General features: G+C 32.5%; 7 protein-coding genes and 2 long non-coding RNA genes across 13 annotated transcripts; 4 read left to right on the top strand and 5 right to left on the bottom strand.

The window, feature by feature from the left end:
• Positions 1 to 56,010: 56,010 nt before the first annotated feature.
• Positions 56,011 to 184,618, bottom strand: LOC123699904 (hemicentin-2-like). The gene is made up of 20 exons (XM_045646951.1): positions 184,319 to 184,618; positions 181,383 to 181,534; positions 147,517 to 147,592; positions 146,961 to 147,078; positions 81,895 to 82,027; positions 79,673 to 79,881; positions 77,403 to 77,513; positions 73,733 to 73,939; positions 72,444 to 72,589; positions 71,087 to 71,237; positions 69,740 to 69,870; positions 68,601 to 68,760; positions 63,593 to 63,754; positions 63,090 to 63,224; positions 61,714 to 61,920; positions 61,269 to 61,418; positions 59,953 to 60,070; positions 59,490 to 59,614; positions 57,883 to 57,971; positions 56,011 to 56,202 (listed from the first exon to the last, which is right to left on the bottom strand). Exons 1-20 carry the CDS (start codon positions 184,616 to 184,618, stop codon positions 56,092 to 56,094), a joined length of 2,991 nt encoding a protein of 996 aa, XP_045502907.1. The 3' UTR covers positions 56,011 to 56,091.
• A 1,324-nt stretch (positions 184,619 to 185,942) lies between these two features.
• On the bottom strand, positions 185,943 to 189,509 carry LOC123699903. Its single transcript, XM_045646950.1, has 6 exons — positions 189,042 to 189,509; positions 188,547 to 188,616; positions 187,752 to 188,049; positions 186,719 to 186,986; positions 186,354 to 186,423; positions 185,943 to 186,272 (listed from the first exon to the last, which is right to left on the bottom strand). The coding sequence occupies exons 1-6, from the start codon at positions 189,288 to 189,290 to the stop codon at positions 185,965 to 185,967; spliced, it is 1,263 nt and encodes a 420-aa protein (XP_045502906.1). The 5' UTR covers positions 189,291 to 189,509; the 3' UTR covers positions 185,943 to 185,964.
• Positions 189,510 to 192,988: 3,479 nt separating this feature from the next.
• Positions 192,989 to 193,646, top strand: LOC123699860. The gene has a single exon (XM_045646902.1). The coding sequence runs from the start codon at positions 193,060 to 193,062 to the stop codon at positions 193,501 to 193,503; it is 444 nt and encodes a 147-aa protein (XP_045502858.1). The 5' UTR covers positions 192,989 to 193,059; the 3' UTR covers positions 193,504 to 193,646.
• Positions 193,647 to 198,474: 4,828 nt separating this feature from the next.
• LOC123699668 lies at positions 198,475 to 200,372 on the bottom strand. The gene is made up of 4 exons (XM_045646671.1): positions 199,896 to 200,372; positions 199,690 to 199,814; positions 199,197 to 199,277; positions 198,475 to 198,675 (listed from the first exon to the last, which is right to left on the bottom strand). Exons 1-4 carry the CDS (start codon positions 200,185 to 200,187, stop codon positions 198,559 to 198,561), a joined length of 615 nt encoding a protein of 204 aa, XP_045502627.1. The 5' UTR covers positions 200,188 to 200,372; the 3' UTR covers positions 198,475 to 198,558.
• A 1,016-nt stretch (positions 200,373 to 201,388) lies between these two features.
• Positions 201,389 to 203,722, top strand: LOC123699719 (cilia- and flagella-associated protein 36). The gene is made up of 7 exons (XM_045646733.1): positions 201,389 to 201,739; positions 201,976 to 202,052; positions 202,128 to 202,331; positions 202,541 to 202,677; positions 202,749 to 202,953; positions 203,026 to 203,152; positions 203,475 to 203,722. The coding sequence occupies exons 1-7, from the start codon at positions 201,631 to 201,633 to the stop codon at positions 203,630 to 203,632; spliced, it is 1,017 nt and encodes a 338-aa protein (XP_045502689.1). The 5' UTR covers positions 201,389 to 201,630; the 3' UTR covers positions 203,633 to 203,722.
• Positions 203,723 to 207,062: 3,340 nt separating this feature from the next.
• On the bottom strand, positions 207,063 to 215,892 carry LOC123699651 (serine/threonine-protein phosphatase 4 regulatory subunit 3). 5 transcript variants are annotated; one of them, XM_045646651.1, is made up of 10 exons: positions 215,836 to 215,892; positions 215,028 to 215,442; positions 213,984 to 214,919; positions 213,444 to 213,636; positions 212,768 to 212,910; positions 212,178 to 212,353; positions 211,542 to 211,732; positions 210,223 to 210,405; positions 209,849 to 209,982; positions 207,063 to 208,441 (listed from the first exon to the last, which is right to left on the bottom strand). In XM_045646651.1, exons 2-10 carry the CDS (start codon positions 215,322 to 215,324, stop codon positions 208,322 to 208,324), a joined length of 2,373 nt encoding a protein of 790 aa, XP_045502607.1. In that variant the 5' UTR covers positions 215,325 to 215,442; positions 215,836 to 215,892; the 3' UTR covers positions 207,063 to 208,321. The 5 variants fall into 5 exon arrangements, with proteins under 5 accessions (XP_045502607.1, XP_045502609.1, XP_045502608.1 ...); XM_045646653.1 differs by having other exon boundaries at positions 215,767 to 215,866; XM_045646652.1 differs by lacking the exon at positions 215,836 to 215,892 and adding an exon at positions 215,518 to 215,829.
• On the top strand, positions 211,168 to 214,946 carry LOC123699652. The gene is made up of 2 exons (XR_006752547.1): positions 211,168 to 211,287; positions 214,751 to 214,946. It is a non-coding gene; the product is annotated as an uncharacterized LOC123699652 (long non-coding RNA).
• Positions 215,893 to 216,452: 560 nt separating the features above from the next.
• LOC123699731 lies at positions 216,453 to 228,026 on the top strand. Its single transcript, XM_045646744.1, has 12 exons — positions 216,453 to 216,563; positions 216,909 to 217,017; positions 217,093 to 217,841; positions 218,090 to 218,311; positions 219,956 to 220,122; positions 220,305 to 220,417; positions 220,798 to 221,047; positions 221,550 to 221,715; positions 223,458 to 223,559; positions 223,810 to 223,899; positions 225,938 to 226,056; positions 226,365 to 228,026. The coding sequence occupies exons 2-12, from the start codon at positions 216,986 to 216,988 to the stop codon at positions 226,410 to 226,412; spliced, it is 2,058 nt and encodes a 685-aa protein (XP_045502700.1). The 5' UTR covers positions 216,453 to 216,563; positions 216,909 to 216,985; the 3' UTR covers positions 226,413 to 228,026.
• A 5,437-nt stretch (positions 228,027 to 233,463) lies between these two features.
• Positions 233,464 to 278,599, bottom strand: LOC123699865. The gene is made up of 3 exons (XR_006752574.1): positions 278,373 to 278,599; positions 270,045 to 270,084; positions 233,464 to 233,575 (listed from the first exon to the last, which is right to left on the bottom strand). It is a non-coding gene; the product is annotated as an uncharacterized LOC123699865 (long non-coding RNA).
• Between the last annotated feature and the right edge of the window lie 9,759 nt (positions 278,600 to 288,358).

The following is a 288,358-nucleotide window of genomic DNA, read 5'->3' as shown; positions in this document are numbered from 1 at the left end:
GCCTTCGACAAGGTTTGGCACGAATCCCTTCTAAGCAAGCTCCCTTCCTACGGCTTACCTCCAGTCCTCACAGCTTGGATAGCCGACTTCTTGAGGGAACGATCTATTCGGGTAGTCATCGACGGCTGCTCGTCTAATCAATTGGCAATCAATGCCGGCGTACCTCAGGGGTCTGTTCTCTCCGCAACCCTCTTTCTGATACATATAAATGACCTTCTCCAATCAAACATCTTTGGGTATGCAGACGATTGTACGGTTGTGGAGAGATACTTGTCAAATGCTCGTGCAACAAATGTTACCATCCAGAACGAGAGAGAGGCCATGGTGCAGCGAATAAACCAGACTCTACAAAAAGTATCTCAATGGGGAGATGCCAACTTAGTGAAGTTTAATGCTGCCAAAACACAGGCGTGTCTTTTTTCTGCCAAAAGGAGTCCCCTCACCTTAACTCCCTCTTTCCGCGGTGTGTCGATAGAACTAGCCGATAACTTAGAAATGCTTGGAGTTTCACTATCGCCAACCCTCAACTTTGGCCAGTTTATTACGTCCAAAGCTCAACTCGCAGCCAAAAAACTTGGCATACTAGCTAAGGTGCGGCAGTATTTCACATCTGAACAGCTTTTAACTCTTTATCAAGCTCAAGTTCGATCTTGTGTGGAATACTGCTGCCACCTCTGGGCAGGTACCGCCAAATGTCACCTCGATGTTCTGGAAGCTATGGAACGTCGCGCCAAGCGAATTATTGGAAACGACCGGCTATTCGAAAACCGGCTTCTGAGTCTTGGTCATCGCCGCAAAATCGCCAGTCTCTCAGTTTTTTATCGACTTCATTTCGGGGAATGTGCAACTGAATTACATGGCCTTATCCCGGCTTCCCCTTTTTTCCAAAGAACGTCCAGGCGCACGGCGGGATACCACCCTTATCTGGTAGAAATGCCGACTGCACGCACAGCACGCTTTGCGTCCTCCTTCTTAATGCGAGCTGCCAAAGAGTGGAATTCTCTGCCGGCGTCCGTCTTTCCAGAGAAGTATAACATGGGAATTTTCAAGAGACGAATTAACAGGCACTTTCTAGGCGGGCGTGACTTACCACCTTAGATCTCGTCACCACTTTCCATCAGGTGGGACTGGGGTCAAGCGTCCGCCTATCTATGTATAAAAAAAAAAAAAAAATTTTTAATTACACAGCCAATTGGCAGTGACATCGAGCGGATTGTTCCAATAGCTTAGTTTAATTTGAACTAAGGAAGCGTAGTTTCATTACTTGTTAGAAGATAGGAGCGTTTAATTACTGCAAGGCTCCGCTAATTTGACACTATAAGCTATCTCTATATATCGAGTTTGGGAGCAGCGGGCTGTATGCGTCTATTAGTTAAGGCTAAATTACAAGCATACTTCGTCTTATGTACTAAACAATTAATACTTTTTAGTTTGGTTGATAGTGACTGTCTTAAATTATAAATGTTTTTAGTCATATAAAGCTGCTCTACTAAATAAAAATTCCATAGTTGAGGTAATAATAATAATTTATAAGAGGAAACGTAGAAAAGAAATACAGGATAAGTTTTGGGCACTTTTGGCACTTGTTTTTTTATTATTACATGACATTTAAAAAAACACAAAATCTATAAAGAAAAAAAAAGCAGACTCATAAAATTTTTATACTTAGGTACATGTTTTCATTGTTGGATTGAGACTATAAAAAACGGTTCGAAAAAAATCAATGAAAAGTTAAACCTCGCTAAAGGTCAGTCAAAATTTACGACGCAAAATAAATTTTAAGGGTGTCACCGTCGTACAAATAAACGAAATTGACACGGCAAAGTTAATACTCTGTACGGCTCGTCAGTTTTCAATACATCAGAGTTAAACCCCAGGTTCCCTTGGATAGCCACTCTCATCATTTCCTACGGGCCATATTTATCCGATAGGAGGGTGGCAATAACCCTGGAGTGCGTACTTGAGAGGTATTGCATTTGTTACTCTCGATACAGCATATACTCCGATCCTCCGCGTTGCTATGCTCCAGGATATAAATTTAATTCCAATATCGTGTTACGGAGGAATGATGTATTTGTAACAAGTTTGAGTACAGTCGAATCGTACATGGTATGAGGTCGTGTTATATGCATGTGTAAGAATGTGAATATAGGTATTTACGAGCAATTTGGATAGGTATTATAACGTCATTCCGTTCCAGTTCCGTATATAGAGGTACTGTCAATAAAACTTAATTTAGAGATTATTATTTCTATTATGATTATTGCGATGTTTAAGACTTATTTTATATTCTATTTCTCTAAAAGGCACATTGATTTCAAATAATATGTCCAATACTTTTTGTTTTAACTTCCATTTTATAAAGGCTAGTTTTTAATTACTAGTGCAAATCTCAACTCAACCATAACTCTTATTTTTGCCGCCGCCCCAAAAGCACTGTCTACGAATACAGAAATAATGTCCTTAATTTCAATTAATTTAAATGAATTGATTGCGCGTACGAATCATTTAATAATTTCGATTGCTGCAGATAAATGAAGGTTTACATCGCATAAATCTCGGGGCTGCGTCCGTCCCGTGGCTGAAATAAAGAGAAAAAATGCCACCACGCTCGCCGACGTGTCGGAAATATTAACTCGGCCATTTGAATACTTTATGATCAGTAAAAAAGGAAGATTTGAATCGCAAATGTGTTCGCATTTTAATCAAACAAGTCGAATTTCTGCGCCTCCGAGCGTTATGTTGTAATGTTTTATGTGGCTATTGTCAGGCCGATTGTCGGCTTGTCAGCTTTTGCTGTGCGAGCTTTTGAGTTCTTTATAAATGTATGTTGTGTTTATAATAACAAAAACATTTCGTAACGAATGTTCGAACGTTGGGGGGTTAACACATCTGATGCGAGTTGGTTTATTTTGCGTTTCATTTCAATATATGACAATAACAAATTTATTAAAGACATTGGTTTGAATAAGGGAAATAAATAAATATTGAAGTGAATTTGTGTTAACGTAACGAAGAGCTTTAAAATTATTATAAAGAGGTAATCTTTTAACAATTAATTCGAATTCATATTTATATAATGCAGTGTAATTGTGAGACACATTTTTATTGTTGTTATTTTACACAATAGATTTTCTATAAAAATGAAAATAATCTAAATAGGTAGCAAAACAAACATCATCTAAATATAATTATTTATTCACTGCAAGTACTATAGAATATTACAGGCTTTATATCAAGTTCCTTCTGTCAAGAAAACAAGCTACACCAACAAGAATCTCGTAAGAAACACAATTTAACTTCCACGCGAAACAAAATGTTTCATTTGAAAACGTTTCCTAAAGACTGTAACAAATTGAATCTCACGCCCGCTCAATCCTTTATTTCATCGCCTTCCTTTAATGCGACGAAAAGATTATTAATCGAAAATTTCCCATCCAAGGGAATGCTTTATTCTTCACGATGAGAAATATTCGTGTTTTGATTTCTAAGTAAAACGAACCATTCTTCTATCGCTAAGCCCTTCCTGGTTTGACAGGAAGATACCAATAGCTTGACAAATTCCCTCTTATTTTGATAAAATACGACATAAACTAAGCTATAATTCGATTTACACATGACAAGGGAGCAATTCAAACCATTGTTAGTGTCTACAGAAATTATTCAGTTACATCTATAATATAAAAATGAATCGCAAAATGTGTTGGTAAGCGCAATATAACTCGAGAACAACTGAACTGATTTCGTTAATTCTTTTTTTATTACATTTCTTGAAGTACGAGGATGGTTCTTATGTAGAGAAAACGTAAATATGTACCACGGGTGAAGCCGGGGCGGACCGTTAGTTCTAAATATAATCTTTGAGTTAAGTATATGTAATTTTTTCTTTAGTGTACCGATTTATACGATATTCAATACATATGCTTACAACGTTTTTAATGTACAAAGACAACAAGGGAAATACAGGGCACTGAACCTTTAAGAAGTTTTTACACAACAAAGAAATCAATACCATAATCCTTTCACAATTGACGAAAAGATAAAGTAAGTAAATAAAATACTCCAAACATTGAGAAATTGTTCTATATTGAAGCCAGTTGCTAGGGTGAAATGTAGTTTTAAAATATCCGTAGGTAAATTATAATTATGGTTTTATGTAATTCAATTATAAATACTGAAGTTTATTTTTAACCCCGTCAAATTTTCGGTATTATATAATAAAATACGTGTATGAGTTAAACTCATTAAACTTTTAATTGCTCGAACATTTAATTTGCTCCCCAAATCAATTAATACCACTGCTTGAATATAGTATTGCGAAATTATGATGTACATTTACTCGAATAACAATTTCACCCAAACCACTTCCTTACAACATCTCAGAATTTCCGCGAGCAAATAACTGAATACCAGCACGCGTGTTATATTTCGCAATTCCCCACAACGGCTAAACTACGTAATAATATTGTGGCCGGGCTCACATTCGGGGTGGAATCATCGATAGTCGTTATCGGAAAAGCGGGTTTAAGAGCCGTCCCGGTCCCGACGGGACCTTTACGGAGGTCTCATCCCAGCGCGTTCGATAACTATGCTAATGTTATTTGCGTGGTGGGTTCGCTACGGCAGCATCTAAGTTGTATGCTCCTAGGAACGCAAGGCGGATCCCCAGAGGTACGCACTCGTGAACGAGTATGCCTTTGTTTATGACTTCTGGCCCCGTGAAAAAGGATTTGATGGTTACTCGATGCTTACGTAGAGGATTTGGGAATAAATCAGTTTAAATAGAACCTTTTCAAACACGGCGACCGTCAATTGGAAATCTGATTTTGTATAATGCATACTATGTAAAAGAGATATTGAGATGGTTGACGTACAAACATATTTTATATAAGGTAGTTATATTTATGATCTATCTGCTTTTGTTCAGGTATTTCTTCGAACATGGCTTTGAAACATTTGAAACCAGTTCAATTCTAAAGAATATAGAAACGAAAGATAATCAAAAGTAAGTCGATAAATTTCTTTAGTTTTAATTTTATCAGCTTTTTTCGTAATTGCTTTTAGGCCTCATGTGGCTAGACAAATGATTATTGTTTTACTATAACCTATCCTGTCAGTCTACCCTTCTCAACTACTACATACTTATTACTTAAGTAGCGATTGTTCCCAATGTATTGTAGGGATTATTTCTAGATGTTATTTCTTTACATTATTTGAAAGAGGCATTCTTTGCCTTCTAATGCCTTCTAACTTTCTATCTATATTAAAAAAAATATCGATATTATTACTTATTATTAGTTGTTCGTATGCCTTGGCGTTCGATAAAGTATAAGCACTGTGAATATATTTATGATAAACGAACAATGAAAAATAAAATGCACACAGTCTTTCAAAAAATTTTTCTTACAAATAAATTTTACTTTTTTCATGCTAATTTATACCTACTATTAATACGTACGTACTTAACCAATGTAATATTTAATGAACAAAGTAAAAAGAAAATTGTTGCCATTTTCTTATTGCGCGTGACACTGCGGGTAGAAAGCGAGTAAACGAAATAAACATTCCTTTATTGGCAGACTTGGAAAAATAGTTTTATCTTATCAACGGGCCAATTTGAAGACGTTGCGTGAAGATGAAACTATGAAACTGTTTAGCTCGTAGCATTGTGTGTGGAATTACAAAAGAGTCCCATCTGCCCGTTTATATGGCACGTAGAAAGCACTATTCAGTTGATCGAAAAACTTTTCCAATAGCACTGTGACGCTGATGATAGAAATAGTCGGTGAGTACCTGCGTATGGATTCTGCAATACCCCGCTTTAAGTTTCCCGATACTTACAAGTATATCAATCTTTTATTGGCTGAAATTGAAGTCTTGTGTTTCCAAGCCCGCGCTCGATGTGCTCGAATGGACCGCTGTGAAATTTAAAATCGGACTTGTTGCGATACTGAGCGTTCCGTCTGACTGAAATACTGTTAAATAATTTCAAGAATAGGTGATGAATTTAATGCCGATATATCTCGGTGATAATATATGTATAATCTTTAAAATGGATTACCGTAATTTAGGACTAGAAAATTGTTTTATTATATTTTTCATTATAAAAAGTAGCGACTATATCAAAGTATAAATATAAGCTATACGAAATGAAATTTATTGTAATACAAAGTAGATCATTAAGCTGCTTAATGAACACATGATTAATTTTGTAAACATGTTTATCCTTTATCTCGATATATTTGAAACCGTTTCTGTTTATTCCCCAATTATCTAAACATTGGTTGGTAAGATCGCTCGGTTGTTTGGAAAATTTAACATATTGAATTGAAACTGTGATGAACGGGTTTAAAATTAGATAGCTATGTGTATTGAAGGCTGGTAAGGCGTAAATTGCTATGAGCCTGTATATTACTGCCCACTAAGGATGTCAACCACATACGTTTAATAATATAGAAAGCTTAGGGATGCGAACTTTAATTTAATATCTATGAATTTAATATGAATAGTTAATAACGTTTACTGGGTATATTCATTCATTTAGTGTATATAGACAGATATCTGTATATTCAATGGGATACTCTGAACATTGATTGGATAATGGATATATTGAAATTGTTATATTATGTTTGAAACTAATTTTGATAGAAAGCGTTATTTAAATTTAACACACTTCTTGTTCAAAGCTGCAGATACTATAGTTATAAGACTGGTATAAATAATCTATAATATAAAATTGAATCCTAAAATGTGTTGGTAAGCCCATAACTCGAGAACGGCTGAACCGATTTCGATAATTCTTTTTTTATCATATTCCTTGAAGTACGAGGATGGTTCTTATGTAGAGAAATCGTTAATATGTACCACGGCCGAAGCCGGGGCGGACCGCTAGTGAACAATAAAGTTTATGGAACAGGTAAAATTTGTTCTTGTTTGTAAAAAGTATTGGGTATTTGTTATAGTTTGAATTTAAATGTAAAATGTCGTTGGCAGCCCTATAGTCGTCCATATGATCGTCACCGAAGCTAAAGGTAATAGACCGGATATGCTGATGGCTACAGCAAGGGATATTAATAAATATGTTTATTACTAGTAGGTAATCATTCCGTTTTCCTAGTTATTATAGTAAAACAAATGCTAGATAAGTATATCTTGCAGCATACACAACAACGGTGAATTACTGCGAGGATTGCGTTAATATTTGTTCATTTTCTTAATGACAGTAAATTATATAAAATGCATACATTTTTTTATAAATCGTTCACATGGTAATAAAAGCAAAATATAGTTCGATTTTGAATATTAGATTTCGGTTCGCACAGCGGTAACTTTCCGATAATTAAATAAAAAAGCACTCAGCGTTGCCTATTTTTAGTGAGAAAACAAACTGGAATATCTTCATAATTCCATTATGTGGAATCTTTTTAAAATCTCCATTTAACAACGATCGAATTAACAATTCACACATCTATTAACAGGTACAACAAACAATAAACTCTATGTTTTGTGTTATAAGCGGTCAAATTGAATAGCAGAATAAGTACATCGACAATTTAGATCGGCTTATTTGGATCCTCCTTGTTTACTAGGCGTCATGAATACAAAGGATTGAAAGGCCGAAGCAGAGGTTTTGTCGTATCCCTCGTATAGAGCCGTAAGATCTTATTCACTATTGATTGCATCTGCTGTGATATGTTTGATCGAGAATTAGAGCGAACAAGGCGTCTTGCATCTCTAATACGCTGTTTTCGAATATACGTTGTTATGGGGTATACATCGTATACCTTATACTATACTTATCATCATCATCATCATCATCATCAGCCCATATACGTTCCCACTGCTGGGACACGGGCCTCCTATGAGGGTACAGGCCATAATCCACCACGCTGGCCAAGTGGATACTTATAATATAATGTAAACCTTGGTATACACAGTAAGAATCTGGGATTGATAAAAGTTGTCATATCCAGGTTTAATCCAGCCTGTAATGTTCTGATGATTAAAGTTATTTTTTTATATTGGCCATTTTAAATCACAAATTGTTTACCAAAAAGCCAAAAGATTTATAGACACTAGATGTTGAATAATGTTATCCTAGATTGAAAGAGCGTGGTATTTAACAGTATTTAAATTGAAATTAGGTTAAAGAAAGAACAAAAACATCCTCTTATTACATCTGGCTATAACTCATATAAACATTTATCTTTCAACCCTAATTATGTGACAAAAATTTATTGTGCGGGTCAAAACTCAAGTTGCGAAAATGCTATTTATAACTTGCGAAGTAGTTTAAAATCTGTTTAATGGCTTCAGTTTACATTTTCCTGTTTCCAAACTTTGCACGGTTTAAACATAGTTAATACTTACAGGTTAAACCTTGGTATACGTGAAAAGCTTATTTAATTATACTCAATTATAAAATTAACCTCTATGACCGATAAGGAAGAATAAATTTACTTACATTCTACTTAGTTAAATTTGTCTAAAATAAACAATGGATTTCTCACATTATTATAAACATAGCACATGATTGATCTTTAAATTAAAAGAATTTTCTTCAAAACTATATTTTTATTTCAGTGTTTCAGAACGCAATTTTTCTATTACCCGGTTTTTGACTATACTTATAAATCTCTAAAACGACCAATTTTCCACTAGACAATTTTCGGTAGTTTAACCAACTGCAGGCGTAATATATTTCGCAACATAATAGCACTGTGACGTAAAGACAAAAAGCGTGGAATGAATACTCGTTGAATTTTGTTTGTAGTTGGAGCCTCGTAGAAAACAATAATTGTCTTTTAGGATACAGCTACTCGACCGGGGACAACAGACAAGGCTGATGTTACAGGTAAGGTACAACCTCGTTAAAAAGGTTTATAAATTCGTCAACGTATTAAAAGCCTGTATGATGTTTACACCAGAAAATTTGAAAATTATGAGCCCAAACCATGAAATGATACTTTTTAGTTTTTATTATATAGAGTCCTTACTCAATATCACACATACACCCTTGTGTATATAGTATTAAGATTGAATATTTTTAGAGTTCATTTGAAAGCAAGAAATGTAACTAAATGATAATTTTTAATTAAAAAGCAGCTACTAAATAGTAGGTAGCTTTTTATCCTATAAGTATATAATACGCAGTCCTTTTAAATGTTCTCCTAAAATCTTTTAACCGATCTCTGACGAAGCTATATTACAAAATACATTTGTTTGAAAAAATGTTTATTCAGGTCTTAATATGATACGAGTGAAAGGTTCATAGGCGTGGGCAAAAAGATATCATTAAAAACATTTAAGCAACGGGTTGCTTTATATACGACGAAATAAATTATTCGTGCGGAAAGTGAGCCAGCATTGCCATAATTAAATTTTTTAACTGTATTTTTATAGGCCGATACAAAAATACAATTGTGTTGATAAAACATCCTTTACCCATATGCGTTTAAATTTAATTGAAAATAATCAAGGAACGTTAAAACATTGCAATTACAAGCGAGCGAAGGTAAGAGCTGTGATTATTATAATTGTTTGTTCTGCAGTCCGTTATCTTTATTACTTCCATGAAAAATCTAATATAATGTTGAAATTAATAAAGCTTTTAGACATTTAACAATTTATATGGAACGTGTAGTTACTTTAAAGCTTTAAAATGATTATGCATTTCATTTTCAAATACAATTTTGCCAAAGAATATTCATAACGTGCAAAAAATCATCGACGACATGGTATGATCCGACACGATCAAGCTGTAACCTACACCACAAAATTAATAAATTGACAAATAAATTCGTTTACACATATTATAGCAAACAGCGTACAATACAAGTACCTATGATACGCCTGCGGTGTATGCAGCTGCATTTTAATAATAGATTAACCTCTGTCCAAACAGGGACGCGCATGTAATCTTTAGAGTACACACAAATTTAATTAATTCTGCTATGGCAACGACAAACATCACGTTTGACTCTCCTACTACACTTGCAGAAAGTTTAGTAACTAGCCGAGCTAACATTAGTTAGATGGAGTACATTTACACCAGTTATATCACTACGACTCTTACTTTGGTGTTGTGGTTGGTAATTTATCATTAGAAATACAGCTCGCTTAACTACATCCAAAGTTTACTTTAGGTTGTTATGAAGAGGCTTTGAAAAAACAATTTCTATTCGCAGCAATAATGAAAAGCTGTTTATTACATTACCATGAGCAGAATCGACTTATTAACTAATCAAATAGGTCGTCTTTATTTTTTTAATTGTATTCAATAAGTGTTTAATATATTCATGATTTCTTCTTAAAGTTATTACCTACATACAACCACCTTTTCATATTAAAAGCACACTATTTATTGCATCATAAAACACAATGTTCTGTTCAAACAATCTGATATTAACAGACGTCGAACACAATATAATAAGACGTGTATCGTTAACCAAACTTTGGAGAGTATGCTCACACAACAACCCTTTCACTCGCAGATCTTCAGGATCCAAAGTAAAATATAGTATAGATATTGCATCATGTACAAGCAAAAGTATAGCTCTCTAACGACCAAAGCTTGCCTCGAAGTTTTAATAGCGCTGCCACACTTTTACCTACCAGTTCGAAACGAGGTCGGGAACGCGTTAAAATAATACACATTTATTTTTATAATGCAGCTGATTTATTATATGAAAATGCATTTTAGTATGTGATGAATTCAAGAGAAAATTCAATAGAAAGCCAAATAGGATACTTATCAGGATAAAAATAATTAGAATGTAACGATAATGATTAATTTAAATAAAGATTTTCCACACCAGTCCCAAGATATTATTATCTATCCCAAGTTAAGAAATAATTTATTAGGTAACCAAAAATATTGGACTTAAGTATCAATAAACCTTGTTGTATTCAAAGCAAAACCAATATACATTACTAATAAAGCAAATTATTCGCTTAAATATTTGAATAGAGATTTTATCGATACCATGAAACCGTCAACTACAAAACCAGACGTCTCAGGCATTGCTCTATTGACTTCGCTTTAAACCCTTGTACTAATTAAGTCGTCGTAAGCCTCGTTACGATACCTAGTAAAAGCTGAAAAGCATCGAAAACTTTATAATTGCTTGTTCTGCAAACAACCACAAGGCGATCGTTTTTGTAAGGAGCTAGTTGGCGAACAACCAAAACGAAGCAGTCAGACGCTCTCAGAAGTCACCGCCGCGCGCCGTCTGATCCTGGTTTAATTAGACAATGCCTTGTGGCCAGTGCCAAATACGCGATACATTCTCTCTTAAATTTGTTCCAGTGTTACTTTTTTAGTAGGAATTCACAGCTTCACTTCACTCTTTTAAAGCATAATTATGATACTACTAGCTTAAAATTATTAAATATATTGTTTTTAAAGTACATTTTATGGCTATTTTGTAGACTCTATTTATTTTCTCGAACATGAACATTAAATTTAATTAATAAACGCAGTAAAAATATTATTGTTTTAATATTAACAATTAACACTAGTCTGTTTAGAATGTACAAAGAGTAACACAAATAAATTATGGTAATAAGTAGTAACATTATCAGATAATTTTGTACTTATAATTTTTTTAATAAAATTCTAAAACAAAAAGTAAAAAGTAATAACAGTGTTTGCTAAAAAAGTCTCTTACAGAGTTTTATTCGAAGCTTAAATCTCCTAAGGTCTAATACATTTATCATACTAACTGATGACCCTTTAAAGGTGATATATCACAATGTCAAATATAAATTCCTATGTCTTCTTGTTGCTTGGTGATAAATTGTTCTGATATAAAGAAATCCATTATTGTAGTGCACACTGCACGAGTGATTGAGTAATTATTTTGCAATATACAGGGTTACTTGTAAAACACCAGCAACCTCGCAGGACAAGGTAGCTAACATCATAAGTAACAACATCTGTTCTACGACTTTTGATAATTTGTTAGATTTTATTTTCATACAAAAATAAATATTAATTTAATTTTCCGTTTGATTATTATAAACTCTACGCGCATCCCAAAAATTACGTAAACAAGAAGCGAAGGAGAGGGGGAAGGGGGCGTCGCGTCGTCCTTTCGATAATGATTAGAACATAGACTTACAATTAATGTTAGGAGTGTACAATAAAGGCTTCAAAAATCATTTAAAAATAATTTATTGTGTTGTGCCAAAAGTCGTAGAACAAATGTTGTAGATGTTAGCTATCTTGTCCTGCGAGGTTGTTGGTGTTTTACAAGTAACCCTGTATAAAGGTATACGTGTACACCTGTAAATTGGTTTTCTTTTTAACACGCTTATTAGCATCACCTGTATGTTTGTAAATCCTTTAAACTCGATTTTGATCCACTTTAAACGGACGGATTCAAACCTTGTGGTGAAGGTTGCGATGAACTTGAAATAGACTGAATCAATGTTTGTTTTATCTATTGTAACAAGATGTAGGTAGAAAGACGTAAACTAAAATTAAATTGGTATTATATTAGGGACACATTTAAACATCACTAAAGCTACACCCACACGTAGAGACAATACAAGAGTGATATTATAATTATATAATAAGTAGTTTCTAAGAAAATTTATAAATATTCGTAATTTTTATTACTTGGAGAACTGTAATATAATGTTAAATAATATTAGTATAGATTAACGTAGAACTTTTTAAGCTTTTGTTAAAACTTTGTAAGAACGCATTATACTAATTCTTATGAATCCTATGGGAAATTGAAAATAGTAAATTATTTATCGAAAGTAATTATTCTTACAATGTTACCCGTGAAGTAATATTAACAATGTTTCTGGGTAATAAATCATAGCAAGTTGGGTCTCAAAATACAACAAATTAGCATAATTGAACTGAGAATTGAAATGTAAATTTGGAAATACAAACAGGGACTTCGTGAGTCATGATTGATTTGTGACGAGTTGCTTTAAAATTGTTTAGCAGAACATTCTTTACAAATTGATGTATAAAAAATACTTTTTTTGTGACTTGCTCTAAAATTACCTAAATTATATTGTAAGTTTAGTATTTAAGAGTACGACTTTATTTCCATTTATTTTATTATTCAGTTTAGTGTTTAATTTCAACTTTACTACGAATGATGTCACATCTTCAAGGAAAACAAAGAGCGTTTTATTTAATGACCTCTCCGTATTACGCCTGAAAACGGCCCAACTCGAGCTAATTAGCTTTGATAATAAATACTTCAAAGGGTTTTGTTAAGTTGGTGACAACGTCGCTTAAACGAAGTATGTGAGATTAGGTCTGCTTAAACATGTTTCATTCGGTTATTCTTTTTGGGACTCATGATTGGTGACTGCTTGTATCTTTACACTTGGTTTATTTCGGAGTAAGTATATCGTGTATAATTATTTTGTAACAAAAAGTTAAACCGCCTTCAAATGGACATATTTTAAATGGGACCAACCGGAAAGTTCTCCCAGTCAAAAGCTCTGAGGTATCAGGGAATAAACTAAAAAATAAAGTCGAATTGAGAACCACCTCCTATTTTAGAAGTGGGTTGAGAAAGCGCCGTACTGTAATCTAAATTTTGGCGTTTTACGAGTAGAGTTAAATTAAACCAAAAGTAAAACTTCCATTTCATTATTGAGTGAAAGCTTACAGTTAGTTAGATAACATTTATGACATTTCCATGTTCACGTATAACCACACTAGTAATCTATATGTATAGTTACTACGTAGGTATATAATCAACATATTATTATCTTTAAAAATTAAAAAAAAGACTTTGTGTGTCAGAAGTGAAACTTCTTTGACAAAATTCAAAGATACCAAAATTTAAAGTCTTACTCTATGCCGTGACGGTATTGCCGTACCTATTATTATTATTGTAATCGCGCATAAAGAAGTTTCACTTCAAAAAAGAAAAAAAATAGAACATTTTCCATCAACTAATAACCGGTAGGTAAACAGAGTCCTTCGAATATGTCATCCTGAGAGCTTACACATAAGCAAAATGCCTAAGGTCAACATCTCACTTCGACAAAACTTGTGCCTTCAAACAAACCCGACTTTATAGCTCAATATTGATGCGTGGCTTTGACGTTAGAGTGACCCTTTGGAAGTGGGTCTCTTATGAAGGTCTTATGTTACGTGCCAATTACTTAAGTTGTTACTACGGAAACTTTGTTTGTAAGTCGACTTAGGTAGCTGATGGAGTTTTGCCAGGATGCTAGATTTGATGATTTTTTAATTAATATAAACTTAAGTTAGCATTTGCTCAAGCATTGTGAAACAAAAACTTACCAACGGATCAGTCGCCTAGAATAATATATAATATAGTGTAAATTTTGATGTACAATATTATACATAATAATATAATTAGTATTTTCCTCATTAGTTTATAGTTATAATACAATACAATAATGACAAAGAAATAGTATTTCGTTATATGTTATGATAAACAAAATTAAATCGTTGGCGATTTAATTTAGTTAATTACAAGTAATTTAATTATCAATTAACATTGAAGATTTTACTTTTCAATGTATCTGCTATATACAATTATACAAATAGGTACCTAGTACATGCTTAGAACAGTTCAAATTGAATTACAGGTACGTTCCACAATTGACACGTCACAAATCACGATTCCCAGTGAAATTATTTGGCTGAAAACTCAATGTTCTCGATTGGGGTAATTGGAAGCTTAAAGGAATTTATTTTCAATTTCCTATGATATGAGGTTTCCCGCCTATGAGATATTGCGCCGGAGTGATATTAAATTTATAGCCTGCCACTTTTAATTATTTCACGAATATCGATGTTTCAGTATTTATTAATGAATCATGAACATGTTTTATTCACGTATGAAATTTCGCTTTTAACGAACAACTTTTATGGAACATGTTATTTTATTGTTCCAATGTCTTACACTATTAAAAACGGTACATCGTATCAAAGACATTTGACATGACTCATAAAATTGTTTTTTCATTGTTATCGTTGTTTTTCACTACTATTTATTAACAAACAGCGAATGACAACATTAAAAATTGACAAATAATATGTATACTCTAAATAACATAATATCATTTTGTATATTCAACTGATTACCACATATTAGGATTAAATACGAAAAAGTATGGTCGTTATTTTTTAAATTAATCTAATAAAATATTTGACCGAGTCTCTCATATACGATCACCACCCAAAAGGCTTCTTTAAAACCATTTCATACGTGTACTGTGTGTATTTAATCTTAAAACTGAAAATATTGCAAAACAAATAGTTACCCATTATAATTCTTTTCCAATATGCTAAAACACGATACATCTATATTGGAAACTAACTACACAAATCATTATAACCAACACGTAACGTATTATAGAATCATAATCCTAATTAACGAACGGATAAATAATAAGTCATATGCTATAAATAGCGGGAAAATAAAGCATCACAATGACTGGCATTAAGTGCCCCAGCTCGTTTTGTACACCCATATCACTATTTAATGACATGACAAACAAAGGACTAGGTTCTTGATGGAGCGGACCAAAATTGGGGAAACTATCACCAAAATTTGCCGCTATTTGTGGCTCGATCATGGTAATTTTTGAAACACATGGTTATATTGAAGTTTAATAAGAGATTGAACTTTTAATCTTATGATAGTTAAGTAAATTGGCACAGAAAAATCTCTTTTATAACGCTGTGTAATTCATAATTTATACATAGTGTAAGCCAGGAAAAATAATGTCATAATTAATTGCATTTTCCACACATCTCTGGATTGATCTTGCGCTGATGATTCTGAAAATTAAATTATTTAATCGTAATATTATAGTATAGCTGTCTATTTTTGAATCATTAAAGTTAAAAAGAAAATTACAGAGTAAATTTAAAACAAAGAATCGTATTATTTGGTGGCATTTTAAATAGTCGATTTCAAGAGGCAAGAAACAGTATTGGCGTAAAAATACAATGTACAAGGATTCATTCACAGAATATAAAACCTCTATGCAGTAAATCAGCACTAAATACTGGTTCTGTATTAGTTTTTACATCGCTAATCTCAATTTGTTGCTAAGGAGGGTATCAAAAAGTAACACTAGGTTTCCGATACGAAGTAACCAACTCGCTCTTACTCGCTCGTAACTCCATGAAGTTGGTGCAAACGAGCTTACTTCGTATTGGGCCTGAAGAGCTGTTTACGACGTGAACAGAGTACAGAATTGTTATTGTGTTTAATTATTAGACTGACATTTCAAAAGTATGTTGAACAAAAGGCTGTTATTAATTTTACAATGTATTTATGAATGACACAAAATTAATAATTTAGCAATGAATTTTGTATATTATAATTTAAATAATTAAGCTGTGAATATATCAAAAAGGTTCACGCAAAATAGACGAATGTGATTTGCGAAAACTTGCCCATATTATTGTTATATTAAAATGGTTAATATTTCCAAAATGTAATAATTGTTTTTCTCTGCGTCTTCGGAGTAAAACTATACCAACGAAGATGAAGAGATTTACATTGTAAATAAGTGATATTTTACTCTACTCCACTATGTAATAACTATACTCTACTCTATTCATATGACTGTTTGGGAATACAAAAAATGACGGCTACAAATAAAGAAAAAGCGTTATTTATCAACATTACACGTATTAGCAAAGTGGCCATACCATTCCAAGCATAAATCAATCGTGCTAAAACACTACTATACATTAAAAGTATTAGAAGCGTCCATCACTCAAGATAAAAGTTCAGTGGAGCGAAAATCGGAGGAACTTGCAGTCGTGAGATAAGTTGCCAGCTATCTGATGACACACGCGTTACAGGAGATAAATGTGTTCGCTCACGTCACGTCATCTCGCGAGTTAGACAAAGACTGATATTCTTACAATACTCGGTTTTTATTGAAATTTTTGTATACGGTTGCTTTTAATAGCAATAATTAATTGTACAACACATTAAACTTATCTAAAGTACTACATGTTAGTTCTATGTCTTCAGGTTAATCTTCCAAAAGTTCGGGTGTAATCCTTTTGAAGGTGTCTGGATATATCTGAAAATATAATAATAATATTATAAAATAACACACACTTTATTTAACTCTGCAACCGATAGAGTCACACAAAAATATAAAACCATTTAATTGAACTCTGCAACCGATACAGTCTTGACCTCTGCCACGAGTTAACTTTTCGATATGATACGTGTTCGAAAATCGGTTTACATATTAACAGAAAACTGGACTTCTATTTTCTTAAAAGTAGGTACTTTCTTAGATTGCATATTCTAATCTAATTATTATTGAATAAGAGTTTATGGATGTGATTGCGATGTATTTGTTTACATTGATAAGAATGAAGGCTTTGCTCGTTCATTTCGCTATAGACAGTATGATACTGTCGACAATATAATTGGTAAATGCCTACATTATGTATTATATGTATAAAAATACAAACGCAACAAAAACATTTAAGTACAATTCTCCCGTCAAACCAATAAGTGGATATATTACTAAAAATACTATTGATACAAATACCAAAGATTATTACACCGTCGCGATTCCAAGAAAGCAAAAATGAAGAAAATGTAGGGCCAGGTAGTAAGGAATGGTAAAAATACCTATACGATAACTACAAGTGGACTAATAAGGCACGTCGTATTTTCTCGTAAATGTGGGAATTCGGCACAGCTGTTTTGCTCCAGTGACGTCACGATAATGGCTCTAATCCGTGTCAAAATGTGAACAGTATTTATAGATTTCTCTGGATTTAACTGTTATGATTAACTTCAGTTTGTTTTCGGATAGTTGTACGAAATTATAATATTGTGATGTCCATCTATAGATACTCTATATTTTTAGTTACATATTATTTACTTTTAATGGGTTATTTGGAAAAATATCGCCATGCAAGGATAAAGAAACAGGCTCCGTGCTGTGAATTTTTAAAAAGGTCTACAAGTCTGAAATAAAAATGTAAATAAAGTAAAATAGGTCGTAGCGCCATCGCTTTTCCATACTGTACCTACTACCTATCATGAATCGCGATTCTCTGATCTGTATTTATCCCTATGTGATTGTGTATGAGCAATAAAGTTATTTTCATTCATTATTATAATCCATATAATATTGCCATTAAAATACGACGATGAAAGACATAGCAACGATGATAACTTATTATGTTCGGTCTAATTACGTCAACTGGATATAAGATAAACTACGAGATGATAAGCATAATCCCATTTAATGTCGGTATATTCATATAAATTGTCCTTAATTATATTTCTTATTCTTTTATTACGGGTTTTTATAGAGTTTTATATGTGACTCAAACGGAAAACAATTAAGATGTGTAAGAAATTGCGTTTTTGGTATAAATATAATACCTATACCACAGACTAATAATAATATACTACGTATACCTATACCAATACTTAGTAATAAAATATATCAAATAGAAAGCGAGGTCTATAAGTCAAACTTTCCAGAACTAAGGTAACTGGAATTGATGTTCATTATTGACATGGAATTAGTTCGGTGTTAAACATAGTCGGTTTTTTCCAAAGAAAAACCAAAGGTTGTTAGATTATTATAAGATAATGACAATCGATTGATATTGTATTTATAATTTATAAGAATAATTTAATCATTTCACCGATGGATTGAAAATTACCTTTGAGCAAAGGCTTTTTTCTATGTCTGAATCATTTTTTCTCTACCAAACATTGAAGCCAAAAGGCGAATAATATGTGAAAATGTGAGAAACGAGAGCATTGGTACAAGAATGTAGTATTATAGTATTGCCACCAGCTTGCTACGACGCAAGTGCCGAAATTATATGAAAGCCATATAAAACTTTTAACAATACAAACGTGCATAAAGCGTTATGTTTATTAGAATTAATAAATGCACTCGTTATTTACTTAGGAATTTATGGCTGGCGCGCACCTGTGACGTCATAAACTTTGTTATGTTTTCACGTTGCGCTTATTTTATGGACTTGCCAATACGTGCCGGTACATTTCAACTGGATTATCTCGATCGAGTCTAATGATAGCGTTATTAGATTTATTACGGTCTAATGAGGACACTTCGTTATAGATTATGTAAGTCAGCCTGATAAATGATGTCCAGTTTGCGATTGATTCTTGCGGATGTTCTTTTTATTTTTACGTGATACTAGTGATATGGTTATTGGTTATGTAAAATGCTAATTGTTGTTTTAATTATTATGCAGATTTTTTAATAACTTAGCCCATAGAGCGGAGTTTGAAAGAATTAGAGTTGGATATAATATTTGTCTCAGTAATATTTTCTTATTATCCAAAATACTTCACAAAGCACCTCGCGTGGTCAACTATAAGAAAGCTTGCTATTAAGAAAAACAATAAGCAAGAAGTTACTTTGTGTTCAAGAAACAAAAACCTTGTAATTTCAAAGTTGCGTTGGTAAACACTAGCCTTTTAGGCAAATGAGTTTAAATCAGCGCGGGTTCCTTCAAAGAAGTTCCCGGGAGTTGCCTCAGTGCAGGGTTAGGTGTGGACTTATTCCGAAGCAATTAAAACTTCGACTCTAGCTTAGGTTGTTAGCGAAATTCGAACCTTTTTGTATTGTTCCACTCACAATTGCAAAGCAAACAAAGAGTGCGAAGACAAAGGAACTTTACTTGAAAACAGTATTTAGTGCAGATTTTTATTGGACTTTGGAACTGCAAAATGTATCCGTTGCGAATAAAAACTAACTCAAGATGAAATTTATAGTTTTATTGAAAAGTTCGTCGACTTGCAATTCTCTTTCGTGAACTGTTGTTTGTTGCCAGGTTTCCCGAACGTTTTGAGAAAATAAAACTGCAGTCTCAGCGGAGTTTGTGGTTGACCAAACTTTCTGACAACAAACAGAAGCTACTTTTGAGAACTTTCAAATGACTTCTTTATGCATTATGGTAAGACCTGGGTTTATAGATACGTAAACAAGTTTTATTTTCATATTTTATTCTATAATAATAATAAATGTCCAACTCATCCGGATACTTGTTAAAATGGTGATTATATTATGAAGGGTAATAAAATAAATTTAATAATCTATATTAAATTTAGCGCTATCATGTACGATATTTTGCCAAGCGCTCTAATTCCTAAGTAGTGTGATACTTTTTTTTATTTACTTTTCTTTTGTTAAACCAATTTATTTACTGAGGATTACGTTAATTAACATGAAAAATATTTTTTTTAGATTAAACGGCGTGGTACTGCGTATCAACATCGGGTACTTTCAATCGGAACATCCAAGTCACAGCTGCTATTAAAATTGAATTCGATAATCCGGGATATTATGAACAGTATCGCATTTGTTCAATATTCAGTAAGCGACGCGTGATGAACTCTCGCTTGAGAGTTTATCATCGCCCTGTCACTCTACAGTTATTTATGGTCGAGTAAACTTGGAAATATATTTTCCTCGCTGCCGGCCGCGTCCATTTCAGGTTAAACCCCTTGGGTCCAGCTAGACGAGTCAAGTGTCATAAATTTGAAAACTGTTTCGTGAATGAGATAAAATGTACCAAATATTTGACCTTCGAGCTCAATCGATCGTTATGTATTATTGTATTTTTGTAGAGCGTGTGTGTCGGATTTCGCAAATGTTACAGTATGCCCAGTCAATGGGAGTGATTGTTACAGGTCTTTTACAGTATTATTTTGCAAATGTTTTAGCTATATTTGCAGTTCATAACACAATGATAATGAAAGACACCACGTAACATGTGTTTATATGTGCAAGGAGCAATGTTTCTCTTATTGCCTGAACTATGTTTTCATAGAGGATGAGAATACTTAAATCTCTTAAAACTATTCATTCATTCCACATACAACTTTTTATTACATATTACATATTTTATTACATATACAACCTTAATTTTCTTTTCTTTTTTTTTCCAAAACATTGGTTGCTCGGGTTGCTTGGAAGAAATTGCTTGAAGCAATAAAGCCGCCCTTTGCATCAAATGTCCTGTCTGTGTATGTGAAATTTGTATTTGTTTTGTATGCAATAAAGATTATAAATAAATAAACTTTTATACCAATGGGTATGAAGTGCAACATAAATTTATAGAACGCTAAATCTAAATACACTCTTTCAAGTCTCAGCAAACGCGGAGTAATTATGGAAGAGACTAAAACAAATATAAAGTCGGTAATGGCTTCCCACGGGTAGATATTGTTCCGAATGACGGCTAGTAAAATAGCTAATTTAATGACACTTTGATAACTTTTATCACAGGTTTTCGCTTCACTTGTTCCCTTCGAGCCATTAGTTTTATGTGGATAGCCACTGAGAAATTACCTATTTATTCCTCCTATCGTCTATAGATTTATTTAATGCTGTAATAATGATCAGCCAATGGTGTAAAGATATTATTATCGTTATAACTTTTCCTGATAATTTATGAATGTTTAGATAATTATAAAATCCTAAGAGATAAGATTCATATTCAAAACTCATATTATGAAGTTTGTTTCTAATTCACACATACATTACATATTTATAATTATTTTTATGTGACAAACACTTTTCTTAACCAGAACAAGACTAAGGTTACTAAGTTATAAGAAATCGTCTTTACAATAAGCCTTTATTGCAGGTTATTTTTACCAATGGATAGTTAAAAAGTAACAATATATTATTATAATAATTTGTTTTATGTATACGTATAGTGTGGGTTGAAGCTTTATTTTTAGCGCAAGCGTTTATTTTCATGTTTAATAATATTTGAACATATACGGTTATAGGTATCTACCTAATAATTCACATTTCGACAAAGACAACTATTTTCATCCTTATTTTAGCAAAAACTTCGAGAGTCAACTTGTTACTGTCAAAACTTCTAAATATCTGATCAAATTTGCATATTGGGACAGCCAGTGAGACTATCAAGATGTACATTGTACCTACACCTACATTATTGACTATTTTATTTTAGTGAAATTCTATATTCATGAAATCATTCATAATCTTTAGTTTATCATTAAACCTTTAAAACTTTAAGTTAAATAAATCCAACTGATATTAACTATAGAATTCAATATTTATATGTAACAGCCGTGTGTCTTGACTCCTGGTTGACCCGGGAAAAAAAATCATAAAATATAGTCTATATTCATCAGGGATATCTCTATTATATGTCTAATCTAATGGTAAAATATATTTTTTTAAATCGGTCCTGTAGTATCAGAGCCTATTCAATTCAAACAAACAAACAATCTAATCTTTCCTCTTTATATTATTATTAGTGTAAAAGCACTCTCCTAAGTTAGTCTGTCTATTTAAATAACTAAAAAACTGCAACTAAAACTATAAATAGGTTGCACAGCATTCGATAGAGTGCGAAAGATAAATATGATGAATGACTGTTTTGACGTGTTCGTTGCAAATATACGGGATAGTTTTTAAACAAAAATATAACGTTATCAAGATAGGTAGCAATTTCACGGCAATCCTTCAAAATGGATGCGAATTTTAGAGTATAGAAAGGCAATTTATCCGTTCAAAAAGTTTCGATAGCGTACTTCTGCTAAAGATTTAATATTATATATTGTGATAAAAACAATTGATTTAATCAGAGAAAAACATGTGAAGAAGAAGTTTTAAGAGTATTATTTCTTATTTAAATACAGAAATTGTTAATAATAATAAATAATAAAATTCTTTATTGACATAATTACACAGGTCAAAATAATGAATCCTTTGTCTTCCGAACTAGTTTTAAACTGTCTCAGGAGCCAGAGGCTTCTCCCAATATTGATCATAATATTATGTCTATAAACTAAACTAAAAGCTCTAAAATAACAAAATTAATGAAGAGGTAAGTTAAATTATTACGTAAGCGCATTTGTGTATCTAGATTCTAGATGAATGTGAGTGAGTGAGTGAGTGTGTGTGTGTGTGTGTGTGTGTGTGTGTGTCAGGGTGTGTGTGAGTGTGTGTGGGTGCGAGATATGTTATGCATTGCATGAACTTAGACAACCACCTACGCAGAAACTTTTCTAAATAGATAATAAAGCGTTTACAAGACTCTCTTTTTCTAAGACGTTATGAATTGCTTAAAAATCAAGAGTCTATAGTTAAAAGTTAAGTATAAAATAAAATAATAAATTATGTATTTTTTCTGATCACCAGCTTAAGCAATTTCGACATAAGCACAATAATAATATATGCACTAGCTGGATATTATTTGGAATGAAATTATTTTTGCAGCTAGTTGCTCTCACTAAAAAAGTTCATGTATTTTTCATATGACATGAAAAATATTTCATAAACTTTTGAAAGAACTAGGAATGTACTATGTTGGGTTGTTTGCTAAGTAAAACAGGTCAAATTGTACTTACGAAGGTATGTTTTCATGAAAATAGGTGTGCGTGATGCTAGATATATTACAATATTTTAATTACTATACCTAATGTTTGATGGTACCTTATACGATAACATAATAATTATCGTATAAATTTTGTTTATTTATATGCATATTTCTTTTCAATATGTCTCATTAGCTAATAAACAGTACTTGTAAAACTAGCACTCAATATATCTAAACGAGCGCCCATATAATAATCAGTGAACAAACCAAGAGTTACAGTAAGACGCTGCAGGTCGACCATAAACGTCGAATCAGCGTGATATAATGGCGACAAACGACTTCAGTAGTCGATTTACTAAGAACAAAGGCGCTCCTAGCCCACTTTTCTTTTGTCGCCGCTCGACAGTTCGCACTCTATTACTGATCCATTCATTTGCTCAATTGAACCGCTTAATTTTTGGCTTTCTTATTAAATTGTAATGCTCATTGATAGAATGAATATTCATTGTACAATTGTTTGGCGATTCAGTACTTCCGCAATATAATATAACGACGGTTTAAAGTGTTATTCGAAGTTATTTTGCTTTCGAATGAGAAGCTTGATGATTATTTTTGGATATTCAATATTATCATTTCTCGACATAAAAATTACGCTTATAATGAATTTAATTTAAAGCCCGGATGTTAGCTATGAGATAGAAACCTTATTAAACGATGACATGCAATATTCAATGCTGATAAATCATTAGAACCTAACGATATACTGGAATACATTTTGTTAAATAATATTCTCCTGTACATCGCAAATACTATATTATTATTCCCTGAATATAATTGTTGATATAATATAAAAGCAAATAACGAGCAGTCCGCCAACTATATCAAATTTTGCTGCAACAAATTTAGTGTAGGTATTGGTTGTTATTATCAACATACTCGTATTTCTGATAAAAATATATGCTTTAGTGATAAATTTTGAAAATCATGCTCTATTTAAACCCAGCATTACTTCAAACAAATTCACGTTTCAAGCTGAATTCAATTCGTTTCATATTTTAATTAAGAAAGAGGAAAACACGGAATCGTGTCAATTTTACTGAATGTTGTTGGAATTCATTTAATATTTTTTCCCATTACATAATGTGCTCATTCTATTTCATTCTCATTAATTTGAAAGATACGCGCGTTATAATTTTACGTGCACGGACTGATGTTAAAAATGACACGTGATTTTTCACAGCGTAAGTAGGTTATAGGATTTACTATATGTATTTCAATAGTGTCACAGAAGTTTAATATTATGTATTCTAATAATTACCAACTAATAATATTATCTATAGGTAAATATTCTGTCCATTTTATATATAACTAGCGGTCCGCCCCGGCTTCGCTTGTAGTACATATTTACGTTTTTTCTACATAAGAACCATCCTCGTACTTCAAGGAATAAAAGAATTATCGAAATCGGTCCACCCGTTCACACGTGATGCCTTGACAATGCGAAACGGGTTACATTTTTATATATAAATTATTTTCAATTACTCGTCAATATCAACAGCTCTATGAAGTAACTCTATTACCTTGATTAGAATATGTTTGATCAGGATTCATTTTCTATTTCATAATAGAAACGAAAGTTAAAATAATTATTCATTCAAACTGAAGTATACGTTTCTGTAGGAATTACTTCGCTACGTCACATCGCGACTTAATTAGATCAGCAGTATTTAATGTTCCTAATGAGTGTTTCCGTAAAAGCTTGAATTAAGTTTCCTAATTTATTCTAATCTTTTATGTAACTCATGGGAAAATATGTTTAGAAAAAAATATAAAAAATATATTTAATGCGTTAAAAAATTTTAACAGTTGTTAATGTAAAATGGGGCTAAAATAAGGCATATTATAAAGACGTTAAAGTTTAACGATTCTTAAATGTAGGTTATAGCTTGTATGACAGTAAAAGTACATAATAATATGTCCATAAAAAGAGCACGCAAATCGATATGGGTACTTAAGTAAGTACATTCGCTACAGTTTAATTTCCATCAAGTGAAAGAATGCTCTGTTATCCGAACTTTATGAGCGCGTTTTGAAGGATATTATTTATTGGAAAAGTTGCAAGTTCCCAGCGTATATCCCGACAAATAGCCGCGCTGTGTACAATTCGCTAACTATCGGCTGTTGGCTTTAGTTAAGAGACGGGACTTTGTTTCGTCGCTTTTAGCTACGGAGAAATTCGTGAACAGTTCCCCGATTGTTTAATGAAAACATTGTATGTTTATGTTCTTTTACAATCAGAAAATTAGTATGAAAGTAGCAGAATTTCGGGTAATCTACCTAAAATAAACGTTATCCAGCTTTAATAAAACACAACAGATTTTCATTAAACCACTCAAATGGAAACCTTTAAATAAAGACAGCTCTTTGAACCGCCGGAGATAGAATGCCACTAACAGACAGATACCTAAATTACCTACATATTATATTTTTTCCAGCGGCGGGATAGTGAAATTGATATTAATTTATAAATAGAATATTCAATTGATTAAAGACTTTATATAAGTTAACCTCGAGTCGTTCCAATCTTGAGAAAATGAAATAATTTTTTTATATTAATATTATGTTGGTAGTAAAATAATTGTGTAGGTAAACGATCCTTACTTCATATAATACTTAGTAAGTAGGTACCTATGTAGAAAATATTTCCAATACATGTATTAGACAAAAAGTAGCATTTGACTTATGTTAAATGTATTGTTTCTAATAAAGCTAAGTGGGATTCGTATAAACGCCGCTTAGACCTCTTTAAATAATAGCAAACAAAAATCATCCTTCAGCCAACGGTTCAGGATTTATCACACCCGCTCTACAAGATTACTCAATACGACATTGACAGATTGACTCACAGACTACGACTCTCTCTTTCTTATAATTTAGACCCTTTCCACACATTCCAGGAGTCGAATGGATGGACATAGGGGTCTTCTGTTGTCGTGATATGAGAGGATGACGATGTACAATGTACATTTATAAACGTAGTTCTACAGAAATAATATCTTTAACAGGTATTGATTGATTTCAGCGTGCTTCTTTTCTATTCTTTCTCATCATTCATTTTTATGACTCATCAATTATATTAACATTCAGTACTTCTATTACCATTGACACAAATTAGGTTATACTTATATTCTGAATTAATAATTGAACGCGTATAATAAGTCGGTATACTATGCATGCGTTACATCGTATGCATTAATTGCTCTTAGAAACCTCTGCCATCTCGAAAAAATTTTTCGATTACTGATAATTGAAAAGTTCACGGTGTAAAAATATGTAAGTTAGATTAGCTTACAACTATTTAGACATCCCACTTTCTGTTGATCATCATGATCGTTTTAACGGTTCGTGTGTAAAGGGTCTAAGTATAGCTCTTTCTTTCCCTCCCTCGGTAATTAGGTACCTGCATTTGGTCAGGTCGCTCGGGATCCAGGGTGACTGTATCTAGACGCGGTGCTAATGCGCGGAGATTGATGAGAATCTAAGTATAAGCTGACAAATGGCTAACCTATTACCACGCCTTTGTGAATGGTTTTAATTGATTAAGCTTTTAGTATTGATATCTTTTACGTATGGATAACTCATTGGCTTGTAGTTTAGACATTAATTATTATAATAAACAAGTTCATACTATACGTCAATACTATTTTGTATAATCTCTATATTTATCGGTGCTTTAAAATGAAATTCAGGATAATATGTCGTATACATTGACATAACATGCTATAGTGCCTTTATGAAAAATAGTGTTAGTATCAACAGGGTTCATGATGAGCTATTTGAACAAACATTTATATGAAATTTAACACAGACGTTGCACTTAAACATAATAACGTTGATAAATACCCACAATCAGCGTACGTGATGGACTGCCACGAACAGTTGTTGACTTGATTCATACAAAGCAGTGTGGCCCGTAAATTACAAATAGCAGTACTCAGTCAATGTTATTGAGATTACGCTGTCCGTTGTAAACATGGCCATTGCTAACAAAGAGCGGAGCCGCGGAGCCTACCCTAATCCTCTCAACACGTGTCTGCTTCAGAAGGATTTTAGACAGCGCATCAGCAACTGTTAATTAGTTAATTCGATTCGGAATTGATCACGCGTGAAAAGGTTTGGTTATAACAGTACCTTCAGGATAAAATGATATAATAATATAAATGATTTATTGTACTATCCGTTCGGACCACTTGAAAATAAATAAATAATGTTGGTCAGTCGCTATAGGCGAAAGTATTTTAAAAATTGTTTAAGTATTGAGTTTCATCAGTCGTCAGATCAGTAGATACAGAGTATAAAATGGTAGATATACAAGTAAAGTCGAAATAAAATAATTCAGTCGCATATTAAAAATATTTATAGCTCTTTTTTAACAGCGAGATTTAGTACATATTATTTAAGTAGAGATATTATGATATGTAAATATTATATTGTCTATTTCGCTTTATTCCACAAGCAGATGATCTTAAGTTTCTTTTACAGATAAAGTAGAAAATTCTTAATCAAATTACAAAACGCTGCGTAGATCAGATTGTCTTTCAAAGCTCTTCTTCTATAAAATAAAATAAAGAGCTGAACAATGGCTATAGTGAATAATTGATACGATTTCAATAAAAGGGTGTTTTGCTGTTTAATTATTCTATGGCTTATGCAAAGTTTAACAAGCATATAGTGTATTTGAGTGGAAACTAGGATGCAACAAAAAGCAGCCTGCGTTTCTTGCTTACTTGTTGAACTCCGGAGTGCATATTAACTTCCGCAATTTGTCAACAAACATAATAAACTTATTGGCAAAACCTGATGGAACATTTTGTCGCAATAATAAAATTAATAGAGCATAATCAAAAATTATCCGCGTGTAATTAAATTTAACGTTACAATTCAATGAACGCATATGACCTTAATTATGACGTTATTTTATATTCAATTAGAACAAAAGAAAATGCTTATAATTTACTAAAATATAAATCCCTAAACTGATTGGGTAAAAAAATGCTTCTCTCGTTATGTCATTTGCACTTTACACAAGATTGAAACGAAAAAGTTCAAACAATAGAATTTATTTAAATTGTCTCTAGACAAAAAAGAATCGAAAATAAAAAAATGCATTAAGATTAAATTCAAATTGATAAAATCTTATTTTCCTCTTTCCTCGTGTAACCTCCACTTTACATATGAACAAAGATATCCAGGAACCAATTATCATTTCCATAGATACATTTAAGCATTACATAACTGCATAGCTATTCCGTCCACGGCTACAGGCGAGATTAGATGGTGGTCGAGCGCAAACGTAAAAAGCAATCAATGACAGAAGGAGGTATCTGATACTCCCCGCTTGTGGATTGGAGTCACGTAACAAAGCCACGGCACGACGCACACATAAATAACTATAATGACACCGGACCGTCCGCTTTTTATAAAAAATATGTATTACATTGCTAATCTGCCTTTTAATTATACGGTCGGTAGTTGTTTGTAGTAAATTGATGTATACGTGACAACCGCCGTGTAATAACAGTGTTTCCGGAGTTATACGCTTTCTTTGCTTACAACGACAAATACTGGGAAATATATTATTCGTTAATGTATATTACATAATAATAGATATGGCACATATACATAGTATGAAATCAAGGCATTGGACGACTTACAAAAGCAATTAATTTACAACATCGTGTTTCTTTAACGTGGCAAAAAGATGACGAATTCCGAAATATTATTATCTTATATTATCATCTATGTATTCAAAATAAATAATAAACCATCTTCTATGTATGCTATTCTCTTCGTGGAAGCAAGTCCATACTCCATACGTTCGTCGAATTTCAGCTTTGAATAGAATAAAAGAATAAAATGACAAAGATGCTAGTTATCTTTACTGGTAACACTAGAGACGGCACATATTTCAAAGAACATGTATCCTGAAATACGCAACAATTTGATTTGATACAAGACAATTCTCTGTTTTATGTCATGAATATTATTTTTATATGGGTCATATTAATTGACCCAGCAACGTTTTTTTGCTAGGACATCCTTATCATCCTTTGTTTTGATCTACTCCATCTATAAAAATACCACATCAAGTGAATCTAAAATCAGTTTGATAGTTTTTAAGATCTAAGTATACATTCGGACATACATACAGGTAGCGGGAAGCGATTTTGTTTTATACTATCTAATATTGATAAGTATAATATGTATAGAATATGTACAATGTACAGGTACATGCCGTAAACGTCATATTAAAACAGTTAATGGCCAATAATAACATTTGTTGTATGAAATCAAAACTAAACTTGAACATAGTTCTACGAATTGTGGTAACCTTGAAGTTGTACATCATTAAGTAATAAATGTAGGCGTTATTATTAGTTAGTAAAGTTATTTTACATTCAAATTGTTTAGCCTCAGTTATTCCACTGGCCTGAATTTGAGTTCTTTGTTTTATAAAGAACTATTTCTTCATAATAAATGAAATTTTAAATGCTTACTTTATTGAAGTTACTCAAGCGGTTTCACGTTACTAAAATTATTTCTTAATTATTATTTAATTTCATGTTAATATTTGATCACTGTGTTCAATATCTCGATTGTTATATCAAATTTATTAATTCATTATTATTTTATTAATGCTCCGTGTTGTTACAATATTTTATGACTATTTTAATATGTACGTATAATATCTGAAATGTAACATCTAATCGCTGTGAGCTTTTAACTACGAGGATATAAAACCCACCGTGCTCAGTTTAATTTGATAGTTGCAAAATTAACAGATTACTTCAAAGATAACTGATTTCTGACTCGACAGAGTTAGAATCCCGATTATTTCAGTCACGTAGGGCCCAACACGGTTCAGAATTACACAAATACCTTCCGGCCTACCGCGACACGCATTCAGTTGAGATCTGACAGCTTATATTTTGTTGGATATTTGATTTCGGGATTCTAAGAAGAGAATTGGCAGCGTTGAGCACACCGGTCAAGTGTGCGCGTCAAAGGGTTCAATTTGTGTTTGAATTTGGTGTTTAGTTAAGTAGTTTGTTTTGTTATGATGGGAAGACTCTTACCAGTGCTCATAACTGTATAATGTATAAGAATGACATTGACTATTTATTGGGTATTCGTCGTAATTTGTCACTATCTGAATATCTATACTAATATTATATAGCTGAAGAGTTTGTTTGTTTGTTTGAACGCGCTAATCTCGGGAACTACTGGCGGGAACAAAACTTTATTAAGTTTTTCATAATATAATAGGTATGTTTGAAGATAAAACTCAAGGCTCGCCCTGAAATTTCATGTGAAATACGGCGTTAATTCTTTTGTGACATTTCAGCTAATAATCTTTTTAATTTCTCACCAAAATACACTTTTGAGTTAAAGTGTGAAATAAAGAAAAACTAAGATGAAGTGACTAAAGGCGAAGATGTTTTATCAATAAGTGATTCAGGGAACACGATCTATTCTCATATATTATAAACTCCACCATGCTTACATTATGAAGGCTTTTGCAGCCTTTATTGATACCTATCGTGTATTCTAAAATAGACCCTATACTGTTTGAAATAAACTGTTAATTTGAATTAACGCTCATGCAGACTGATTAGTGATTTGTACGATATTAAAGTACACAACATCCGTTGCTTTTGCTTAGTTAATCTCCATATAGTGTAAATATTTAATAGGACAAGGGTTTTCAAACTAAAACAAGATGACTGTTAAGGGTTAATATTTTGGTAGGTACTTATATAATTATTTTTGGCTAAGATTAGAAATCGAAGTAGTTGACTACATGGCAAATGTTATCGTAATACTTAGTCCATTTAATATCAAAAAAATATGTAATTAAAAGTTACTTGCCCATGTTGTGCTTTTCCTTTTAATGTCTTCAACATTAATGTAACACTATAAAATATATACTGCAATAATCCTAAAAATGTAGTTCTACAAATGTAACAAATGGCAGGCATGCATGTTTTATAGTAAAACTACGTAATCTCTTTGAAAGCTTGCTAAAACCTTAAAAAAAAATTACCTAAAATACATGTAGGTAGTCTACCTAAGAACTGTTGCAAATTAAAAAAGTATTGCAGGAATAATTATTTGGAAAGCTGGATTCTCCGAAAATGTCACCCATTTTCTGATTTAGTAGCTTTTTCAGACCAGGCGCTTCGTAATTTGTATTTTATATGTATAAATTAGTACAACCTTTAGATACATAACCATTACTTTAATCAATTCCTGAACTTCCATTGATCACAAAATAGCGAGCTATCAAAAAGTATTTCGGAAGATCAATACAAAGTCCATTTGATTTTTCAAAGTAGTGTATTATTTGATCTAGTTATAACATTCGAAATTCGAATTCGAAATTCGAACATTCGAAAATAGACCCAAAGAATTTAGCTAGAAGAAACCCCCACGATGTGGTCAATAACTTATATATTTTATCAACACGTAAACGGTCCACGTTGATAATGAACGGAATAATGAATAATTGGTACTTGTCAAGGGACATTAAGACCAGGCTCAGTGTAATTAATGATTTTATTGTATTGAACCGGATTGTTTTCCGCGTTAAATAATTTTATTCCAAACAAAATGATCGGTACGAACGGCTAGCGAATTCCGCTTTGTATAATTTATTTCATCGTATTCGTTAAGTGAAGGATGCTGATGTGATGCCGGAACAGCGTGATACAGCTCATCAATTATGGACGCGCGTCACGTGGGTTGCACAGCCCCCACAATTACGCTTGTACATGCTAAATTGTATTTATATCCGAATCGACCGTTACATGGCTACTGATTTTTGAACGCGGAATGTAGCATTCGCACAATGTTCCGATTTACTATGTAATCGCGTCGGGCTTATGTATTTCGAATTGAGATCGTGATTTTCTGATACGCTCCATTCAAGAGTTTACGACCTCCTATTCATTGTTGCAAATATCTTGCAATGATATTTGAGTCTGTCTGTCTTTACTTTCATAGCAATATTAAGAGTATAAATAGTAGTGAGGAGAAAAGATAGTGATCAAAGTACTAAGATCAAAAGAATATAAGCATGACGACAAAGGATCACTCTCAAACAAGTCAAGCATTGTGTCTTTTGTTCCCAAATTGTACGCTCTGTGAAATTTGCAATTATTAATAGGCTAGAACACATAATATAACTTATACAAAAATACAATGCATTTTTACGCATTCAGGGTAATTGTTGTTAAAGTACCATTAATCAAATCATCATTGTGCTCATTACCTATTCAAATAAGATATGGAAATAAAACATACACATAGTCAAAATAGACGTTATTTATTTCCGTACTGTAAAGGTTTCGTACGATATAAATGCACACATTAATATGGGCTGCATTTCATTGAAACGGTCTCGAATTTATAAGTTACCGCTGCAATTTTCCACCTGTATAAAATAGCTATTTCAAAACAGGAAGAGGAAGCTACACTTAACTATTTGTCACGAAATATGAAGCTACAAAAATTCATGAAATCGGAGTGGCTCGGAGAAATTTCATGCTATTTATACTTGAGAAGGAAGCCGGTGTGGAAGGAAGGCCAACCGCCAGCAATTTCGTCGCGTAAAATAAATTCAAGAACTCTCCACCGGCGATTTTTAATCTGGGATTTCTTTGAATTATGTTCGGTTCTTACAGTTGCAGCTAGATCTGAGATTGGGAGCGGTAGTAGAAAACGTGATGTAATAATGTCTACTACATTATATCTTTTTATTATAAAAGAATCCGGTACATTTGCTCTTGTAAGCTTAAACGGTGTTATACGATCGCTATTATGTAGAACGCAAGCTAAATTTTCCTGTGTTATAATTTTATTTAAAAACTAGTTCACTAGGCAAACGCTATTCCTTTGCTACTTACCACCTAAAGGTATATAAAAAATACTAGTCATCATATTGTGTTCTCTGTATTACTGAAAATACACAAAAAAAAACAAATTTACCTACTTAAGTGCTTAGTCTCCTAGGTCGGCCTTTTTAGTTTTAAAATAACAAAGTTTTATTAGAAAACTCAAATAATTTTTTTTAAGTTTTCATTTGATATCGAACTTGGAATATTTCTATGACGACCTAAATATAAAGAAATAGTGATAAATTAATAAATGAATGAAATGAAAATGAATAACTGACGGCTCTTTTATTCAAAAGTGAAATCTCTATTCTTTCAAATAGTAATTTTTCCTTTATTCACAGTAAAACTCTAGCGGAGAATGTATCTAAAACGAATCTCTTCATTTACCCTTTCTGTTTAAGGGTCTTAGCGGATTTAAATATTCGGGTCACCCACATTTTGGCTTGTCTTGGCTCCAAAGTCAACCCTCTAATCGGTGTTTCTCGGCCATTTGGGTAACAAGGCTTAGGATTAAGGTGACAGGAATATTCTAAAAATTGTGTACAAAAATTTGGTCTAACAATTAAATATAAGTAGGGTTATAAAGTAGGTACATAGTTGGGCAATCAATGTCAAAATTCTGTTATATATAGGTACCGAAAAAAATATTTCTAGGTAAATTACCTTTTTAATAATTTTAGTACCTACACTTGTAAAGGTTAAACGGTATAGAAATTATTTTCATCGTTAACGTTCAAAGAAAAAAATTATAGCATTAATTGACATACCTTTGGGTTCTAGTCTCTTAGAATTCGTATTAATGATCAATTCTCAGAATTCTTCTTAAGTATTTATAGTTATTTTATTATGACGCTAAAGTTTACATGACTTTGCTCTATAGATAGTCCGAAAATGTGTATTAACTATTCTAACTGTCGATATTAGGTTAGTAGTTAGTAGTAGTAATTTTTTCTATTTAAACTAGCTTACCGCCTGCGGCATCGCCTGCTTTGTCTAAAACCTAATAAATTATATACTAAAACCTTCCTCTTGAATCACTCTATCTATTAAAAAAAACCGCATCAAAATCCGTTGTGTAGTTTTAAAAATTTAAGCATACAAAGGGACATAGGGAAAGAGGATGCGACTTTGTTTTATACTATGTAGTGATAAATATTTAAAAAAAATCACGTAAGCCTCTGCATTTGTGGGAAGCAAGAATGAGAAGACATTTCAACCTTAGAAGCGGCAATAGATAAAACAGCATAGAAGCTTAAATTTTAGTATGTTTATTTCCCTCTATAAAACGTATTAAACTAGATTGCAAGTTTAAGCCTGGGCGTTGTGTAACATGTATTTATATCGCCATATCGCAAACAGCTGAGCTCATCGATTGTCCCTAACAATTAATTGGTCCAGTAGGTATTCCGTTGCACTTATTTGGCCTCTAGAATCTAGCTAACAAGTTAAGTTAAAGTTTTAATTGCTCTCGCCTGGCCCGATGTTTATCTTTTCGTGGTCCCCGCAACACAACTCGGTTCGCTATAAATTTAATTTGTGCAAGAAAAACAGTAATTAAAAATAGGTTGCCTATGAACGTCTTGATCTTATGAATGAAAACAATAAATTTTTTGTTTGGAAAAGTATATTTTTATCATATTCTAGTCTAGAAGCGCTTTATATGATTCCTTACTAGATTTCCGCCCGCGGCTTCGCCCGCGTTTGCAAAGGAAAACCCGCATAGTTCCCGTTCCCGTGGGATTTCGGGGATAAAAACTATATTGTGTTAATCCAAGTTACCCTCTATATGTGCGCTAAATTTCATTGTAATCGGTTCAGTATTTTTTACGTGAAAGAGTAACAAACATCCATACATCCATACATCCATACAAACTTTCGCATTTATAATATTTGTAGGATTCGTTATAGTTGTTTCGTCTAGTTATTTATCAGCAATAAACAACTTTAATATTAAGTGTATTCGCAAAGTATTCCATGATCAATAAGGAGAAATTTGTTGTTACATATTGATGATTCATGCTTGATTTGCCATCTATGTAATAGCAATTCAATCGAAGACCAATATCGTCAAAGGTAAGAAGATATGTACATCGTTACAATCAAAAGTCATTTGTTAGGAAGTCATAAAATGCTTTCATAGTGAATTATATTATGTTCGAAATACGTATTCTTATTTACGTGTGTCCTTTTACAAAGTGTTGTTGCGCTAATCTTAGCAGAAATCGTTTAAATCCAGCAAAGGTGTTAAAATAGGGAAATTTGTTTGATAATTTACGACCCCGACAATCTCATAAACAGCATCTTCCCATTTTATCACCGAGTCACGTACAAGGGTACCGGCTAATGAATTTCTTGTTTACAATACAAAATAGCTTTTATGAAACTCGTTCATTAAACAAATCTCAGCTTATGCGTGGCTTCGCTTAAGAACGTGACAATTTTTTACTTCCACGACGCGCGAATACATATTATTATCGGTAAAACGCTCCAAACCGTACATTTTGCATACACGATGAGAATGTTAAATTTAATATCGCCTTCAGATATCTTTTTTTAATTTCGTTTAACAGTTTACGCTTTAAGAGTGTATTTTAATCATGTTAACATCAGTTTTATCTACGGTGTGCATTACGGTGTCGTGCTGTTAAAAATACTTTTTTAATAGTGTGTTACACGCAGTAAGTTTTACAAAAAATAATATACCAAAATCATCTCAATAAAGTGCAAAACAAGCTTGTCAGAAACCAATTTTTGTTTTATAAAATGAAAAACATTTCTTCTTATATTAATAAACAGATGCCACAACATTCGATGAGCCTATCTTGAACCAAAATATGGAACCCTGAACAGAATCGACTTATTTACCAGTATAAATATAGCTAAAGTAGGCAATATTTGTCGTATTCGAACAACTCGCAAATTGAGTGCGGACACGGAGGGAACAGGGCCGGCGCAACCAGCCAATATTTTTCATTACTATGCTAATTTCATTGTACCAATAAACGGGAATGTCCTGCGCTCCCGCAAAGAGGTTAGCTGTTTCACGAACATTTTTACTATGTCCACTGAAAAATTTAAATTCGCTTTCCGAAAGGTCGACTCGGTTAATTTGGTACGAAGCTGGACATTTTTAGATTTTCCACCGACGCTTCGGCGTTTTGAATAGTATGTACGCATTAAATATTTATCAATGTAAAAGTAAAAATGATGAAATAAAAGCATGTTACGAATTCATGTAACGCAATCGAGCGATACATTATTTATAAATTGCAGCGGGAAACTATTTAAATTACAGCTCGCGATTCGAGAAAAAACGTTGAATTAATATTTGTAATGAATGCGTTTTGTTTGCGCTTTTAAAACGAACAAAACAATGGTACACATTAATCTCTCTCAGCACTGAAAGCCTGCATTGCAACACATGGTGCAAACTAATAGAACAATGGCATTACACGTGGTTCTGGAACGTTCTGCGAGGCGCCAGACAATCCTAACAAACGAGCGACCACTGCGAGATCATCCCGGCACAATCGTGTGAAATGATTCAATAGATCAATGTCGGAAGTACACGATTGTGGCCACGCTCCGCTTCTATTTGCTACCATAATCTCGATACACTTCAGTAATTTACATAGTATTTTGCTATTCTATACAAATAAGGAAGGCAATTTGTATTTCATACATATTTCATAAAAAAGTCTATCGATTGAAAATAAAACTTAAGTTACCTACACGTTGTATTGTGGAGCGAGGTGCAAATACTCACAACTGTTACACTGGCCAAATTACTTTGCGACTAAGTGGTTGATCAGCTTTACCATGCCAGGTTGTAAACATTTTCAACTGAAAGCTCGGATTACCTGTACAGAGGAATGGGAAGAATGGTTCTACACATAGTAAAACTAAAGAATACTGCTATTCCACTGTCTTTCCATAGCTATGTTACAAATACTTATTTAAACTTAAATTCTAATATATTTCATCGAAACGTCAAAACCAATAAACAATACAGCTAATTCTATACACGATAGCTACACCAGAATGTTAACAATGTACTAAATTATATCCACATAAGTATAGAGGTGTCGTATTTTTGCTTGAACTGAATAGCGACTGTATCGTATAGGAGTCACGTACACTCCCTCCGTGTAAGGCAGCTCTTGAGATGTTTACTTTATAAATCCACAACAATGACCACTGCATCAATATATATTTTATGGCGCAATCTCTGTTGAATCTCGATGCGAGATACGATGTCTAGTTAGCGTGTTTTGTATTCAAGTTATTTGTGAACAGACACATCAAGATGAAATTTGTGTTTTGTGCCTATTATATAAAACCTGCTGGCTGTTAGAATATTATAAACATCTTTTTCTAATATTTTTTTTTTGTAAAAAAAAAATATTCAAGCTGTTGTGAAAATAACATACCTAATGGCTTAGGATGTAGGTATGTTTGAAGATATTGATGTAGCGAAAAAGTGGACAAAATATGATTCCAATGTAGAATTATGAAATTTACATCTACAAATCAGTATTAACCATATAAGCTCTACATCCTTACTTATTATATATTACTTATTTGTTATATACTTGCAAAAACAAAACAAAGACGGTTTCCTTGAATGCATCAGCAAAACGTATCAGTCAGAAAACGGATAAGGGTTGATCCACGCTTGTCAGCACGGATTTACATTTCGGCTAATATCAGACTTGTACGGCACATGGCGCATGTCAACGCTCACACGATGACGTGATGCTTTAGGCTGGGAGTAAACGTCAGATTTTTTTATTGGATAGTCTGACACGATTTCTCATCAAACTATCTGGAGGCATTCTTGTCATTCTTTCGAATACTTAACATTACGTGCGATGCGATAATCGGATCGGACCTCGGAATCGGAAACAACGCTAGGGCGTTTACGATCTTAATACCAGTTTGATTGTCTGTAGGTGCGGTCTGTATATTTTAGCAATCGGGTCTGATTATAGGATGAAAAAATCTGTCGTTTATTCCCAGCCTTAGACTTGTTCAGCTTTCAGTTTCGATTGTTTGTATCGATCTGTTGCGTACAATATGGTTGAATGCATTTGGTCCATGAGGATACTTAACTGGAGTGTGATTTGTGTAGGGTATGCCGGTTAATACTGATAGAGTGACTGCTCAGGCATTTTGGCGGTTATCAAGTCAAGTTAATAATTGTTGCATGTCCAAAATTACATAAATATGCAAAATTTACTTAATGCGACTATGCAAGGAATTCAGTAGGGATACAATTGGAAAACTATAACTCTAAACATAAAATTTTACTACTAATATCACAATAATACCATCATGGATGTATTTATAAAATAATTGCATGTATAGAACAACACATATTTTTACAGTAGGTCAACACTTTTCGGCGCGAGCTGGGCCATCCATGCCACAGTGACTAACCTTACATTATTACCTTAAAATTAATGTCGGCATAACCATTTCCACTGCAGTAACTCCAGCCTAAATGTGAAATTCTTCATAGTTAATAGGTGTCATATAATATTCAAATTTGAGTTAGATGATAGGTTTGCAGATGATATTTCTGCGGTGCGAATGTACCATGCCTGAATTGGAGAAATTAACAATGATAATATTACGTTTATGTATAATATTCATCATCTAGCTGCATTGAATGCGTATTTTTACCATTTTATATGATAACTAGAGATTAACATAGTATACTGTAACTTAATTCTGCCATTAATGTCTCTAGAAAACTAGAGATGAGTTAAGTTTTTAATTACACTGTGCTGCAATTATTATCTGTGATACCGTAAAGGACTCATACGTTATAATTGACTGCGACAATTTAAATACTGACTCAATTATTACAGACACAGATTTTCGTTTGAAAACACGTCCTAAAGTACGAAGTGGCTGAAACAAAAGTCATACATTTCCACTAACAAGAGCCTCCCGTGATCGAGATTCAAGGCGTGTGCAAGGAGCTCTCATACGGGAACAAAATCACAACTTTGCTCTCAGTTAGTTATTTGATTACGAAGTTGTTGTGCACTGTAACTGCCGTAACACCTATAGTGCATCCTACTGAATGTTTAACGCATGGTGGCGCAAATATATTATTTAGCTGTCCTTGCGTCTCCGCGAAATGTTTATTAAGTGTTGGATATGATTTATTTAGTTTAATGCTGTTTTCGAAATATGCTGAAATGTAATCGTGCGCGCGAGAAAAATAGAAAAAATAGCTGTAATTAATTAGTTATAAATGCGGACGATTACTATATTCTAGATGGGCATTTAGGCAACTATTGCTTGTTATATTCAATCGAATAAGATAGTTTATTCAGAGGTTCAGCTCATATTTAATTTTCAGCAAAATCTGAGGTTTTCTCATCTCATAATCATGGATATTGGAAGTAAACCTTACTTACTGTTAACTGTATACGATAGTTTAAAGTCTGTAAATCTTACACACTGTCGTGTCGTTAAAAACGATTCAATAGCCTTTGTGATAATAGCCTCGCTCCTATATTGTTTGCATCTTGATTTATTGAAGCGAGTTAGATTAATTGTCTATTCAAGTCCCCTTTAAGACCTCCAACTGGGCTTATCGGTGACTACCAGTGGTAATTGGCTAGAGTTTAACGTGCCTTTTGTCTACGAAACGGTCAGACGTTACCTCAGCTCTTGCAAATTAGTGGTAGTTTGTTAAAGGATAAATAATTAACGGATCCATTCAGTACCTATCAGTATTGATCTTCGAATCCTCTCGATTGATGAACAATAGGTATTCCTTGTAACAGATTTATTACGTTGATAGAGATTATAAATAAATAGATAAGCCTTGTCAATCATTATAGTAGTGTATTACCAATTACGGGCTCACAACCAAAGAGAACAATCACATTGATTTGCTATCATTATCACAATAAAACCACAACATAATAGTCGTCCAAAGCAATAAATTACTTACAATTCAGTAATTTGATGACCATAACACACTGTTTTTAATATAAAACTGAAATAATAGAAACATCACAAAAGTTTCATTCGTCAGTTACGTGCCCTCAAAACAATTAAATTGATGCGCATTCTTGTTGATCAGAAGCGAATCTCCATAAAGAGCCAGAGGAATATTAGAAAAGTTTTTCGATCGCCTGAATAGTACTGGCTACGTGAGACACAAATATTGCAACGGAGGCAGGGATAATCTGCTGGCTCGGTGCCAGTTTACAATATGTAAGCGTAGTTTTCAATAGAGCAGTTTAGGTACAAGCAGCCCAATAGTCTAGCGACAATTAAGAGGTATGTGCTGTGATTATTGAGTATGAAACTAGTGTGGGCATGCGATGGCCATATAATACAACTTCTGCGAATACCTCTGCGCTATTGTGCGGAACTATCGCATTATCTTACATTCCACTCTACATTGTTCTATTGATACAAGTGAACGTATTCGACACGATAAAGTAATTTAACATCAAAGGTGGTGTTGTGATTATAAACATAGTTTGCGAACATTTTGAACTAAATGTGAATGATAATCGAGCTCGTCACTTCAAACGCTTAGAAAATAAACGAAGCGAACATGTATATTTATTATAATAATAGTTTCAGGTTAATCTTGTTTAAGTTATGAATAGTAAGGCAAAAAAAAAAGATAAAAGTAATGTTTATAGTCTCAACAGATTATATTATAGAATAGAGTTTTCAATTCCCCAGAATTATAATAAACATTTCATATCGCTATATCGTTGTTTTATTGTATTATTTGTTTTTTACTGTCGTTTTGTTTCAATTTAATGTAAAAATATAATGCACCGTCAAAATTATAAGTCAGCCCATGGTTTTCTCATATACGTACCTACATCAAGGGTCGAGGATACCCTTCGGCAAATTGTAAGCCTCGACCACAAAAGCATAAATTGCCGTACATGCTCTAAATACATAGTTATATAAAAACCGAGGGCTATATATTTCAACATAGTTTTGACAAAAATATATAATTTAATTATTTCCTAAAGACTTTATTGTTTAATTAATAAAGAAAAAGATTAATACTCTTTATGATATTACATGTTTTTGCTCGATGACTTTCCGAACCCAATTACCGACCATCGCATTAAATTACGATTAAAATATTCTCTAAGATTCGTCTGAATCCTATAGAAGATTTCCAGCTTGCTCACATTGTTTATAAACTCTAGACTTCTAAATAATCGTGCTCTACACTGTTACATAATCCCTTGTTCCAAGACAAGAACATTAATCCAGAGACTTTCAACGTCTCGGCAAGACGAGCAGGAAGGCATGAATCATCGCCAAACATTGTCGCTCCACCGCTACACCACATGGATACAGGAAGTGGAAAATGCTCCATCATTTAGCTAGCCTACTTCCTCCGGATATGAAGTGTGTATCGCCATGTCTCCACGTCACCTTAACGACCTGTTATTTTTACGATGAATGAGCGCTTTTGGGATTAGTTCAGAGTCGATAGGAATACAGATTTTTTGAAAAATGATAGTTTTGTTGTATATTGGAAATAAAATAAATATTTAGAAAACGGATGTTTTTTAATTATTCTCGATGCTAGAAACAGTATTTTTAAAGGATTTAAAAATGAGTACCTATCTAGTTTATACAAATTATTAAATATCCAATAAATTGTATGGTTGCAGGTTTTTGGGGACTGAAACGTCTTAAAAATACAATCATATTCTTCAAACTTAAATAAATATCTACGTATTGAAATCAATATTGAGACATAAAATACACAAATCGGTCACACTACCTACCCATTTCAAAAATAATCCCATGACCGATTTAATGGTAAGATTTTATCAGTGATATTTGGGAAATTCATACACCCGAAGATCTTGTAAAGCGGTTATAACCCCGACAGAAGCCAGTTATAAATAATTCTGTCGGAATTTATGATAAAATGTTGACATGGGTATAATCGGTGAGCCAAACATACAATAGTATCAAACGGTTCTCTGAGAAAACACTCGACCTTCGTAAATACAATGGAACATGTTTAATACTTAAGGACAGGAAGCTAAACTTTTCGATCTTTGGCATGTTTTGAAGTTTTATATTTATGGTATTGTATTGTTACGTTTTAAGATCATTCAAATGTAAATGTGGTTTTGTATTTCAAAAAAACTACTAAATGTTAATTTTTTTAGAAGAAAAGAATAAATAAATAATCGTTTATTTCCAACATTATTTGCTACATACATTTAATGATTGATTGATTGGTGACTAAAATGTATTAATTTTTAACATTTAGTCGCCACAACGTGAACATAATTTTCCGGACAGTCTTTAGTAAAAAAGATTGAATGAAGATAAAACGCTCAAATGCAATCCCTGGAACATGCTTCTTTGATAGTACCTACACTTTGTTCACTTATACTACGAAGTTATAGATGCAGTAAAATCACAGATCATTACGATGTTATATGGTCAAGATCATCACAAAGCCCGTAGCCGAGTGATATACGGGAACACGACTATAATTATCGCAAGGACACGTCTGATCTATTAGTCAGTGTCAATGTTATGCGCTACATCGGTCAGCGTATAATATCCGGTTGGGAATAAGGGCTTTGTTAGATAGAACGCGTTTTAGAGCGCTAACAAGCGTCGGCAATCTGTTTGATGGTGGGGGTTACCTATCTTAATCTTGAATTTTAATATTCCGAATATCATAATCCAGAAAACGTTTGGACATTTTTTCATAACCCCGAATTTCAAAATTTCGAAGTTTTGTTTGCCAAATAATCGTAACTCCGAATTTCATTTGCCCATTTCTTTATTTGTACGATGTTTTACAATCCAGACGAATGAGTTCCAGACATACGAAATCTAAATGCACAAAATCCAGATGACCGTAATCCATATGCACGAAAGCCAGATTTTTAAAACACAAATTTTTGAAATACAGTTAATTGATATCCAGACAAACAATGTCCAGATTTTTGAAATTCAAATAAACGATATCCAGCGAAACGAAATCCTTCCAGGGGGTCGCAGCACGAACCTAACCTAACCTAGATTTTAACACTTTAACCTTTCTGTAATGGGCAAGTAAAACAATAGCGAGTCGGTTCTGGCACTCGCCGGCCGCTGCCGCGGCACGCTCGCTTCGCTCGCTCGGCTCGTGCATGGGGGGTCACAGTTCAAACCTAACCTAACCTACTGAGTCGAATTTGACACTTAAACCTTTCTGTAATGGGCAAGTAAAACAATAGCGAGTCAGTTCTAGCGTGGGGGTCGTAGTTCAAACCTAACCTACTGAGTCGACTTTGACACTAAAACCGGTCTGTAATGGACAAGTAAAACAATAAACTTACTTACTGACAATGTTTATTTTCAGTCGATAGTAAAGGTATAATCACGATTGTATGGAAATCAAATAAAAAGATTATGAAAATCTGGCAATAGTTTATCTGTTATACGATTATATGGGAACCAAATAAAAAGATTATGAAAATTTGGCAATAGTTTATTTGGGAAATGGTACGATGGGAAACAAAAAAAAGTATTCGGAGAATCTGGTATAATGAGATCTGTATTACGAGAATACGAGAAACAAAAAAATACTTTTTAAAAATCTGGTTTTGGTGCATCTGGAAATCGATTCATCTGGGCAATTAAAAAAGGAATTTTAAAAATTTGTCATTCATTACATCTGTCTATTAAAAGTTCTAACAACCGTTTTCGGGGTTTTAAGATTCGGGTAAAAGAAATTCGAGTTTTTAATAGGTTACCGATGGTGGGGTATCACCGCGTAGTACAACACAATTTGGAGTAATAGAAAGTTCATTTTCACACGCAGTTCTCACCTTGCCAAAAATGTTGGTGATTATAACAGGTAGGTATGAATATGTTTTTCTTTTTGAAGCGATATATCTGTAACGTAGTAACTATTAAGTCAAGTATTAAGTCAGTTTAGCGCTTTGACGCACGTTAAGTACGCGTTCTATCTGGCAAAGGCATATGGGATGTTACAGTCTTCTGTCGCAGAGTACGTGCTTTTCGTGTGGAACTTTAGAACGTTCTGGACGTTTATAGCTGTGTATGAGTTTGAGACGCTGTATGTTGTGAAGTGCTAAGACTTTTAAATATTTAAAGATAAGGGTCAAGCAGTGATATTTTGTAGAAAATAGCATAGAAATAGCGTACTTGTATAATGTATTTTTACTATAAAAATGTTTTGGAAAATCAGACTAAATATATTAAATACTAGCTGTGCTCCGCCGTTTCACCCGCAGTGCTCGGCTCCTCTTGTTCTTAGCGAGATGAATGGTCTATCTAACACCGAAAGAATTTTTCAAATCGGACCAGTAGTTCCCGAGATTAGCGCGTTGAAACAAACAAAATCTTCATCTTTATAATCTATACTAATATTATAAAGCTGAAGAGTTTGTTTGTTTGAACGCGCTAATCTCGGGAACTACTGGTCCGACTTGAAAAATTCTTTCGGTGTTGGATAGCCCATTTATCGAGGAAGGCTATATTATATCATCACGCTACGAACAACAGGGGTGGAGCCACGGGGTTGAAACCGCGCGGAGCAGCAAGTATTAGTATAAATCTAAGTATATCTGCCTTAAATGGTTACTCAATCGCAAATACAAGCACAAAAAGTACCTAAGGTGCGTAATTGGAAATTTGATATATAATTAATAAAATAAAACTCATAATGTATCTATATAATATTTATTTTTATTGAAAAAGTAACTAACCATGTCATTGTATCGTCCGATTCATCGAAACTAGTTGGTGTCAATTATTCGCTGAATTTCATACACGCCAGCAGACCATTAGCAGACAATAAGTTGTTTGCTATAAACTTTTATAATCGAAATTCCTATACATTATATGTATTCTTCGAAATGAGGACATCCTCAACAATCAATATCAATATCACTACGAATATTATTTGTTTTTTTCGGGTTCCGAACCACGACGAAGGTAGAGGAACGACGAACACGTAGAGGTAGATATCAACCTGAAATTCATATATTAAGACTAACGTTCACTTTGAAGCTGAGAATGAATCAAACTTTTAAGCAAAAGCCACTTTTTTAAAATATATATTCGATATTCGAAAAGGAATCAAAACCTACACCTGCCTGTGAACTCAGAATATTGAAAAACATAAATATTTCGGAACATTTTATAATTATATATAGGATTGTACGGAACTTTTGGTACGCGAGTCCGACTCGCACTTGACCGGTTTTTCTTTATTTAAGCTTTGTATGGCAAATTTGTATTTGATCTAATATACAAGGATATTCTTAATTTTTGAAGCATGAAATATCTTAAGAGAAACATTATTTTCAAAGATCAAAGAGAAATAGTACATGGAGTAAATATGATACTGTTTGACATTGTTTAAGAATTCTAATTTTAATTTCTTCAATCGTAAAAACTGAAATATTCCATCAGATTAGAATTTTGTTATATTATATCCTTCCCACATTTATTAAATCACCTTTTCTTTAGAAAGATATTTAAAAAGGCTATTGATTATTCCAAAAAAAAAAAACACTGGTATTATCATACAAAAAACGGAAATAAACGTTGCCAAGGATCTCTAAGACCCACGAAAGCATGAAAGGAGGCCTTTTTACAAATCTATCATACACTCGTATATGTTACTAAGTCGCTTTTTATTACACTTCAAAGTACACTTGAAAGCAAAGACTGACTTATTCTTTATGAAAACAAGCACTATTGAACACGCCCCTGATTTTTTCATAAATTCAAAAGACATGTTCGTATCAAAACATGTTGGTAAATTAAGAAAAAATGCTACGGGAGCTTACAATAAGGAGAGCTTTAATATATTTTGATGAAAGCTTTAAGGGCTTTTGCACGAGGTCTTTCTCAATGCGTCTGACGCACAAAAAACGAAATAATGCGTTTTTTGTGAATGTTATAACAATCAGCAAATATACCAGTTAATCATAAGGTTTTAAGTATTTTCTTTTCAAGTTATAAGATCTGTAAAAATATAAACAAGTAATATATTTCTTATTTTTTGTTATTTCTGATTAAATTCTAAAATACCAAATATGTATTCTAATATTATGTGTATTGTATATTTAACAAATTCATTTATCTGAAAAATATTAAAATATTTTTGAAAAAAACTTTCACAATATTATTTAATCCTTACTTCACGATTGGTCCATTCAGAGATTGATAGGACGTGGAATAAAGCTGCTAGTTTTCAAGCATAATTAAAATAAATCATAAATGCTAGCATTCATCATAGAAAAATAAAACGCGCAGACGGAGAAAATAAATTTGCAGTAGTTGCTGTTGGTTCGAGGCGACCTCATTCAATAGGCAAATCTCATTAGCATAGAAATGGAAGTCATTAACGATCGATACAACCCTTTTTAGGGTTCCGAGCCCCTTTGACCTGGACGAAGACTAAGGTAAACTTCATAGGAATGTTATTCGTGACCCTAATGTACTACTTAAATTACCTTCGCAACTCACCTTATAACTTGGTGTTGTTCCGTATGGGAACGTATAGTTTCGAGTGAGGGTAATAATATAAATTCTGAGTTATGTGTTGGAGTTGATTATGATTAAGCAAATTCCAGACTACCCAGGGACCAATTTATGTGCACTTAATAATCTCGAACTTGAGTTTAGTTCAACTACTATTCTACGACTTGGGTTAGCTGGAACTTAATCTTTAACACGCATGGCTAACTAACGCAATTTCACATTGTTGGTTCGTGGCATACACGATAAAGTGATTTATTATATTGTTGTTTGGGATGACACGGAATTTAGTATATTTCATTTCCTTTCAGGTTGCTATTCTCTTTTCACAGTAAACGACGTATATACCTAAATAATAATAGAACAACTTAATTAATTCAGAAGACAGTTTTCTTTTAAAAATAAATAATTTTCAGAAAATGTCTACTATGACAGTGATCTCTTATTTGTGAAATTATAGAAGAAGCTTTATTTTTACTGCTGCTCAGAACGATTACTTAAGAGTAAGACATTTTTTTATACATTTCTAGAAACATTTTTTTTAAATATTTATTGAAAAGGAGATTGGAAGCCATATTTTATGAAATTGATATGAAACTGTTTCTTTGCTAGTTAAGCAACAATTATTTAACATATTATTATCATTGCTAATTCATCTTATCATTGCTTGTTTAAAATAAAGTTTTTCATTAACAAAAAGCTCCATATAAATGTACATTCGTTACTCACAAATACATTCGCTAATTCAATCACCGATTTACATTATAACTTCGCAGTAACAAAAGCTTTAATAAAATGTATTTGTTGTAATTACAAAGTGGATTATATCCACGCCAGTTGCGATAATCTGATTGATATCAATGTACGATTGTGGTTTCTGATGTTGATTTAATAGATTGTATGAGATACCGACTCGCTGTTTGCCGCTGAAATGAGTAAAATATTGTATCCTGATATTTACTTAAATTAATGTTTGCTATGTTCTACTGCGGTATAGTTTAATTATAGGGTACATATTCGGTACGGCCCGTGGCTTGAGCGGATTGTACGAACATTAATTAATTATGTTTAATTATAAAATGGTATGGTGTTAAATGTATTTATGAGGCCTGAGTACAGATTAATGAATAATCATTTTATTTCTCGCTGAATATTACTTGTACTGGAGAGCAAGTTGTGTTATCGGATATGATATTGGCTAGCCATGAAACAGTGAGACATGGAAATGAAATCAGATAATTTTTTCTTAGGTTTATAAAGTAATATGATGAATAGTAAAAGCAAGTTTGTAGAAGCAGAGGCTTCGAAAAAAATAATACACTCAAAGTTACAGCCATGTAGACAGTTCTTGCACTCGTAACTTTTGGTGTTGTGGCATCCACAATATTTTGATATTTGAGGAACTAACCAAGTAGTGAAGTGAAGTTACACAGGACAGGAATAGTTCTCTAATTAAAAGTTAAAAGAGTTGTGATAATGACGATGTGTGCTTGTTAGCGTATGCCGTACACGCCGAACCAAGACATGTCAACCGCACGCACGCCACGTATTCATCCTGTGTTCTCATTACAGCTAGAAAAAAGAATAGGCTTCATGAGTTGGCACGTATTTATGGTACCCAATTATTACATTGGCATTCATCCAATGCAATTTCGGAACTAAACACGACGTATTCGGTCGAAAATTCGAGTTCTTTTTCAAGCTCACCTTTATTCGCCTTTGAAGCGGCGAAACTCAATAAATTACAAATCGGCTGAACGTAACGATATAATAAATTATCGACGTAGCTCAAGTAACATAACAGTAAAACAGACTTGTAATCTTAATGACCGCATTTGGGAACATATAACAACTATTTTTATTGCTGAAATTGTGCGCGTACAAAGTAATTATATTTCGAGGTGCGATTAAATTTTATTGTAATTGACCTAGACTTTTATTATTTTGCTTTGCTAGATATTTTCGTTTTAATAGTCATTTTATTTATGTCCTTGAGAATTTATTTAATAATTTATACACATTATAGGGATACGTAATGGTAAAAAATTTTCATTATCATGAATTTATATTTTTATGACTCTACGTCAATAATATTTGCCAAAATCGAAGCAATTCCAAAAATAGTAGCGACGCAATTAGACCAATCTAATCTAACCTCTGAAGTTATATCAGAATTACGAGTAAAATCACGCAACTGATTCACTGTTTTCACAGTTATTTATTCATGGCATAACGTATAATGTAAAACTTTAATCAACGTTCGCAGTCGTCCTTCATAATTGAGCGAGTTACCAATAAACCGATAGCTCACGTGGCCGTGATGGTCATTGATATATAATTAGATGATTTATTTTCAATGCGAACGCCAATTTGTAGAGAATTAGTCTGAATGCACATTTATATTGCATAAAATATTCATTTTTCTACTCTTTTTATCCTGTTTGTTTAATGTTTTGTTAGTTGATTAAATATAGACCAAGAATGACAATAATGTATTATTTTGTGATATGTCTATAGTATCTGTTCATATATCAAATTTACCTTATGTATTTAAATTTACATCTAAGGTAATTTTACAGTTTGGAGACCAGTCTGATCTCTACAATAAGACGTGTTTCTAGTGTTATGATGCTGACCTACCTTAATAAATCGTAAGCCCAAAATTGTAAGTCACTCTGTGGAGTCAAAAAATGCTCTAACAATTATTATAACATTAAACCAATTGAAGCTTCTATGTCGCAGACATATTATACATATATACATTACTCGTACTTGTTTCGCATCTTGTACAATTAACTAATTTAGACGAATAGAGGTCTATCCGAATCCAATTATAGTGACATGTAAGGCCTAGACTATTCAGAATTGGTCTGGGCATACAATGCGTCTTGTAAGCCACAAACGAAATGAATTTTGTTAAAAAATTATTTAACGTTATATCGAAATGTATGTTAGTGGACATAATGAAGCATTTTCTTTAAGACTTATTGTATAATCATTTTTCAATTTACATTTCAATTTTTTAATAATTGTATACACACTTTGCTAACACTTAGTATACAAGGTACGTAGGTAGCTAACAATATGCACCGTTATTTTCTAATTATTTCTACCAAACTTTATTATACTTAATTAAGGAAATAATATACCCAAATTCTAAAGTAATGTGGAAAATGCAGCACCTGTTTTACCAAAACTTTTCATTGTGTTATTACAATGTTATTTCAATGTTTTGTTTGATGTTCATTAGTTATTAATTAATATATTTATTATACCTACATCAACATATCATATATTTAATGATGAACAAAGCATAATATGATATACCAAAACATTGATGTAATCGAGGGTTTATTTTCAGAAATCTTAATTCAGAATATATTTTAAAGTGAACCTGAATATTGGAAACATAGATTTTAATATTTCTCTTATTACTGTAATAATTCTGAATGAAATATTATTTCAGCTGTCGAAGGCTCTCAAAGTAGCGGATCTTAAATACATTATATATAGCGAAGGAGCGCCGTGAATTTCTTTCCCTTTTTCTAACACTAAAGCACTCGAATGGCACTTCAAAGGATCCATAATCTTGAATTATCGGAGGACCGTAAAATCAGGTATTGTGCCGTTAATACACGACTTGTCAAAAGGTCGCCGTTTTTAATTCTGTCCCTTCTTGCAACCTGTCCAATTTTGCTAAGAGAAAATGGATGTAGGTGACCACAGCGGAAATCCGAGCCAGTACGTAGGAGCGTAATGTCAGGCGCGGGTTAACTAATTGGGTGGGGCGGGTCGGATGTGCGAACAAGGCAAATGAAGATTTATCATCTCCCCGGTCCTTGGACACCGGCCACCGGTCACCGCTCGCCGCTACCTATAGTCTACACATCACAATATATTTCTTATTGTTACAGTGCTACCTGAATAGTTCCAAGTGCTTCTATAGTTTTAGGGTATTGTGTATATACATACTTACTTCTTCACACGGCTCCACCTTTTTGTGTATGTACCATTGTACGTATGGATGTACATTACTTTTGCACGCTCTGTTGCGTGAACGGCTTAATGGATTCATGCTCCAGAGGTGTTTTATTCGTTTTCATTGTTATAATGACATTGCATAAAATCATAAATAAACGGAAATATCTGAAGCCTAATTTTATCTTCCTTGTGACACAAAATATAAATAAACTAGATTTCCGCCCGCGGCTTCGCCCGCGTTTGCAAAGGAAAACCCGCATAGTTCCCGTTCCCGTGGGATTTCCGGGATAAAAACTATCCTATGTGTTAATCCAAGTTACCCTCTATATGTGTGCTAAATTTCATTGTAACCGGTTCAGTAGTTTTTACGTGAAAGAGTAACAAACATCCATACATCCATACAAACTTTCGCCTTTATAATATATATTAGACAATTATCTACATAGGCACTTTTTATATAAACTTTAAAATAAACCAGTCTTTTATTTAGTAATATTCAAGTTTTGTTAACTAGCACGTACATATAAGTAAATAGTAGTAGGGTACTGACATAAAGGTCAACCCAACTTACTAATTGTGCGTGGGCCTGTATCAGAGACTAGTATAACAAATAAATAATTGAACTATGAACTTTATTGACATTTTGGTCATATTGATATTTTGTGACGTTTTGTTTTAATTACACGTTTATTAATACTTTATTATGTATAAGATTATGTTGTTGGCCTGCAATATCCCTGAATACTTTTTGCCCCTAATAAGAACGAATACGATACGTTATTATTTTCTTAAATAGTCTTTTAGTGGAAGAGTAAGATCGATTTTGCTAATAATTCGTAATAAAATTACAACAAAATTAAATTCTATTTGAAGCCCATACTTCGAATAGTTAATATCGAAGTTAGTATTTTCTAGGGTTTGATTTTACGCGAGTATTATACATTTAGAAATTAAAGACTTTTTAACGGATTTTAAACGCGATTTAATCATTATATTATTTTCCCGACGTTTCGAACACTTTACAGCGAGCGTGGTCACGGGGAGACTGAAACGTCGGGAAAATAATATAATGATTAAATCGCGTTTAAAATCCGTTAAAAAGTCTTTAATTTCTAAATATCGAAGTTATCAATTCACATCCAAATACAAACACGCGTCAAAGGAATGCAACTCCACAAATTCACGATAGCACGTTCCATCGCTTATGATTTATACATGAAGTATCAGTTTAATTATAACGCAGACGCATCGATGCCAACAATTCGTGGGCTACAAATAGCAGCTGATTTTGTAGCAATTAACTTGAACGGGATTATTAGCCTGGCCAGATGATCAACTGCTGTAGGCGCTCGCTGCGAATTAACTCAATCACGAAACGCAGTTAAGTGAGGTAAAATATCACAAAAAGATTTATGGAGGCAACGCAACGCTTAATCGTAATATTTTAAAGGTTGTTTTATTAATGTTAAAATATTCTTTAGTAACTGAACGCTGTAAATTTTAATTAATTGGTTTAACGTTACTGACGTAAGTGTATATATCGTCAATCAACGTGTCGTCAACTTTAATGTTTTATCGTATTTTTATTTATATATAGGCACAATATAATATCAGGCTACGTGCGCTACATTATATCTCTCTTTGTTGAATATCATCATTCAATGATGTTAATTTTTCTCCAATAACCATTTCATTGTTAATGTTTCTTACACAAAAAATGACACAAATAAACATAGCGTTATCTTTAAAAATATTCTTGATAACATGTCGTTCCAAAAACTCGCCACGTTTCACTCGTTTCTCAAACGTAGGATATGCGCTACGTCTGCTACAGTAACAACGGTCACTACAACCAGCCCTTGCTGCGAGTGCTACGACTTTGGCTACGACACATTTCACAAACATCTACAACTTTTTCCAATATTGTATGATTTACGAATTCAAATGCGTGAACACACAATACACATATTTCTGTAATATCCCAGATATTCAGTAACTGGTATCAAACATGTACTTCGATAATAATAATCACTGAAAATAAAAATAATCCTCATTACATTTAAAATGAGAGCATAATATGAAAACGTCGAAATACCAGTTATTTAAAAGATCTGTTTTGGTCATTTTAAGCGAGCTAAATTATTTTATGCAAAACGATTAAATCTTTTCCATATAACATGAGTGGAATGGTTGCATAGATGAGTGAATAAACCCGCATATATAAGATTATTCTCCATCAAATTAAGCAGCGCTTTCCGAGCATATTATGAAAGTGGAACACATGATTTAGCCTCAAGAGCGGTGTAAAAAGTGTGGACCATTAAAATAATATATCTTAAAGCGTTTTAAGTGTGTCACCAGACTCGAACGTTTAGTAAGAAAATGACTGTGGAAGAGCATTTCACGGGCCACAAAATCTCCCGTGAAAACAATCGTAAAAATGCTTTTATTACTCAAACATTCACCATTGATTCACGGCCCAAAACAATAAAAATACTGACTCAATCAACCCACCAAATTTTACGGGCGTTTGTAGGTGAGTGAATTTATTGTAGGAATTCCAATAAAATAATGTTTCATTTACACCTTGCCTTAGTACGGGACTTAATGTTTTATAGCCACAAAGCGGCACAATAGAAACAATTTATGTTTCGCTCATATACTGACTTAATACATACGCGCTCTCTTTGCTCAATGTGATTTTATAATGAGTTTTCCTTAATAAACATTCCTTAAGCTCAGATTACATCAAATTATGTTTGACGAAACTTTTTAAATGAATAAGGAAAAGATGTTTCATGTACGAGTCACATGTGTTTGTATGTAAAAGCATAAACACTTAATTAAAGTCGGTTGTTTATTATAATACGTGTAATTAATTAAAACAATGTGTTCATATAAAACACTCGCGCAGATCTCATTTAATATTAGGCAGCTATCAACAAGCTCGCACAAACGGTTTGTTAACATGGATAAATTTGAGGCTCATGAATCTCAACGTCGCACGCATGTAGGGACTGTCCTTTTCCACTGTTGTTCATTTTTCTTCCCTTTTACCCGGAGCAAACGGTAAAGAGAAACTTAATTGGAGGCTTTCCCGCCGACTCTCAGGCTCAATGAAAAATTATGAGGTAAACGAGCACACGCTCGGGAATTTCATGCTCTTTCTAGACGCTTCGCAAAAGAAATGTTTACGCGTCTTCATAAGCATTCTTAAATAAATGGGCACATGTCGGTAATGAACGTCGTCGTGTCTTTGATTGCTCAGATATACGATGCAGCCGTGTCTAAAGTTAATATTTACACAAATTTGTTTTACGTTATAATATCTTTATTATATAAATAATACCAGAATGCAGGTATAAATTCTACAGATTATAGAGGGCATAAAACGTGTAACCATTTAAGTAGGTTTTAAAAGAGCTTTCATGCATTTCATTAACATTTAAAGTGGGCAATCTTGAATAATTCTAGAACAAGTAAACATTACACCTTCGTATTTAATAGAAAATGAGGTAGAAAGCGTTTCTAATTGGTTAACCAACTCGGTGGCGAATTACGTTAGCAGTTCATTGCGCTCCTGGGAGTCCCTGCGGCTACTCGTGAGCTCGTGTGTTGCTACAGATTATATCACCTGCGATATTGCAGCAAACCGCTCATTTGTCTATACATATATGTGTATGCTTACTGATGTAAAGATGTAAGGTAATTTTATTAAAATATATGAATATATGTATCTTAAAAATAAATAAATGTATCCTCGTATTTATGTGTTTTCATTCCCGTTTTAAATGCCAGCAACACATTTTTAGATGTGTTTGTAATTGCCTTATTGGTGAATTCGTGAACCACCAGGCAATTCACAAGCTTGTTTGCTCACTCTCATACAAAAATACAAGTAAAAGAAAATACCGAATCAACGTCATAATGAAGTAAAATAAAAAATCTGTGGAATAGCATTGAATCGAGATCTTAAATCGTTATCATTATTAATTATGAGTACCATTGAAAAGATTGGTATGACCTATAAGATAAATGTGTTATCAGAAAAACGTACGTTCTCTCAATTATGCGATACATACGAATAAATTTATCAAACACCTTATAAAAATTTTCACAAAAATTCGAATCAGACCAATCAGTGCTCCGAAAATATAATAGAGATAAGTTGAGCGAACTTGAAGTACTGCGTTCGTTACTAAAAAACTTTCAGGTTAAAATTTGCCATTTACTAATTGAAAATGTTGGTATTTTAAAAATTTTCACATAAAAATCTAGAGTTAACAAGGACAGGTATCAAGGGACGGTTGTCTTACTGACGTTTTAATTAAATAGTTGCTAAGGGAATTACAGACGAAACATTTCCAGTAATTACTTACCTAATTTTAACTTTATATTTTAACAAGGATGGAATTTTATAAAAATACACGAAAATCAAACAGTACAATGTTTTGTTAGTCATTGACATTTAAAATATTAATTATTGGCAGTTATTAGTCAAGATACTATAAGTAGGGTTTATATTTTATTCCCGCTTTTTAATCTTTCTTTCTTCCTAACTCAAACATTAATTATCTATATATAAGCTTAAGTTTATTTAAAGATGGGCATCATTAATGACGCATAAATTATGAAAGCGGCGAATCTACAAAAAACCGGTTCTTTACCACTTATGCGGCCATAGGAATGCACATGTTGCGAAAATTTCATGCGGTTTTATGGTTCATGTGCTTTTATGGTTCTAAGGGTATGGGCGGATAAAATGACAGTTACCAGAGAAGCTTTGAAACCTAAGATAAATGTACTGCACATTTATTTAATTGTGTGTCCACCTAGTATTATGATCGCCTCCTTGGTACAGTGGCTGACGCGTGAGCGTAGCACCGAGGGGTCCTGCAGGGTTCGATTCCCGGTGGAGACGAAGAAAAAACAATGTCTCGGTCTGGTAGGACACAGAACGCTGATCACCTACTTGTCCCTAAGGAAAATCGATCAGTGAAACAGATGTATAATGCATCTGCCCCTTACCCCACTAGGGGACATGGGACTTCACACCTAGTATAGTAAAAAAGTTACATCTACATTTAAATATATTACACTACTATTATATGCTTATAATATTACTGTTAAGACTTGAAAAGAAACAACAACAAATAGCATTATATATTTATTTCCACTTAAATTTAACATTTTATCACAATTTTCACAGTCAATACATACAATATTTATAAAAGTATCTACTATATACAATTATACAGTTTATACACAACTCTCCGGGCCCGGTATCTCTTCAGCTATGAGGTGTTCTCTTCGACTTAACGTCGTGTTGAATGTTGCTTTACTTGACGTGCTTTTTGGTGATGATAGTGACTGTAAGAAAGTTTATAATCATGTATTATATCTGGGTTGGTAATTCTGAAATCAGGTTAAAATATTGGGGCCTTGGTTAGAAACTTGAAGTCTATTATAACCTTTTAAATTAAAAGCTTACAGCAATGCAATACCTTTGCCTTAATAAAAGTATTCCATTGCAAGCCATTTTTATTTAACTACAACTATTATGAATAATCGACTAATTTATATTGTATAAATTACTATTTTATTTTTATCTATAATATAAAAATGAATCCCAAAATGTGTTGGTAAGCGCATAACTTGAGAACGGCTGAACCGATTTCGTTAATTCTTTTTTTATTATATTCCTTGAAGTACAAGGATGGTTCTTATGTAGAGAAAACGTAAATATGTACCACGGGCGAAGCCGGGGCGGACCGCTAGTTGTTAATAAAAAGTAAGTATCATGATCTCATTATTTCTTTTATTGTCCATCTTTAATCATTTTGTATTATAAAACATTTAACAATAGTTATAACGAGAACTATGAAATATATTTGTACAAAAATTATTCCACGATTCCCAGAATTCACTTGGAATAACACATGAAATAGAAATAAACAGCTCGCAATTCACATTATTTATTGCCTCTACAATGAAACAATATCAACGATCAAGGTCTTGGATAAAATAGCTTTATTAACCCAGCTTTCATTACAAAATTAACGTCAAAATAAACAACAATATGCAAATTCCAGTTTACTCCTCATTATATTATAATACTTGTAATTAATTCAGAGTCGATACGGCAAATAATATTTCATTTAGTTGTGAATCAAATTCGGAAAGTTGATTGTTACCGCATTTATTCAATAAATAAGCGAAATTTCAACGCCAATTATAAATGTGGGTTTGACGATTGATTTATCTATTATGTGCCTGAAGTTGAGAAGCTTTGCTAATGTAATATGTTTGAGTAAATCTCTCGTTATAATTGGAATACGAAATTGCGGGAAAATCGCTGATATTATATCAACGAATCATAGAGCGTAGGATCTCTCTTTATTCATATAATTTATAAAGAAATAGTATTTTCTTGGGTTTGCTGTTGTACAAGTATTATACAATTCGAATGAGGGCTTTAAAACGAATTAAAACTCGATTTAGTTTTAATATTATAAATCCCGACGCTGGAACACTTTACCGCTCGCCAAATCCTTTGTAAGTCTTTAATATCTAAATTATGAAGGAATAACAAGTAACAAGCAGTAACATTGTTTTAGTAAAGGTGTATTAAAACAATAGAAATGATAAAGTAACAAACAACCTTATCTACTAACGGTATTATAATATGTACTTAATCTACTAGGTTACATAATATTATATATACGGCATTTAATACAGAATTTGACACAATTCCTAAACATAACCGTATTGGTATTTGGTTAACTTGTGAACTTTACAAATTATATATAAAATTTGCTATTGTTACTAACATAGGTATAAAAATATTGTTACTAACAAGTGGACCAATGATATTTCAATGAATAAATGAATTAAATTTAATTAAACTTACAACTTTAAACAAGTTACTTCTTTGAATGTACTTTTAAAGTAAGTTCACACAAACATTAATCCTTAAAATGCATTTCCAAATACATACAAACACACAAACACAAAACAATAAAGGAATAAAGTCAATAAATAATAACTTACAGTTCGTTGTTCTTGTTCGCTCGGCCACTCGTCGCACTGGTGAAGAGCGCCATTTTTGACGGCCTCCATACTCGCGTGAGGGCTGCCGTCTAAAATGGTTTATTTTTGAGGACCCTTCTGCCATTTAGTTGCATTCGTTTCGTTATTTTATTTGTATGGTGAGTACTGTGAGTGATTATGGTGTGGATAGATTTGTCTACTTTGGTCTATTTTCAATTTTAGGTTGTTCTACGGATTGTTTTTTTGGACCAGTGATGATTGATAACTCATAAGATTATAGAGATCATTAAAGTAAGGGAGAATATGAAAATAAGACTTATTTATCAAATCGTTTTATTTATCTGAATAAAGAAAAATGTAACTAATAACATTAAATTGAACTAATAGGAAATGATTGAATTAATAGCACTTTATTATAGGAGTCATCAGCTATTGACATTGAGTTGCATGGTTTTTATGTACGAAAAAAATATGTAATTACTATAGAGTAATGTTTGCTGCACTATAAAATTGATGAATTTATATGTTTTACGAATGTTTTAAAACATTTTATGATTCAATTATCAAAAACTGTCCCATTTAGATATAACAGAGTAAACATAGCTAACGCATTTATGAGAAGTGTAAACCGGGTTGATTGCAAAATATCGACAGTTTTAAAACGATACAAATAATTTAAAAACATGCGACAATATTTCAATTGGATTAAGTTCCCAGCCATTTTGTGTATGTATCGATAATTTAATTTTTACAGCATTAAAAAAAATCGTGATTAAATATTTTGAAAATCGGTCGTCAGTATAACTATTATTATCCTTTACAGTCAAAATGATTTTTGCTGAACATTTTCCATTAAAAATTTATTCCAAATTTTACACTTTTTGAGTTGCTATTGCATTTAAATGTTACCTAGTCAATTAAGGTTTACATACAAATTAACTTTGTATAGAATTAAAATTTTCGATCAATAGCGAATCTTATATTATATCATTAATGACGTAAAAAGAGCATTCTCCGACAAATACGTTAGTTCCAAGTGCGCAGAAATAATTTCCACAACTGTAAAATATTTTATAATTCCCAACCAACTGTTCCGCTTGTCTACACTACAATTGACGAGGAAAATACGAAGTTTTTTGTTCGTGTTTTAGTGCATTTTATTGTAACGTCTAACACCGTCTCATGGGTACTTTAGTTTTATGTCCAATGTTTCGTAAACTCCCAGCGCGGAGGCGTAAACATTTTATATGCGTTTACGTACTTATTCACTTTACGTATTTCATAATGTTTGAATATAGGATCGTCGATATTTATACGAAATACGTATAAACAAAATGGCGACAGACTCTTGGGCTTGTGGGTTGCTAGTTGAGCGATGTGTCTATGAGAGTATTATGTGAGCAAGTATTTGGAAATCAGAAAAGAGAAAGTCACAAATAAATAAATACTAAGGCTATTTCTTGAAATTATTACTGAGCCGAGTTAAACTAGAAAATGTGACTGTAATTTTGAAGACTTTTATTGTATCAAGACTAGTAATTATATTGTAAAATAAAAATACACTAGCACAACAACACTTCAATTTATTATTCATATTATTATTTTACCTGGGGGTGGGTTTAATATATCAGGTTGTGCATGTTTTGCCGGCTTCAACGTGTACGCGACGATGTACTGACCGTCCCCTGAGTTTAGTTGTAGTTCGGGAGACTGTTGCTTGTTTGGTGGACTGCTTCTGAGAATGGGTCAAAATAAAAATTATTTATCTGTTTTGGTCTATATTAAACTTTAATGTTATGTATATTGGTTATATAAATAGATGAATAAATGAAAAAAAATTGCTATCAAAGCCAAGTTGTGCAAGGTTTATAATATATTTTTTTACTGCAAGGATGATTTTTGACACATTAAAAATATAGATCACTATTGATTTATTATAACACAACTAAAAGCAAACATACCTTAATAAAAATTTAACATTGGATGCAAAAAAAGCCCAACAATTTTTACAAACCTATAACTTTACAAATTCTATTAATAATCTAAACAAAAAAATAAAAGAATACTTACCTTCTTTTCCTCAAGAAATAGCCGCCAAATGCAGCTGCGCTCGCGCACAGCACCGCCGTGAAAATGATCGCCCACAGCGCGCCGCGAGACATACCGCCCACCGTGGTTTGACCACCATCTGGATTTTATATATTTTTTTACCCTCGATACAATTTTAATTTGTTTTTAGGGGTAAAACTAACAATTGGTTCGAAAGGATAAGTTACAAATAATGAAGTGTTAAAATAAAGTAATAATAATAAAACATTTTTTGTGTGGCGTGATTCTTTATCTTTACGAATTAAAAAAAAAGTGATTTTTTGTTCTTATTCAAAAGACTGCTTAATGCTTATATTTTATTTTACTATGTTTGTATGACGTATATGTGTATATATTGTCTACGTGTCTGACTGTGGCATTCAATCCAAAAGAGATTATAAATAATTTAAATTTCTACGGATAAATATATTTTAAATAACGAAAATTAAATCTTTTAAGAGACACGTCATGTTTTAATTGCTTTTCAATAATTATAATAACATAATTTATAACAATGAACGTCGCTGCACATCGCTTTAATTTGCATGAAAACCATCACGTTTATCAATAAAACACATGAAAACCAATACAATTAAATTTAACGAATTTTTGTAAAAGTTTTATTTGTCGAGTTGTTTTCAAATCGTAAACAAGTATCATGTTTCAACAATGGGTGAGTATTAGATAAAATATACAATTCGTGAGCGTCTTTACATAAGAAACGTTTCAAGCTGCGAACCGATAGCGTATTCGGCCTGTACCTACTACCCGCAGTCAGATACAGAGTGCATGCGTGCATTGGATACGCGTACAACTCTTGTACGGAATCATACGCTATGACATCGACATTTTCACTATATTTTAAACTTGCGTGTTCATAGTGTCTATTCATTATGCCATTCTATTAAGTCCAAATAGTGTACCGGGTGGTACCGGGGCGTATACGCCCCTTGCCACATAATCAAAAATCCACTACACGACAGTAGCCTGTAGCACTGCAAGCTGGCTCGCTTGATAAGCACTTCACAAGAATGTACGCGAAGTTGCAAGTATGGAAATGGCGTTCCAGGACACAGAGAACCTACTACGTGTACCAATGGTACACACTGTACGCACTGACTGTACGCAGCTGAACGATATGCTGTGGCAACGATTCGTTTGCTAACTCTTTGTGTAATGCATCCTTTCAATTTCGACACTTAGACTTCGTGTGCATTTTGATGGTTACTTTTACACTTTTCATAGCACCATGGCTGGTATTTATTTATTAATTTCTCTTTATTTCTACTACTTATTACCTGTACGTCTCTCCGGGTCGGTATACGCGAGTGCTGTGAGCACGATCCGTTCGGACGCGCCCTTATCGTTGCGCGAATGTACTGTGAACCGGAGTGAACTGCCGCTCGTCCATAGAACCATGGCTGGTATTTGGAATATTGCTACGCCATCTATTGGAAAATATAACAACAAATAGAAAAAATCGAGCAAATGATTTTTATAGCTCATTTTAACAGTTAATTTTCAAACAAAGGAATTAAAATATTGTATAATTACGTGAATGGTCTGTAAAAAAATACTTCACATGAGAAGTTGAGATAAAAGCAATTTCAAAAAACGAGAAAGAGTGGATTTTCTTTTACACAAAGTTTGATTTGCTTCAGTAGTTTCAAAATTGTTTAAAATAATTATAAGACACTGACAGTGGGGTTAATTTATTTGGAATAATAAAAAATTCACACTTACTAGTTTCATTAGTGGTCACATTAAACCTCGTTATTCCAGTAGTAGAATCCAGAGCTTCCAACACTAGCAACTGCGGCAGACCACCATCATACCCTGTGACGCATCTCACAGCAAGAGAGTCAGTCACTTCCTCTCGAGCCACGTCTTCTATCCAGGAAGAGTCATTGCCAGTAGAAATTGAGCAGTTACGGGGAGGAGCTGGACGGGCTGATAAAATAATATACTAGAACTATGACCTAAAAATCTTTTTATTTATATTTGCTAAATGATTGAGCTAACAACAATCACTTAGGTAGACAAAAACGGTAGACAACCATGATATTATAATTTGACGCATCTAATAGCAAGAGAGTCAGTCACTTCCTCTCAAGCCACGTCTTCTAACCAGGAAGAGTCATTGCCAGTTGAAATCGAGCAGTTCCGGGGTGTAGCTGGACATGCTGATAAAAGAATATACTACTGATATTTCCTAAAGCTTAAGATATGCTAAATTTATTATGCATAAGCTAACAATACGAGTAACTGAGATAGACCACAGTCAAATCCCGTGACGTATTAATTCTGAACAAAAAAAACAATCATTAACTTCCTCTTCCAGTGGAAATCGAGCAGTTAGCTGGGAGCGCTGGTAAAAATAATATATCAGAGACATTCTATTCTTTATAAATTTATGTTTCAGCTAATACGAGTAAATGAGACCATCGTCATACTTGTGACGCAACTCATATAAAGATTGTACTCAATCAATACATGTATCTATTTAATGAAAGTTCATTCTATCCATTTTTACTATGTAAAACCTATTTCCAGTTAATTATATTATTATTTTCAGAAGGAAAACTGTTTTTAAATAAATAATAAAATATACGAGAGGTTAATTTAATAAAATGGTTCGGGATGAAGTCATTGGTGAAAATACTAAATCATTTACAATGAAATGAAATTATTTGATTTTACCTCATCTTTAAAAAGATATATTATTTAATCTGAATTGCTTATTTTTGCCAAACCATTGAATAGAAATTACACAAATTTTATTTGAATGACTTATATTTTTTTCTATAGAATTTCGAGGATAACTCCGCGTAAATTACATCAAAATATTGTAAACTAAAAAATAGCTGAAACAGACTCTGGGAGTCTGTTTCAAAGAAATTGAAAATTGCTACTTTTTGTAAAAATTTTCATTGTAAAACCTTGAGCAATAGCAAGAATCTTTAGGTACTGCAATTAAACAATTTTAATTAAAACAAATTATTTATAAAATTCAATGTAATTTTTTATTTATTTTAGTCTATGAAAACATGAAACTGTTCTTCATAATATACATAATTCAAATAAAATTACATTATAAGAAATATTTAAAAATAACCTACCAGCTGGAACAATCTGGAACACACAAGGCTGCAACTGTCGTCCCACGCTGTTAGTTCCCCTGCACGTTAGAGCCCCGTAATCTCTTTCGCTCGCGGGCGTGTATTGAAGCTCGCTTGTACTGCCATTTAGTGTGCCTTGAAATTGTACTTATTTATACAAAAATATGAAGGAGTGCACGTATAAAGGATGTGAAACATGAAAATGATACAAAAAGTAATATGATTGTTTTCATTATTTATACTTTCGTCACAATTAGAAACCTACTTACAGTGGTGTTCTTATATTTCTCATTCCGATTAAATATTATTTATTCATTTTCCATAAAAACAGAATACAAATAATACCTTTCACACACACCAATAGTCCCATCCCAGAGCTTGGGGAAGCAAACACACACCGAGCCAAAGCACAGTCACGCACAAAGTCATATGAACCGACACGTACGCTCACACACAAAACACACTATTCTTCCCAGTCACACACAACCTCCTCCAATACTCACCATATCTCGCAGGTGACACGTTAAAGCTCTCGCCACTGTTATTGAACTGCCACAGGAACGTGACGTCAGCGGGGTCAGCCCGTACCGCGCATCGCACGCGCAGAGCCTCGTGTAGCGCTGCGCCAACCACACGGGGGGACGGCATGCCACATACTGGCGCATCTATTGTAAATATATTGTTTTTTTTTTTTTCATAGAATCCATATTTCCTTACATCCATGTTTCCTAAACTGTACTAATATTATAAATGTGTGTGTGTGTGTGTTTGTTTTTGTTAATCTGTCTTTCTTACACGTAGTGTTTCCGTTATGCGCAATGCGCATTGTATGATTTTTGTGTCTGGAAAGTTACCTAGACTACTTAACATCTCATTCTGATGGGAATATCTTTGTATAACAACTAGTATCCTTAGTATTTTCTAGTATTTGTTTTTCGTGAGTTTATAAAAATTACAGAATTAGTAGTGGATTGTAATTTGTAAATACAGTGATTTATTCACAATATTATTTATCCCCTTCCACACACCCTACAACGAAAACGGTCACGGAGAAAATACCAGTTAGTCTTTAATTTCCAAAAAGATTATAGTCGAACATTAATTAATTATACATTACTATAACTTTACCTTGTATAGTATAAAGAATAGTTACTAGAGTCTTTGAAAATGCTTGATAAAATAATACATTAATCTATCTCAATTTATAAAATAACTGGTATAATCAATTATCTTGTTAGTAGAAATCCAATAAAATTAGGGGCATTGTTGAAATTGAATAAATTGCTTTAACTTTTTCTAGACGTCTATAAAATACTTTCGAAATGTTTTATAATTAAATTATACATTCAATAAACCGCGTTTTGTAAAATGTTTAAATATTTTTTTTGTGAATTTTCAAATATTTTACATCCATTTTTATAATATCAGTGGGCCGTAATAGCTAAAAAAAGCATTCTGAGAAAAAGGGGCATAAAATGTGCTAGTTATTAGAAATACCTAGAGTGAATATTTTTATAGCAATCCACGATATCTAATTACTGATTATGCTTTGCGAATATGTACCGAAAATAAATTATGAAGCGAAGGAATAGTACCACTTTAGAGCTACATGCAGGAAGGACTTATTTTTGCTACAAATGAATACAAAATAAATACTGAGCATGTATTCTCAAGATGTGGGACGAGGTGAAGTAATAAAGCAGTAACCACAAACTGGAATAGACTGGAATGCGTACTCTAGATCTTTTGTTGAGAGCTAATGGTGACATAAAATGTATATTTATGTAGCGGATTGGAAATATAGTACTAGGTGTGCTCTGCGATTTCACCCGCATTGCTCCGCTCTTGTTGGTCTTAGCGTGATGATATATAGTCTATAGCCTTCCTCGATACATGGGCTATCTAACAGACTAACACCGATAACCTATAACGACCGAAGAATTTTTCAAATCAGACCAGTAGTTCCTGAGATTAGCGCGTTCAAAAAAGCAAACAAAAGCTGGAGAGAGCTTTATAATATTAGTATAGATTTAATATTATAGATTATTTATTGCTGAAATTAGAATAGTATCTGAGATAATATAGAAGGCGGATTGCAATTAGAATCTCTATCAGGATGTATTAATTTGACTGAACTACCTAATATTGCCAATAACTATGTTCTAATAACAGTATCCTACATTTGGATCATCCACGTGGAAATGCCGACATTTATATCAGATAGAATTAGTTTAAAATACATATTAAATAGTATATTTTAATTCTAAGAATTTGAAATTTATTTTTCTGTACCCAATCATTTATGCATACTAATTATACTGCTTCCATCAAACTGTAATAATATCAATATTCAACAAAGTTAGTTACTAAAATGCGGTTTTTGTTTAAATATTGAATCAGTGGTTAAGCTTCAATTGTGGTTTGGTAAACCAAATGTGATTTCTAATTTATTGAAAATTGGCTCTGCCCTACAAGCCGTAAAGTATAACAGGTAAGGCTTCATTTCCATATAAATGACTCCATATTATGAACTTCCATATCTATCAATCTATTTCTCTATCTAACAATAAGCAAATATTATTTCAACACTCTTTATTCAAAAAATTCTCATTAATCAGCACCGATTAATCAGCTCTAATCCTATAGGTAAAAGAAGGAAAGATAAAGTATTCTCTCAGCCCAAAACAAGCACTAAACTTGCTCAACGTCAGCAAACATTTCTTGGACCTCTCATATACAATAGAATGGCCAAAGATATTGGAGCTCTGCCTTCGATGTCCATAAGAGATGCCAACAGTGCCATACGAAACTGGTTGATAGGGCATGATTATGAAGCAATAGAGCAAATGCTTAAAGTTATTGTCTGAACCATTTTACTTTCTCAATCTTGCCACAAATCACACGCACACACACACACACACACACACACACACACACACACACACACACACACACACACACACACGCACACGCACACACGCGAACACACACACACATTCACACATAGTTACACACTTATAAATAAAGGCGTTAATATAGGCGAAGATTTCATTTAGTATATAAATTAATAAATAAAAATAAAATATTGTAAATTTAATCTTAATAAAATCCGTTATGTATAAATAATTTAAAATTATATAATGAGTACGTACCTTTTGTAATATTTAGGAAGGGTTGCAGGCCTACAATACAAGCTGCCTTAGTGTAGGCCTGCAGTTCATATTATCTTTGTTAATCATCTGGTACAATGCATATCTATGTCCTTGTATTTTGAATGTTTAATAATTAATTAAGATAATGATACTATGTATTTAATTTTGTATTTTATGGTGAATAAATGATTATGATTATGATTATGATTATGATTATGATTATGATTATGATTATTTCAATAACATTATTATAATCAATGATATTATATATACAATTTAATATTAACAAAAAATAAAACTGAGCTAACCATTTTGGATGAGAATTATTTTAAAAGATTCAAGTGTTAGTTTTGTCCTTAAGGTCAATGTTATTATTTACAAATGATGTTACAAAAGTAAGGATAAATAATAAAGCAATTGTTGTTATGTAAATAAAATACCTACCAGTTTAAATTATTTTAAGTACATAAAACCGTGTAAAAATATATTGAAAACATTGTAAAAGTAGAACTAAACATCACGTAGGTAGTACCGAGTACGTAAAAGCCGATAGTAAAGTTAAAAGCCCAAAGCATTTTTATATTCCCCGTGTAGGTATTTAATATCCATTTAGCGCGGAAGCCCATACTAGAACATTAAACGCACATTACCTGCACCCGCAACATGACACAAAACGGGATTTGAAAGGAAATTTATTCCGGTCGAGCGAACTAAAACAAAGCTCTATGAATTAAAGTGTAGCCGCAAAACAACAGATTGCTAGTTCCCGGACAATCGTAGTAATATTAGGCAATAATTTCGATGATTTACTGCCGGCAACGCCTTCTAGGGCCAATTACTATGTCGGTCGGCAACGGAAGGAAACGGTACGTCGATCCGACCGCAATCATTTGAATACTCGCAGACACATCGGTATTTATTACGCCGTAATTCATATCCAGTGACGTTTTATTGTTATATGTCGCATCCGAAACTAGACGTTATGTAAATATGAGGTAATTTTCTAACGCGTCCTTGGATGATATTAGATATATTAGAAAGCGCTTTACAAGAATGAAAATATCTATAGGTACCTACAGTTATGTTTAAGGGTAGTTTCCGTAATAATTCCAGATTCAAAAGATGAATTAGTTTTTATCAATATTCTAAATGAAAGATTTCATTAAATTGCTTCGTCATAGTGTCGAATCTATTTTTGAAGAATTGCTAGACCACTCTCAACTCAAATTTGATGATTGCGCGAAATATTTCTCACGAAGCTGGTCTGATGATCAATAATTTTATAAGAACTTTCCCAAAATATTTTTTTACGAATTCTAGCTTATCTTCCCATTATTATAAGTATAAGTTATAAGTTAGATATAAGTTACATATTATGTAATATTGACATGATTTTAAAAGAGCAACTATGGAGTTTCTTGCCGATTCTTCTCCATAGATACTGCTTTCCGAATCGGTGGTAAATGTTAAAAAATACTTATGTAATGACGATTCGAAAGTGCTACTAAATAGTAGTCTAATTGAATAAATGAATGTTTGAGTTTGAGTTTGAATTAATATGAATGTGGTTTTATGAACGTTAAATTAGAATTGCAGTAACGTGATCAAAACATTTTTTATTGTGACGTAAAAAAAAAATTGTATGGTCTGTTCCGTCCGCTCAGTATAAAATGGAAATCGAGATAAGAGGGTAGAAAATCCACAGCTGTAATTTCATATGTAAAGAGGGTTAGTTTACAATCGCGATATGTTTATTAGGGATAGTGGAAACGCGAGCGTATAGGGTTAACCGACTTTAACTTACATCAGATTGCGGTGCTGTTGTAATTGTTTTTAGAGTAGCAACATCCATCTTGTGTAACCTTGGTTTAGTTATTGTGTAATGGTATTGGTATCATGTTCTGTAATTAGAGTAATTGTGTAGAGTTTAGTATTTTTTTGTTTGATAGATGTGCATTTAAAAAATATATATGACAAAATATTTTAATAGGTTGGTCCACACACAGCAGCCCCGCGAAGTAATTTCCACGCGAGTCTGTTCGGTCAGTGTGAACATTTCTCGAGCGAGGAGCGTAGCAACATAACTGCTTCTAGAGAGACTAGAGAAATGTCTACACTGACCAAGCTGTTTCGCGTAGCACTTTCGTCGCTAGGCTGCTCACTGTGTGGATCCGCCTTATGATAAATATTTGTAAAAAATATTTCTATAGACATCAAAATTGCATATACTCGTATTTTTTTCGCACAAGATAATAATTATCCATCAACAACAATGATCCAACAATACCTTTAGTAATCCAACTCTTAAAATAATTTTATTATTTAATATATTTTTTTCTCTTAATAATTATTTACTCACATTGCACCCTCAAGCTGACCGGTTCGCTAGCAGTTTCTCCTCTTGCATTGGTCGCTCTGCAGGAGTACTTGCCGGCTTCCTGTCTCGTCACCTTTTGCAGCACTAGCGACCGAGTGCTGACTATGATACCGGACGTCATGTTTTGTATTACAGGTCTGTCCTGCAAGAGAACTTTGAGTACAATGGTGCCAAGAAAATAGTATTAATAAGTGTACTTGATGATCTTGATATTTTAGTTTTATTGCATTCATTAAATTTTTGAAGAATATGAAGATTTCTATCATCCAGCCTCGTTAGAATTTTTTCGTTAAAAAATTATAAGCATATATAAAATTATTTTAATATGGCTGTTTTAAGGTTACTTTTTGAACAGTTTTCAAAACAGGTAATTGTTTCAAAGACACTTTATTTTTAGTATAGAAAAATGTTCTAAGTTTATTTGTATAGAATAACCAATTGGCTGGGGGTCCTCGCAGAGCGAGCAGCCTCGCGAAGCAATTGCTCTGCGAAACAGCTCGGTCTGTCTTACTGACCGAGCTGTTAGTGACGTGGCTTAGCCAAGGAAAATGATAGCACAAGTCATGACGCGAGGTTGCTCACTGTGTAAACCCGCTTAATAAACTTTGTTTTTTTATTGAAATTACAGTAGTCATACAAATTTAATACAAGACTGTTACTAGCACTATACAGGGTTACTTGTAAAACACCAGCAACCTCGCAGGACAAGATAGCTAACATCATAAGTAACAACATTTGTTCTACGACTTTTGATAATTTGTTAGATTTTATTTTCATACAAAAATAAATATTCATTTCATTTTCCGTTTGAATATTATAAACTCTACGCGCATTCCGAAACTTACGTAAACAAGAAGTGAACGAGAGGGGGAAGGGGGCGTCGCGTCGTCCTTTCGATAATAAATAGAACATAGACTTACAAATGTTAGAAGAGTACAATAAAAGTTTAAAAAATCATTTAAAAATAATTTATTGCGTTATGCCAAAAGTCGTAGAACAAATGTTGTTACTTATGATGTTAGCTATCTTGTCCTGCGATGTTGCCGGTGTTTTACAAATAGCCCTGTATAGTAAATAAAACAATAAGTAACATTATCAAAAATATAACAAAAATCACTTGCATCATGGTACCACGAGATGCGATACTCCCGCGGGTTGGCTCGCACGCCGCACTCGAAGTACACGTCGTCGCCCTCCTTGATGTCGCGCGGGTTGAGCGTGCTGCCCAGGCTTAGCGTTACTAGCGGACTGTCTGGATTACAATTATTTTGTATTATTTTCTTTTATACATTTAGAAAAGACCAAACACAAATGATAATAAATAAAACGTGATAAAAATCTGTTAAAGTCTTTAAACTCTTTTTGACGTGACAACGTCTTATAATTCGATAGAGCCGGCTGCACGCACGAAAAAACATGACTCATGCGGCGTTACCTCGCTTTGAGGCGTTCCATGTAGGGCTTGAAGTGCAAGCGAGAGCGCGGTACGAGCGAAAAAAAGCACAATCGTTGTCACGTTTCACTATCGTCAGTAAACCAACTTTGCAGACATCCAATTTTTTTTCTTTTTATTGATGGATTTTAGATCCATTTTTGGATTATTGGTAAGTAAGATGACCAATTCGCAAGTATTAACTTATTTCTAAAGCTACTTTAGAAATAAGGACTGAACCAAAATGTTTCAAATATCCGAACCCACATCCGAAAACAGATTTAACAGACTACATGCATACACCTGTAATTTTTTTATGAATGTTTTATTGATTACAGATTTATTATTTATCGAAAAAATATTAAATTTTTATTAATAACAGCATGTGGGCAGCACTGAAAATATTTGTTTTGGGTATATTTTGATTATTTCTTCTCAAGCAAAGTTAGAATACTGCCGATTTTCTCAATGAAATATTCTTGAAATGTTTCAAGTATTACAGGAAAATAACAATTTTTCTTAGACTTTTTCAACTGAATGTTATAACTAAGGGGATTCGTGAAATTGTGAAAATTGTGAATTTCAAAAATATGATTCGAACTTATTTTTTAATAATATTATGTCTTTGAACACGTTTTCGTGTTCAAAGTCTTTGAACACGTTTTCGTGTTTTAACACCTTTTTTTGAACACCTTTTTTTTATTCGTCAATAAGTTAAATTTAATCACATATAACTGAAATGATTACATATGCGAAACAGAGGCGAAACTGTTTATGTATTAGTGATTTTTTTTATTGAAAAAGGTTGTTTGAACGTATAATGCATTGAGGAAATTTCGAAGGTGAAAAGATTTTAGCGATAAATAAAATGGATATTTGTAACTGTCTAACATAAGTCTGAGTTTAAAGGCACAATTATTATTCATAGTATTTATTGATACATAAAGGACATTCTTCAAAGGTACATTCTATTCAATAATCACGCAAGTGAAACGGGCTCACCTAGTTGTTCAAAATAGTTATTATATATACTTACATACAACATTAAGTTGTAACTGATCGTCGATGGCTTTCGAAGGCAGTCTAGGGTTGGTCGCAACACACTTGACGAACACTCCATTGTCACTCGGTGTCGGGTGAAATACAAGGGTACTAACTGACCACGTTTCGTTCGCGCGTTCTGTGACCTAGTGGGAAGAAATTCATTATAATAGTCATTATAATCATTATCATTATTTTTGTCATCATCATCTTCACTATCATCAAAATCATCGATATCATCATCTTCATCATCGTCATCATCATCCTTATATTATATCTCTAAATTTGTTATGTATTCGATACAAGGACACAGGCCTGATTTGAGATTGAGTCATAATCCACCATAATTTTCAAAATTACTCGGGCAATTTATATTTATAAGGAATTTTGGTAATAAGCATAAATATAAAATAATTTAATAAATTAACAACAGACCAGAGACAGAGTGCCCAACCGAGATGGCTCTGGCCTTTTTAACACAAATTGAGGTTTACGATCAGAAAGAAAGCTCTTAGGCACGTTGTTACCAAGGGGAACCTTAAATTCACTTAGAAATTAAAATTTGACATTAAGGAATAAAATAAATGTACATGGATTTAAAAGACCATTTATTCCTTATGTTGTTTATATGTATAGTGACGTTTTCATTATATTGGTCAAAACATGAAGTGCTATATTTCATCGTGGACACATTGAAAAGCAGATAAATCTAAAAGAAAGCATTATTTTAAATCAACTAGCAGTTAATATTAATTATTCAACCCTATAAACTTTAACATATTTTACTAGGGCATCATAAACAAGTAATAAAAAGCCATATTATAATTAAATTAAAAAGTTAAAACGCTATAATTATTGTATTATAACTTTATTATCCACCAAGTATAATTACGTGCTGACACAATTCCATTGCACCAATATTTACATCTTACAATGTAACTTGTTCTACTATAGTGCATTATGGCCTGTAAAACTAGCGGCAAATTTCTTTAGCGGTGACCTAACTAACTAACTTAACCTATGCAGATTCGAATTGAAGTATCTGAATAATAATTATAATATTTTGGACGCGATAGTGTCGTTTCACTCAGCGCTAAAGTACGTGCTGCCTAAATTATCCTATAGGAGACCTGTGTAGTTCTGTATTTTCAATAGGAACATATCCGGGCTGATGATGATTGTAACTTGTAAGAATTCACACAATAGCCTGATGGAAAATTATGGTAACGCATAAAAATAGACATTACAGGTGCGAAAAATTCCAACTAATATCTTCATCATCATCCTGATTTATGACATAAATACTTTGTAATCCTCAAAATAGTATTTTTAATTTGTCTTGAAACCCTCACCCGTTCCTTCTCGAAGCTTCTATTGTCCTTGTACCAAGTGATGAGAGCTGGCGGTCGGCTGCCTTCAGACACGCATTGGAGGGTCGCGGCCGAACCCGCTATGAGCTGTTGTGGACGGTACAGGAGTGATACCGAAAGAGGGGGTACTGGAAATAATACTTGAATTGTAGTTATATTTGTGTTTACGTAAAACCCTGAAAAATAAATTAAATAATTTGCTTGATATGAAAAAATGGGATTTACTGTTAAATTCTGTCTCTATAGGTAGATATACCTTGTTCCCTAGGCTGGGTTGAGCCTGTCTAGGTTTCTTTTTGAAACAGAAGCGTCTATTTGTTGTCTATTTTCATAATAGTTTAAAAAGTATAATAGCTGTGTTTATAAGAAGCAATCTAATTCATGAGTAATACTTGCCAATTATTATGGAATGAAATATAACCAATCATCATAAAAAGTAAAAGCTTGTTTTTACTTTTTACATTTCGTTTATTTTGATCATAGTTTATCTGTGTTTATTATAAGCAATCGTAAAGTTAAAGGAGTAATAATTATCAATTGTTTAATGTAATAACTCTTCATCGTATAAAAGCTAACTAAATTGGGTATCTTGCTGGATAAATATTGCATCTACAAATTGCCCTAACGCCCAGATTAAAAATCAAAGGAGCGTTTAAATCAGTACACAGCAATCAACTAACTCAATTTTTTATACACGAGCGTACAAATAGTTTCAAAGTGAAGTAGTTTTCTTTATATCAAAGTGAAAAGGTAAATAAATTCGAACATTAGAGGTATGTGAATTGAACGATCATTTTCCTGGTTCGTTAACATGCCTCGATATCGGATAGGAGCGTCTCATTAGCTTCGTGAATTTTATGAAGCGGCAGCTTTCTGGACATTATCCTTTAGAAATTAGGTTTGTAGCACACGGTGTTGTATGCTTATATTTTATTGATGTGTAAGGTAGGGAAATATGCCTTTTGATTACTGGTAATTACATTTTATAGAAAGTTGTATAATTTTCTGAAATAATGGTCTAATACTGAATACAATGCATAATTTTGAATTATATGTTACAAACAAAAATAGTGTCATTCAATATTCGACAATAATTTAGCTAAGTCATAAATGCCCTCAAAAAAAAGTCATAGCAACAGCGAGTACCTATATAATATTATAATAGCAAAAAAATCCTTCACATTCTATAACATCAAACGCAAATAATAAATCTTAATAAGCTCCAGAAAGAAAATAAAGATTAAAAGTTCGTAACAAAATTGTTAACTCACAAGTCATTTCTAATCGCACAGATTTCTCCTGAGGCGGCACGAGATGAGTGTTCGTGGCTCGGCACTTGAACGTTGTATTGAGGTGCTCCCGGCTTAGATGTTGGACTTCTAACCGATTCACAATTACATGTGTATCGGTTTTCACTCCGATGTACTTTTGTACCGGTTTTCCGTCTACGAGCCACGTCACTACGGGCTCTGGGCGACCTGTGTTGAAGGTTTTAATGGTGGTTATAGTAAATAATATGTATGTAGATATATAATAATAGACAATGTAGATAGATAATGTAGACAGACAAGTATGTAACGATTTCGATAGTGACATTTGAATACTTTATATAAAGATATGTAATTTTCAATAGTTGCTAAATTTCATTGTAATCGGTTTAGTAGAATTTGCATGAAACACACACACATCCTCACAAACTTTCGCATTTATAATATTAGTAGGATAAGTAGGATAGGACATCTTATTTTTATATCGGGTCAACTCGTGCGGACCAGAAGTAAGTAGGTAGTTGAGCATATTCCTACAATATATTTTCCGATATACCTATCAAAGAGGTATACAGATCCATTTGGTAACAAAATATAATATTGATGTCATCAACTGAATTATTTCAATGATTTTCATAATATTGTGTACTTCACACAAACAACAATCCATTTGAGTGCGAAATAAATTTTATTTAATTTTAATATGTCAATATTGTAACATTTTGCTTTGCAGTTTTAAAACAAAATGATTATTAACGCAAACATTCACACATATGGACAGTTTTATACGATTGCAATATTTCAATCTACTCAAAGCGGCTATTATTTTATATTTAATAGAAATATGTTTGATGTTCATTATGGGTATCATTTAAGCTATCACCAATTTAATTAGTTTTGTGTTTCTTAAATAATATGGTTTGTCCTCAAAATAGTAGATCTGTCACCAAAACGTAGTCACCAAACAATGCAAAATCAGTTCCACAATAAATCACCTAAAATCCTGAGGTATAAGGTCTAGTACCAAATAAATGTTTTTGTATGTATTATAATAGGTGTGTCCTAATAAGTATTTAAGCAAACTAATTTAAAGAGATCACCAATAAATCATTTTATGTTACTAGAAAACAATTAAAGTTAAAATAATCAATATTTATTCTTAAAAATAATAACCACTGAATAATCAGCTATGGTTTATTAGCTGGCTTATGGCTAGCATAATAATTTGTAGATAAAACACTTAATTAAAGTTAAAATAATCAATATTTATTGTTAAAAAACAATAATCACTGAATAATCAGCGCTGGTTTGGATTTCGAAGGGTGCCCCCTTTTTCTTTTCTGGCCGATAAGCACATTTTTTGTTTCTGGTGGAGGGTTGGCCAGCTTTAAGCGTATGGCTAATCCAATAATATGTTTGCACATAAAAAGGAGTCGCAGTCAGGGATCGATAATCGATTTATTTGGTGACAGATCTACCATTCTGAGCACAGAGCTATTATTTAAGTAACAAAACTGTTATTATAAGAACGAAGTTTATATTCATGTAATGCAATATAATTTTATTGGTTATCGATCTCTTATTTTACACACATATATTATCATTAATTTGATAATTCATACCTGGGAACAATTTTTGTTTATCTGAGAACGAAAATATTTCGTGGTGATAGATCTATTTATTAGGTGATACAACTTGATGACAAATATAAATTTTGGTGATAGAAAATATAGTTCCCGTTCATTATAAGAGAAATCTTGTTTCGAAATCCATACTAATATTATAAATGCGAAAGTAACTCTGTCTGTCTGTCTGTTACTTAATCACGCCTAAACTACTGAACCAATTTTCATGAAATTTGGTATGGAGATATTTTGATATCCTAGAAAGGACATAGGCTACTTTTTATCCCAGGAAAAAGACGCAATCCCACGGGAACGGGAGCTATGCGGGTTTTTCTTAGACTGCGCGGGCGAAGCCGCGGGCGGAAACCTAGTTATTTTATATCTTAATAAAATAATGGAAATACGTTTGATGTTCATTAAAAGAGAAATCTTGTTTCGAAATATGAAATAAAACGTTTTGTAAAATCTGTTTGCGTGCGGCGAAATCCGATAAACAAATGATGTTCGAATTTTAAAACAGTGCTCGATAACGTAGGAAATTTTATAGGGTATGTGTTTGGCCCACTGCATCATTACAATTGGTGGGCACACGGGCAAAGATAATCTGTGCGGCGTAGTACTGGCGCTCCGCCAGCCTGCCATACTGCGGACTTTTCAATGAACTCATTGGAATGGAATATCTCTCCGAATGTTTCTATAAAAGGAGTCAAGTAATAGAAAAATCGAAGAGCAGATCCTAATTTCAGTTAGCTCACATTGTGATGCGCCAGATGCAGTCGAGCGTTGCCTATTGAAATTTAAAACGCCAGATCCCTCCAAGTATGGTAATTTCTTTTTGTGCTCTAGGACTGGAATAAAATTGTTTTTGGGACGTTATCCTTGCTGGTATTGTTATAATAGCTAAAGTTTTTCCTTGTTTGCCAGTAACTAATTCAGTATTGGCTAGGATATTGAATTAAGATTATGTTGTCTTCCAAAGACAACATAATTAATTTTTTCCTAGAGATATGATTAATAAGGTACTTTATATCATAATTTTTAAGGAATAACAATACGCGGGTTTAACATGTTTAATTACTTAATTAAGCTTTTTAATCAACAAAATGCGTAGGTAGCTTTACAAAGGATTACTGGATTATTCCATTTATAGACGGAATTATACACGGAAGTATTATTATAACGATAAAGAACACAAAAATGTTTTGATAAGATGTTATGAGTGCTTTATACATCCTCCAAAATAACAACAACATTAAAAAAGGCGAAATATACGAATCACAGCTGAAAACAATTGCAACTTCTTGCTGAACTAACTCTATTCCAATTCAATATTAGTTACTGCACTTGTAAAGCGACAATGACATGTTTATTAGATTGAAACAACATTAACGGTGTTATCACTCTAGCCCTCTCATGTTTTACTAATTTAAATGTACTTTGTGTACAACTACATAAACCCGAACAATGAATGTTCAAAAACAATTGCAGGATAGAAATATAGCCCTTATTCCATACGAGTAGGTATTAAAATAGAATGTGAAAGGGACTCGTTACTACCAATAACTATTATCGGATACATCGTTTGCACCGCATTCGTTGTGAAATGAAAACTGTGATTGATGATCTAATCGTTACCAACGCCAATACGATTCACAGCAGTTGAATTCAATGTGTATATATGGGCCAATCTACACGATTTATTGTGCTAATGCTAACTGGAAATGCCGGTATTAAATTTGTCAAAAACAATATTAAGCATCGTTGGAAAAAAAATTCATATTACCATGACATTCGTACTCGTACAGCGCGTATCTTGGATTTTAATACGATTGTCTAATCCTAGTTTAATACAAGAATGATGCTGAACGTAATTAAAAACGTTTATTATTTTAATTAAATGAAAAATATGGCTTTGTAAGACATAATCTTAATAAGTTTATTTAGTAAATTATTCAAGACATGTAGAAAATGAAGCTCGACTAATTAAAACAAATGATTTAATTGGTCTATACATTCAAGCAAAAAATTTATTATCTTATTACTCTTACCTCCGCGCACTTCACAAACTAAAACCAGCGCTGAACCTTCTTCAAGAGGACCAACAACCCCTGACACGTCGGCACCAGATTTGTCGTACAACAACATTTGATGTGGTGGTACTGGAACAAAAATTCTATTAAACTACCCTCAGACTTTTTTACACAATATTATAGTTATTATTCAAGTCCAATAGTATTTTGACCAGATTTTTATTACATAGAACTAGTCTAAAGCTATTTTAATAGTGTTAAAATTTGCTATAAAGATGTATACGAAAACTATTTCATAAATTCGGAATGCACTTGAAAAAGGTACAAAATATTAATGTAATAACAAGGCTAACTCCCATCTTGCGCCTTATGAAATTGAGCCGGAATGTTATTCGACGGCAGAAAGGAATGCCTTATTAGCTTAGAGAAAAAATACAAACATCTAATATGAATTACACTATTTAAATTTGCAAACGTGCCTCACTCATAATAAAATGTTATCATGAAAAAATATTGCATATTAAGAATCGATTCAGAGTTTTATGTGGTTTTGTAATCTAGTTTAGATATATTGGGATAATTATTTATTTAACAATTAAATGTTACAATAAAGCATATGCCTAAAACTTGTTTATATTACTCGGATACTTAATGAAAGAATCGTAAATATCCACACAGATATTTTTACGATTCCTTCATAAGGAATCCGTTATTCAGTAGAACTATTGCATTAATTCCCAACTACAATATGATCACACATTCATCGTGATTTTCGTTATAATGAATGATAAAGTATTACTTTAATTAATGCATCGGCTACCAAAATAAGCTGGTTTATTATGCACGTACGAGTAATTTCTGAAACGATGAGGACTTATGGCTGAATAAAGCTTAAAGCCGACATTAATAAGTAGATTTACAACGCCGTAAATTTATTGTTTAATGAGATTGTCTGTTTGGGATCTTTATCAGCCCAAATAGGTCAGTATCAACCTCATAAAAAAATTAATGGAAAATATATCGATGAATTATTTCTTTTTAGAATAAGTACCTATTAATTTATTTCTATAACCTCTTCGTAATTGAAATAATTATTCATCCTAAAGATTTTTATTAATATAGAGACCTCCGATTACATAACTGAGTGTTATTAATTTTATTAATACTTACCAATTTTGTACAATAAAAAGTACCTAATAAACTTCATAAGGAATATAAATGTTCGCCGCTAATAACCATCAATAAAGGTACACATTACAACAATATTCGATTTTATTACAAACGATTAATAGAAGCTCTGGAACAAATTATACTGAAATGAAAATTTTACGACGTTATAAACACACCTGATTACCAAGTTCCCTTTGTGAGGGCCGTTTCTTTACTAACAAAAGATCCTCGCAAATTACCTCTTGGTACAGGCCGCTTAATGGGTTTCAATGGAGTTGCATATATGGAATGTAGGCTTTTAAAATTCTTTGTTCTTAAGAAATTTACTTCCCCATCTCTTTGCGTCTTTCGTTTTGAATAGGGCAATTCTTTTGAAAGACCTGGCGCAGCTTGCCATTTCGCTGGCTATTTATCGTTCTGAGATATTCATAACCGTAATTAGAAATACGTTTAATTAATATACGAATATAATAATGTTATTAAAATATTTTTTTTTAATAATATTAAGAAAACTAATTTAAAACTTAACTGTTTTTGATAGCATTTAAAGAAATATCTAGTTAAATGATAAATTAACGAAAAACCCGAATTGCTATTGATAGCTAAGAAACATTTTTATCCATTCAAATCTAATTTCCTTTCAAATTCTGGCTGTCTCGCGCAAATTTCGTCTGCGTCATCGTTCCCAGGATCGTGGCGTTGTCTGAATAAGCCCGGAATCCCGAACGACAGTTCATAATTAAAATGTCTACGGGATGTTACCCACGATTCATCCATAATGACTAAATTGATTCCACTTCGCCACTTTGGAAAATTTTCATTTCGAACTTTTCCTAATTTTATTTATTGTGTCGCTTCGTTCAAATTTGTTTTTGCAATTAGGGAGCGTTTTTTGAATTGCCGCGGAATGGTTACGACATGGAATATTACTTGACCTTGATGAAAAGTTGATGTTCGGAATAAATGATCGGATTTCTGGAATGCATTTAATTTTGTGATGACCCTGAAGAAGGTGCAGGATTTCGTACGAATACAATAACGTCAAATTTTATAAACACACGTCTATTTTGTGTAAATAGAGTATGGAAAGAACTAATTTTAAACTTTAAATCACTTACCAATTACAGTTAGTCGAATTTGGAAGTTCCTAGTCGGCGAATTCTTGAAATCCACTCGACATCTATACACTCCTTCATCATCCAGCTGTACAGAACTTAGAGTGAGAGACACAGGCCGCGTCACGGTAGCGAAGTAAGCTCGCGGACCGAACGCAGCCGGGTCTGACCATTGTAAGGCTTTGTTGAAAGACCGCCCTCGAACGTCGAAACTGTTAACAAAATATTAACAGAATATGCATATCAATCATTAGGTTTCGTCATAATTAAGTGCAAAAAATTATAGAAGGTTTTGGACGTGTTTGTAAGTTTAGTCTAAGTCAACTTCCATACCTGTCGACTGAATACAAACTTTGTTAGATATAATCAGAAGCCAGAAGGGGTATATGAAATGCAGCGATCACACATTGGAACCGTTTAATTGCAACCATTTAAGTATATTTTATCTGTTATCCCTAAAAAAAAATATAAAGAAAATAACGCTTTCTCAACAAAGGTGCGTAAATGGTCAGATAATGCGTGATCAATTTATTTTCAGTCAGACACAAATACCTGTCCAATTCTAGGATAAAATAAGGAGACTGAAGTTTTTCAATTTCCGGACAGTGTACGTTTTCTCATTTTTCCAACCTTTACCTAATTTATACAGAAATGGGCTTTGCGAGATTATTTTTAGGTAAAAACAATAAAGATGACGCTTTTTATGGAGGCATTATCCTTGTAAAATGGGACATCATGTCTTAACCGAAAAATAAGGTTTCTCTTTGTTTGTTTGCTATATAATGTAGGTAATATACAAAAATGTGTTCTTATAATAATAAAACTAATGTTAGCATCGTTGCTTGTTCATTTTTGCTTATCATGAACGATTCAATCCATAAAATGACACCAAAAAGCCAACTACCTACTAAATATTATAATATATTGCATAGAAAATACTACGTATACCTATAATATTGTTATGTACTATTTATTATATATTCATAACAAAAAATAATCCTTCATTTTGAAATGCAGCACAATTAAAATTGTGTTCCTTCATTTTATAAGTAGATTATTTACAATGCAGATTGCATTATTAACAATATAAGCCTCGTAAACAATTGTCGTTGACAAACAATAAGTATAAGGTATATTTCTTGAATATTGGCAACGAATCAAAAATTAGATAGAAGGGATCATGTATTTGCAACTTTTAAATTGCTCCATACTAAATGTGGTAGTTTCATATATCGTTGAACATGAAAATGATTCTGACGCGATTTTTAAAACCAAACGCATATCCATAACAATAGATTTCATCCCAGTTTCATATAATGGGTGGTCGATAATGTTTTCACGATATAACTTACGCAGCCACTAGCATACCTTTAAAACTGTTGGTATTTTATTTTATAACAAGACCTTTTTCATAAAATTTTATATCAATGTATTGAATCAATAATATATGATATTAATTATCTATACTACAACAAAATATTATAGTCATTATATTTGTCAGCGTAATCCTTCTGGTATAATATTGTATTAGTGAGATAAAATACATTATTCTTCCTGAACACACGATGTAATAATCCTAATAAGAAGTCATTATATTCGTGTAGGTATAAAGGACGGTATACGCTTTTTTCCCTGCAGGTATACCTTATTTAAACGGTCCACATTTTCTCCACAAGATTAGAATTTAACAGGACAATGGGTAATGGATTTCCTAGGAGCTTTCAGGGGCTAATTCTCTGTTTACGATTGAGTGACGCTGCCCGTTCAGTCAGGGACAAAGGTGCTCTAATAAAGGATGGAAGTCCGTTCAAATCAAGTGTAATTTCATTGTAAAACATCTTAAGTGTGTTTCCTTGTTATTTTCTAAATGCTAATTGGATCGACTCTATTCGGCTTCCGTTCATCCACTTAAGGTGTTCGAACGGTTCATTAGCCCCGTCTTAATATTATTAATTAAATGTGTATTCAACATTCGCAATCGAGTTTCCTTAAAAATCGCGAAGTTTTTTTTTAATTATATTACAATTTATATAGGTACTAAAGAATAAATTTATTAGGAAAAATTCGAGTTTTTACCCAAGAAAGGCTTCTCAGTAATCTGAGACAAGAATTGAAATGTCTGAAAATATATTATATAGATCCTAACACCCAGACATGTTTAATAACCTTAAAACCTCATATCAGTCTATTATAAAATAATCACTATAACCAACATTTCAAAATACCTGTATATCGGTTTCCCGCCACTCTTACGAAACCATAGCACCATGTAGACTCTGTCCTCGTTGCCATCGGGTGTGACGTCACACGGCAGAGATGCAGTCCGACCAAGCACTGCGTCCACGTCCACTGTTGATACTGTAAGTGAGTAAAATATGAGTGTCGAGAATCAACTAGTGAAGTGTTAGTAGATACGGCAAAACTACCAAAGTGACACTTCGAACAAAAAATGTTTGGGAAGGGCTTCTTTTTCTCGTTTAGCTAACAATCTAACATATGTGCAAAAATTAATGTATTTGTATTTTTATTTAATTAAACTGATTGTATTTAAGTAGAAATAGGTAATTGTTATTTGTTAATACAAACCTTTATTTATTTCAAATAATAAAGACTTCGATTACCCATCGTTTAACTTTTTATGAACATTACTCACTCTCTTTTATTTAACGGGTGGAATTAAATATTAATAGTACGCCGTCCTCATTTCTACGCATAATCATTGGTGTGACACATTATTAAAATTAATAACCTTAAAGTACATACCAATTTTAATTTAAACACGTTTTATATTGAACACACAAAAAACTTTTATTTAATTTGACATCTTTATTAGTTTCCCGCGCACCGCACATTGTTTTTTTATTGACCACAGACTATAGAAAATTTTCATGACATTTTACAGATTATAATATTATTAGATATTATAATTAAAATAAATAACAATGTAAAAATTAAACTTTTTGTTTGATTAAAATATTATATAAATATAAGAATAATTTTTAAATATTATAGAATTTAACAAATGACATCGTTTTGATTTTTTCATTGCAGTAGGTTATACGATATAATGTCACATACTTCTTAATTTCAACAATAGATAATTCATTTTTAATGTTTGCCATAGAACCTTTTTATACAGAAATTGTTTGATTTAAGCAAGATTTAAGTATATAGTTATTAAAGATTCCTCTTTGTCATTTCTATTCATTATACGATTAGGGACACGATACTGAAGCCAGTTCATTTACATTTAAAATTAATTCATAAAGATAAACCGGGATAAAATTTATTACGCCCTAGATAAAAAATAACTTAAAGCATAAGACACTTTTCTACGGTTTATAATAAAATAAGGAAGGAAAAAAGTAAAGAAAGGAATCCCCCGTGTAATACATTTATTCATTACAAAAGTAATTTAATGAAACGAAGAAGGTAGCGGGTGATTCGAAATTGTGGTTCTGTATGTAAAACGATGACAGATTATATAAAAACGAGCGAGATGTTTTTTTTTTGTCGTGCTACCTACAAATATTGATCGTATTCATCGGTAAATGGTAAATCTTAGATATTGTGTTGATTGATTTTACGCTGTGAATTAGCTATTTATGTTTCTTTTCTCAGTTTTGAATAATTTAATAGCAGAATGTTACAAAATGGATACTTGTGAATATCTTCGTCAAAATATAGGTACCAATCAATAGGTTTGTAACCACACTCGCGGTAAGTATTCATTAATTCTTATTATTAGAATGTATTATATTATTTCATACAGATACTACTATCGATATACTATTTACTACTGTTACAAAATAAAATAAAAAATGATTTAAACATTCACGTTTAAAAGCAAAGCGGAATTCTAAAAAAATATAACGAAGTAAAACCACTGACTAAACTGGCTCCCGTTTAGTGCCAACATTTATCTCGGCTCAGTTAATTGGACTTCTCTGTTTGCTCTATACATAATTTATAAATGTTATCTGTGAAACGAATTAATATTTTATTAATTGCTCTTAAAGGCGTTTCAACGGGAGGAGATAGATGTACATTTTGGATACGTAAATAAAGCGAATGATCAGCGATGTTTATTTAAATATCTATTGTAACCTAGTTTTAGTTTGATTACCATTTTCAATAATATACGATGTATGAGTAAAAATGTAATTTGAAATTTTAAAATTTCAATAACAGCCATGACTCAGGAGGTTTGAAGAGAACGGAACATTTCGTTTTGCGCCTGATCTCTCCCTGGTCATATCGACCTATGGATTTGTTGAAATATAGGAAATACAGTAAATACAGTCAGGACTTATGCACAAATAATATTATTATGAACAATAGTTCATTATAATATTATTTGTACATAAGCTTTCTAGTCACCGCGTCCAAAATTCGGTCAGAAGGAACATGATCTAACTTCGCTCCGTCATTATGACCATAGTCGGATATAAAATAGTGTTAAGAAACCAACAAAAATGCTTTATCTAAACTCTTTGTTCAAAGCTACATCTTGTCAAAACAAGAAACGTAGATCTAAAAATTTAGAACACCGCAAGGCGCGAAGTATGTAAAGCGTGTACAACTTCAAAAAGACTAAACGAAACAGCAAAACTCAATCCGCAGCACAAAGCCTTAACATCAGTATTCAGTTATATGCTGTATGAATTCTATTGTGACGTGCTCATTTCCATCTCTGCCGAATGCATAACAAGTTCGATTGACAACATCCAATCACATTAGTTACTTTCAGAGCCGTCATCGTTGATTTTATACATCTTGTTATAATGAATACAGGTCAATGATTTGCGTAATTAAATCTACCTTTCAATGGCAGCATTCTTTTCCTGTTTTTATTTAATTTGGCTTTATTATTACTTCCATTTTTCAATTTCGTTCCAATTATAATTTTGAGGTTATTTATCGTAAAATTTCACCATGCAAATAACTCTTATCCGAAGTCTATAGCGAATACACTGGTTATTAATTAAAATAATTATGTGATCAAACCGACGGTTAGGTAATATAATTAACGAATTGTGTTTGAATACAGAATACAAACAGCGAGTTTATATTGTATTACTCTATGGTTTAAATTACCATTGAGTGAGCTTTAGGGTATAACGTCTTTTATATTCCTTTGAAAATGTATTCAGTAAATTGAGCCTCCATATTCCTTAATTTATACTCAAAATCACGGAAACGAGGCATGCATTATGATAATTTTTGACCTTATCCATTCAGCTGGAGCGCTTACCTAATGTGACCTAGTTAATGAATATAGGTGAATTTTTATTTAGAAAAAGCTGGACTTGATGGATGATGACTCATTTTATATGGAAAAAATCTGCTAATTCAATTATGAAAGATCCTACACATCTGGAATACAAATTAATTGATTACCTTAATCTTAATTTCAAATAAGTATGGCGAAAAGTAACTACCTGTAACATTATATTAAACTTTTCTTGATTATGTAAATTGTGTATATTGTATGTATTGTGTTGTATTGTATTGTATTGTCCAGTAGAGATTTATCACTAAATCAAATTTCAGCTTCATCAAAGGTAATATGACGCAGGTGACTAATTACCAAACCACGTTTTACAAAATGTTAATTCAAAACTCAGTAGAGACTATTAAGAAGCCGCGTGTCAAAAATTCCAATAAATGATGGATTGGTGGATGGAATTGGTGCTATGACACCGAAAATCGTGATTGATTTATAATTAGATTTAATTTTGATCATTAGAGGGCTTCTCGGTGTCAATCATAAGCATCATAGAGTTTTTTCTGTAAGGTGATATTAATATTAAAATATCTATTGATTAATGAATTGTTTCAAAATATTATCTTGTAGCAATTTACGTTAACGGTATTTCATTTATTTCAAATCTAAGACTATCAATAATCAAGGTCAATAAACTGGAAATTAATAACTTTTTATAAAGACAATTCGTTAGGAAAAATAGACTCGGGAAAAAAGGCTCTTGCTTAACAAGCAGCCTAATAAATAAATATACATTTATAGAATTTTCTATGTTTTTTACGTTGGTGGTTTAGAGATCGCAATTTATAAAAAGCATTTAACACTGCTTGTTCATGCGTGGGTCCGATACCTGTATTTAACTAACATAATGTGATTGGAACACAGATATTCTCGGAAAAAGATCTTTATTGAGTGCTAATTGTATTATAGACAAACATTATTGGCATATTGTACACGAGTACATATCCCACTGTTTCAAAGAAATCGTTTGCGCGTAGGTACTATTTAAACACTAGACAATGGACGTAGCAATTTATTCATAGTTATAACTATGAATCAATTGCTTATATATATATGCGCAAATAATTAAAACTTTTATGTTTTTATTATAATTGCGAGAATTTGTAAAACTGTACACGACTACAGTTACTGGTTTGATATTTTCACAGATTCCCCCAACAAACTCCGCCAAATTTTTAATTCACTTTTTAACGATTAGAATAGATAAGTGCATAATATATATTATAATTTTTTCATTGTTTAAGATACTTAATAGTTGATTCATTCATTGTACCTATACTTTTAAACTTACTTTACGCATGTTGTGCTTACCTATAAGTGTTTTTTTACATTGATCATATAGAATTGTATTTTAACTTTGATGTTTTATCTGTGATGTAAAGAAACTTTGGTAAACCAAATAAATAATAATACATCACTTTGGCCAAGTGCGGGTTGGCAGATGTCAACCTTATGATTTTTGGACATACCAGATTCATCGCGATATTTTTCTTCACTGAATTAAATTAAAAGCGTTATTTAATATTTGAGATATAAATTAATAACATAGTTCAACACAATGCATACTATTTCTATAAGAATGGAAGATAGATTCGAATCCCTGGAATATTGTGCTATTTGCGTACCTTTTACTTCCACAATATCAAGGAAATTCAAGGAAAAAATGCTTCGTTTCGAGCGTGCATTTACGATATCAAATTCACCCTTATGTGCGCTATATACGTACTTCGACTGCGTATAAGAGCAAGTATAAATAAAAATTGCATTTCTATTGAATGTTGCAATTGTATCCAGAATATCGCTGCATTGGGACATCATTGCGCTCAGACACTCAGATATTCAATTTGTATACGAAAATGTTGCCTAGATAACGATGCAATTGTGTTTTTGCTTATTTGCTATCTCGTTTTATTTCATTGTTATGGTAAATTATGCAAAGATTAAAAACATAAATTAAATACACGACATTGAAGTAATATAATGAAATTATGGGTTACTTGGTAACTCTCTCATCTCGGAATATTATTTAAGACATTTTGCATCTGCTAGATGTTGTTTACTTGTACACCCACCAGCATAACTTTAATAATTATTATACATGTTAGCATCGTCAAAATATATTAATTGAATCTTCTATACCCGCTGTTTGTTTAGTTTTAACCTTGAACTGTCTTATAAAATATCATTCGTAAGAGAATATTTACAAAAATGGTATAGCATTATCTATTTTTATTTTTTGAAAATATTTAATATAGTTAATAAATCAATATTACTTACAAGTGATGGAACATCACATAAAATACAATATTTTATCATACTTGGTTCAAATCTATCAAATTATTTTAGTTCTGTAGGAGATCGTGTATTAATATTATTAATATACATATAATGAATAATAAAATTGATAGATTGGAACCAAGTATCATAAAATATTGTATTTTATGTGATGTTCCATCGATTGTAAGTAATATTGATTCGTAAACTAAAGCTACCCGTACATTTTACTACTCATATTTAATCATACGTTACAAAAAGTTAAAATTCAACCGGCGTTTACGAACACGACCATTAGTAAACGAATCAAAACTGAAATTACGGAGGTGTCTCGAACGAAAAGCTAGTTATTACGTAGCTATAAAAAGCTCGCATACATAGTGTAGTTGCCGCATCGAGTAGGTTGCTTTAAACGAGTACGATCACGCGAACCGTTTGATTCACGTCCGAAAAACTGAGCGGAATAGTCGAAGAGAATGTTGCGGAAAATTGTATTGAATTTCAGTATTATAGGTGGAAAAGTTACTTTTGAAATAACGCAATCTAATAAGTGTATTCGGTACATGTATTATACCCAGATATTCAATATGAAGCAAATAATGAATATTCGTCCTTGTTATTGTTACTTCGATACTTGTTATTGTTACTACGATGTTACAAAATAGGCAGCCACAATAAAAAAAATAAAAGAAAATAATTTCATTTTATATTTTATTGCAGTTGATTGGAAATAATGTTCCAATATTATGTAATCGCTTTCAGCCTTAATGAGACACTTAACCCTATTAATATACATTGTATTATACAATATCTTGTAAATATTTTTAATTTATGTCAAGTTTCTACAGCTTATATTGCATCTGAGACTCGATCCCTGACCCCATTACAGTGTTGTTGTGAACACCCTCTGGATACCAACTTGTGCGTTTATTGTTGTCTTTGTTAAAAAGGTCAACAGGAAATCTCGTTCCATTGCTAGTCTTCTGAGCAGATTGCGTTCAGCTTTTAATCATTGCTTTATACTACAAGATAATGTACTTCCTATTCAATTTTCTGACTTACGACTACCTCGATTTTACTATGTGTTTCTTATTACATGGGTTATATTTTTTCATCGAGTAGGCATTATTCAGATGTTTGATAAAACACTTAAGAGTGTAAAATACTTCATTTCAGTTAAAGCAGTCGCAAACCTTAATTAAAATCATACTTAGTACCGTGAAAGTAAATTATAGTACTTCCTTAAGTACAGAGGTGGTAGACAATAGAGAAATTAGTTTTAATTTTTTTTCTATCTTCCTACGTGAGATTATAAACGTCAGTCTGGATAAAACAATTTGAGAAGGGATGTATTTTAAGTTGCCCTTTCATTCGTTGCCTTTCTGATAACTAATAGTTAATAAACTATTTGTTCGTATATTAAAGTTATAAGGCGTGTTTTATTATACTCGTTTTTTAGGATACACTTCAACCGCGTTATTTAATACATATTCGATAGACCCTATGGTCTATCGAATATGTATTAGTAGCTATAAAAGGATACATTTAACTCTCGCTGAATAAAATATTGCTCTTTTAATATTATTAAGTTCGCATTAAAGGACAAAACTTCGCTAACAATCAATCGAGCAGTATAATATTTAGTAGTCTCAGCAATATTTGTGTAACCATATTAAGATTCGAAACCGATCTGCGAATCATGTATTCAGTTCCCAGTCGCTATCCAACAAAGCTTTGAAATTAATTAATGTAAAACAATTTATTTATTATACTTACATGTATATTTCAATTGCCTTTAATTTCGACCACCAACAAAATAGGCAAAAGCTCTTGCACTCTATAGTTTTATTTACTCCACACCCTCCCACCAAACTGCCGGTCATAACTTGCGAGACTGTTCTAAAAGTAATCCATCTTCGCTTTTCGATAATACATTACCAAATTTGAAACGCTACAATATACTGCATGTATATTTAAAAAGGCTGACAATTAATGTAGGCTGAAAATGATGATATTTAAAAAGGTTTCTTGATGGTTTTGTTTTTCATTTTTCGATGTTTGATTTCTGATGAATATTTATCCATTCTTCAAAAGATAATTTACATGAATTGAATTAGGCCGCTAACATTATTGTTTCATCTTAAAAATGTATGCTTGAATCAACATGTCACTTTATATTTTGTACAAAATGTTTATGACCTATCGATTACAAGTTTTTATTTCACCCCGTTCAATTATTTCCGATAGATATCATAAAATCCACCTTTGTTCCCACGTTGAAAAATTGAAGCGATTTTAAACCTTTTTTGGTATCAAAGCTTGCATGTTCAATCATAACGTGGAACAGACGCCGACCAAAATAGATTATTCAATTCGAATCCATCTCACGTGAAGCCTCGAAATCGGTCAGAGAGTCAGCGAGGGAGCGCTCCCAGAGGCGAAGGCACGTGACTCGACTAGCCATCGGCCTTTATTATATCATCAGCTATTCTATAACGCAGTTTTTAAGCGTCGCTCATAATTGCTGGCTTCGGAAAGAGTCGAATACGGTAAACATGTAATTTCCACGAAACGTGCTTTACAAGTTTGTTTCAAAAATTAAAATAATTGACTGAAAATAGGGTGAAACGAGAATACAGAATAACAAACGCCAAACATAAATGTTATAGGATAATAAGATTATTACTAGATAGTAATTCAATTATTTCCATTGCTATTAATAAATGAAAATAGTAATTCCTAATTCTAAAAGGTTAATTTGTTTGAAGCACAATATTCTTCTTCGTGTATTAATCTGTTGTATAGTTAGTTCACTGTAAATTATAATTATATCAGAAAATAAGAAAATGCATTAGAACTATAAGATAAAGTGTAAATAAAGGAAAGTCTCTAAGTACTTTTCCGAGAAACATTCTTTTCGTAGCGCCGTATTTTTCACTTATATAACAAGAACTAATGAAGCGAAATTGGCTCACAAGTACAAATTATTATGTAATGGATTTTATAAATATGTTATAATTTGTAACAATATTAAATAGTATACTTGAATAAAATGTCAGATTTAAAATTAGTTTCACAATTTCTTTTACTTATCTCCCAGTTAAAATGATAAATAGAATGATTTAAAAATGCAACCAAATAACGATCAAGATTTATAGTAAAAATAATAAGAACAAAAACAAACCATTGCTATGTATAATATATAACAGAAGATGAGATTTGGCAGTCATTTTCATTCATTAGACTTTAAAAAGCTGGCATGAAAGCAATTTGCATTTAAGAGATTACTTAGTAAAATTTACGTGATTTAATTACAAGTAAATAACAACATCTGTAAAACAATTTTAGCATTAGAAAATCATTTTAATACGAAGAGACCATATTAGAGATAATATTATAATTTCTAATATAGAGATAATATTATTATTTCTCCCTGTTATGCAAAATAACCAATAACCAATTGAAAAGGGCTTGAACTATGATAAAATATAAATAAAATAAAAACAAATTCAAACATAATTTTAATTTACACCGTTTGGAAAGGTTATGTTTACATTAACCAGTTAAGTGGAACATGTTTTCGAAATCTAGTCCAATATTTTGATTGGAATTTTACTGAATACTTTTCACAGGCTCACAACTGAAACATAAAATACACAAGTATCTACGATTAGACGTGTTTGTGTATTTTGTATTCTTATCAGAGTGACAATGATTACGTACAGCTACTTGTAAAAGTTTGTATAATAATAAATCCATATTTCACTTGACTATGGTTTCACGCATAGAAATCTAAATAGTTTCACGCGTGAATAGTTGAATCAATTTTGCTGATCATTTTTTGTTGTGTTTGTTATTGTCACAAGGATGTTTTCACATAAAAATAATGCCAGTAAATTGCGAGCAGAAAGATATATGCATCATATTGTTTTTAGATTTATTACTTATTTGCTAAAATCAAACTAGGTAGCTTGCAAAAGAAAATCAGTTGTTTCAAAATATATTGTGTTACACATAAACTATTAGAATAAAGCGACTTCTCTCTATATTACAAAACGAATCCCTTGCACCGAGCTCAAATAGAATCGAACCTTAGCGTGACTCAAGAGTTTATTCATATGCGATATAAAAGTACACCTTCCACTTAACTGGCGAGTTTTATTGAAGTATATAGCTATTCGATATATGAATGTTTTCCCTTTTAGTGCTATTCAGCTGGTTTATTTCTTTTATTACTTACATTATGATACTTTATCGCTTTCGCTGTGCATTATGGGAAAATGGCTTATAGCACGCAGTAAATAATAATATTATAGTGCTGATGTATATTTTTTTAAATGTTTGAATGCGTTCTATGATAAGTTAAAAAAAATAAACAACGAAATGTATTTGTTTAATTTTAATAATATTTGAATTCTTATCTGAAATCCAATTTTTAATTGAATGAAAATCTTCTCAACTCAAGTTATAAATTAAACAATGATTTTTTTACATTTCTTTTATGGACTGCACTCGCCACATAGAACGGCATAGGTACAATTATATGTACGTACACGTGTACACGTACAGGCTGCAAGATTTGTGCTTACGTCATTTAACATATGAATTAATGGCAAGCAGGCGCTGTAAGCATGCAAGCGTAGTAAACGAAGCATTAAGAATGTGTGCCCACATTCTACACTGGGCTACGTAAGATGTAGCGACACGTCGTAGAGGTTCTAAAGGCATGATTCAGAAATGTTATATTGCTACGACACTAGACCTATGAGAATTGTTTGTCCTAAAATACGATGCGTACGTATTTTGAACTCCAAAATTATGGAAGGGTCCGGGCTGTACAAATCATTTTAGGTACAAACGGTATTATGAAATAGTAGAACGTATAGTGTAATCCAATTCAAAATATTTTCAGAGAAGTGTTAATATACATGATGTGGCTAACTTACACAACGATATACTTAAAAGAAATCTAACTCTAGATCTTGCATAAAATTATGTGTCAGCTTAAGAGCTCACACTTTTGTTTCCTAAAGATTGTAGTATCTAATGAGACAAAAAATGGTATGTTGTTTTTACATTGAGTTTATAAGAAACAAATGTACAAGACATTTTCCAACACGAGAAAAGTAACATATTCAAAATATCAAATAATAAGCAAATTATACGTAAGAATAAATATTGGCTTGCGCAATTCGTACGCCTAGTTTAATGTCATTACACCTAGCTTGTTAAGAGCTGACAAACTTAGGTGAAGGTACGGTTCGTTAGTGATGTGACGCGAATCGCTGCCTCACTAGCGTATCGATTTACCGAACTACTCCCGCATAAATCGTCTCAAACGTAAGTGAAACGAAAATTAAGGCATTTCAGAGCTGATGAAATCTACATTCACTTAAACATCACACAAATTTAATCTTGACAGCGCGTTCCAAAACAATTATAATAGTTCGTTTCAATTTATTCCACGCAACGCAAAACATTAACCCAAAATTAAATTCGAAACCGCAACACGTGCTAATGGTAAATTATAAAGGAGACAAGCGCCGTAACCTCATAAAGCGAGAAAACCCACATCAAAATTGAAACTCAAAAGCGATTCGCTTAATTAAGGGCAGTATAACGAATTGAGCATAAAATAATGAATTCATAAAAGCGTGCGAAAGCGTGCGTGACCGAAGTATGATTTAGCAACATGTTGAACCCATGTCTGTCACACGTAGGTGTCGCGCGATCCACGCCCTCTGTCGTCTGCCCTTAACAAATTGCGACTTAATCTCTTCATGCCTGTTTAACATGGATTACTAGATTATAAGGATAAATAAATTACGAGCTTTTCACATAATGGAATTTGAGTATATTTAATTTACAAATTGTAGAGTCATGTGGTTCCTCGTACTGTTTACTCACTATACCAACTCACATCTACGTGTTTTATATTTTATAGTGTAATGAATTTAAAGTTAATGATTTATCTTTTATGTCTTATTAAGGGGACAGAATGGTGACAGTTACTAATTTATATTTCGTTTCATTAAAATAAACCTGAAAAAAAACTACGTTCAATTTATTTTAGTATTTTGAGAAAGTCAAATGCTAAAATAAAATAAATGAATGTTTAGAGAATAAAAACGTTACCTACGCATGTTTATTTGTTATTATTATAATAATTGTCTTGACCAAAAAATGTTTAAAAAAAACTTATCCTGGGTACTCTAACGGCATTGTAATACCAGCTTCCCTTGCAAAGATTAGAATTACGCGGAAATTCTAACACAATTATATATATTTAATTAAAACCTAACAAATTTTTGACAGTTGTTAATTGTGCTCAGCGTAGAACCTTCGAAACGTTGTATAGCGAAATTATTTAATTTCTCTTGTCATTTACGCGTACAAACGGACGGCTGTATGTAGCAACCGAAATTTTGTCGGCAACTGTACTTAATTAATCCTTACTTTGAGAACGAGGTTCATTTTAATTATAATCACAACATCAGAATAGTTACAACGGTCTGTACCCAAACTATATGTTCTCTAATTAATTTAGGAGCTCTATACTGCAAATAGATTGCACAAAATGTAAATTTATACCACCTCTGAACTAAAATGTTTCGTGTGAATTTTAATAACCGTAGTTTTAAAATAGAATCGCGTTTCAAATTAAGTCATATCATAATGAATGAAAATTTTTATAATGATTGGTAGAGATGTTTCAAATGGGTGGACGTTGATATTATAAGAATTAAGATCATAAACACGTGATACTAATATAATAATGCACGTAGTGTTACGTATATTAAAATTATATTGGAAAAAAAATTGATCAATGAAATTAATCAATATTTGTAAAAGTTTCATATGCTTTTCATCATTTACGATAAATTAAATTAAGGTATTTTACAAAAAATAAAACAAAACAGTAATTACTTTCAACATTGATTCAAAAGTTTTCCAATCACGGGAGTAACTATCAGCAGTATACCTACATTATAATTTTTCATTCAATCTATTAGAAAATGGCTCATTAATATCCTAAGGTCCAATGTGACACAGGTCCAATTGGGACGTTAACCTGCGCTTGTACAAGTCAAATCAGAAAACCACAAATGGCTCGCAAAGTTTCCGGTCCCGAACCAATTAACCCCGGGGAGAAACTCTAGTTATTAAACAAAATTAACTTCATAATATTCCATTCATAAGCCGAATATGCGATTTAATTTGGGACCGTGCGATTGAGTCCAACAGCAAATTTCGGCGCCGCTGCATTTCTAATCCACTATCAATTTACAAAGTTTTTATAATGTATTCTATGTTAGTGGTTAGTTACACTATTAAGTTGCAATCTATGAATGTACGAAAGAGTATATTGACGTTACTAAAGAAATATTTTCATGTTTATCTATACACTAGCGGTCCGCCCCGGCTTCGCTAATTCGCAATAAAAGGTAGCCTATGTTCTTTCTCAGGGTCTAAAGATTGTCTGTGCCAAATTTCATCAAAATCGGTCCAGTAGTTTATGAGCCTATTCATTACAATCAAACAAACAAAGTTTTCCTCTTTATAATATTATTATCTATATCAAATTCAAATCAAACAACGGCAATTTTCGATACATTATCATAAAGAACACTGAAAGGTTTTTCATTTAATAGTCTCAAATAATAAGTCACTTTGAAACACTAAAAATAATTTTGATAGTTACTATAATATTTCACTTGTTTTACAAGTAACTCTTTTCAATGATTTTTCTGATTAAAGAAAAGCTGTTAATAGCATGTAACATAATTTGTTCTTTTCGGGTTTAAAACCGATCTGCTGAAACTTTATTTTCCATAGTTAAGAACTGATCCATTTTATTAAGCATACTTATCTTCGCCAAGTTCAGAATGAATTATAAAATTATTCATTATTGATTAGCTTTATTCTTTTAACATTAAAATATAATAATTAATTGAGGTCGTATCACTTGCTAATGAATCTTTTACTACTCAAGTGGATGTTAATACTTATATTTTTGGTGGTTTTCATCGTACTGTAATCCTGGTACTAATATTATAAATGCGTAAGTTTATATGTTTGTTTGTTACACAGCGATAATAACTTGTTTTAACACATAGAATAGTTTTTATCCCGAAAATCAGACGGGAACAGGAACTATGCGGGTTTTCCTTTGATACGCGTGGAACTGCAGGTGAAAAGCTACATAGTGTTTTTAGTAAATAAATATTGTGACAGTTAAATATTTAAGCAGAAATAAGTCCACAAAAAAGCTGTCGCGGACAAAATGAACACAATACAAAATGACAAACATATTAAATAACATAAGAACAAACCACCGAAACTGTGACAATAAAGCGCAAACTAAATAAACGAAATAAAACAAAAACTCCCAGTATCGCACTGTTTAAACAAACATAAGTAATTACGATGTCATTAAGGTTAATTTTTAATTTAACAAAGCGAGTTAAGCGCTTGTATTTCGTAATTGGATTTTTACTCCTATTGTATTAACAAGTTTGCCTGTATTCATGTAATGTTTGCACGGTATAGTATAAAACAAAGTCGCTTTCTCTGTCCCTATGTCCCTTTGTATGCTTTAATCTTTAAAAGTGCGCAACGGATTTTGATGCGGTTTTTTTTAATAGATAGAGTGATTCAAGAGGAAGGTTTTAGTATATAATTTATTATGTTTTAGATAAAGTGAGCGAAGCCGCGGGCGGTAAGCTAGTGAAAGATAATTTGTAGTAATAATTTTGAAACATTTGACGGAATTATTTTAAGGTATATAGTACACATTTTACAATTACCTAGTACCTACCCTTCGGCTCATGGATGTTCGTTTACATTTTTTATTGTAAGTAGCTTTCTGTAAAGCCGCTATTTTATATTACTTGCTGTCTCAGCAAACGTTGTTCTTTCCTAGTCTTATTACTGACTATAAAAATAGATATTGACCGATTCTCAAACCAACCCGATATGCTCACAAAATATCATGAAAATCGGTGCAGCTGTTTCGAAGGAGTATGGTAACTAACATTGAATTACGTTACGTTATTGTTAAGAAATTACAATTAAATTTAAAAAAGAGTTATAACTACAAGACTGCGTACAAAGATTGTTTAATAATATTTATATTATAAGCAAAACATGAAATGCTTCACTTCTAAATATATTCCAATTAAAACAAGATTAAAACAGTTGTTTTTGAAATTAAATTTAAATTATATTTTTCGTTATGAACAACAGTTTATTATTTTTAATCATAGGCGTGTTGAACATATTTCATGCACACGATTAAAATTTCATAATTAATCTTTCACTCCACTACAGACTTCATTTTTAGTTAATTTTCCATTTTGTTTTCTTTATTGTTTTACATCGATGTTAATGATCGGTGTTGCGGTTTGGGGTTTGGGGTTGATTTTAATTAATTCAGAACGAAAAACTTAATAAGGAATTATGTAAATAAAAAAATGTTGTGTGGTTTTATGAAACCACGGTAAAAGTGAAACTGTTCGAACGGCTCCGAACACTGCTTTGTGTAGCGCATGTCGCGTGCCGAGTAGGTATACCTACTCGGCAGCCGCGATACACGCGACATGCGCTACACAGACCAAAAAGTTTGAGACGATGTAATAAAAGTTTCACTTTAAAAACTTATTACACGTAGATGATACAACAGCATTTATCTACATAATAATAATATTTTTAAAGTACCATACCTACATAATATGTATTTATTTTCAATTACATGTTAGTTAGAAAAAATAAACATCTCTACGAGATGTAGCATGTATGTCTCGTAAACGTATAGCTGAAACTGGAATATTTGTTAATGTGTGTAAAATACACATGAGGAAAGTATTTAAATTAGCTTTTTGGTTACATCAAAGCTTAGCCCAGATCACTCAAACTTTTACTGATAATAATAACTGCGTTAAAAACAACCGACTTCAAACTTGCACTTGCAACATTTACAAATACAGACAAAAATGCTCATAAAATACTGGGCCTATCCGAATAAAATTTTTATGGGATCAATTCGACACCATCCCACATCGAACAAAAAAAGAATCACGTAAATCGGTTCAGAAACCTCGGAGTAATCGGTGTAGATACATAAAAAAAAAACATACCGGCCGAATTGATAACCTCCTCCTTTTTTTTGAAGTCGGTTAAAAATAATATGAAATGTAAGCCTTCTAAAAATAAAGTCATGTCCAATATTTTAGAGTATTAGGAAAAGTTATAAATAAACTTACGGAGGCGATAAAAGTAATGTGGCGATAAAAAAAGTTTGGTAAAATGATTCAGTTGATATTGCACGCGACATAGATTGATGTGTGACCGCTCTCTGGCGCTTTTTATATCATATAGCTGTAGTTTGAGACCTTCATAACTCATTTTATAAATTACATTGCATAGTTAGATCTAAATTACTTTTTTAAACATCTGTTTATATCTCAATTACAGTTACAAGTTTTATTAATATACGTTTTATTATTTAACAGTTTATCACAATGATATCATATATTTTAAAACGTTTATAAAACTCTTTTATACCAGACACATACTGACATACGGAGCGAAAATTTAATCATATCTTTCCATCGGTGTTAAATGCCGGTAGGTTTTGCATTAGATCTTTGACTCAATCGAGATTATTTTGTAATCACGCATACTGAAACTTCATTGATAATTACTACGAAGAAATTAATGCAATGATTTTTGTTATGCTAACACCGAATAGCAGGTATGTACAAGTGTATAACCATAATATTATATAAATAATAACATATCGGCTCCATCATTAAAACAAATATGTAGCAGGTGATACTATCTCGATCTGAACTTTAATCTCTCAACATCTCGGTTTTAATGGGGTGCAATTAAGAAGGATAGATGTTAAATTATTTCGCCCACACTATATATTATCTCTAATGACGTACAAAGAACAAGCGTGGATTACTAGAGTGCTCAATTTTATCCCAACTATCGAGCATATTTTTAACTAAAGAATGACAGCGATTTTCAATTAGAATACTTTTTATTTAGTAATTTCATTTCGGCACTCTAATTCAGATTTTGAATGGCTATTTAAAAATACCTACATTTAGTATACAAAAGATGTTATATTAATTGATTTTGTGTACATAATATAAAACACAGTAAATATAAAAAGTGTCATTGTTTCCAGAAAACTATTCCTGACTCCGCGTCCGTGACTACACCACTATTTGTAAGAAACAATACATTTTCTTGTTTACTTAATGTACAGGAAATCGTATAGACTCCCAATAACACCAAGTAAATCCAATATAATCAAATACAATAGTTTCCTTGGAATCCATCCTATTCTGAATCCAATTATACAGTACAACTGTGTAAATATTTATTCACAGAGCACGAAAATAAGAAAAAGTTCTAGAATTATATAAAACAACAGTATTTTCGTGTACAATTCAGCAAAATAATCCGGAACTTAAAAGCATTTTTTGCGTCGCGGTGACCGCAAAGTTTGCGCGGTAACCGGCACTAAATTCTATGGTTTATGGCAACAATCCCTGGTTAGTGATACCATACTTATGTCATGGCACCTGAGCCCCGAGTTATGCACTCGATATATTATAGGGGATGACACTTGGGATCGCCGCGTTTATTTTTAGAACACTTTATTATTGCTATCATAAAGCACCATAGACAAGCTATGAGGATAATGTTGTACAAATGTATACTTGTATAGTGTATACCCATGTTTGTGTAAAATATTTTTCTATAGTCAGTTTTATCAATAGCAATAAATAATTTTTTATGGTAGATAGGTATCTTGCACGCTGTTTGAGATATCTAATACCAATACAATGAGGGATAGACGTAAAACTACAATACGACACCACTTATTTAACATTTAACATAAGACTTCTTACTCACTGCATTTGAAATTGTATTCTAATTGCCCATAAATTATTTATTTGAATTCACAGCACACAATTGGAATTTACGGCAGCGCGGAGCAAACCCTTATTTACATAACTAGACCTTGTAGTTAATTTATTTAAAAACTGCTATTGTAATTATAATAATCGCCTCTTTTAACTTAGAAAGTTTACAATCTTCTGAGGAAGGACAATTTCAGTGATTTACGGCGCCGTACGTCCGAGTGCCGACGAAATTACAAACTTTTGTGTGAAAATTTCTAAAATTGTAGAATGTCTCGCTTTACCGTCGCTTGTTTTCGCTACCGTTGTATCTAAAACTGTGGAGTTTATGAAACGAGTTTAACTTTGTACGATCTTAAATATAAATTTCACAACTTTGCGTCTCAAGAATGAAGTTACAGTATTTCATCGTCGTTCAACAAGTTAACGTTACGGAGTTCATGTTTACATTATAAATAATGTTTTACGCATTACACAGGTGGCAATTGTCGTCTTGATCCTTGAAATTATTTTAAACTAGCTTCCGCCCGCGACTCCGTCCGCGCGGAAAATTTAAGAAAAATTAAGATTTTTTTTTTCTACGTATTTTTCCGGGATAAAAAAATATCCTATTTTATGCCCAGGATAATAAGGTATAATTATACCAAGTTTCATCGAAATCGAACCGTTAGTTTTCACGTGATGCCTGAACATACAGACAGACAGACAGACAGACAGACAAAAAATTTTTTAATCACATATTTGGGCTTGGTATCGATCCAGTAACACCCCCTGCTATTTATTTTTTCAATATTTTCAATGTATAGAATTGACCTTCTACAGATTTATTATATGTATAGATAATTTGTTAAACAATATTTTTCTATAGGTACAACTAAAAATTAAAACGGAAATTAATAAATTGTACCCAAGCCAATGTTCAGGTTAATAAGTTAAGCGACCTTATAATATAATAATAATAATCAAATCTCAATTTTCGATTAATAGTTTATGAACCATGATGACAATTAAGGTTCATTAGCGTTAGAAAATTATTAATGTTATTAACTCCATCCAAATCATAATTCAAGAAAGATAAATTAAAGACTGACGCGACTTTGTTTTATTAAAATTCGGGGAACTTTTATTAAACTATTTAAAATTCTGGAATAACTGAGAATTCCTTATTCAGTAAAGTTCTGGTTTTGATAAGTGCTCTTAAAAATGTGTATTTAATAAATCGATGTCATGATAATATAACAATAAATTAATTAAGACCCAAAATCTCCTTTATGGAATCAATACCGAAGTTCGAATTCCAACAATGTTACAAACGATATAATTGAAATGGATACCCCGATACTACTATTTTCCCAACAATAGGATCGGTTGGCCATAGATTGACCGAACCGTTCTTGAATTACATCAACAATTATTGCTCATAGTTCACTGGTTTCTCTTCATTGTTTCGTATTGTTGCATAGTTCCAACGTTTCGGAACTATGCGCACTTGTAAACCATTAAACTATCGGGTATTATGTCCCTGTTGCAAAAAATGCTATTGTTCACGGCGTAAGTAACAACTGAGAAGAGTTTTATTTGATGTCCACAAAAGCTAACCTAGTTTAGGTGAATGGACAATCAAATTGGGGTTGTAGCGTTGATGTCCATTAACACTTGCGTCGCGCAATCCGCACTCCCTTTGCCTTTTGATGTTAACATTCAGCGCGAAACTGCATCAATACAGTTTTTGGTCCATTTCCATACAGCATTGTCAAACAAACAATGAAACTAAATATCAAGCAATTATGCCACTGCAGTTCTCAAATGAAGATACCTGTAATTGTTACTGACGAAAGCATGTTAAAAGCGCAAAGAAATGTTGATACAATGCTTTGTAAAAACACTAAGCCTGTTTTTGCATAATATATTTAAACATCTGCAAACATTTGTATGGCGTGCATTAAATTTCAAAACTGAATAATTTTGAAACGCAAATTGGCCTAATTATTGCGTATTTGTATTTGATTGGATCATATTTCGGAACTTAATAATCTAATTAATAATTTAATATTCGCTCCACCAGTCATAGTAATACTATAACTAGAAGCTTTTAAAACAAAACAAAATAAATAAATGTTCAAAATAAGATTATGAAATAGATTTTAAAACGAATTCATTGAAATATAAATATTATTATCAGCAGTCTGAATACCATAATATAATGCTTTTTATTTAAAACTTTCATTCATAGAAATATGCTATCCTTGATGTAGGTTCAATCCCTTAACTCTGCAGACTTAACAAGTTAAAAGCTTTTAAAAACGATTCATTCATTATATTATATAAGACAGTCAACTCACACTGCCGAGAAAATACTCATTATACCAAAATGTAGATAAATGGGTAGATAAAGTTCACACATTAACACTTTTTGTATCACGTATCTATCTAGTGGGAATAAAACGCATTTAGAATCTGAAATGATGTAGGAATAAAGGAAGCGGCTTTTCTTCCTACATCATCACAAGAAAATGCATATTCCCTTTAACAAATACATCCACGCAATTTACACACGTGGGCAATTCACGAAAACTGAACTAAAAATGCAACTAAAAATTTCCCAAATATTAGTTTGGTCTCACAAATGGATTGGAATATACCACGTCGGCCGCCAACTAAGCTGGTTACCGGCTTAATGCAATTTTACTACGCCTGTCAGCCGAGATGACATGATATTCCGCCAAGTATTAGACCAATTATAGTAATAGCTTACAATTTGAGAAATTGTAAGGCTCCTTGAGTTTAGAGTATTGATTTTTGCTTAAACTGTGTGTTGTATTAAAGCTGCAATTGTGTGACGACGAATACATAAATCTAATTTAAACACTTATATATCCCCAATAATCATTAAACCTCTTTATCTGAAATCACTGGAACATAAGAATTATTGTGCTTTATTACCTTTCAGTTAAAACTATATAGTTTTAAACGTTTTGAGTATGTAGGTATCTTTACGAAAATAAGCATAACATTGCGTTTTACGATGCACATAATGTAAGAAACAATCTATATCTCTTTATGTGGCTAGACTTCTTAGCTCTATTAACATAGCGAAAAACAGAAGTACAAATGTTATTCCGACTACAAGTAAAGAGCCCATTTCGCTCCTACTATTTCTGCCTTACATATTCGTACTTCTGAGTTCTGAATCCATTATTAGATTGGCAATACATCTAAAACTAATTGTTGTGGATGGGTGGCGTCGTCGTCGGTGACGTGTTTTGCCTTCTCTACAATATACGTGACGTTAGAATTTACATTTGAAATTGTGGCTTCACCTCGTAATAGTGTCTATTGGGATAATATTAGATTATAAATTTTAAAGGCTTGAGATCCAATCACTGAGACCATCCTAGGAGCGTTTAATGATGAGATCCTTATGTCAAAAATAAAAGGTGGGTAAGTTTAAATATTTTTTTCATTTGGAATGAATCAAGATCATGCTAATGCCTGGTTTAAAAATATTAAACATGGTAGCGACGACTGCTATAACTATACTTAATGGAATTACAATTACGCAAGCAGATGTTAAACCTCTTAGTTTTGCATCAGGATTTATCACGTACACTATTTTTTTTCAAATGGAGCGAACTCCATGTAAAGTAAAAAAGTAAAGTAAAAAGTAAAAAATATTTATTCAAAAATCAAGCATACAATCTCGTTGAACTTATTACAATAAGGCTGTTTAAACAGTAAATATGTAGTATACTCTATACATCATTTGAACTAAGATGCCCACACTAGACTCGTGGCCTGTATTGTGAGCATCAATACAAAATATAAAGAAACAAACAAAACTAGACATGGATGTAAATGAAATGTCGATTTATTAATGTTTTAGGAATAAATTGCAATTCATATATTATTCTTTATGCTTTATTTTATTAGATAAATCTAAAATGAACAAAAAATAAATAAATATCAAAATAAAAATAGTATAAATAAATAGATAGATACTTTTAATATATGTGTGTGCTGAATAAGAAATGCATGGGGGTAAAACTTGTGAGTAAGAGCGTTAGATTACAGATCTAATCAAATTTTCCGTTTGTTGAAAAGACAAAGAAAGTAACCATTTTTTAATAATTTTCTTGGCCTTTGCGACCCCACTCTGCCTAATAGAATGCAATGCCTGGTTGACGCGGTTATATATAAGCGGGTGTAGGAATTGACTAAACCGTTTGGCAAAGGAGGTAGTAACCTGAGGTAAAGGAATTTTATAAATTCTATTGTTGAGTAAGTTAGCGTGATCACTTGAAGAGAGAATATTTTTATGGGTTAGTAATGCTACATTAAGAATAAATAATTTTCTGACGCTCAACATCCTTATAAAGTAAGTCAGTTGGGTAGCGGATAGGGAGATGCAGCTAATGTAACTTATTACATGTCTAAACATACCACATTTAATTGTATCTGAGCAGACTTTCCTTTCTCTTACAATGACCTAAGCTATTTATATCTAGATTCATGCACCTGACCCATAATTTATTTGAACTTTTTGCAAACTGTTTTACTTTCACATATTTTTAAGCCTAAGGTAAACTATAAGTATATAGTATTATTATTATCGACTTATTGGAGACAATTTCCCATCATTAAACGTTTAAGCTTATGTGAACTGTGTGCTTATAATTTTTTTTTTCTAAATCTATGTAGACTTGCTTATCTTTTGCAAAAAATCTGCTTCCTACAACTAGCTATAACATCTTCTTTCGTTAGAACATTATCCGTAAATTATGGAAATAAATAGATAAAATTATAGATTTTCTATCAAAAAATTTATACATTTTCGATGAAAGAAAACGATAATAAAATTATATAAATATTGCATAATGGTATTCGATTAAAACAGAAATTGTATCATTAATTATTAAGGTTATTGAACGAAGCTAAGCTTTTAAGCAAACGTGACTATTCAAGGTTGTGAGATTTATAACGCCTCAATATAATTGATCCAATACTACGAACTAGAATTAATATATTATGATGTTTTGGTAGAATGAGAAAATCATTTTGTACCTTTCGACAAAATGTATGGTATATAACAATTGAGTAGCATTAATTTTAGAGCCGTGTTTTTAAGTTATTATAGCTTTTTTAACTGTAAGTTCATTGTTGCCTGAAATTAATAAAATTATAACGTGTTTGCAATCAATCCCGACGTTTTTTTAAATTAGACATACTAACAGTTTGCACACAAAAGTATAATAAAAAGAGGGTAATAAAAAACCATCACATCAACTGTTATTTAATTCACTCATGCCTATAATATTCATGGCGCTGCCCTGCCGAAAAAGTAGTTTTCGTAGACAGCCCTTGAGCGAAGGGAAATCGTTTAAGAGCCTGCCCTTGGGTTCTGGCACCTGGGCCTAAGTACGGCAATTTTCCAACGCCATTATGTAAACTCCTGCAGTACCTTCCCACATATTACATGAACTGAAATACACTTAGATTTACCCGTCGAATGTTTGTATTAAACATTATTAAATCAACATGGTGTGACATTGAGGCTTGCCTTTTGTGAGGTATAAATCGAATTATGTAATCAGCTTGATTTAGATTATGTTATGTTTTGGTTGATTTGACTTATATATTATAACACCGTAATGAAAATAATTTTGAAATCTACTTAATATTGAATAATCCTGCATATCAAATCCTGTCACCTTTGCCAGCGTCATCTACCTAAATTTATAGCATATTTTTGTTATTACAAAGTAAACAAGGGTCTATCATCGATAGATTGTTTCCAAACCTACTCTGTAAAGCCATACATTGTTCGGTGGAATATTCTCACACAAAAATCGTTACACCAATATCACATATAGCCTGAGGTAATATTATATCATGTTATATTAATTACAGCGCACTACATCTTCGCTATAAACTAACCAAGTACTTAAACCAGGCTTTAACACATAACGACGTCACACATGTACATTTAGTACATGTGCTATGTATATTAATAGGGATAATAAACTAAAGGACAGAACATTAACGTACCTGATCTCATAAACTACTCGCGAAACTTGGCTAGGTGTACGATAAATTAACATTTTGCTCGCATTTCGGCTTAGAGAAAATAGATTTTTAACGACCATTCATATTTTATTGTACTTGATGCATGACATTCCTTGGATATCCATTTGTTATATTTGATAAGGTTCCTCGCAACTACATTAAGTATACCAATACTCTTAATCTTATGGTTTTAGATCACGAATTGTCAGAAAAAATATTGGTCTAGCCTGAAAGGTTCGACAAGAATAAATAATTTTAACTTGAGTTCCATAATACAATACGAAACTATTTCTATTGATTCTTAACAAACCGTGTTTGTGTTTGATGTCTACTTAGGATACGAAAATAGATGTGCCTTGTGGTGTCACATGCGTCTTTTAACACACAGAATCATTATTCAAATATAATAGGACAACTACGAATTAGTTATGAATTAGCTTTTTTCTATCTTATAATATTATGAGTATAAAGCACATGATTATTACGTAATCGATCATTTAAAAAAATACATAATAACCGTAAAGTTCGAAAAAATAATTCGACATATTATTTCCTCAGCTCGTTAAATAAATATAAAACCAATCCAAAAGCAATACATGTTTTCAAATAAAATCTCATATATTATTTCTTACTCAGTTGCAATTGCACGGTTTTTGCGGTGTTGGTTTTCTTTCACTTTGCTTTTCCTCGTCTTCTATAATTTGTCTTACTTGATTCGATTGTAAAGCTTCATTGGGAAATAGAAAAATATATCACTTACATCCATCCATACATGGATGATACAAAAACAATAAAACTTCTCTCCTTTATAGATTGCTTTCATTAATATCTTTTTAAAAATTCCTAACAACAAGCTCATTATGGAGTCTATTCTCAGAATACACGTTTTTCTTAATAAAAACGGTTAATTATCTAGTATGAGATTATCTTAAGGAAATTCCTATAATCTTCGCCTTACAATCTTGCTCAATGCTTACAAAATATGGAAATAATTTAATTGAACACATATTCATTCAGAACTTCTTATACTAAATGTTTATTATAAAATGATTCTGCTTTATTGCCAATTTATTAGTCTTATAAATATCTTGTTTCTACGGCCTTTATCGAAACCAAGTTTAACGTTGTCATTTGTAAATTGTAAATATAGAAAGTTATATATCACATACTAAATTATTGTACTTTTCAAGTATGCAATAACTCTAATTTATTATAACTTATTATATTCATCGATACACGTTTAATCTAGAATTAATTTTAAGCGGCGCTCACAGTCTAAGAGTTCGATTAATTCATCTAAAAAAGGACAGAAGGAAGTTATACGCAGTAACTTTTTTTTACTTACATCTTTAGCAAATGTTCATTACCTATATTTATTTATCGACGTCACAATTGACATAATTTTGAAACAATAGGTAATGTTATTTCTACCAAAAAAATTTCGGCAAAAAATATTTCTATATAAGTGAGAAAATACGCTGTCTATTTTTGGTAATAATCTTATAAGACGTTGTTGCGTCCTTTAAACCAAAATTGAGTATTCCACTAACCCAATGGTTGTAAAATTGATAGCTCAAATAAATAAATATATCATATTCCTTAAAATAGAGGTTTTCAACCATATATTTGTCCCTTTCAATTGGCATCTTCCTGGGCATTCACTACCGTTTCTAGGCCGGCATTCCTAACTACCTATTCAAAAGTATTGAGGTCACAGCTCTATGTTTTAATGGCAACTATTTTTCGTAATTATTAGCGATTGTTGAGTTTGCTTTTCTTTCTAACATATGTTGAGAAATTTGTGTAACCATTTTTGTTATGTAAATCGTTTTACTTTTCTCGTGACTAGTAATGAAAATAAAGCAAAAAGTCAGTTGCAATTACAAAAAATAGTTTATGCTTTATTTTATTTCAATAAAATTGATCTTTGGGATATAATATTCTTATTGAAAAATAAAATTAACGATAGGGAATTTCCCTCAATGAAATCCCCATTTTTACTGCATTCACTTACCATTGTATACATATTTAAACACAGCATGTCTCAAAAGCTTAGAAACAAGCAACTCAACAAACTGTACAGGCGGGGAGGCCTAATCTTTCTCTCTCTTTGAACTTTCGTTAATAAAACTCCCTCGCACTTATCTCTGGAGTGCGATAAAAAAATTCTGCCGAAAACAACATTTTTGCTGCTTGCAAGCGTCGCGATCCTCACATCCAAAGATCGTGGTGATGATAAAATGACACCCTTCACTGATACTTTATGATATATAGCTTAACGATTAAAATAAATCTTCGAAATTTGGCCTACGGTGACTCCAAACAAAATAAATTAATATTTTAATAAAACTTGTCACTTCTTATAAATTTCCTTATCCCCGTTTACAGTGCTTTAGCATTTGAATATAACTTTATTTCCAGTATTTGCTGCGAGACTCCAACTCCGTTTTTTGTATCTTTTTATTTTACACAGTTACAAACTCTACACTTTTTACCACTTTTAATTCTGTGCCTCCAGTGAATAAGGGAATAACTCAAAAACAGCACTTTTCAGGAGAGACAAAAAACTATATATCAACACTAAATCTTTATAACTTCAAATTTTTAAGCTTGTATGGGTAAGATATGATGTTAGACTTTAGTTTTACATATGAACAGATATTGTAACAACCCCATAAATATACTTTTTTCGTGTTTTTTTGTAGTTGTGGCCTTATGAACGAGTACTTCATGGAATAACTCAATGTATTCACATAATTTTTTTTTTGCTCTTTGCAATATAACGACTTATGCCCTAAAGCACTATGTTCATAGTCGCATAACACGACTTATATTATTGCCAGTTTTGGTTTTATAGAAATAATGCGACTTATCATGCTTGAAATTTGTGTACTTTATGACTCAATTGAAGCCTTTTAGTGGAACAACCATGCATGTAGCTTGAAAAACGAGTGAAATCAACGGATTTTTTTAACGTTATTAGATATAATAAAAACAAAACAACATTTAGGTGTTTATGCATTTAACCCTAGAAGTCCAATCTACGTAAATTTGATGTACACCGCGGCGAAATATCTTTGTCTTTTCTATATTTACCATCGAATCACTTCGAAATCCAGAAACAACTCATTAGCCGTCGAGACCTAGCAGTACATAGTTGGCTCTTCCCGGTAAATTCCGCCATTTTGTAGTAAAGAGGATGTTGTACGTCATTTTGACGTATAATTGGGCTTTTCGGAACTTTTACGATTGTTTAAAAAAAATTATTTTGTGATTTATGTGAATATTTTTTTTTCCAAGTCACGTTTTACATGATATAGTATTATATACTATATATTGAGTATAAAATAGGATCCAGAAAACTTTAACACTAGGACGAAAAACCTTCAATTTTAGTAAATGACTGTTGTCCTCCGCTGGATTTGGACTCCAAGAAAGAGGATTGGGTGGCTGAGATGTTGTCTGGTGGTTATAAACGAATATTTGTTATACATTGAGGATACAAGCACTATAAAGAGTTAAGAGAAGCTCGAAAACCATATTCCTGTATGTTCAGTTACCTTACAGGGAAAGTTATAGGTGGTCTGTGGCGATATTTTACGGCATGATATGAAATTTTAACAATTTCTATATCTTATAATATCAAAATAATATAGATAAATAAAGAAAAAACAATGAGCCGCAGAGATTTTATGAAAAAATTAAGCACAGATTTGAAGGTGCCTTGGATGCAAATACGACTTGAAGAGACTCTACAAGACTGGTTATAATTTTTTTTTCTATGCGTCTATAATTATAGTATTATTGGTTAGATTAAATTAAAAAAAAAGATTAAAAACTAGTTATTTTTTAGAAAACTTACCCAATTAAAAGAAGAAAATATAAGTTTAACATTTTTGTTGGCTTTTTTAGATAATTCAATTATCGTTCTGTATTTATATAAACAAAGAGTATAATATCATTAAATGCACTTAATGTGTTAATTTAAACTGTATTTTTATCTATTGCAAAAAATAGTTAATTTCCATAGAAATATTATTAGTATTCCAAGTTGATTGATAAATACCTTTTTTTTTAAATATAAAGATTTATTGTTGCATATTTATTGAAAAAACGATTGAAAAATATTATTAAGCAAAAAGAAATAGTGTCTGTTGTTTCTGTGCAGTATTCAAATAGACCAATTACAACACGGCATTAATGCGAAACTGTCTCATAACGTCACTTGAACCAATGACACTAAGAGTTGTTCCTTTATGCTCATGTTAGAAAAATGACACAAATGCGTTTATATACTAAAATAGTGTTAGCACGGATGGAACAAAATGAATTATGTCTTTATTCAAAAAGTATAACTACACATACGTCCTTGTGTTCGTGGGTTATTTTGACTCGAGACGAATAGTTCCTTTGCGATTGCCTAAAATGATGGATAAGGTAACTTATACCGTTAATCACACCCTACTTATACCGTTTGGGTCATTCGAAAAAATGGGTTAGGATGCAGCTAGAGATATGTCCTTTTGATATGTTGTGTATTTTGACGAGCTGAATCCAATGGTGCAATAAAAACCAAAGGGAATAACTCGTCTTACTCCCTTATTCACTGGAGGCACAGAATTTAAATACGAAACGGATTCCAGACAGAATTACCCTACGAAACTCCTTGGCTATTTTCATACATAATAAATCGTATAGTTTTAATTTCTTTTCTTTTACATTACGTTGAACTGAGGCGAATGCACTTCAATGTAAATCTCGTCTTGTCTCTTGTATTTTTTAATTAATGACACAAAACTTCAATTAACAAAGAAAGTTTCTTAAGAACACTGTCATCATTAATAATGGAAAATTGTTTGTTTAGATTAATATTAGAACGTCGGGAAAATAATATAATGAATATATCGCGTTTAAAATCCGTTAAAAAGTCTTTAATTTCTAGATTAATATTTTCATTAAAATTTTAATCTCTTACGACGTGCGTATTATCCACATAGTTCAATGAAAAACTTTTTACAAGTAGCACATGCATTATTGTTCTAAAACGAAGCCTACGCAATTAGTAGATATGTACATATTCTACGTTCATTCTATATTTCATACCATAAGCGTTCAAAACATGATCAAATAAGTCCAGTCTTAGCAACAGCAAAAACACTTGTATCCCTTCAAAGCATTTGAGACAAAACAATTGAAAAATAACATATCTCATCTCATTCTGCTAATTTGGACGTATTGCTAAAAGCATTTGCTCAAGTGTCACACGTCAAGGTCCCTATGAACAATTGCAAATCCAAAATATCTTTAGGCTACGTCCTTAGTTGCCACCTGTGACAGGAAGGGTCGAAAGAGCCCTTATAAAGGGTGGATCACGGTGACGGCTTGCCTATATTCCATTCAAAACTAACTATTACATGTCTTGGGTGACATTGAGAACGTTTGAATACAGTTTTAATTAAAGATGTCAGTGTACGTAGTTTTTAATGTGTGTCAACAAAAATAAAGGGTTTAGTCACATTGGATTATCTAATAGGTATATTGATTTCTTTTAAAAGAGTATTTTTCTTACGATTGGTACTTATATTAAATAAATTTAAAAAGCATATACCTAGTTAACACTAGAACTAAATTTTTTTATGTAACTCAATACGCTTACCGCAGACCACATTCATTAAATAGACTCATATTACATAATTTTATAAAACCATGTTACAAATTTATGCCTTGCGTATAATATAATAATTATTTATTTTTACTATAAAATCAATAATAATTATTTTTTGATAAAATGTGTATAATAAACATTTTCTTCAAATAACATTATATTATGTAGGTCAATCTTACGTGTAGAAGTTACCTATAGCATCACCTACTTCATACTTGAAAGCAAACTAAGCATCTAAGTAAAGTAATACTACTTTGCACGTAGCTTGAAGGGCTTCACAGAACTGGCTTAAGCGCTAACCATATAACTAAATGTCGTAAGACTATATAAGTTAAGAAAACTTACTAATCCAAGTACTGTTTTGTCACTATATTAAACACACAATGAATAAGAGTTATCTTAGTCTTTTTTAAGTCTCTGTGTTGTTTTACTCTGGAAAATTGTACAATGTTCAGTATTTTTGGACAATATGTTATATCCAGTATGTATAAAGGCAAATTCTTTATACATACTGTTCTTTATTCATACAACAAATTTCAATTTTCTTGTATCTATAAAAGTTTGAAGTTTCCATAGTGATTGTATTGTACTTTTATTGTTGTTGTATTGTTAAACATTGTGATTGATTGATTCCATCCAGAGGATTGAAATATCTTTGTTACAAACTTAAAATGATAGTACGGGCCGCTGACTCACTACGAGTTCAGGCGAGGATTTCCGATTATTGCCCTTTTTTAGATTAATTTTAAACAATGAAATATTCATTATTTTCCACTGGAAAAAATATATTTCACACACAAAGACCTATTTGAAGGCAGAGTGTCGTCGGTAACACGATATCAATTACTTTGTACGATCATCAGAACATAGACATTTTGAAAATGCATATTTAGGTAGGTATTACTATTACGGAGGGCATACTCACCGACTCCCGCCGCCGCGGCCGTGCATTTTTGTTAAAAAATTAAAAATAAATAAACGACAAAAGAGGGACAGGATAGATAATAACAGTAGAGCTACTCGTGTTTATACAAGGTTATTATTGGACGTCCCGCCATATTTGAATCAGTTGTTCAGACCATGAAACTGAACAACTTTTACAAAGAAACATGCATGAGTCGAAATGAGAAAAAATCCTCCCATAGAAAACTACTCATGTGGTCGGTTTTGTATTGGAAGTCTGATTGTTTTTTAACTTTTCAATGTTTCTTTGGAAAAGTTGTTCAGTTTCATGGTCTGATCTGAACAACTGATTTAAATTTGGCAGGAGGTCCTAAAACCACCCTGTGTATCAACTTGTGGAGTGAAATAATTATAAGGGAATATTTAATTCGTAGGTTGTCAGATGAGGGTAGAATTTAGAAAGTCTACACAGTGTGGACTTACTTCCAACCAGTCCAGGGTGGTCAAAATATCCAGCCGGTGCTGCGAACTCGACAACTAAATATTGAAGAATTTTAAAAGATGAACTTAGATATTATAACAATAACGTTCTATGATCATCGGCCAACATAAAGGATTTCCAATTAAAACCCAGCTACATTGCTATTATTTTCATAAGTGTTTATATACAATAAAATACACAAGAGTATTTTGCATGAAAAGGCATATAAATATAGAATAAAAAATTGCATAATTATTGCATTGGTTGCATTGCATTGCAGAATTATTTAACTGACACTCTGTTACTGACAACTAACATGTAAAGTAAACAATACTTAATTAATTTATGGTTTGACCAAACATGCCTAATTTAAGAATTTGTGTTTAATTTAAATATTTAATTTAACTTGCGTTGTTTTTGAAAAAGTGGCCAAGAGTATTAATTCCGTAGTCATTGCATATCACGGACCTGCGAACTGCACTAGGTTTGCTATTAATCTTTAGCTTAAAGAAATAATATCGTGTTTTAAAAACCCAAGTACCTGCGCCTTGTTAATTTATGATTAAAAAAATTAAAATTATAAAATTAAAATAACCCTTATTTCATTTTTGTATCTAAATCTATATAAATAATATTCGAATTTAATAAATATGAAAGCCACTGATATTACTGAAAATTTTATACTGTGGCGGGCGGCGGGGTCACGCAAGTTCATCTTAGACGCGCGCGCGCGAGATATATTTCGCGCGTTCTGGGAACAGCAAAAATGCTTAATACTCCGGAAAATCCTAGCCTTAAGATATAAATAAATAAATCATGATCATAGCACTACAGTTAGAAACAAATGACAGTCAAAATCAGTTCGTAGATTCGATACGTATTACCTTAGATTACAAAATAAAAGACAGATGGAGCGTTGCCGAACTAAACCGAATGATTTATCGTCATTTTCAATAAAGCTATGTGTGCTGTCATTTCGCCGCTGCACTGTACGTACACGGTGCTTCTGTGTGCGTGTAATGTTACCGGATATTGAAAAATTTCCCAAATTTTTCCCCGACTACGGAAAAAAGAGGGTTATGTTTTTCGAGTTTATGTATGTATGTATTTGTTTGTGTATGTATATGTATGTATTTCTTTGACACGCCCTGCAGTATAAACCGTTGGACCGATTTTGAGATGTGAGGTTTCATTGCAATCATCTGAATTATTATGTTAGTTGCGGTAGTGACGTAGGCTAAATACATAAATTAGCAGTCAAGTTTTAATTTTTATTTTAAAATAATTTCGGGTTTATGATATTTTTTTTTTATAATAATATTGTAAAAATTCTTTTATTATATAAAGTACCTGCCTACTAAAGTTATATATGGACAAAATAATTATATTCAATTTTAAATTATGTAAATAAATCACATAAAAAAGAGTTTCAATATTAACTATAATAATTATATTATTTTTTATTTTTCAAAATATGTATATGAATGCGAATAGCGGTAGTTTTTAGTCGAGAATACGGGAAATTTTATTTTCATCGTGGAGTTCACATAAATTAAATCGCTAGCGAAAACGACTATGACGTTTTTAAGCTTTATAAAAGTAACAAAATAATGTATTATGCTTATTAAAATAATCTAATAATGATCATGAACCTTTCGTGCACTATAAAAATAATCACATTCACGATCGAAAAATCCAACAGTATTACCCTGAAGATCTTATAACCAATTCACCGTTTTACCAATAAAAATGGCAAATTCATTTTCAAAATACTGGCAACATACGTTGAAGTTGTGTATTCCTTCATATCTGTAAAATTATTATTCGTATAAAGAAATAAATCAGCCAAATAATCTACAGAAAACCTGTGAAACGATGTTTCATCTTTTTTTTTTTTTGTTTTCGGGAACACATTTTACAGCGTTTTATTATCACAAGACAGCATTTTTTTACTAAAATTGCAAACCCTTTTTCACGTATTGCATGACACTATATGCGCTATAGCACTGGTGCAGCGACGTATTTGTTTTTGATTTCGTATTTTCTTTGACAAGGGCGACGGGCGGTTGTCATGCTCCATCTGTACTTTATTTTGTAATCTAAGCGTATTACATTAATTCGATCGAACAACAATGAACCTATTACTCTTTTATACAAGCCATTCGTAAACGTCTCATGCAATTTAAATTTTACATTTAAAAATAGCATCTAAATTGGCAATCTTACACTAGTTGGCTATAAAAAATTGGAATTGACGTAGACGCTGTGGAATAAGCAAACATTTCTGCAGTTCTTGAAAGAACTCTGGAAACAGGATCGGATTATGCTCACAAAAATCCTTTAAATTTGAGCATTTATAGTACCATCACGTTTGTGCCATAAAACCTAACGTGATGATGCCTGTTAAATCATTTTGTGATCATGGTAACTTCAAAGTCTAAATGCTTTATTTTTCTTATTACAATAATATGTATTTGTTTCTTATCAAGACCGCAATTTCAATATAATCTTATAATTTATTGTCTCGACACTGTGTATGATGAATTGTTTCTTTTTAAATCATGAATGAGGTATATTTAATTTATTCTATTTTAGTACCTACACGTAAAACATAATATTATCTATTGGATTTTGTCAAAGATAATGTAGAGACATAAAATATCACAAATATAATCTAAGTAAGCAATATAACAAAAATGGGGCCCCAGTATTTCCTTGCCTCATTGCGGTTTAATACATTTTACAAGTACGAACAAGAAATACTTAGTTTTTATTTTTTATCGTAGCGTTCCACGGCATAAGAAATGAGCGTAGAGCTGTGATATACAAGTTGGTAAACAAATCTACATGTAAAGCTAAGAGAGATGAACTAACTAACTTTTCTATGCTAAAAAGAAGCTGCTGCTATTTACTTTTAAAATTTCGTATTCATCACTAAAGTCGTTTGCAATTTCTATCGCGAAATACGAAACAAAAAAGATGTGAAAATCAATACATTAGGAAACAACATTCGTAAGTTATGAAATATTACATTGTATTTTGTTTTATAATAATAACAAATGTTGCGTGATATTATGTGAATGATTTGTGCTTACAATTTTATAACGTAACGAAATAAGTAATTAAGTATCAGCTTTCACAATACTGCATGGTAACAAATACATCATAATGTAATAATCATATGTCTTCCAAACAGTCCGAGGTTCAACTAAATAGAATGTGTCTCAAGCGATGGAGATAAATGACATATAGGTAAATTCCTATGTACCTACCTATCTATGTGGTAGGGAACATATTATGTATTATTGGTATAAAATCAAGTTTGCTCCCTCAGCCCCCGGAATCACAGACACAATAGAAAATCTATTGTGTCGTGGTCTCATCGGGCCGCTCGGTGGTCAATGGGTTTTTCGTTATAAAAGTTCGGCAAAGCATCTATAACGCCACCAGTGTTACTAGTAGGAGACCTAATAAAAATTACTATTTAGCACTGTTAAAACAAGTATCTATTTTATAACAATAAATTTTAAGCTTGAAGAGTAAAAGCCGACTTTTGACTGACAATAATAATCCGTAGCTAAGCTGCAGACTTCACCTGCTTTATTACCTTCATAGTAAAGAAAATACATATTAAAGCGATACTTTACCGAAATAAATTTATTTTTCGATGTACACATATTTATGCTTCACTAATATTATGTTCTATTTGGTTTATGCTTTAATGAATTTTCATTAATTATATTTAACATTATTTTGACAAAAAGCTACAGCGTGTATGTTTTAACATATTCCATGTATACCTATCACATGAACTGTTTGTTTGATTTATATTAAATGAACATTTTAATTTTAATTTTTTGTAATATGTGTGAGACTTGCTAAAACCAACTAAATAACATCAAAAGCAGTGGTTTCAGAATATGGTGTCTCAGTCACAATCAGTACAGCATATCGAAATCTTCTAAGTGGACAGAGCTATTCTTTCTCAGCCTTCTTCTAACAAATGGGAGCTTTTTTAAGGTTAAGTCTAAATAATTGGTAGGGTACAAAAAGTGATCCTTCAGTCTCTAAATCAATTAAGCGAGGCAGTGCGTTCCCTACGGTTTAATAAGAACTTACGACACAGCTCTGGGCCATAAAACGCTGTCCACCGACTGACCCAACAATGGACGACGGTAATGGAAAATTGTCTAAAGGGATTTTTTTATTATAACCACACTAGAGTCCACTTCGGCGTGACGAGAATTTATGGTCATTCCCTTTTATTGCGAGCGCTCTAACTTACGTCTAGTGATAATTGTAGTGAATGAAACTGGCTATAGATTATTGTTTCATATTATTTATACCACTCGACGTTCTTCTTACACGCTTTTTATCAAAAACGTACTCAAGTGGACTAAAACGGAAAATAAATAATGTCGTTTATTCACTCGCGTGTCGTTTGTTCGAACTTTTAAAGCTAATGTTAAACATTGATCAATACTGACACATGGGGTTTATTAATCAAAGGTAGGTACATAAAAACGACAAAGTTAACCACACAACAAAGCGTTATTTAAACGCAAAGAAAGCTAAAACCGGCGGAAGGAAAATGAATGATTACTGCAAAAAGGGCCATCAAAGCGAATGATAAACGAGCTTAATCTCAGTCCCATCCCTGTTTTATTACCATTGGGCGATTGTAAAAACATATTAGTGTGTGGCTTCTAAAACTCGACCATCTATGACATTAAGTAGCCCTTTTTACCTCAGGACCTTTGCTACGAGCCTAATTAGAGCTAATCAAAATCATGTAGTCAATGTAACATTATATTAGAATATTTAAGTGTAGCTAGGATTTCGTATAAAACTTCCTACGCTATTTTTGCCCGTAATTTTCTGTTATTAGTTTAAAACAATTGATTTATGACGAAAAATTCGCTGACGCGGACATTCTGTTACAAAATAAACTCCGTTTACGAAGTTAACGAGATCTCTTTAATTGAAATTAAAAATGAATAATTTATTTGGTTCTTTGTTGAAGTTAGGATACGATATAAATTTCTTTTGATTCCTTATTAATGCACACACTGAAAAATAAATCAACGGAGACTTTAACATAAGAATTTAATATACCTATTTCAGGACAATTTTCACACACGGCACGAACCGATCCCATACTAAGCTTTCGCTTGTGTTATGGAAACCAGATCGCTGATAAACATGTACATAAAATATAATTTTAAAATAAATAAATAATTTATATAGATAATTAACACCCGGACACAGAGCAAACATCTATGTTCATCACACAAATATTTGCCCTGGGTGGGAATCGAACCCACGACCTCTGGCTTGGAAGGCACGGTCACTAGGTACCCACCAAGCCAACCAGTCAGTCAAATTAAAAAAAATATATTAATTAAATATAAACCACTGTTTGAATTAGACATAATAATTGAGCACATAATATTTCATACATTACGTCACAGGTCAGCGGACCGAAATGCACTGTAAAATAAACAATAGTGAAATGAAAACTCTAAATCATTCGATGTACTTCTGTCCACATGCCACAGCATTTATACATAGCTGTGTGCTGTCCGGATCATAAAGCATCTGGGTTGTACTAGCGGTGTACGGGGAATTATGTCCGCATTTCCAAAATATTGGGTGACCAGCCGACTGGCGGTGATGGGATTGTTTGCGAATTACTGTTTTTACTATATTTTTATGGACTTATTTTTTGTAGTTTATTATTACGTTTGATTCTTAGCTAATCTAGTACCAAATACAAAGTTGAAAGAATTGTATCTATTGTATTAAAAATCATATTGAATTAACGTCTGAAATAGTAACACTATAATGGATGAAACTGCGATGTTGTTAATGAATCAAAATATAAGTACATTAATTGAATAAAATAATTTTAAAAATGTCAATAGCAACAATCATTAAAATTCAATGTTATTATTCAATGTCGTGAATGTATTTTCAAGCGTGTTGTAATTAATGTTAAAACCTTTTCAAATAAAGAAATTCGCAAACCAGTATTATATAAGGTTAATAACGTCCAACAAATGTAGGCGGTATTAATTTATTCGGGTTAAAATATTCGTCTCGGAAGCCATAAAGAAAATTTCACTTAATAAAGATAGAATTACGTGAATGAAATCGCAATTGTTTAGATCTTTAAAATCTTATTAAGGTGTAATTTAGGGCCTTCCTTAAATTTAACGGAAATTATGTTATAAATCGCTTTTAAGCTTTACATCGTGTTTTCTTATATACCTGGGATAATATAATTAAAGAGGTCATTGAGATTGTATAGCTAGATTCCAGTTTATTTCGACACGAATTGGATTAAGCTGAAGTTTTGGGTCACTCAAAAGAAAATGGAATATAAAGGCTAATTACAGTTTTCTGTTACATATTTTACGTATCTAATATATCCCTTATTACATATCTGTTTTATGTTCAGATTTATGTATTTACAAATTATTAATAATATGGTTTATTATAATATTAAACCAGATTATTATTTGAAATGCAAAAGACTTTAACATACGAATGTTTTTCGAAATAGATATCTTTCCACATACATTTTCTTTAAATCAAATTTGCTCCAAAACTGTAAACTAAAGCTTATATCCAAATTATTATTACAGTTTTACGACATATAATAACTTCATCGCCTACTAAACATCACATTTCATCCAACTTTTCGGTCATCAAATATCCATCAACATTTGAGAGCAAAAAATAGTACAATTAACGTGAATTCTAAAGAACGTATGGGGCTTACAAGATTATATGAGTATCATTGTATTATAGTATGTCGCTTTTTGTGTGCCCTTTGTCCTTTACGAGGTCGCTCACGTTCTGGCAGTTTTAATAAGGGCTCCACAAGAAACGTTAGCCAGTTTAACGAGCTCTCCACACTTAACCTTCTTCACCACATCTCTGAGACAATCGTTTTAAAATGCAACTACGACTATATACATACACTTTACGTGATGTGGACTTGAACAACAGTAATTAAACTTCAAAAATGAAAATTATTCTTCTAAATTATAACAATATATATGAAAATTTGCATATCTAAATGTTTCGTAGGTTCTTTGGAAATCAGCTAAACGGACTTTGTTATATTAATTTTCTTCCAAACATACCACAATCACACAGATATTGAATAACCATTCAACACAAATCAATTAAACCATCTCTAAAGCGCTACACAAAAAATCCATTAACAACACCAAAAAAAGTCACCCTGTATAATTACAGCACTGAAAACTATACGCTATATCTATTTAAAGCTCATTTGGGAACGCGAAGCAGTAAATGTGACCTTTACGTGCATGAGAGCAGTTACCGGCAGGACTGACCATATGGAAGTGGAAACACTGAACCTAATTACACGTTAACAGAATATTACGCTTGAACACACGGTATTCACAGGGTGTGCAATTTGAGAAAATAAAATACATGGGACAACGCTATTTGGACTTTGTATTGCTTTAGTCTGAGGTTTGTGTAGGCATGGTTTATTTGTGAAGTCGCATGTTAAACAATAAAATTACGGTGTGATTGTATGTATTTTTGTAAGTGCTTTGTGATTTTCCCTTGTATTTCAAGTTGTTATCTTGATGTTGCTTCTTACATTTTCAAAACAAATACTTAACACCACCGATTTATTACACTCGGTTTCGGAGTAAATGTTTAGTTCGATGATTTAAAATAGTGTTTGCATTCCTATAGTGAAGTCTACAGAAATACTTTTATACGAAATTTTATAGTTAAAACCTGACAGCATAACAGCTTATCCGTATATATTCGTTATGTTATTTTCAAAACAACAAACAACGTGCACAATTGAAGCCAAGAAAGCAGGTTATTTACGTATGTATAAACGCTAACATTATCATTGTTCCTAAATCATCGCCCCCTATCTACTTTAACGAGCGTATGCTATCTCTAAAAACAATCGTAGTTCCGTTGTTATTTTCTCAATCGCTTAATACAGAATAATATTTATTTTGCCTCTTAAATAAACAAGACTAGTTTAATAAAAGACGTATAAATATAAAACCATTTATGACCTTTAGCTTCTCATGAAATATGTTTATTTGTAAACTAGCTTTCCGCCTGCGGCTTCGCCCGCGTTTTCAAAGAAAAACCCTCATAGTTCCCGTTCCCGTGGGATTTCCGGGATAAAACCTAGCCTATAATACTCGTGGATAATGTAGCTTTCGAATGGTGAAAGAATTTTTTAAATCGGTCCAGTAGTTTATGAGCCTATTCATTACAATCAAACAAAGTTTTCCTCTTTATAATACATATGTGTAAATAGGATACTTGAAATACATTTAATGTAAATGTAAATATTCCCTTTGAACTCGTGCAAAGTTGACTGTTTTGTTGCTCATAAAAAGATAAAAATAACACAGTATACATAGAATAAATTATTAAATGCGTTACGAATATTTTTAATCATGTGATATTCATAAAAATAATTTATTCACTTAATATTCGAAAGCTTAAACAGTAACAACAAACCAACAGTTTCGGATAAACATTTGTATTTGTCTATTATATTTAGCACACATACTATAATACTATAGGTTATAGATAATCCCTTATCTATTCCCATGCGTCGCATTTTTCTGTTTGTTAGACATGAATTACAAAGGATATCTAGGTACTTAAACTTAAATTATTTGTGTTTATAATGTATACGTATTTTCTTACATTTCTACATCAATTGGGGATTCAATGGGATAAACTGGAAATCCTTAAAGCGTAGCATTCTGCGTAAACTTTGAGAGAAAATACCACTTATTTCATAATTTCCTAATGTCTTAGTTATTTTCCATCCCTACTGCTCCCTCAACAAATTTTTCGTTAATTATAAATACTAAAATTGCTATACATATTATGCACCAAATACACAAAAAAAAACTTATTTTAGAAAATTAAAAGGTGTACCATATGGCACCGCGGTCATATATTTTTTTTTATACTAGCGGACCCGGTAAACGTTGTTCTTATTTCAATGAAATACAATACTCATTGGGAGTGGAATACACAATAATTGTGGTTATATTATATTTTAGACAAAAGTAGCGTTTAGCTACTATTATGTATTCTGTGACAAAAGTAAAGTAATAAGCTCTACATTGATATAATATGGTCGACTGATTTACTGTATTTCATCTCTATTATATATCTATCTATCTACTGAATAACTGTATTTCACCTCTGTTATATAAATATATTATATATAACATATTTTTTATTAATATGCCACAGTAGAAAATGTATTTAGTGGTAAAGTTTTGAAGTATCATTCATTCGAGCTGACTCGAGCAATTTCGAAAATGATAGCATCATCGCGTCTCTTTCATAGTAATGCCTTCTCTTAAAATTTTATAATCATTTAAAACTTAGCAAGAATGATTGTTCATAAAATTCTCATCTGCAACATCGGCCTGTTCCCAGGAAGATAACCGGGATAACGCCGGGTTCTGTTCTCATTTGTAACCAGCCATTAATGGAACTTTTTCAGAGCCCTTTACTTTTTCTCTGTCAGTTTTTGCATCTTTTATTTTTAATTGTCTTCGCGCAGTAGGTAAATATTCGGCAACTCCGGTAATGGAGGGCAATTTTCATTTTATTACGCACTTACTTCGTTTCTAATTTTATTTGCGGGGCCATTGATTTCATCGTTCTGTATAATTGCGCCAAAATTGTTTAGCCATCAATTTTAACGTTCTTTACAAATGTTAAACGAAATTCAATCTTTTAATTACTTTTTCTATTGCAACCAAAATGGATGTAGATTACAAAATTATATCACAGCATTTTTGCAACAGTATTAACAATAATATTTTTAAACAATCATTATTATTTGGCAAAAATAGAACATTATAACAATTTCTTGAATGCAATAAAATGGTGTTCCCAATAATTTTATCACAACCAAATGTTACGCACACAAGAGCACGTATACTGTATATTGTATAGGCTCAATAAAAAGGAACGACTGAATCGTAAAATGAGTTTAAATATATTGATTCCTGTGAATATGATCATATATTGCTTTTTATTAGGTAACCAAATACTGTTGGTGGGCTATGAATATATTTCATATAATATGATTTGTTTATAAATTTAAACTGTTGTGATTTTATTGGCCACTTCCACTACTTCACAATTCTGTGCGCATAGGCAATTTTAATACTTTACTCGGTCTTATCATTAATAATTAAATAATAAATTATTATATCCATCAAGTACTAACAATAAACAAAATCTCATAAAAATGGAGTATTTACAAAAGCAATGAAAAAAGAGCAGTTTTTAAATACAGCAACGCTAACAAAGCCTACATTTCATATAAGACACATTAAGAAGCGTTTTACCGTCGAACTTTATATTTTCCCTATATATCAACGTTTAAAGGAACTGGAAACTTTTCAAAGATTAAAATATTAAACCAAGCAACATAATCGTATACAATGTTATTAGCCTCAATGCGGCACCCCTCTAAGTTCGTATTTACATAATTTTATTATTATTGTATTCACTTATATGGTGTTCTTGAATATTTCGCTCTATACCAGCGCCTCGCAAATTTATCAGCATCAGGGGAAAACGGGAAATAACTTCGTGTTTTCTTTCAAATTGTATATATTTTTTCCTTCTTCCCTACAAATATAGAAACGTACCATATTACTGTTGTATAGTTGTTTGTAACTTTATATACAAAAAAAAAATATGATTTACTAATAATTGTCAAAAATAACAAAATGTACCAATACAATAGTTTCGCACAAAACAATATTTTAACGGGTATAATGTTGTGATCGTTCTTTTTGATTAATATTTTGTTTATTTTCTTTTATTTATACAACTTTCTGTAAGAAAAATATAAAATCATAACTACTTTTACAACAAGTAACAAAAACAGTAAATATACCAAAGAAGGGAAGAATAATAAGAATCGTTTCCAGAACGCAACTCTATGTTTCGGATGTAAATTGATTGATATTGCAATATGTTATATTTGGAATATTTGTACGCTATTTCGAGCAAGAAATTTGTCATCGTCCTACACAAAATGGTTCTAGAATTTTATTAAGGCAATGTACTACATTAACCATGATTTAAATAAAAAATGGAACAGCAATATGCGAAAACACGCCGCGGTTAATAAAGAACCGCCTGTAATATTATGTACTGATATATGGAATCCTATTCAAGCGTGCAACGTTATTTGTGCCGTGACGTATAACCCAATGCCGTTGACGCCATTAAAACGGAATAATGAAACACCTGCGGTTTTCGTCGCGAGTCCACAAAGATGCTAAATTTATGGATGCAATAGTTTATTATTTTTCTATTTAACTTTGAAGGTGGGGAAAAAAAGCAATTGTGTATAAAGATGAGCGAGATTAATTTAAAGATAACAGTATGACCCGAGACAGTTTGTATAATTTCGTTATCGATAATTTGTCAACAAAATAAACAATGTAAGACATTTTTTTGTCATTTAAAGTTTGAAATGCCATGTAGAGCCAAATTGGCTGAGCCAATTTTCTAACTTTTTATCTCAGAATCTATTTCAATCCGAGTTGTTGTGTACTTAACATAATATTTTATTAGCCCATTATTTCTTACATTATTTTTGTTAGTATTATTTTGCGTGGGTTTGTAAATACGTTACACGGCACGAACGTATCACCATTTATACGATATAATGAATTTTCTCAATTTCCTAGGAAAGTGATTTTAAATGTAGTGCTGCTAAGTATAGGTGTATAGACGAGAGTTTAAAAATCAATATGTGAATAAATGACATTTTGGTCCAATATGTTTTTGCTTCAAATCTTTTATTATTTACAAGCCCCTATTTGCTATGAAATTCACACACACATTTACAATTGATTACGACATCAAACATTTCAACAAACTCTTGAAACACACACACACGTGCAATCACAAAGCAAACAAAAATTAATGACAAAACCTTGTCTTAACGTTTCAATTTATTCGTTACTTTAACAAGGGTCCACTGGTTTCTATGGCTTGTAAAAATTAAGCTTACGGGTTATTAAGGTCACTTTGCAAAAGATACGTACATAAAACGTGGTCCCTGCGTAAAAGACCGTCATCAAAATAGGACACCATACCCTTTACTAGCGATCTTATAATTTGTAGTTTAGGGAACCTTTCACGGTAAAACGCGGTAAGTAATGATTAAAGTCTCTTCCTTGTTATATGCATCGTAGAGATTAGTAATAACAACTGAATATTTTATAGAAGAAAAATTATACTATGAAATAAAAGCAAAATATATGTATTTATATTAAACTAGTGGTCCGCCCCGGCTTCGCCCGTGGTACATATTTCGCAATAAAAGGTAGCCTATGTCCTTTCTCGGGTATCAAAATATCTCCATACCAAATTTCATGCAAATTGGTTCAGTAGTTTAGGCGTGATTGAGTAACAGACAGACAGACAGAGTTACTTTCGCATTTATAATATTAGTATGGCCAGATATTTTGTATTTTAACATTATATCAAAAATTTTATTAGCAATTTGTAAGCTGAAACTAAATTAACGTCTTCAACCAATAACGAGAGAATAAATTTATTTAGTTACTAGCTTCCGCCCGCGACTCCGTCCGTGCGGATGTCGGTCTTCGCGTGGATGGTTTATTTCCCCATTTTGAGTACCTCTGACAATAACATCTTATAAATATCTATTGGACCCAATTCCCAAATACGGCTAGGCCTATAATAATACGCAACGTGTGTTCGCGGTTCTACGGAACAACGTCTATGTATAAAACTGAAAAATTAAGATTAATTTTTTTCTACGTATTTTTCTAGGATAAAAAGTATCCTATTTTACGCCCAGGATAATAAGGTATATTTATACCAAGTTTCATCGAAATCGAACCGCTAGTTTTCACGTGATGTCTTCACATACAGACAGACAGACAGACATACAAAATTTTTTTTAATCACATATTTGGGTTTGTTATCGATCCAGTAACACCCCCTGGTATTTATTTTTTCAATATTTTCAATGTACAGAATTGACCCTTCTACAGATTTATTATATGTATAGATAACATTTCCAAGATATTGCTTTATAAATATTTCAATTGAAATTACTTCGAAGTCAGACTATTAAAGCATTCAATTGCGGTTTATTTGCCTTACACTAAGTAACCTCTAATATTTGACCTCTCGAGTAACCAATACTGCAGGGAATTAGTTGATTTAACATGTATTCAAATCAATATAAATAACTACGATTCAAGTGCCTCCTGGTATTTTCAAAGTAATTTATTATTATATAAACATATGCTAACACTATACTTACATTTAAAAATTAAAATTACATAAATACATGATTGTATAGTAACAATAATGAAGAAAGACTATGTCTCGCAAAAAATCTCATTTTACACGGACGAAATAACGGGTTTCAGCTAAATTAAATAAAGTACAAGCATCAATATAAATGTATTAATTTTGAAATATTCAGAACTTAGGAAATTTCGTAATTAAAAAACCTGGATTTAGATTACAGAAGCCTTTTCTTTTTCTCTTTAAATCTAGACAAGTCAATTAAATAAAGTATTTTTACAGAAATAAAGACAACTAAAACAAAATATGAACTAACGAGTAACAATTAATCAATTAGGTACATAGATTCTATGAAAGTCACCTACGCTCTACCCACGAGCTATGATATCCCAGAACTGAACCAATTCACAAACGTATGCAGTAGTTTACAACTTCATTGGAAAGCGGCGTAATTGATACAATTATGCCATCATCCATTCGTACATAACTAAAACAGTATTATTTACAACGAAATCAACGCTTTATCCCCGTTCTAAATATTTGCTCTTTAACGCTAACAACCGAACATCCAAGAGCAACCACCTCGTAAGTAAGCACAAAGACGTAATTACTCTAACCAAATTCGAGTGACATTATAAATGAACGCCGGAGCCACTATATCACAAGTAAAACGATTATCCGCAACATATACTGGCTCTTCTAGCGTTCAGTTATCCAGTAAGAGCTTTGCCAAAGTCTCGCTTTGTTCCGGAGTGTCCGACCGTACAAAGCAGGCGTTGCACAAATAATTATGTGCATACAATTATTTTCTAAGCGTTTGTACGCTCCCTAACCACGAGACGCTCGGAGCCTTTTAATTTGAAATCCTTTTATTAATACGCTCGCCTATTTGTTAGCGTATGGATTATACTTTGTAAGTTTCTTCTTTACATGAGGTACGTAAGATTTTAGTTTTCTTGTTCCGGGAAAAAACGAGATTTGTGTTCAAATAATAAAAAATAAAAATAAAATATTGTGTCCCTTACTTCTAATATGGACCTGTAAAGAACTGACGATTTAGGCCTCGAGGTAACAATGTTATTGCGTATTGACGGTATTAGAAGAATTCTAGAAAAGATAATGATAAAATTATAATATTAACAAGGATATTTCGAGGATCATTCTTGTTATAGGCTCGCTATGTCAGAATGAGATGTAAATAAAATATACCATAATATTACCTATGCTCTTACAGTGATAGCTTTTGAATGTGTACTTACTCTCTGTACTTTATAATCAAATGTAAGCAGATTAGGAAATTATACATAGTAGTATTTTGCACATAATATGCATTAATCAAATTTACCCGTTGAAATATATTTTCTTCTATCTTCTGTGAACGCATGACCGGCAATGACCTTATTATACTAGTAGACGCGGCATACGCCAACATCATTGCACTAAAAAACAGCGTAATTAATACATACCTACTTACTAACGCATTATCACCAATACAGTTGTTCTCTCTTTCACTCTCACGCACGAGACATAATACATGTCTCACTCATGTACTTCGTAATAACAACTGCCGATTAAAATATAAAAAGAATGTCCAGCCACGACGCTGAATGGTGCGTGACTAAGTGAAACTCGGGCACTTAGCTGAGTTTTTTCTTGCCAAAATAGAGAGCGGGTAAACGTATCTAGCTCTTTTATATATCATAGATGACCGGTGACCATATTATGACCCCATTTGCGTTACTACGATCCATTTCTACTATCTTAATTTGGTGAGAACAAATTACAATATCCAATTATTAAATAATAATCTAGTCTGTATTTGAAATAATCTTTGAACTTTATTTTTCTTAAAAAGTCACGTAAATTGTACGTTTGTATTACTCGTAAAGAAAATACAACTTGATTAATGTAAACATTAATACATAAAGCGGCAACCATAAATCAAATAACGTAAAGGATAAACAGACAGTGTAACGACCTTATTCTAATGAGCTCAAATCTCAAACTATGCGGCAGTTTTAAAACCGGCGAATCATTTGCGACACGCGTCATTGTCACACGCAGAATTCTTAAGTCGAGCGTTAACTCTGAGCTGTCGGCGACGCATTGTGTTTCCGTATTAACGAGTATCACACAAAAGGACCCGCTCGTATATCAAACTAACGTCACGGCGATGTCTTCCTTCCTCCTTGTTACACTTGGCCCGCAAGAAACGGCCCTTTTTTATTGGGCATTTATGTAGTGTACGAATTATGGCGCGTAAAATTCACTGCTGCGTAAATTTCATTCAATTAAATTTGTTTTTGTCATCTTTATGTATTTTACACTTAGCTACTGTATTTACTTCCATGTAAAATAAGATAAAATCCATAATTAGTTGAAGTGTAAGTAAGCTGTAAGTTTGTAAAGATAAAATATAAGAACAATCGAGGAAATAACAGGTGTTTGTAGCGTTCAAAGGAATTTTGTAACAATTTATCTGGAATTGCCATAAAACTTCATACTTAAATTCAAAAACAACCATTTACCCTTAAGCTTTATATCTCCATAATATTACCTTTTATGGCATCAATAAAAACTTTGTAATTTCTTGGGAATTCTTTCAAATAATTCGATACGAAGAAACTAAACAAAATCGGAGTGTTATTGTTTCCCCTATCCTCAGAAAATATTTATTCTCCGCGGGCGTTGGAAAGTCCAAAGTTCCCTAATGACTTCTTTTTGAAGTGAGAATATTTGAGTCGGCTATTCAGGAGGGCTTCCTATCTGCTTAACATTAGTCAAGTCTTTATTGTTTTACAAAGTTTGCACGCTAATCGCTCCGTGCTACTAATACCGAGAAATGGGACAAAATGAACAGTGTTACAAGTTCCGAGTTTTATATCACTTGAGTAGGTAATCTTCTTCTAAATAATATTGCGAATTGTCGTTTAACTCGAGAGATTTACTTGAATATTGTTGTTGTTCCCGAGTTACTAGTATGATTTGCTAAATCTTTATTTGCTGTTTATATATTCTTGGGAAAGAGCGAATAAGATTCAAAAGAAATCCTCGTAAGCTAAATGTGGGTGTGAACTTGATTCCAAAAATCTTTAAGCTCACAATGGATGCGCGATCCTAAAGGGATTAACAAGTAAGGGACGCATGGCGGAGAGGAACAAAGCTAGGTATCTCTACAAAGTTCCTTTACTTGGCTTCAAAGTAACTATCATGAACTTTGCTCGAAGCCCCTATGTTGTTCGAAATATACGATGATAAAATCGTGAATATATTTTGTTAATACATAGTTATGTGAAGTAATATAACGAATAGGTATGTGATGGAATAAAAGATTAAGTTGATTAAACTGCAAAATACGCAGAATGCTATTGATCTCTTTTACTGAGAACCGCCAAGTTAAATATGTTTCCGATTTTTTACAACCATATAATCCAACATACCCTTACATAAAAAGCAATAGTACATTTTCTTGCAGAGTTCGAGTATGTTGTATCAAAGAATTGATTGTTGGATTAGAAGGAAAATATTTACAAATAAATACCTCCAATCATCTAACCAAGTACTGAACAAATATGAAATATTCTTCAACGATTTTCTTTATACCAAGCAATGTGAGCGTAGCGCAATTTGTGTAAGAAAAATTCCAAGCATAATATTTCTTATATATTTAGTACTAGTTAAGGAATTAAAAGTAGTGTGTATTAATACAGTTAATAATAATCTAAAGCTAGCGCGCTCTTGCACTATGGGGAGTTGCGTCGTGCGCGTCGTGCGCGCGTGCTACGTGCGCGCACTTTCTTACTAGCCCATAGAGTTGATGAGAGAGACGAAATAGTTCAAATCAAATCAAATCATTTATTTGCAATCAAACATGGTTACAACACAACAGACAAGTTGCAGAAACAAAAGTTGCTCTTGCGCGCTAGTAGCATTGCAAACGTCTGTAATTGTTTTGCTAGAAAGAGAAAAACAATTTATCATTACATAAACTTTCCGATTTTATTATTAGTAGAATAAATTACAAACATCTCACATTTAATAGACGTACAATTTTAACGAGGCAAAAACACGCCCTAAATTCTTGGAAGCGACAAATTACAAAAATAGTTTTCGATGGACGCTTCCGAAACACTTTTAAATTTCTTCTAATTGCTTTTTCAAGAGATGATATTAAAATGAGATTGTATTGCATAATTGAGATGCAGACGGTCTGTGTCGACGTCGAAACGGCTGAATACTTTAAACAGTGCTTAATTAGAGTTTCAAGGAGATTTTAATGAGCTGAGTCGACATGCGATACTAAATCTGTGTTCACTAATATCGATTTTCTGAGGGAGTTCGACTTGCCTCGAATAAAGCTTTGACCTTGAATAGTTCTTTATGAGTAGTTTCTTACAATGTCAAGTACAATGCCCACTTTCTTACAAAGCGCCAAAGGAGTTGAGTGAAAGTACTGAATATGTAAGCAACGTAAGTCGACTTCAGAACTAATTCAATGATGGAAAACGAAGAAAATCACTACATAGTATAAAACAAAGTCGCATTCTCTGTCCCTATGTCACTTTGTATGCTTAAATCTTTAAAACTACGCAACATATTTTGATCCGGTTTTTTTAAATAGGTAGAGTGGTTCAAAAGGAAGTTTTTAATATATAATTTATTATGTTTTAGACAAGGCGGGCGAAGCCGCGGGCGGTAAGCTAGTAAATTATATATTGAAGTATACAAAATATTTTTTTGAGAATTATAAAAAAAAAAATATCCATTGTATAAATATAAATTTCTTTCGAATATTGCGACTCAATGTTTTTATTTTACACTTACATACAATATAATACATATAATATTACTCTCCCAATGTAAATGTTGTAATTAAGAAATATACTTACTCCATTCTCATCTACGATACGAATTACGAATGTAACAGTTGAATTTAGAATTCTTAATTGACATTATCATAATAAACTCGCTGTGATCAAAGAGTAATGTTTGAACAGATGATAGAATTTATTATTTGATGTTCATTTCAATAACAGCTCTATGTAAACTAATTTAGAGTTCCAATTAAATATTTATCTTAACCAAAAATACCTCACCGAAAATACTTTGATTAATTTTCTATAATCTAAAAGCGGTCTTATTCAAGCCACTTTTATATAATCTATCCATTTTACGTTTGTTAAATCCTAAATAAGAGAGTATAATCTTTATTTTCATTTCTTTTTACTTTTTCTATGGTCTGTATTAAAAATTTCTTTCAAGTTTGAAATATTTTACGGCACTTAAATGTAGCCATAATCACGACATTCGATTTGCTTAAAAATTTGAACACGTCTTACAGCGCTAATACCAATAATTTTTACGCAAAAATATTTTATAATCGTTTCAGTACTTGAATGGAAATGGTTGTTGAAAAACTTTAAGTTTTCTTAGCTTTGATTGAAAATTTAAATAAACCGAAGAATAATTTGATAAAAAATATTTTTTGCAAGGCACATACTTTTACGACTATGTGTAGACTGTTCGATAATGTATAATACCTAATGTAAGCTGTCATTAAGATTTTGATCAACGCTTTCAATGTTTAAGATAAATAATCCTAGTAAGTATTAACTAAATGATCGTAAAAAAGTTTTTAAAGTAAAAAAGATTTTTTCTATACCACATGGATTTAAAGTTTCAATAGAAATGTTTGCCTAACCAAAGTGAACGTTAAAAAGCTAATTCAGGTTAATACGAAACAACTTTGTGTCTGTCTGGCGCGCTGTGAGCCGTGAACCGACATGCAATGCTCAAACCTCTAGTGGTTTATTAATTATTATGTGTTAAAAGAACTTTAAACTCAGACTTTGAATGGAAACTGTAAAATACTTTAGATAAAATATCATTGGATTACTTTTATATTTTTTTACGATAGGTATCTATTTGAAATATTATCTGTATTTTAAGAAAAATAGATAAAAAAGTCTATGTAAAATATGTACATAATATTATATTGATAATCATTTGAAATTGACCTCTTTTATTGTATAGTTTATTAGTCGTTTTTGATTTTTATTCCACAACTAGCTGTTGCCCGCGACTTCGTCCGCGATTAGGTCGTTTTTCGTCATTCGTCGTTTAGAAAAAAAAAAACCTGACACTTTATTTTAAAATGTTCTTAATTGTTGTCTCTTATAAAATTTAACTACATTAAAATTGAACACTCTGATAAGAAAATCTTAAAATCTGAAGAAAACATGAATGAATGTGGTTTAAATTCTACATTACTTAGTATCAAATAATAATCTAAATTAAATGTAGATTAACAGTTTGAGCACACCATTATAGAATATGTACCTAAGTATTAAATTACGTTAGTTTACATAGTAACTTTACTAAAAACACGATGACTATCTTTCGCGCTCGATACCACAAACTAAGCATGTTTGTGGTACGTGGCCCGCGTCACTTGACCCCCCGCGAGTTCCCCTCCGTTGCTATGCGAAAATACAGTCGTCGCCCTACTATAGGAAAAATTGTAATACTGTGGCCTGGGCGTTATAACACGTCCAGGGAGTTCCTGAGTGCCGATATCACCATCTTGAGGAAAAGCTTCTAATGTCGATTTAAAACTGCATACATACGAATTAACCTGTTCTAAAATTGTGAAATGAGTTCAGTTTTAAATTTGAGAAATATTGATTTCTTGTATTCCACTATTCGTTGTAGTCGAATACAAAATATATTTAAACAAACTTAGGTTGGCCTTCAGGCAAAAGGGATCCTATCAAATAGTAAACTTGACCTTGTATCTTAAAAGTAAGCATGAACGGATCTTCTGATAATTATTGAGCACCAAAGGATCATTTGAAACGCACTACTATAAGAGCGAATATTGTCTAATAGTGTAGTATTGATTTCAAAGGTTCCGGTGTATCTTCAAACGAAAGCCGACTCGCCTTACCACACTTTAAAGCATTACAAAAAGAACATACTACGTTAATATCGCCTATACAGAAGATGATCTGTAATCAATTGTGAGGTTATAAGCAAACCCACTTTTATATTTGTCAGACCACACCACCGAATTCGTAGATTGTTTACCTCAAGACATTAAGACTATGACGAAATCTGTCTGCAGTAAGACGGGCCTCTCGCTATTCGTACGTTTCCAGAGACCGAATAGTTTCAATTCTTAATCTTTCATTAAACAAACTTATTAATAGTTCTTGTCTCATATAATTGTAATATTCGCGTCCCTACTCTAGTCATTGCTTATGCTCATGTTCATCTTACTATGATGCACCCTATCATTTGTCAAACGGTCTTCATATTGAGTAAAGTTTCAGATTCTCGAGATAAAATATGACTGTCGTGATCAGTAGTGAGACGAAATTCCCTCTCAGTGAGGGTTTCGGTCTCACGGGATAGTACAATATGCCGTTTGCGATCAGCTGTGAGACGTCATACCCTCTCAGTGAAGATTTCGGTCTCACGGGATAGTAGGGTAGACCGGGTTTGGTTGTCTCACGGGTTGGATGTCACAGCGGTCTTAATACAAAACTGAACTAACGAATAAGTCTGTTGACCAGCGTGGCTAGAGCGATACAGTGACAACGCTGTCCCCACTTCGCGCCAGACCGCCCCGATCTGCCGTGAAGGCCTCACACGTGTTTATTGTTTTCGCACAGATTTTTTATGATATGAGGACCGAATATGCTCCTCATAACATCACTTTTTGTGAACGAAACGACAGCGCGGTTTAATTCAATGCCAACACCATCAGAAAAAAGGATTATTTTTAATTGTGGAAAAATGTACCTATTATGATTTACACTAAATATTAACACTCTTTTAACATTTAACATAAAATATAAGTCTGTGAGTGTGTAAAAATAAATCCAGCTAATTACACATTAAACTTATGTTTATAATTTGGTATACGACATGAAAATATATTAATTGTCAAGCAATAATAATACAGATAAATACTGAACATAAGTATAATAGATATTAAGTAGTATTAGTTAAAATATACTTTGACTACTTTGACTGTTAGTTAAAGTTTATTTTTACTAACAACATGTAAATGAAGAAGAAATTATAATTACCAACGAACTAACCTTTTCTATAATACTTAACACGGCACATTTTTCAAATTATCTTGCTCAACTCTACTCAAAAATTTGAGGGTATTGTTGGAACTTTAATATGTAAAGACTATGATATATCTAAACTACGATACAACTTGCATGCGGAAATGCTCATTACAATTGTGAATCTAAGGAATAACTAACAACATACTATTCAATTTTATTGAGCTGATGAATATCTTTTGCCGGGAAGAAATCACCGTCGCCTAATAAATATAATGTGTTTTCTTATAAAACCGTTACATAATTTATTTTATCTACTTAAATAATGAAAATGATATATTTATAAAATATAAAACATATTATGTAAAATGATTAAAAATAAATAAATGAAGCAACTACGATTCAAAGAAAACATCTTTTTCAGTGTGAAAATGCTCTAAGCAATCCCAGTACGGTCGGTACGTCGATAGCCATAACGATAAATATTATAATCAGATAACCGCAAAGTCAAAATAAAAACATTACTTGTAAAGTTGTGAGTGCAAAATTTACGTTTCATTTGGCAATAACATTTTTTTCGGTACTAAAACGTAGTAGTTTGATATGTGGTTGGCTGCCCCTCCTCTCCTTCCTGAAAAATATCCTCCAAAAGGAGAATGCCCATTTTTGGTACTGGTTTTTCTCATGCATCAAGACAACAATATATTAAAAAAAATCTCGGCAATTTAGAGGCCTTCTTACCATCGGAAAATATATTTTGAACAGGGAATGTTTTGTAAAATCTAATAAGACATGTAATTGTTTAGATCCGTTATTATAGATTTAGTGTCCATTACCGTTTACATTTTTTCTACAGGTTTTTTCTCATGCATCAAGATAAAAATACTATTAAAAAAAATCTCAGCAATTTAGAGGCCTTCTTACTATCGGAAAATATATTTTGACCAGGGAATGTTTTGTAAAATCTAATAAGTCATGTAATTGTTTAGATCCGTTACCATAGATTTAGTATCCATTACTGGTTACCACGGTAACCAAGCGGTAACTATTATGACATTTACTATGGTAAATAGCTAATATTATTTTCATTGAATTACAAAAAATTAATTAACATAAAATCACTCTGTAAGGTATTGTTTTAAATACACTGTAGATTGTTTTAACATATATATATAGTGAAGTAAAATAATATAAATATATATAAGAAAATATTATTATGACATAGCTTGTAAGATAGCTTGGAAGGTAGCCAGTTATTTCTTATTTGTTTCTTTCTTCGAATATTTAGTGAAAAAATGATTCAAACAACAACAACAATATGCAAACCGAATAAAAACTCTATTGGCATTTTTTAAATATATATATTTAGGTTTTCTTGAAATCCGTCCCGGAAGATTTCTGGTGCCTACCTACACTAGCCGATGAACAGATAGACTTTGTCTGAAAGCATAAGCTCTACGCATAGATTAAATATTATGTTAAACGAAAAATAGCTTTCAGACAATAAAATACTACCTACTTAAATCACACATAAACCTAACTAAATCGGGTTTATTTAAGTTTTGAGGTTAATTCACATTTTTCTCAATATCTTGAAAACCCCTGTTTTTATCACAAAAAAATGTATTGGTAAAAATCTTTTGAATATCGAAGAACCCCCCAAAACCACTCTGGCATTGACGCAACACTATACTGTGGTCCATACTTTCATGGGCATTCTCCTTTCCCGAGATACTTCCAATGATTGAATCATTGGAGGTGGGATTGACGAAGTGGATGATTACTAATTTCCACTTAATCCTCGCTGCTACTGTCTTTATCATCAAATCATCAATTTTCAAGTGGTGTAGTAAAAATATCAGCAGAAATCGTCTTCCAAAGGCGATATAATTTTATGAGCATTGAATCTGTAAATAAAAAAATCAAAAGTTAACTGTAAATCTATAAAAAAAGCTACTTACAAATAAAATTTTATCAAAAACTTCTGTTCCCAATGCACCTCAAAATAATAAAAGAATCATTCATTTCATTTCATTTCATTTCATTTCATTTCAATAAATACCTGTAAGTAACAACTTACCTTTTGTGGGAACGCATGATGGTGAAAATTCACAAAACACGAAGATTGCATTTGATATTTTTGGTTTTATGGCATTCAATTGCTTTATAAATATCACTACATAGTATAAAAAAAGTCGCTTTCTGTGTCCCTATGTCCCTTTGTATGCTTAAATCTTTAAAACTTCGCAACAGATTTTGATGTGGTTTTTTTAATAGATAAGACTGATTCAAGAGGAAGGTTTTAGTATATAATTTATTAGGTTTTAGACAAAGCGGACGAAGCCGCGGGCGGTAAGCTAGTAAATTTATAAAACACGAAGATTTTTAAAATTGTAACTAATGAACACAACAATATATTATTATACTCTTTGGAACACAATCATTAGATTAACTGTAGATAATGGTGTCTATTTTTACTTAAAATAATAAACATCTACCCTCACTTTAAAAAAATGTAGTTTATTATTCACACGAAATATATCTTATAGGGAACGAAAGATATGGGTTAAAGAGTTAAATAAATAAATAACATAATTATTACATTTAAATTATTAATTTTTAACATTGTGTTCAGTAGTGTTAACATGTAAATTGATTTGATTTTTACGAAATCTCATAGATGGCGCTGTTACAAAATTAACATTATACAACTTACATTCTTTAAACTATGTTTCTCTTCCCAAGTTACTTAAATGGCATAATTTTTATAGTGTCAATCTAGATATTGTCAAACTACATTTATATATGCGTCATTTGATTATTAATTTCCAATAGTTAACGTGTAAATTGATTTGATTTTTATAACATTCAATAGATGGCGCTGTTTCTAATTTGTCTTTATACTACTAAATTCATTAAACTGTTTCTCTGCCCAAATTACGTAAATGACATAGTTTTTATTTTGTAAAGCTAGATAATAGCATGGCTTACTCGAAACCAACATTTAAACATGAGTCTTTAGATTGTACGCTGTCGTAATACACGGAATACGTAAGAAAAATAAAGGTTCACAGCTCCTCCCCCGTAGGTGATAGCTTGATAATATGTAGCCTATAGCCTCACCCGACCTGTTAGTAATATTCATGCAAAATTTGAAGTCAATCTATGCAGTACTTTTCGAGATTAGCCCGGTCAAACATACAGACAAACAGACAAACAGACAAACAGACAAACAGACAAACAGACAAAAATTCTAAAAACTATGTTTTTGGCTTCTATATCGATTATAGATCACGGCCCAAGTATTCTTTTAAAAAAATATTCAATGTACAGTTTTGACTTTCCTACGATTTTATTATATGTATAGATTGTCCCGCGCGAACGATAACAGAGTTAGAGTGCTTTAAAAATATCGTTTGATAACCCTTAATTTTAATTCTTTCTTACCATGTCAACAGAATTTTAAGACCCGTAAAAATACTTGCTTTTACGACTATGTCTAGACACTACATTTAAATGCTATATGTTATTTTTTATTCTACTTTTAAAAGATTGTAAACGTTGGGATTCTTTTTAATCTTTTCCATATTGCACGTTATATTTCCCGCGCTATTTTAGAAGTTTCGTGAATGTGAGATTTTACTTTGAAGCATAATGTGCAGAAATGTTTGGAAACACTTCGTTTCTATTTATTTAGAAATGTTTTTATGCACTGTCATTATGAAACTATGAAATTTCGTGATTTAGATTCGTTTTTATGTTAACGTTACATTTTGAGGTAAATGCACACTCGTTACAGCATTTCAAAATTTTGTAGAGCTTTTGATTATAGTGTAGTATGAGATGCATTTATTAATAATATATTTAAAGCTTTTATAACTTCTTGATAGAACTACATCCCTACTAATATCATAAATGCGAAAGTAACTCTGTCTGTCTGTCTGTTACCTCTCGACCAATTTTGATGAAATTTGGCACAGACAATCTTTAGACCCTGAGAAAGAACATAGGCTATTTTTTGCGAAATATGTACCACGGGCGAAGCGGGAGCAGACCGCTTATTTAATATAATAACATTAAATAAAACCACATAAACCTCCATTCTACTTAATAATTGCATTAATATGATAACATTATAACCGCTCGCATCTAACGATCATTTCCCACAGTAAAGCAGTTGAAATCTCAACTTGCCACACTTACATTGCAATAACAATAACGTTTATAGGGCGAGTTAAAAACAATTGTATTTCTTCAGAAGAGCGTAAAGGTTAATGGCTGGCTTTAGTCGGGAAATATTTGCAAAAGCAACATTCGACCACAACTCGGAGTGTGTAATTTTACGTAGCTATCTCGTGAAATGCACTCGCGAATGGACAATTACGGTAAATGCTCCATTTCACTTACAATACTAGGTTGATGTGTCCGGTTGCATACCTGTATTGATGCACAAAATAGCATTAATTGTCGTAATTTCTTTTAATGCTTTGTTCTGTAATGTCCCGTTAAAAATTAGTTCATATCGGGCATGGTTTGATATAACATATTATGTAGTTCTTCATTGTAGTGTACCTATCTATACTAATGCATTTAATCTATACTAATGCCTTTTATGCATAGAAGCAACCTGGGTCCTGAACTGACCATACCTCCTAAACTTAAAATATTTATGTATTCGTATATTCAAACCACATACTAAATACCCGGCTCCGAAGGGTATTAACAATGATTAAAGATGTATAAATACATATATATAAAATAAAAATAAATAAATAAAAATTATTTACTGACAAAATATTTTACATTTTCAAATATCTCTGACTCCCAAACTAGGTAAAAAACCTGTATGTAAGGAGTCAGAACCGCAACCACAACAAATATACCTACCACACTTTAAACAATAATTATTGAAATCAATATCTTAGTAAATAGTGCTAACTATATGTGCATTGTGCAATATAAATGTTAATGTAACGTATGTTTTTTTGCACATCATTATTTTTGACATTATTTTGCCAAAACGAATCATTATGTCGTCGAAATAGAGCTTTTTGCACTAAAAGCACTAACAACCAACCAAATTGACAGTTAGAATAAACGAATACGCCCAATTCAGAGAATAACTAAAAACGCTGTCACACGTCACTCTGTACAAGGATTGAGCAGAATAGGGTTTTAGCAGTGACGGGTAACAAAATGCGGTGACCTCTCACTCCGCGACGTTTTTCAAACGTCACTTCTTTGTAGATCGTTCAGTAACATTTAAATTACACAATACATACTCATGCGTGACACGTCTGTAAGTTTAGTCGAATACCATCAGGTAAATATGTATTTTACTAACTAAATTAATTATTTAGCTATGAATATTACAGAATTTACAGGCAGGCTATAAAATTAACGGAGGTTGTTCACGCGTACGTAAATACGATGCTAAATTAATAATTTGAATTTCAAGTGGGTTTCGAATTTCTCAATAGATAATATCAATAAAGATACGATCTGAATCGGAGAACGATCAGGTTCGTCGCCGATAATTACGTTGTTTCCATGACCGTTTAAATCTCCCTAATTATTCAGCGTTTAACATGCGCCAGTTCGTTCGCATTATGTAAAAACTGGGTCATATTGAGTTGCATCAGAAGCACGTGAACTGCGTAATTACAGCAGGGCAAACATGTAATTAATTTACGCCGGTTAAACTCACGTATTTTCGGCAAACAAATATGTGGCGACGGACGCCACTCTCAACTCGATACTAACTTTGTATAACTCCGCGGCACAGCCGTCTAAAATTATTATTTACATTTCGCTCGCTCGACTGTATGAAGGATTAATTTTTAATTAATGTTTTAATCCTAAGCAAATTATGAAATTACGATTTACAGCACGTGTTTTGTTTGTTTCAGGTCTAGCCGAAGTGAAAATATGCAATAATTAGATAAAACCACATTTTACCATGCATCACATGCATAGAATAAAATAGGGTAGGTAAATTGAAAGATATGACAAACTTAAAATGAAAATATGCGTGCTTTTATAGCTTATATGTCTAAATGGAAACCCGTCGCACCTGAATTTGAATGTAAAGCCTAAAGGATCACTTTGTATAAAAAAACAATAGTAAATGTAGGGTGTCTAAAAACAGACTGATAGGCATGACTTCAGCCTTGTATTGTCATTTCCCCATTTAAAACAATAGACATGCTTTAAGAGCGTGCAGAGAGGGAATCATTGTGAGGTGAAAAAAATATACTTCACATTATCGTAACAATTTCCACACGAAAACATAATATTTTGTTTGTTTATTCTATGATTTTTTAACTTCTGATACGTCATCGTTAGTTAAGGTTGTTTTCAATTTGATTCTATTCTATCAGGTACATAATCTATATTATATATAAAACTCAAAGGTGACTGATATAGTGATCTAGCAACGCACAGCCCAAACCACTGGACGTATCGGGCTGAAATTTGGCATGCAGGTAGATGTCAGGACGTAGGCATCCACTAAAGAGAGGATTTCCCGAAATTCTTGCGGGAACGGGGAAAAACGGGGATGCACGTACAAAGTCGTGGGCGGAAGCTAGTATCTAATTATCTAATATTTTCATAAGTTCAATACAGCGACGTTTCGAAACAACAAAGTCTACTTATAATTGTGATATTCTACAAACAACGAATCAAATAAAGATTCGTTTCTTCGACATGAAAGAAACTAAATTTCTCCACATAAATGAGTGTAAAGTTACAATTTCATTTTTATCTCTCCTACAAGAGAAAGACAATTTCCTCTTGACATTTCACGGGTCTGTTACAATAAAATACAATGTCATACAGTCACGTATTCTTCACATTTATAGCTGTTCAGTTTCAAGTTAATGGTTCGAGATCAAACTGACTGCAGTTTAATGCTGCAAAATTATACTATCAAATTGTCATAATATATCACGAGTGTTTCAGTGTGGTGGCTCGATAGTTAAGGCTTCAGATTGTGAATCATCAAGGGAATCATCAAGGTTGTCATCAAGGGATCGAACTTGTAAGTATGATTGCATAAGTAAGTTAAAATGATCTAAAAGTAAACTATGATGATACAGTTTATGTCGAAATAGTTTTAAAAAAGTTTGATGACTAGTTTATATTTATCAACCCAGCCAGTGTTATACAATGGAAACAAAACCTGTGTTTATCATAGAATCATAAATAATTAAATATCTGTTTATATTATTATACTCTTAGACACTCACACTTGACCGTCTATATGTTCCACTAAGGGAATTCAAAATGGAATAAAATCTTCCACAATGGAAGACTGAGGGGACTTAGCTCCTTCTTTTATTTTTTGTTATTTTTTGTATCTTCGGCGTTCATTGCGTAATGAAAAATTACTAATGTAGCCCTGAGTTTAAAGATACAATACTTTCAATTAAGATAAGGTAAATAAATAATTTAATACTGTCATAATTTAAAACTTAATATCAAAAACTGTTCTTTTGGCGTTATTCGTCTTTTATCTAAACCAATATTAAAGGTAAAAAGAAAGCTTAATATAATTTCAATAAAAGTTTATTTTATACTTCATCTAGAAACTTATAAACAGATAAAAAATTTCGTCTGCAAAATATAGACGTATTTTTCACAGATATACATGAACTATGACGTCAAGCATGCCAGATGAGAACTGCGGAGAACATTATTCAGGAAAGCAGCAGCCAATCGAAAACTTTGAGACGTGATCTCGAACTAAAAGTAGGGGTTGAACGATGCGTTATTAAAAAACTTTAGGACATCAGGTGGCAAAAAACGATACATATAAATTTGTATTCATTTTGCGAATTCAAATCTTACAAAGAATTATGAATTTAATGTAGGTACAAGAGTATCATGACAAGATTATTTGGATTTTGAAAGTATTTCAATGGCAGAAACGAAAATCCTTTGAAATGTTTTATTATAATTGCCTACGCTCAGTCGCGAATCAGGTCTAAATTCTCAGACTTCATTGAAATTTAGTAACAACTTATGAGTTTATTTTTATTTGAGACGTCTCGGTTATTCTTTATTAAATACTTTTTATAATATTAAATACACAACATGTTTTTGACGTGACAACGTCTTATAATTCGATAAAGCCAGCTGCACGCACGAAAAAACATGACTCATGCGTCGTTACCTCGCTCTGACTCATCTGAGGCGTTCCATGTAAGGCTTGAAGTGCGAGCGAGAGCGCGGCACGAGCGATAAAGAAGCACAATCGGACGTTGTCACGTTCAACTATCGTCAGTAAACCGACTTTTATAGACAGCCAATTTTTTATTATAATCTGGTAGTTGTCTAGATACAATTTGTAGAGGGACATTTCATGGGAACATCGATAAAAAACAAGATTATGTCGATACTAATGTTACTATAATCAATAACAAATTCATTTAATTATGTAGGTTTTATATTATATTTATTTAATAATATAATATAAAGCCTACATATATTCTATATTATATTTAATACTAGTAAATTAACAGACTATTTTTAGTGCAAACTATTGATCAGTGGATGTGTCCTTAATAGCTGTAAATTAGTTTAATTATTGCATTTGTTTACATCAGCCATAAATCATAACTAATTTTACACTAGGTGTTTACGATAGAATTTATTAGCACTGTATAAATAATGTAGTTTCGATAATTGTACAATATTGCATTGCATTATGAGAGACAGTGTACAAATGAATACTGAGCTTTATTATTAACAATTCAAATTTTATACGTAAAGAGATCTCTAATGTAATTGCATTTGCATATGTAAATAAATTGAAGTGTAGCAAAAATGCACTTTAAGTAATTGCTGATATAATAGAAACGTTCCATATGCATTTTTTGCATGTCAAGTTAAAGTTGAGGTTCATGATATTTGTATGCAAAAAATTCATGTACATTTTTATGTGAAGGGTCGTGACATCTCTATTTATTTTATACTAGCCGCTCGCCCCGACTTATCTTGTGTAAAACGATTTTTTTCTACAATTTTAAATTTTCGTATGACATGCTCTACCAATCCACTTGATATTGTTATCTATTCCAGGATAAGCTCTTAAGGCTTCAGACGACTGAATTATTCTTCAATTGCCAAATATTATTCAATATGTTCTATGAAAATAAAAGAAAAATATATGTAAAAACCCAAAAAAGAATCTATCAACGAATGAGTAACAATATCAATTGAATTTGTAAGGCATTCTGTACCACAATTGAAAAAAAGACAAAAAAAAATTGTTAAGAGTCAAAAGTTGTATAGTTCTATCTCAATCTTGTTTTTTTTATAAACTGAATTCATACCGTACACACAAATGTACAGCCAACATACAATTACGGACACCTATGGGCAATATGTGATTAACTCCAGATGTCACGTTCTTGTTCAGTTGTTCACCTCTAAACTTTAGTGCCATCTTTGATTGCTTTAGAAGTGCAGACTTAGTTCACAATACAATACCGATACAAAATTACTTTGAACGGGAATCTAGTAATATACGATCAAAATGTAATACGTAGAACTACTTGGTCAGATATATAAAATGCATTCGTGATTTACATTGAAACAGTTTGACTAAATTCTGCTCAGTCGTTCTTGGGTTATAACTTGATAATTTTTTTTTAATATTGAATCATACTTATTTTTTATAATAGTTTTATATGAAAAGTGAAATCCCCTACCCTGTACCCTGTTGGGTATATGGCAGATGTATTATTCATCCATCTGTGTCACTGATCGAATTTCTTAAAGTGATCAGCCTATTCTTTGCCGCCAGACCGCGAAATTTTTTGCGTCTCCACCGGGAATCGAACCCAGGATCTCGCAGTACCATGCTCACGCATTTACCACTATATCAAGTGGTTGGTCTTTATAAAATAAAGTATTTCTTCATATCTAAATTAATTAAATAAAATATTTCAAGCGAAAATAATACAGCCCTTTCATTTCGTCGTATAATTATTTCATCTTTTATTCAGGCGTTAAACAGATCCTTAAAGTAATATATATGAAGTTTTCATTCGTCAGACGTTTAACGTAACTATTGCCATTTCACATCACCGTCTGGCATTACGCCAGACTATCACTTTGTCTCGTCAAGAGCCTCTTTCTTGAAGTAAATTACTCGCTCCACTTTATAGCGTATATTTTGATCCTGTTTAAAGAAAATAATACAACCACATCACCTCTGAATATACTTAGTTTTTATTTAAAATATTATTCTATCCACCTTCAGAATGATATTATAGTCAAAAGTGAAAAATATTAAGCAATCGCTTATCGAATAATAAGCAGAAATAAGATTTTAAATCGACACTGTTATCATTAAAAAAATTATTTATACTGTGCTCGATAATATACATAAAAGTTATTATCAACTGTTTTAAAATAAATTAATGGAAAATCATTCACGTATTTCACAGTAATGAATCTACGAATTCAAATTACTGACTATAACTCATAGCACGCAAATCATGAGGCGTTTTATCTTGTATCATTTAATCAATTAATCACCCACGCCTATTAAGATTTGCATCTGTACTGAAACATCAATCGTTAATACACTAAATACAATTTCATGTAGGCTTAGACCTAAATTTTGTGGTAAGCTTGCTATACTAAATAGTTAAGAAATTAATAAAAAGACATCTGTTAAGTAAATCTATACTAATATTATAAAGCTGAAGAGTTTGTTTGTTTGAACGCGCTAATCTCGGGAACTACTGGGTTAGATAGCCCATTTATCGAGGAAGGCTATAGGCTATATATCATCACACTAAGACCAACAGGAGCGGAGCACTGCGGGTAAAACCGCAGAGCTCAGCTTGTATATTATGTGGATAAAAACAATATTGTATAATACGTTTGTTATGGAATTCATTATCAATTTTTTACCATTTTTCAGATTTACATTAAAAAAATTAAAGTATTTCAACCGTATACCGGTTGAAATACTTTAATTTTTAACTTCTAACAACTCTGTTAAGATGGTTTTTCACAAAATTCAAAAGCTTTAATCGTTAGCATTCCACTCAAAACAATCTTTCTTCGGAACATTTCGGAATCACGTAAAATATTGCTAAGTAATGCTACTTAAAAGGTATCCAATTTCCTATCTTTACCTTTTATTCCACACCTTGCACAGTTTAGCCGCGCCTTGTAATGGATACAATTTGGAACACTGAAACTAGATAGGGAAATTTATAATATGATTTTGTAAAATACAATACAAGAAACGGTATGTATAAGTGATTAAAATATTTGATAAAAGGCCATGTAATATAATTAGGTTAATTTAAAGTTTTAAGGTAAATAATATTGTAAAAGCACAAGCGGTGTATTCTTTAAATTATATTTGTTTCAAAGATGTGATCAATTAAAATTTCATTAAAAATTTTAAAATTTTAATTGGTAAAATCGTGGAATGCCTAATTAGGCAGAACTACTAAGCTACTTATTTAGAATTTTTTAAAGTTTTTATCCAATTTAAAACAAAAACTCATAAGTGCGACTTAAGACAGACAAATAGGCAAGTTTAAACTAATTCCATAATGGAAACATTCTCACTGACATTTAAAAAGCCTTAACAAGACAAAGAAATTGGCGATATGCCAACTCGTTTCCTGCAAGAAGCCTTCTTAGTTCCTACCAGTAAAGAGTATGAAAATACTGGAAAGCGAAACGATCAAAGATTGTTCTGTTTTAAAACGACAATAATGCAAAGTTTTCTTGTTTGAAACCGGCAGTTTCGAAAATAAACATTTAAATAGTTCCGCCTTTGTTTATTTCACTGTTTAGGGCTGTTCACTGCACGAGTTTTTATGATTAATAAGGCCGCTTCATTTAAAGCTGAGCTAATTTTTCATGATTATACACAACAAGGAATGTCGTGTTAATTGCTGGATTATGTTATAGTCCACTGGTTTCTTAAATTGTTTGTTTGTGTTGCTTATTCAGAAATCATGTTATAATTAATTTAGATGGTTTTATTTTAAGACTTTTTTAAATCTTGAACCACAACTAAAAAAATGTGTGGTTTTATGAAACCACGGTAAAAGTGAAACTTTTTTTCACACTATAGACATTTAACTAAAAATTATCGTATTTGTACGATAATTAACGTACGTATCGTGCGTCACGCGTCATGCGCTACACAGACCAAAAAGTTTGAGACGATGTTAAAAAAGTTTCACTTTAAAAGATAAGTACTTAATATTGTTTATATGTAAATCGAATTTTCATTTTGTGATGTAAGATTGAAGGAACATCACAATAAATAGGTAAATAACGCTTCTACAAGAATGAAAACATATTATTTTACAAACAATTCACGTACTTATTCATATTCTTAGTATTTCTATTGTATTTTATATTATTTGTTATCATTTTGGCACAATGAAGTGTAACAAAAACTCACGATAAGACATTCGTGTGTGCGGCGAATATTCTGGTATTCAAACAAAAATGAAATAATATTTCCGCGAGTTAGGTAATTTCGTCTAAGAAATTCAGCCTGATTTAGAGGTACCCTCAGACAGCACGTAGCGATAAAATACAATGAAGAAAGAATATAAAGTCAAATCAACTCCACCTGCAAACAGCACATCTTGTGAATATTAAGGCGAGATCTGGCGCTCTATTGTAAAAGCTCTCTGAGAATCAACAGCTTGTAATATATTTTTTGTTTCATTTCACTTTGAAGTTGCGTGATCGCTTGAAAAGACGGTTGAAGGTAACTATTTATGTAGACTTAACTACTCATTTGAAATCATGCATTCTCACTGAAATAATAGTTCGGTAAGTGTTCTTTCTCTTTTATTTAATAGTAATACTTGATTTAACATGTCAGGTTTACAAAAGTAACAGATAAAATTATCATATTGATATAAAATTTTAGTAGAGTCTTAAAAATTGTTAGCAGTTAACAATCAATATTCTCTCGCGCATCTCAACTTATACATCTATCTTAACAGTAAAAAATTGGCATGTACTTCATTCATTCCATAATTTGGTGAGTACGAAGAAATATAATTTCCACAATGTCCATAAAATACTAATAAATTAAAATAAATGAAAACTGGCAAATACTTAGTTCAATTTCTTAACATAAATCAAAATAATTTAATAACTATGAAGACTTACCTTTTTCATTTATAAGTATTACATAGAAATAAATAAATAATAATAACTCAAAAAAACCCTTACCTAAATCTTCAGCATCCTCACTCCACTCGCCCGTCCCCAGCACTAATGCAGCAGACGTCAAAATCACTAAAAAGTACTTTAGCGCCATTTTAACACCTATATAATATACGTTATGCCACTATATATATATACACTATTTACTAATTAAACTTTGGCGCATATATTACTTAACTTAATTATTGTCGATTCACATTCAACCCGTGTGCCTAATTTACGTAAAAGGATATCGTTTTCAATGGTAGGAAAATTTTTAAAACGAAAATTGAATGTCCATTCCGCGCTCGCTTTTTGGTTACTTTCATTATTCTATTGATAATGGCTTCGGTTTTAGTCATTCAATATAGTCGTAATAGTCTCTGATTCAGCACTTTTTTTTGAATCACCATAAAACAGATAGAGTTATAGGACACGTTTCCATCGCAAAATTGAATAAGCGATCACACAATTATCATTACCAGATAAAAATAATGAGGTCTTATTCTATTCAATTAATGTTATGTGTTTATTTAATATGCTGGCAACACTGGCGCTATTTAGTGTAATGTGTAACACGCACGGCTTTGCTTGGGTCCCGGCTTAATATGCCGATGAATAATTCAAGCAACGGTGCGCGCTCCACGACAAATGGACACCTGGAACAAAATACAGTACCTCATTTATGTGCGCATATTTTGACAGGTAGTATATAAAATTGATGGGAGGGATACATTGATATTAGTTAGGGATGGACGGAGATGTTTGTACCCTATAGTTTAACGGCTGCTCGTTTGATCGTATTTTACGAGCGTGTAAGCCAAGAGTTGTCAATGAATATGTACTAAAATTACTTGTTGCGTTGAATTCGTTATAATTCAGGGCTTTATAGTTATTATAGTTTCGCTTTAGTTAAGAATATAGAAATATAAATTAATATCATCTTAAAACTAGATTTGTGTTGTAAATAAATAGCAAAACAAAGTATGGAAATATGAAATTTCTTTTACAACTGCAGAACTAACATTCTATTTGAATTGAAAAATTTTATTCAAGTAACATTGCATTCATATTTAAATCGTTCTGTATTGCGTTAAATGTTAAAAACGTAATATCATTAACGACACTGGTTGCAACAAATATTATTTTGCATTTGTTTAATATACCATCACAAAAATGGAATACGTCTCAAATACAAAAATTGCTTTTAAAGTAATTGGCCGTTCCCAGAAACCTGAGAAGCTAAAGAAACTATTATGAAGCCATAACAACCTCGGTACGATTCTGTCGCCAGTAAGCCATTTCTATTTATTTAAAGAGGGAATTTCTCTAAGAAAAATTTAACAAAAGCTTTCAAGGAGCAAATCCTTCATCAAAGCAGCTCAACGACCCGGAGCGAGTGCCGAAGCGCTAATGTAGTTTAGGAGACATCGTGTCCCTGTATAGCTTTTAAGAAACATGTTACGTGATGGTGTTGCAAAATATAGTCAAGAATTGCCGCGTAAAAGGAAAATGAAGTTCGATATTGTGTTCTGCGCTAGTACAATTACTGGCTCGTACATTGAATCGGTTACTTTCTATTGTAATAGCGTAAAATGAATTCTGACCGCGCGATTTTCTATCGTATATTTTCTTCTTTGGTATTTGTATGATGACAGCAACAGAATGGATTATTGAAAGAGAATATCATTTTTATAATTTAAATTAACAAGCTTGTGATAGTGGCACATAAATAAACAAGAATGGCTTAAACATTCCCAAGTTGTCCGCGTTATTTTAACGTATTGTGTAACAAATTCAAGAATGTGTTTTCATTAATTATTTTTATGTTTCATCTGACTCTACTTTTTAAAGAAAGCGGAAATCTGAGTATTAAAATAGTAGAACATAATCATTTTAAATCCTTTTGTTTACAATTCTAATAAAAGCTATCAAGGTCAATTTAGACATTATAAACATGCCTTTCAAACATTGTAAAGTTGAAAGTTTATGAACAAAAATAGTTTTCAATCAAGCAGAAGCAACTCATAGGCTGGCACTGGCATATACTAAAGATTAACTTTGGTCAAAATGACCTCGTAGCTACATTACAATACTCATAAATTAAAGAACTACTGCATTGAAGCCATTTATTGAATTGTACCAGTTATAAAAGATGTCGATTTTGTTAATTAACATACTAATAGAACATACATATAAACAGAGAACGTATTTTGGGAATACAAGTGAAAACAATATAAACTATTTACTTGCCCGCAGCCTCGTTCGCACCATTTTTTTTTTTAATAATTTATTGATGATATGAGTAATTAAAATATTTTATGAATGCCTATGGAATTGTTATCAAACTTCCTTATTTTTGTATAATAGTTATAGAAAGAAATAATAATTAATATTGATCTGATGAACTGTACACTGATACGATATTATAAAAAAAATACGTATATTCAATTACAATACCTAAGGAACTACTCAAAATAACCTTTTTGAAGAAGGATAATTGTTCCTAATTTTGTATATATGTATATGTAGATGCATTCATATTTTTCTTTCTTAATAATAAATAATGAAAAATAGAAAAATATCAAAAACAAACTAGGTACTTAATATAACTATATGCTAAGTGATTAATTAAACAATGAATCGGGAAGCTTTATTTAAGCTCTGATCAAATATGCATAAAGTGTAAACGCAATTATTATAATTTATAAAAACAAATATTTTTGTTAACACAATTAAATATGGAATTAAAATTGTCTCACAATAATTAACTTTATAAAGTTAATAGAAAGATAGAAAGGAGATATCACTTATTAATTTACGAAACAAAAGTCACACTAGCTATTGTGAAAAGAACAAGTGATAACTGCGTTAAAAACAACCGACTTCAAACTTGCACTTGCAAAATTTACAAATACCTATAGACAAAAATGCTCATAAAATAAAAACTACTGGGCTATTCGAATAAAATTTTTATGGGACCAATTCGACACCATCCCGCATCGAACAAAAAAAGAATCACGTAAATCGGTTCAGAAACCTCGGAGGAATCGGTGTACATACATAAAAAATATATATATATACCGTCCGAATTGATAACATCCTCCTTTTTTTTGAAGTCGGTTAAAAATATAATAAAGAATAAATACAACGACAAATAGTAATAATTTATTTAAGTATATACTTATAATAAATGACTGCCGTATTATATTTGCATTTCCAACTATGGAAACAACAATGACATAGTAAATAGTAATCAAACAACAACAGCAATTTAAAAGACATTAGAATGATTTTATAAAACTGATTTTATTGTCACGTTCCTTTGATGTATTTGATTATAAGCAAAGAATGGTTTATTTACATGCTGCTTATATTTTAGGAATATTTCTATTTTAGTTCCAAAATAACATTTAAAAATAATATTAGGAAAAAGGCTTCTAGGTAAGTAATGCATCTCTAATAACTCATAAATTTAAATAGTTTGTTCTTTCGTAGCACGCGCTACGAAAACACGTAGCGCACTTTACATTAATTACGGTATAATCTAACATGAAATTAATTACTAAATTGTAAGAAAGTTTTTAATTAAATACAAATGATAAGGTAACAAGAAAAAATTTAAGTTGTTACATCCTAGTAACTGCATACACTCAAACAGCTACTAGTAAATAAAAATCTCATTAAAAATAAAGTTTTTGAACAGTTTTGATTTCATTACAAACCTAAGTAGCGCTATCAGTCCGGTAAACAAACATGTGTACGACACTTGGCGCACTATCGCGTGTCAATGAGTCACAAAGTTCGTAGCACACGCGTACGGCAAAGCGCGTGGCGCGCGGTTGACTGAGCCGCGCGTCGTATCGCCACCTCACTACGTAGTGCCTACGAGCTACGGTGCGCGAACCGAACGCCTGACTCGCCTCCAGGTAAGCTTTCTCACTGCCAGCTACATATTAATTGCTCCGAACCGAATTAGCGCATTGACCGTACCGTAGCTCTCGTTAAACCTTGTCAAAATGCTTTCCAGAATAAATCGTTATTTCCAGAATTGTTCTAATAGTTGTTTTGACTTTCGCTTCACCTCGACACGCGTATAATTAAGGCTGTGGAAGCAATTTTTCGATATAAATTATTAATTAACAGTTCGCGAACGTAAGATTAATGTAATTAGTGTCGCATTCATGTTTAATGATTGCAAGTAATTATTTACACGAGCAGCCTCGGTTTACTAATTGTCTCTTATGAAGATAGCGGTTGAATATACATATCTTATTATAATAATATTATCTTTATATTAAGGTTATGCTGTAGTTGTTACAATTTTTATTTAAATGAAAGAGCAAAATAATAACGTAATTTTATAAACCATGCTGAGTAAACTAATTTAATCAAAAAACTTATCAGGAATATCTGGTTACTCTATCTGCTGACACTATTAAATGTAATCTAATTTTACTATAATCTAGGGCACTCTACATTCCCTAAAAGCAATCTAAAAGCTTACAAGGTCATTTAGCGCCAAAAGCTTCAACGAGGTGCTTGTAATGGACTGAAGTTTCATATCGATTCTAAAGAAATCTTATTAGAATCAAAATTAAATAATTTTTTTTTTATATAAACTTACGAATGTCTGGAGAGAATTTCAGTCAGTCATAGTTATTTAAGTAATGCGAAAGTGATTAATCAGACTATAACTCTACTAGCTTTCCGCCCGCGGCTTCGCCCGCGTTTTCAGAGAAAACCCCGAATAGTTCCCTTTCCCGTGGGATTTCCGGGATAAAACCTATCCTATCTCTCAAGTTGGATCGAACTGCACATGGTGTGCGAATTTTATTATAATCGGTTAAGTGGTTTAGGAGTCCATTGAGGACAAATATTGTGACACGAGATTTATATATATTAAGATTTTTTTAAAACAATTGAAGATCGTCTTATTTTGCTATTTAATTATTTTACAGTTACTAAATGTAAATAGTACACTAATTTTATAATTGTAGTATTTTATATGTAGTAACAAATAATAAGTGAAGCCGCTTTCATCTTTTGCTTAAACATAATATTATAAGATCACAGACTACACTTGGTATTTATTATTACTTGTAATTTAATTCAATTAGAACAAGTTTTAACAATTTTTTTTTTTCATATAATCTTATATCAAATCATTTATATCTTACACAAAATAAATTTAATAAACTTCCCACGTAAGGTACTAATAAACAAACTCGATCTATATTAGTGATGTCTGCGCTTATCGATGCCCCGAAACGTTTATGAGAAATTCGTGCCGAAGTTAATCTTCTCACTTCCGTTATCGATAAACGTGGTTATGGAATTTGTTCTGGAAAATGTCGGCCAAATGTCGACACTAATGTCAGTGTATATTTGCTGCGTGCGACAATTTTGACTGACGCCTTTTTGTCATTTATGTAATGGTTTAAATGTTTTCACATAATTAATAATTGCACACGGTTTTAATGAAGCTATGACGTAATGATATGTTTGGTGACGGACTATGATTTTAAAAGATTTGCAATTTATGGTACATAGGTTAAACTCATGGATACACTAATTGGAAACTAGTTTTGACAGGATTAATTATTAAAGTGATTCTGTTGCAACTGATTATTACAGAAAAATAGTTATACATTTTTACAGCATAGCTCTTGAGTACGCAAGGGATGGATGATAATTTCGCCGCGAAATACTTGACAAAATTTAGTCGATATTTTACAGAAAATATTATAAAAGGTTCTGCTATTTACAACTGTTTTAACATCTAGTGGTTTACCACGAGATTACGACGCATATACATTGAGTTCAACAAATAAAAAGCTACTAAAGTTTTACGTATGCACTAATATTAAATGTAAAAGGATAGTCCAGCATAATTCCTGGTTAAGCTTAGGGTCGATTTTTCAATCGTTGGTTAAAATTTATCCGTCCAATAAAGTATTACACGAACATTTTAAAATGTCACCTGTATACTGTCAAATACGGACAAATGTAATATATTTTTGAAATGGTAGTTTAATACGTTATTCGATGAATAAGTTTTAACCAAGGATTGAAAAATCAGCCCTTAGTATTGAAATTCTGGATTACCTGTGTAAACTACAAAATTATTTTTCTACGAAATTAGAAGTTGATGTATTCCCACAATTTATTTTAAAGGTATATCACATGTTAATCAGTTAAATTTAACCTCCGACAGTAGAAAATAAAAGTAGAATATTTTAAATGTTTGTATTTGTATATGTATTGTTTTTGCACAAGAATACATAAAAGTATTTTTAAGCGTGTTTTATCGAGATAGTTTCTATAATTGTATGATATTTTAGTAGTATGAAAAAATAAGGTTAATACTTGTGATTATGTTTTATTGTAAATTAAAAACGAAATAAATTTGACTTTTGCCCTTTGTGATATTCTACACGATTTATTTTCACAGAAATACTTAATATTTATTAAGATTTAAAATTTTCTCGGAACATAACATAAATATTAAATAAAATATTATTCAGAGAAATAGAAAATTTCGTATATAAAATTATTAACACAATAAAAATAACTGCGTTAAAAACAACCGACTTCAAAAACGGAAAAGAAAAAATATAAAAGATTTGATGTTATTAATTACTACATATTATTTAGATGTGCTATTTACTAAAAAGGTTTGATGTTGGTGCACGGGCTTAATACTAAGTGCTTAGTGTTTGGCACCGACTTCAAACCTATTTAATAAATAGCACATCTAAATAATATGTAGCAATCAATAATATCAAATATTTTTTTATTTTTTACTTTTCCATTTTTGAAGTCGGTTGTTTTTAACGCAGTTATTTTTATTTAATACTTTTTAGTGTATTTTTCAACACGAATCAAACGAGCCCAAACTCGATAAAGTTGAGTCAATATATTACTGAGTTTCTATGGCCACCTTCCGATTCCATCATCAAATCAGCGCTATATCATGATAATGTTTCATCACTATCCAATTTACATACGTATACAAAATTTCAGCTCAATCGGTTACCGGGAAGTGAGTCAAAGTTACTTGCTACATTTCAATTAAGTCATCGAGTACAGACAAAAATGCTCATAAAATAAAAACTACTGGGCCTATCCGAATAAATTTTTATGGGACCACTTTCCCGCATCGAACAAAAAAAGAATCACGTAAATCGGTTCAGAAACCTCGGAGTAATCTGTGTACATACATAAAAAAAATAAAAAAATATATACTGGCCGAATTGATAACCTCCTCCTTTTTTTTGAAGTCGGATAACCTATTATTTTAAAAATCAATGCATCGTAAAATATTTTCTAAAATCTGTAGACTTAAAGCCAGTATCGGGTAGGTACTCGCTTACTTGTTAACAAACTATGTCAAAAAATATATTTTATGAATTTTACCAATACAGAAATCAAATAAAAATTCTAGTATTAAAACTATTTTTAATCATTTGTTTGTATACAGTTGCGAGACATGAATCTATTCCTATATTTTTGTACTAAGTATAAATTAAACAAGACAGGGAAACATAAGAGCTCGAGCGGTCCCACTTTTCTGTCATGCGGAAAATGCTCATTTGGCTTACTTATATTACTCTGGAACGCCTGAACGATAATCTCTAAGTTGTCTTTCTCTGCTTCATAGCATAAGAGACATGGATTAAGTTCTTATGACAAAATATAATTATTTATTTAATTATTTATTGAACACTTTATTATGCAAGAATAGTACATAAAGGTTACAAAAACACTTAAAATAAAAGCACAAAAGGGCGGACTTATCACCATGCAGTTATCTCTGCCAGGCAACGGGAGAAAGGTATAAAAAGAAAATATATTTATACAATTATTTCACAATTGCGTGTGTTTTTATAATTTTCATAGTTGTCGCTGTTTTTCTTTATAATTACATTGCATAAAAAAAACGTAAAATGAAATAACATTTAAGAAAATTATATTTTCTGCTTGTAAAATTTTATCTGTAATTAATTATCCATTGATTTTCAGCGCATATATTACTTTATGATATGACAATATTATGTAAAAGGTAAAATGTTTTCTAGGAAGCAAACAAACCTTAATTCATATTTTCCATGAAGTTTTGCTTATTACTTAATACTGGTTATAGCTGAATAAAAACCACATACCTATACTAAAATTGGACCAAATTTTTTCTTCAAATAAATAATATAAAAGAGTAATTTTCCAAAAACTAGTGATGAATATTACTAATGAATATTGAATGAAAAAATATATCTCTTTGTCTAAATAAGGCTTTGTGAGCATTTCAAAATAAATCCTATATTGAAAAATAATGGAGTTGTCTATATATTTTTATTTCTTATAATTGAATTATTCCGTTATTATATGCGGTAACTCCGAATTGCTGATCTTCATTCCCATTTTACCTTATTTTGTGAGGAATTCTTTGCGATTCGCTCAAAGGACTTTTATTATTAGGACAATTATGTTTTATGAAAACGTTTATATGTTTATTGCTGCTCATGTTATTTGGTAATAAATACACATAATTTTTTTTATAGAGCGTGTTATTATTTTATTTTCTAAACTCAACTTTATTACAAAACAAAGAAGCGGCAAATTGATAATCTGTAATTCCAGAATATAACTATTTTGTTTATTTGGCTAATCTTGTTTGTAATCGCGACTTAGCTTGAGTTGTAGGAGAATAAAATGTAGGTCATAACCCATTTCATTATCTGTATCAAATTCCAGTCAAATCTGGAAAAGATTTAGTTTGTTTACATACAAATGTGACGTAATTCATAGAATGGGAGTTCTAAGGAATAATTAATAGTATATATATTGTTGCAAGCTGTAAGAACTGGATAGAACTTTTAAAAAGAGCGGTACATGATAATTCAACTTAAATAAACGAAAAACCAACTTATTTGATAATCTGCGTTAGTAAGGAAATGATCAATTCACAACAATAAAAATAAAACTCCTCAAAACGTTCAACAATAAAAGTTCACAGCCAAATATAAAAGTTTGTTGCTGCGAGCTGTTTTCATGTAAGATTTAATTGGCTTGATTCCATGTAGACATAGATATGCTATTTTATGTGGGATTGTAGAATATTTGTAACTAACTTCGTTAAAAAAACTAATATTCATAACTTAAAATGCAATGGAAACATACCTAATTTGCCCTAATCCCTTTGTTGGCCGAGTTGTTACCTTTTTTATGTACTTATATAATTTTTGTTTGTTTTTGCTTTAGTGAAATAAAAAAAATATTTTTAAAATATTAATTAGGTCTTCATAATATGTATATAGAATTTCTTGGTTTGTTTCCTATTAGATCATCATCAATAACTGCGTGAAAATTATAATTGTCTCTATACTGTACGTTTGTAATTTTACTAGGACAGTGCGCGTTATCTGTTTTCCTAGACTATATTTCCGTTGTGTAAGGTAGAAATAAACTCTATGATTCAATACAGTCATAGAACTTCCAATATTTTTCGTATTCAAAGCTCGTTTAATCCGTGACGACTGGGCTCGGGCGCATTGTTCCCAGTGATCAATGGCTCACCCATCAAAGTATGAAAAGGCAGTTTTGCAATGCTAGCTAAATTCATGAATACTATATTTTACGTAAATTCAAAAGTACTGGAACATTTGGAAAATTAAGTAGGAATATTCGGGACTTCCAAAACCTATATTCAAATCATGTGTAAATAACTGTCTTATTTTTTTGTTATTTCAGGTGATTGTGATCAACAAAGCAAACAGCTAATAGCTTTGGAGAAAATACAAAAGTTCGAGTTTCTGAATTTACACAAATCAAAATAACAATGCCATAACATCGTCTTACACAATAATATTAACAATTGTCTTATTAAGCCCGTGTTCCACTTATTATATAGCATCACACGTTAATTCGTCTACGTCATATCCTTAATCCACGTTGGGGCTTAGATTTAAACAATTATTCAAAACATTTAACATACATTTCGCAGGAATAATCATGTTAACCCGGTAACCTAGTACGGGAGGTATCGGAGGTCGGGTCGGTTGGAAACGAGATAAAGTTGCAACCGCCCCGTCGCCGTAATTTACTGCCTACCGACTTACACCGACTATTTTAGTGTCGTCTCTATGGTTATCTACGAAATGACGTTCTATTTACTTAAGTAAGTTTAATTAAGCAATATATGTCACTGTACAAAATCTAGTATAAGCGAGTAAAATGGTAAATGTTAAACATTTTGAACTGTATGACGTTAATTTGTATACAAAAAAACTGATTTACATATTAAGAACATACGTAAATGTTACAACCGTTTACTCAATAAAACAAGCTGCGCTCTTTTGAAGGCACTTTTGAAACATGCGTCGAAAATCATGATTTCTAGAATAGTTTTATTTTTTAATTTGAATATTCTCAGTCACCAGTGTCTCTCTTCTCATTATAAATCTACTACGCTGTCTTCGATATAAAATAGACCAAAAATATAAAAATACACTACCTATAGATACGCTTTACGCTCCAATCGCGTTAACATTCCTTCTGGCGCAGTCGGTTAGAAAGCAATTTTGCGTGTTGGAATGACTGATGATTGATGGATTGAATTTATAAAACATGCAATTTATTAAGGCCTTCCCGAATTAAATTAAAATTGATATTCGAAATAATATTTTATAAAGAAAAGCATTATTTTTATTACTTTTTACTCGTATACATATTCGTAACGATAATATAAAGCTTTGAACACATAATTTTAAATAATTTAAAACGAATGTAGTATTTTAAGCTCATACAGACTTTAATAAAGATAAAATATAGTTATCTCTAAAACAAGACAGCGGACTCACTATAGAAACGTTACATAAAGCTTAGTTTAAAAATATAAGTTACTGTTCCTAGTTTCATATAATATTAAAAGAAACCGCGAGTGAGTCTCAGTAAAGTTACTTATAGTGTAATATTTCAAAATAAAAATATTGCGTAGAGATTTAAAAATCTAGATTCTAGAGTATTTATACAGTACTAGCTTTCTACCCGCAGCTTCGCCCGCGCAGTCAAAGAAAAACCCGCATAGTTCTCTTTCCCGGGGTAAAAAGGAGCCTATGTCCTTTCTCGAGTATCAAAATATCTCTTTACCAAATTTTAATTGGTTCAGTAGTTAAGGCGTGATTAAGTAACAGACAGACAGACAGACAGATTTACTTTCGCATTTATAATATTAGTATGGATTAGCATTTCTCCTTTCATTTAAAATACCTATACTCAAGCTTTTCATAAAATCAGCAATAAAATTAAGAAAAATGACGTTACGAAAGATATATTATCTAAACCTATAGAAAACACCCAAGTGAAGATCAACCTTGTAAATATGCAAAGTGTGTCACGTATCAGCTGAGAATAGTGTTTGCAATTATGTATATTAAAAATGTTCGACTAAGCCGTAATTAAGGTGAAAACTTCAATAAAATTTAAAATACATCACCTTAATAAAAATCTTTTAAAGGTATTACGAGGATACGATCCGGTCCATTAGTTCTTTAGTGTGCAAACTTTAAAATCTTATTCACGATGATAGAGTTAGTTTCAGTACAAGGAAATAAAGTTTAAAAACATTTGAATAAGTTGGAAGTGTCAAAAACCTCAAATCTAAATATTTTGTATACTATTAAAATCGTTTCAAAATATACAAATAACAATTACTAGCATATTCATTTTAAAAAGTAAAAAACCATTTCAAAATTACATCGGATGATGGATCCAATTCCATGTCGCATTTATAATATTAAAATATTAACAAAAACTTATCAAACCCTAATTTTCAGCTACAGAGTAAACCACTGTATCAAACCTCAGTTAATTTATCGTAAAATACCCTTCTCAACATTTAATTGACATCGGCTTTCTAGTTATTATTATTTAACTAGTTACTAGAATGATACATTAACTTCAGAAGTGAATTTACCCTTATAATATCCACTTATTATGTATTTCTTTATTAAACACTAGCAGTCCGCCCCCGCTTCGCCCGTTGTACATATTTATGTTTTCTCTCCATAAGAACATTCCTCGTACTTTAAGGAATATAATAAAAAAAGAATTAACGAAATCAGTAACCCGTTCACGCGTGATGCCGTGACCAAGGAAAACGAGTTTCATTTTTATACATATTATATTATAATTATATAGATATAGATTGTTGATATTTTGATACTTTAAGTTATTAAATATATACTATAAAAAGTGGAGCTCTAAATAAGGATTATCCGTCACAATTCTTAGTAGTTTGAATATTCGTTTTTTATACATATAATTTTTTAATCAACAAACTTTTACTAAATTCTCTTTCATCATCTTATGCTATCATATTGTACAAAGATTCTGAAGAGATTATCATAACAACTTGTACTTCAAAAACACTCGTAAATAACCATAAACAAATTAATAAACGAAGAGTGTTTCTCTTACTATTGTCAAAACAAATTAACATCTGATTGATTTAATAAAATGATTCAATGTTTCAATTTAGTTACCTTCAAACTCGTCACTTAGCCGTCTGAGATAATAATTCGATTGTTGATTAAATTATTTAATTTGTTGGGAATTTATTTGAACTATTCCATTGAAACTATTGATTTGGTATTTCATATAGCGTAGCGTACGGCTAGTGAATTCACGTTTTAAACAATGTACAGAAAATCTAGTATTTTTTGTAAGTTGTTAACTTTTGCTTCAATCACAGTAACTAGCGGCTCTACAGATTCTCCGAAACACCAGTTTTTATTTTCTCGAAAAATGTATACAAATTTTCATGGAAAATTTAAATTCTCTTTTAAGCTACATAGCTCTGAAATTGTATTGTTTCATTTTTTATTGGATTGTTTTTTTTTTACAATATTTAAATGTTTACATGCAAACTAGCTTAAGAGCGCTTATTCAATTTAACGCAAGTCAAAATCTCCGCGATCTATTACGATAGATCGCGGCTTGCGCTATCCTTTTACTATGAACAGCATAGGTCCACAGGAGAGCGCCGAGCAACATGTCCTCTCTCTGGGAAGGCTCGCTGCCGACTGATTTTAATCGGGTCGCGCGCAGTGTTTTATAGTACTTTAAAAAAAATTGTAGAAAAATAATAGAGGTACCTTAGTTGATTTTTTAAATTTTATCTTATAAGTAATACGTTCTTTTATTGCAATATGTATAAATTATATTCAACTAAGTCAAATATCTTGGTGAAAATAATCATTTTGTCGAGTATAATTTCTAAAAAAATTCACATTGTTCGGATTTTAATTTCGTAAGTTAGGAGTCCAAATTAAAAAAATCTTTTAACTAACTATTTTAATAAGGATTTTTGCAGTTAGTTAAAAAAAAATGTGTGTTAGATCTGTCAGCAATTTCAGATATTTTTAGCTTCGAAATTGACACTAAAAGTGAAATCAAGTAATCATCGGCTCAGTTATCTTGATGGTATTCACAAATACTGTATTAATTGAAAAAAAACTCTTAACTAACTATATAGACAATAAAATTCCCTAAAATTATTAGTAATTCATATGTTTGTAAGATAAGTGGTTGATGGACAATCTGGTTTGAAAAATCACATATTTGAGCCAAACAGCGCACGGACCGCGTACACGGCCTTAAAAACGTTGGATTGGGTTGAACCTATGGGTTGAACTCATACAGGTACTTAATAATATATTAACAATAAATATTATTATACTAATCAAAGACACATATTACCCATCATTATTATTGTCATACTTAGTATTGAATATTCGCCCTTCAAATTAAACACTATCTTAACCAATAATTTATATTTACACCATTTAAATTTCACAATAAAAAAATAACACGTGAAATGACGGGATTTTAAAATAGTTGCAATTGCATACTTCATCTTGCAGCTTTGTGATATTTTGATACTTTAAGTTATTAAATATATACTATAAAAAGTGGAGCTCTAAATAAGGATTATCTGTCTCAATTATTAGTAGTTTGAATATTCGTTTTTTATACATATAATTTTTTTATCAACAAACTTTTACTAAATTCTCTCTCATCATCTTATGCTGTAGGTAATGTACAAAGATTCTGAAGAGATTATCATAACAACTTGTACTTCAAAAACACTCGTAAATAACCATAAACAAATTAATAAACGAAGAGTGTTTCTCTTACTATTGTCAAAACAAATTAACATCTGATTGATTTAATAAAATGATTCAATGTTTCAATTTAGTTACCTTCAAACTCGTCACTTAGCCGTCTGAGATAATAATTCGATTGTTGATTAAATTATTTAATTTGTTGGGAATTTATTTGAACTATTCCATTGAAACTATTGATTTGGTATTTCATATAGCGTAGCGTACGGCTAGTGAATTCACGTTTTAAACAATGTACAGAAAATCTAGTATTTTTTGTAAGTTGTTAACTTTTGCTTCAATCACAGTAACTAGCGGCTCTACAGATTCTCCGAAACACCAGTTTTTATTTTCTCGAAAAATGTATACAAATTTTCATGGAAAATTTAAATTCTCTTTTAAGCTACATAGCTCTGAAATTGTATTGTTTCATTTTTTATTGGATTGTTTTTTTTTACAATATTTAAATGTTTACATGCAAACTAGCTTAAAAACGTTGGATTGGGTTGAACCTATGGGTTGAACTCATACAGGTACTTAATAATATATTAACAATAAATATTATTATACTAATCAAAGACACATATTACCCATCATTATTATTGTCATACTTAGTATTGAATATTCGCCCTTCAAATTAAACACTATCTTAACCAATAATTTATATTTACACCATTTAAATTTCACAATAAAAAAATAACACGTGAAATGACGGGATTTTAAAATAGTTGCAATTGCATACTTCATCTTGCAGCTTTGTTTTATAACTTTACCTTCTATTCCATTAAAAAGTAAAGATTATTATGCTTTCCAAATTATGAATACATTTTCTCGCAGGTTTAGCCTAAAAATAGGTAGACTCTGATTTACATGTAGACGGTTATCAAGAGCGACCTCGAAACGATAACCTAGACAACGGCCTAGAAACAATATGCCTAGAGAAGCACGATTAGGCGCCTGATCTCAATTCTAAACGGAGGGAAGCCTCAACGAGACGGTCTAAAATAAATAAATACACTTTCTAATCGCTACAAGTTGACGTCTCAGATAATAATTCACGCCCTTGAAAGCTTTTAAAGTTTATACGCGTCCGTGTAACTTTGTTTTATAAAGCCATTACTCATTCTTTTGTTAGCGATTGCGACGCAAATTTTTCACGATGAGACAAATTTTGGGAATAAATTAAGCAGTGTTGTAATCTTGTGTTATAAAAACATCAGAAAAGAGTTTCATCTTTTGTTTAGGAAGTGAACCTGCCACTTGAATTAATTGTGTTGTGGTAACTTTTTAAATTCTTTGCGGCAGATGCTCTTTCGTATGGTCAAGAGTTACGATTATTGTATAAATGGAAGTGTTCGTGTTGGTACTGATTAATCAATTCGATTGTCATGTCCGCCTGTCTATGCGTATGACACAGTCAGTTAACACGGACGGCTATTGGCATCATAAATCGTTATCCCTTGTTGACCAATGTATGTGTAAATCTCTACATATAAAAATTAATCCCTATTTCCCATTCGGCATCACGCGTGAACGGCTGGACCTATGAGGGAGTCCTGGACCTGGAGGACCTGGAGTTATTGTCTGAGAGAGGGAGGAGGATTTTGAAAGAAAAACTCAAGAATTTGTCGCTTAAAAAAAATTAAGTAAATGTGAAAACAGGACGGCCATGTAAACTTTATTTTTCAATTTTGCGCGAAGACAGGACAACGTCCGCGTCTGTTGGGTTAGCTAGTAACTTATAATATTAAATGACAATAGAGAAAAATATTTATTCGTGTATATATTTTAAGAATATGGTTCTCATAAATCACCCTTTAGAACTTAAATATTAAAGGAGCTTACTCTATATGTATAATTCTCAAAGTTTAAGAGGGAAATTCTAGAAACTTGATGGTCAATGCTTCAATAAAACTAACGAGTGAATAGAAGAGAACTCTGGAGATCAATCAGATGTTTTTCTGCTGAAATGAATTGTTTTACTTTTCCTTTAATGAACAAGTTTGTTTTTGGAATAGGAGCACAGGGAGTTAAGTATTCACAGAAAATTCAAAATAAAACTAAAAATATCTCCATCGTATTGTCAGAGCTAGTGCGCAAGAGCAACTTTTGTCTCCGCAACTATTTTGTCTCTCCCATCAACTCCATGGGCTAGTAAGAAAGTGCGTGCAAGTAGCGACGCAACTCCCTATAGAGTTAGTTGATGGGAGAGACAAAATAGTTGCGGAGACAAAAGTTGCTCTTGCGCGCTAGCTTTTAATTAGAGCTAGCGCACAAGAGCAACTTTTGTCTCCGCAACTATTTTGTCTCTCCCATCAACTCCGTGGGCTAGTAAGAAAGTGCGCGGACGTAGCGACGCAACTCCCCATAGAGTTGATGGGAGAGACAAAATATGTAGTTGCGGAGACAAAAGTTGGTCTTGCGCGCTAGCTCATAGATTATCATAATAACTAGGTATCTGAAACACTTTTAAAATTTTATTATTTTAAAAATATTCTATAATAGTGATAAATTACTTACCTACTTAATGAAGTTATGTCTATATAGTCTATAGGTATTTTATTTAAAATTTACCATACCACATTTTTCTTTAAATTAAATTAAACCGTTTAGTTATTTGAACTTAACAATTGATTCAATCAATAACGATAAAAGAAAGTTAGAAGTCACTTTATCTTTTGTTCAGTTTCTTGACAGTTAAAACAACTTTTCGGCGGAATAAAGGAGTCAAATCTTCGAGATAATTTGAGGTAAATTTGTGTTTGATTTAAAATCGCTAAGTAGGAAAGGAAAAACAACGAAAAGAGCAAAAACGGTCGTGACATTTTTTCACAATAAAATTCAGCATTTGGAAATCCAAAGAAGTCCGATAAAGCCTCGCGGAGGGTCTATGTTAATCTGCTTTCATTAGTCATGTCGTTTTTCCAAGAGGTCATTGTTGTAGAAGAAATTTACATAGAGAAAAATAAAATCCAATTGAACCCGGCGTGACACTTACCTAGCTTTTAAAATTTGGTATTGTTGTTCTGTTGAGGAAAAGGACTTTTTAGAAGTTTACATGTTACATTTTTGTTTATACATGAATAATAATTCAGTCAATAGACATTCACGTAACATTATGATATACAAATAGTTTCATATGCTTCTGAATTCAGTCAAACTTTATAGTACATATTAAATGACTACCAGGTAATTATTTCGTAAATAAGGCCATAAGTTTAGTTTTGCTTGTATAAAAGTTGTATAGAGCTTAAGCCTTTATGTGCGCATTTATGTTTACAATTATGACGTAATATTAAGATTTAACTGCTAATTGTTTTTCGTTTTTAAACATTTTAATTGGTGACTGTAATTTAATTTTCGAACTATTTAAACACAAATCACGAGATTACCCGCGCTCCCAAGTCCCACTAGGAGCGTGCGGAAGTTTCTCGAATATTACAACTTTGTTTTAAAGTCATTATTCATTCTTTTGTTGCTGACGTAGCTCTGCAGAATTTTATGAGGCAAAAAGAAAATTTTCCGACAAATTAAAACGCTTTGTAACGTGAGGTCCCCGCGTCGTTGATAAAGAGTTTAAATTTAATATCATAAGAATTTACTTTAAACATTGCGCTCTAATTACCCGCTGAAAAGCCTTGTTTAAATTTTCTTCCGTCTCTGCAAATTAAAATAAACTGATCTCTATTATTCACCATTAAGACAGTATCGATGTCTTAGATAATTCTTTAGCTTCCTATAAAATAAGAAGCAAAGTATTATGTAGCATACAAATAATTCCTACAAAATAATTAAATGTATACCGCTTAACTAAAATCACTGCTTAAAAATCAGAGAATCACAATTTGATATTACATTTTGTAGCGTCCAAAAATAAATAGTTTTACTGCGAAACAGTAAAAACTATAATCTCGCGTTCATTATAACTTTTGAAATATTGGTACAAATTTAAAGCTGAAAACCGACTGTATAGCGAAGTTTAAACAAAACAGGCTCTATGAGAGGTGGCGCGGATCCCTGCAAATATCAAGGTATGTACTATGTAGGATTGGACAATACCCGCGCTCAAAGCGACTACCGGGTCATTTCAGAGATCATTGTGTGAGTGTAAAGTTGTGTTCACACTATGCACAGGATTGTGACTTTTGGAACTTTTTTTATTTACATCTATATAATATATAAAACTCAAAGGTGACTGATATAGTGATCTATCAACGCACAGCCCAAACCGCTGGACGTATCGGGCTGAAATTTGGCATGCAGGTAGATGTCATAACGTAGGCGTCCCCTAAGAAAGGATTTCCCGAAATTCTTGCGGGAACGGGGAAAAACGGGGATGCACGTACAAAGTCGTGGGCGGAAGCTAGTTAACTATAAATGTCATACGAATAACGTTTTAAACTAAATAGCGCTACGAAATATATACCTTAAAACTTTTAAAATAAATAACTTTGACTGTCGTAGTTCTCTATTGTTTTAAACAAATGAATAAATCGAGCTACGGAACGGACAACTATGCAGATAGTATTCTAGGAAGTGCAATGGAAATTTATAAATACACACTCTATGTACAATTATATTACTGCTAGAACTTTTTAATAATTGAAATTTACCATCAAAGCCCTATAGATAATGTATTAAACAAATGAATAATTGTAACAGAATGTAGACCTTGGCAGCCAGTCCCAACGGTGCGCAGATTTTACAGTGTTCAAATTTACATTATTTGCTACGTTTTCAAAAGAACAAATAATATTGTAATATAATTATGAGTAGGAGATTATATCTTGAACAACGCTGCACATAGTTATTACCAGAACCAACTTTCGTTATAACACAAATGACAAAAATCTCAAGCTCTTATATGAACTATATAATCTATCAGTATCAGGAATAACATTTATTGTAATTATTTGAAACCTTTCATGAGTACTTCTTACTTATTTTATTCGCTGCATACGAAATCTACAAACTCTGAACTCATTTTTAATATTGCAAAAAGAGAGTCGTTGTAAACGGACCTTTAAAATGCTCGTTCTGAAATTAAAAGTGAACTTCATGAGATGCAAGAGAATAGATATAAGCAAAAACAATGTCCCTCGCGCTTGGCCCGCTGCATCTGATTTACCCTTTCAGTGCAAAGTATAGAGATACCAGTTCAGCATAATACTACTTTTTACTAAGCTCCCAGTACTATTTTGTAAAGTCAAAAATTTGATACATGAGCTGTAACTCGAAAATTATTATAGATGCCAATTCCGCATCGCTCATTAAAGTGCGGTTAGCTTTTAGTGGTTAATAGAGTATTTGGCAAACGAATCTGATATTTGATCCATAATATTACAAGTAACTGCGTTAAAAACAACCGTCTACAAACTTGCACTTGCAAAAATGCCCATAAAATAAAAACTACTGGGCCTATCCGAATAAAATTTTTATGGGACCAATTCGACACCATCCCGCATCGAACAAAAAAAATCACGTAAATCGGTTCAGAAACCTCGGAGTAATCGGTGTACATACATAAAAAAAAACATACCGGCCGAATTGATAACCTCCTCCTTTTTTTGAAGTCTGAAGACGGTTAAAAATACCAATGTAGAGAGAAATAAAGTAGAGCATTAACTGGAACGAATTAAAGTCGGATTGTAAAGTGTCGGAATTATCGTCTTTATCTACTAATATCATAAAGAAGACAGTTTGTTTTTATAACGATTTAACTCAAAAACTACTAGATCGACAGTAAAAAATCTTACATGAGAACTACATAATACTTACATATGAATAATCATTGAAATAGTCTGTTCAGATTATAAACAGGTACAAACAGTACCTTCAGCATGCCGCATGTCAGGTGGAAGACAGCACAATAGTCGCGCAGTCAAGCGTCTTGGCTCTTGACGCCTAGATTAAGATAACACCTACGTACGAGCAACGTCTATTCAATGAAATTTCAAAAGATCTGTCGACAAAAGTACACGTGCAAATTTTTCCTCAATACGAATTAATCCTCTTAAAATAATTACTTTATGTTTACATACGCAACAAAAGCTGATAATATTATCATCCGGTAAGAAAGTACTTATTCAATTTGTTCCGAAAGAATCGAAGATTTCCATTTGGCAACTAATTGATTCAACGAAATTTTTCGGCGTAAAACACGTGTAAGAAATTACAGATATATTTGCACAATATTTCTCATTTGATGTTTCACCTACTCATTTATTTTTCTATTTATAAAAGTCTATTAACATCTTTATTTCAAAAACGTATTTCTACAGCGTTTGCCATAATATAACCTATACGTTTTAGCGGGGACCTTTACAACAACAGTTAATAAGGACACAAATCACGTGCTTCAGTGGTCACAAGGCATTTCAATTATATGCTTTGGCTAACATTTCGAATGAGGACAGCTCCAAAGAACATCTCGACCAGCCAAAGTTAAGGAAACAGCTCAAAGCTTTGTGATTCCGTTCACGTTCCAGAATGACCCTGATTAAGAGTACAGGAGTAGTTGATGCAATATTTTTACTATGCAGTTCTAAACATTCCCATATTTTAAATCAAATATTTACTATTTAGTTTATATAGATTTAGTATTTTATATATTTAGCTAAACAGAAAGGAACAGAATTGAAATTATTTTCTAGGATAGGTTACCTATATGTTATATCTAAATTTATTCAACAAATATGTTTATTTTTATTGGGCTGTTTGTCTAACCTTTCATTTGTTTGATTTGTCTAGCAATAACTAACATTTGCTATGTAAACATTGAAGAAGTCTCAAAAAAATATATATTGTAATATTCATGAAGCGGTACGAAGTTTTCTAGTTCCGCCAGTTATCTTTTATGTTTTAGTTAATTATTAATCACGATCGAACAATCGTTAACCAATTAAAAGCACGAAGCGTTATTAAGAAAAATCTCCATAAAATTGTTATCTTAACCAATTTGTTTAAATTTTCAGCTTACATTAGAGGGTATACTATGGAAACAGCAGCGCCACTTAGCACTACCATAAAAGTTAAATGCTTCATAAATCATGACACAGGACAGCGGCACGCCGCTTTAATGAACTGCCTTCTTATTAATAATAACTTGTTGAGTCGCTTCTTAGAGATGAGCCCGATCTATTTTATTATTAAATTTGATTAAATTACTTTGATATCGTCACAACTACAGTGACTAATCGTTAACACAAATATAAATGGCAGTAGCTGTTCACTTTTACAACAGGTTGTACGTAAGTTGGCAATAATTTCAAATCATTTAAGTTTTAAAAGCCACATACTGGCCCTAAAAAGCATCGTACTGGCCAAGTATGTTATTTAAATGCAGTTGCACAAAGCAGTTATTTGGGTCAACCGCCAATGAAACTCCGACTACGGTACATTATTTCCTACGCTGAGGATTAAGCAAGTACAAAACAAAGATTAAAATTTTGCTTTTAATACGCCTCATTTCTGTGTTTTATTTATGTTTTCATAGAAAGGCAGATGGTCTTTAGTATGGAAAGCGTCAAACTAGCACCATTATCGACTACCAACCTCAAATGAAATTCGGAATCGTGATGGGATTGTAGGATAAGAAAAAGGGATCAAGGATATGGGGCCGGTTCTCCGAATCACAGTGATAAGCTTCATAAAAATAACTGGTAGATAATTTCCTATTCCTTGGTAAGTACACAGTTACAGTTTTATATAATAAGGAGTGTGTACACTGTGTATATGTAATAAGTTGTATGTTTACTATGTATACTGTGGTATCAAACTTCAGATCTCTTCTAGGAAATAATGATACAGAAAGATAATAATAATTTTACTGTATAAGGCCATGCTCAGACTCAGTCGGCTTCTTTTATATTTACGACAAAATAATTTAGTTCAATATGCTCAATAATTACAAAATATATTCATTTATTAATTAATTAATTTCGCCGCATTACTTCCAAACCAATCCCACTGATACTGCAGATGAATATAATAAGACTCGAATGAAAGGAAAAAAAGCCATAGGGCTGCTCGTCCCTATAGAGTAGTTTATCATTATTAAATCTTGTCGTAAACAGGCGCAGGCTTCAGCCACTCTTATTGGAGCATTTAATCACCACTAAATATCTTCATAACAGTTTTTTTGCTACTAGTCCAGTCTGTGGGGAAATGTAAAAGCCTCTGCTCTACAAAAGGTGGCGTAGAAAATGTTTTGAAACAATATTGTTTAGGTATGAAAGGTTAATAAAAATCCAAGTTTTCCAATTCCAAGTTTTAGCACCTTTAATTCAAGATGGCGGCTAGCGCCTGGGTCCGTCAAGGTCGAAAACTTGGATTTTTATTAACCTTTCATACCTAAACAATATTGTTTCAATACATTTTCTACGCCACCTTTTGTAGAGCATAAATACCTACAGACTGGATTATACGAAGAATTGAAATGATATGTTGTTGTAACAATTACTTGAAATGATATGTTGTTATAGAAATGCGGCCCAAATAAGTGAATAATTAAATTAAAGCCATGTTCATTAAGTTTCCCGCAAGATATTTATTATTGCAAGAATAAAGTTGATACAAAAGTTACTAAATGAGACGACACTCAGAAAAATGTGTGTCTACGCCATAATTAAACATACTCAACACAGAATGATAATGTGCTACACGTCCATTAGAGTTGTATTCACACCTTTAACTAGTCTCTTGTGTACAAACCATCATTTATACACTATACTGCTTCACGTACAATACAAAAATAAACAGGGGCTTGTTAAAAGATCGTTAAAATGACGACATAATGTTTATGTCCCGTCTTTATGTTGCTCCCGGGTAATGGACAACTTCCCCACATATACTTGACTCTCGAACATATTGTACGACGCCTAAACAAACTACACTGTGTACTAACAAAGACCATAAACTGTGGAATGTTCTTGCACTAATGCCATTTACGTTTTTACAGAGGACACTACATCATAAAACTGAGGAACGAATAAACTCAAGATGTTCGTAAAGGAAATGCAAACGTGTGCATCAATTTTACGAGTGCAGATATAAAATATGATATTTTTATAAGAATTGTTTGATTTCTGTGAGATTTTATCACTTGATTATTTTTTACCTTCTATTTGTTTCATCTATATCATGCTCAAATTAACGTAGCTCTACCTTATTCTAAAAAAATGCATAAATATTGTAGGATCCAAAAAATTACTAGAAGATTTTTGCAATTATTTTATTTATTTCAATTAACACATTTGAATTTTAAGAATAGGGACAAAACAATGAGGTATAAAAGAACTATATAATTAACCCTAGTTTTTAAATTCTAATTGCATTACATGAACTGCTTGAATGCAGTATTTCATGACGACGTCAGAGTCTAGACCCTAGACGATTGGCAAATTATTATCAAGAATCCGTTATAGTAAAATGGCTCTTATCACTTAAAGTTTAAGACTAGAACAGTATGAGCATAACTCCCTGTAATATGAAGCTCAGGACCGTATTGTCTATAGACTATAAGCCTCTTTAGAAACTGCATATAACGGATCAGTGTGTAAATTTACTTAGGCTACGTCCCTCCCCTCAAATAAAGATCGACTGGCGACCGCAAAGTGGCGCTCTGAGTCGTACGAGCTTGTAATCATATTACATTCAAACAAACACTACAAAACAGTAAGCAAAGTAAGACGTTATTTAAGCTGTTTCAAATGTGCTGTGATTTTTTAAAAGTTAAGGTAATGTAGGTAACTAAAAATTATAAAATAGCTTTTTATAAGATAATAGATATTTTTATAAGAAATGGATAATTACAGTAACTGCAACTGTTATATAAAAATTTAGATTTGTAAAAGGTACGACCTAATTTATGAAAATGATATTCCAAAAAAACCAAAACATCTTCTCTTCTTTCCACCATAAGTTCAACTCAATAATTCGTTTATACTTTTTGCGACCTCCTCATAAACCTTCATTGATCACAGCATATATTTACGCATTACATTCTGCGGCAAATAAACATCACAAAATCAAATTCAATCAGTACGAAAACGTCCAATCTCCTTCCAAGTATTACCCAATATAACACCACAGAGCGAGGATTTGTGCTCTCAGACAAGGAGCCACTTACATTGCACTGTGACGTCACATAAAATGCACCGCGCAATCTTCCTCAAGAATACACAATCCGCCCTAAGCCTGTATGTTTGTGTATCCATTTACTATATCCCTTTGAATACGACATCTCTATCGGTTTAGAATCATAACACGTAATTTTCCCATTGATTGGATAGAAGTTGCGTTTTAATAAATTTCATCTAAGCTTAGAGATGAGATTTATTAGCGTTTTGACGTTATTCAAGTAATGGAAGAATGCTGTTTTTTCTCCAGTGAAGGTAATTTTAATTTTATTTTTATTTTTTACATACATAGATTCCTTACAGCTAATGTGTAAATGGCCTCAGTGATATAGCTGTATATCAAATAGTCCTATTTCTGAACTTAATTAGAGATCTTCTTTTAGCCTAATAATTAATATGAATACTGTAATCACATTTGGAACATTGGGGTGGGCATATAAAAATACAAATACGCAATTCAAACTTATTACGTAGATACGTATTTATTTTCTCAATTAATTTTGTTATAAAGTTAATCATATACATTTGATGTTATAAAACATACCCTATAATGTACATGCTTATGATAAAAAATGGGTCACGGTATTTCACCGACACTTGCATGATACAATATATTTATAATTTTTCAGTTGATAATAATTAATTGAGATGACCCGAAATCTTACCTCGTAGCGTGTTTAAATCGTACTATGTATAGATATACTATCCTGATTCAACATTCCGACCGTCAGCAATGCAATTTGAAAATATTTTTCATATCTTTACTTTTCAATAAATCCATCAATTAAAAAACTGTAACTTAAAGCCACTTATCAAACAAAAACAACATTAAAGCTAAAATAAATCACCATCAAACCTGAAATTCAATTGAAATGCATAACGAGATGGAAAGCTCTAAAAATACCTTGGCAGAACCGTTCATGTGTTGACTCCTAAATCCGGTTTCAGCATTGAATCTGGTAAGCAAATGTCTTACATGTTGTTGGGGATTAGGCAGACGTATTTACCTAATGCAATGCCGCAAGATGCAGCCGTGGAACTACGAAATAAATTGCCGTAAAATAAAGTGCAACCTCCACACGAGGTTCATCTGAGATGCAGTACTTGAGTCTACGTAAGATGCATTGCACAAGGCGGCGTTTAAAATTGAATTTTATAGAGCGCTGCTATGACAGCTTTCTGAATTGTTTACATAGAAGCTTAGTTCACAAACAAAGTTTGCATGTAGAAGATTATGCACGTCGGATTTAAGTGGTTTGGGAAAAAATACAGGTCTTCCTTGTAAATTGGAGGTTTACATTTTTTTAATTTTGCGTAGAAGAATTACGTTTATCCATCATGTATACCTACATTTTACAAATGATAAGAGATTTTTCTTTTGTACCTCAATTTAAATGAATAAAGATTTGTTGATGTTGCTTTAATTATTTAGTCTTTAAGAGTTTAGGCACATTGACAATAATATAAATGTTCGAATAGGTGGCATCCATTAATGATCATCAGATAATGATTGACATAAAGCTTTGCACAAAATCAGTCCTAGTCCAAAAAGTTCAATGTCATTTATTTAACAAATTGCAAAAATGTAAAACAGAATGTTAACGTAACTTTATATTTACTAATTGGGAATCGCACTGGGAATGAAACAAAACAAAAAAGAATGAGCTTTAGGTTTGACCCTCGCATATAGCTTTTTGTTTGAACTCGCCTGTCTCCAGAGAAAAGTTAAAACAAAATATGTTTTGGTTCACAAATTTTTGTTTATGTTTATTCTGATGAGTAGATCTTGGGGTTCCGTAGATGGCGTATCATTTTTGTTTAGAGGATTAACAATAGAAATTACATACTTATTAATATTTTAAATGAGAAAGTGTGTTTGTTTGTCATTCTTTAACGTCGCAACAAAGCGATCGTATGAAATGATTCTTGTTTCTGGAGATAGGAGTCTAGATAGTGCCATAGTTAACCTTTTTATTCTATTTGTTAAAATGAGATGAAATAAACTGACTTCCAACTGCCAGTTTTACATTAGGAGCGCATTCATATAATGAAAATAAGTAAGAAAGTAGTATGCAATAAGAACCTGACTAAACTTGTGAAACCTCACACACACAAAACATATCCACTTTTAAGAATTTCTTCCTGTGGCTATTTTTTCCTAATTGTAACTGTGGGTTGAATATTCTTTCAAGAAATTTTCTTTTTATATAAATGTATTTCTTTAGCATTTATACTAGAACCTGTAAAGTGCAAGAGATGCGCTCAAACTCCAACCTACGTATTTCTTAGAATGTTTATATTTTGAGTTGGCATACTTATGCAGGGAATACTGTAATGAACACAATAAAAGAGTATATTTTAAAGGAAAGAAATTTCTTTTAACTTTAAACGAGAAAAATGCAATATTTATCTTGAATACTATAATCGGGGATAAAAATTGTTAGGTACTATATATCGGTATATATGTGTATCTGTTCATATGCTATTTTTATGCAGAATCCTAAAAGAAGCCTGAACACATAGCTACTAACTAATATACAAGCAACTCTGCCAACAAAACTCATATCCTTCAGAAAAGAGATATTATCTAGGAACACCAGCACAATGAATAAACTTCAACAGTAATCGGGAACCATCTAGATAGTCACGTTTCGTAAACCAAGCACTGTTTTACAAATAAGGAGGCATGTCTATACACTGACCCTTGTTAGAACATCAACCCTCCTCAATTTCCAGCTGGTATGATCTCAAAAAACGGATGAAAGAAGCCCAATGCAAATAAAATTTACCAATGCCCCTGTGACTCTTTTGACGGTTAACTTATTCAGATACGCGTGGATGATGGCATTTTACCTTGAAATGTGAGGGAATATTCTAGTTTCGACCTTAATCCTTAGACCTTTTATTTCGGCGCCCCTTATTATGTTTTGTGTCGAGCTAACAAGCTTAACTAAACATAAATATTCGGGTTTTATTTCGAATAAAATAAGGAAATGTTAAGTGAATCTTGTGATATTTTGGAACTTAACGTTTGCCACAATTTCAATTGAAATCATTGACATAGAAATGATATCTACAAAATATACAGTATTATAGGCTGTTTATTTTATCAATAATATTTTATCATGATTTTTGTTTGGTAGATATATGTATTAAGTTATGATAAAAATAGCAGATATATTCAACATCTTAACATGAATTTATAAACATCAAATGTTAAGAGCCTGAGTATATTTACGAAATTTACTAGGTATACAATATAACGTAAGTAATACATTACAATACATTTTAATTATTCGATGATGATAAACAGTAATCAAGTATAACGAAGCGATACCTCGTATTTCTTTCCAGTAATTCAGGGTTCTGTAGCCAAATACCGCTTTTATACAGGGTTGTATATTACACGGAGGTCGCGACTTTATCTCACTTTCCGCCCGAGTTGCGTTCGCTAGCGATATAGTGAAAATAGTAGTACAATAAAACAGGGTTCAACTATATCGGTGGAGAGGCCAAGAGCCCACTCCTTATCGGAAAACTGTTACTGTGATTCATTGCTTGCCGCTATTTACTTACCGCTCTGTTAAGCGTGCATCACAAGGCGATTGCTCGCTGCGAATGCAAGTGCGAATTCGCGATATGGCTACGAATACTGCGAATCGGCTCTTTACCTAAATGTGAAAACTACTGAGCAATAGTTAATGAGCGAATTATATGAAACCAGAATGTGTGTGTGACGTAAAAGAGAAAAAAAAAGTTTATATTATTCGACGGAATGACCAACTTTGCTTTAATGTTCACTTCCAAATCATATATCAGTGGTTGCTTTAAACTTAAATTGTCTTTTATAAAGAACATACAATCATTTATTGAATAACCTATCAGAAAACTACTAATATCAGCCGCGCTATATTTGCAAAGAATGGATGCTATCAAACTCGATGAGTGTACGGTGTGAGATAAGCTTTACCCTGCATCTGTGCACCTTAAGCACGATATTACATCCTCTGTGAAGTACTTACGTTACTCACTCGTTTCTATGGTAAACCTTGATTTATATACACAACTTTTGCAATGTTCAAAAAGAAATGGAACATTTCAACAAAAATAATAAATACTTAACGTACTTGTTATATCATATATTTTATAATTTACGAACAAAATGTTTTGCAGAATGTGTTTATAGATCATTACCCAAAACATTGTAAATTTATTGGCATGAAAAGTTTGTGTTGATAACAATGTAATATTTGAGCAATTAAAATATATCCAACGCTAACCACACGGATGTTTACCACAATGTATAACTAGGTATTCATATAGAATTCAATTCTATTATTCCCACATTAAACGGTAGTGGCTAAGCGGGGTGCCGATCGCCGACCGCAGACCGCACCCTATTTGTAGATATCTCCCTAGTGTTACGCTTAAATTAAATCATTGCTAGCTCATGCGATATCATTGCTGTGTTTGATTGATTGAGTGAATGTAATGAGTACTTAGGCAAGCTTGACGATGAATTAATTACGTGTAGCATGTCTAAATTCCCACCAACAGCCATAATATTGTTTAATTGGTGATACAAGCCGGTGTGTGGTTTGACAATTATACGCTCGCCAAGTGCAGGTACACGTGAATAATCTTTCCTTTCTTATACTTTTATTTTCTTTGGCTTTGTAGGAATACAAATAATTCAATTAATAAAAATTATAAGGTAAAGAAGCAGCAGAAGAAGTTGTCGTCACATTAATGGCATGACGCGAAGTTATTATATTCCTAAAACAAAACTTTATATTTCAATCATTGAGATAATATTTAATATGGAGACGATACCGCCTACATCACTTATGTTCCACTCAACATACGTCATGTGGCGTAACTGCACTCAGTCGCTTGCTCGCTCATTGGCGCGAACGTCACGCTCATTTTTTATTTGTTTTAACGTGAAACGCATCAAATATGCCTACGTGTGTGTTACGATATTGCACAAATAATACAAAGAATACGGAAAAGTGCAAAGGAATAACTTTTCATCAGTAAGTAACTAGATAATAATTTTTAAAACTTAGTTAGAGCAAAATTTTTGGCGGGCGACATTTTGTCATAGATTAAAAATTTAAGATATGACATTGGGCATGAAATAAGTGTTGTTAGTAATATTTGCTGGCGTATATTTTTATAGTATAAAATAATAATTTTACATATTTAGAAAAGCATAGACTGGTTGTTAATTGAAAAAAGGTGAAATCATGAAATATGAAAATCAATTACTCAATCACCAATTTTTATTTGTTAATTGATTTTAATCAAGTTTTTATTTGATATTGTATAAGCTACTGACTTGAACGTATAATTATTATTTATTTATCTGCACTAATATAATAAAGAGGAAAACTTTGTTTGTTTGTTTGATTGTAATTAATAGGCTCATAAACTACTGGACCGATTTTGATGAAAGGAGAATGCCCATTTTTGGTACTGGTTTTTCTCATGCATCAAGACAACAATACTATTAAAAAAAATCTCGGCAATTTAGAGGCCTTCTTACCATCGGAAAATATATTTTGAACAGGGAATGTTTTGTAAAATCTAATAAGACATGTAATTGTTTAGATCCGTTATTATAGATTTAGTGTCCATTACCGGTTACCACGGTAACCAAGCGGTAACTTATTACATTTACTATGGTAAATAGCTAAATGTATTAATATCGATTATTGTTTTCATTGAATTACAAAAAAAATCAATTAACATAAAATCACTCTTTAAGGTATTGTTTATACACTGTAGGTTGTTTTAACAAAGATAGTGAAGTAAAATAATATAAATATGTATATATAAAAAAAAATATTATTATGACATAGCTTGGTAGGTAACCAGTTATTTCTTATTTGTTTCTTTCTTCGAATATGTAGTGAAAAAATGATTCAAACAACAACAACAACAACAACATGTAAACCGAATAAAAACTCAATTGGAATTTTTTAAGTATATATTTAGGTTTTCTTGAAATCCGTCCCGGAAGATTTCTGGTGCCTACCTACACTAGCCGATGAACAGATAGACTTTGTCTGAAAGCATAAGCTCTACGCATAGATTAAATATGTTAATCGAAAAAATAACCTTTGGACGATAAAATGTTACCTAAATCACACATAAACCTAACTAAATCGGGGTTATTTAAGTTTTGAGGTTATTTCACATTTTTCTCAATATCTTGAAAACCCCTGTTTTTATCACAAAAAAAATCAATTGGTAAAAATCTTTTGAATTTCGAAGAACCCTCCAAAACCACTCTGGCATTGACGCAACACTGTACTGTGGTCCATACTTTCATGGGCATTCTCCTTTTTCACAGACAATCTTAAGACCCTGAGAAAGAACATAGGCTACTTTTTATTGCGAAATATGTGCCACGGGCGAAGCCGGGGCGGACCGCTAGTTCAGAGATAAGTAATTAATATTTTTTCTATTCAAGGTTTCCATGTCTGGGCCGTGAAGAAAGGGAAAAATTATTTTTTTTTCTAAAAAAGGCTCAATTTGTAAGGAATAAAACTTCCCATAGCCCTGACTGAACCTAAAACACGAAAAAAATTAAATTATTCCATATGACGTCACTATTTAAATCATCCTATATTATATGCCAGATATTGTTAGCCCCGCGTAGTAAAGTCAGTTTATACCTAAAATAAATATTAAGTAAGTACAAAGAAAATTTCAAGTCAACGTGCATGTAAGGAGTGGCACCCAATAAAATAGACAGAATGAAACAAAGTGTCGCCTCTATAGCGGTGAGTCGGTGACATCGCATAATCTATGACTGTCTAGCCGTCATTCGCGCGCCCCGCGCCGCCGCGCTTGGCGCACAGATTTTGTTCGTGGTGTCTGCTCCATATTAATATTATCTCAATGATTTCAATAGACAAATCTACATGTGGTTCCTTTTTTTGGCTAAAAAGTAGAGGAACTATTTTTCAAACAAACTAACCGTGATTTTTGCCAGTTGGTATCGAGTAGCAACTGTCCGTATAAATTTTACTAAAACGTATCTATTCTTTAATTAATTTTTTGCAGTTTAGAAGATAATATTACCTATGTTATAACATTATAGCGTACAAGATACTTTTTCCGTAAATATAACATCACCTTAATCATTTCGTCAAAGTTGCATACAGCTCCGTGCATACGAACATTTTAGAGAATATATCAGCACCTACAATGGTATACTTCCTTAGAACACAATTACATACATTCTACTTTTATTCTCTAACAAAAGATGCAAAATACCACAAAACAGCGCGAAATCTCCAAACACTTTATGCTACCATCGCGATATTCTCACGTTATGAAGTTTGAATGTCGCTACAAAATTTTAAATTTACGACAATACAAAGTTACAAACCGAGTCACATATGCAGAAAACATAAAAGCGACGGTATATTTGTGGATTAGTAAAAATCTGAGTACATTGTTGTGTAAAGGTCTTAGTTGAAATTCCTGTTGGCCTTTGTTATGCCGTGCAATAAAATATTTCATTACTGTGCGAAATATCCCACCGGCATGTCCGTGTTTTATTTAGTTTCCCTAACTGATGTTTCTGAATTCCTATGCAACTTGGATGTTGCGTCATAAAATATTCAAAGTGCTATTTGACGCTGAAATATTTTAGGACGCTTGTTGAATATTAGCTGTGAAAAAATGTACGTATTATGTGATAAATTGTTGTTTATTTGCTGCTTGTATTTCTGTTCTTATACAATGTGATATTAATTGTTAATTAGTATCGTAGACAAGCAAAGTAATGAATAGAATATTTCTGTCAATAACGTAATAATCTCTGTGTAATTTTAACAAACTTAGACAAAACTTAAACAATATTACTGTTTATAATGTTAAAGATTTGAATAATGAAACAACAGAAACTGATAAATTTAATTACATGATATTAAAGAGGAACTTTATGTTACCTACATGTTTAAAATTTTAAATTGTATAAAATATCTATTACAACTAAGTAATAGATATTTATTTGAAGAGTTGAATTATCACTTATAATACCACAAGAGCTTCAAAATTATCGGGTATTTTCCGATAGGTTCGTTGCAAACAAATGAAGGAGTCAAGTTTTTAGCCAAGGTTAAAAAATCACGAGCGCGAAGCGCGAGTGATTTTTCCTGAAAAACTTGACGACTTTATTTGTTTGCAGGGAACCTTGTGGTATTCGGGAGATTATTTTTCCGTCCCAAATGTCGGCCAATATAATTTCACAATTGAATTCAACCTGTCAGTTTGACGTCAACGACCAGAGAAAATTTTCAAAAAATTATCAGTATAATAACCACAGAACAGTAAGAACATAATAGAAGTGCGATGTGGGCGTGGCCCACGTGTCACTAGTAAGGTAAGATCACCTAACTCGCTCTCAGTTGTGCGCAGAAAAATATTCGAGTCGGTTGTCAGCTGTCAAACCTTATTTCCATATTTATTCATTATTTAGAGCGTGTTGTTCGGTATTAGAGTGGAAAAATGATAGCAGACGAAATAATATCAGCAATCGAGGCATTTCATACCATCGGTAAGTCTTATTTTAATTTATTTTAAATATGTTTTATGTTACAACTTCGCTTGTCGTAATTTGTCAAAAATTTATAAAAATATTAAGTCAAAATGAACCTTAAGCCATAAGAAATAAGTACTAATATAGATTGAACAGCAAACAAGACTTTCTGGAATATTATTGCAATAAACAAACGAATGTCGGATTAGTGATGCATGTGGCGCATATCGACAGTATCGATACTTTAGAAAAGACAAACATTATAAATATTAAATTTTATTCTATTTTTCCTTAGCTTTCATTTGTCCCATTTATTTATAGATTTTCGAAAGAGCCTAATTTAAAAGAGAAATGGATAATAAATGCAACGTGACGAGTTAACTGGATGCCGAACAGCAATAAGCAGTCTAACAAAGGCCACCGATACATCAAACCTACGGCAGTTCCAATATTTTTAAATAATGCATATTTTCTGTTTGTTTTGTAAATATAGATTTATACTATTCTATTCCGTTTTTTATTTAAATATAATAATATGAAAAGACGTACTTAGTAGTAATAAACATACTCCAAAATGTGACACATTATCCTATACTCATATAATAGAAAGAAAAAAAAATGCACAAAAATATATTTATTTGTGAATTATCGATAACAAGGCTGACATCCCTTAGAGCATAGCATCAGGTTAATGTCAAGTTAATGTCATTAATTTAGAGTGACACAAATTTCAACCTTATCTTTATGTGTTGAGGTTCAAAGTTATATGTATTGAAAACCAACGCCCTCTGTTGTGGAATAGCTGAATGTTTTCGAATTTGGAATTTCTGAGCAAAGAGAAACAAAACAGCTAATATACCTAGGGATGTTATACTAAAATAAACCGTAACTTCGTTCGTTAGGGTACATATTGAAATGCTGAATTTATAACCTAAGTCAGTTTTTACTCAAATTAAGCTGTCCAATCAAAGGCATAGTTTACTTGTAGTGTACTGTATAACTATCGGTTTAAATGTGTGGGTTTGGCGACACTGGTTTTCATACTAATTATGACATTATAGCACTTCTATTATGTTCTTACTGTTCTGTGATAATAACCATGTAGGTTGTACCACGTGACGTCGAATGGTGCAATTCTATTGGTCGATATTTGGGTCGGAAAAATAATCTAAATTATTTCGAAGTTATATCAGAAGCATTTAGCTACTATTATGTATTCTGTGTCAGAAGTCAGAACAGACAAATGTATAATTTGAATATTATTATTTAGCAAACCATTATGTGATATTTGCAATTACTATTTGTATTTCATATGAACCAGTTTATTATTGTCAGTATAATTGCTGAAATAATAATGTACTTACACGAAGCAATCAATACATTAATCATAAAAGATCCAATGAAACACGATGATCCTCAGGACTTAAGTACCTCTGATACAAGGAGTGTAATATTATCTTAGCGAAATATATTCACATTAGTGATATTGATATGCCTGTAAGGGAAGTCCGTCTGTCAGACCCTATTCAAGCTGCGCTGACACGCTGAACAAAGGGATTATAGTAAGTAGCTCCAATGTAGATGTCATTACCAATGTACTTGAGCGAACGTGCAAATTATTGTAGTTATCTTCGCAGTGTATTCACAACTAATGCTCACTTCACAGCTAAGTTGGCAAGGGCCGTTTCGAGAACATTTGGGGTGGCGCTCGTGGTTGTCCTGCCTAGATTTAATCAGTCTACCCTGAAATAATTATTAAAATATGTTTAAAACAATGAATTCTTAATTATCTGTGATGTTAATTTGAATCTTCAATCATTTTCTAGGTACTGCAATTGGTCAAAAAATCGGTTTGTATTTTATCCTGCTTATGTATGGAACTCTGCATTAGATTTCGATACGTTATTTTATAAATTCATATATTATTCATTATATTATTATGTACGAATAAACTTCTTTACTTCACTTCCCTACTTTACTTATATGTACGTACGTATGTGTAGGATGTAGGTTACCTATCGTGACTAGCAAAAGCGAACACAAAATAGCGTACTGAAACTCCAGACCACTATTTGAATAAGGGTACATATTATTAAGGAATTTACTAGTTTTTGTTTATTCATTATGGGTTAGCGTCCACGTCCCTAAAGTTTATCCCTACGTTTACGTTTAACACCAATTCCGTGAATCGAACTATATAACAGTTCCATTCCGCTCATTGAAACAATTTATATTAGAGCCAACTAGTTAACCGAATGTTTTGAAGTTTGGTTACAGTATTGTTTGTATATGATTTATATTTATGATTGTGTACCTATTGTCTACTATCAATAATATTAATACTGATTAATTAGCATACAGATTACCGAATCTGCATAGGTACCTACTATAATTATTAGGTATCCAGATTCGGATATTAATATTAATTATAAATATAACCCGATATTAAATTAAGTGCAATTTTAATTTCCTGCTTCACCTCATAATTCGATTCTCAAACATTATTTCAAAAGATATTGAGACCCTAAAATGTTTGAGGATATATTCAATCATTTATTATCCAGATAAAACACAGAAATGATGACGTAATTAACTCAACACACTGTTTGCGACATATTGTAAATTGTAATATTGTGAAATATAATATATTTTAATTATATTGAGTCTATTGTTATTTTCGCATAAAAAGAAGTTATTAAAATAATAGCTACTGTACTTGAAGGGAAATAAATTATATGCTCACAAAATAAAGTTTTTACGAGGAATATAAGTATCTAATGCATCCAATCAATAGCCTAATTTCATATAGGCGATTTAGCCCGTATTTTTATAGCCTCATTTCGGCACAATGTTCCGGACATCAATCAATCCCTTATGACGTACAGACTGAAGGATAATATATTATTATAAATAAACTCCTATTTTTTCATAAAACTTTTAATGACTTATTATTAGCAGATGATAGATTGAAATATTATACTCTGTTAACAATGGTTATGCATAATGAACTAGATGTTCAGATGGTCTAAATATTTGAGTACCTACTTCTGTCTATACTTCATGATTATAAAGTACTTTTTAACCACAAAACAACTGCTACTTGAAGTTAATCCAAGCGAATCCTTATAATTTTATTCAGTCTTGCAATCATTAATATAAACCGTTGGTTTACGAAAATCGCTTACGATACTAATTTCGTTACAATATAAATAAGGCAGTGTCAGGCTCAAGGGGGTCGTTTATACCCTCATAAAATAAGTAAACGAGCACGATCATCCGCATCTACATAATTAAATAGGATTTCACGCGGAGAACGAAACTTAGCGAAGTTTTCAACAAAACTCCTGAAGAAATAAAATATGCACATCTCGAGATTTTGAGCGACGCGCTTCGATGCCGGCAAACTTGCGAACCTGTTGAAAAATTGAAAACGATTCAAAATTCTAAATTAAGGAAACTGATAAATTCGAGTATTCATGAATATCTTATACCTGTCGATACAGAGCAGTGCAGTAACAAACATCATCTAGTTATAAAAAGTTTGAAGAGCATAAAAAATTACAGACTTTATGGACTTCTATTTTAAGGTAAACATTATTATTCATTTTTAAATATATTCTTTGTAAATATATTCTGTCTTTCTTTTATTACTAGGTGCATAAAAGTACTCGTAACCTATACTGACCGCCATATTGTTGCAGCGAAGTAACTTACTTATAAACGAAACAAATATTTTCGAACAATATACTCGACGAACAAAGTCATCTTGTTCAACAAACATGACTGAAGAACTGGAAACTGTATATACTAGATGTACAAATACTTCAAAGTGTACCCGAAATGTAAGGAATTATTTTTTCCCAATATCTTTGACAAATGTTCCATTTTGAATAAAGATTACGCTTCACTTCCTTTGTTTATTGCACAAGTTGAAAGCTAGTTTGTGTGGACTTTTCAAAGCGAAATAGTCTCTTCTGGACATGCTATTTCTTTGAAGATTCTATTGGCTATCTGGACATCTGTTGGCATTCTCCGGTGTTTACATTTCATTTCTTCAAGCCACAAACGTAGTCGGATAGGGATGCGCGCGCAGTGATCTCAGGCCCGATAGCATTGTGTGGTCGTTATCTTGATCTCTGCTGAAAAAGTGTACTCGCTGCGTAGCTAAACGTAACTGTGTCAGGGGTTTGTGAAAGAGCCTGACGGTATAAGATGTAAATAGAATTTCTAAAATAGATATGAATTTTTGAAATGAAGGGAAAATGTTCATATTTTTTAATTTCATTTTTATTTGAATGTATTTACAATACAATTTAAGGATATATTTTAATCTAAAATAAATATATAATAAACATCTTATGATTTTACTTGGGCAGTTAATTTACATTGACATAAAGTGTGAATTTGTTTAAGACAGTCATCACAGTGTTTTTCGGTTATGTTACTTTTAGTAACAGATTTATTTTTATTTTCATCAATTGGTTTTTCAAAAGAGCTTCTTATAATTTGTTCTATAAATTTATCAACCTGATTGTTGGTTTCTGCTTCATCAAGTTCGATCTCATCTTTTTTCATTTCAGTTGTATAATAGGGTAAATTAAATGTATTAAATTTTAATTGCTTTAAATCATTACTTTGTGATAAAGATCTTAACAAAGGAACTTTTAAAAGTTCCAAGTAGTCTCTTTTTTCTTCAATATCATTATTTTCCTGTTTCACTGTTTCGAAATCTTTGTGGTTTTCATCTTGAAAAGCCTGAGTCACAAAATGGTGATTTGTTTGTATTGTTTCTTCACTCCCTCTAGCTTTGAAGAAACCATTTTTCATATAATTATCAAAGAATTTACGAGCAACGTCGTCGAAAACTTCATCTCCTGGTAAAAGGTGGGAATCGAATTTATTGCCTCTGTCCGTATTGAATAAATGGTTATGAACTGGTTTTACACTTTTTATATAAATAAAGGCCCTTTCATTAATCTCACTCTTCCTATCCTGAGAATCTTCTAGCAAAGCTTTGTCAAGTTCATTTTGATTTTTAATTCTTTCTAAAATTATAGTACGGTCGATATTCTCAAACTTAGGAATATTTTTAGTTTTTTCATAAATCCTATCGTTCTTTTGCTGAGAACCTTCTAACAAGCCAAGTTCGTTTTGTTTTTTAGTACTTTCTAAAATCTTTGTACTATTCTCAAGGTAAGAACGATGGTAAGATATTTTCTTGCTGATTGCTTTGTTTTTTTCCTGAGAATCTTCTAATAAAGCTTTGTCAAGTTCATTCTGATTTTTATTTCCTTGTAAAGTTTTAGTACGATCCATTTTCTCGACATTAGGAATATTGTTAGGCGTTGTAACAAGATTATCTTGTATATCATTCTGCAAATCAAGATTTAGTGTTTAAGCAACGTTTTAGATTTTTAACAAAGAAACGAAAAGTATATGAATAAAGCTCGGTAAACACTGTATATTTATATCGCTAAGCAATGCAATTTCAATGATATACCATTTGAACACAATTTATCAGATATGTATTCAAAATGCTCACCTCTGCAGCTCCTTTGGGTGTAATAAATTCGTAAGTGAGTCCAATGTAACAGGAAACTATAACAACTATCGTATCTCTCATATTCTATCATTGAACGGGTGCAGCGATATAAATTTGAAATGCAGTAATAGAACAACACACACGACGCGACGCCCCAATGTAATATGCATTGGACCAACTATTGTCTAGAGAAAAACTATCATTTTTATAAATAAAGAATGACTCAATGTATTGATAAATTGTTTGTTTGTTTATTTTAGTTTTGTTTATCTACTCATTACATCATGCTGTGTAGTATTTAAACTAACTCGACGTCCTGACTTCATTTCGGCAATTCTAATATTATAACATAAGTAATAAACAAAAATGATGATATACAAAAGTGATGTATAATCACAGGACAAAACAATATTTTTAATTAATGAAAAAACTATTTGGAATTTGGAAAGATTCATTTTTATTTACATATAGGCTGAGACGCATGTAACACAATAATATAATTAGTTTCCAAGACAGGCTTCCATAATGACCTGCAATTTGTGTCGAAAATATTAAAGTCAAGAACAACAAAATTAATTAATGAAGAATGTTTATTGGCGATAGCCATTCATATATTTACATGATATTCTAATTAGTTTTGTCCAAAGATAGCGAGGACTTCATATAACAGAGCTCTTACATCGATACCATGTTCACCCAACGTATCGACTTCAGATTTGAAGGTCTCAGATTCCCACAGAGCATCCCACAGCTGGCCCCACTCTTCGCTTTGTAAACTCTCCATAGCCCTCTTGAATTCTTCATATTCTTCAATCTTTTCATCAAAGAGAGCAGATAATTTTTCTTTCGGGAACAAAGCAATAATATCCTGTATATAAGCGTTAACGTCTTTGCCGCTAACTTCATGTCTCAATCTTCTCTCGTCTTGAACCATATTGTCTGTAAAATAATAAAATGTATTATAAGTTGGTACTAAGTTCTCGATAAAAATATGTTTAATTAAAATGTGAAATACTTTACCAATGAAATCATTCAACTTGTCAATGAAGAACATAATATCGATTTCGTGACCTTCCAAAAATTCAACCACCTGAAAAGAAAAATATAAATAAGTATCATGTCCACAGAACAGTAAAAAGTCACATCATGAAACCTGTAACTAGAAATACAACATGAAATAGGTACAATTGAAAAACATTTAAATACAATGATAACTATTTCTGTAAAACGTTTAAATACGTCAATGTTCCTTCAATTACATTCCTTTTCAACTGACTAAAATGTGGCGTATCCAAAACAAGTAAAACACATCCACATGGAAATTATTTAAATTATAGTTTATTACAGTTTTACAATAGTGATTAATAAAGAACAAAATAACTTACGGCTTTAAATTCGGGCAAATCTTCCATCTCATGGATAAGCTGGTTGAAATCTTTAGTGGAAGCATAGTCCAGACTCGCGCGGAACTCATCGAATTCTAGATAATGTTCCATGAGGTGTTTTATTTCATCACCGGATTCCTCTAAAATAAGATCCATGAAGTCATCAAAATGCTCATGGAAAGACTTCCTTGCTTGGGGGGCAGCTAAGCCCAAGGTAACTAGAGCCAATAGAAAGAGTGCGACCTTCATTTTCTCTCGCAAAATATTACTGAGAGGAAATCTTAAACTGCATTATATTTATATCCAGATTCGTTTTAGTCCCCGCATGATTACTTAGGCTAATACATCAGAAGCGATCTCTGTATGATAAAAATCGGATAACGTCCATCAATCTCTAACATTATCTTAAAATAGGTACATAAATTGCTATACCCTTTTTATCAACAATGGTTGTGATATGATTAATCTGAACAGGGGATTTTTGAAATCTTATCGGAAAAGAGAATTCCTCATGAGACAAAAATAAAATAGTATTCTGACATTTGAGTATGTATGTAATAAATGCTAGCCTACAAAGTACTATATAATCTACAAAGCTAATCTACAAAGTACTATATTTTCAAGATTTAAGACTAGGTTTCACCTACTTTTTCGGAGTATCCTGAGACTGGAATTTTTTATTCTCTCTATTATCTAATTATTTATCCTACATTATTAATTCAGAAAGCTGAGCTTCTACGACAATTATTTACACGATGATCACAACGTGCATCAAATTATTATGATAACCAATTTGAATAGGAATAATACAGCATCTGATAAGTAACAGTGTTAGTGGAATTGATAGATTTATCTTCGCATGGCAACAATGGATTTATCTTCGCCATATCTTGTTGCCATAACAATTTATTTTACGCATTGTCATCTTATCACAGTAACAACTAACATCCAACTAGCAAAGATAATAAAACAAGAAGGTATGATTAAATTCAATTTATTTACAAAACAATCCAGTCATCCGGACGTTTAATTCTGGCCGAAGATAGCTGTAATTTCAACGAGAAGCCAGTATACATCAATACCATTGTCCTTAAGGGTTTGGACTTCTTCCAGGAATACTTCGCTTTCCCACAGAGCGTTCCATACCTTGTCCCACTCTTCACTCTGGAGGTTTTCAATGGCGGATTTGAATTCTTCATCCTCACCCATTTTCTGGTCGAACAAGGCAGCCAACTTGGTTTTAGGGAATTCTGAGATGCAGTCCTGAATGAATGCGTTCATGTCCCTGCCACTGAGCTGATGCCTGGCCTGTCTCTTACGTTCTACTTGGTCTGAAATATAAGTGAATATTTGATGAATGCTTGCCATAAATCTGCAAATAATTTTGAAAGTTACCTGTAATTTTTAACACTTGATGTTACATTTATTTGCTAATTAATAACTATATAATTAATTCCCGCAATTTGAAGATGAGGAAAAAATTCATGGCTTGCGAAAAATTTAAACTTTGAAACTATTTAATTTATAATACGGTGAGAAACATTGTTTTTGTTAGTTCTAAATATTAGTAAAATACTTATTAATCCCTACTATTCCCTTCTATTTAATATTATAAAATATGCGAAAGTAACTCTGTCTATCTGTCTGTTACGCTCGATTTTGATAAAATTTGGCACAGACTATCTTTAGACCCTGAGAAAGAACCTAGGCTACTTTTTATTGCGAAATATGTACCACGGGCGAAGCCGGGGCGGACCGCTAGTCAGTTATATTTTCATTCTCTTCATTTAGAAAAATAATTCAAATTAAAAATAGTTTGGATACTTACCGATCATGGAGTTAAAGATGTCAATGAAGAAGGTGATATCAATGTTGTCTTTTTCCAAGAAATCAACGACCTGTAAAGTATATAATTGTTATAAATAATTAATAGTATATTTTCTAAAGGAGAGAGTTACTTAAAGATATCTCGATTGTTTTAATGCTTAATTTTAAAATAATCCTAAAATACTATGTTTATCAATGAAACACCTATCTCAAATACATTTGCACCATAAGTAGACTACTTCATAACTGGTTATATTATTAGGGCTTTGTGGAAAACACAACGAATAAAACTTACTAAAACTTTCTTCAAGAACGAACCACTATTAAATAAAACCTCATCATTCGTAGTTTTAAAGATTAATCATTTAAGCATATAATCGTTTAAGCTAAATCTACAACGTGTTTTCACTACCTAGTTTATTTAACACTTGTTTTATCTAGGGAAAACGCGTCGAAACGATAACTGACTTTTAACTATGACATATTATATACTCACAGCTTTGAATTCGGGTAAGTCCTCCATTTCATGAACGAGATTGTTGAAGTCCTTGGTCTTCAGATAGTCCAGAGCTGCGTTAAATTCTTCGAATTCCTGGTAATGTTCCATCAGATGCTCGATGTCATGGCCAGCTTCATCGAATATGAGGTCCAAGAAATCATTAAAATGCTCATGGAAGACTTTCCTGGGCTGAGGGATGGCTAGCCCAAGAGCGAGCACAGTCAAGAAAACTAAAGCTGCCTTCATGTTTGCCGCGTCGGATGAATGTGAGAAGTATAGAAAAACCTTCGCTTAAATAGTGAAAATATAGACGATAATCCAATTCTTGACGTAAACATAATCTACTAATCAAAAAATAGATCTTATTTTCATGAGAATTAGAGCTACATACTTATATATATAAAACTTTATCTTTCCTTACGTCTGTCAATACATCGGAAAGGTACTTGAAATGTACGTGATGGTACAAACGCAGAATTTATCATAGATATTGAAGTCTAAACGATTACCAAAATAAGCCTAGTTTTTTTTTTGCACACATTTATGTCATGATTATGTAAATTATTAAATTCTTAAATAGGTTTAAATAATTATGTTTGAAAATTCCTCGATTTCGTTAAGCTAAGGAGTTCTTTAAAATAGTATTTCTACAACAAACAATTATGAACTTGTTAATTTTTATTGACAAAATATTAATGTAGTCATAACCAGGTACATTATTTAGATACAACCTATGGAAATAAATAGCGGTACTGTTTATTCATCGCATACTTTCAAAATAGAACGATTAGTAACTACTTATACCAAAATATTTCAAATAATATATTTGAAACAATTCTGGGTTTTGTAAATACATGACATCCTCAGCCAAAAACAAGGTAACTACATACTTCTCAGTACTAAACTTTATTACCATAACTACCTACTTATTCCATGAAAATTCCATCAATCTGATTTTTAATTGATATCAGTTTTCATTCAAGTTTTATATTTTTGTTGTTTTGTAATCTATACTAATATTATAAAGCTGAAGAGATTGTTTGTTTGTTTGAACGCGCTAATCTCGGGAACGGGATCGATTTGAAAAATTCTTTGGGTATTAGATAGCTTATTTATCAAGGAAGGCTATAGGGTATATATCATCACGCTACGACCAACAGGAGTGGAGCCACGGGGGTGAAACCGCACGGAGCAGCTAGTGATGAATATAATTAAAGCTGAACTGAGTACTTCATTGGTGTAATAAGCCAACAGCCATTAGGAATTTCTTCAAAAGGTCGAGCATTACTATTGGATGGTTCTAAATGGAATACCTCAGAAGCACGGGGTTGAAATTGTATACGGATTATGACCATAATCTCGCTTTCGTGACTTATAGATGTAACTAGCGAAATAAGGGTGAACTTAATTTGAACTTCTCGCAGTAATATGAGCCGCATTTCAGGATATAGGTAACGTAACGGCACCAGTCTTGTACAGATTAAGGAAAAAATTGAAGTTTTTTGCAATTTTCTCATAGGTTTTTTAACTTTATTGGATATTGTTTAGTTATACCTTTAGTTCAATGTTAGTTTAACATAACCAATGTAAGGAAAAAGATTACAATGCATACATAATGAAGTTATTTATTAATTAAAAAAACACTTTTTTGCACCAGTGTTGGACAGTTAAAATCTAATAATGGACACCCAGTTTTGGACAACATCCAGTTATGAACACCCATTTATGGACTGTACCTAATGTTGTTTCTCCAGTTATTTACACTTGGAGAAGACTTATAGTTATCAATAGAATCTTGAAAATGATGATTGGAATACAATAAATCTTATCGTATTTATAAAAAATTGGATTTATTAATTATTTTGCATACTTAGAATATTTTAATTTCCATTTTCTAGGCAAAAAATGGATAAATGCGTCGTTAAATACGAGTTGTGACCGTTAAGAAAAAACAATAGTCGTTATTTTCGTCAGGGCTGAGAAATATAACTAAAAAATCACATAACGCCACCGCACCGCACACCGCAAACACACAACGTACTGCCACACATAATGCCACCATTTTGCGACCTCTCCTTCTTCGTCGTATTACTCTAGACAGAGCGAACATGGTCAACATGAGGTTTGGGGGGTAGATGTTACCCGCTTCACGATGTTCCGCCATATCTCTCTGTTTCCTGGCATTCTGCTACACTCGTGAAGTGAATCGCCTATCTGAATCTGCCAGCAGCCTTAATCTGATCGGTCCATCGATATGGATAAATGGATTCCAAATTGTAGCACGAGGCAAAAAGCTTCTTATAAACTGTTGTCAAGATGGTGTGGATGAAATTTAAGCGTGTGTGCTGTATGGTGGTGGAATTTAGCAGACAGCGATCCAAACAGTTCATCAGAGAACTCTCTATGATAGATGCGTTACAAGTAACAACACGCATGAGTACGTATGCGACTTCTCCACGCAGAGATAGAGAATGAAGTCGAGAACGCGAGTCACACAGCACATACTGACCCATTGTTCTAAAATGTATTCTTCATGTATAAATCTAGATATTATGTTGTTGCACCCATTGAGCAGACCTGAGGACTTTTAACTGATAGTTTATTTGTGCACAATTATTCATGGCGCTTCAAATCCTTCCATGGCTTTTGTTACTTTATCCCCATTATTAAGGGAATTGATTGCAATATTGCATTATTAATTTGCCGGGGAGTGTAATTTTAACAATAAATATAAATGTCCATTATAGGAACCAAAGCAAATCCAGTCATGGACAATTGTTATACAATATTGCGACCCTATGTTTGAAATGGTCGTCATAGGTATATTATTAATCAGAAATAAAATAAAATACAGAAAAGCGCATGTAATTAATATCTTTAAAAAAAGTTTATTTTCGACATATGTCCATAAATGGACATACCCATAGAATTAAATCCAGTTATGGACACTGAAGAATTTTATTTAAACAACATAACCTATCATGATACTAAATAGTGTAATATTTCGTGCACTTATCTACTATAAATAAAAGTAATATCAAATTTTGCTAAGATTTATACAAAAATTCTTAAAAACAAAATTGTGTCCTCACTTCCTTAAGAATTTCCTTAGTAAAAACGGATTTCTTAGAAACGAGTCGCAGTAACTAAACACAAAGTTATGCCATCTTCAAACATTTTGACCGAATAAGATGAAGTGTCGTATTTTGATAGCTTATGAACCAAACTTTTATTTTAAGTATTGCAAAATTACATAACGTTAATTTTTGTCTTATTATTTAAATTTAATATTTATTTTGTCCATTACTGGATGCTTGTCCACCACTGGTGCCGTTACCTTATGTATAAAATAATATCTGTATACATTTGATATGGTTGGTCGGATGGTACTGTTTCAGTAGATATGGCTAAATAAATAATAAGCCAAAATCTTCTCAATTATTAAGGTAAATGAAACTGAAATTTTCAAAATGTTTACAACTATAGTTCACACTTCGTCCCATTACATCGTGAGGGATCTGAAATTTTGATATACGTAGGTACAAAAAACGTAATTCAAATACATTATATAATTGTAAACTCGTCGACGAATCTAAAAAGATGAAAAAGAAAAAATAAAGTTTCCTAAGTCCTGTAGTTACTGTAACACGAACTGCAGGTGTGAGGTTTTATCAATTGTCATGAGATTTCCGACTTATTCCGTGTGACGATCATGCATGATGATTTTTAGTAGATTTCAAGTATTTTGCGTCTTTGTGTAGATAAATCGGGGTAAAAAAAAATTCCTCTGTCAATAAAATGAGTATCTGCTTAATTTTTTATTATTTTCTGTGTACAAAACGTCATACTTTCGTCGTCCTTATAAATTTAATAATCTGTACAAAATTATTATTGGGTAAAATATTATCTGTGTTCAAATAATTCCATTTCATAAATCTCGAGCGGGTAGAAGAGAATAAACTTAGTCATCCCAATAAAGACCTGTCACAGTAGCTATCCGATAACAACATTAAAAATGAGTCATAAAAATGTTAAGACATCTAACGAATCGACTTTATCAGGTGGCGGCGAATTCTTTATTGATGACTATTCACATCTGCGCTTCTCGTACTATCAAAATCGGGATGGCCCACTCGATTCCACACTCGAAACGATGTGCAATTCCACGCTCCCGAGCGATGATGCCACCTCAACCACCATGGAAACAAACGTAAGTGATATTGAACATGTAGATGAAAGGCAGGAACTTCGAAATTATTACGTCTCGCAAATTCCGGAATTGCCGCACCCAGCTAACACGGTAGCTTCCATTATAGCATCTGCTTCAAATAGTATGAATTCAGGCAATATGCGATTCAAATATGCTGACAAAATTGAAACGGCTAAAAAGCAACCTAGTGCTGAATTGGAATTTTCGCCCTCGCGCCGATCAACGCTCATGCCCAAAAAGAATAACTAACTAATTTCTATGATAACTGTCACTAATTTTAATTAAAGCTTATTTTTGATTGGGTTTGTTTCTTGTGGTTGAATTTATATTAAGTGAAATAATAACGTATTTAAAATGTATTGCAATTATATAAATAAAATTGTATTGAATATTATAAATTGTGTGTTTTATTTTTGTAACATTATGATTAAATACTTGTATTTTAATCAATTACCCACCAGGTTTTTCATATTAATTGAATAAAGCGTAAGTAAATGTATTCTAAGTACTAGGTAATTAGACTCGTGCATACCTAAATGAAATGCTTTAAATTTACCAAAAGCCTGCTCTAAAAGTACCTACTGTCAACGATTATATTATCTGGCTATAAATAAGTGAACGAATACGATTCTTGGAATATATAGACTCAACTTCTTTTGTACATTGAACCATTTTTATAGAATATTTATAAAGTAACAAGGTTAAAATATTAACAATCCAGAGAATTGCTTAGTCGTCAGGCCGCATCAAAAGAACTGCCGCGGAGACAAAACATATAATTACTGAAGCTAGTGATTTCCCTCGGGGTTGCCGCACTGCAGCCGAGTATAACTTTTATTACACTTATTTAAAAATATGATATTTAAAGTTTTAACCAAGTTACGGCATAAAATATTGTGTTTAATTTATTAGCGGCGTATTTTATATGTCCATTATATACATACCTATAATAAAATATTCACTTTAGGTTATATTTATAAGCTAATGTATATTTGTTTGTAACTTTTAGCACTCATTTACGACGCGTGACATTGCCATACGAAGTAGGTATATACCTTATCGTCATACTCAATGTATCAATACCTACATTTTTTTGTAAGTATATTCTCAGGTTTTTCCGCCCATGTCCCACATGTAGGTACTCTAACAGTGTTATAATTCTTAGATAAGTAAGATGTAATGAAAGAATCCGTTATTCTCTTTACCTGAGATTATTAAATACAATATGAAAATTACAAATTGATCTACCATACTTCTATATACCTACCTACTCATTTAAACCTCTACCACAGCCTTTACTAAATAGTAAAATATCAAAACAATTCGCGCTCAATATTATAACTGTAACAGGTGAAATAGTTTACCAACTCATACAGCTCCTGAAGGGACCTTTTACAATCATGAAAAACACTCGGTAATCTCGCTATTTCTTCCACGGGGAACCCTATTTATAAGGTCTTAACTTAAAGCGAACTGTCAAAGTAATAACCCCAGGGAAGAAACTTTGGTTAGCGGGAAACTTTTGTAACGTGTCTTTATTTCTGATTGTAACGAGACTCTGTTGTTGGGAAGGTAATGATTTTCGGGGACTTAGTTGCAAAGGTACGTTCACTGGCAATGTGCGACGTAATAAAGGTAAATAAGGAAATACAACCCCCCATTTTATTCACAACTTCGTTGATAGGTTTAATCATCAGAACATTGGTAGATATCCTTATGGGTCCAATAAGGCGGCTAAAATGCAGCATACCTAGGTATTCATACAATGTAGGAATCTCATATTTTGTAGTGTAACATAAAATACAAAAGTATTAGGTAACTAGGTAATGTAATTAGCCTCCATCGCGTTATAAAATAGGAGTACGTACCTACTTTTTCTAATATATGAAAATCTTAAATCGAAATAGACTCTTATCATAATTATATTGGATCATTACTACTTCTAATAACAATTTTGTAGCAGACAATTTTCTATTCCACTTGAGGGTGTACCGTTCCATAATCTTTCAGCCGATACAACCGTGAAGAACATTCCCTTTAGGGCGCTCCCATCGGATATTACAGTTGACCTAGATTAACATAATAAGGATGAGACCCGAAAAAATCGCACCGCTACAAAATTTGCATATAGATTGTGTGCGTGAAGACAGCGCAATCAATCAGCAGTTTACAGGTACAGCTTTTTGCAATGCAAACAGCGTATCCTCCTTAATAAAATCCGCCCTTTCGAAGATAATATACAATATGTCAACTTCATTCTACGGCCTAAAATAACTGATTGTTATCTTTTCTTTATTTTTTTCCACAGCTCAGAAGTCAAGTAAGATAGTTAAGATACCTATCTTATAAAAAAAAGAATCCACTGCGGGTAACGCAACGTGTGTTCGCGGTTCTACAGAACAACGTCTATGGATAAAACCGAAAAATTAATTTTTTTTTCCACGTATTTTTCCAAGATAAAAATGATCCTATATTACGTCCAGTATATATATATATTATATACCAATATAATTATACCAAGTTTCATCGAAATCGAACCGTTAGTTTTCACGTGATGTCTGCACATACAGACAGACAGACAAAAAAAAATTTTAATCTCATATTTGGGTTTGGTAGGTATCGATCCAATAACACCCCCTCCTATTTATTTTTTCATTTTTTTCAATGTACAGAATTGACCCTTCTACAGATTTATTATAATATGTATGTATGTATAGATTAGATTCCTATTTTTGATTTTGATTAGATATTAAAAATAAAAACATCCTCTACGAGTAAGCTACGAACGAACGACGTTTTTGGTTGAAGTTTATCTAAGTAGGTATTTCTTGCAGATAAATTCATAACATTTCATCCTAAATTAAGGTAAAATAGGATTTTCCTTTCAACTTTAGATATTAAGATGCTTATATTGTAGTTGAATCGTAGGTATAATATAGAAAGACCTACGCCTATTAATAAAACATTTTCTTAAACATTATATGAAACAATTTAGACGTGTAAGTTTTAGTAAGTTTACGCGACGTCCTTTTACATTTAGAATAAGGGTTCTTAAATCGGTTCATATTACGCACCTTTATCCTACTCACACGTGATACATTAAATTTTCATGAGCGACGTCTGCTACTGTTTCTTATACGAAATTTAATATAGATCACGTTTATCCTAGAGGCGACGGATAATGTTAAGTTTTACAGTAAATAATATACTAGTGCCTACCTATTTAAACCAAAACGGTTCAACGGATTTGAATGAACTTCGGTGCAAAGATAGTTTATAGCTAGGTAGTCTTAAAATAGCAGCGCATGTCTGTTACACGGTGCTTTTTTCTTCTTTTACAAAACAATAGCAACATACATGAGAACATGGAAATAGAAATGCCAAATATAATATTTCAATAAAGAAATCGTGAGCGAAATATGGAGGTGTTCATTTGGATTGGAGCTCCGTAATTGCACCAACGGCAACATAGTACGTACATATCGTTACGGGCGTTACGGGAATCCAATGGACCGTGCGAGCGCCAGTCCTGTTTTGGCAATATTCAGTGCGAGAAACAAGCTCAGAACAAATTGGGCTACCTACACCAAATTGCAGCGTTTTGTTTGTGGAAATCCGTACAGTGACTACTCACTACTGCTACGAATAAAAATGATGTCTTTAGGGAACTAAACGCTATATTTTCGTAGATATTATTACTCAAGTCAAGGTAAAAACATATTTTTATTGTTACTCCTATGGGTAAATCCATAGGAGTGACAATAAAAACATGTTTCACCAAAACCACAAACAATTTTGATTAAATTTGATAATAAGCAAACAAAACATCATGGGGATGGGGGATATAATTATATTTTATAGTAGTTTCCGCCTGTACCTATTCATATGATCTCTTTTGATGTAATTACATTCACTCTTACTTACTTACTGGAGTGGCGCAGGGACCCAAAGTGAGTCTTGGCCTCCGATAATAAGAGCCTCCATTTTACTCTATCCTGCGCCATCTCGTGCCAGTTTTCGATTTGGAGGGTGCGCAGGTCTTTGGCGATTTCGTCTTTCCAGCGGTACCTAGGACGCCCAACCCGACGGCGTCCAGATGGCCGTCCCAGATACGCTCGTTTAGCTGCTCGATCTTCCCCCATTCTTTCTACATGGCCGAGCCATCGGAGTCTTTGCGATTCGAACTCATGTTACGAAACCGACATTATTACATTCACTCATATAATAATAATTAACCACAGGCCACAACACTCAGAAGGCTAAGCAATTTATTATATACTTTTTAGCGGTATACGATTCCCTTATTGTTTAGCCATTTAATGACCCAAATATAAGAGCTAAAAATAAAAATTACATCATTAAAAGTTAAGGTTAAAAGTTACCTTTGAATAATAGAACGTCACGTAATACTACATAGCCTCTTTGAAATCTTTGTCATTTAGGTACGCGTCGGGCAAAACGGAAATAGAACTAGGATGGATTCCCTTATAATAGATACCTGCTTGCATAATACGTGGCTCTCTCAATTATTATCCTACAAGATTACGATTATTATTCACGATTATATATTATGTGCTTTTAAAAGTGCGTTAATCAATGAATGAAATATAGAACTTACTCTAATGCGCATACCTATATGGCATATAACGAATAACGATATTGACGAAATAATAAGTTCGAAAAAGGTGCGAAGTGTACGATGCATAGAGATTATAAAAATAGGCAAACACAAGCATTCGCGCACCTTAGAATACATTATATTATAATATTATAAACTGGCTGGGTTTATAATTTACTCGTTTCTTTCCATTGTTTTTTTTTTCTTTTATATTGAATAATTGAATATAATATCATGCAACTAACTAATTAATATAGTTATTCAAAAGAAAGCAGAATGTTTTTTTAGACAATCCTGAGAGCCTGATACATTTGACATAGGTAATACACAAAAAGTACTTTAATAATACTTTTATAAATAAACGTGAATGAATTAACGAAAAATTCTGTATTGTACACCCCAGGACAATTTAAAACACTTAGCGTGGTTACAATATCAAAAATAAAATGCAAATAGGGGAGTGTACAGCAAAATCAATAATAATCCGATGAAGACATAATATTATGTCTTAATTGTATTACATTAATTCATAGATTCATATTAGGTTTATTTTGCAGAAGTTTCACCCCTGACTTCACTATAGGAGAGAAATAAGAGAAACATATTGTCTATCATTTATTAATAATAAAGAAAAACAATACACAAACATATCTTTGGAATGATATAACATTATAATGTGAAACTATTTACAACACTATTGACGAAGAATCACCGGACCCTGTGAATTTATTTCTCGACTCCAAAAGCAGAGTTTGCATCTGATTATATATCACTTGTAACATCATCAACCTTGGTTTTGTGTACTGAAACATAATTAACACAACATTATATTAGTTATATGATAAACTAGCTGCTCCGCGCGGTTTCACCCCCGTGGCTCCACTCCTGTTGGTTGTAGCCTTCCTCGATAAATGGGCTATCTAACACCGAAAGAATTTTTCAAATCGGACCAGTAGTTCCTGAGATTAGCGCGTTCATACAAACAAACTATTCAGCTTTATAATATTAGCATAGATATTAGATATGATAAATATAAAGAGAATATGATGCATGTAAAAATATTCCAGTAGAGTATTTTAATTTTTAGATTTCAGGCGGTTGTTAGACAGTTCAACCATGTTGTTTTTATTGCACTACTAACATTCAGCAATTATGACTACCTATTTTGTGTTTTGACTTTCTGAGCATACAATGTTCATAATACAATGCCTAAATCTTTTGCCTTGTTCCACTACTAACTAGAATGTTTTTTAATTAAATTCATTTATTCTTAACGAAGAGGCATACCGTATAAGGCAAATCTACACGGAAAATTCTCACTTACTTTAAATAATGGTAATAATTTAGTTCCTCCTTCTCCTTCGTTGGTTTTGACTAGAATTGTAAGAAAGAATAAAACTCGATTCTGAAAACATACAATTATAATTTTTTTTAATAATATTGTATTTCTTGACATTTAAATATTATATTGTGTAACACTTTATTGAGCTTGTTTGTTGTTTATAGTTTTAACTATGGATTGAAAAATCGGCCCTTTAATATAGAAATTTGAAATACAATTACAGGTGACATAATCAAAAAGTCAGTTGTATGCCCACTGTAGAAAAAATATGATCAGTCACATACAATTTTAATAATTTTTACACAACTACATTAAAAAAAATACAAACATGTGGTATTATTGAATTAAAGAAAGTATGGACACACAGGCTATCTCGCCTCCAAACACAACTTTTCATATTGTACATCTAACTCAACGCACTTGTAACATTACAATAAAGATCAGTAAATAATAAATATAAAATAGTTATACCTACCATTTTCACAACTTCATTTATAATGATATCATCAATATTAGACCACGGAATGTAGTTATCCTCGCTACCAACTACAAACTTGACAGAGCTTTGAATACACACAGTGGGTATCACTAATACACTTTCTGAAAACAATAATGCATGTGTACAAAATAAATACATAAATTAAATTATACTTAATCAAGTTTCAAGTAAAAAAAACGTACCTTCCTTAACGGTGTGTGTTACCCAAAAGAATATCAAAAAAGCTATTACAATAAAAATAACCAGGGATGTAGTTAAACTTATACGAACATAACTAAAACCTATAATATTAAATAATATAGCAAGGAACAATGACTTTATAGGCCAAGATGAATTTCGTTCCTTGTTCTTATAGGATATAGTATAACGTTGAGAGAGCGGGGCTACATTTCGTCTTTCGACTTTAAGTGAGATACGAAAGCCATTGACATTTTCAGCATGATTTTCATTGTCTGAACCGAGGTCTGAACACATTTTCAGGGGAAACCACGTTGAATTGACTACTTTTAGAACTAGGGAAGAATGCACTTGTATTTCAAGTAACTACATTATATTATATGGTATTTTAATTTTCGCCCAATACATAATTTTAAATTTAACAAGTCAATATAGGTACCAATTTTCAGAACAAAATCAAAACAATGTAATCAATAACAAACGGAAAATGACACCTGTCATATTGACTTTGATGGTTTATTGACAGATGTTAAGAAGTTTAAAAATACCTCTAAAGTACGGAGTGCTAATCTACAAAATATTTTTTTATGCATAGTTATTTAAAGCATAAAATTAAATTAATATTTCATACAAAAATTATTTGGGAAATGTGGAGTACTCTTTGTGGAAGAGATTATGAGGGGTACTGTAGCGCCGTATATTGTTATTTTAGACCTCTGCGCAGATTCGAGCCAGTGCTAAAAATTTGCAAAATATTTTTTAATAAGACGAGACATACATGGTACAATGCAAGCATACATGGTTCTTGAACATAGTTACAATATTATTGTTAAGAAGATCATTAATAAAGGCGTGACATTTCTGCGTTACGCCGTAGGCGTGACATTTTTGCGTTACGCGCCAACTTTTTCTTATATCTAAGTTTCACTTCTTACGTGTGTACCTACTCTAGTACACGCACACATTTTTTTTGTATGGTACCAGTCAAGTATCAGAAGTTATAAATTATTATTAGTTTTGGTTCTTAGACCTAGGATTTTTTATTTAGACACTGATATATACCTAACGAAAAATGGGTAGGTACTAATGTGGTAGGTAATAATAGGTACTATCAGCCAGCGGCGGCCGCGTTATATTGACCCTTTAACTAGGCATTCAAATAATTCTCAGATAGGTATTTTATAATTTTTTAAACCGTGTTTCAGCCGTGGGACGTCCACTGCTGGACAAAGGTTAAACCTAGAATATTTTAGTGATTTCTGCTATAGGTATGCCAACCAGATGAACAAAATACATCTTGTATAAATAATGAAATTGATAGGTGTTATCTTTTGCGTTCTGCATTTTTGGCGCCCCACACGATGCGTGGTAGACGCCCGTGGTAGAGCCACATCTCCACTCGCTCATCGGTCAGTATGCACGGATTTAAATGATTTTTGGTTAATTGAATTTTCTCCACTTTACAAAACTTACGATAATACCGATCGGATCCGGGCGAGCAGATAATTGCATTGTATGATAGTATTGTTGCGACCTGTGGTTACCGACTATACCTACCGCGTCATTATCGCGTGAATACTCTCTGCGAAATAAAGGACGTAACGTGGACGTAACTTAGCAACCAAAATACAAATAACATTCAAATGTCAAGGTGAAAATTACCTCGCATTTTCAAGCTGCAGTTTCCTAGGTCCTTAGAGCGTTACTGTTATATTTTGTGCTATTAGTTAAGTCTTCGGTATGGAAAACTTAGATAATAATGCTTGGGTATTCGATTCCCTTGTCGGATTTCTACATGGTCCAGTGTGGAATGTTCCGCTACAGACATTTATAGAAGAAAAATCGCTTCGTAAGTATATTTATTTTTGTCCTTAACGTATCTGCTTTTCAAATCCTAGATTGTCACACCTATGCCTATGAATCAGTTATTAATTTCACAATAGGTATTTAACACATTGTTCCATCGAACCCACCGTCCTTTCATAATCATACAGCGCTAACCATTGAACTTACCAGAGGTGCGACAAAGTACTTGCATTTTCTATCTTTGTTTTTTGATGCATCTTCTATCTTTTTATTTGAAAGCATTTGAACCAACGGACGACGGGGAAGTTCTCGATAGACCTGAATACAAAAAGATTCATGACGAATACAAAAATTTGGTAAGACCTTTGAAGTGTCCTTTTAATGAATTATTAAACTATTTTATACCTACCTGATATTTAATAATAATCCAGGTGGACGTAATGCTTGGTTCCTTTATGGATGATATTGGTATCTCAGCTGATCAGTTTGAAGCAGCATGTCGACTATCGGCCCGTGATCTCGCTGGTCTCCCGACTTATTTTCATAAAAGGCTCTTTGAACAAATTTGGGCGGCTAACGACTATGAGATGTTTGTTAAAATGATGACTCATAAGAATGTTGAGTTACAACTTCAGGTATTAGAAAAACAATTTGATTATTTACAGTACAGTTATGACGAAAACAGAAATACAATCGTTGCAGTAGCTTTTGAGTAGGTAATGAGTTTATTGCAGAAAGAGAGACGCAGTGGAGAACGTTGTTTTATGAAGTGATAAAAATACTTACAAAATAATATATTATTGTACTAGGTATATAAAATATAAAAATAGTTTGTGTGTTTTAGGCTTTAGAGCTCATTGAGAAAAGATATGGTGCTATGCCAAGTTTATACTCAACCGACACTGAAGACTTCGATTCGTCGCGAAGTGATGAAAGCGCGGAGTGGCCGGATAATGATGACGTTATGATAGAAATAAAAAAGTAACTCGCACATAAATAAATTATTAATTATAACAATTATGATACTTGCCTATACTTTTTCTCTTCTGTAGATTGCAGCTCGATGATTTCGAAGTAAAGGATGAACCAACAGTGCTCCCGGAAGAGGTGATAGCAGAAAAACAAACACTCTTATCCAAACTTCATAGTTTCGAGAAGAAAGAAGAGAAGTGTGTTACATTTGCAGATTCCCCGAAAGAGGAAAAACCTAAAATTAAACAGAGTATTATTCCCTTACCTGCGCCAAGAAAGACCGAGGTGAACTTCAATCTAATTTAACTATTAATTTTTTTTTTATATTTGATTATTAATTGATTCATTCGTTCACAGGTATCTGAGGAAGAATTAAAAGCACGCCAAGAATATCTAAAACAACAGCGCGACAAGTTGTTAGCGCTAAAGAAGCAGGTCCGTGAAAAGCAGCTCGATGCAGTTGAGACCGAAACTTCGTTTGGAGGTAACAATGACAGGAAATTACTATCCGATTACATATTTTAAAATATTATATCTCGCCAAACAAATTGGAAATTCACTCATGATTTATCATTTTCACTTAATTCAGAAACCATCTCAGCTAACCAATTCAATTCTGTAAAATGTAAAACGGCTGACCCATTCTAATAAAATTACCATGTGATAAAGAAACGCTACTGTTATTGTGTAGTTTACAAATTGTGCTACTTTTCTCTATAACATTATTTATAATTCAGAATTTAAATTTTATGTACCAAAAAAATCGAAGAAATTTTTTATTTTAAAGATTCTTTATACTTTAACAGGCGGTGAAATCTCACAAAAAGCGCAAAGGCCCAAATCAGCTCGTATGGCACAAGCGGCGCTAGCTGGGTCCGCCCCGGCCCCGCCCCCCGACGCAATGCAACTACGACGGGCTCTAGCGTCCAAACTCAAAACCGAAGTTGTTGATGGAACTTTCTAATATGTATTCTTTCTATTCATATGTGTGCGAATAGGGCTGTATGTAAGACCTCTCAGTTGTGTCATGTAGTCATTAAATTATTTGAAAATTTGTGTGGATTTTTTTTGAGGTGTTAGTGTCTTTGAGATTGTGGTGTTAAAGGGATTTTAGCAAATAAATAACACACGTATCGTATTTCCTTATATTTATATTGCTTACGTAACTAGTGACATCATAATAATAGCATTATTGTAAGCTTATTTATATTACACAACTTGCCAATAGGTAAATCTATTATAAATTTAATTCTGTGTATAAATTAGTTTATGATGGTCATCCACCTAGACAGATAAAAAATAGTTATTGTTACAGTCTACTTTTATCTAGAATTTTGTATCATAACCAACGGGAAGTCATTTCAAGGAATATAAGATACGTAATAATAAATCTAATTGACGGCTGGATGCTATTAGACACGTGGATTTTGACAGAATAAAAATAAAGTATTACATAAAACAGTATTTACAATTTTTCTGACAAATTCATTCCACGTATATAATAATAAATTTTGTCTCGCAGTCACTGTGCACTTTACCATTCAAATAATTGCAAACTAGCGAGATTATTCAACAAATACTTTTGGAACACTTGTCTATACAATTTCTAACATAGATATTTTGGAAAACTTGTTTGTCATATCGCGGGAAGATCATTTCAAGTGACCATCAAAATATGTTTGTTATGTAGTTAAGCAATTAAGAGATCAATATTTTTTTCAAACGTCATTTAAATAAAACTGATATGTTTGAAGGGCAGGTGAATTGCATACATTGTAAGTGCAAATGAGAACGGTTAGGTATCAAGGTTTTGAAAAAAATAAAGATTATTTAATATATTCATTCTGAGATTAACAATCGTAAGCAGATACTTCTCACACTCTATTTCCCATGCTTGTAAATTAAAATAATTTTTTTTTATATGTTGGATTCAGTATAACAAAATACAACATTGAATTTGATTCAAAATATTCGCGTTTTCATAGGTCATAGTAAAAAATTAACGATTTTTTAAGACACTTTTTCGTGTTTACGTAATATTTTACGGAATAATAAATAGGTTTTTATTTTTTAATGTTTGTTTACCATTACACAAATTATATCAAATAAATTAGTTAATAGAAGAGAATATTTATTATATTTATTAATTTTTATTCACATCCCTATCGGAAGGTCTAATGGCTTAAAGTTATTTTTAAATATTATATTTAATTGATATGGTCAAAACAAATACTATGTAGATAGATTCTAAGCACATTTGATACAAAAATTTAAAAATACATTATATTGAAAAAAAGCTGCAATCTGTTATTAGTTAAGTAATATTTTCCTAATTAATCATATTGTATCGATTTTAACGCGAAATACAAAGTAATGTAATTACTTGGTTGAAATACAATACACTGTGTGAAGATAGTTTTTTGTAGAAATGTTACCAACTTTTTTATCTATTTAACAGTTATGAATGTATTTTGAAATCTTTTCGAAAGCAGTTCCAAAGAACTTAAGGAAATTTAAATACTAAGACCACAAAATCTCCTTTTCAAATCGATATCCAAAATACATTCAATTTGAGACAAGTTCAACCATTCGTCTTTATATATTTTAGACAGTTATGATGCCATTACGTCATACAGAATAAATAATGAATATAATAATTTGCATCTGAATAGTAAAAATTTCCATTAGTTTTTGAGAAACTACCAGATTCACGCCATCCTTACTTTCTTTAATTTTATCCAATTTTCAAGCCAGTTACAATTCTTCCGTTCATTTGATAATGGTATGAAATGCTGGATCGGATATTGTTGGATGTAAATGCTGTAGATGTCGTAACTAAGTTAAAGATTTCGAATAAATAATGAACCATGAGAACTGTCCTCACTCATTTTGTAACGCGATAAATAATAACACATTAAATTCAAGATTTACTATAATAATAATCAATAAAAAAATCACATGTTTTTCACATTAAATTTACACACTATTTCATTTTTAAACTACCGTATGTCACAAGTGTCACTATGAGTTATTTTCATAGATTGCAATCGTACTGTAAAATCAGCCCTACACAATATTCATAAGTTGATCTTCATCCCATATGGACAGTAAATAGTTATGGGTTTCGCAGTAACTAATTTCTATTAATAAATTGATTTTTCATTTTCATCGCTACGCGTAATGAAGTGAGCGTGAATCAATTAAAAGGAAATTCCAAACTCTATGAGCATTTAAAACAGTGCATTGACATTACACTAACTCTTCTTCTTCTCTTAATTAATGGCTCCACCCAATAAGTATCCCTACTAATATCCAGTAAATATGGCAGAGTAAGGACTCAAATTTCAGTCACATAGACTTGAAGGCTTGTGACATTTAACATTTGGAACGGAGTGGGAATACGCAGATTACAATAACTCAAAATAGCATTTACAAACAGATATATTATCTGAATATCTATTTGTAAGAACAATTCCCAACGTCAATGTACTGTCATTAAATACCCATAAGTATGCAAAATTTTAATTTCCTTCCTAGAATTTAGTATGTTTCTCAATATGCAAGTAAAGTCACTTAGAAAGCCATCTCATATATGTAATTTATAACAAAGAATGGCAGTAGAAACATTACTTGATAAGAAACAATCTATCTATATATATAAAACTCAAAGGTGACTGATATAGTGATCTATCAACGCACAGCCCAAACCGCTGGACGTATTGGGCTGAAATTTGGCATGCAGGCAAATGTCATAACGTAGGCGTCCCCTTAGAAAGGTTTTCCCGAAATTCTTGCGGGTACAGGGAAAAACGGGGATGCACGTACAAAGTCGTGGGCGTGAGCGAGTATATATATATATAACTCAAAGGTGACTGATATAGTGATCTATAAACGCACAGCGCAAACCACTGGACGTATCGGTCTGAAATTTGGCACGCAGGTAGATGTTAGGACGTACGCATCCGCTAAGAAAGGATTTCCCGAAATTCTTGCGGGAAAATTAAACATTGACACATTTACAGTATATACTATCACTTCATTTTATGAAAATGTAAGTGATAGCACGAGATAGACAGCATTTAATATGTATTAAAATAAAAAAAATAAATATTCTATGTTTGGTACTAACTTTTGCAAAAACATTATTGTACTGTCCAGTGAGGATGAAGAAAAACTTAAAATTCAATAAATTTTGAAACTTTAGATAATTCTTTTCATTTACACATTTAGAACTACACATAAATTTTAGATTTAAGAAACATATCAAAACAAGCACAGCATTTGATTTAGGGTTATTGTAATGTTTGTTTTAAGACATCTCTTGCATTCAAGTACCGTAAGGCGTAATGTAATGTAATACATTGAAATTAAACTATTTTAATAATAATAACAAATAAACTATTAAAATAATTTTATTCCTTCTCTATAGTATGTTTTATTGTAAGTTAAGTTCTGGTATAGATCAAACAGATCATCTTTACCTTACATAATAAATTAAACTGATACAATAATCGGGCACTTCTTCCAATATTGTTATAAAGAAAAAGTAACCATTGTAATTGTGCAGTATTACGGCTTAACAATTCGTCTACAGTTTAGCAATTCCATTGTAATATTTAAAAATTAGTCTAAGAAATTGTTGGTCATTTATTGTATTCCCTTAATAAACATGCATCTACACATCCATTCCGCATTCACTGTATTCCATTTTTCTAACAGTAATATATTTTAAATCCCACTCATATTTTCTTTGTACTTTAGTCGATTACAATTCTTCGGAAGAGTAACCTAACCGTTTAAAATGTCACATTAATACATTACATAACCAATATTTGTTCTACATTCTCATACCATCCGGTTTATACTCTACAATGTATGAAAACTTTTCATACATCAACTTATAATAATGCAACACTTAAGTGTCACTCGTATTTACATTATATAGAAAGCATAGCTATATATTGGTGTAATAAATAAAGTATCTGAAAATTACAGCCGAAACCGTAACCAACTAGGGAAACGATGACGTCACAACCTCGATTTCTATTGGTTGATACAAACGATCCTAGCGCCATCTGTTCATTCTCTTTCACGCGTTCCTATCGAACATTTACTAAACAAAAAAGGTATGATTAATCAAAATTTACACATCTAATAAATGTCCAACAGGTGCGCGATAACGTCGGCCGCAATTTTCAAACATAACACACTCTTTTACATTACCGATTATCATAAATAGCCGCTGGACCGATGCTAGATCGGTCGGGCGCGGCGCAATAATAAATATAATATAATTCTGTAATCGGATACGTCGGCGTAACGTGAGACAATCGTGTACGGGAACATCGAGAATATAGGCAACACATACTCGTACACTTATAAAATATAAAGGGCTTACGTAGCATCCGTAGCACAGGTCAGGCGAGACGTGGTCGCTGGGGGGGTGTTATATTCCTTGAAACGTGCTTGCGAGGTTGCCGGGCGGCGGTGCGAGATCGCCGGTCGGGCACTGCGCGAGGTTGCCGGGTGGGCACTGCGCGAGGTTGCCGGGTGGGCACTACGCGAGGTAGCCGGGCGGGCACTACGCGAGGTAGCCGGGCGGGCACTGCGCGCTGTTGCCGGGTGGGCACTACGCGAGATTGCCGGGCGGGCACTACGCGAGCCGCGGCCGCTTGGCATCACGCTCCTCGCCGGGCGCGCTCGGCCCGCTGCTACTTCCGCTGCCGCCGCTCTCCTCCTCCTCGTCCGAGTCACCGTCGTAGTCCACCAGACCCTGCAAGTTACATGTAGTGCATTACATATGGGAAACATTTTAAAAGGCGGAAAAAGCAGTGTAAGTTACATTGCACACAGGGATGAAACTATATGGATGATATTTTTATGTACACTGCTCACGTTGTTGTGCTTTCATGATAAATTATTCTTCATTGTTTTGAACTTATTGTATCAGTAAACTTAACTATGAATCAAGCCATTTAATTGTTTGCAATTAACATATATTTTTATAAAATATTGTATAGCTTCTGTACAGAGCTAAGATTTAATGTTTTAAAAATAGTGGTTTATATCAATAAAGGAAAATAAGTATTTGTAGATAACAGTTATTCATTTGTGTGAAAACTATTAAAAAAAATTTAGGAGCCTGTGGAGCTTATGACAATGTATATGTATATACATAGAAATTTAATTTAATTAATTAAACATAATGAAGTCATAATATCAATAATTAGCAGCAACAATTTAAATTATGAAAGCAAATAGTGTATGAAAAGCTTCATCTGGCAAAGGCAAAATCATATTAATCACCTTAAACCATGCATTTACGTACACAAACAATTGACGAGGATATAAGGTACAGTTAGACAGCCTGAACTGATTTAAATAATTATTTTTGTTCGATAATAAATCAGCCGAAATTAGTGAATTTTATGTTTTTATTATTTGTATGTAATGCGAAAAAGCTTACACATCGATATAATCTATACAAATATTTCAAAGAGGAAAGGTTTGTATGTATGTATGTATGTATGGTTTTCCCACATAAACTACTGGACCGATTTTGATGAAATTGTCACAGACAATCTTTAGACCCTGAGAAAGAACATAGGCTACCTTTTATTGCGAAATATGTACCACGTGCGAAGCCGGGGCGGACCGCTATTATACATTAAAAGCAAAATTTTCAAACAGAACACAAAAGTGAAAGGAAAATTACATAATTATTCCAAGGCGGAATGTGGACCCATGAACCCAGTGGAATCTGCCATAGCACGTTGCCTCGTTTCCGAAGCGTTATAAAGTATATAGGTATCTATTTAACCCGACCCAAAGGAATCTACCAAGCACGACCCGCGTTGCCGAAGCATTACATAAATGGGTATCTACTAAACTCGACCCAACAGAATCTGCCATAGCGTGTGCCCGTGTTCCCGAAGCCGTATAAAGTAACTAGGAATCTATTAAGCCCAACTCAGCAGAATCTGCCACGCGTGCCCGCGTTCCCAAATCGTTGTAAAGGGAACAGGAATCTATCACGTTTAACCCAACAGAATTTCTCTTAACAAGCTATCAAAGCATTGCAAAGGAAATAGGAATCTATTGAACCCGACTCAGCGGCATCTGCCATAGCACGTGCCCTTGTTCCCGAAGCGTTGCAAAGGGTGGTAGGGATCTAAATTACCTTATTGAGTAATCTGGGCGTGGATACCTGAACGTCGGCGTGCGCCGGCTTGGCGGTCGCCGTCGTCAGCAGCACGCGGCTGGGCCCGTTCACGCTCTCCGAGCTCGTGCACACTTTCTTCTCCACTATTTTACCTGTAAAGAAACATCTTAATATCAAAAAAAAAATATATGTAAGCTACAGTTAATTAATGGTGTATATGTTGGTTTTATTAAGGCCTGTACCCTTTGTAGAAGGCCCGTGTCCCTGCAGTGGGAAATGGGCTGTATGACGAATGGGGTAAATACATCATTCGTCATCATTAAGAATCATATTAGAAGTAGAAAATTCTATCTCTAACAATTTTAATTGAGAAATTTTACTAAAGGCCGTACCGATCGCGTCTAGCGCGTGATGCGCGTGCGTAGCTGGCGCATCTAATGGTGCCTCATCCTCGAGCTCGTCCTCGTCGTTGAACCACATCTCCTCCTCGTCGTCCGGCTGCCGCGCCTCGCGTCGGTATCTCGTACGTAATAGAGATGGTACCACCGCTTCCGCTACCGCCACGCTGCCGCTCACTGGAATGTGTGGGATAAAATCTATATACATATTTAAAACTCAAAGGTGACTGATATAGTGATCTATCAACGCACATCCCAAACCACTGGACGTATCGGGCTAAAATTTGGCATGCAGGTAGATGTCATAACGTAGGCGTCCCCTAAGAAAGGATTTCCCGAAATTCTTGCGGGAACGGGGAAAAACGGGGATGCACGTACAATGTCGTGAGCGGAAGCTAGTTATTAACATATACAAAATTATTACTATGTATATTGTATAAGGTTCAATAAAGAACATGGGTTCTAAATTGTGTAGACTTCCAAAAATGTATTGTCTAAGTTATAATCAATTACTAGAAAACTTAGAAAAAATAAATAATAACAAATCTTTTTTAAAACGGAAATTTTGCTTTGTAATATATCATAATTCATATTTTTTTTCTTATCTGAACTTGAATCTTAAAAATAATAATTAAATTTATAAAAAACACATTAATGTTAAACACTTATAAAGCCATTCAAATAAAATTATTAAAATTTATTATAATATGAACAAAAAAATTTGTATGCAAATATTAAAATATTCAAAAATATACAAATACAAAGCTACAATTTAAATTATTTATAGAATCAGGTATGATAATAACTTTCAAAACTGTATTGGTCCACTTATATTATGCACCTATAAAAAACGTGTTTATGGCCTTCAATATAAATACAATCATTTATTTGGGTCAAAGCTTTCAACTCAGTTATATTATCAACTGGTTAACAAATCAATGAACATGTTGAACCAAAGTGCAATCTTGAGGTTTTTGTTAATTATATTATTTGCTAGTAATTAGGGCATTTTAAGACTTCTTGCTTTGTGTAAACACGTAATTGACTACTTACTTCTTGGTAAATATTAATGTCATGTTTATTTAGTCATTGTAGAATTTATTTTTCCTTACATGTAAAAATTCTCTGAATGACCGAAATAATGTTGTTTACAAGTTTATTAACCGTGTTTTTATGTTTTTTTTTTTTAAATAATCTTCAGTGTAACATCTACTTCAATAATGGTTACAGGTATTTTAAACTATTTTTCGTGTTTTTTGTTGTTGTTACTATCACTATAGAAAAATGCAATTTCTCTACTATATCTCACTAACCTCTATCTCTCTCCTTGAGTTTGTCTTGATGTTGATCGTATTTCGATTTTAACGTTTTAAACGTTTGCACATATTCAACATCCTCTAAGATCTTCCCATAGTTTTCTACAACGTGCGAACATAGTGATTTGATGTCTTCCAGTTTGATGAATTCAAATAATTCTAATATAGCCGAGTCTAATAAATTATATCTGTAAAAACAAAACAGACATTTTTATAAAGAAAAAATTAGTTTTAAATCATTTAGAACACAAAATTACTTAATAAACTTAACCAACCAATGATTCCTTCAATAAATCTATTTTTAAAGAATTTATGAATAAATTCAGTAATAATCAATCTCATATATTTATCAACAACTGGGTAGGATACTAAATAGAAATAATTGTCCTATCATTTTTGAATGTAATCCTGGTTGCTTATGAGCCAAAATTATTTTTTGTGTAGATCAAGTATTACATCAACTAATTCACTAGTGAAGTATTATCAATAAATATTAAATTGTTATCTAGCTAGTCTATTTTAAGTGGCAGTTTGTTTGCCAGATAATCCACAAGGTCTAAGTTAATTGATCAATACTACAAATTATTTTTCTTTCAGTATGAAGTTATGAATTAAGTTTTATATTATATTTACCTTCCATTATTCCTAAGGAACGCATCTATCACTGGTGCAAAGAGGTTGCCCTTAATTATGTAACGGTTGTAGTATTCATCTTTGAGTGCAATGATTTTCCTCATGAACCTTAGTGCACCCAGGACGAGGAAAGTGTGCGTGGATCTCATGAGCACTAAAATGCGCCGTAGGAGATCCTGGAAACAATGTTAATATAAATTTTACAAAGAGAAGTATTCTGGAATAGCAAAATTTATCCATAATTCTATGAAAACTTATGGTTATTTTATAAATATTTATTTATTTATTTAACATTAACTACTAACAAAAAAAGCAAGAACTATGTTTTCACAGAAAAATTGAGTATGACAATGTAACCGTATGGAACAAAACAATATCAGATTTTCCTTATTATTTCATTTCAATACATAACATATTTCATGTGTTAACTGTTATGTTAGATGGTACTGGTTAACTAAGTTAAGTAGATGGAATAACTAACTGGATTAAAACTTATTCATTACATCTTTTTAATGTCATACATTTAGAGATAAGAAAATAGTTAATAACTTATGCATCATGCCTGAAGGAAACTCGACTGCTGAACATACCTTATTTAATATACATGTCTTGATATGGTATGTGTGATGTTCGACGCAGAACGCCAGGAGTTCTAGAACTAAGCCCAGCAGCTGCACAGTGTGGTAGTCTTCTTTGAGTGGCTTCTCCCCCGTTGTGTTATCTAATAATGGAGCTGTAATGTCAAATGTTGTTGTTCCAATGACTTGTTTATTATGATAGATTAGTATAACTGCGTTAAAATTATTCAAGATTAATTGCACGATTTGTGCTGCGTCATTCCTCCTTGATTTAAAACTTGACAAATAAACAAACTATAATGTATCAAATGTATATATTTCTCAAGATATACTAGTAAGTAATAACACATTTAAAACGTTGCAATGTATTGTACAAGTATGGCTATGGGGATTACCTACAACCATGCTATAAGCAGTAAAAAATGTAAATGTTTTCATATCTGTTTCCTACAAATTTTCAGTTACTACTTATTTACACTTTTGTTTCAATTGTAAGTCTTAATAAATATTCATTAACAATTCAAAGTGAATTAATGACTCAACTAATTTATAAACACTCCTTATTTATTTCATATACTAACTATTGAAGTATAATTATTGTATATAAATAAACACTTTTATTTACAATTATTTACTAAACTGAATTAATATAAAGACAAAACTCATATTTACAAAAGATTATACATACCTATTAATGTCTGTATACTATGTTTGTAAAAAAAATTAAGGAAGTCGGCTTTTTCACTCTTATTGACTGACGCAAGCATGCTCTCTGGGTCCAGGAGGATGCGTAATACACCCATTAGTTGCACAGCTCCACCCAGTTCAGGGTCTTGATCCCTTAGCATTTGTTCTATCACAATATTTAAAAGCATCTGCTCCTAGAATAATTAAGGATAAATTAATTAAAATCTTAAAGTATGTAAGAGCAAATTATCTCTATAACTGTAAGTACTCAATTACTCAATAATTTAATAAGGTCAGAAATCAAAACAAAATTATTACATTACGAAAATAAAAACAATTTGTTACATTAAAGAACCTATCAATTAATAATAAGAATCAAAACTATGAGTTGGACGATGTTTTTGTCCAATAAAAATCATGTGTATATTGAAATTTGAATCCAATGTAAGAAACAAAAAATAGCAGTTTGCATTTAAGAAATTTGAAGTATACAGACATACATAAAATTTTATGTTATTGATTGACATAAAGCATAGTTTACCTCTTCAGTATTACTTGCTTGTTGTAAAGTATAATCCCTTACAACTGATGGTGAGAACTCCACTATATAAGTCAGTATGTCTATAGATGCAGTCTTGGTCTTCTGATCATCTATACTTAGTGTTATTTCTAGTGCTGGCAGGATCCCCAATGAAACTAATGTTTTATAAAAGGCATCTTTGTCTTGTGGTTGCAGATTTTGTGAAAAATTACAAAACTCCTTTAAAAATAGAACTAAATCTCGTCTCTTGGGGTCAGGGGTCTTATCATCCATTAGTAACTTAAATAAATCTGTAAGAAACTTGTCATCTTCTTCTATTAGTTTCACTATCTCTACTTTATTGAAAAATATAAAACTGGACAATGTGCTTAGCAGATTATCTTCAAAAACTGTAGGTGTCGGTAATACAATATCTTGTATGTACTGTACTCGGTATGTTTGATGAATTTTGGCGAGTAGATCCTTATTTTTTATAGGAATGGCTTCTCGGAATTTTGCTAGCTCTCTTAAATATTCTCTATGTTTTTTCGGCTGGGGTAAACTAGGATCATATTCTAGACATCCCACTACATCAAATATAGTATCATCAGCAAACATTGTGTCAAACAGTGTATTTTTGTTAAGAAGGAAAATGCTTTTAAATATCTCATACAAATGATGCAACCCTTCAATGTTCTCAATATCTTCACACATATGAAATAGATTGAGGAGTTTTTTTATGTAGTGTTGAGTTTCTAATGCAGCTGCCAATTTGTCTTTCCTTGCAGGTGACACCAGACAACTGTTGACCAACTCACTTATGTCTTCCAAACGACCCATTTCGCATGCTGGCAGCTCTACTGGCTGTACACTATCAGACATTTCATCAAACCTTTCATCTTCTGATTCTTCTACTATGTCCTGAGTAATTTCAACTGAAGGATCTTTTCCTTGAACCTATAAGAATAAAGTTGATGTTTTAAATCAGTTGAGTTTTGAAATAATTATTATTAATATATACAACTCCTAAAAGTAATGATGGAAATTTCCAAACATCATGCTTACCTGACAAATTTTTTCCCATATTTCATCGCAGCCCGCTTTCTCTTGAAAACTTAAAGCTAAATCAAAATTATCTCCTTCTGACCATACTATTAAAGTATCTTGCTGCTTTTGATAGGCTGTATCAGGCTGTATTTTGCTTTCTAACAATAATGTTCCATCAGATTCTGCTCTCACCAATAAGGAAGTGCCTTTCAACCTTTCTACATAACAAGATGAAACATGGCCAGTTCCCCTATCATCCCACTGCCGGTCAGCGTTCAGAGCGTAGAGCTTCACTCTTCGTCTAGTGTCAGTCATTATATTCAACGCAACTACAAATATGTACTCAAATTATGAATCACGTATTCTGGCGCTATTCATATGCACCGTATTCTTATATTATTTAACTCCCATTGGTAAGAAAACATATAGACTTCTGCAACAAAAATACTTATATATTGTACACATAACCACTAAATATTCATATAGAAAAATATATATACATAATTACTCTAATTACATTCGTCTCTCGATTCTTCACAAAAACACAACATTGTATAACAATATATCTACGCATAAGTTTAGACAGTTACGTTTACTGATAAGTAGAAATGTAAATATCAATTGAACTCATTAAATTTTCGTACAATGGAATCGCGAAATTATCGGAAATTACAAACAAAACAATACAATCCGTAGGACTTTCACTACACTTTTATAAACCACTATAAAATTAAAACGTTATCATGAACTGCATTACCATACTCAATTAACGCGAAAAACAAGAATTTACCGGAATACACATTACAGAATCGTCAAATTGACGTACCTTCAAAATATTAAAACATCAGATATCGCCATATTGGATTCACAACAACGCTTCGAAATTTGGGGTTCTCAAATTAAATTTAAATATGGCGGCGAATTCAAATCGCAAGTAGATTTAACTCCAATTAAAATTCATATTTTGATATTTAAGAATCGATGAGTGTAATTATTTGTTGAGTATACTTAGTAGACATTTAATTTTGTAGAAATATATTGAGTAAAAAGATGACTCAAAACAAGAACTGTGTATAAACAGTGATTATGTAAAAAAAGGGTTGTAAATATAAAATGGTATCCCTATTTTATGGTAACCAATCAATAGAACTATCAGCTGTGGGATAGCCAATAGTCTTTCAAGATGAATTTTGACAGCTTACTTTCAAATTACCATATCCAAAATAGATTCTTTTTTTTTATTTGTAAAATTTTTAACACATAAAGTATTAAAAACTACCGATATAGAAGTAATTTTATCTTATTTTAATAAATTTATAAAATTATTTTTATTTTTATCATACCCCGAAATGTATAACAAATATTTTATACTTGAACGCATTGCATAACTGTCCTATCTGGTTAGTGGTTTTCTGTGATCACTGATCTGTCAATTATTAATCATTTTGATGTTATTGAAATAAGTTTGTACAACAAAGCTTTTCGTTAAAAAGATATTTGTGTGTAGAATACTGTTTATATAGTTTAAATATTCAGTACTGTTATTGTTATCAGGTAATCCAATATATGTTAGAAGTTTAAACGTGTTAAATAACATTCGAGACGCATATTTTATGTTGGCTTATTCTCTTTTTGTAATTGCTTTAGCAGTGACTTTTTTTCTAGATAAATAGCATAAGACAATTTTATTATTATAATATTTGCTATTTCTAGACGTTCTTCAGACAAATTATTCAATAATTCTTCGTAAATTAATCGTTTTAAGCATTTTTGACATATGTCATGTTATTTGTCATTGTAATAGAAAAGAAGTCTTATCTCGTTTTCCAACAAAATAATACGTATTTTACAACAATTAACATCCTCAAGAATTAAACAAACTATAACTTTATATTTCAGTGTAGCATTGGGACCAATGACCTTGTTGCATTTCACTTATTTATGTTTATAACATTAGGTTGTAAAATGTACCCAGTATGTCCTATTTGAGTGCTTCAGAAAATGTGGGGTAAGTGTAAAGTTTCGAAAGAGATTACGAATGTTGAAATCACGTAACAATTACTTATACAAGTTGTACATGTAGTTTCAGTGGTATTCCCCAAAATATATCCGATGCAAGTTGTGCGTCCCAGTATAAAATGGCTGTTGAGAGTGTGCCTGGAAGTTGCAATAGTGAAGTAAACATGTTCATTCATGATAGTTCTGGCGATGAACAAGCTTATTTACCCCATTTAACTGATAACTATTTTCATACAAAATTCAAAATAGATCACAATGATTTATACACATTTCATGATTCTGATGTTATTGCCGGAGAGATTACTGTCAGTCAGACCGATGATAATTTTATATTCTCTGATGGAGTCGATGACAAAATGAAACTACTCAATAGTCCAAATAAAGAATTGGATATTCTGGGAGTGCTCACCAATGGCGATATAAAGGAAGAATTGAAGGAACCAGTTTTGAATGGTCATTATGAACTGAACATAACTAGTACAGAAAACAAGTTAGTTAATAGTAAGGCTATAAATACCAAAGTAAAGAAGAATCAAATCAATTGTACGAATCAAGCCAATGTCACTGCGATTAGACGGCCAAGTGTTCATAGCCCAAAGGGTCATTCAATATCACAGACTGGTAAAGTCAGTATTACTAACAGTAATATAAGCAATGAAAAGACAACTTCAGTGGGTAAGGGTGGGCAGGAGACATTTCTAGATGTTTTCAAGCGAGAGCAATGTTTAACTGAATGCCAAATGGGAGCCGTTAAGACTGAACCTATTGTTGCACCTGTTAAACCTACACCTGCTCCCAAAAAACCATCAACAGGTTAGTTTCACTATGAATTCTTGTCAAAATTAAAAGAATTGATTAAGAATTAGTTTACAAAAAATAAAATAACTATCTCAACATCTTTACTCAAATATAATTGAAATCGAGAGTAAAAAAATTTATATAAACTTATTATTTTGTAAGGTATTCATACATACATTCTATTTACAGGTTGTTTTTATAAAGAAAAAACTACCAAGAATCCGTTACATTGTCTTTACAAGTAAATTACATATCTCTTTCAGTTAAACCATCACAGGCGAAAGTAAAAAAGGGTAGAGGGCCGATCATGCATGAGGCGCTACAACGGATACCAACACAGTGTAGAGCATTAGTAGTGCCAATAAAGACGTGGCACGCGCCCGATGAAGAGTTATTTCAATGTGGACCTTTGGACGCACAGAAGTGGAATCCGTTCAGACAGCTTGAGAGTAGCAGCAGCGATGATGACAATATGCCCGATTTTGGTACATTTTTATTGTGATGTAGTTAGTTTAAATAGAAATGGTATTTATTTTTTTATTATACATAAAATTATACCTTTAATATAAATGTAATAGAGTAACATTCAAATCGGGCTATTTTAAAATAATATAAATGTAAAAGTAAATGCAACATTCACTTTGTGCAATGTCATACAGCTAAAGTATAATAAGATTAAGAATGCAAGTCTATTTTATTGCACAAAGTATCTAAATGCAATGAACTTTTAACCTCTTGCCAATGTTGTACTATTACTCAGTAATTCTATGTGTTATTGAAAACATTTTAAACACAATGTGTCTTTTCAGACGTCTTTATTTATTGAATTATCCATATGTTAAGTTTATAAAATATTTATTTTCATTTATTTTATCGAGTTTCAAAAATAAAAAATAATTACAGGTACAATTGTAATTAACAACTAATAGTCTAAGATCCGGCTGCAGGATTAGTGCGTTCATCGGTTTTTTGCTGAAAACCGAATTTTTATGTATATTTATAATTAGGAGAATATATATCGACTAGGTTGCCAGTCAAAATTTGGCCGCAAGCATGTTTAATTAAAATTTTTCTAATCGATTTTTGGGAAAAAAATTCGTTCACTTGTTTTTTTGAATAAAATGTAGTCTACATCACGGCAAATGATATAAAGATTCAAAAAAATCACGGTTGCCGCTTTTCACCTGGCCGCAACATCTTGGCAGCCTGGTGCAAACAGGTATGATTTCGATTCATTTTTACGTTCTTAACGTACATTTATGAATCATATATCAAATTAAAGCTAATTTTTTTCTATTTATTATCATATACGGTTGCCTAATTAAATCCGGCCGCAAATAAGGGTTGCCGGCTGTTAAAGATGTTGAATATTTAAGGTTGAGTGAAAGAAAATATGTCGTCCTTTTCAAAATGACAAATTTAAAAAGTAATATTGATTTAATATAATTAACAGCCGATCCTCTCTTTTTCTCGTTGTTTCGCTGCCGCACGCGAATGCGTCGGTGTATAATTTTTAACAGCCGGCAACCATTATTTGCGGCCGGATTTAATTAGGCAACCATATATGATAATAAATAGAAAAAAATTAGCTTTAATTTGATATATGATTCATAAATGTACGTTATGAACGTAAAAATGAATCGAAATCATACCTGTTTGCACCAGGCTACCAAGATGTTGCGGCCAGGTGAAAAACGGCAACCGTGATTTTTTTGAATCTTTATATCATTTGCCGTGATGTAGACTACATTTTATTCAAAAAACAAGTGAATGAATTTTTTTCCCAAAAATCGATTAGAAAAATTTTAATTAAACATGCTTGCGGCCAAATTTTGACTGGCAACCTAGTCGATATATATTCTCCTAATTATAAATATACATAAAAATTCGGTTTTCAGCAAAAAACCGATGAACGCACTAATCCTGCAGCCGGATCTCGTACTATAATAATAAATGTTTAGAATATAATTTTGTAATTTATTGGCAACATTACAATTTTTACTGCTAAAATTAAAACAAATTATAACCTATTTATTTTGGATGGAGAGGGATGAATCCTGTCTTTATCTCTTGATAGGAAATGGTAATGATTTTAAATCTCAAATATTTAGAATTTAATATATTTTTAGAATCTGCCTCCGGTCCGGTATGTGTAGAAGAAAGTGCAGCGGAGTCCCGTAGCGCACGACTGGAGTTACGGAGGGCGGCCATGAGGAGACACGTCATGAGAACGGCTACCAGCATGCACTTGACTAAGAAACATAATGAGCATAAAGCTTTGGCTACCCTTATAAAGGTAATGCATCTTAGTTTGGAAGATTAAGGTAATTTTGTAATCTTCTAATTTCAGATTTTTTTTTATTAGTAAATAAGAGTTACATTACTGTATTCATGATGGTAATGATAGGACATTATTCACTACTTATTAATAAAAATGTAATTTTTTGAGGTATTATTAAAAGTTTATAATAATTACAGAAACAACTGAATGGAAAAAGTTCTTGCCGTCTTCCACAACAAACTATGAATCATTTATTGGCGATGCGTGGTATGTCTTCAACGTTATCATTACAAGAGCGCAGAAAACTGAGGCAAGTATAGTTGCCGCAAAACATAACTACATACATAATTTTATTTATCCTCTGGCCTATTGACAAATCTTCATTAATAATTTATTTGTCACTTACCAAAACCCATTTACAAGACAATAGTTTTAATTTATACTTCTGGACATGTTTCTAAGTAACAAAAACTATATCAAAATATACTTATAAATCTATTGTCTTCTGATCGATGATTTATTGTTATAATAGTTTATTAACCTGTCATGTAAATAAGTACATTTTTATAACAACTTAAAAAAAAATAAAACTCAGCCCCCGGAATCACAGACACAATAGAAAATCTATTGTGTCGTGGACCGATCGGGCCGCTGGGGGCTCAATGGGTTAAAATAACAACTTGTATACAGAGCAAGTGGGTGGTCAGGCGGCGAGAGCAGCAAGCTCGACGCGAACGCTTCCAGTATGTGCGCAGAGGAGAAGTGCAGCGAAACGCCGCTGCCGTGCGGGCGCTACTGCCTCGCGCACGTGACGCTGGCGCCCGAGCAGCGGCTGTACGCGGCGTGCGCGGCCGTGTTCGCGGGCGGCGAGCGCTGCAAGCAGCCGCTGCTGCCGCTGCAGGAGCAGACACCGCTCTGCCCGGAGCACGCGTGGAAGCGGGTCAGTGGATAATGAGCTTTCTGTGTATGAGGCGAAGGTATCCAGCACAGAGGATATACGACCAAGCGCTCGTTTTCTATTAAAAAACTTAGTCATATTTCTGTTATTACTACTTTCAAGCTTTATTTTGTATAAATATACCTAAATATTTGCACGGTTATTATTATATTGTGGGTAGTTGAAAATTTCAGTGCAAAAGGTGTAGTAGATGTTTACTTTTTGAATGTATTACATACTAGATTTCCGTCCGCGGCTTCGCCCGCGTTTGCAAAGGAAAACCCGTATAGTTCCCGTTCCCGTGGGATTTCCGGGATAAAAACTATCCTATGTGTTAATCCAAGTTACCCTCTTATGTGTGTGCTAAATTTCATTGTAATCGGTTCAGTAGTTTTAACGTGAAAGAGTAACAAACATCCATACATCCATACAAACTTTCGCATTTATAATATTAGTAGGAAGTTATATCACAAAACATTAAAAGATCTCTATTGCAATCCCACAGGACAACTACGAGCTCCTGAACCGCGAGGGGCGTCCACAGAAAGCGGCACGCAAGCGCGTGTGGGCGGGCAACCGGCTCGCGCGGCCGCCGCGCCCGCCGCGCAAGCCCAAGCGGCGCCGCAGGCTTGTGCCCAAGCGGCCTCCCGTGCACACGCAGAGCCTGTCAGGTATGTAACTGATGAAAAGCTCACTCACTCGTGCCCAAGCGGCCGCCCGTGCACACGCAGAGCCTGTCAGGTATGTAACTGATGAAAAGCTCACTCACTCGTGCCCAAGCGGCCGCCCGTGCACACGCAGAGCCTGTCAGGTATGTAACTGATGAAAAGCTCACTCACTCGTGCCCAAGCGGCCGCCCGTGCACACGCAGAGCCTGTCAGGTATGTAACTAATGAAAAGCTCACTCACTCGTGCCCAAGCGGCCGCCCGTGCACACGCAGAGCCTGTCAGGTATGTAACTGATGAAATGCTCACTCACTCGTGCCCAAGCGGCCGCCCGTGCATACGCAGAGCCTGTCAGGTATGTAACTGATGAAAAGCTCACTCACTCGTGCCCAAGCGGCCGCCCGTGCACACGCAGAGCCTGTCAGGTATGTAACTGATGAAAAGCTCACTCACTCGTGCCCAAGCGGCCGCCCGTGCACACGCAGAGCCTGTCAGGTATATAACTGATGAAAAGCTCACTCACTCGTGCCCAAGCGGCCGCCCGTGCACACGCAGAGCCTGTCAGGTATGTAACTGATGAAAAGCTCACTCACTCGTGCCCAAGCGGCCGCCCGTGCACACGCAGAGCCTGTCAGGTACGTTAGATGATAAAAAGCTCACTCAATTACAGAATGAAAAGCAGCGGCGTTTCGTGATGAACGAGACCCGTATAATTTTTTTTTTGGTATAAAGTTTGTAGGACAACTTCAATATTTTTGTTGCTTTTTTTAGATGAAGGTTTCAATTTTTAAACTAAGTTCTTCTATACACTCACGTAAGGGGCCCATGTGTCCACCCTATACCTAATTTATACGGCTGATTCGTAGTAGCTACGCTCCTATGATGAAAAGCCTTCATTGTAAAGGTAATAAGATTGTAAAGGTCACATGATGACATGATAAAAAACTCATATGATGATATAATAAAAGCCAACACAATAATATCATAAAAAGCGCACACAATGATATGGTGAAAATATCATTGTGTGCGCTTATAAGTTTATTTATTTATACGATGATATAAGGACGATTAATACAATTTTTTATACTGACCCAGTCTACCAACTCAACATAGACAGACAGATCATTAGGCAATTTCGTATCTAATAGCTATAGACAAATAATATTATCATCATCATCAGCCCATATATGTACATTCTCACTGCTGGGACACGGGCTTCCTATGAGGGGTATAGTATCAATTATTATAAGTTACTATTATCGGGAATGGAATCGAAATTTTCATAATCGAAAGTTACAAGAAACTATGTCATATCTAGGAAAAGAAAATTTACAATTCTTTCCGCTAGTTGCGTTTCCTAATTCCTTATGCATTGAATTGAAATTAAACGCTTCTACACGCAAACATAATTAATAGATGTTACTACTCAAGTCCACTTAATATCAAAATAAAGACACTTTCCATCTCTTTTTTACACGCGTATGTTTGTATGTTTTATTCAAAATTTGTAATTTATCAAGGATAAGTGACAATACTATTATTTCATTTTGTTCAAGATATATTTTTTTTTATATTTATCAGCTAGCTGTATTTATTATTTCTTAGCTTAATTCACTTCTTTGTGTGTGTGGAATCTTGAAATGTATGTTTTCTGTATTTCTCTTTATATGCCTAATTTGAACTTGTAGTAAAATTAAACTAACACACTAAATGCGTTTTAAAGACAGTTTTATAATGAATATTTCAGAAATAAACGCTTGCTCGAATTCATCATACGACAGTTCTGAAGACACGGTGGTCGGCGGTCTCAGTGAGAGCGAATACATGACAAATAATTCTGGGGAGCTTGGTAAGTTATCATTATTTGTATCAAAAATATTGCTACGATAAGTTTGAGATGTACCATTTGTAAACAATATTTTTGCAGTGGTTTTACACATAACAAATTAAAATATTCTTGTTAGTTCGGTATTTAGGTGTGTCGTTAAAAACTACTTTTTACATTGACGTTTACGAAAATCATTTTGTTTATTCACTATTGTTCATTTGTTTTAATCAAATCATATTTCTAAACGCAATTTTTTTTTTCTTTATTATAGAAGTGGGTCACGTGCCGCCCGATGACATTCTGGATCCTTCGGTTTTGAGTCAGATACCTGATGAGGCGTTCACGGAGTTTTTTAACCAAGGTATTTATGAACTTATGTATTTAGTTGTTTAAAAGTTTAGATAATTTACAAATATTACACTTGGGAAGAAAGATAATTATTGCTGTGTTTTTCTAAGTTCGTTCGGTGTGGTGGTAATTATGTATTGTTATCATAAAATTTTTTGATATTTTTTGCACAAAAAAAAGAAATACTAATTGAAAAATTCAAGATTTTTTTCTTCAGTTTTTAACTACCACACTACATGTCTAACTATAATTTTATAACATTAACTAATAATTGATTTTTTGGTAATGTTTTATTAAATTATAATACATACAGTGGTGGTCATATAATTAAGAACGCTGATACAAAGGGAAGATTTTTTCAGACTAAGATGACTAATTTCATATAATTATTTTTATTTTTCTCGATATCGAAATACTTTTCCAACAAATCACTGTATTTATTAATACACGTGATTAGCCTAAAAATTAATAGACAAACTTTTTACACTACTTCTAAACATTGTATTCCAATTTACTGGCTGGTCACATAATTAAGAACGCTAAACAGTTTATACTTTTATTCAAATTGGAATTGAGAAAACTCGACTCGATTTGTGGTTGTAGGTTACTGTTTGTATAATTTTGGTGCCATTTAGTGTTGCAAAAGATTAAAAGTGATTACTTCTTATTAAAAAAATAAAAGTTGTGATAAATCTACTAGGGAAGTTACAATAAAACTTCGCGGGAAGAATTGGTCTTATAAAAAGGTAGCTGACCATCTGCAATGTTCAAAAACTATGGTTTTCCACGCCATAAGGCATTTTGATACGTATAAAACAACATCGGATGTCCCACGTATGCTAAGACAGAGAAAAACAACTCCTCGAGATGACCGAAACATCGTCCGTATGGCGAAACAAATTCTTTTAAAGGGTCCAATGAGCTCAGAAAAGAATATTTCGGGGAAAATAACCCTTCAGCAATCTCAGCACGCAGTATTTGAAGACGTTTGGTAGAAGAAAAATTGCATGGTCGGATAGCAAGAAAAGTACCCATGTTGAAACTTTGTCACAGGCTTAGATTTGCAAGAAAATATGAAAATTGGACTGTGCGACATTGGAAAAATGTACTTTTCTCTGACGAAACGAAAATAAACAGAGTATGTTCCGATGGAAAACGTTATGTTCGACGTCCTCCGAATACAAAATTCGACCCTAAGTATACGAAAGTTACATTAAAGCAAGGTGGTGGAAATGTGAAAATTTGGGGGTGCTTTTCTGGACATGGTATTGGACCTGTAAAGTTGATAGAAGGTAACATGGATCAATTCCAATACAAAATTATGCTGGAAGAAACAATGTTATCTTATGCTGAAGAAGTTCTACCGGTTATTTAGACATTCCAGCATGACAATGATCCAAAGCACACTGCACACACACTCTAAAGGAATTTCTAACAGCGCTGTCAGTTTCTGTTTTGGCCTGGCCAGCTAAAAGCCCTGACCTAAACCCAATAGAGAATCTGTGGTTCGAAGTAAAGAAAAAGGTTTCAAATACAGTGTCGAAATTTAAGTGAGCTGTACGACGTTTTCTTACAAGAATGGAACTCTATTTCTCTAGAAAAATGTCAAAAATTAATAGAGTCAATGCCTCGCCGGTGTAAAGCAGTAATTAAAAGCCGTGGACATGCTATTAAATATTAATTTTAGTTAAAAATGTATAAACTTGCTTTATAAGTTTTTCGCGCAACGTATTATTGTAATTTTTTAAATGAAAGTGTCATACAAAACAATTCCCGAGCAGATAAATTAATCGTTCTTAATTATTTGTCCAGCTTCACTGTTATTTGAATGTGTTGCTTTGGTAAAATAAATTATTTTTGAAAAAAAATTGTTGGCGATTTTATTATTTATTCTTTAACTTAGTTGCTCTATTAATGTGGCTATTTAATGACATAACTAGTTGCTTCTCAGAAGGTGCACATCTCTGTGTATGACATTATTTAAATAAAAATTTCTAGTACTTCAAATCGTTCTTAATTATATGACCACAACTATATGTATTTTTGTATAGCGGAAAGCGGCAGTACATTTGCCGAAAGCTCAGAACTTGCGGCGGCACTAGAAGCCGTATTGGACGAGCGTGCTCTTGACATGCCCGAATGTGTTTTCTCACAATCACCGAGGAATAAGGTAGTTTTTCAAAATAAGATAATAATTAAGGTTTAATAGATTTAAAAAAAGAATCAAGCAAAAAAAATGGATTCTTATGTTGCCTTCGTAGGCTTGTGCTTCTCCGATATAGGTGCTGAAAAATTGTTTCATAGGTATATATGATTGGAATTAACGGATTAAACATAATAAATGAATGAATTCGATCGAGTCAAGCTTTAAGAAATGTTGATTAACCCTAGCAGCAGATTTTTTTTTTCTGTACAATAAAAGCTAGATTAAATCACGAGGAGGAGGAATTTAAAAAAATATATTGTGTATTATTCCAGATGCAAGTAACCGCAGTGAGCATGGAGCCATCGAGCGCGCCCTCATAACATAAATATAATAACCGTCTCTTTCATTTTAAAATAAACTCTAATAATTTAGGAACAAATTTGTTTACGTGATGTGAAGTTGGAATTTATGCTTTAATTTGGTGGGTTAGTGAAATATTTCAAGTGTTCGTAGCCTGAAACGTTTGGTAAGCAGTAGTTGGTATATGTAGGTAAGAGAGTACCGATAAATTCTTTAGGGTCAACGCAAATATCGACCTTATTCTTAGAACAATAAGTTAGTTTTCTCCACGACTTTGATTTTATTATTCATTCAAAAATATACTCAATGACAAAGAGCATAAAATTCAATTTTAATTTTAAGAATTGCGTTGATCCGAATCATGTCAGTAAAAATTAACTTCGGATCTATTATCTTCCTGTTGTTAGGAGTCATTCTTTGTTTTTATTGACATGATTATTTTTATTTTTTATCTTTTAAGTTGTACATATTCACGTTTTTACGTCACAAAATTTCTAAATTTGTGTAAACCGAAAACAGTATTATTATTATGGGGCTTATTTGGCTGGGTGTAGATTTTGCATTTTTTAACGAATTCGATCAAATTTCGGTTATATTTTTTAGTTAGTTTATTATCATTTAAGGGTTACTTAATTGGGAATTTTAGTACTATTAATTTAAATTTTCATACTAAATAATTACTGTAAACATTTCTGACGTGATTGGTTACTATTATAATATTTTATATTAACTTCACGTAAGAGAATATTTCTCGGATTTTTTATCATTTTTCAAGTGATTTATTCCAACATGAACACGAATAAGTGAAACGAAGCAATAATTAAGAATAAACAATAAAATATCTATACACATTAAGTGTAATTTTAAACTAAACTAACATTTCGAGTTATTCTAAAGTATTTATAAAAATTTGTCGGTCCTCGCTTAGAATGGTAGTTGTAGAAATTTTGAAGTGTTGTTGTTGTATTGGCTCCGATTGAGGTTGCGTGTTGTGTAGTAGTTTCACGAAGAACGAAAAATATTTTTAATTACTAAAAGGTTAATTAATTAATTAACATTGAATTAATAATATTTCCCTATATATATAAGCTATTCGAACTAAATGTATTTGTATTGCCATCTCATATAATTAAAAGCAAAAGAAAGAATCAGATGTTATGATCTATATTGCATTGCTTGATTAACTGGCTCTTACTAATATAATATCTGTCTCTCAAAGCAAATATACTATCTGTCTCGTTCATTTGTTCTTATAAGTTGGTATTTCGTTTCGAATAACTTCGTTTGGCGAAATTCGCTCTATGTATCTTTCGTATTGATAAAATAGTTGAAAAAAGTTGTATGATAAGTTGAGTTTATGGTATCTTCGTGAAATTATTACAAATAGCTGGTTTAGGTAAGGGTTCGCGTTGTTATGTCGTGTTCTTCAATCTTCCGTCTGTCGTGTTACTGTTTAGTATGAATGAAGTGCTATATGCGAATAATATCTATGTGGATTTCAAGGTCATTGGATTGTAGACGGTTTTAATGGACGATTTTTTTTTATATAAACTCCAAACTCAAACATTTATTTATTCAATTAGACTTCTTCTAGAAGCACTTTTGAAACGTCACTAGGTACATATTTTTAACATTTACCACCGATTCGGAAAGCAGTATCTACGGAGAAGAACCGGCAAGAAACTCCATAGTTGCTCTTTTTAATCATGTCAGTTTTACAATATACATAATATGTAACATCATATATTATAGTAAAGAATATCCATCAATTAACAAAAGTCCAGATTCCTAAAGTTTCAGAATTATGTTAAATGAAGTAATAGGGTCGATTGTATTCATATAAAGCTCTTACGTATAAAGGGAACTAATTTTAATCACGTAGCCTTCCCGAATATGACTTATGTGACTGTATTGTGTAGTTATACCCATTATCTGTCTATCTATTTTACATATTCATACTCACAACTATAGTTTTTATATGTATGCACACGGAAAATACACATTTACTTGATCCTGTATTAAAGTTTTCTACCAAAATGTTAACTGCCCATCAGCATGGCTATAAGCTAATCTTTTTCAATGCTATAGTAAAATTTCATTGCATGTAGATTTTGAACTCTTATCATTTTGGGTTTGATTAATCAACTTAGTTTAAAATGCCCATAGATCAGTTCTTTTTGGTTGATTTTCTTGTTTCTCCAATTAATAGATTTGGATATATTATGTACATAAATTTATATGATTCATACATCAACATAATATATTGCGGTGTCTTGCAACATACTTATTTTACCATTATGTTATTTTATATTCACTAACGCAGAGTTCATAAATTTTATTAGATTGATGCATGACTTAACTGGTTTGGGAAAGTTAGGTAAGGAACGACACATTTAGTAACATTATTGTTTCCCCTTAAAATTGACTAATTGAACCAAATGAAATATTTTTGTAGATAACGTTATGTTCCTAATAAGTAATTATTGTGATTAATGTCGAAGTGATAGAACACTTTCATATTTATTGGAATTCGAAACTCGAAAGTACATTATGTTAAGTTATTGGAATACTTGTAATTTAAGAAATTTTGGACATCATTTTGTAGTTCGAAATTTTTTGTGAATAAAGTAGATTATTCTTCGGTTGTAATTATTTTTTAAAAGATTGTTTTGCCAAACCAAAAACATTACTGTCTTAATACATGGACTTAATAATGGACTTAATAATTGGACAGGATGTGTCCGATTGACTAACCTTTTGTAATATTTGCTTTACCTATACTATTTTAATGTATATTTTTGTAGGTGAGCATTAGTACATACTACATATACGCTCATTTGTATCGACAATATCACATCACTTATAGGAACAACATTTATTTGATACCATAGAATAACTTTACCGATGATTTAAATTAGAATATTCGCTTAATTCAGTATATTTAATGGTCATATTTTTTACTATCGACTAGTACTAGTAGTTGCACAGTGTGCCTAGTGCGAGTTTTCATCGAGTACGAAACGTTACTATCGCGTCTGCGTCACAGCGAAATTTGTATGGGGAATAAAAGCTTCCCCATACGTCCGCTAGGGGCGCTGTTCGATTTCCCATACTAATTCGGCTGTGACGCAAACGCGATAGTAACGTTTCGTACTCGATGAAAACTCGCACTAGGCACACAGATCTGAGTTGCTTTTTACGTTGACGCGCCTGCGTCATTTGCTTACTACAGAGAATAGAAACCATTCACTCATTGCGACATTTGACATTTTTTCAGCCATACAGAACAATAATAATCATTGTTTACCTTAATGTTGTATGCTTGCAAATGATAGGCGTGTCTTCGTAAATTGGAGTACTATTTGTGTCTATTATATAAGAATGGGGCAAAGCCCGCCGCCTCTATATACAAGGTAGGATATTTATCGGATACGCTTACCATCCACATAGGGTACCTGCACTTTCGTTTTATAACAATATACAAATCAATAGTGTTAGAATGTTTGTATGTAAGTACTTTCACTTGCTAGTTATTTATTTGTACCTTTTGTAGATCAATTGGAACTGACTGCGCTTAGGGAGATTAAATAGAATAGTCTAAGCTATTGCACCTTTAATTTAAGGCTATATAGTGGATTTTAACGATGTCACTGAAATAACAAATCACTGAATTAATGTAGGTTCGCTTTAGGAGTATTTTTAGTCTGCATGTTGATTATAATTTCAGAACTTTCAATTGCAGTTTTCGTCATGTTTTATCTTGTAATTATCTTAACATTTTTCACAAACACAATTCATTACTGGTTTATTTTCGGTACACTTCAAATTATGTAAATGATGAGGCGTGTTTTAGAGAAGTCGACCCACTGGTTTGGTATGTTATGATGTAGCTATAGTTAATGGTAATTTTCACATAACCAGCGATTATGGAATGTAACCTAAGGCTTTAAAGTTTAAATTTCCCTGTTACATTTGTCTGGTATTGTAGTAAAAGCAATACTTAGGTTACATTTGAGTAATCATTGGTAGTGAAGCGATATTAATCTTAATATCGGAGTATGCGCTAAGAATGTACGGAAAACAACTACCTCTTTGAATGTCTTAACTTGTTCACACTGTATTGTCCATATGTGTAATCGATGTTGTTGAAATTGGAAATAATAAAAGGCAAAATATTGAATTTTCAATATAAAAACTTATGCCATTATAATTTAATTTACCCTATTTTTTATTTTTAAATTTTCAATGATTCATACACATTTATGATTGAATCGCTGGATTCCAAAAATAATGCAGCGGGTTTATAAGTTGTGTATAAATGCCATCTAGCGGAGCAACGCGGAACTACTAATAAACATTTCATAGTAATTTTTGGATATATAATGCTTTTTAACATCCATCCAAAACCATCAAAAACCTACATAATCTCATTATAATATTAATAAATGGATAAACATTTTAATGTAAGAAGTTTATGAATGAAACATGGTTGATACAGTGATCCTTATAATCAATGTTTTCCACCATATAATATAATATAATGTTGTGGTCTAGTTTTATTATCCTTTAGCGAACCCACCAATATTTTTTTTAACAATAACAAGGTTATAAGATGATAAATAAAACAAATTAGTAGGTGTTATATTTTATTGTTAACAAGTTAACATTAACAAAAACAGTAATACAAGAGTGGACTATATTTAAGACTCATAGGAACAACTTCAGTTTGTATATTATGTTAAATTAGGTGTGGGTACTCGTTTTTAGACACTAATTTATATAGGAGCATGTTATATACTTATACTATTTTTATATACTTTTTATCTTGGTAGAAATTCCAATATCTGAATGCGAATAAAGTTTTTTTTTAATTTGTGAATGCGTTTGGTCTCTTAAAATATAAGTTAGATTCGTATATTTTTGTAATAATTAAGAAAGCATTTTTAGTTTGTAGCCACTTGTACAGTATGTAATTTGAACATCTAAACATGTAATTTATGTGTAGAAAAATGTAATAAACATTTTATTATACTTTTTTTATTTATTTCCTTTCTCTTTATTTGTTTCCTTCCAAAACATTATGTTACTCTTATTTCTGTCTATATTTTTTTACACAATTTTATTCTTTCGATACCTACTCGAAGTTACCAGCCTGCGTCCAAACAAAAATGTAAAATATAATTACAAATTTCATCCTTCGAAAGTGCACCGTAAATGCACAACGAGCCATATTATTTTGCTCAAGACGTCGCTACAAATATGGTTGTGAATAATTATTATGTCCGTGGCACGTGTGTTGAGACACGAGTGTCGAGTTGGCACCTCTCCGATGAATGCACCTGAACGTAATTGCATTTATTTTAGTGCATTAGCGACAGAATGCGTTGACGTTGTATAATGTATATGAAAGCACTATTTTATAGCGTGTCTATTTCAATGACAGTTTTGTAGTACGTTGGATTAGGGAACCTCGGATACGCATAGACTAACAAATTCTATATGAACAGGCATATAGTAGAGGATTCATCCTTATTTTATACAACTGAACCAAAAAACTACTTATAAAATATGTGTCGTCTTAAAGATACATACATAAAATATAAATATTGATTGTGTTTTTATATCGGAACATTTCCTATGTAAGTAACTATATTTGCAATCTTGAGTTTTATTATTCAGCAAGACAGGCCTGAGTACCGATTAACATTGCATTTGGTCAACTCAAATCGAACACAATATTTATCAAAAAATTGAGGAAATAAAAATTGGATAAAAATAGCTTTATCAGAAATTAAATGATAAGTACAAAATTAATTACAAACAATTAAACAGAAATTAATTAATTGATTCAGAATATAACATGAATATTGTTTTAATAAAACTCCGCACATTTCTATCCAAACAATATTGACAATAATATGATCACACATCTACTAACACATAACAAGAAATAGAACATTAAAAACAATTATGTCAAATATACACAATATTATAATTAACGACAGCATAACTATCAAACATACAATATTAAAAAAACAATTCAGTCAATGATCATAGTATAATCTACGAAGAATATTTCTTGCTTCTGCTCGACGAATCTTCAGCTGATGTGATACAGGAGTACGCAGAGGCAGTGCCGTTAGTGGCTGTTTCTTATCACTTAACAACCAGCTAACCACACTGCCAAGGCGGTCAACCCAAATGTCTTGAAAGTCTTGAAATGTTTATCTTCGTAAGCGTGTAGCAGTTGAATTGTTGAACTTGACAGGATAAGAGGCTGCGCCTGTAACAAATCTTCACACAGAAAATCGAACAGTTGTAAGTAGCATGGGATATATGAGGGTAGTTTCATATAAATATAAATCTAAAATTCCCAAAAGCAGTTTTTGGCCTCTTTTCTAAATGAAATCTTTGCTAGAGTATATTTGTTTGTGGAATTTATTCTATGCACAAATTTAAGGCACTAAGAAGTTCTAAATATGCGGTATGATTACGAAATAGCGAGATATATAATGCCATATAAGGAGGTAATAATAATCTCATCTCTATTAACCTTTGTAATGAATAGTTGATAGTTGTAAGTATTATGTTATGTTTAAAACATAAGGTTTTAAAGTAAAAACATCATGTTCATAATTACTGAGATGCTTCGTTTGTTCATTGTTTATTTAAATATTATGTATACAGTATTGAATCCAATTATCTAAATTCTAAAGCAATACAAGTAAACTGAAATTTTAGTAGTATGTATTTCGATAGTTAATTCCCAATGTCTGCTTTCATAAAATTTCATTGTAATATTTATTTCTTATAAATATAAGGATTAAAAGAAACTCTAGTACCTAGGTACCTACTACCTACTCAGAATTTTTTATAAAAAACTAGTAGGGTTTATCTATAATAATTTCAACCATTTATTATACCTGTAACCTATATACCTAATTACCTACATCAAAACATTAAAAAAGTATCAAAATAATTGTCAAATTTAAATAGTATCATTTGGAAAAAATCATGACCTGGGGACATGACACACTCTCTCTTTCAATTTCAAAGTTTAATCTTATATTGAATACTCTATTCAATTATATTTATTGCCGAAATGACACGTTGTTTGCGAAGTGATTTTTCATGTTGTTATCTCGTAGAGGACCTTCAGACGTCTCCATGATCTTGCGACAGCCTGAAAATAATAATTAATAATATTAACATGCGCACCTTGTAACGTCTTATTTAGGATGAAATAAAGACAAAATAATATCGGGTAAATGTAAGAACTATGACTGTATGCAATAAAAAACTTGTAGAAGAAAACTCTTGCACTTCACTACATAGTATAAAACAAAGTCGCTTTCCCTGTCCCTATGTCCCTTGGTATGCTTAAATCTTTCAAACAACACAACAGATTTTGATGCGGTTTTTTAAAAATAGATAGAGTGATTCAAGAGGAAGGTTATAATTTATTAGTTTTTAGACAAAGCGGGCGAAGCCGCGGGCGGAAAGCTAGTATACCTACTATATAATATTATATGAAATGAGAGTCTTAAATGCATGAGTCCATACAGCTATTTAACCGGTACTTCTAATCATAGATCAGTAATGAACCAATGGGTCAGTCAGATAAATTAAGCAATTTAAACCACTAGTAATATGCTGATGTCGTTTTCTAAAGAAAAAAAAAATCAAGTGAATTAAATCTAATGTGAGTTTTTATATTATGCTAAAAACACAAACGTACAGTTTGATCTTTTTTATATTAATAGAAAATCTGTAATAGACAGAAGTCGTGATCCAGGTTGAAATAAAAACAGCAACTCGTAAGTATTTTAACGAAGAATTTAGAATTCTGAAATCTCAAGTATATTTTCAAAACTAATTACTAATAGTTAGCTAGGTGATAAATATAATAATTGCAATAGGCGAGTGGCTTATTTATTCTCATTCCTCATTATTAAAAGTAATAAATTTCGACGCCAATCAGTTTATAATTTATTTAACCACGTTTTTCTAATGAATGTCAGCAAGCCCTTTAGTTTCACCTGTCAGACAAGTTCTCAATCTTTATATATGCGTTTCTACGTGATAATGATTAGTATATATACCAGACCAGAGAATGTACTTTATATTATGTAATTGGCGCCATGGCGATATTATATCAATTATTTAATTATATTTTCCTCCACTTTCATAAAATACTTACGATAAACATGTGTTAACCTACCTATCATCTACCAGGTAAGTAAATTATAAATCTTAATATATATCGATGCTTTACAGCCAATAAAGGATAACCGCCACCTATAAAATTGTTCATGAGAGTGGTTTAAAGTGAAAAATATAAAAAAAAAATTCATAAAAAAAATTGTATAGACCCCAAAAAGCTGGAGATGTATACAATATAGCATTGAATTTAGTACTTATTAAATGACGTTTTTATTTTTCCATTATATAGCGCAAAATACAATTTACTGTCGCTTATCCTCAAATGGTTTTAATTTTGTAAACAGGAAAAATGGCATAAGTGTAAATACTTGAATTTTTTGCTTGAGCATAAATGACGTAATTCTAATTTAAATGTTATATACATCGAAGAAAAATGTCACAAGCAAAAGTTTTAGGGAAAAAATATAGGTAAATACTGTGTAAGGAGCTACCGAATAAAAATTAACAGTATGCAAAACTGTATAAAGTTAAATTTTTTAACGGAAATATTTTGCATAAGATACTGAAACTTGCTTTGCCCCAAATTTTGCTTTAGGGATGTAAATAATTAGAAGACATCAATATTTATCAAATCAGTCTTTATTTGACGTATTAATAGCACATAACATAAGCATCACAAAATAAAAAAGCATCTCCGACGAATGGCTCTTACATAGCCGAGCTCCAATTAACTTAAAAATAACAAAGGTAATTTTTATTTTTTTTTATTTTTTTTATGTCAGAGCAAGCAAAGGAGCAGGTGGGCCACCTGATGTTAAGTGGTCACCACCGCCCATAAACACTTGTAACACAAGGAGTGTTACAGGTGCTTTGCCGGCCTTTAATGTACAAATAAGCTCTTTTCTTGAAGGCCCCAATGTCGTAGTTGTTCGGGAACACCGCAGGTGGCAGATCGTTCCACAGTTTCACCGTACGCGGAAGGAAGATACGGGTGAAGCGGACAGTGGTGGAGCGCCAACCATCCAGATGGTGCGGATGGAACTGGTTTTTACGGCGTGTGGTCCGGTGGTGGAACTGTGCGGCTGATAAAAGGTGGAACAATTCCTCAGAGCACTCCCCGTAGTAGATTCTGTACAGTATACAGAGAGACGCAACGTCTCTCCGCACTGACAGTGGATCGAGCCTATCGGAAAGCCTACGGTCATTGACAATTCGAGCTGCTCGACGTTGGATGCGGTCAAGTGGAAGGAGTTGATACTGTGGGGCTCCGGCCCAGAGATGAGAACAGTACTCCATATGCGGTCGCACCTGAGCCTTGTACAGCTGAAGTCAGTGGGCCGGCTTGAAGTACTGTCTCGATCTACTGAGCACACCAAGTTTTTTCGAGGCTAATTTAGCTTTCGCTTCCAAATGACTGCGGAATTGAACGTCACTCGAGATTTCAACTCCGAGGATTCCGATTTTCGGCGATATACTAAGGGGAGTACTCTTAAACCGAGGTTCTACGACGAATGGGGTATTTTTAGCGGTAAACGCGCAAACCTGTGTCTTTAGGGGATTGAACTCGACAAGATTAAGTTCGCCCCACTCCGAGACATCTTGGAGAGAAGACTCGACTTCAGACACAAGTTTGTTTCGACTCTCATTGAGGCTTTCCTTTGAGGTGTTTGCACGGCCGGGATAAAGAGCATCCCCCGTACTGTCGTCTGCATAGCAATGAATGTTACTGATTTGTAACAAATCATTGATATGCAGAAGGAACAGTGTAGGAGATAGCACGCAGCCTTGTGGGACACCAGCGTTCACATGAAGAGGCTTAGAGCAAGAACCGTCGATAACGACCTTAATGCTCCTCTCTTCCAGGAAGCTGGCAACCCAATGATGGTAATTTCGCTAGAAGTGCCTTGTGCCAGACCCGATCGAAGGCTTTCGCTACATCCAAACTTACAGCCAATGCCTCCCCTTTACTCTCAACCGCCTCCACCCATCTGTGAGTAAGGTACACCAAAAGATCACCAGTCGAGCGACCACTACGGAAACCGTATTGCCGGTCGCTTAACAACTGGTTCTCTTCCAGATACCTCATGAGCTGGCAGTTAATAATGGATTCCATTATTTTGGAGAGTAAAGAAGTGATGGCGATCGGTCTGTAGTTAGACGGATTTGAGCGATCGCCTTTTTTAGGGATTGGGTGGAGAAGAGCAGTCTTCCACGAATTCGGGACAATGACTTTGGCGTAAGAGAGCCGAAAAAGACGCGTTACAACCGGTGCCAACTCAGGAGCACATGTCCTAAGCACAATAGGGGAGACTCCATCCGGCCCAGTCGACTTATGGATGTCAAGGGAAAAGAGAGCGTTTCGAACGGCACGTTGTGTGAAGCGTATATCCGCCATTGAATGGTTGCACCGCGGGATGGTCGGCGGTGTCATTCCCCTGTCATCAAGAGTCGAGTTCCTAGCAAAGAGAGCGCCCAAGAGTTCGGCTTTCTCTTTAGCGGAATGGGCCAGAGAGTCTTCGTCCTTGTGCAAAGGTGGAAAGGATGAACGACAAAAGTTACCTTTGATGGCCTTGGCGAGGGACCAAAACGCCCTTGTTCCCGAAGGAAGTCGCGCTAGTCTATCGCCAAGTGCACCAATATAACTAGATTTTTTAAATAGAATTCAACGTTTTGTAATTTTTATGTATATTTAATTTTGTTCTGTGTAGGTATATCTCATAGAAAACATTACAAAAATTTAAAAAAAAGAACTGCAACTTTAACAAACAAAGTTTTCTTAACATTAATTAAGATTAATGAAATCAGTCTTCTCATCGCGAAGCCGCTTGGGCTCGTAGGTTTGGGGAAAGGTTACCGATAACCACCATTCCAAACTGTTTTTAGACAGATAAACGACAAATAGGATGAAAACAAATTAGCATAAACGTATTTTTCATTTCTGCTATTTTATCCTAAGCGTCAAAATTTCTTCTGTTTCGGGAGGGAAAAAAAGTATAAGCGACAAACTATTATTAAATATTTATAGGGGCAAATGTAGTATCCGCCATTTAAGTGTTTAAAGACTAGCCGGAAAAAAACTGCTAAACACCAAATTAAGTCTCAAAAATGTTGCCTTTCTATATCAAACGACAATTTTGTTTTTTGAAGGCACGAGCGTAAAGTACTAAATGAAATTTAACAAAAAATTACAGCGAAGCAAATTATCTTAAACGCATATTCTTTTATACTTGCCTTCAGACAAAATGGTTTAACGTTAAAATAGTAAAATTTTACAGGAAGCCCAAAAAGTATAAAGGTTGTTTGTATTGAAATATTTTTGATTAACTACCAAAATGCATTCCACACAAAAAAATCTGTCGTTTAAGACGAAGAAATTTGGTCTTAGTCTTTGACTTTACTACCGCCTAACCGACTTAAAGTTTAACCTAGAGATGTGTGAACTAGACCAAACGACGCAGAAAAAAAAGAGCAATTCAGCGGTATATATAAGTCCGTTCTCCAAAAAATGGCGCTTATCCCTTTTTGGCTGTAAGTCATCGATATAAATCTCGTGTCACAATGTTTGTCCTCAATAGACTCCTGAACCACTTAACCGATTATAATAAAATTCGCACACCATGTGCAGTTCGATCCAACTTGATAGATAGGATAGTTTAAACATGTAGGTACCACGGGCGAAGCCGGGGCGGACCGCTAGTTTATTATAGATGCATCTTAATTAAATAGTCAGGGGTTGCAAACTTGAATACATCTCATATTATTAATTTTATAAAAAGGTGAGGTCAATTGAAAATAATGAAGAAATAAAAATGTATTTACCAGATTTCAAACACAATTTATAAATATTAAACTTTTGGTCTCAGTAGACAGTATCTCATCCCATTGTAATTTTGCTTATTTGCTACGTAAATTATAAAGGTGTGCTAGTAGGTGTGCTAGCTCCCATCTTCTGGGTTGGTCTTGTTTAGCTCATCTTCAGTCAAAATAACCGATAGGTAAGCTATGAAAGAATACCTGTATCACAAAGTGTCAAATAGGCTATAGGCTAACATCAATGGTATCAGCAGATCGACCATAAAAATTCGGAATATAATTCTAAACGAAAATTAGATAAATTAATATACTCCCCAGCTTTTATTCGCGTTATTATTCCAGTAGGTATGTACCTACTTTACTTTACACTGTATCAATGTTGTAAATGGGGGAGAAAAAAATATATTATGCTCCGGGCGGACCTTGTTGGTGAATATAAGCAGAACATTGCAGCAGAGCATACATTAGACTGATTCTGATTGACAGTTAGTCGTATTAATCTATACTAATATTATAAAGCTGAAGAGTTTGTTTGTTTGAACGCAATAATCTCGGGAACTACTGGTCAGATTTGAAAAATTCTTTTGGTGTTAGATAGCTCATATTTATCGAGAAGGGCTATATCATCACGCTACGACCAACAGGAGTGGAGCCACGGGGGTGAAACCGCGCAGAGCAGCTAGTAAGGTAATAAAACTACTAAAAACACTCGTTATATTACGGCTCTTCAAGAATTAAATGTCAAATACAAAATAGAGACAATATAGTCAAGGTTCGAGAAAAAACACATTATAACTAAAGCGTCTTTTAATATGATTCCATAAATTCCACAGAGAATTAAGTGATGATGAGGTGGTCTGCATTACTGGCGGAATAATACAAATGTATGACATCACTGCCATTGACGTCGAGTGCAATTTTTTCCAACAACTAATTATTGCTATTGTGGAGATTATAAGATTATTTCGCTTTGCGAATTGAACCATCTACGTTTTTTGTTTACGTTCCACGTTGTCATTATAGATTGAATTATGTGTGTAGGAGAATTCAAGTTTCAAAAACATTTAAATCTAGTAGCCTCTTAGTTGGTTAACACCATGTTGACACTATAGGTACCTAAAATATCCAGTTGGATAGATCCAGGATCCAGATCTAGCATTTAAAGTAAGTTTAAACTCAAAATTGTTAACATGAGAACTTGGCGTGAATATAGTCACTATTTTAGCTTTTGCATGGATAGCAACCTTCAATTTTATTACAAGTTCTACTACATATTATCAATATTACGAAAAATAACAATCGTTGCTTAATATTTTGCTAGACATTAGAAATCTAAGTGTAGTTTCAAAATGTTCTGAAATTTATTTCATTAGTAATTATATTTCGCGACCGAATTCGCTGCAGTCAGTAGCATTCGTTACGAACTTATCAATCGAGCATTACGCAAACTATTTGAAAGTGAATAAATGTTATATGCATCGAATAACTTCCCATTTCGTTTCTTGTAATATTAAGTTTCTTGAAGTTGCAATATTGGCATCAATGCCCACGTTTCCGATGCGATACGTATCTCATTAGCACGTCCATTGCTTCTTTTGTTAGGTAAGTGTGTGAGACCTGCAGCATGTGTTGGAATAGTTGAACCAGTGTATTGTGATCAATTATATGAGTCGATACATATCAAACTCCGGTAAGTCCATTCTAACAGAAATGTGGGAATCGAGGTATTTTTAATAACTTAAAAAATCAATATGTTTGGACCTTTATAATTTATGACGGATATAATATAATACATTAGAATTATTTTTACGAAGAAAAAGAAATGTATTACTTGATGATTATGCCACAAAATTAGATTTAAATCTGGACATACAGGCGTTTGATAAATACCAGCAAAACTTACCGGGTTTTGAAAAACATCGTCTTGGACTTACAGGAATTTGAAAAATCTCTAATGGACTTACAGGGATTTGATAGAACTCAGTTTTGGGACGTACTGAGGTGGTGGAAATGGGTAGATAGTTTGTCGCGTTGTAAGTATAGGACATTAAAATAAAATATGTAAATTAAAAGATACAAATTATTATTATTATTAACCTTTATCATCCCACTGCTGGGCAAAGAGAGGGGTCAATAAATCAAAACGGTTGAAAAAATCTCAGTACGGCCCTGGGCTTCATGGCTGGAAATAACTACTGTGCGTGTGCTGTGCGTCAGTTTCATTTATCTTTTAGCTGTTTTCTGAGCCTTGTCTGTTTTAGCTTTTGGTATTGTTTTTTTCCTTGCTTTGTCTAGAACCACCACCTCTATAGTAAAACTGTTTTCTTCCATCATTTATCAATTAAAACGATTTCTAAGCATTGGTCACACATGTTAGCTTCAACAAAATTGAGAGAAATGGCAGCCATTTTAGTGCCATACTGCGCTGTGATTGGTCGAAATGGACTTACCTGAGTTTGATAAACCACTGTCGATGGACATACCGGAGTTTGAAAAAAAATATTAACTTTAAACCTTATTTTAATAAAGATACGATTGACTTACCTAACTTTGAAAACTACAGACTGGTTTAGTTTTACAATTCAAAATTGGCGCCATTGTTATCTCAATTTTGGCGGGGAGTGGACTTACCGGAGTTTGATATGTATCGACTCATATATGGTCGATATTTTACATTTTATGCGGCCAAGATATTAATAATGCCGTTTGCGGCATAACTATCGTTTTCTATTGCAGTCACGCATATCGTACCCTTTGGAAATATCTATGTTAGAGTATAAACTTGAAATACCTGTAACAGTTTCAGGCTGTGAATAATTGAAGTGCAATTTTTGATATGTTTTACGAAATGAAATAAATAAAAATAAATAAATAAATAAAAATCGTTTATTTAGAAACTTATGCATTAAATAGAGACATTAGCTTCGTGAAAAAATATAATAGAGGTTGGAGAAAAACACAATGTTTATGAAGTGATGTTACGCAATTAAACATTGAAACATTTTTCAGAATAGCTATCGCCTTTGATTCTATTCAAATTAATGACCATTTTGCAACTAATACAAGTATAAACAATGTAACTAAGCAGGTGACTAATTTTTTTAGATTTACATACTAAATAGTAAATACTATTTCGAATTCTAATTGAATCAATGGATAGATCAACAGACTGCATGTTTATCGATTCTTATGAAATTATACATACTACTCGTTTAGCTCACTTGGTAAAATATCACCAAAGGTTGAAATGTATTAAATGTCTCTCTTTGTTTTTGGTATAGAATTAAATAAACGTGATATTAGGAGATGAATATAAGAATAAATGAACACTAGTGAAATGGAAATGTAGATCCTTCTCTAAAACCACCCAAAAGTTGACCTGAGGTATGCTTTTCAGTGTTGTATACCTCATGGCCAAATAATTGTGGTAAGCAAGAGTTACTTTACAGTTTATAATAAAATAATAATAAGCTGTATTGTGGTTGTATGTATTGTCATCTCAGTAATATATGTATAAACGTTTAATCAAGTAACATTCATATCTACTATAAAATGAAAAGCCACACTGACCTCTAAATTTCGTAAAGAACACAGTACATAGTATTATATTATTATCTGTGAAAGTACATTATGGAATAGATGTTATTGTTTCTAATTACTACAAGTACTCTGTAGTATTAGGTCAATACTTTTTGGGTGACGTCATTGTCAAACAGCCAATAGCTAATAAGCCATAAATAATATTTAAAACTAGGGATGTAACGATACCGATATATCGGCCGATATAATCGGCAAGCCGATATATCGCTATTTATTTTTCTACCAAGCCATCGATATCGGTATCGGTATCGCCGATATTTTATTACAAATATCGGTATCGGTATCGTATCGGCAAAATCATGTATCGTTACATCCCTATTTAAAACTAAAAACACAAGCGAAGTTCTGATAAATAAAACAACAATGAGTCAAATATTTTATTAGCAAAAATAAAACAAAGCACAGAAATGGCGAGATCAATAATATCTGCAGAATGAATAACATAGATAGTAATTAGTACTAAATTGATGAAAGTTAATCTTGTATAACTGTAAATGACAAAAACCCCTTCTTATTATGATGATTTCTGTAAGTTGACATGTAAGTTCCCAGGAATTATAAAAAATGACTCGACAATAATAACGGCATGGCTTCTGAAACTACTAATCCTAGAAATTCTAAAAAAATGTTTTTGCTTTGAAAGATAGGCAAATCTAAGATTGCTATGTTAGAAAACAATATTTATAACGATGATGGGTATTACGACCCATGATGCTTAGTTCTTCGTTCTAAAAGGTAAAGAGAAAGCGCGTTTCTTAATTATTGCTTTAGGAAACGAATTAATTTATTATTTTAATTATGTTGAACTCAGGTGACCTCCAGGCTCCACAAAACTGCCATCTCGTCTGCTTAAGATAAAATAATTCAAATGGAAGAAACACTATTTTCAATCTATATGGGATAAAGTTGAACTTATTTTTTCCTTCAAATAAATTTACTCGAAAACTAAGTTATTAGTTTATTACATATTTATTATATGTATAGATTATCAGAGAATTATAAGTGTACCATGAATAATTATAAAACAATAGTGAAAATGGTAAATGTTAAGGTAAGTCAAATTCTAGCAGATGTATGATGTTCTTATTTGTACCTTACCCAGATATAGACTACTTCTCAAAATAAAATGTCCACACTACTTATTTATCACCTACCAAAACTAAAACAATGTGAAATTTATCCAAATTATTACCTATAAATCTATCCTATTTAAGCAAAGTCGTGTCTCTAAGTAAAGGGCTCTGCTATAAATTATAATAATTGTTAGAGTATTTGTGTGGTTTTATCTGAGCACTTGTAGTGAAATGAGATTACTCCATAGGGCTTCGCCAGCACCGAGCATGTATTCTTGACCCACTGTCCTGTTATATCCAATAATAAAATAGTGTAAAATATACTTTACATTTTTACACTTCTCTTGTTCGTTGGAATTTCGTAAGTATTTGTTAGGGTTTCCAAAAAATATGTATGCGACAAATATAAAGCCAGAATCGAGATTTGTTTAATGTAAAGGGTTTTTTAATTTATATTTCTTATAAAAGTTACTATTAAACTACTGTAAAAAAGTGTGTAAAATACGTGCAATGATTTTTCAAGAAAATATTGAATTTTCGCTCTTTGTGATAGCAGTGACGCCTTATAATGAATGTTATCAAAACGTAAACACAAATGAGTCTATAAATTATTATAAAACACATTTCGATAAGGTAATAGTTAAATAATTCTATTTTGATAGTTCTATTAATCAACAGCTGCATCGCGAAGATAGCGTAGTGATGTGATAAAATTATCGATAGTGCTATATTTAAAACGTCTAGATGTGGTTACTTTGCAACAATGTATGCATCCAATTATTTAGTGTCAGTGGAGATTATCTATGTTCAAGTAGTTATCTGGAACACGTCTGCCAATACTGTCTGCAATAATATTTATGCAACGTTACTTTTGTTGTCAGCTGCAAATATGTATAAATAACGTACCTAAGTACTATATAATATTTTGTATGTAGTCATTATCAATTCATTACTTCAAAATACGTAATATTTTGTTTCAGAAACTATTCGGAAATGAACTTTGATGGAATTCAAGTAGGATTTAATTTGTATCAAAAATCTTCTTGAAATTTTATTATCGGTTGACAATAAAGCATACTTTTGAAAAATACAGAATAAAATGGTTTAAGAAATAAAACAAACGAAAATATAGAAAAGGCGCTGTAATAAGGCATTAAAGTACAAAAAATAAACAAGGTATAACAGACATATCAAATAAAAATAAAATATACAAAAGCTTACATCAATACACAAATAAATTATTAACAAAAAATCTAAAATTGTAATATAAAATATCAAATAAGCAGAAAATAGCACATCCGTAAATAAATAAAATAAAATAATACAAATTATTTATAGAACTAAGGTTACATAATAGAAATAAAAATAAATGAACTGTAATCTAAAAAGCACTTATAGTTCGTATCAGTTCCAAGGAACTGTAGCCGATGTTCCGAATAGTTGGTCTGATGCGTCGCATCACGCGCCTGGGTGTCGTACCAGATAGTGCATTTACAGTGTCAACTTTGCCTTAACGCAAACTTGTCGCGTGCGTTGCAAACGCACTCCTGGCACGAACCCAGGGGCGTATTGAAAACGTCGATATCGATAGTTCACTAGTCGCGGCACTAAACTGTCTATGCATCACGGATCGTCTTGGCCGTTATCACTTACTGTCCTCTATATTAATGGGTCACTATTATTTTATAAGCTAGAGCATAATTAGTGTTAGTGCGTCGATAAGTCAGATAGATGTTAGGAATGATCGTCACGAAACAGAAGATCCCTATTTAATTGGATTGCGCTGATTTCATTCGATTATAATTGTAGTCGCGTATCGATTGTCAGATTATTTAATTGATTACTCGTTATTAAGTATTCATAGTGAATAGGCTTGTTAACACATTACAATGGCGCGGCGGTGTAATGTCGCAACGTATTATGACTATGAAAATAATGTTAATCACGTATCCAAATTCCATTTCAAGCACGCGTTGTAATAAATTTTTAAATTATTTCATCTAGGTACTACTAATTTGAAAGTTTGTAATTAAAAGCATATAAAGAAAGTGTGGAGAAAACGTGACATTAAAATAAAAGAAAATATCATAATTCATAATTATACATACAATATATGATAGATTCAAATATTTCGCGCATTACTTTTTATTACCCAGAATTAATTAGCAATACAATTTATTAATATTTTACGGTTTAATTTCCACGAGCACGCTTTGAAAGTAACTCTTCAGTTTATATCGTTTTACTTAAATTCCATTACCTATATAATTGAATAGGCTCTGCATAGTCACAAATCACAATGTGAGTGAACTGTGAATAAAATGTAAAAACATTTAAAGTATGGTGGCAACCATTACGACATTATACTTATATCGATTATCGATGTAAAATATAAAATCTAGCACCCATTGCATCCCGCATTCGCCGACAAAAAATTATATTAAAATTTTAAATTTATAATATCAATTGAAATATATTATCTGTTTTGTTGTATGTAAAACAATGTAATGTAATGAAATTTAAACACTACTAACATTCATCAGTTAAAAGGCCCTCGCTACAAAACACAATTAAACATAATTTTCTTGTGACGTACTACTAATGGAAACCATTCTCAAATGACACGTGTAGTATTTATTTATCAATATCGAAGTATAGAGCAAATATGATAAGTATAGGCAAACAGTTAACAGAGGCGATAGCACGATGCATTTCTGCATTGAATGCACAGATGTTCGTCAATTTTAACTTTCAATTGAATTGTTTAACGAAAATAGTCCATACGCACTCAGAGACTATTGATTTAACATTTTACATTGAACGCTATAATGACTGGAATAGACTCTATTTAATAATTGCAATTTAAAATGTGTCTAGCTCAACCTATACTTTAAACACAAAGCGTTCCATATCAATAGATTATAATTCCATTCGATCGAGGAGCATCAATTGCCTATAATTACTATGCAATGTTAAGTCGAGTTTCGCGTAGCTCGGGTTAAAAACAAAGGTGAACTAAGTAGGTCAAACTCGCGCTCGCGGCCTTGCGCCAGCCGAGCTCCGACTGACATAGCCCTCCATCTAAATTCTAATGGATAGAATAATAGATTTTATTACTTTCAAGTAGATATTTGAACTGCAAATGGCTTTGCTGCACTAATGTTTTGTTTTAGAGGCAGTTATTACGCCAACAAAACAAACACTTTCATTTGAATCGTAAAATATATAAATGTCCAATAGATGTCCCTAAACAGACTTCGTCGTAAGGCAAATCTTATAATTTTTACGGTATTTTTAATTTTATACATGAGCTCCAAACAAAGCTTTAAATCGATAAAATGAAATTGGTTTCATCAAACAATCCACGGCAAAACTTTTAACACGTATTCCTTACAACGCTTGTGAAACTTGATCAAGTCAGAAGCATGATTGCACACAGCAATACAATGCATTAAAGTAGACGGACTCTGTGTCATTATCTCAATGAATAAAGGACTAATGCTGCAGTAATAGGCACTAGGTAGATCTAGCGTGGCCCGCCTACACTATGTAGCGATGCATACTAAAGAATGACGCAATGATGCATACGTCCTGTTGCGCATTCGTTACGAGTAATTATTATTATTTATATCATGTGCAAAACTTCATCTTTGACATTAATGTGATGGAGAATCCTAGCAATGTTGCGCAATGTAATTTAACTACTGGTGTCGCGGTCTCTTGGAATTGGTTTAAAATAGTAAGCGCATTAAAATATATGAAATCCCATAATGTTTATGTAAATGTCAATCAATTAAACTTCCATTGAAACGGCTCAAACATATTCGGTCGAGCCCAATAAGAAAGTGGGACAAATAATTGTTAGCTCTCTCGGCTAGATAAGCTGCATTGTGCAACGAGCATAGAACACGACGCACATGATAAATTATGTCGCTTGATTGCCATTGTACACACTATTAAAACGTCCTTGAATACATGGATAGAGGCTTAGTGTGAGTTTAGAACGCGTGGGACCTTTCAACAATGTTTAAAGATTATAGTGATTTTACATGACGCTTGTAAACCGATCGACTGACAGCTACACTTTTAGATGTTTATTTTTATAGCAACCTACCGTGTACAATACGATAGTAGAACGGTTCGAATAAATTAGTGATTACAGTCAAATAATATTATCGAAAGTCGGATGTGAGTATCGATTGCGCACGAGTCACGATTTAGCGAGTGGCTCGAGGAAACCACCACGGTCTGAAGCACACTTTCCCTCTTGTTTCAACAGCACATCCTTAATAAAAACTGAATAATTAACTCGTTGCGAATCGTAATAACGCAAATGAATTGTAATCCCCTCTAAGTGGACAGACTTTCGTTAGGAAACTGAAATATTAATGAGGTCGGTACTGAAAAGTTTAGATAAATTGTTAATATATTTGTGACTTTAAATGAATCTATCAGTGCAGTCATAAAAAAGGGAGTATTTATAGATGATAAACTTAGCATTAGTGAAGATATGTGAATAGTGAAAGACAGTACACGTGACGGACAGTGAATTTTGCACGTGTCGTTAAGCACAGTGATAGGGGTTGCGAGTTGCGACTAAGTCGCGGCACGGTCTCGCGGCGAGGTCGTCTAATTATCTAGTTTAAAATAATCCCACTGTAGGCGTAGGACTTGCGCAACACAGTTCCAACGTTCTAGAAGCGACACTAAACACGACACTGGGGCACTTCACTGGAGTCCGCGCGTGCAGAGGCGGCGCGCGCGGCTGCCTCACTGCGACTCGTTCCACTTTTCCTTCCGGCGTGCGAGCCGCGAGTTGGCACCGGCACGCCTTGCATAACCGCGGTTTCGCAAAGCGGTCGGTGCAGCGAGCGAGCCGGCTTGAAATATGCTATTCCGACGGGCCGCTGTCGCAACCCCGCCGAGACGGCTGAACGGGCCATTCGACGATCTCGCCGAGAGCCCACCTGTCGCCGCGCAGTTTCTCTGCCTCATTTCACGCATCTCACTTTCCCCATATCTCGCTTTCATCCATAACACATTCACGTAATCTCATTTGTAGTGAACGGTTACGCTTTGCTGTCTTTAGCTCGATTCAGAATTCGGCGAGAGGCAACAAACGTTAATAGATAATATTCGACACACGTTAGATGCATCAGTAACTGGGTCATCGTACACTCTGCTCTATACTTAAATCGGTATTTAATCATACAAATTTCAATGTAAAATAAAATAGATTTACTATATTTTATAGTAGGTTAAATACTGTGCGTAAGGTATGGTATAATATATATGTTTGTTACAATAATGTCGCCCGCGGGCCTCAAGCGCCACAAATAGATGCTCCATTTCGACGGCCAACCCACGACGGTACGCGAAAACATTGCAAAAACAATTCCATTCTATATCCAGAAAATAACCTCAAAAGACAGAGTAAACAAAACAGTATAAAATGCATTAATTCCCAGCTGTCAAATAAAACTGTTTACATTGCATGCAAAGTTGCATCGGGCGCGATAAAGATCTTGTTTTTATTTATAATTTTTTCAGTTTGGAACTAGATGTTAGAGCCCGATGACCTCGCTGCTGTCACCGCTCGTTGGCCGGTGAACCAATAAAATATTACAGTGTTAGGCGGGTTTACACGGCGGTGTGAGCCCAAGGTCGCCTGACTCACGCGCCTCTCAGCTTCGGAGCAGATCACTTGGTTTGCGCGTGTGCACTGCACTTTACCTCCACAGTCTTATGCATTGCTTTAACAAAACATACCGGACGTTATTGCTTTAACTTCTAATATTAGACTGAATAACACAGTTCTTATGAATTTTAACCTCGTATTAACGATTGTAATCTTTACTCTACCTACTGATTCTGGAAAAGCTAAAGATCTATGTATCTTAAAATATGTTCCACATGTCTCATCATTTAGTTCAACATCAACGTTTTGCGTGATTAGCATTTTTTCGATATGTATTTTAAAATAATCCAAAGTAAAGCTTTTGTTTTTGTTACTCTACTATTGTACAGAATACATTTCATTATTCATATTCTAGAGTTACCGCCGGCCGTAATCAATTATGTACTATGGTATCAAATAACTTGGGTTAGAAACAATAAAGTATGTCAGCTCAACATGTGTTAATAATAGATCTAAATACATAATTGATATTGTTTTGTGAAATTTATTTTTTTCCAAACAAGAGGGACGATTTCATAGTTCATATTGTTGATCCATTCAAGATGAAATAAAACTAAAGAATTTAAAACTAATCAAGCATAAATCGAACTCTATATAATACTGATGAACACGATGAATGTGTTTAAAACAATAATCAATATTTTGTTTAATATCGAGAAGTCTATGTTATAATAAGTTCAGTATATGTAAACAGTAACAAAGAGCCCATAAATCGATGATAATATTGTGAAGAGCGGATATTCAATATCATCGATGAATAGAAAAAAATAAGAACGAGATAGATAGCCTAGCATCAACCAATAGTAAGGAATGTTCGTTATTGAATGCCTATTGATGAAGTCGATTGGCAATATGGGTGATTTCCTGCGCTTGCGTTCCAGATGAGGGGCGGGGGGAGCTGGCAGAGCGCCCAAGGACGCAGCTAGGTAACCTAGGACATGCGGTCAGGGTCAGGTCGGAGCCTGGTAACAGAATCTAGGGAATACGTTTTTATTGTGCATTGCGGTATGTATTACTTGATTGCGGTAGTGGCCTTTGGCCTACAAACAAATCTATATGATACTTCTTATTCTATATTTTACCGAGTAGTCATCTTTGATAGATTTAAACAATACTAGGTTATAATATTAAATAAATTATAGAGCATTACGAGACGGCATACAGCAAAAACACGTTCAAAACGAGAATGATTGATATTCTGGCAAATTACAGTGGATATCTCTAAGAATATACTATCATTAATATGCCTTAGGTTATTCAAGAAACCTTATACAAAATAACAACATGAAATCGTGTTTGGCTTCTATGGGAAAAGAAAGGAACGGCCTCAATGCCGTGCAAAGGTACTTGTGAAGGCTTGTCACCATTCATTGCATTCCACAGGTGGTTTGCCAAAGACGTTAGTCGCTCGAGTCGCGACGGAATACACTGTACACATCCACAAGCCAATTACAGAGGGAAGTTTCGACGAATTAATTGCATCGCAAACTTTCCACGGATTTGTGGAATTACAAAAAATGGTAGCGTCGCGTGTACCGTCGAGGCGTATCACGAATTACAATTGTCGGGGCGATCACCGCAGTTACGACATTTAGAAAGTCGAACCACGGTCAATGGTCCCGCAGCGAAAGTTTTGTACGTGTGTGCTTTATATGCGTTTCGCAATCGAGATGTACACGTACGCCCGAATACGAGTTCTGGCTGAGATGAAAGTGATAATGTCGATCGTCCATCAGTGACGTCAGCACGCAAGTAAATGTCACTTCATGCGGCCAAATATAACGTTAGTGCCCAAGATTGCAATGAATTTAAAATTAATTTAGAATCACGCCAGAACTATTGAAGAAATACAATTCAATACAAATGTGTGAAATAATTGATAATCAATGCTGAGATAGGTGAGAAAATATTATTCTTTCAATTAGTAAAAATTTATGGATATAATATAACAATAACAGAAGGATGTACAAGGATATCATTAAGAAGTAATGCATTTTCAACCACGAAATTTTGATCATCCCAGAATACAATGGAGAAGGAATACTTCACAAAACAAAATGTACATGCATGATTACAAAGAGCTCCAATAAAATACTTCAGTAGAAGTTTAAGGGCTTCATATCGAAAGTCATCTAAATCTGCAAGGAAGTTGCAGGAATTTAATTGCATCGACCATTATCAGGACTTTAGTTTGTAATTATAAGCAGTTAAAATTTTGTTCCACGTTCCACGTGGATGCCAATGCAGACAATTGCTGAGATGGATTTTTAACTGAGGGTTTTTTTCTCATTGCTCTCATCCATTTAAGATGACTGTATTGTACAGGGACATTACTTTCTGTGATCGTTATATAATGATTAGAAGTCATCATTATTCATAATGCACATCAAGTACAACTGAAACCGTGCTCTGATCAAAATGGCGACTTCAACAATTGCCTAGGGACCAGTATTTGCAATCTAGATGTAACAAATCGATTAACAATTACAAGGCTACATATCGAGAGATGGAGGTCCTCTGTACCTGCGCATAACAGTCATACATAATCTCCCCCTTCCCCCGACGCCAGCCCACGCCCCGCGACCTTCAGAGCTGCATCCCTGGCCAATTGCCAGCTGCAACTCATCTCTTCACAACATCCTAAATTATATCAGCAAACTATTTCAACGCATCCCCCTTGCGTAACGCGACAATTGCACATTACAGCGCATTCACTGTGCAAAGATTAAACGAGAACCAGATGTATAATTGACGTTCATTAGATAATATTATCAAATGACGTATGGCCAGGGGTAGATGGGCCGATCGTTACATTTAACGTTCAGATTTCACAAATTCGAAATCCCAAACGGCTGGTTATTCTTACAAGCATCTATTGACATTATCATCATACAATACCTTACGCACAGTAAAATATCAAATTTGACACATCAAGTTTAGCAGTAACTTAGTATAACATGGACTGGTTCTTTGCAACGTCGTAGGCGCGGAATGTGAACGGTGAAAGTAGTCGCGTCCGCTACTGAGAAAAAGAGTTTTCCACGCGGTTTCTCCTCGCGCAACAGGTGCGCGTAAATCTTATGAGCACTGTTGATTTAATTGATATGAAAAAAAAATATCTTTTTATAATTTAGGGATTAAAAACACGATATAAAAAGCAGAGTGCACGGGGGCGGTAACTTGCATCGAGTGTGAAAAGCGCGCGCGCTATACGAGGCGCGGCGAACGACTGCGACGTTGGAGGTGCACCGAAATAACTGCTCGATGCAGCCCGGCCGCTCGATGCAACCCCTCCCCCCTTCCAGGTCACGGCTGCAGGTCGCTATAGCGATGTGGAGAGTTCCGATTGAAGCCTCTATCGATCCAGCTGTTGCTTCGGTGTTCCTGATGCCCTTGAACTTATTCCCCTGCTGAAGTCCGCAGGCGCGGTTTATACAAAGGATGGATTGCTTGTAAGTGCAATAACGGATTTTTTGATGTTGATTATTGAGTTTTAAAATGTTTAAAAAATACAAATCAATAGAATTGATTTGTATTTTTTAAACATTTTAAAATACCTATAATATTAAAATACTCATAATTTGTACTATATTGGACTGGATAAACTTAACACAATGGCAAACAAAACAATTGCATTTACAAGTAGTCTTTTGTCCGTAGAGGAAAATCCCGGGTTTTTCCGTTTTATACCTAATGATTAAGGTAATAAAATAACGAAAAGTATCTTACAAATTTAAAAAATAAAATCAATTTCAACGTTACTTGTAATTCCTTTAATTGACTAAAAAACGTTGCACTTTAAACATTAATTTATACCAAGTCAAAATATTGCATACGCTGCAAATGCATTAAGGTCCAGTCGAACTAATAGTGCTTTTAAAAACAGATACCTACCTAATTGAATATGTCGTAACCGGCTTTGTCGCAGTACCTACTGTATGCTGAAAGCTTTCCCGGTTACATAAATCGCAATAATTTTCAGTGGCCTTTTATAAGCTGACGGCTTTTAAAAGCATTAAGTATCGCGTTGGCGTGTTTGTGATATTTGGTCGTATAAGAAAATAACTAGTGTATAACAGTTGAACACAAAACTAACAAGATTAGTAACAGAGTGAATTAATTTTGTTGATTTCTGACTTCTGCCCATTTTTATTTTTTAACTATCTACTTCATAATACATAGGTTAAAGGACAAAACTGAGCGTTGTTGTATGGAGGTTAACATACACTTATTCTATATTTAAGGACTTTCATGTATTATCAAAGCCTGTTTATAATTTATCGATGATTGGAATGGGTCGTGTCTTTCCCGTCAGAAATTAGACCTCTTCGACACTGTATTTATGGTGTTCATAGATAATAAAATGATCATTGTCTATTATTTTTTGATTCAAACGGATATCACGATATCGTCACCTCGACCTGACCTTGCTGCAATTTATGCAACCAAGGGCTGTGCCAGCGACAGTTGGCATACAAGTGTTGGCTTTGCTCTGTGAGCCCCCAGCCAAAGTTATTTAGACTCGAAGGCGCCAAGACATAATACAATATGATATATTGCATGTCTTTGTATTTAATTTTTAATTCAATGGCATTTCCTTTGGGACTCTGTGGTCGTCAAACAAATCTTGACTTCTAAGTTCTACCTGATGTAAGCCATACAAGCGCTACGGTCTACCGTACGGCGTACAAATACATATCTCCGCATGTCAACCGATCATAAGTAAGCGCAACAAACTGCAAAGGCCTATTCCCTAAGGGTCTACCAGCGCAGTTTTCCTGAAAGATGGACCTATTGGGTGGACCGTAGCGTATGGGGCAGCTATGAGAGTAAACCGCATAACGTCATCCTATATTACACATAGTCTTGCCTTTGATTAGCGTGGTCACCGACCAAATAATATGTCATAATTAATAATTATACTGTACTATGAACACTGATAAATTTAATTGTAAAAGTAAAATATGAATCTGTTATTTTATGACTTTAGTAGTTACTATCAACATTTTCATAGATCATACTACCTAGCTACTACTTTTCGTGATGATTATGAGTTCATAGTGCAATGCTTAGATCATTGTGCAATGTCAATTGACGCAAACTCCCTAGATTTAGTATAACAAAAGACATAGATGATGACAAACACATATGAACATCTCTACAAAGTTATATGCAATTAAATTTATTTTACATTTTTTTTAAACTCTTTGAAATTAATTTGAAATGATTTCTTTAGTCACGATTTTCTTCGTTTTAAGTAACTTCCAAAGGAAACAAACAACCTATCTAATGTTTTTTTAATGGTACATTTTGTAAACAATCTATTTTTATAATTCCAACGAAAGAGAACAGGTTTTCTTGTATATAAAAAAAACTATTTATTAATCTTACTAAAAACAGATCATAACATCCGTTCGCATACATTGTGTTTTAGTCAAAATATCAAATAATCGTAAATAGTCGTATTCATACACGTGCTATAAAGTGGTCTTACATCAAATATGTAAATTAGTTACAAGAACCACCAAGGCTTACTAATACAGTCATGTCTACGTGACCGTACATTGTTCTAAGTTTTAGCTTCAACAATGCTAGAATAATGGTTAACAATTTATAATGTAAGAAATATAGCTTGAGTAGGATTGTTTCTACTAAACTTGGTATGAGAGAATATATTTAAGAAGTTTTCAGATTTATGAATAGGTTCGGTGAATTTCACAGCAGCCTCAGCCTAAGTTCAAATGGTCTGAGATATATGAAATTGTAATTCACATTTCCCAAACTTTCGTTAGCCTATAGTCGTTATAGCAGTACGAATGGTTTATAGTACAAGTAGTATTTGTATTGTATTGTATTGTATTGTATCAGACTGTCGTGTCCCAATGCTGAGCAAAGGCCTCTCCAAGTCGCTTCCACAAATCGCGGTCTTTTCCTAATGAAAACCAGTCATTTTTAAATTGGTGAAGTTCACAGATAGTACATAGAATTATTAAAGTGAAACTTTTATTACATCGTCTCAAACTTTTTGGTCTGTGTAGTGCATGTCGCGTGACGCACGATACGTACGATAATTATCGTACAAATACGATAATTTTTAGTTAAATGTCTATAGTGTGAAAAAAAGTTTCACTTTTACCGTGGTTTCATAAAACCACACAACATTTTATAATAGACAAAGCTTTTGCCTATTTTGTATTGCAATGAAAAGCTTTTGCGTAGGTTATTTTTGTAGTGGAATTATTATATAATACATATCGTAAAGAATGTAAAGAATCAATAAAACCTACGTCTTATTTATGCTCTTATTTTTAATTAATTATATGAAATAGTTTTCCTTTTATTGAAGCTTTCGCCCCTTTTATAAATTAAAAGACCCATTTTAAACTGATTGAATTACACAGAGGTGAAATTTGAGACGTTCTTTTATATATATAAAAAAAATTCTTACTTTATTTCGCTCGCGCGGTCGCTCTAATTTGTAAAATGTTTTAAGTGAAATAAATTATTTATTTATTTATTTATTTATTTATTTATTTATTTTAATAACGTAACTGGGTTATTGGGAATTTGTCAACGTATTTTCTTATTTATTCCGCTGTAATTTTAGATATTACTAGCTTACCGACCGCGGCTTCGCCCGCTTTCTCTAAAACGATTTGAGATTTAAACTATCCTATCTCTCAAGTTGGATCGAACTGCACATGGTGTGCGAATTTTATTATAATCGGTTAAGTGGTTTAGGAGTCCATTGAGGACAAACATTGTGACACGAGATTTATATATATTAAGATTGTAAGTACACTGACGAACAACATGAATGAATTGAGTATTAGCTGCATAAAGGTAAATGAAATGTTGTTAAAACTTCAATTATTTACTGTTTTTTTTACCATTTACAGGTCTATATGGGTCATGGTGAAATTTCGGAGTTTCATATCTAGTGTCTTGATATTCAGATTTCTATGGTCATATCTAAATATAAAATTTATTTTATGTGTATATTGTGTAATGTTTATTATTTTATAAATGTGAAAGTGTCCTTGTTAGTTTATCTATCTTCACATCGCGATAGGAACGGAACCACCATTTAACGTGAGCATTTAGCGATTGAGATGTCCGGAAAGTATCATAGCTATGGTGTATACTAGGCACTTGTTTTGTAGGAAACTGGATGGACATAATATATTTTGTTAGGAAGATATTAAATTGATCAACAATCTATTTATATAATTATGTGTGTGTTCAGAAATGATTGATCGATTGTAAACATTATTCAACAGTAAAAAGATACATAAACATAGTTTCAGATGAATATATGAGAATTAGATCTCAATGTACATGAATAATCTATTAGAGTATTGAAATAAGTTCGATTGCTTTTACGCCCGTCTCATTTCGAACAGCGGTAGATGTTTAGAAATTCATAACACAACTTGTATAAATATGAAAGTCTCTAAGGATGTATAGGAATGAAAATGGTTGAATTATTCAACTAGATATAGCACCGATTTTATCGAACTACGCAGAGGAAAACCCTATAGATGTATGCACTTATATGTAACTAGCTGTTCCCCGCGGTTTCACTCGCATTGCTCCGCTCCTATTGGTCGTAGCGTGATGATATATTATAGCCTATAGCCTTCCTCGATAAATGGGCTATCTAACACCGAAATAATTTTTCAAATCGGACCAGTACCTAGTTCCTGAGATTAGCGCGTTCAAACAAACAAACAAGCAAACTCTTCAGCTTTATAATATTAGTATAGATTTAAATCCTTTTAGATGCACAAATGTATGTACAGGTTTCAAAATAAATATCCGAACATACTTTCTGCAAATTGACATCAAATGTATTTGTTAATTTCTTGTAGTTTTATTCTTATACCATTCATTTGATAGGTGGACCAGCTCTGTAAATTGATATGATTTTTGCGGGTATATCTGTATTTACGTATTTTCTTACCTATTCGAAGGTAAACTACGTGGCAGGCAGGTATTTTGATAAAATAACGAACATATTAGTTTTGCTAAGTTACCCCGTTAGTAAGAGGCCTTACGTTTACGGTACTGGCTTCCAGTGAAAGTGGTTATGAGAAATATTACGTTGTTACACGCTCCAAGTTAACGCGTGTGAAGTGTTTTATTGTTGCCGACTATTTGCTACTAGCATTACTTTGATGCACTACCTGACTAATATAGTGTTCACGGAACGTTAAATTGTAATTTTGTCATAATAAATATGGGAATTATTAGGCAGAACCGTTTATACTTTATAGTTTATGGTCATTAATAAAAAACGGAAAGTGTTTTTCCCGATTCTATAAAAGATTCGTCGTTTTTAAATGAACGTGAATTATAAAATAGACAACTTCTTTGTTTTTTGCTATATTAATATAAATATAAATTTCCAAGGCAAAAGATCACCTCTCAGTACATAACGTAGGTATCTCATTTACATCCCTAAACAGGTTTTCGTAACGCGTCGGTCTGTACGCTCACAGCTGAGTTAATCATACACGTGATATACCAATGACCTATTATACTAGTAGACGCGGCATACGCCAACATCATTGCACTAAAAAACAGCGTAATTAATACATACCTACTTACTAACGCATTATCACCAATACAGTTGTTCTCTCTTTCACTCTCACGCACGAGACATAATACATGTCTCACTCATGTACTTCGTAATAACAACTGCCGATTAAAATACAAAAAGAACGTCCAGCCACGACGCTGAATGGTGCGTGACTAAGTGAAACTCGGGCACTTACCTGAGTTTTTTCTTGCCAAAATAGAGAGCGGGTAACGTATCTAGCTCTTTTATATATCATAGTGATATACCTACATATTGAACTATTAAATAAATTGTGGCAGAGGTTGTAAGTAACTGCATATTTACTATCTGTGGCTTCTATTTGTGGATACTACTTTCATAGTGAACATAGTAAAATCAACAAATTAAAGTATAAATAATAAATGTGTGGGAAATAGGCCGAACAACATAAACAGATAACATAATTAAGGTGTAAAATGTAATAAAGTGAAAGGCAGTTTTTGACAAGCATTATATTCAAATAGTGATTTTATAAGAAGTAGAAGCTGTAAAAGACATGAAGTGTAATCGTTTAAGCCCTTTAAAGAAGCATTATTAGTTATACATATTTTGTTAGATTGTCTAATGTTCATACATAGTGAAATTTAGCTAAAATAATTGTGCAGAGCTCTATATGTCTTCTTCGATTAAATTTCTCCTTTAAAACTTCATATTTTTGACCCTAAATCTGAATCACAGTTGACTTTCGACTACCTTCCTAACAGTATTTAAACAAAAATAATAATAAAATCAAATCGAGTACATTGTGTTTTAGTCAAAATATCAAATAATCGTAAATAGTCGTATTCATACACGTGCTATAAAGTGGTCTTACATCAAATATGTAAATTAGTTACAAGAACCACCAAGGCTTACTAATACAGTCATGTCTACGTGACCGTACATTGTTCTAAGTTTTAGCTTCAACAATGCTAGAATAATGGTTAACAATTTATAATGTAAGAAATATAGCTTGAGTAGGATTGTTTCTACTAAACTTGGTATGAGAGAATATATTTAAGAAGTTTTCAGATTTATGAATAGGTTCGGTGAATTTCACAGCAGCCTCAGCCTAAGTTCAAATGGTCTGAGATATATGAAATTGTAATTCACATTTCCCAAACTTTCGTTAGCCTATAGTCGTTATAGCAGTACGAATGGTTTATAGTACAAGTAGTATTTGTATTGTATTGTATTGTATTGTATCAGACTGTCGTGTCCCAATGCTGAGCAAAGGCCTCTCCAAGTCGCTTCCACAAATCGCGGTCTTTTCCTAATGAAAACCAGTCATTTTTAAATTGGTGAAGTTCACAGATAGTACATAGAATTATTAAAGTGAAACTTTTATTACATCGTCTCAAACTTTTTGGTCTGTGTAGTGCATGTCGCGTGACGCACGATACGTACGATAATTATCGTACAAATACGATAATTTTTAGTTAAATGTCTATAGTGTGAAAAAAAGTTTCACTTTTACCGTGGTTTCATAAAACCACACAACATTTTATAATAGACAAAGCTTTTGCCTATTTTGTATTGCAATGAAAAGCTTTTGCGTAGGTTATTTTTGTAGTGGAATTATTATATAATACATATCGTAAAGAATGTAAAGAATCAATAAAACCTACGTCTTATTTATGCTCTTATTTTTAATTAATTATATGAAATAGTTTTCCTTTTATTGAAGCTTTCGCCCCTTTTATAAATTAAAAGACCCATTTTAAACTGATTGAATTACACAGAGGTGAAATTTGAGACGTTCTTTTATATATATAAAAAAAATTCTTACTTTATTTCGCTCGCGCGGTCGCTCTAATTTGTAAAATGTTTTAAGTGAAATAAATTATTTATTTATTTATTTATTTATTTATTTATTTATTTTAATAACGTAACTGGGTTATTGGGAATTTGTCAACGTATTTTCTTATTTATTCCGCTGTAATTTTAGATATTACTAGCTTACCGACCGCGGCTTCGCCCGCTTTCTCTAAAACGATTTGAGATTTAAACTATCCTATCTCTCAAGTTGGATCGAACTGCACATGGTGTGCGAATTTTATTATAATCGGTTAAGTGGTTTAGGAGTCCATTGAGGACAAACATTGTGACACGAGATTTATATATATTAAGATTGTAAGTACACTGACGAACAACATGAATGAATTGAGTATTAGCTGCATAAAGGTAAATGAAATGTTGTTAAAACTTCAATTATTTACTGTTTTTTTTACCATTTACAGGTCTATATGGGTCATGGTGAAATTTCGGAGTTTCATATCTAGTGTCTTGATATTCAGATTTCTATGGTCATATCTAAATATAAAATTTATTTTATGTGTATATTGTGTAATGTTTATTATTTTATAAATGTGAAAGTGTCCTTGTTAGTTTATCTATCTTCACATCGCGATAGGAACGGAACCACCATTTAACGTGAGCATTTAGCGATTGAGATGTCCGGAAAGTATCATAGCTATGGTGTATACTAGGCACTTGTTTTGTAGGAAACTGGATGGACATAATATATTTTGTTAGGAAGATATTAAATTGATCAACAATCTATTTATATAATTATGTGTGTGTTCAGAAATGATTGATCGATTGTAAACATTATTCAACAGTAAAAAGATACATAAACATAGTTTCAGATGAATATATGAGAATTAGATCTCAATGTACATGAATAATCTATTAGAGTATTGAAATAAGTTCGATTGCTTTTACGCCCGTCTCATTTCGAACAGCGGTAGATGTTTAGAAATTCATAACACAACTTGTATAAATATGAAAGTCTCTAAGGATGTATAGGAATGAAAATGGTTGAATTATTCAACTAGATATAGCACCGATTTTATCGAACTACGCAGAGGAAAACCCTATAGATGTATGCACTTATATGTAACTAGCTGTTCCCCGCGGTTTCACTCGCATTGCTCCGCTCCTATTGGTCGTAGCGTGATGATATATTATAGCCTATAGCCTTCCTCGATAAATGGGCTATCTAACACCGAAATAATTTTTCAAATCGGACCAGTACCTAGTTCCTGAGATTAGCGCGTTCAAACAAACAAACAAGCAAACTCTTCAGCTTTATAATATTAGTATAGATTTAAATCCTTTTAGATGCACAAATGTATGTACAGGTTTCAAAATAAATATCCGAACATACTTTCTGCAAATTGACATCAAATGTATTTGTTAATTTCTTGTAGTTTTATTCTTATACCATTCATTTGATAGGTGGACCAGCTCTGTAAATTGATATGATTTTTGCGGGTATATCTGTATTTACGTATTTTCTTACCTATTCGAAGGTAAACTACGTGGCAGGCAGGTATTTTGATAAAATAACGAACATATTAGTTTTGCTAAGTTACCCCGTTAGTAAGAGGCCTTACGTTTACGGTACTGGCTTCCAGTGAAAGTGGTTATGAGAAATATTACGTTGTTACACGCTCCAAGTTAACGCGTGTGAAGTGTTTTATTGTTGCCGACTATTTGCTACTAGCATTACTTTGATGCACTACCTGACTAATATAGTGTTCACGGAACGTTAAATTGTAATTTTGTCATAATAAATATGGGAATTATTAGGCAGAACCGTTTATACTTTATAGTTTATGGTCATTAATAAAAAACGGAAAGTGTTTTTCCCGATTCTATAAAAGATTCGTCGTTTTTAAATGAACGTGAATTATAAAATAGACAACTTCTTTGTTTTTTGCTATATTAATATAAATATAAATTTCCAAGGCAAAAGATCACCTCTCAGTACATAACGTAGGTATCTCATTTACATCCCTAAACAGGTTTTCGTAACGCGTCGGTCTGTACGCTCACAGCTGAGTTAATCATACACGTGATATACCAATGACCTATTATACTAGTAGACGCGGCATACGCCAACATCATTGCACTAAAAAACAGCGTAATTAATACATACCTACTTACTAACGCATTATCACCAATACAGTTGTTCTCTCTTTCACTCTCACGCACGAGACATAATACATGTCTCACTCATGTACTTCGTAATAACAACTGCCGATTAAAATACAAAAAGAACGTCCAGCCACGACGCTGAATGGTGCGTGACTAAGTGAAACTCGGGCACTTACCTGAGTTTTTTCTTGCCAAAATAGAGAGCGGGTAACGTATCTAGCTCTTTTATATATCATAGTGATATACCTACATATTGAACTATTAAATAAATTGTGGCAGAGGTTGTAAGTAACTGCATATTTACTATCTGTGGCTTCTATTTGTGGATACTACTTTCATAGTGAACATAGTAAAATCAACAAATTAAAGTATAAATAATAAATGTGTGGGAAATAGGCCGAACAACATAAACAGATAACATAATTAAGGTGTAAAATGTAATAAAGTGAAAGGCAGTTTTTGACAAGCATTATATTCAAATAGTGATTTTATAAGAAGTAGAAGCTGTAAAAGACATGAAGTGTAATCGTTTAAGCCCTTTAAAGAAGCATTATTAGTTATACATATTTTGTTAGATTGTCTAATGTTCATACATAGTGAAATTTAGCTAAAATAATTGTGCAGAGCTCTATATGTCTTCTTCGATTAAATTTCTCCTTTAAAACTTCATATTTTTGACCCTAAATCTGAATCACAGTTGACTTTCGACTACCTTCCTAACAGTATTTAAACAAAAATAATAATAAAATCAAATCGAGTAGGTACATAAGTGTCGCCTGTTCTTGATGTGATGAAATCGCAAGGAAGTCTACATATCCGCAGGTATATCCGTTCAACATCCTTAAGCTGCGGACAGACGGGGAAAACTAGCGATTGTACTTATGTATTTGTGTGTACACGGCCTTAAAAAATTATAAAACACGTTCTTCTGCTTATTTATGCCTACAGAGTGTAACCTAACATTATTAAATATCGTTTTGTTATAATTATTAAAAATAACCTTACAAAAATTAATTTAGGTACATATATATATATGTGAATTATCAAAATCGGATTAGAAACTTTCATATGTTACAAGATATAAATATTGCTATACTAATTTTAATTAATTTATTCTTTATGACTAGTTGGCTATCTTAAAATAGAATGACACTAGTCAATAACAAAACTATAGTAGAGCCATTTTAATAGGCAACATTTGACAGTTCAACAAAATTCAACAACGTAACCTAGTAACGACGACGTAGAATAACATGATATTTCGTTTTGTTAGAACTGCACGTTTGCTTAACTTTTTTAAATTACGATTACATATTTATAATAATAATGACAAATACAAGTAATTTTAAGATTTCATTTTACTGATAAACCATTCTAAACATAATAAACAATTTCTGAATTGAAGAACTGACGTCGCTACAATTTTGTGTCAATAAACCTTTTTTCTTTTTAAATACCAGAGATGTTACTCTAAAAATCGAAATCTGACATCTAGAATCGAATGCATTGATTACTTGTGAATAAAAATCATCATAAATTAATAAATTCGATTGACAAATGTTTCAAATCCGTACCTATCGATTAATTCACTTTAATCGATGTTTTTATGCAAGTTACATCTCTTCGAAGATAAAATTGATAGACGTCAAATGTTGCCTATTAAAATGGCTCTACTATAGATTGTCAAGACTGCTCAAGACTCAAGAGCGAACCACGATAACGAATTTCTATTATTTATTTTACCAATTTTTTTAAAATTCGAATGAAATTCAATCATAGGTTTGGATAATTAATTAAAACACCACCATAATAATTGTCCCTTTGTGAACTGAAAATTTACTTGTTTGGTATAGGTACCTACATGATAGGTACTTTAGTTTTCCATTCTGAAAATTTAGGGCATAGGTTTTATAGTTAGATAATATATTAAAATTGATTTATAGTTTGCATATTGCATTTACAGTTTAATTGAAAAGGTTGTTCAAACTCAACAAAAGTATGAATTGCTTCTCCGTTGAAATGTTTAGGCCTAACTTTTGGACGCAACGAAATATTTTAGAAAGTCAGTCATTGTTTCACTTATATTATTTTTACCATTTAAACACAAATCAAGTGCGTAGCAATGAGATAGAATAGAGAGAAGTTTGTTTTGATAACGTACAGTGGAAATAAACTGAACATACTTGATTATACAGTAGCACTAAGATAACTCAATACAAGTACCTATGTCGATTGCTTCTCTCTAATGAAATAGTGGTTTTTGTATTTTTTTTTTCCGACGTGGAATGTAGAATATATATTCTTTTATGTGAGCCGACAACCTATTTACCATAACAGACTCCTAATGACCAATGCCCTAAAGATCTTTATTGCATTGGCTGCGTGAAGGAAAAAATCCAGAGCCGTACAAATTTATACAAACACGTACCTAGAATACATAGAATCTACATGTTGTGTTTCACATAATTAAATATTTGAAGTTGGTACTTCTAGTTTAAAACAACCTTATTTCATTTATTTTTAAGTCATTTGATAATAGCATTACTATTTACAATAACTCAACATAAGTTCTCCATTACATTCTGCATTCGACTACTACTTATCAATATAACATCTTTTCACTAACTCAACTAAACACTCGGGTATATAAAAGAATATCCAGTAAACGGTAAATAATACTTTCTCCGAGGAACTTACGACAATTTCACGTGACGTCTTCGTGAGAAGTTGAAAACGTGTTATGTTTTTGTATTCTTTGTCGAGATGGTTAAAATAATGCAATCATTTGTGATTATTTTCATAAAGGAAAGTTGCAGAGTAATTCTTGCATAAATTATGCTTTTTAGATTGTCTGATTTCGTGTAATACTTATTTAATTAAACTTTTTAAAGAACGTTGGTTAGAAATTTATATCATTTTAACTTTGCCGAGAGAAACCTTTTTTTTTTAAACCTGAATGATTGTAGATGTGTTGAACGTACAATAATTAAAATAATTAATTATTAAACTTAAATATCACATAGTATATAGTAACACAATAATATTATATACTAATAAACTAGCCCCACCACACATTACACAATAATAACCATCAAAAGTCACAAACTTCACTTTCTCCGGTTTAAAATCAGATCTATTTTAGGCTCATCTAAATAAATAAAGTACCTAATAAAATACATTATGGAAGATTATTCAAGAATCTGTTTATGTTAGTACTGACATGGTACAATATGAAAAAAATTACACTTTATATTATTAGATAGTCGATAGCTAATTTTTAGTTTGTATACTGGGAAAAATTTAATCTAAGTAGTTATGCATATAATAAATAGGTAATTATTCAAATTGTAAATATTACCGTAACAATAACAAACATAAAATCGAGTTTTCTATGTGGTACCTATAATCTTTCTATTTCTATATTAATATCAACATTACAATCAAAATAATTATTTTTTACTTTAACAAAGTTTTAAAGCTCTGTAAGTCTATAGACAAAAAACCCAATTTAAAACTTGGTAATGAAGCTGACTCAAATGGTTATTATATACTAATTGTTGCAACGAACAGGAGACTGGATAATTCTGGAATCTTCTAGAAGCGTCTCGAGGGTTCTTGCGTTCTTCAGTTTCCAGGAACAGGGAGCGGGGCGAACTACGGAACAACTGAGATACCACCAGCTGTGTTCACTCGCCACTAATCCCGAGAGAGCACAGCGTGGCACCCGGTCGTTCGATAGTCCTGGGACTAGGTCTTAATGACTTTCCAGAATCTTCTAGAACGGAGAATTCAGGCTTCATTACAGGTGGTATTTCTTCGAGTTGATAGCTTCTTCTTCGTACTTTTTCTTGTCTGTAAATTCGCTTACGCTAACAAGCATGACATGTAATTACATTCAGGTAGAAACAATGATGTTAATATAACAACATTGGTATATAATTCAATATCATGTCAACAATTAAAACAATCCTAACATTTTCGCACATTATTAATGTATGTATTATACATTATTACATTATTATATTATACATTATTAATAATGTATAATGTACCTATGTTTCCGTATAAGAAAGTTATTTTATTAAAATGTTTCACCACATTTCTCGACAAATTTGTATGCTACATGCTATCTTAGGTATTTATCTTCATTCATCTGATGTTTGTTTCTTAAATTAAAGAGAATGAACTAAAATATGGTGACAAGAAGAAAATTCTCTTTTTTTTCACTTTATTTCACGAATTACAACTCGACATGTAAACTATATTAAAAAGATGCAAACGAAACAATCTATTAAATAATTTATAAAATTTTCGTAATATACCTACAAATAGATAATATTTTATGCCCCTTCAGGCTTCATGTAACAATTTGAAAACTACAGATTAAACCGGCACACTAGCGACATCTATTGCGAAAACTCCAGAAACTAATTGAAGTTTACAGTGCCACCTGTGGCGTTACAACTGAACCAAGTTAAATTTAACTTTCTACACACTGTGATTTCGTATACTGGATGAAGAGGTCTCTAGCCTCTCGATATAAGAGTTTAAAAACCTACAACGAATCATGACCATTGACCAATTTATTGGTTGAGAGTTGAGACGTATGGTGCGTGCGAGTACAGCAAAACAGTTTAAACGTAAGTAAACGTAAAACAAAACAGTTTTGACGTCAAAGTTTACCTAACACTTGCGTCATTTAGGAACCTAATAAGAATTATCTTATAACCATCACGCACTTATTATTAATAACTGTACTGCATAACAATTCTCAAAACACACACATATACCTATGAATCCTTCTGTTCTTCTTCATGTTAAAAGGCACAAACTTCTACAACGTAAAATATAATACAATTAAGTACAATTTAAATTAAATATTATAATTAAAATTTAAAACTACTACCACTAGGTAGGTACCTATGTTACTGCATGCTACCAGTCATAAAAATGTAATTTTAATTAACTGGTAATTGTTATTAATCCCGACAAAAATGATAATTCCAACAACCTTTACATGTTTTTCCTTCCTTAATTTTTTGTGTTTGTGTTCCTAGGAACTTAAATTAATTTAAATGGCAAAGCCCGACATACTTGCACATTCCGTTGCACGTCAAATAATCACATTATTATTATTGTTTGAGCGAATCGGCAGATGTAAAAATACATTTCAAAGGGAGGTACGACGTAACAAGGGGTCGGTCTTCCCCACACCACGCGCCAATCTTGACCTTGAGGCGCGCACACACGCTCAGCTGCACACATACACACATAGGTACACGTACACGTCGGCACGTGCAAATTGGATGCATATTATGTTATCTCACTTGATCTACGTCATGTCTTGAGGTTCCACGTTTTTTATAACTAGTAATACATAGTGTGGGCTTTGGGTTTATATTGTAATGTGTTATTAATATTGTATATTATGAAGGTATTCAAATAGGTACCTATCTTATTAATAATAATTCATAATTAAATAATGAACTTTGATATTTTGTTAACATACGTTAACTAAGCTTAAAACCAGAAACAGGTTGATTAAAAAATAAACAATATGAACTCTATTATGGTAAACATTAAAGATGAAATTAAAATGGACATAAAACAAGAATTTGAGCAGAATAAATAAAACATTACTCACACACATAATAAGAAATACAAATACATATTACAAATAGGAATATCCTTGAAAAACAATCATCTACTATAGGAGGAACCTTTATACCTACCTAGGTATATACAATGGGTGTGAAGTTGTTAAAGTAACTTGTGTTAATTATTGATGCATAATGATGATAGGGTCATTGCGCCTGTTCGCGTCCACCTGCCTATTCGCGTCCATTTTGCGGATATCTTTTAGAAAATTCACGAAAATAAGTATACTTTATGTAAAATTGTAATAAGAAAAATTTCCGATAATACCTCAATGTATAAGAGACATGCACACATATTCAAAATAGGCCTGCGCACCGCCTATCCTATTTAAAAAAAATATTTAATTTTGGCTATTAAACGAGAGAGCTAAAACGCGCGGGATTTTGAGAAAAAAATAGTGCGCAGCGTCGCGTTTGACGGTAAGTATCTTATTGTTAAATGTGAATTTTTGAATATGTAACTGTTTCTTTGCTTTGCTAACAAAACATGGAATAGTATGGATTATAAATAAGCTTATTTCTTTTACAATTAATAGCTAAAATAAGGTGGACGCGAATTACTACACCGAATTTGTACAACTTCCATTTTGCGTCCACGGTGGGCGCAAACTATACCTGTAGTGCATAACAATAGAACATATTGCGTCCACATTGTTTTTCATTACGTAGCAATGAATTGTTTGTTAAAATATGTAATTTAAAATAGATTGTAAATTTTTGACTAAGACCACAAGTTGATAATTTAAATTTTCATTCAAATAAGCAAATTTTTATGCTATTTCATTCATTTTAAAATGGGTATTCTAAGAACAGAATGAGACTAGTATTTTTGAGAATGAGAGTCTGTGGTTAAGAAAATAATATACAAAAGAGAAATTTAATTCTTTAGAAACTAAAAAATAGGGTAGGTAGGTAATCTTAATAGAACTGATTATTATTTATTTACATAACGTAACTTTGTTTTTTGTTAATTTTTGGTTCTAATAATGATGAGAAGATAAATATAATTAAGTTTTTCCAGTTTCCTTACACAGTGAATTATATTAATAATAATGTTGATTTTAGGGTTCCGAAGTTCCGAACCTAGAAAGGAAAAACCGGAATCCTTGTAGGATCACTTTGATATCCGTCCGTCTGTATGTCCGTCTGCCGGTCTGTCTTTCTGTCAAGACCCTTTTTCTCAGTAACGCGTAGAGGTATAAAGCTGAAATTTATTTTGAATACTCAAGTCTACGGTCCCTTGAAGCAGTGAAAAAATCAAACTTATAAGCCAAAGCAATCAAAAGATACAGCCGTTTATGCTGCCAATTTTCGACATTCGCAAGGGAATCAAAACCTACAGGGTACTTTACGTGAACACAGACACTTGAAGTTTGGTGCGAAGCAACGTCTTATAGCACAAATAAGGGAAACATTGAAAAAATAATCATTTACAGTTAAAACATATAAAAAAAGACAGGTTAATACGGAACCCTCGGTATGCGAGTCCCACTCGCATTTGGCCGGTTTTTATTAAATAACTGTATTCGTAAATAAATAATTTATTAAAATCTAATTTTTATTTGCATTTATCTGATAAAATATCACCCAATACATTCTTAATTCCTTTTCTAAGCTGGTGGACGCGAACTGGTCCACGGGTGGACGCAAAAAGGCATTTTTGGACGCGAACTGGGTAAAACGCCAAATTCTGCTATTTGTCTAGATAAATAAAAACCACATGATATTTCCAACACAATTGAAAGTAAATCTTAAAATAGACTATGTAATGAACACGTTACATAAATTTTGCGTTGAAATTTGTTCTGGAACATTTTTATTTTCTCCTTCAGACTTTCCAACTGCACTAAGTGGACGCGAACTGGCGCAATTATTACTAATCAAAAATGAATTAGGTTCACGCTTTCTTCCTATACCTGTATATTATAACTAGCGCGACACTCGTCTGCTTCAGAAAATCCAATATTTTTATCTTATCAGTACACTATAATATAATGACATCATCGTTTATATACAATACACGTGTCAACACACCTACGATCACTTGATAAAAATAAAAATAAATAGTTTAGTCTCATAAAAATCATGCTTACAAGTCTGACAACATAAAGACACAGTTGACAGATATATACTAATAAAGAGGTCTTTTTTTGGAAGTTTGACCGATAACAGAAATGCGTAAAGCAATATTTAGGTACGTCATCTTATGAATATTTAATATCAATATAAATTTAATAAATTTGTATATAAATATGTATGGTAGATAACTTTTTAAATATTCGCCATTATGATAATTTTAACGGCAGTGGAAATTTCAAAAATTTCACACATGTAACACGCGTGTTTATCAGTTCTAAAGATAATTAATAAAAGTAAATTTGGAATGGATAAACCATTGTAACAATTTTTAATTACACGAGCCAACTAAATAATAATGAACAAAAGGTTAACTAGATGCGAATGCCGCACAAAGTTCCCTTTGAACTTTTAATGAATGAGCGATCCCTGTTAACATTTTATTGAGCTCCTATTTTAAACAACATTGTGGATAAAATATTAATAACTCAGAACTGTTATTTCATATCGATATTTACATTGATCGATATTCTGACTAAATTCCAGCATAGTGACTTCACAGACTAGCGTAAATTAAAGAGGAATTTTTATTCAACAACGTCCAGTGGTCTTTTAAATTTATTGTGACGTCATTAATTTCGAGAAAGTCAACTTTCTGGAGATAACATGTATGTGTCATTTGCTATTAATTCTAACATCTTAATAATTTAATTGATCTATCGATTTATTATGCTAAATAAGTCGATTCTTTATCTGGCCTATAATTAATAAAATCCCTGTATCTAGTTAAACAGGTTCTGAATGGATCCTATATCACGATTAGGTATATGTACAATTTTCTTGCTTGTCTTTAAATAAATTCGACTCAAGTAGGTACTCGTAGTTTTAAGATGGTTTTTACTTTTTAAAGTTTTTAGTAATGCTAATTTTCATTTTGATTAATCACCGTTGTATTTCACTTCACAAATTGACTTGTTACTCAATATAAATAAAATAGTATAAACTAATGTTAAAATATTTGTTTAACTTACAGTTCGTGTGGATGAAAGGCGCTATAATATGTTGTTTTATCTGAAAAAAAAAAGAAAGACTATTAAAATCTCAAACTAATTGTTGTTTAAGATAATATTTCAATGAACACAAACCAATTATACTCGCAAATAGCTGTACCTTTGACAATAAAAATTAGCATCTATTAAGCTCATTATTTACTCTGAAACATTGAATAAATAATATGTTCTATGTACTTCGATATGTTTTATGGCGATCGTATGAGCGACTACTTACGTCAACAGTTTACAAACTAAACACTACATACCTAGTCGTCAACTCGTCAGAAGCACTTGAAAATTACAATTATTTCTGCAAACAGATAGTTTCCATAGAGATAATACAATGTACTTGTTCATAGACATTGTATCGTGATGAAAATAGCTGCTTATTGGCAAACCTTCAGCTTCATTGAGAAAGTTGGGATAGCAAGCAGGTGTATTTGTGTACAATGTACATATATCCAAAATCTACTTCTCTTAAAATAATAGAAATACATATTACTTACCTACATAATATGGTAATGATTTTTTAAAACCTTTGAAATAATAAAAAATACGAGTATTATACAATATATCTAGGTAGTTAATTACAAAGAATTTGTGACACGACAAATCTTAATGTAGCATTTATGCCAAGAAACACAAAATTATTGTGCAAGTGTATAATATAGTTTAACGATTATGATTTGCTGCTATTAATATGCTAAAGATGCATCTCATCACAGGGGAATATAATAAAGCACAATAAAATGATGTCATTCTAGACAAAAGAGTACTTTATTATGACTATTATAATCATATGCATCTTCATTATAATATGTTCAATTCCAATTATTCATTATTCTTCAAACACCATTAACTCAAATCGGTGTGAATAAGATAAATGAAGGATAAATGCATCTAATATATTATAGTTTACCATTTGTCTCTTAAATTAATTTAAATGCGAAAAAATAGAATTACCTATCATGTTTACAAACAGTTGAATAAATCGTGATTGAATTGTACCACAAATCTTGTTCACGCGAACATCTGCCAGTTCTAATTATTTCGTTCCGCTATCAAAATTAGGCAAAATTAAGAATTGAATTATTTGTCTTCATTATTCATTTAGGTTGAGTTAAATTTCATTTGCCCATGCGAGTAGTTACAGCTTCAAAAACATCTTTAAAAAACTCGACAAAAAGCTAATAGTTATTTTAGTTACAGTTTAAAATTTTATAGCCCATAATTAATTATGCAGCAATAAGTTAATAGGTAAGTACATATATACCTACCTAACTTAAAATTGGACAAAAATAGCTTGACAATCGTATATATGAACGCTAAACCAGTCTGATATTTATCACATAAAATCGCTAAAAATATCCCAAAAACATCAATTTATTTCCTATTGAATTCACAACTCGTCACTTCAGTATTTATGATGGAAACGATATAATTACGTTGCTTTTAATAAAATAGCCTAAAAATAGAATAGCCAGGCGTACATACGTCATCTACCCTTCTACCCACGGCAGGGTGTTGGGGTGGATGTAGCCTGTAACTGCGCAGGTCTGAGCGCCCACACAAATGTCAAAGGGCGATCCCGGGCGAGCCTGGATCTAGGATCTGATAGCGCTAAATTGATTTCCCGACTCGTGTAGCCTATAGCTCCGGCCGTGACCTTTAGTGTTCGTGTATCGGTTTTATTTTTTATTATGCTAAACATTGCTTTTGTTACGCCAATTAACTATTGTATCTTGACTCTGATTAAGATAACACTTGGTAGATGAGAGGAAATGAAAAATGACACATAAAAATATATAAAATGAAGTTCCTGCTTTATTCGATTGTAACCTAATTAAAGCTTTTATTTTGTTACATTACAATTATTTTCTATCTTATTTTGGTAGGTACATAACTTTAAAAATGCACGCTCCACTAATTTATTATTTACTAGCTTACCGCCCGCGGCTTCGCCCGCTTTATCTAAAACCTAATAAATTATATACTAAAACCTTCTTCTTGAATCACTCTAGTAATTAAAAAATACCCCATCAAAATCCGTTCCGTAGTTTTAAAGATTTAAGCATACAAAGGGACATAGGGAAATAGGGACATAGGGACAGAGAAAGCGACTTTGTTTTATACTATGTAGTGATAATTTTACTTTGTTCAAGGTCAATTAAAGAACAATAAAACGCATGAGCGTTTAGTGCTTATTTACAATAAACAGAAAACAATTTAATCCATAAAATAACATAAACTTACAGCCCTAGCTTCAATTACCATGCGGGTTGCTTGTCGTTAATTACACTGAACGACCCTGAGCCGCTGGACATCCGATACACATTGGTATTGTGGTTAAGCGCACTCGTTTTTTATTTAATAAAAATTCATTAATACACAATAGTCAGCAAGGTACAAGGACGCGCTTTGAGCTCACGATAAAATATCACTAGATCTTTACGTGTGAATTGTCACAATACAAATTTGTATACATACTCAATAAAATCGTGCGCTGACGCGATAAACATCAGCGCCTTAGGGAACATCTGACATTCGCATTCTCTGCTGTAACGACTCCATAAAACGTTCTGTTTTTAAATTGCAAGTAAACGCGGGGAGACGAGTAAAACAGAAATAAATAAGCGCTGTTGCTAGGCGCGTTCAAGGTCTCGTCGGCCGTGGCCGTGCCCCTCCCGCGAGCGCATGTGCATCTCGAGCACTCGCAAGTCGCACTCGCTAGCACACAAGCATGGTAATAAACTAATAATACACAAGTGTGACTTCACTCACACACACACGCAGACTAGCTCCAGAGCTCATTTTACAGTTGGTCTGGCTATACCATTCATGCATTCATGTTAATTGCTAAAATAAGTGAAATTTGAGTTAACTTTATATACTGTTGACGACTATGAGAATTTTTACAAATATTCTATTCATAAAAATTGCTCAATGACGTGTTTCACACGACTGTATTCAAATTAGATGTATCATGCAATTTAATTGAAATAACATAAAATTTACAAAAGTTAAAAAATTGAACCATGTAGATTAATGAATAGCATAATGTATTTGCTCATAAAACAGGCAAGAGCTAAAACGAAAAGATCCCAAAATCAAATGAAAAGGGAGTTATAAATTGGCTCTTGGACTACTTTAGTACAAGCCCACATTAATATGTGACGGCTGATTAATAAAGCTGGATATTCTTAGTTTCGCGAACCGCTGACACAGCTTTGCTCTTTTTATGCGAACCTCGCAATTTGTCCATTAGCGCGTCTGTCTGTGTTTTTGTTGTACATCTTTGTTTTGTGAAAGTAAATAAGCGCCGGTTATAATATAAAGAACCGAGTCGAATTGTATTATACATTTATCAAAATCAACATGAAAACTAAATACTTACAGTATTTGTAGTGTAAAATAAATACAAACCAGGAGATGCATAATTGAAATAAGTTAAACGTCAAGCGAAGCTACATCACGTGCAAGTATAGTAGGTATTTTTTATCAGATTCAGAAATATGTAAGAATAAAATAAGGTTATACAGTTACAAAGAACCTATAATATATATACGCATATATTATGCAGAAGTATGAGCGCCGAGCGGCCCGATCCGACCACGACACAATAGAGTTTCTATTATGTCTGTGATTCCGGGGGCTGAGTTATTAAAATTAATAGTGGAGACTGAAAAGGCTATATTATAATCAGATGTTTCGTAAGAAATTTAGACGTTAGAATCGGGAGTACATTGCTCGTTTTAAATCAAATTGCTTATTTCTTACAGCGAGTATGTCTTAGAGTGCCGTCAATATAAAAAGAAAAATGTACTTAAAATTAACAAAGGCGTGCTAGAATACAATCGGAATTAACTGCAACCGACAAATGAATAATGCAATGCAGCACTAAAGCTCTGTCAGAAACAGAACAAACCAATGTTTTGTAAGTTCCGACCGCACTGGGGTAATATGTATTTATGAGGCTGAATTAATTTCGGTACACGTGCGAGATTAATTCTACTTCACGATTGTAAAATTTTACAAACTGAAAACTAACACATGCTCCATGTGGTCGGCATTTGTCGTCTGGATCAAATCTTACATTTCATTATGATACATGTTACAAAAATATAATCTCTTTTAGCTAGCATTAATTGAAATAATAATCTTATTTACGAAATTGTTATTCTTATTTAATGAGGCAGGAAAAGGCAATATCATATTTCAAATTTGCCAATGATTTAAATTCTAAACTATGACTATGATCTATGCATCGTAATGTATTACGTACTTTGCTGACCTGGCTACAAGGAGAAAATTTTGTTGACAAATCTATACTTCTGTACTAAAATATTACTGCTGCAGTTTTGCTTGCCAAGGTCTATGACCATTATGACATAACACTGTTTTCTTTTGACATAACTTATTATTTACCTCAATATTCACCGCAATGGTACCTATTCAACATTTTTTTTAATCGATTGGTTTTAACCATTACTCAATTCAAACGTGGTAAGTAAAAACTATTGTTGTATTGAGTATGTTGATGATTCAAGGGCTAACAAATAGGGCTATCATTATAATTAGCCTTAAATTCTTCGCGTTTATGTACCGTCTCACCCACTGTGATTCATCGTTTGGAACAATAGGTACCTAATTATTTGTTAACCTACCTGATTATGATGTATCGAAACCGGTGGTAATTGAATCGTGTTGTTCATGTATGAATAAAAGTGGGGCTATCGAAGAATGGTTTCATTTTGTACTCTTTTACGAAGTTAAATCTTGAAGCATAAAAGGTTCTTACAATAATTTTTAGAGATAACTACTCAGATGGTAAGTTGGCGATTATTAAATATTTTCCAATTTAGGATACCGCTGTTCTAAACAATGATTTAGTTCTCTTTCCAAATCGTGGACGTTGAATTTCGACCTATATCGATCTGCGGCGGTCTCCTTCTACCTATCACTTTGCCTTACATGACGAAGTTCTTATTTCTTGGCATCGTCATCATCAGCCCATATAATATACGTCCCCACTGCTGGGACACGATCTATTTCTAGGTATATTATGACCAAAATATTCGAGTTTGGAAGTGGTGAGTGACGTTTAATTGTTTCTACCACAATCCGTGTGTATAAATGCCACGATACTTAATAACTGACCTTGAATTTACAATTACGTATTATTTTATTGTTGGTAACAGAGAAGTAATTATGATGGTGTTACATGTCATGTATTTATGTATTATGGTTTTAAAGATAAAAATGTGAGTAAGTACTTTAATAATATAGAGTATAGACATAAGGTGTCAACATTGTTAGAAACAGTACTAGTGCTAAATTATAATATTTGAATAGGGTAAGCTAAAGCGTATTTTAAGAAAAATTCCCTAAATTAGGTAAGAAACCAAACTATCCAAGGAAATGATGAAGGAAAGATCAAACGTGAAGACAAAAGGAAAAATAGGACCCAAGTATTGTGACTATTTACATAATGATTTCCTAATCAAAATGAACAGGCTAATGAATGGCATGATTCATGTACAACGTGATACAGTTAACAAATCGAGTACATACTGAAAATATAGATGACAACTATAATTGCCATAGGTCAAGTACAAAGTACATTTCCAACAAAGGCCAATAGAAAAGAATATTACGATAATTATTGCACATTCTTTGTATATTTTTTGTAGATCACCTAGCTTACCACAATTCGTATTGTACCTAGGTACCTCAATCTGTCAATCACGAATTTCTTTTTAGATTTGTTTTAAAGGAACTGCTAGAGGGAAGATATCCTAAAATTTAAAAACTTCCTAACAATCCAATGTTGTAGAATATTTCATACAACTTACAAGTTACTAGAAAGATCATTGCCTACTTAAGATAAGTAGGTACCTAGATAACCTAGAGTGATGACAAACGTTTTATTATGCACTAGGTTTCCGCCCGCGGCTTCGCCCGCGCATTCAAAGAAAAACCCGCATAGTTCCCGTTCCCGTGGAATTTCCGGGATTGCGTCATTTTCCCGGGATAAAAAGTAGTAAGTATGTCCTTTCTCGGGTATCAAAATATCTCCATACCAAATTTCATGAAAATTGGTTCAGTAGTTTAGGTGTGATTGAGTAACAGACAGACAGACCGAGTTACTTTCGCAATTCGCATTTATAATATTAGTATGGAATATGGATATAACTACGTTTGAAAAATCCATTAAATGTCAAACCTATTTGATCAATTAACAAATCTAAAAAGTGCGCATAAATAAATCGGTAAGATGTTTTTTGTTCCATATTGACTAGTCTTATGAATCTTGATAAAATCCATACTAATATTATAAATGCGAAAGTAACTCTGTCTGTCTGCCTGTTACTCTATCACGCCACCAATTTGCATGAAATTTGGTATAGAGATATTTATTATTTTGATACCCGAGAAAGGACATAGGATAGGTTTTAACCGGGAAATCCCACGGGATCGGGAACTATAAGGGTGGAAATCTAGTATTGAATAAAAATATCCTCGACGTAGCGTAAGCATGTTTTGCCACTTGCAATAAAAAAATCAATAGCACTAGGTACATTAGAGATGAAGACGTCAGTAGATAGTAGATAGATAATCATATAGAACCGTGTTAATAAATGCAAAATATAAACAAATGCCCTTCAGATATTAAACATTCATATTTCTTGCAAATGTGGCTTGTGAGTTGTGACTAATACTGGTAAATAAACATAAACTGGCGGCCATATTGTCCGCCATAATTGAACTATACGTCAACGTGACGCGCTAGTCGTCAGCTGATATTGTTGATAGCGAACAACACGACGCTCAAACTCATGCAAACATTATTTATTTTCCGCGAAGGTTGTTCCAAGTTTGGTCGCATAAACAGCAACTTATGTAAAATTGGCATATTGTATACCCGTAGTTTGAATTATCCGGGTTTAGGTTGATTAATGAACGATAAAACGCTTTGTACACAACAACCGCCTTTGTTAGCTATACGGACGCCAAAACTATTCCTGAATTATTTCATGATTTTATTAGGGAGCAGAGAAGTTCTGAACATGCTTGTTCTTTTTTATGACGAGCAATTTTGTGGGAAGGTTATAAAAGACTTCTTGAATATGTGAACGTTTCAGAATCGTTGCCTTGAAGAAAAATAAAATAATATAAACCTAAGATAACAGTGAGATCTTAGATTTATTTTCCTCCATCCGCTAAGAGGTTTAAGTAATACCATACGCAGGTTTAAGTAATGATTTGTGACAATTACTGAGGCTTCACGAGCCTAGCACGATTCAAGGTAAGCGATGTAATGTGGGAAGCCCCAAACTATGTTTTATTGTTGATAACAGCTATCCTCTAAAAATATCAACATGTTTTTTTAAGATTTCAAATCATAATTTTCATGTACAATAATGAAAATAAAGTTTAAACTTACTCTTGCAATAATTTCCAACCATTAATTGCTCAACTTCTTACATAAACGTACAAACTAAAGATTCTATTATTTAGGTAGGTACATCAAAAACCAATTCAAATCTCATCTCACACGTAAATACAAGACGATAATAAAGCATAAGTACCAAATACAGTCAATTTACAAGTAGTGATTTATATTGAACGTAGCCTACCAAACTAGCGTTGGCTGGGATCACCCGATTGCCTTGAACTTGTGAGATCGACATTTTTTGCGAACTCGCCAACAGGATACGAGTCAGTGTATCGGTCCCTTTGTGGATTCTTGATGCCCTTGATGCCTTGATGGGCTACAGGAATTTTGGCAGCCATTTTCTTTGGCGAATATTTTACATAGTTACTATAGTCCCGACTCCATCAAATTTTATTCAGGAATTTGAAAAACAAAGACGGATAATGGACACTAAATATTTCAGCAAGTATTCTGTTTCAAGAAATATTTAGTTTACGATTAATTTATTATTCTCATAATATACCTAGTTAAATTAAGTATGAAATTGCGATAAGGAAGATATTTCAATGAATCATTCGATGTACATACGACACAGATAAAATTGAGTAATCTAAGGTAGGTAGGTATATCTAATGTGTAGAACAAACATGGCTACGGCTGCTAGACACGTAACAACTTTTAATTTTACATCAGCCACTTGCGTTTTTTGTTTAACTCTTTAACCGGCATGAATTGAGCTGAGCATTAAACACATTTTAAGATTGAAGCTTTCTGAATTCCTATTACGATCAAGATCTGTAATTCCCGAACCATTCGATGGGTTTATTATATTAAAATTATAAAATGATTTAACAACTTAACCTATAGCTTACCGGCTTTTTCAAGCTATTGCATAACTGGGAACCGGCTTCGACGCGCGCCAGAAACTGCACATGGTGTTCACCGGCGGAATTCTGACACGTCGTTCGACACCGGCGATCGTGCGCGCCGCAAAATACATCGAATTTAACAAAGAAATTATTTTTCGATAACGATACAAATAATTGATATTGTTAATTGTTGATGAATGTTAAAAGCGTTGATGCGGTATGCATCGGCGTCGTCGTGGTACTGACGGCGGGCCGCGCTGTTGGCCGCTCCTGCATTGCGGCGCGCAGTCGCACTCGCTCGCGCATGACCTTGGCATTGAACTTGGCAATGGGCCGGCGCGGGTCGAGGGGTACGAGGGTGCGGGGCCCCGCCCGCGGCATGCATGGTGATGCACCGGCAACTGCACCGCCCCTCCCTCCGCCATCCTTCCGCCTCGCTGAGATCACCTCCTGTGCCACGGCTCTGCACCTCGACCAACCCTTCTTCGATTTAATTCCATAATATCCACACTGTCCCGGCTAATCAATTTACGCCTTTCCAGTAAACTATGTGTCCGTTTATCTTTAGATTTCTTTTAATATCCACTGAAGGTACGGTGTTTAAAATTATCCAGTATGCATTGCTCATATGGTGAGCATATGTGTACAGCGGGAGGGTAAAATAATTTTATTGCAGTATTTTTAATAATTACAGCTATGAATATGGCGATAAATTATTGAAATAAAAATAAATAAGACATAATTAGAATTAAGATATCAAATTGACTACCTACATAATCGATGTATTGTTGTCAAACATCATTGGTAGAATTTGGATAACAACAAAGACTAAGCCGAATTTCCATGAAATAGAACATGAAAACGGCAATCGCATAATCGCTATGAATAGCAGGGCGCAGGCACACACTTCAGCCGGAGCGAAATCCATCACATCTGTTTCATTACCGGTTACCTCCATTGAGCTGTTACGAAATTATTCGGATGATGTGGCGTCCCACGCTGGGGGGGCATGGGGGCAGAGATCGATGTGGAGCGAGCATGCGCGATCTCGACTAGCCCAGGGAAGTCTATCGAGCACGATTTCCACGGTAACCGAAGTAGCGTTTTATTATGAATCAAGGGCGCAAATATAACACGATCGACTTATACGGGTGGACGGCTCGGGCTGATTGATGTGGGTCCCTATCACTGGAGATTGCAAGGACTCTTCATATTTAAATTCGACGTGATAGAATTGGAAGGCTTTTTTAATGTGGTTTTCTTGTTTATAAAAATAATTTTATAATATTCAGTTTAGTCTTGTTAAATTATTTAAAAAAAAATAGAAATTGATGCATAAAGAGATGTGAAAATAACCAACTATAATCTTGCATTCTTTACCAAAAACGTGGAAAAATTATGAATTAACATCTCCCGTATTTAAAAATACAAAATTAAAAGTTAACAATTTATTGTGATTTGTTTCAATGGCGTTTCTGTTTGAAATGTAATTATTCACAGATGCTGACTATGTGCGTCAAACCAACTAGGGCATTGTTAAAAATTTCCACATGCATTTTCTCAGTCTATCGATAGGAATAGCTATAAATAATTTCCATTCATTAGAAGAATCTTCCCTCAGTAGGGATGACGAGGGTTGAGGCTATAAACTGTAATGGTGGCTTGAATTATGTATCGGATATCTACGGTAAATACTACCTAGATAGGCATATGAATTTTTCAGACTATCATAAAAATTAGGAAGTTTATTTTTAAATGTTATAACCAAGTTATAACGTTTTAAAATGTTTATAAAGCTTTGTCTATTCTATTTGTTATTAATAATAATATTTGATTTCATTTGAGTTCCTATAACAGTATTTTGTTAAACTCATACTCATACTCATAAAAACAAACAAATCGCATAAAAAAAACACGAATTCATCCCTTCTCCATTGTGCCTATACCGAAACTAATCATCACGTTTACCAAAACCTTCAGAAAGTTGCACAAAATGCAAACGAAATGCTTGAAATACAAGGGTTTCAGACCGTCCGCGTCGGCAGTGACAAGGGAGCGGGTGGCCTTGCCCTTGTGGCAATCGATAGGCGCGCGCCCTCCACCAGCTGAGTTTCTAGCCACATTGTTTACGCAAATTTTCCGTTTTTACTCAACTTGTATGGGGAGAAAATGTGGGATTCTTATTAGTACCAGACATTTTACAATTACTTCTTATTATTGTTAGATAAGGAACTTTTAAAATAGTACGGACAGAGTGACTGCTATCTTTTTGATGCTATCGAAAAACTAAATAAGGGAGATTTAGATGGATGAAAGGATACTGGAAATATTTCTGAAATTGAGCCAACACATTGCAAATCAAGTATTAACTAATGGATGACCTACATTGTACAATGCGAATGCAGAAGAAAATTGAAATCTTAAGAATGTTCGCACTCATTGATGTGTTTATTATTTACCGAATTCTGACAATATTCCATTCAAATTTTACCGCATATAGATAGATGAAACAGCTTTACAATAAAATACGCTATACGCTTCCTATATTAGCTTGTTGAGAACAGAATGAACTATCCAATATCCATTCTTCTGAAATATTTCAAAAGGTAGACGCGAATACTATTTTCATGGTTATTAGTAATCTATAAAAATAACGCATTCCAGATACATTTTCTTACGTGTCTGATGCATTTTTGCTAGACCCACCTAAGGTCGCGGTGACCGTGGCTGTTTAATTTTCAACTGGTTGTAAATTTGTACGGCCAACTACCGCGACCGATGCGTAATGTGCAAGACAATCCTATTAATAACGCTAATTTGATTAACTTTTAAAAACTTTATCTTACTTACAAACCTTTATTTATGAATAAGTAAAAAATGTTCACTATAAGTATATCTGAAAGATACATTGATGATTAAATAGACGAATAAGTAAATTATATACTAAAACCTTCCTCTTGAATCGATAGATATAGTATATATTAAAAAAAAACCGCATCAAAATCCGTTCCGTAATTTTAAAGATTTAAGCATACAAAGGGACACAGGGACAGAAAAAGCGACTTTGTTTTATACTAGGTATGTAAAGAAAAGGATAAAACGGCTAACCCAAGATAGTCCCTAATGCAACACAACCATTGCAAAGACAGACTTCGATAATATTCTTGTAATAATAATCCCAAACACCACATAGCATGTTTTCCATATAGGTAAGAGCGTTACGTAAAACTTCCTTTCACGCACATACGTTTCAATATAATTCAAGTATAATAACGAGTAGCAAATAGCAAAAAATAGGCACATGCGGACAAAGCATGAGTTCAGTGTTTCGAGGACGCCTTGTTATTTGTGTAATGAATCAATGGTACTGTTGTCATGCCGGATTTGTGAGATTATATTTTATTTTCATGTTACCTAAAGGCCAAACTGTAGGTATAGATTTTATATTATTTTTAACTGAAAGTGGTAAGCGAAGTGTATTGAGATAAGAGATCCCTGAACATGTACTACATGCAACATATTAATATGAAGCGTGTCTAAAGGTATCAATATCTGGATACCTATATAATAGTTATTTCTAGGAGTGCCCTGCGAAATCGAATTTTGAAAAAGTCTATATTATAGATAAGTAATACAAAACATGTTTACGAGCAGTGTTTACTCATTATTCATAAAATGTTAAGCCCGGGCTTATAGGTACCCAGTACCCACTAACTTTAAGAGCTTGTTTATTATGGCTCGAACATAGCTTTTTTTTTATTCTACCTCATTATTTATTTGTTTGTTCATTAATTTTGTTTATTGTACAAAAATATTGACTTTTTCTTCCTTCTAGACTCTAAATATTTACCTACCTATTTAATGAATATTGAACCAGCAGAAATCTTAATTGCATGAAAAATCGAAAAACTTTTAAAAACAATTTCCCTTGATTCCTCTATTAATTTATTTTAAATAAAAGAATTGAAACCAGTCTTAACTCTTAATTATATACGAGACGTCCCTCATTCTTCGATGAATAGGATTTATAATAAATATTTATTAAGTGATAACATAAGATTCTGTTTGTGTATGTAGACTATACTCACAATACGACATTGTCAAATCCATACTAATATTATAAATGCGAAAGTAACTCTGTCTGACTGTCTGTTACTCAATCACGCCCTTATCACGCTTAAAGTACTGAACCAATTTGCATGAAATTTGGTATGGAGATATTTTGATACCCGAGAAAGGACACCTTTTATTGCGAAATATGTACCACGGTCGAAGCCGGGGCGGACCTCTAGTAATATTATAAATGCGAAAGTGTGTTTATTCGTTTTAATGTGACATGGCCATGGGTAACTTTTGACAGCTGCAGCGGTGAAACGACTCATACTAATGCGAATTTAACATCAGGGGTATCCGCGGGCAAAGAAAAATATATGAATTACGATAAGTCAGGAAAAATTTCTATAAGTCAGGCAAATTTCCATAAGTCGGGAAAATTTCTATAAGCCCGGAAAATTTCTATACGTCAGGAAAATTTCTATACGCCAGGAAAATTTCTATACGCGAGGAAAATCTCTATAAGTCAGGAAAATTCCAATATGTCCGGAAAATTTCTATACGCCAGGAAATTTTCTATAAACAAGGAAAATTTCTATACGTGAGGAAAATTTCTATAAGACAGGAAAATTCCCATGTGTCCCGAAAATTTCTATACACCAGGAAAATTTCAATACGTGAGGAAAATTTGTCTGCCGCAAAATTATATAGATAAAAATTTGTTTATACAAATTTTCCTTATCTATGGCTTATGCAAGGAAAATGTTTATAAGCCAGAAAAATTTCTATATGTCAGGAAAATTTATATAAGCCAGGAAAATTTCTATACGTCAGGAAAAATTCTATAAGCCAGGAAAATATCTATACGTGAAGAAAATTTCTCTTTGCCGCAAAAATTTCAAATCAGGAAAAATCCATAAGTCGGGAAAATTACGATAAGTCAGGAAAAATTTCAAGTAAGGAAAATTTCCATAAGTCGGGAAAATTTCTATAAGCTGGAAAATTTCCATAAGAAAGGAAATTTTTTATAAGACAGGAAAATTTCCATAAGTCCGGAAAATTTCTATACGCCAGGAAAATTTCTATAAACAAGGTAAATTTCTATACGCCAGGAAAATTTCCATGAGAAAGGAAAATTTAAGACAGGAAAATTTCCATTAGTCCAGAAAATTTCTATACATCAGGAAATTTTTTATAAGCCAGGAAAATTTCTATACGTCAGGAAAAATTCTATAAGCCAGGAAAATTTCTATACGTCAGGAAAATTTCTATGCGTCGGGAAAATTTCTATAAGCCAGCAAAATTTATATAAGGCAGGGAAATTTCTATAGGTACGTCAGGAAAATTTCTATATGCCAGGAAAATTTCGATAAGTTAGGAAAATTTCTATACGTCAGGAAAAATACTACTGAACCGATTACAATGAAATTTAGCACACATATAGAAGGTAACTTCGATTAACACATATGGTAGGTTTTATCCCGGAAATCCCACGGGAACGAGAACTATGCGGGTTTTCCTTTGAAAACGCGGGCCTAGCCGCGGGCGGAAATCTAGTAATTTAATAAATGTTGAATAATTGAATAGGTATGTACGCATTTGTCAAAACAAAAAAATCTGTATCGTGGTAGGTACATATATTTCAAATTCTAATAATTTATTGCATACCAATACATTTTTAGATACATATTAGCAACCTTATGTAGGTATTGCAATACAATCATATTATTATAGGTATTTAAATTAGGTACATCATATTTTGGTCGTTTTTTTAAATAATTTTATTATCTTATCTAGAATACTATTGGAGATTTCCAACAAGAGTTTATTGTATTAGTTTTCATTTGAATTTCTTCCCCTTGATCTTAAATTCATCTTCAATAATCATCAAAGGATAAAAAAATATACTCAACATCATCCTATATATTATCATTTAGCGATAGATAGAATTAAATTAAACACGATAACAGTCCAGTATCTGCCGATCAATAAGTGGATCCGAACGAACAAACAATAACGGCGCTCATAAAAAAATACAACAGAATACAATAAAGTATCAAACCTTACAAATAACAAATACTAATAGGATTGTAGGAGGAGAACTTTTCTTAAAGAGTGGGTAGGCTTTGAAGAGACTTAATTGGAAGTTGTTGCCAACCTTCCTTTGTTTCATTTTAAATTTTAAAATATAAACGTTTCATAGAAAAACATTGGACAAATCTATAGTTTGACGTGGTTTAACTGTAATTTTTAGTGTTTTAAAATTCAATGGTTAGTACGATGGGACTGAATATAATCAATTATGCATCATCTTTATATAAAACGTTTTCAATAAATGTTTAAAGGACCAAAACTCAATACAAAGATAAAAATCAATCTCACGCAAACAATGCTTGACACAATCTTGGCTTTATAAATCATATTTTAACTTTTAAGGCTTTCAGGACAACTGATAACGTAAACGGTAAATGTCGTAATTATATCTCTTTTAATAATTCAATATTAATATGTAAAATTCTAATAAACATACGGATACGGATGTACAAAAAAAATTATAGAACGTTAAATAAAAAACATAATTAGATTTTTTACGCACCAAAATACATAATATATAAAATCCTCGAATATATTATTATACGAATGTATTTAAATTTAAAAATAAACGTATAATAGTTTACAGTCTAATTAAATCGCTTTAATAGTAATTTAAAAAGCGCCTATTTTCAACATATTTAAACCGATTACGCAGCAACCCCCATACAAACATAATATCACAACCCAGCCAGCCAGATGGAAAGCAGCTCGAACGCAAAATGGCGTATATAACTAGATCTGTCAATTGTATTTACCGGAGAATCCATAAATATTTTTTTACTCGTGGGTGGATTCAGAAGATGGGGTGCGGTCGATAAGGGACGAAGATGTGCCGCCTACGTGTAACACCCTCCCGCTCCCCCTGACCTATATAAGGGGATGGGATACGCAAGCGTATTACACACACAGATACGAGATTTACACAGATTATGTCATGCAAAATGGCTGTTAGCTCCCCGGGATGTACGTGTTACTTTTACATAGATAATTTGAGTCCTGTAATTGGCACGGAATTAATGCGAATGTTATTAATTTTTTTTACTTATAGGTATATTTACGTGTGAGTTTGAAATAAAAGTAAATTGAGTAATAATTTAATACAATTTCGAATATGCTGTACTTTTCTAAGCGTGAAATCCATGTTATGGGAAATATTAAATATTTATAGACAAAAAAACATTGATTAGAAACGCATCTTAAAATTTCAAAATTACCTAAAGAAATTTGTCATAATATGCATAGATTAATGAGGTTTATTGAGCGTTCAGTAAATGCTTGTCTTTGTAACGATGCGAGTTGCACCTTGAGGCCTATATTATAATATCTATTATCTTAGGCGCATTCTTTGGTATTATATTTCAGCCTTCAGCTGATCGAATACCGCTTCCGGACATGAGATAGGTACTAGGTATTTAACACCATTGAGTCTGCAATTTTTCTCTATGGGTAAGCTACTTTGTAAAGAACGACGGTACTTCTTATACCTTTTTGATATCGTAGGTATATTTAGACCAATTAGCTATATATTTTGTGAATATGCTAGCAACAGAAAATTATGAAATGACAGCGAATGTTTGTATAAACCTTTGTCAAAACTGTGCAATTACAGGAGGAGATTAAATTAAGGTTCCCGTTTTTTGTTTGGAAATGTCTCCAAATAGGTATGATACCTACTTAGTTTTTTTTTTATTCTTAGGTAGGTAGGTACTTGACCGCCTCCTTGGTACAGTGGTTGACGCTTAAGCGTAGCACCGAAAAATGTCTCGGTCTGGTAGGACACAGAAGGCTGATCACCTACTTGTCCCTAAAGAAAATCGATCAGTGAAACAGATGTATAATGCATCTGCCCCTTACCCCACTAAGGGGACACGGGACTTCACTTTTTTTTTAGGTAGGTAGGTAGGTACTACTTTATTTTTAGGAAAATATTGTAGGTAGGTACCTATTTTGTTTTGCTGTGTTGTCTTCATAAATACGATATTTTAATGACTAGGTACATACCTACCTCTATCTTTAAATTAACTTTTCGACCATTTTCTGTAAATAATAAAGACTGCTTTTTGACGTATCTGAATATTTATTTATTTAGGTATTTAAACTCTTTATTGTGCTGCCAAAAATACAAACAAAACTTATTCTAAAAGAAAAACAGCACAGAAGGCGGCCTCGTGGCGGCCTCTCTTCCAGGCAACCAACTGTACCTAGGTACCTAGGACGAACTCTTGTGAAATATTTTCAATACTAGAACAAAGACGATTAGTCTTATTTAATTTGGAAAGCTTTTCTTGAAGCTCGAAAAATAACTTTATGCTCGATTGATCGATCGAAAGTACATAATCAGCTGTCCTACAGCATCCGCCATTTTAAAATAACGATGGCGTCTCCCTTTTTTACTACAAAATACCTATACATAGGTATGATCTATATCGAGAACAGTCAAGTTCAGCTATTATATTTGTCGTTTTAGTCGCAAAATGTGTATGTTAATTGTTATAACATGTGTTTATGATAGGTACCTAGCTAGTAATTACATAGGTATCTTTAACGAGTTACAAAATTTACAATATCTAGACACCTTCGAACAAACCTTGTGCACATCTGTCAGTCAGGGTCAACCTATTTTTGCTTACGTAATATCCTTTGTTTTGTACCTACAGAGTATAATTTCGACCAGGTAATTATGATTTATGCATGTTCGGCCTACGTTGAGATTTTGGACATTTTTTGCGGTTTCCTATCCTAGGTGGCAACTGGCAGAGCTGAGAAATGTTTTAAAAATAAATGATACATATAATAAAATATAATAAAATATATTTAATCCTCAAACGAAGATGGAAGCCGATGCAATATTGCCTTCCTATTTATAGACTTCGTAGGTAAATAACGAACGTTTGAAGTATCGACTCGAACGTTATCCGTAAAGGTATTTCATAACTCTGAATAGGTAGGTATGTACGTGTCTAGTATGAACATAAAACATGGTGAATACAAACTTTACTCAATCAAAGCCTTACGATTGCAAGTGTTCACATATATCTGAAATTTTCATTTGTGATTTAGCAATTACCTTTTCTTGGGCACGTTGTTTTGAAAACTTTGGTCACTCGCGGTTAATTGCGCATTTACCCCTCATAGAATTTGTTTCCAGAAAGAGGGCGCGCAAGATAGACTGGCCGACGCGGCGGCGCGCGGCAGAATCGCGCGGCCTCGACCTTGGCCGTCAAACCAGCGCATGCGCCCCGCGCCGCCCCCCAACGTTCCTCCGCCAATTATGTCATTATGTTTGCTGCTGTTGTGTTGCCAAACACAGTCGCGCTTCGCTGGAGCTGGATCCAGATTTCTAACATGTTTTAAAAATTCATGATTTGTATTTTGTACCATCTAAGTATGCGCCGCGGCCGTGAATTGGCCCATTCATTAGCTTAGGTAGTTACATAAGATTTGGTTCTTTTAAAATACCTTGGTAGGTAGGTAGGTAGGTACTCTAAGAAAACATCCCCATACCTTCATTTGATTTAAAAATAACATCTTTAGTTATGTAGGTACTAGGTACCTACTAGGTAACAAAAATCATAATTCATACTGCAATCGTGGCACTTACAACTACCTACAAGTTACTCATTACTTCATAGGTAGTGCCACAGAACATATATATAGTGCCTACCTACCTCATTCCTCCTTCTTAATTAGGTATCGTACCTAATACCTAGGTACGAAAGGAAATTGAAAATAATTCAATATTTAATAAAATCGGCTTCAAATATTATTACTGTTAATATATTTCTATAAACCTAGGTAAGTATAGACTATAGAGGTAAAATTAATAAGTATATCAGGATTTA

This window comes from Colias croceus, chromosome 18 (assembly GCF_905220415.1).
Source record: "Colias croceus chromosome 18, ilColCroc2.1".
Lineage (NCBI taxonomy): Eukaryota > Metazoa > Arthropoda > Insecta > Lepidoptera > Pieridae > Colias > Colias croceus.
This window is presented reverse-complemented; position numbering and strand designations above follow the sequence as displayed.

Coding starts and splice junctions, on each gene's coding strand:
- LOC123699651 (XM_045646651.1), bottom strand. CDS start 215,324: ATGACTGACACTAGACGAAGAGTGAAGCTCTACGCTCTGAACGCTGAC. Junction 212,911..213,443: donor TAGTATACAGACATTAATAG/GTATGTATAATC, acceptor TTGACATTACAG/CTCCATTATTAGATAACACA. Junction 211,733..212,177: donor TTCCTTAGGAATAATGGAAG/GTAAATATAATA, acceptor TTGTTTTTACAG/ATATAATTTATTAGACTCGG.
- LOC123699668 (XM_045646671.1), bottom strand. CDS start 200,187: ATGTGTTCAGACCTCGGTTCAGACAATGAAAATCATGCTGAAAATGTC. Junction 199,278..199,689: donor TAAATGAAGTTGTGAAAATG/GTAGGTATAACT, acceptor GTATGTTTTCAG/AATCGAGTTTTATTCTTTCT. Junction 198,676..199,196: donor AATTATTACCATTATTTAAA/GTAAGTGAGAAT, acceptor ATTATGTTTCAG/TACACAAAACCAAGGTTGAT.
- LOC123699904 (XM_045646951.1), bottom strand. CDS start 184,618: ATGAAAAATGGTTTCTTCAAAGCTAGAGGGAGTGAAGAAACAATACAA. Junction 69,871..71,086: donor GTTACAACTTAATGTTGTAT/GTAAGTATATAT, acceptor ATTGTAATCCAG/ACAGTCCGCTAGTAACGCTA. Junction 60,071..61,268: donor CGACCCGGAGAGACGTACAG/GTAATAAGTAGT, acceptor TATAAAATCCAG/ATGGTGGTCAAACCACGGTG.
- LOC123699860 (XM_045646902.1), top strand. CDS start 193,060: ATGAGTCATAAAAATGTTAAGACATCTAACGAATCGACTTTATCAGGT.
- LOC123699903 (XM_045646950.1), bottom strand. CDS start 189,290: ATGAAGGCAGCTTTAGTTTTCTTGACTGTGCTCGCTCTTGGGCTAGCC. Junction 188,617..189,041: donor ACTTACCCGAATTCAAAGCT/GTGAGTATATAA, acceptor TATACTTTACAG/GTCGTTGATTTCTTGGAAAA. Junction 186,273..186,353: donor CAAGTTGAATGATTTCATTG/GTAAAGTATTTC, acceptor ATTATTTTACAG/ACAATATGGTTCAAGACGAG.
- LOC123699731 (XM_045646744.1), top strand. CDS start 216,986: ATGTCCTATTTGAGTGCTTCAGAAAATGTGGG. Junction 221,716..223,457: donor GCACACGCAGAGCCTGTCAG/GTATGTAACTGA, acceptor TGAATATTTCAG/AAATAAACGCTTGCTCGAAT. Junction 223,560..223,809: donor AAATAATTCTGGGGAGCTTG/GTAAGTTATCAT, acceptor TCTTTATTATAG/AAGTGGGTCACGTGCCGCCC.
- LOC123699719 (XM_045646733.1), top strand. CDS start 201,631: ATGGAAAACTTAGATAATAATGCTTGGGTATTCGATTCCCTTGTCGGA. Junction 202,332..202,540: donor ATGTTGAGTTACAACTTCAG/GTATTAGAAAAA, acceptor TGTGTGTTTTAG/GCTTTAGAGCTCATTGAGAA. Junction 202,954..203,025: donor CTGCGCCAAGAAAGACCGAG/GTGAACTTCAAT, acceptor ATTCGTTCACAG/GTATCTGAGGAAGAATTAAA.